We start from the raw sequence: 282,600 nt of genomic DNA on the forward strand, positions 1-282,600 counted from the left end.
ACAAGTGAGGATGAGCAGGAGCTCAGTGATGCTCGCAGGAGTGAGGGTTGTTTTGGGTCCATGCAGAGTGCAGGGTCTATGCAGGGTGCAGGGTGCAGGGTGACCATGCTCACCCCCTACCCAGTTCCAGCAGAATCCTGAGTGCAGAGGGTCCTTGTGCTGTAGTTACCTCCGCCCAACCTGGATCTGACCTGTTCTGTTCTGTCCCCACCTCAGCTGGCTCACAAACACCATCACCAGGCAACAGGAAGAACTCAACCCCAGCACCCTGACATTCTCTTCACCCCCAGAACCCATCGTGAACATCACCTACTCCCACTGCATGCACCCCAACAAAGCCTGCACCCTGCCCTCACCCTACCTTCTGTGGGGAATGCAGAACTGTCTCCATGTTGGCATTCTTTAGATACTTTCTTCTTCTTCTCTTTTTTTTTTTCTTTTTCTTTTCCTTTTGATCTACTCTTTCTGTAAGAGGAACTGTGGGCTCTTCTCCTGTCCCAGCAGCGTAACCACAGACCTGCCCCAAAAAGCCTTTTGGAATCATAGAATCACAGAATGGCCTGGGTTGAAAGGGATCACAATGAAATCAAATTTCAAACCCCCTGCTATGTGCAGGGCCGCCAATTGCTGATGGAGAACCAGTGTAAAAGCAATTGCACAAGCAGACGGATGCACATTCAATTAAAACAATCCCAGTGGACCTGCAAGGATGAGCCCTCAGTCACTGGGATGTGTGAGAACTAGAGGGGCTGCTCTTTATTTGCATCTTGGCCTGAGGTCTGAGATATTGCAAAGAAACAGATGAATGAAGGAACAAATGAATGAAGGAAGGAACAAATGAATGGAGGAAGGGATGAAGGAATGAAAAAACGAATGGATAGCTAAATAAATATTAATAAAAGAATGAGATGAAAAGGAAAAGGAAACAAAATTGGAACCCAGACGGTGAGAAGAACTTCTGTCAGTACATCCTGACTGACCAGAGCGTGGCCTGAACTGCTCAATTATTTTCCACTTTGCCCCATTCAGCCAATGCAGGACTGGTGGGAAATGCAGATGGGGTTTACACACAGTCTTTGCTATGGGAGATCCCTCCTGGGAAAGCATTGTGCATCCTGACAGCCTGCTTCTGGATTAGGAAAGCTGGGTTCATTGAAATGTAGAATCAAGGAGGTTTGGAAAAGACCTCCGAGATCATTGTGTCCTACCATCAATCCATCACCACCATGCTCATGGTGGTTGTACTGAATTCAAGAAAATGCAAGGACCTCTATGTCAAAATCTGTTAAAAAAAAAAAAAAGGAGAAAAATAATAAAAAAAATCCACCCATTGAGGAAGCTACTGCACTGCTGAGTAACAAGTACAGCTCTGGCATTTAAAAAAGGGTGGAAGGCTATTTGGAAGGCTATTTGGTGGAAGGGCTTGCAACCACAGCTTTCCAACCTGTCTCAGAGGATACCAGAGGCAGAAGAGAAAGAAAATGAAAAGTGATGCAGAAGATGAAATGGATTTACCAAGAGCCAGAGCTGTGCTGCAAGCTGTGCTGCACTCTTTGAAGCCTCTGGTTGGCAGGGGAGCAGGGTTCCTACAGCCAGGGTGGGAAGGCCAAAGGCTGCTGGCCATGGCACCTCTATTCTGCAGCAGTTTCCTCTGCAAATAAAGCACTGCAGAACTTGCTGGAGAGCCTGGGACTCCAGTGCATGCCCAGAGCAGCTCTTCCCAGCAGATATTTCCCCTTCTCTGGAGCTCCTTGCAGGTTTTGCCATCCTTGCAGCTGTGGGATGCACAGCCTGCAGAACTCAGTGGTACACATGGCAAGCACTCACTTCCTTTGGAAAGGTTTCTTAGCAAGCCCTTGCATTTTCTCACCCTTCTGCTTACATACAGAAACTGCTTCCACAGCATTTCCCCCTTTTCTTCCCAAGACCAACACACACACATGCAAGAGCCACCCACTGCAGCACTCAGAATTACAGATATTGCTGTGATAAGTGATTATCCCACAACGCCTCACACATGACAGTTGCATCCCCCAAACCCTTCAGCATGAAAGAGGTTCAGTGCAGGGGGGCCGGCAGCTTGCAGCAGTTTGGGAAGAGATGGGAAAGGTGGGGAATGGGAGCAGAGCAATTCTCGTTCGCAGGGATGAGGTGCTGGTGCTGCCCACAACAACAGGGAACAGAAAAACACAGCAACTCGCTGTAATTAATATCAAGGCTTTTAATGGTTTGACAAAGGGGGAGGCTGATAATGATTTTTTTTTTTTCCCAAGCGTAGGAGGAGAAGAGCTGGAAAAAAAAAAATGAGAGAAAAGGAGGAAGAGAAAATTTCATTAATTTTGGACTTAAAGTTCTGTAGCATCATGGTAAGAGCAGTGATTGCTTTGGGATCACTGTGTGTTAGGTTGGATTTATTGTAATGGATATTGGTGCCACGGGAGGTGTAGGGAGACTGGTTATGGCCTGATCCTGCCCCGTGAAGCCACACTTTCCTCTTTAGCTCTGGTGTAAGACCACGGTAAATACAAAAAATCACTGGTGATTCAGAGGTGGGCGTGCAATTCTATTCACATGCAGCAATGTGAAAAATGCAGAGACATCATGAAAACTGAAATCTGTGTTTGGAACCACAGGCAGATCCTTCCTTTCCCAGACTTGGATCCACCGTACCTTGACAGTCTGCGTTGGCTTCTTCACAATTGGGTTCCTGCGTTATTGCCCTGTATAGAGACATAGAATGGTTAGAGTTGGAAGGGACCATTAAAAGCCACGTGGTCCAAGTCCCCTGCAATGAACAGGGACACCCACAGCTCCGTCAGGTGCTCAGAACCCCGTCCAGCCTCACCTTGAGTGCCTCCAGGGACATGTTGTTCCTGCTTGTCTTCATTACCCAATTTCACTGTGCCACGGATAGACAAATCCCCACGGCTGCAGGTGGAGATCTTCCCCCACCCAAAGGAGCACTGAACTCCAGAGGCACCTTTAGTTCTGAGCAGACAAACATCAGCAGCACTGTGAAGAGATGTGGATGCAGCCCACCCGGGAGAGCTACAGATGTGCTCCCATGTTCCCCAAAGCCCACAGGTGGCTGGGGCTGGAAATACCCCTGGGGCTCTCCAGTCCCTCAGCACCTGAGGCTTTGGGGATCCTCAGGGAGGACAAAAAGCAACGTGTGCACATCATCTTCTATCCTAATTTCTACTTTCTTACTTTGCCCTGAGTCTGAGGGTAACGCCAAGCTTCACCGCTCCCCACGAGCCCTCCGCCTGCCATTTCCCAGCAGTAGAATTAAACCCTGCCTTGGGATTCCATATGAATAAAGACCAGGAGTGAGCAGACCCATTCCTCATCAGGTCCCTCTCTCAAAGCTGGTGCAGCTCTCAGGTGCCCACCTTGCACCACCCACCTGCACTGTTCCATGAGCATCCCCAGCCAACGCACCTCGCGCTGAGCGTACCTCCCTATCAACTTTCTGCTATTGAGCAAGAGGTTTCTAATTAGCAACATGGTCTGGAAGGTGTATGGGCTGCAGATGCAGCACTGCTTTGTGCAGCTCAGCAGAGGAAGACCAACTGGGAACCAAAAAAAATCATGCAGTTTGAGCCTAATGAGCACTATTTATCCCCACAATCTCACGCACTTGGGAACGAGCACAGGGATCTTTTCCACTGGTAAGACAAATGTAGATGGAAGGACATGCCTCATTTCCAGGGCTTTATTACTCATTTATTGAGGTTTCACCCTCACTTGTCTCTCCCCGACAATGCTGAAGCCCTCTTGGGTTCACTCCTCACCACAAATGGGCTTTTCTGGGAAATTTCCAAGCAGGAAGCAAGATGTGTTGGGCTCACAGCCCTGTCTCCGTGCTCGCTGATTGGCTTCCTCAAAATAAAGGATGAGTTTAAGGTTCCAAGAACAGCACGATGTGCAGCCTTACCAGGCACGACCCTCTACGTACCGAGCCCACACTGTCAAGCTGTTATCTATGCCCCTTGTCATGCACTCCCCATGTCCTCTCCCAGTGATATGGTTGACCCCCAGGTTCCAGCTTGCAGTGCTCCCAGGTTGATGCTTCATTCCCAGGGGGAGCACTGCCTCAGTTTCCCCCAATGGAGTCCCTCTCCCAAACCCTAACAACCAAATGGGGGCGATTCCCGCAGCCCGGCCCCCCCCCCCCCCAACCACCTCCTTCTCCAGGGAGGGAAGGGGAAGGCGGTGCTGCTGCTGAATAATTGAAGAATTCGGTGCTGGAGGAGGGGAGGGGGGGGTGCGTCGCGTTGTGCCTCGGAGCACAGCTGGGAGCGCGGTGAGCATTGCACCGAGCACTGCACCGAGCATTGCACCGAGCACTGCACCGAGCATTACCCTCAGCGTTGCACCCATCCCCACGCCTTGCCCCACACCATGGCTCTGCAGCTGCAGCTCCGCACCGTCTCCGGCCTCCGCGGCAGAGCAGATCGCATCGCCAAAGCGGCTTTCCGAGGTACGGGGAGGGGGGCAGTGCTGGAGGGGATGTGTCCAGGGATGGGCTGCACCTCATGCTCCCCAATGGTTGCACTTAGGAAGGGAAGGGGTGTGAGCCCTCACTGCCCTGGGGAGAGGGATTTATGCACTGGGAAAAAGGGGGATGAAGCCCACTTTGGGATGCTCCCTTGCTACACCCCCCCCCTCCATGTTCCCATCCCTGTTTTCCTCCTGCTCAGAGAATTGCTGTCACACCAAACTTCAGAACAGTGCTTCCTTCCCCTGTGCTGGAATGTTTTGCCTGGCAGCCTGCTGCCATCAGCTGCTGGGCAAACAGGGTGCATAGAGCAGAGATCACCTCTGTATGCTGTTTGGGGATGCTTCTCCCTCTGCTCCCTCTGCCCACCCTAAGGACCCATGGGATTCGTGACCAGGACACTCAATGTCACCATCAAACCCAGTCTCAGAGGAGAAGCTCCCAGTGATCAGACCCAGCAGGGTTGGATCCTGAAGTTGTAGCTGTCTAAACCTCAGGGGGAGCAATCCTTGGGTCTGGTGTGAAGCTGGGACAGGACCTTGTGTGGGGCTGCATTGCCCCGCTGTAGGGCAGGGACTGGGATGATCACTCTGGGATGATACCAAAGTTGTACAATCTTTATGGGAAGGTATTTTTTCTGAAACACCAAGGATTTTGTGTGTGTTACTAACAGGGAGGCGGGAACAAGGATTTGCCCATCAGCTACAGCCTGTGCCTCATTCCTGGGCCAGATGTTGCATTTGCATCACATGGGGGGAAGGAGCTCAGAGTGCAGCAGCAATACAGTCTTTCTGTCAAGCTGGTCTGCTCCTTGGTATTTAGTGCTTTCTTGTGGTCAGCATCTCTGAGGCTCAGCCTTTGTTTTCCCCTTGCCCCATAATCATTTGGGAGCAAGGAGCAGAGTCAGGCTATAGGGAGTTCATAGCTGCTGTGAAGCTGTTTGTGTTTTTGGTCCTGTTGGTTTTGCCCAGATTGGCTGTGGAATCTCCTCCTTGGGGGTCCCCAACAGCTCCTGGCTGTGGTGCTGGGCACCCTGCCCTGGGTGGCCCTGCTGGGGGCAGAAGGGAACCAGAGGGACCCAGCAATCTCACCATATCAGGGTCCTGGTGTTCTGTGACCTCAGTGCCAGACTCAAGGGAGCATCCCAACATGGACACTTAGTTTTTGGGCTGAAGTCTTGTGGGAAGAGTCTCTTACTTTTCCCCAGTGACTCTAGAGACACCCCTTTAAACAGTCCCACAACTGGAGCAAGGTGTCCCCCACAGCCCATCCTGGTGCAGGTCATTTCTGGTCCCCAGCTATCTCAGCCAGGTGTACCTTCTTCAATCCCCTGTATTGCATCTCTGAGCAAAGCCACAATCCCTTCACACAGCACACAGCAACTGGTGGGTCTTGCAGAAGGCATTTGCAGAGCAACACTGTGCTGGAGCACGGCAGTGCTCTTCTTCTGGTGCTCCTTGCAGCCAGTATCCAATCCCAAGCATCAGGGGCTCTCCTCCCACCATGGCATAGGACTGGACTCACTGGGCACCCAGGAGACCCAGCGCCAGAAGCCACCTGCACCTGGGAGGTTGGGATGTCTTATCCAAAGTCTTTGGTCTGTGAGCTGCTTAACTCTTCTTAGGAGACATGGGGCTGGTTTGGAACTTCACTAATTCGCAAGACACTGATCATTTCCCAGCAGGTTCTCCAGGCTGTAAAGCCCCACATCTGCTGCCCTTGCAGCTTCCCAGCTCTGGGCTCTGCAGGTGAAATCACTCACATCTGGGTGAAACTGGGCTTTTTTTCCTTGCTCTGCAGGCTGCTATTGGGGTAAGAATGAGAACATAACCAGGGGCTTCAGTAGAAAGAAGGGTGATGGGGATGGGAAAGCTGGAGGTGTCCTCTGATGGAATGTCTTCATCCTGCTCATTACATGGGGGCCAGCTCCTCTTTCCCAATGAGATCTGAGTTTGTTCATGGCTGCTGTTGGATAACAGCTCATTGGATCCTGCAGGCACTACCCAGGGGCTGCTGCACCCATGGCTGGATTCCCCTACTAACTCTTGCCATGCACCAGAGGCTGTCTTGCTTCTAGCATAGTTTTTGCTCTGAGACTCAGTGCACTTAGACACCAGGGCTAAGGTGCTGCTTATCCCCATAGCCAAGAACATTTGTGATCATGCATCTGGTGGCCCCATTCCCGGTCCTGCAGGTGGAGCTGAGTGGCATGAGACCTGCAGGAAACCACTGCATTGATAGCAGGGAGCAGGGAACCATAGAATCATTTGGGTTGGAAAAGACCTCACAGATCACCAGGTCCAACCCCAGCCCACCCCACCCCACCATGCCCACTGCCCACATCCCTCACTGCCACATCCCCACAGTTCTGCAACACCTCCAGGTTTGGTGACCCCACCACCTCCCTGGGCAGCTGTGCCAGCGCATCACCACTCTATAAGAGAAGAAACTATTCATAATACACAACCCAAAGGTGTTTGGAACACACACACACACACCTTCAGGGGTTGCTTCACCCAGCTCTGCTGCTGCATGGGGCAGAAGGTCTGCCAGCACCTGGAGAAGGGATCTTCTTTTGCTCCTTGCATGATGGTTAAAGTAAAAAGGGCTCAGCCACAGGGATTGGGCACTCCTTACAACGAGCCAAGCAATCATGATATTTCAATCCGTAACAACATAAAAGTTGATCCCATAGGAATAAGTGGTGTCCCAGCCTCTGTGTACCCTGGTTTAGGGTTGCCTGTGCTTTCCCGAGCACCAACGACTGCTCAGCAGTGTTTTTTATTACCTAGGAGACAGCATTCCTTTCCAGAAGGAAAAAAACCTCAATTTGTTTCAGACAGAGACTAGCAGAATTTCTATAACTTTCCCTTCTGCACTGTTGTGAAGTAGATTCTAACCACAAATACTAACTTGGAGTTATCTGTGGGGGATGCTCCATGGGGAAGCAAATGTCAGCATCCCAAAGGACAGATGTGGGGCAGCTCCCCCATTCACTTTGCCACAACCAACCTGCTCCTCCTCTCCTCCTGCAGGGCTCTCCTTCTACACCCGAGTGCTGGAAAACTGTGAGGACGAGGCCAGGTTTGATGAGGTAAGATGAGTGGTGTTTTCCTCCTGCTCCACCTCACACGTGTGGTTTCCTTTGCCATGCTTCTCCATACACATATTCTCCTTGTCCCTATGGAGCAGAGGGATTCCCAAGGCAGCAGTAGCGCTGTGCAAGCACAGCAGGATAAAAGCAGTGCTGGGGAAAGATCTCGAGGTTAGGTGTGCTGATATCACCTTCGTGTGCTCCAGCACTTCTCTGGTGGGTGCCCAACGGGTGTCTTGAACCAACCATTCCTTGGCTGGGATGGGGGGGTGTCGTTGTGGGGTGGCCCTGCTTCACTTCCATGGTGGCAGTGATCCAGGCAGCGTGATTCTGCTTTATCCCTAAACAACAATCTGTGTTGTCAGCACTGAGAAGTGCTGTGCTTGCAGATCCCTTGTCTGACGGGGTAAAAGCCCTTCATATCCCAAATCCTGGTGTTGGGTGCCTGCAGTTTGATGCATCAGCCTCCAGCTCCCAGTGTCGGGCTTGGGAAGGGAAAGAGAAGAGATTGGGTTTGAAAGAAGGAACTGCAGCCCCAGCTTTGTGTAGTTCCAAAATGCAGCCTTGCTTTCTTGTCACTACCAAGAACACAATCCAGAGAATATTGAAATAAAGTCACCCACACAAGCAGGGAATAGAGATGCTATGAAGAAGTCACATTTGAAATGGAAATACATATTTAAAAGAGAACTGGTGCTTCCTTTGATTATTTTGTGTTTCACACAGAAGTTAACCCATTCCCAGAGGTGGGAGAACAGAGGATCCTATAAGGAACTGGAAGACTTTTAAACTGTTTATCACTTTCTAAAGCTTTTTTGCCCTAAGAAAACAAGCCCTGATGCTGGGTGTGGGAGGTGTCTGCAGTGCGACCACCTGGGGATGTGCACTGGTGGAGCTGGCAGCCCTCTGTGACTGAAATGGGGCTGCAGAGGTCAGCCACCCCTTGCTTGGATGTGATGAGGTGTTTGTAGCCATTTCATAAGGCATTCAGGTGCCTCAGTGTGTGCCAAATGCTGTTGAGCATGCAGGTCCCAGTGTGGCATCTGTGGGGGTGCTCCCCAGGGGATCCAATGCGATCTACGTTGAGAAGGGCAAACCTACACTTCTGGACTCCTGTTTCCAGCTGGGAGCTCAGCCAAACCTGCAGGACCAGCTGTAGGTGCTGGGATGAGGTTGCTGCTGCTTGCAGCTCTGCTGCAATCAAAACATTTGAAGTGCAGCCCTGTTTCCTCCTCCACCATGAAACCTCTCATTTGGTGGTGGATGGATTTCCACACAGCTGGCAGCCGGTCATGAGTGACCAGCACTGGGGCCAGCCCTGTGAAACATCTTTAATGGTGATCTGGATGAGGAGATTGAATGCACCGTCAGTAAGGCTGCCGTTAGCATCAAGCTGGCAGAAAGCATTGATCTGCCTGGTCCTGTAATGGGACGAGAGGTGATGGCCTCAAGTTGTACCAGGGGAGGTCCAGGTTGGATATTAGGAACAATTTCTTCTCCAAAAGAGCAGTGATGCAGTGGCACAGCTGCTCAGGGAGGTGGTGGGGTCACCTGGAGGTGGTCCAGAACTGTGGGGATGTGGCACTGAGGGACGTGGGCAGTGGGCACGGTGGGGTGGGCTGGTGTTGGACTGTGAGCTCTTTTCCAACTGTAATGCTTCTATCATTCTATGATAAGCTCCCACTGTGATCTTCTAAAGGGAAAAACACCAAGCCATTCAGGAGAAGCCACTACCAGACAGAATTTGGGCTGCCCCAGTGGTTTCCATTTGTTTGTCTTCACTCTATTTCTTTTGCAATTATCTTTATTCGTTGCTTAATGAATAATTCAGAACCTGTGCCTCTACAGAGCCTGGGGAAGAGGGTGAATGCAGTGCTTTGGTTGTTCAGCACAGTCAGGAACAGTTGTATCATATCCTGTGTGCACCCTGACTTGTTTCTGCTCCAAGGGAAGAGACCTCTGGTGATGGTGCAGAGCATAGAAATCTATGACCGGCTTCTGTGTGCTCTTTCTTGCCTAAATTCAGTTTCTCCTAAAGGAAATAGGTCAGGTTCACTGCCATGATCAAGAAAGCTGAGACCCATTGCTGCAGTCTTGACCTGAACTTCTGGAAATGTCCCTGAGTAACCAGTGTGGGAGGCAGCAGACAGGGTGAGCATGCAGCCAAAGCTCCCGGGGCTGCAGGAAAGGAAGACCTGCTTTGCAGAGATGCCCTTTCCCAGCTCTTTTGAAGCAGACTCGCTGGAAGCATCTGGCTTCTGCATTCTGCAAGGCATTTCTCTGCCTCTGTCTTTTTTTTCTTCTTTTTCCCCTTCGTTAATAAAACAGATAAAGCTGACCCAGTAAACACTACTTGCTCAGCTTTGCAAAGGGCTTTTAATAAGACTCTTAATAATAAAACCAGCAAGGAGAATTAACAGCCAGCCAGGTAGCATCCTAAAGGGACATCATTGACTCACAGAATGCATGAATCCTGGGATGCTTGGGGCTGCAGGCACCCCTGGATCCCTCTGGTCACTCCCTTGCCCTACAGGATCACCCAGAGCAGCCCAGTACTTTGGACAGGAGCTGCCCTCATCACCTAACGCAGCACAGCACATCATTAACCTCCTTGGCATCAGTGGCACATCACTGGCTCGTGTCCCACTTGGTGTGCATTGGCACCTCCAGCTCCTTCTCTCCCAGATGGGTGACAGTGCTTGTGGATTGCTGTAGCTCCCAGCCCTGCTCCGGGGATGTGACACCTGTGTGGACACCCACATGGGGGTGAAGCAGATGGGGAAGGGGTGATGGCAGCTTGTCCTGGCAGCCCACTGCAACCCACATCCACATTCACCATGGCAGTGTCTGGTGGCTCGAGATCTTGTTCTCCATTTTCTCTGGCTCCCTTCAGCCTTACACCCAGCTGAAGTCTACGTTAGACTTAGAGCACAGCATCCTCAGGGGATCAATGGACAAGGTTTGATGGGATGTCCATAAGATGGAGGGGGAGCAGGACTGACACCCCAATCCACTGGGAATGGTTTTCCATGCACTGGAGGAGTTGGAGACCAGTTCTCAGCATGGAGATATGAGCGACATTCATAATCTTGATGGTGGATTTGGGGGGAATTCTGGACAAATTTCAGAGAAGAGTGCTCTCTTTTAACCAGTGTAATTGTCTGAATTGGTGTCCAGAAACCATAGGAAAGCTGTGACCCCCTGAAGGGGAAATGTCAGCATGTTTCTTTCCCCAGGATTGCAGGCAAAACTCTGCAGATTGCATGAGTGTCTGCAGATAGGTGTCCCTCCCTGCACTGCTTCTCCTCCTGAGGCTGCAGACCTCTTCTAGCACACAGAGCACGGTGTGCATCAGGCCACAAATAATGCCAGAAAGAAGGAACGTGGCAGATTGTAGCTCATCCCTGAGGTTTGCTGTTCTCCCCATTGTGGGGCTTTGGCATTTGCTCGCAGTGTGATCATAACCAAATGAGCTTCGTGGTGTGGAAGGCTCTCAGCAAAGCTCAGTGGGGATGCTGGGAGCCTTTCTAGGTCACTGCGCTTTCCAAGTGACTTTATTTGTTGTTCTGCTGCCTGACAAACCTCTAAAACCAAGGGGGAAGTTGATGATTTCTTATTTCTTTGCCTTGTCCCGGCAGCCCTACCTGAGCTGTGGGATCTGTTCATTGGTCACAGAATTTAACTTGGCTATAAAAACCAGAGGGCAAGGGACAGCCTTATCCCAGCTGCAGCCCAGTAGCAGGAAGCAGGGACTCACCCACAGGCATTCATAACTGAAGTAGGGATGCTTGTTTGTTCCAATTCCTCCCCAAAATATGCTCTGAGGACAATCACAGAATCAGAATCATTGAGGTTGGAGAAGACCACTAAGACCACAAAGTCCAACCCCAGCCCATCCCCACCCTGACCACTGACCGTGTCCCTAAACAGAATCATAAAGCCCTTAAGGTTGGAACACACCGCGTAGATCACCAAGCCCAACCCCTGCCCATTCCACCTTGCCCACTGGCCATGTCCCTCAGAGACACATCTCCACCTTCCTTACTTCCAGGGATGGTGACCCCACAACCTCCTGAGCAGTCTGTGCCAATGCTTTTTCTGAGATGAATTTTTTTCCAATAAAACTTCCTTAATGCCCTTCTCCTGAGTGGTAAAGAGCCTATGCGTGGACCAGGGTTTATTTTTCCAGCAGAGCGTGTCTGTGCCGCAAACACAATTCCCAAAGTATGACTGGGTACAAAGTCAAGTGCAAGGCCATTTCTAGCTTTCTATTTCTGGATAATTTCTTTCCCATTTGCTTCCTTGACTCACTGCAGAAAACATAAAAGGGAAAAATTAGCTTCAAAAATGATAGTCAGCATATTTCTGAAGAGTCACAAATGTCTTCCTGTGAAGTTGCTTGACAAGCATTTTCCTTTTAAGGCTCTGAATGCAGACAATGCAGGTCCCACTGCCTCAGCACCCAGGACACCGTGTCCCTGTGCAACTACACATCCATCCATCATGGCACCAAGCAGCTTGCTCAGAGGTTTGCTTGCCTATGGGATGCTGCAAGGGATCTGGGACTTGGGGAAGCAAAGGAAGCTCAGGTGGTTTGGCCTGGCAGAGTGATTTCTTGGCTTGGGGAGGGAAAAGAAAAGACACACACACAAAATTAAAATTTAAAAAAAAAAAAAAAAAAATTGAATCTAAACACACACACACACAAAAAGAATCCCAAATATACATACATTTGACACCAGGACACATGTTTAGCAAGATCCCTCTAAGACAGTCCTATCTGTCTTCTGATAAGAGGAAGGGTTGGTTAAGATCTTGCCATGGTCCCCTCAGCTCTATGCTCACTGCCTCCAGAGCAGCTCCTCAGAACCACCCTGACATCTCCTTCCTGTCCTTTCTCCACAGACCTTCCGCTGGCCAGTTGCAAGCAACATCGACGGGAATGAGATCTTGGAGATCCAGGTCTTCAACTACAGCAAAGTCTTCACCAATAGGTGAGAACAGCTCTGCCCTTTCCTCCCACCATCCCTAGGCTCGCTCTTGGTTGAGCTGGATCCACGTCTCTGTTCAGTATGGGGACCAGAGTGGGAGGAAGATGCTGGCGGTGTCTCCTGGGTTGGGCAGGTGGTGCGTAGGGCAAGCATGCTAAATACACAAAAGTAAAAACCAAATGAAGAAACAAAACCAACAAACAGAGAAAAAAAAAAAAGCTACCTACCTTTGTCTTGATTTAAACAGGAGCTTGAGTAGCAGGGGGAGAGCTGCAGAAACTCCATTGTCAGTGTTCCACTGACTTGGAGGAGGAAGGCAAGGAGATGGCTTGCGTGGAGTAAAGCCATACATGGAAGCCTGAGGCCTGGGGGGCAGATTCCAGCTCTGCTTCACTTTTCATGTTCCATCCATGCAGTAGTAGTTTCTCTTTGGGCAGACACTCCTTTGATGCTTTCCTCAATGTTCTGCCCCCCCCAGCTGTGTCCAAGCAGGCATCTTTCCCTGGTTAATGCCATTGCAACACAGTGCAAAACATTCACTCCAGCCTAGAGACAGATGGCATGCAGGGACGCACCCTCCCTCCATCCACGGCAGCCTGAGGCTTCATGCCTTCATCACTCAGCAGAATTGAATGAAGATTTGCCAACAGAATCAGATGGCTTTGCCTTAGCAAACTGCACTTCAGGGCATACCTCATTTACGTCCTAGACAACATTTCTGCATGCTGTGCACACAAAGGAACAGTCTTCTTTCTCTCTCTCAAAGCCTGAAAGAAAAATATCCACTTGAAAGATGCGCTAAAAGGTAGAAAGTGGAGTACCTGTGTCTGCAAAAAAAGAACTGCCTCTATTCCTCCAAGGGAACTGGAATAGCCAGGGTATGCAGGAACATACAGGATATGGTTGGAGGCTGAGCAAGCAACCACTTGGGTAATTCCTTCTACCTCCAAGGTTGCGAAATCTTCTTAACAATCTCCAGCCACCCAACACAAATATCTTGTAAGTGAAACCAAGTGACTTTTTTTGCTTTGCTGAGCTGTATACACAAGCAGGTTGGCTACATCAGCCTGCCAAGAGCCACTTTCACTCCTAGGATGACCTTCTATTGTATCATTCTCATCTCTTTGGTTATGTTCCTCAGTTTTATTTTGACTCATTTGGGCCTGGGCTGCACAACATCTGATAAACCCTACTTTCTGTAGCAATTGGTGGTACAGGCTGTGGCCGTGTCCTGGGGTGCTGGATGGACTTGAAATGCCCAGGGTGAATTCTGCATGTCTTTATCTTCCACTGAGACCTCATCCAACCTAGATGGCTCTACAATTCTATGATTCTAAATACTAGGAAAAATTTCTTCTCTGAAAGAGCAGTGGTGCAGTGGCACAGCTGCCCAGGGAGGTGGTGGGGTCACCAAACCTGGAGGTGTTCCAGAACCATGGGGATGTGGCACTGAGGGACGTGGGCAGTGGGCATGGGGTGGCTGGGGTTGGACCTGGTTATCTGAGAGGTCTTTTCCAACCTGAACAGTTCTACGTTTCCGTGATTGTTCTTAGACCAAATTCTGGGGAGAAACTGAAACAAACAAGCATCCCTACTTCTGTTATAAACACCCACGGGTGAGTCTCTGCTCCCTGCTCCTGGGCTGCAGGCTGTGTTGGAGTAAGAGTGTTGCAGGTTGTGTTGGTTGGAGTGTTTTTGGCCCCTTGGTTTGACTAAGGCACATCCCAAGGTCCTCACAGTTCTTGTGTCTCTTCTGCTCCCTGGTGATTGACTGCTCTCAGTTTTCACGTCACTTCAAAACCCTATTGCAAGCTGTTTTTACACTGCAGTCAGTGATGTAGTAGACATACCTTGAACAGCAAAACTGTACCATGGCTCTGTCATTCAGTGGTGACTTTCAACAGATGCCCTATTGTAGAATTTCCCCATTAATCTTCCCTTGTTAGTATGCAGCACTGATAGCAGGCATGGTTAAACCGAGAATGCTATAAGAACCTATTCCTTGCACACAGCTACCCAACAAGTGGGCTCAAAAGAAGCAAACCAAGCCCGTTCTGAAGGCTCTATCTCCTCATGAACCTACCTGGAATGCCATTGATTGTGTTCGGGTGTTCAACTGCTTTTCATTGAACGCTCCATGATCATTGCTATGATTTTCCTAGGACTGCTGCCAGCTTAGCCCAGCTCCCTTCATTCACCCTTGTGAACACTTTGCTGTGCTGGGATTTCTCTATTATTCCAACTTCATTAAAAAAATGCTACCAGTGAATCAGAGGCTGCCAGTTGGGTGGTGATGATTACCCACAAACTCCCCCTGGCTTGGAACAACGCATAGAAATATTTATCCAGTGTGTTTTCCAGCTTTTCGTTGTTACAGGCTGGAACTGCTGCTCCTGTTTCTGGAGTGCATTTGCCTTCAGAAGCAGAGTTCCTCCTCTCCAGCAGCTCTGGGGCCAGGCACCGTCTGGAGGATGCTCTTGCCGTGTGATGACTCAGGGCAGGACACTGGGAGCGTTCTGCCATCAGCCATAAAGGCACAGGGCTGATGTCAGAGAGATGTAGGTCATCCCCAAATCCCTGCTGAAGCTTTCCAGAGCTTTTTAATTACCTGCTCCATCTCTCTCCGCTAAACTAAAAAGCACCTCAGGTTAGAAACAGTTTCCTCGTGCTGGCATTTACAGACAGAGGTAAGATGATCCTAGAAACATCCCTGTAGCAACAAGGTGCATGAGGAGCAATTAGAGTCCCTTCAGCCCAGTCCAGGAGAGGAGTGCCATGCTGGCAGCCCAGGTGGAAAGGGACACTCGTCACAGGAATTTTTTGTAGCTGTTTTCAATTATTACTTCAGCATGCTGAATAATGAATGCTTTATTATTGTTATTATTATTTTTCCATACGAAAGATATGGAGCTGTTCGAGAGGGTCTGCAGGAGGCCATGAGGATTCTCAGAGGGCTGGGGCACCTCTCCTATGGGGACAGGCTGAGAAATAGGGGCCTTCAACCTTGAGAAAAGAAGGCTTTGGGGAGTCCTTACTGCAGCCTTCCAGGACCTAAAGGGGCTGCAGGAAGGGTGGGAAGAATTCTTTATCAGTGATAGACAAGGAATTCTTCACTATGAGGGTGGTGAGGCTCTGGCATAGGTTGCTCAAGAGCTGTGGGTGCCTCATCCCTGGCAGTGCCCTAGGCTTTCACCAAGACATCGTAAATTTAAAATGAGGACTCAAAAAAATGTCTCACCATTGGCCAAATAACACATTATTATGGGTAATTATGAGGGTGAATTTGTTCTTCAGAACGCTACCAAACCAGTGTGTATCCTCAGCCATCAACTAATGACGGTGATGAAATACTGTGTCATGGGCTCATGCACATGACCTTTAAGGGTCCCTTCCAACTCAAATGATTGTAAATGGGAATAACAGCCCAAGTTTATTTTCCCTTGAAAACAGTGGTAAGCGAAATTCCAAAAGGAGCTTCATGTTCTCCTTGCAGTACAGTAGCTATGGGAAGGAGGGCTCAGCTCAGAGCCCACGCATGTGTCCAGTGCCCTTTGGGTATCCAGTCTCTGGAAGGACACATGTCTCCTGTAGATCCAAGGTTGTAGCTTCCAGCCTGCACTTGTCTCAGGCACCCCTGGACAGTCACATGGCATCACAAGCAGGTAATGGAGTGGAAGCTCCAACAAACCTTGCCCCACGGCCACATTCTTTGGGCTCAGGAAATGGAGAATTGGCTGAAGGATGGCCTGGGATGGCTGAAACTCCTTGAGGCAGAAGACAACCAGGAGCCCACAGGAGATGATGGTAATAGAGCCCTAGTCCAACACTACAGGCTGCCTAATGACGGAGTTTGGTTTGGATATGAGCACCAGTGTCTGGAATCAGTTTGCAAAAGACTTCTCCAAGTCAGAAATATAAAGGGATTAGCCAGAGATTATGTTCATACTCATAGCATTTCTCCTCCTGGCTGAGAGATGGAAACACCAGCACATAACTGTCAAGACACAGCCATGGGTACTACTGCAATACCCAACCAAAGCACCCAACACTGTTCAAGCCCTGGAATACGATGCTGGGCTCCTCCCTCAAGGGAAAGCTGGCAATGCATGTTACAAAAATAATTAAGCCTTCAGTTTACGAGGCAGTGCCATAACTGCAGCAGAGCATTTCATAGAAGTGAGTTGGAGGAAGAGAGACAGACAAAACTCTTGGAGAAAAGGGAGAGGAATGGGGAGAAGCAGTGCCCTGACTTCAGGGTTTGGAAAGGTGAGCCACAGTGAATAATTAACATGCAGCTGATTAGCACTATTTATCAAAGTCCCAGATAAAGGCATGACACCTGATGCAGATCCACTGTGAATAATGGAGGGGATCTTGTGCTGAGCCGTGGCTGTGTGGCTCATTGCCTTGCTTTTGTCTGCTGCCTCAGTGGCCATCACCATGAAGCTAATTAGATGGTAAGAAAATCCTCTTCTGGCCCTGGTGCCCATGGAGGAGACGTGGGCTGGGACAGTGACTGTTCCCCAGGGCAGTGCATGTCTGAGTGCCCAAAGGATGGAGCAAAGCATGGAGGTGGGGAGATAGCTCATAAGGACACCTTAAACAAGGCATGCTACCCATCACTCCAGCACAGAAACGTATCTCCAGCCATGGCTGGCAGCAATTTCTTCAGGAAAACTATGTAAAGAACCTACTGATTTCTGTGGTGCCCCAAGGACATTTCCCTTGGGTGCTTCTTCTCTGTCTCTAAGTTGTCCCCTTCTCGTCTTCAGCCAGCACTACCCAACACTCAATGGGAGCCATCTTCTCAGGGGCCAAATAGGCTGAGCAGAAGCAAGGTGCTCCACGTCAAGCTTTGCCATGCAAATTGGGTCAGTGCACCTCTACAGCCACCACAGTGGATGGAGCAGTTAATTACAGACCTACAAATTTCCAGTTTCTGCCTCAAGATCATGGCCAGGATGGGAAACTCCCCCAGCCAAGACCAACCAAAGCGCTTTGGGGATGCCCTGCCCTGGTGCAGGTGGATAACAGGCAATGCCACATCCTGATGATGATTTGGGAGATTCAGGCTGGACATGAGGAAGTATTATTTTTCAGAAAGGGTGGTCAGGCACTGGAATGGATGCCCAGGGAGGTGGTGGAGTCACCGAGCCTGGGGGTGTTCAAGGAAAGGCTGGATGTTGTGTTGAGGGACATGGTTTAGTGGGAGCTGTTGGGAATAGGTGAACGGTTGGACTGGATGAGCTTTTAGGTCTTTTCCAACCTTGGTGATTCTATGATTCTATGATTCTGATGGAGGTTAAATTACTAGTGCCTTTTGGCAACCCGAAATGCTGCTCAAAAGGGAAGGAGCAATGATGAGTTTTACCTGAGATGCTTCATCTGATGCCACATATCCCATTCTGGAAAACAGGTGATAAAGCCAAAAACTTGATGACCTGATTAGAAATAGTGAGTTCATACAGGGGCCTGTTTATCTCTGTCTTCTCCCTTCTGGTCCCCTGGGGAGAACTGAAAAAAATACCTCTGAGATGGGTGTGACAGTTCACAGCATGTGGTCCTACAGTGAAGGGCCGTAGGAGATGGATGTACAGGAGAAGAGTGTGTAAGATGGGGCCACACATTCTCCCCATCCCTAGAACGAGGACGTGTTCCTTAAGGATGAAGAAGGATGCACAACACCAAATATCTTTTGCTCTGAGGAGGTTCGTTTTTCTCCCTGCTGGGCATATGTCACCATTTTCCTCTCCAGGGTGAGAAGCAGTAACTGGATCTGGCCAAGGGCGGGCGGCCACCTTACAGAGCTGCCTGCTGCCTGTTGGGCAATGCCGGGGTGGGTGCACAGATAACATCCCTGGGAGAAAACCGATCTGCAGAGAGCAGTCAGGAGCTGGCTCCCCTTACCTGATGGGGAGACAAAGAGGCTAATAGCAAGGGCTTTCAGTAAAGCATCGAGCTCAGCAGCTCAAAAATAGAGCTTTGTTTTTTTCTTTTGTGCTCCAGCTTCTCCAGTAATACAGATATCTGCAGAGTTCACTGTCAGGCCAGTGCTTGGAGGGCAGGGGCTGGGAAGGTGGGCATGGCTGGAACTGGGTTTGTAAAGCAACAGGGGTCACATTTGCTCTGTTGGCACCTTCCTGCTGCCAAATATAGCAGAGGTAGAGCTTGGAGCATCATCAGTGGGGCAGGGGGTTCAGTGCCCCCAAGTCTTTTCCCTCTCACTGTGGGATGCCCTGGGTGAGCAGTGCCTCTGCATCAAGATGTTATTATGGTGCAGAGAATTGCAAAAAGGGAGCAAACTACCCCTCCCCAGGTGGAACTGAGTATGCTTTTCACCCAGACAGAAGGTTTGCATAACGTCACAGCACATTTGCCCCTTGCTTAGTTTGATTTCACCCCAGTTCATAACGGCTTCTTTGAGCTCCCTTCAAATTTTCATACATAATTAAGGTCTCCAGACTTTGTTACTTGATGTCCAGACAGGGGAGTTTCTTGGAGGGAATCTTATGCCAGGCTTAGTAACTGAGAACAACCCAGTAACCTTGACTGTTCCAGCTGTTAAGACATTTTCCTATTTCAATCTCTGAAGTCCGCTTTCCAGTGCAGTTATAGGCTGATCCTGCATCAAGCCATTGGTTGTAGGAGCCCTCTGGTCCTGTGCTATTAACTGTGTTGTAAGATCAAGCTGTGCATGTCCCTGCTCACTGCAGGGGAGTTGGACTTCAAAAGTCCCTTCCAACTCTAAGGATTCTATGATTCAAAAGGCACAACAAAGTGGTTGTTCAGACACGGTGGATTGTGGATGATCCTTCAAGATCTTGTGGATACCAAAAGTTTACAGGTCTGATACTGAATTTGACATTTTCATGGCTGAAAAATCTACCTGAGTTTCTTGAACACCCACGTACCTGTGGGGTGTGCCTTAAGGTGGACATCTGACGTAAGCCAGAAGATCTGTGCTCTGGAAGAGTGGGTTTGATGAACCAAGGTCCTTCCTGACGTGTCTGAGTTATCATTACAAAAATGTCATTCCTCCTGAGAGCTCTGGCTCCCCATCCATCCTGACCCACAAGCTGCACTCCTTCTTTTCACACTTTTTCCTTTGGTATTAAATCAACACTTTTTATCCTTCCCATCTTCCATCACCCTTCGTGGACTGAAGGATTATTGACTTCTGAAGAAGGCTTTCACAGACCTCTTGGATTGGTGTCACCAGGGGCAGGAACCTGGAAGGACAGAAGTTTCTGTACTGTGCCAGAGATGCAGGCTCATCAGCTGAGATGCTGTGGAGGTGTGGGCTCAGCCTCCCCACCAGCAATACCAAGTGATATAATTTGCCCATTTTTGCAAGGCAAGACTGGCACAGGAAAAGGAGCAGGACTGATGTTTGGCTCCCACATAAAATGATGCTTTGCAGGCTTTTGAACACTTTGCATTTTGTAATGCCAGAAGTTCACGTTGCTCTGAATGAAGGCCTGGAGGGGTTTGTGTTTGGGTGCTTTCAAGAGGAGATCTTCCTTAAGTTCAGAAGTCAATTTTAAAAGAAGAACAGAACCCCCCACAGATGTTTTCTTCCCAGCACAGACACATCTGAGGCAGCTGGGACAGATTTCCCTCATGCTGGGACCATCTCCACTGGAGTTCAGGAGCTAACAGCAAACTGCAGGGCAGATCCAAGTAGGTGGGATGGACCCTTCCCAGCAGAGGTTTGGAGCTGCATCTGGGATTTTGTTTGTGTTTTTCAATTGCTCACCACATTTTTGTTCACTGAGTAACGTCAGGTTTGAAGAAAGAGGCTCCTTGAAGATTCCTCAGCCTCACATTTTAGTTTCAAAAGCAAATAGAGCCCAGGTGAGCTTCTGACCAACCCCAAAAAGGCCAGAGCTGAGGGAGGTGATGGGGTCACTGCCACTGGAGTTGTTCCAGAGCTGTGGGGATGTGGTACTGAGCGTCAGTGGGCATGGTGAAATGGGATGGAGGTTGGGCTTGGTAATCTTGGAGTTCTTTTTCTACCTGAATGACCATAATGCTGATAGAGGCAAACCTGTCACTCTTCTGGCTGATATGAATCTTGAACCAGCCCAAAGAGCCTTTTTCACTGTACAGCCAACTGCAGCTTCATCAGTAATCACCCAGCTCTTCAGCCAAAGCTTCCCAAGTCACTCGGCTCATTACCATCCCTTTCCCACCCGGCCTTTGTGGCTGGCAAGTCAGAGATGACAGTGGTGAGTGTACACAACTGTAATTATTTTTGCAATGTCTGGATAACTTGGTGAAATCTAGGACAACCCAGCTGTTCCATCTCAGCAGCCTCCAGATATTAAAGATACTTCAGTGAATTAATTTTTTTTTTTTTTTCCCAAGCAAACTGCTGCCAAAAATTCTCATTAAATACCAGTGGATTTTTTATTCACTTTGGCAGACAGGTGGAATAGCATAACGAGTGCCAGTCAGCCCTGTCTTTTTGAAACGCATCCTGTCAGGAACTAATTTGGGATGAGGTTACAGACCTGGTTGCTAAAAGCGACAGTGGTAACGTGGATGCACTCAGGCTTCTGCACAGTGTTTGATGTGGTGGCAACACAGTATTTTGATTAAGAAATGAAAAGCCTGTGAAACTTGTCATGGTGGGTGCTGGAGCTGTCACACACATGGTAAGACCCCAGCAGCAACTGGAGGTGGGAAGCTGGCATCAGTAGAGCCCTATGGAACCAAACCTTGTCATTGAATCATAGAATCATAGAATCATAGAATGGCCTGGGTTGAAAAGGACCACAGTGATCATCTCGCTTCAACCCCCTGCTATGTGCAGGGTCGCCAACCAGCAGACCAGGCTGCCCAGAGCCACATCCAGCCTGGGCTTCTACATGCACAGGGAGCACTAACAGCACTGGCAGGGGAAGGATGCATCCAAGGAGGCTGGTATGGAGCTGCTGCAGTTGCTGGGTATGTTGGAAATGAGTGCTATGTGCACTGCAGGAGGTGGGAATAGGTGTGCACATGGGATGACTCAGAGATGCTCTACACGAGCATGGTTGCTTGTTGGACCAGTGATGTTGTGTCTGGGAGTTCCTTGTTTTAGAGCTTTTTGTTGTTGTTTTGGTTTGTTTTTCTGTCTTTGTGTTTGGTGCAGAAAAAAAAAGAAAAAAATAATTAAAAAAAAGGGTGTTTAGTTTCAGAACTTACATCTTCCTAGAATCATAGAGTCATTAAAGGTTGGAAAAGATCTTCAGCATCCCTTAGTCCAACTGTCCACCTACCACCAATACTGCCTACAAAGGATGCTGAGAAACTGGTGTTGTCCAGAGAGAAGCAGCAAGATTGAAATCAAAGCAGAGCTGCCTCTCCTGAAGTCACCAGCAGCTCTCTGGCCTATTGGCCAGCAACATAGAAGCTGGTCTAATCACACAAAAACAAATGGGAATTTGCTGGCCACCACCTTGAAGATGACATGGGTCTACATCTTGCTTTAATGCTGCAGTCCTTGCTCTGAGGGAGAGGGAACTTCAGCACTGGCAATGCCTGACAGGGTTCAGCATCCCCCAAAATGCTGTCTGTCCTAAGCTGCACTGGGCACACAGAGGGTCTTGTGGAAAGGCACAGGCCACAAAACTGAAGAGCAAAGCATGACATGTTGTGAGGCGTCCAGAAGTCACAGACCGCCCTGATCCATGGCTCTAAGCACAGAACCAGCTGGGCTGGGTCTGAAACTGAAGAAGTTTCTATAGTCTGATAAAATTACGAGTGACCCAGAAAAACTCCCTCACTCTTTCCATGAGCAGAAACGCAAGGGGAGGGAGCAGGGCACTCAATGAATTATGAAACACTCGGAAGTGAAAGGCTGTGCAGACAAGTGCTGAATATTTCATGCCCTCTTTCTGGGCTCTTGCCTGCAGGAGATGTGGGCTGGGAGGGGCTCAAGGAAGGAAGGCATCACCCCAAACCTCACACCATGCATCTTTCTGGTAATTCTCACACATACAAGCTGACCTCAGGTCTGTGAGCAGAGCTGGGTAGTGCAGAGGCACATCTTACAAGAGCTTGCAAAGATGTGTGAAGAAAGTGTTGAAAGGGCCAACATCTCACTTCTGAGGAAGCAGGAGCAGATGCTCATTGCCTGTTTTCATGGTTCAGATATTGCAGCAGGGGAAAAGCTGTCAAAGAGCCAGAACTGGTGCTGAGATTCCTGCTTTTATCCAGTCCTGCTGCAGTAACAGCATGCGATTATGAGCACATATGGGCAGCATGTGCTTTTGACTGTAGCTCAGCTGAGAGAGCAGCAAAGTGCCGGAGGTGGACGTGATGCTCTTCCAGCCTCTGGGCTTAGAATCACAGAATTATAGGGCCATAGAACATCCTGAATTGGAAAGGATTCATAGGGATCATTGAGCACAACCCCTGGCTCCACACAGGACCACCCAACCCAAACCCTATGTCTGAGAGCGCTGACCCAATGCTCCCTGAGCTCCTTCATCTCAGGGCTCTGCCCACTGCCCTGGGAGCTGTGCCATGCCCACCACCCTCTGGGGCAGAGCTTTTCCCTAACCCCTACCCTCCCCTGACATAGCTCTGGAGTCTGTACATGCCACAAGCATGCTGCAGATGGTTTCTGACCTCATGCCACAAATCCTTGTGATGCTGGGAGGGAGGATGATTATGTCCAGAGACTGTATTCTCACCCCCTGCATTACAGAGCTCACATTTCACAAGGACCATGACACTCAGACATGTCAGCTGAAGTCTGTCTGGCCAGTGACCTAGACAGGCTGAGAGGAACGTGATGAGGTTCAACAAGGGTAAGTGTAGAGCCCTACTTCTGGGGAGGAATAACAGCACACACTAGTACAGGTTAAGGGCTGAGCTGGTGGAGGGGAGTTCTGCAGGGAAGGACCTGGGAGTTCCAATCGATCAATGGTTGACTGACGGTTCACCAAAGGTTGACCAGCAATTGATTAACAGTTGATCAAAGGTTGAACATAAGACAGCAGTGGGCCCTGGTGGAGAAGAAAGCCAATGGGACCCTGAAGTGCAGTGCACAGAGCATGGCCAGCAGGGCAAGGGAGGTTCTTCTCCTCTCTGCTCTGCATTGGGGAGGCCACATCTGGAGCACTGAACCCAGTGCTGGGCTCCCCAGTTCAAAGAGGACAGGGAACTGCTGGAGAGAGCCCAGAGGAGGGCTGCAGAAATGGTGGGGGCCTGGAGCATGTCCTGGTGGGGAATGAAGACTGAAGGGAAGGCTAAGAGGGGATCTGATCAATGTTTATCAATATCTAAAGGGTGAGTGTCAAGTGTATGGGGTCAGGCTCTTTTCAGTGGTGTGCAGTGATGGAACAAGGGGCAGTGGGTGCAAACTGGAACATGGAAACTTCCATGTAAACATGACAAAGAACTTCTTTCCTGTAAGAGTGCCAGAGCACTGGAACAGGCGGCTCAAAGAGGTGATGGAGTCTCCTTCTCTGGAGATATTAAAACTCATGCTTTAGTGTGTTATCTGTTCTAGGGAACCTACTTTAATGGAAAGATGGTCTGGTGGATCTGCAGAGGTCCCTTCCAACCCCTATGGTTCTGTGATTCTGTTTGCTTCTCTTAACCTGTTTCCCTTACAGCACAGCAGGAGGGCTGTGTGTGAAATGCCCCTTGGAGACATTTGCTCCCTGTTAGAGTCTGCGGTTCTTTTCCTCCTCTCTTTGCCATGCATTTTGACAGCGTCAGATCCAGATGTCTCTAGGGAGTGCTGCTGTCCAAGCACATTGCTGCTACTGTGTCCTAAAGCCTTGAGACTGCAGATTTCTGCAGCTCCCACGACAGCTACAGCAAGGACATCCCCAGGCTGTGCCCCAGGTCCTAAGGCACTGTTGGTGTGAGATGACATAGTGTGAGATGGTCAGTGCCACCAACTGAACAGTGCCCCCCATCACCAATACCACACCTTAACTGACTCATGGCTGGAGTTTGCAGCCTACAGGGAGAGGTGGATATTTGTTCACCAGAAGAAGTATCCAGAAGCAATAGGCAGAGTCTGTGGTTTGGGAGATTCAGGTTGGATGCTGAGGAAATTTTCTTCCCCAGGAGGTTGAGACAGACTCAACAGGTGAGCAAAGAGCTGGGGGATCTGCAGCCCCCCAGGTTTGGTTGGAGAAAGCCAACGACCATCTTCAACACAGCACCAGCGGTGTCCATGCCCAGTGTAGAAAGTCTCTTCCACACAGCAGGTCTGAGCCAAACACAGCAATCCCTGAACTAAAAGCTCAGTGTCCTGCTGTGAGATGCCTTCAGAAAAACTGCAGCCCAAGACTGGTTTGCTGCTGGAGGAGCAGGTGTGAGCCCCATGCTGAAGGGGATTTCAGATGGAAAATACATGTCCAGCTGGTGTAACCTGAGCACAGGTATATTCACACCTCCCTGCAATTGCAAAACAAGGCAAGGTAGCTTGAAACCACTTCAGAGCACTCTGCACAGCTTAAATGGAAAGTTGAAATGCCCCAAGCTGTGGTGCTGTAGTTGCAGCGTTATCCTGCCTCCAGCATTATCCTGAGGATGCTAAAGAGGAATGTGGAGGCAGCCTGAGCTCAGGGCAGGTTCTCTGGAGATCAGGCTGCTTCCAGGCAGCTTCAGCTCATTTTGCATTTCGCACTACACTGGTAAGGGGTGTTCTCACCTATAGACATCTTCGGGGTCCACAGCGGTCTAAGAAGAGCAGAGAAGCCACCACCTCTGCACCTGAGAGTTGTGCAGCATTTTCAAGGGGCTGATGATGTTCCCCCTGGGTAGGCCACATGGTGAGTGGTGTGTGATGGAACGACAAGAAGACACAGTCCTACTTCTGGTCAGACACCTTGGGACTCCAGGCAGGTCCATCTCCAAAGTCAGTGCAGACACAGCACCAGACCTGGGGCTATATGGGGGGTGGGAGAATAGCCCTCCATACACCAGTGCATGTTGTAGGCAGTTCCCATCTCCCTCTTTGATATCACATCCTGATAAATCAGCAAAAAAAAATCCCCAAAAAATCGCTTAACCAGCAGCTATTTTTATTATTTGTTTTTTTTGCCAGAGTAGAGCACTGCAGGAACATTTGCATGCCATCAAACATCTTTGCTATCATCAGTCTCATAGCACTGGAGGTGACACGCAAGGCCAGCGGTGTAAAGCAATGCCACATTTCATGTTTCAGGACTTTTTTCACATTGGGTGTCTCTTGATTCACAGCTGGCTAAAGAGCAAAGGCTCAGGCTGACTCAGCCCAGCCTGGGAAGATCCCTCTGGTACAACACCAGAACACAGAGAAGATAAAGTCACAGCTCTCTGACAAGCCATGAGCCAGCAGATAAGTAATGGCTTTTATTAGAGAGCTCCACGGTATCTACTGTGGGTTTTGATTTAATGAACGTGGCTGCTTTTAGTGCACACTGTGCTGCCCTCCCTGGCTGCGAGAGCAGTGGAGAACAGAGAGCCCAGGTAAGATTTGCAAAGAGCAATGAAATGCCTTCAGCCTGCTCATCCTGGAGGAGTTTGGGTGGTGATCAGATGCTTGGGGAAAAACAGGCATGGTGGCTGGGAGGTGTTGTGTGCTCTCACCCCAGCCTTGGCATTTGTTGCAGCCCACAGTGGAAGTCAGCATGCCCATGCTTGAGCCTCAAGCACAAGAGTAGAAACAAGTACAGAAAGAAGAAATAGCATAACAAACCCTTGATCCATACTTGCTGTGGATGTCTCCCCTGAGATATGTGGTCCCAGCTCAGGCTGTCACCTATTGCAGGAGGTTCAACAGCCACATGGGAACTGAGTTTGGTGTGGCTCATGCACAACAGACCACAGAAACAACAATGATGTTATAGGATCAAATCAAAGGACCACCGGATAGTTCAGATTTGAAGGCTCTTCTGGAGTTCTCTAGTCCAGTCTCATGCTCCAAGCAAGGTCAGCATCACCTGCAGCAGGTTGATTAGCTTTTTATCTAGTTGGGTCTTGGAAAAAGTAGGATGGAGACAACACAGCTTCTCTGGGCCCTGCTGGACTGCTTTAGGGTATACAGCAAGCTGGGACATCCAGATAGGAAATCCATGAGTACATCCAGCAGGGTGAGCACATCAGATGGGATGTCCAGTTTGGGTTCCCTTATTTGTACCCTAGTAATTTAAGGCTGATTGTTCTCAACGTTTCCTTTTCTTTTTATCCCAGCAGCACTGCCTCAAAAACGGCTTCTCCTCTGCCTATCTCTTTAATTACAATCCTTGGCCCTGCATCTCCTGTCTAGATCCTCAAAAGGCCAACACGTTGCAACATAACCAGATAAATAAATAAATAAAGCAACCCAAACAACCACACATGCTCTGGTGGCTCTTGGCCATCAAAGTGCTTTCCCACTGAAAATGAACTCTGCTGGCTGCTCACTGCACCTCACCTGACTTTTCTTTGTTTCGTAGGCTTATCGGCACTTTCCGGATGGTCCTGCAGAAGGTGGTGGAGGAAGGGCACGTGGAGGTGATGGATACGCTCATAGATGACAATAATTCAGCCATCCAGGTAGGTTGCAAGGAGAAAGTGGCCACAGCTGCCTTTCAGATTTGGTCCGTCTGTCCATCTGCATCTCTGCCAGCCCTTTCTATGGGAACAGCCAATCCTGTGTTGTGCACCTGAGTGCCCAAATCCTCACCTTATCCCGTTACTCTTGGTGTAAATGTCAATGGCTCTTCAGTTGCAAAGGATTTTCTGCAGAAGCAAAATGAGAACAAATCCCCTTTCTTCCCGTTAGGCTGCACACAGACAGGGGGCAGTTGCTTGCACACAGCTCAGAAATAACCTGGAAATGTCCTGTCACCAGTGACCCAGTCTGGATCTGCACCCTTCATTCCCCAAATTCAGGGATAGAATCCCCACCTGCAGCTCCATGCTGCGTAACTCAGCACATTTCAGGCCTGTTTAATGCATCTCATAGGAACAGTTTTCCATGGAGACTGCATTTTATAACTTATAAACACAGTGACTTTTGGTCTTGTGCATCAGAAACCATGGTGTTTTGACTAGACACAAAAACTTACCCTCCTTCCTCTGCTAGACACAATACCTTCCTATTCCTTTATAAGCAGCTTTCTAGGCTCAGCATTAAGATGTGCAATTGCATGTAGCACTTTAATTGTATAACCCTTGTGTTAATGACAAGCAATTAGCAATAAAAAGACCGATGGTTTCATTAGCAGGAGGCATGAGCTGGCTTGTTCTGTGAGAGTAAAGGAAATAAAAGCAGAAGGAAACCAGTCCTAAGGAGGGAGAAGAAAATGGAGAAAGCACAGACTGAGGAAGTGATGATGATTTCAGGACTGGAGAAGTCACCTTCTGATATTTCCTTGGTTTTTCCTGAAGTCCATGCAAACATCCAAAGGAGGAAAATGCCATATATCTGGAATGGACTGCCCAGGGAGGTGGTGGAGTCACCAAGCCTGGGGGTGTTCAAGGAAAGGCTGGATGTTGTGTTGAGGGACATGGTTTAGTGGGAGCTATTGGGAATAGGTGAATGGTTGGACTGGATGAGCTTTTAGGTCTTTTCCAACCTTGGTGATTCTATGATTCTATATTCAGTATCACAGGGGGTGATAGGAAAAATCAGCAGATGGAAATTCAATCTGGGCAACTTCTTGATGTTGAAAACAATGACATTTTAGGATGAGCTAACTTAGGACACTGGGTGGTTGGACTGGATGATCTTTCAGGTCTTTTCCAACCTTGGTGATGCTATGATTCTATGACTGAGGAGGTCCCAGCATTGCCTGGTGCCTTGGAGCCTGGCCGGGCACTTACTGGGGCAACACAACAGATGAAGGGAGGTGATTTGCTGTCCTTCACCTCTTTACAAGCCAAAAGCATCTAACTGGAGGCACCTGCAGGACAAACAATTTTCCCCAGCCCATGGCTGAACGTGCTCACCAACTCCCCTCTGAGTACCCGATGTCTACATCCTCGCTGCATTTATTTATTTTTTTTAATTGGTATCTGTAGAATGCTCTGGAAAATATAAACGCTGAGCGTTGTGCATTGCTATGGATCAGGACAGCACTGGCAAGGCAGATGTGACAGGAAGACAGATGAGATGGTGAAACCCCCCCTGTCTTGTGCAGATTGCAAGCCATGTGCATTCACACACACAAATCTTGGGTTGCAGGAGCTCGCTTGGGGCAGAAATGCCACGTCCCTTTATTTCCCCTTCATTTCTGGGACATCTTTGCTCCAAGTCTCCCCTGTTGAAATCAGAGCCAGGAGGTGAGAGTGTGTGGTTGCATTTTGGGCTTTCGGCTGGATTTCAGTCCCTTCTCCCATTCAGTCTCCATAGCAACTTCAGGGGCACAGAGACAAATGAGGCTTCATGAACTCCCTCCCCAAACCACTGCTGCCAGGCATCGCTCCAGCAAGGGGCTGAATTCAAACTGAGGGAGCCCTGAGGAGAGAATCCAGAGGGCAACGCCTGGGATGTCTGCTTGGAGAATGATGGTGGAAATAGCACAGTGGGCGCATGGAATGACACGGAGTTGTTGGAGACCCCCATCATGGCCACATCTTGAACTCAGAAGAACAGGGGGCTGAAAAATGATGGGATGTTTTGAGGAGGAGGAGGTGGGCAGAAAGCAATTTCCAGACACAGCTTCGTCTTTCTGCAATCAAACACAATGGATGGGTCGAAAAATGTTTTTTCTTTTTTCTTTGCTGACTGCAAAGCATTGCTGGCAGCTTCCAGCTGGCCCTAATAACATTATTGACTTGTCCTAGCAAAGGGCTAAAAAGACCAAAGAATTGTGGAGCCAGGAGTTATTTCATATTGGTGTAATCTGGCCTTCAACAAGAGAGCCTTTGGGACAACTCAGAACTCATTATTGTCTCTTCAGGTGGGGGAAAAATAGAAATAAAGAAAAAACAACACAAAAACGATATTTGGAAGTCCAATGTCAGAGGAATCCAACAGCATTTCAATGAATCATTTCTCTGAGTAATTTTCTTCATTGTCACAACTCAGAGTTTTCTTCACGGTGTGGATTTCTCTCAGTTTCAGCTTACACCTACTATTTTCCCTTTCAACTAGCGATGACTTGAATAAAGTCAGCACAGCCCAAAACAAAATCATGCAATTTATTGCACTGACAGTTTCTCATTTCTTTTCATGCGTTCCTCCGGACCACCTCCCATGTTTTCCAGCCTTTCATCCTCCCTTTGACGAGCTGAGGTTGGAGGCATTCAGGATGCTGTACCTCCTCTGAAAAATACAGATGAAAAAAGGAAGATTTGCTGCAAAAACAAACAAACAAACAAACGAAAAATACCACCCAAGCAATCCTTGAATCGCAGAGCTGGAAAGGAGCATCTCACACACCTTCCCCAGGGCAGAACCCATTGCTCTCATGGCATTTCTCCCCGAGGTGTCTCTCATCTCTTCTTTAAAGCCCCTGCATCCATCACCCTTTTCCCTGCAAATAAGTCTGGTGCTGAATTCTTCCTTCTGCAAGGAACATCTTGTCCTTGTGTCTAAAATCGATTGCTTTGGCATTCAGTCTAACCTGCAACTTAGAACGGAGGTGGGGCATGGTTTCTGGTTTTGTTTGGCTTTAATACTTGTAGTAGATGTTTGCCTTTCAAAATGTGCCTGTTGTTAGTGGAGATAATTTTCTGATTGTTTTGACCAAGGCAGTGATTTTAGAAGGACTTTACACTAGGACGGAGGTGGCACTGATGGCTGTTTGCAGCCAGATGAACTCTCACATACTTGACTGGGCTTTAAATGTTGGGATCTCGTCTTGGAAAAATTGTTCAAGATCTCTAAACAGGGCAGCAGCCTGGTGCAAATTGTGGCTGGGTAAGAGGGGAATGAGCATGGGTGATGCACCACCAAGAGAAACCACCAACACAGCATGACCTTCATCTGCTGATGGGGAAGAGACTTGGGGAATTGAGGCAGAGAGGTCAAAGTAGATAAGGCAACAGCTCCTCCTGCCTTCCAGGTGTTGCAGGACCTGCCGTCCTCTCTGTGTTGCCCTTGGGGGATGATCCTTCCTTTTTTGTGTCTTGCAGACCAGCATCTCCATAGAGATCAGGTACCAGGCTCTGGATGGAACAGTGGGCACATGGAATGACAAGGAATTCCTGGAGACTCCCAGTGTCCACTCAGAAGGGGACGGCAGGTACCCTCTGGAGACAGACAGCCTCCTCTCTGGCCATCGGCAGAGCACAGACGGGTCTGTGGGCAAATCCAACCAGCAGTCTACAGAGAGAAGCTTCAGGAGGTAACGTGAAAACCAGTGCACAAAGGTGTGTGGGAGCAGCAGGGATGGGGAGGGCTTGACTTGGCACCAAGGGACAGCACTGCCCCAGCACCTGTGTAGCTCCACATCTGAGGAGCACCACATCCCACAGCCATCAGGAGACCCATGCCACAGCTGAAGGTGAGAATGGCTTGTACGGGTCCACCTGCTAGTGCTCGCAGGTCCCTTTGCTCCAGCATGCCTGCACAGCACAGTCTTCCAGTAGGGATCCAGGTTTGGAGCACATGTTTGGCTTGCAAACTTAGTTATATACAGATCTGGGGAGGATTAAAGGTTTAGTTGTTGGCCAGGCCTCATCTTCCTGGATGTTGATAGAGCTATTTGCAGATGTCTAGGGTCTTGCATCTTGATGGGGCTCACAGTTCTCCCAGGATTCAACTCCCCCAGGGCAGGAGGTGAATGAAGCTGCAGCTGTATGGGGACAGGAGGATAGGTTGGCCATGAAACTAAAACAGTGCAGATTCGTCAGGAGTAGAAGGTGTCTCTGACCTGCTGGGAGCATTATGAGTGTGCATGTCTCATGGTGAGGCTGGAGGAGAAACCAGGGATTCTGGAGTAGGGGAGGTGACAGGCCCTTTTGCCTCTGTGTGTCACCAGGCTTCAATGAAATCCTGTCCCAAATGCAGTGTTGTGGCAGGTGAGTCCCTTTTGCACTAGCTGAGGACCCTTTCCCTGTGATGGCACATGGGAACACATCCAGTACTCTAAGGGTACCGTCACCAGCTTTCTATTAACTTAAGGCTCCTTGGCATCACAGGAGAACTGGTGGGGAACCCTGATGTTTTCTAAGCCCATAGGATGTATCAACAGGTGAAAACAAGCCCATGAGTGGTCCCTTTCCATTTCTTGACACAGAGCTGCTGTAACCAGTCACAAATGCAGGCTGGTCATTGGCACAAGTGGAGATGGCTCAGGACTGGGGCACTGCAGGTGGTTGTCCACTGGGATAAAGTACAAATTGGGATCGGTTCTGCCGTGAGCTGTTGCTTATGGATGCTCAGGGCTGTGAGGATCCTCTACCACCTCAAATGCCATCCATGAGGCCAAGGCACGGATGGACACTGAGGTCAAGAGCCACAGTGATGCTGGCTCAGTTTCAGCACACCCTATGCTCAAATCCTGACACAGCTCTTCAAGTAGAAGAAGAGTTTTGCAAGTGTAAAGCCACTTGTGCATATTTGTATTGTTTTCATGGGCTGCTAAACCAGATTTTCAGCCAAATTTACAGTAGCCATGTTGTCCATGACAATGACTCCATCTGCCTGTCTCCAATAGCTCTTGAGCTGAAGAGGAAGAGTGGAGACCTCAAGGTCCACTTTGCTCAAAGTCCTGTGGGAAGAGATAAGTAGGTAGAGGGGAAAGGTTGCACATGGGGCAGGCAGAGGGAGCGGAGCTGCTCTCCCAGGACCGTACACCCCTGGATGACTGTCACAGTCCAACAGCACGCAAGGAAGCAGCAGGTCAGAGGCAGACAGCCCTGGTGTTTGCAAACCCATAAGGGAACCCAGCTTGGAGGGGTGAATTTAAGCATAACCGTATTAAACAACTGCTTTTCAACAAGCATTTACATCTCTAGCACTGCTGAAACCATACGTCCCCCACTCTGAGCTTCTGCAGTGGTGTGCTTCAGTAGCGTTTGCTTTCTTCCTGTGTTTAGCACTTTATTACGGCCATATAAAGGCAACATTTCTTTCTCCCCACAGTGAGAGATTGAAGGAAGTTATCCCCAGCTGCTCACATCATTCCTAGGCACTTAATTAACTGTGTGAATTGGGCTGAAACCTGCGAGTTTTTAAGCAAATGAAAAGTGCACTCGTTTCCCAGCTCGGTGGACCGTGATGCTGCCAAAGAGGAGACGATGCTGAAGGGATTGGAGGGTTTTCCTGCAACAGAAGCCTGCAGGGTGTGGGATGAGTTGTGCTTAAAGGTTCTGGGAAGGGGCTGTAGAGTCCAGCTAAAATGTCCAGGTCAGGTGGGAGGTGGGAGACAGCTCCTGTAGCCCTACGGATGCTACCAGGGCACATTTCAGAGAGGTTTGCTGAGTACCCCTGCAGGATGCACAGGGCACGTGGTGGCTGCAGGCTGCTGAGTAGGTGCAGGACTCTGTAAGGCTGGTTTGCATGTCCTTGACAGTGGAGAGCAGACATCTCCAAAAAAGCAAGGCATGTTCTTTCCACTGTCCCAAACAAGACAGAATGTGGATAATTGCACTAAAACTCAAAGATGGCCCAGGGTTCCACTCACTGCTTTGGTCCCAAGGAGCTCCCCTGTTCCCTCCGGATGGAGACCTGCCCTGTCTCAAAGCACTTTGCTCTGCCCTGCTGCTTTGCACTCATCCTCGCCAATCCCAGGTGCTGTTGGTCATTGATGCCAGCACCAATACGAACAGTAAGCAGGGAAAGGGCTGATGTTTTCCATGTCACCACTGTCACAGGATGGAAGAGGACGAGATGTATTATCACAGCGAGGATGAACTTCTGGGAGAGGGGGACACCCTCAGCCAGGGGTCCCTCAACACGAGGTAGGGTGCTGATGGCAGTGGCGTTTGCGGTGCTGTGCTGCTCCTGTCCCTGCAGATGTGCCACAAGCATCACAGCTGGATTCCCACCTCTGGTGGGGAATCGTGACGGGGCAGTTGTAGAAGCATCCTTCGGAAGGATGCTGCCAGGAGGAGCACAGGGATCCCAGAGAAATGGCCTTGGTGTGGGATGACCTCCTTGTGACATGCATGAAATTGTGATTTCTCTTTGCGGTGGTTTTTCTTGCTATGCAGTGCTGATTTACACCACATCTTGTCCCAGAAAGAGTTTGAGAAGAGATGCAGCAAAGAGAAGTTCAGGTAAATCCAAGCAACAAGCTCATGCCACAGGCCAGATCCGGAGAGCAGACTGAAATTTCCTATCCAGAACCTCTGTTTGGATGAGGCAGAGTTGGATGCCAGGTAGTTTGCCTCCAAAGGCAGGAGTGTGTCCCTGCAGTATTCATTTTGCTGTGTAGAGGAGCGTGGCAGTTTTTCATACCCAGAAAGCAGGAAGAAATCTTGGCAGCTCTGTAACTGTGTCTTCACAGGATGTTTCCATCATCTGTTCCTCCTAGGGGGGACTTCAAATCCAGCTGAAGGCATTGGGAAAATCTCCCTGGATTTCCAAAGGCTGTCAGCATCATCTCCATCACAAAGCTCCCTCTTCCCTTCGGCTCATTAGCAACATCATTTTATTAGTCAGCTGAATCCATTTGCTGAGGGGAAGCAGAGGTGGGGAAAAAAGTGGGCCTTGATATGTGAAGAGCAGCAGCCACGACCAGGAGCATGAAGATGGCCAAACTTCTGTCTTTACTTAAGAGTTTGGTGCTGTGTGTAGGCAGATGGGAATGGATGACTAGGTTAATAGGATCACTGTCATCTCCTGTCATTGGGTGGCTTAGATGGTCCTTAGGTCCAGGGGCTGCTCTGGGGGGGAGATGGTGGGGATGATGGGGATGTTGAGGGTGGTGGGGATGATGAGGATGATGGGGATGTTGAGGATGATGGGGATGCTACGGCACTGAGCAGTTTCCCAACAGAACAAGGGTTGTGTTACATCCCTTCACCACCCTGCCCTTCACACAAAGCCCACAGGGATGGCCATTTGCTCCTCATAAAGCCACAGCATGGCTCCTGGTAAGAAAGTGCAGCTGCAAAACTATTTTGCTCTTTTTCCTCCACAACAGGGAAAAAATACCAATAAGCCTGGAGCACCTCCTGTGCTCCCTGCTGATGGCTCAGGCAGAGACAAATAGCACAGAGCCGACATCAGGCTGCAGTCAATAATGTGCAGAAAGCAGGCTGGAAGCCTGCTTTGTGTTCAGCAGCAGCAGCAGCCTCGGAGCTAAATGGCATCACCTCCAGCAGGAGCTCTCCAAAAACCCATAGTGGACTGCTCAAGGAGGCTACAAAAGACCTCACCCTTTGTGTTCTCCTTTTATGACCCATCGTACAGGAGCTGGTGCCTGCTATTTCATGCTGAATAACAGCAGGTAGCTGTTACTTTGGGCACATGTTCTTATAGCACAGCCTCTGTGCTTCTTCATGGCTTAACCCCTGTGGGCCGATGGATCCCTTAGGAGCCTGGGATCACCCTCTGATTGCACACAGTAGGTGCAAACAGCCTGAATTAGAGACTGCAGCACTGCAGGAGCTGCTCTTATTATTCCATCCATGAGAACAGGAACCATGTGTATTTATTAAAAGCAAGCCATTATTCCCTTATTTCTATGATATTTGAAGGTTAGGTTAGAGAAAATTAGGGAGAGGGAGATTTTAGCTTTGTGCATGAACGTCTCTGCACCAGGTCACAGAGCACCTCCCTACCATCCCTATCACAGCTGGAGTCCAGCAGCAGACCTCTGCTGACCACTTTTGGCAGCTCACTGGGTCTCATGTGGGCTCTGTGCCTCTGTGTTTTGCACAGAGCTTTTGGGCAGCCGAGCAAGATGGAAATGAGACAAGAAGGCAGCTGTTATAAGGGAGGATGAAGGAAGCCAAAAAGCCTCTCCAAAAAGCGAGATGGTCTCATGCATGGAGGTGCAGTGAAGCAACACGGATTGGGAAGCAGCAGACAACCTCAGCATTAAGGAGCAATCCAGTCCTTGTGACTCTCAGCAGGAGCAGCCGAGAACAACACTTGAGACAAGAAGGCATTTTCCTCTTTTTTTCTTTAATGTACAAGAGTTTGCCCTTTGTGCTTTTGCTGGGGAGGCAGTCGGTGTGCTTTGGGATAACTGAAACCTAGCTTGGTGCCTACTGCCTCCATGCAGTCAGCACAGGGCACAGCATCAACCCAACACAGCCCTTTCCAACCTGAGCCACTTTTAGAGCAATTTTCACCCCAGGCAGAAGGGAGGAAAGAGGTCAGGATGGATGGGACTGGTTCCCTTCCACTCTAATTGGGAGCCCATCCAGATCAACTGGTTTGACCAGCAGAAGGAGGTTCAACTCAGTGCTTGTGGGCCCGCAGGCATGCATGGATTGGTTTGCGGTGTTGCTGTGTTCCAAGGTTATTCCTGCACCTACTGTTTTAAACTATAGTACAGTGGAAGCTCTCTAACTTCCCATCATGGTCTTTTTTCCTCTCTCTCTGTAATTTCCCAGCCTTGGAGATGATGCAGAAGAAGAGCAGCACACTAGGTAAATACCCAGAGCAGACCTGTTCAGACTGTGGCCCTGAAGCTCTGCTGAGATGCTCTCAGAGCTTTGCACTTCCTTAAATCCAAGCTTAAATGTCAGAGCTTTGAGACTCAGATAAGTAAAATCTAAACCTATGCATTTCTCCAGGGCTCATGGTTCAGAGCCTGCTCGCTGTGCAGTGTCCAGAGCTGCAGGGACTGCTGGACTGCCCAGATTTCAGTGGGATGGGGTTGTGCACATCACAGCTGCTGACCACCTTGATACTGAGCTCCCAGGAAGCATCACCTGATAGCTGTTGACCTTAAAATATTCATGGTCAGGGCAGAGCTCTGCAGCAGAAAGCAATCTGGTCCCAGTGAATTATTGATCTTGCCTTTTCTTGTGCGTGCCCAGTAGTCCTAGGCCATGCCTGACTGGGTGCAGTCTCCTGCAAATTATCCCTTTGGGTCACTTGCTCTAAAGCTGGGGTCATTTCCAAGCGCTGGCATTGAACTTGGTGATGAAACCACCTGTGATGGATGACAGTGAGAGGCAGGATTCCCTGCTTCAGGCTTGGGCACCTCTCTGATCAGCCTGCGCTGGTCGATGGTACAAAGCTCTTTGTTTGGCTTTCCAGAGCTGCTGTGAATAAAGAGAGGTGGAAGTTAGGGCTGTTAGGGAAAGCTGGTATAACCAGGCAAGTTTGGGAAGGTCCTTCTCAATTTGAGTAAAACCGAGGGAAATGGTCTCCCATCAGCCCCAGATTATCAGTCCCTGCCACGTTTCCCCATCCATTTTGCAATCCTCCCAGTAAACCATGAAATTGCTAGGAAGAGTACATTCCTGAAAAATTGGAAATTGGTGTCCAAGCAGAGAACTTGCTGCTGCTGTGAGTCCCAGGGCAGAGCCTCCATGGCAGCTGTTAGCACCTGCAATTTATGTTGGCTCCAATTTGATCCAGTGCGGGTCTCTCAGATCCAGCAGGAGCAGTGGATGTTGGCAGCTGCCAGGTAGTCCTGTGGCTCCTGTGGCCTGTGCCAGAAATGCAGACCCTGTGACCAGATGGACTTTTCCTGAGTGAGTGGAGCATCCTAGGCTAAGAATATCCAGCAAAAGTCACCAACTATCAGCTATCTTAGAGTACGTTCTGGCAGGGAACTGTGGTTTGGCAACACTGGCATCCCCATACAAAGGGGATGTCACCATGAACTTTATTGATCAGATAAGTGTTTGACTTGCTGAGGGTGGCCTACTTCAAGAAGCCTGACATTGTGGTTGTATTTCTCTCTTTCTCTTCCATGCCTCACTCAGGATTAAGTTTAACGACGGATACAAGTCAGTAGCAAGGTACCAACATGTCATGGCTGGTGGCATCCTGACTTTTTACTGTGGGGGTTGCTTTTATCCCATCCCGTTCTGGTCATAGATTCACCAAATCCCAGAGTAGTTTGGATCGGAAGGGACCTTAATGCCCATCCTGTTCCAACACCTGCCATGAGAAAGGATACCTCCTATCAGATGAGGTTGCTCAAATCCACATCCAACCTGTCCAGTCACCCCATGTCGCAGGCATAAAAACATCCCAGATTTGGGACATACGCTAAACTGTGTTAAACCCCAAATCTTTGTCCCAATGGACAGCTCAAGAGAGGATGTGCAGGTTTCACCATGAAGAGCTGCCTCAGGCTCAAGAGAGCAGAATAAGGGGGGAGGACCTGGGTAAAGCAGTTTCATGGGCTTTCTATGGGACCCAGGCATGCCTGCAAACCTCTCCCATGTTGCATGGCAGAGCGAGGCAGATCCTGCCTGTACAGACAAATCCCATGTAACATGGTGAGGATCACCCCTGCCCGTAGGGCTAATGTACTCTCAAAGGCATAGAATATGAGTAAATTTAGCTAGTATGGATGGGTCCATGATGATGATCCTAACCCCAACTAGGGCAAGGGAGGCCTGAGGCAAAGCATCTCCAGGGCAATTTGGCTGAGTGCTGGCTGGTGGGGGAGAGTTTGCAGCCTGGCCAGGGACAGGTGTGTGGGAAGGGTCATGAGTCCCAGGATGGGGTCAGTCCTTGGAGGAGATGCATTCTGCTGTTCATTGCTGCTGCTCAGCAGAATGGGGGAGGTGAAGAAGATGCAGAAGGTGAACATTGTCATGCTGCTGGCAGGCAGGGCCAGGGTGATTACAGAGAGCTGTGGGATATTGCTTCCTCATTATCTTGCCACACAGTGCTGACCAAGGCCAGAGTGGTGAACACTGCATTAAATGAAACTTCTCAGCAACACCTCTGGAAGATCCTGTCGGGGTGGGGTTGAAGCCAATGTTCCCTTCCCCTGTCCCAGGGGCTCCCATGGGCTGTGGGAGGGCATGTCCATTCGGGTGGGTGGCTTTGATTCTTCCTCATGTTCATCCTCCTGGTTGTGTCTCTTCCAAACAGCGAAGACCCTGAAGATGCCAGGTACTGGGGATGGTGTCCCTCCTTTGCTCAGGCCCTCTGGGCACGCTGTGTGCTTGCATGAGACATGCATGTTAGCATACCAATCCCTGCATGTTGTCTGGACATGAGGAAAGGACCTAACTTCTTCCTGCCCTCTTCTTGGGAACAGAGCTTTCTTGTATTCATTCCATCCCATCCTCTCCAAAGGGCAGGTAGATCGTGTTCTCACCTATGCCCAGCAAGGACATATTTCCTACTCAGGGGACTTCCAAAGGAGATATGGTTTAGAAGCTTGTGGTAGTAATGGTAATGGGAGGACAGTTGGACTAGAGGATCTTGTAAGTCCTTTCCAACTTTGTGATTCTATGATAATATTTATCTGCTTGCATAGCTATTAACCCACTCACTCAGCCATCTCCTCATCCATCCATCCATCCATCCATCCATCCATCCATCCATCCATCCATCCATCCATCCATATCCAACCTTCCCTCCATTCATCCCAGTACAATTTGAGGTACCACCTCATCTTAATGCTATTTTTTCCATCTGTCTATCTATTTATGGATCCATCTCAATACAATCCACCTATATCATTGTGTTTCTTTCCATTTGTCCATTAATGCATTATCTCCATCCATCCCTCTATCCGTCCACTCCTGTATAGGTCTACCGTCTGTCCATTCATTCCAGTGCCACTCCATCCCCCCATTCACACATCCATCCATCTCTCCATCCACCCATCCATTCATGCATCCACCCTCCTTCCATCCATCCACCCATTCTCTCTACCCAGTCCTGGTGCAGTGAGATCTCACTCTGGCATGCTGGTGAACTGGGTTTGGTTGGTTGCATGATGCTTGATGCTGATGGAGGTTTTGAGGGGACAAGGTGGGTGTGGATCTTTGTCACTGCAGCAGGATGAATCCCACTGAAGGAATCGATCTTTCTGATTGCAGAGCTAAGGCTAAGGGGAAAGAGAAAAGACACCTCACCTTGCCATTCAGGTACCTGATTCCCCCATCCCTGCCTGGGGCTACTTTTAACAGTATTATTGTTTTCCATTGAAACAGCTCCAGGGCAGGACCTCAAGCTCATTTGTGCTCACCAGAGTGCTTAAGATCAATTTGCATGAAGCCACAAAATAAGAATTCCCTGTTGGTGTCACTAATGGGAAATCTGCATCCTTTCCCAGTACAAAAATGTTAAACTGTGGCTGTTTGCAGTCAGAGAAGCATCCTTCTGCAGTGAGGGGTGAAGTGGAAGGGGCAGGGGGTGAGGGGTGGGACAGAAAGAAAATAATCTAGTGTTGGCTGTTCCACTGGGGCCCTTGAAAAAGAGTATCTGTACTTTTCATGTAGTGCAACGCTGGGTACTTCCGTACCCTCTGCCACCTCCCAGAACAACACAGCTCACACACCCAAGGATGCTGCTCTCCAATTGGGCATGGCTGATCAAGCCCTGCAGCATCCTGGGGTGGAGGCACCTCCATAGTAATTTGGAAGGGTTTTAGTCACAGCTGGGCAGGATCCTGCACAGGTGAAGTGTTTGGGGACACAAAGCCATTCATTCACATCAGCAACCCACGGGAAGAAGCAGGGCATGATTTAAACCCCCTCCCCAGGCAGGGGCACGAGGGCAGGTGATCCACCTGAATCACTGGCATCAGTGCTTGCTTGTTGCCATGCCAAGCACAGCTGCCAACGGAGGCATTTCTGCAATGTACTCCCACAACAGGTGTTGGTGCACGTGGAGGGCAGCACTGACAGCCCCAGGAGCAGCTCCTGGATGGATTTCCTTGTCTGCTTCCCAGCCCAAGCTCCAAGCTGATCCTTGTCCACCTGGGCTGAGCTGAATGGTTCTACTCTTCCCAGACCTAACTTAGCTCTGGGTCCTGGCCTCTCTCCTGCGCAGGTCTCCTGGACATCACCTATCAAAAAACCCACTTCACACATTTTTTTTTAATATAATTTTTTTTCTATGTGTTTTTGCAGCACAAGCAAAGACAGGGTCATGCTCCACAGACACCCTCCCCATCTCTGCCCCCAGCACAGACACAACCATAGGGAGAAATGAAGCAATGAACTGTAATTAAAACTCAGCCCTCCTAATTACCTTAGACAGCTGGTTAATTGCTTTCTCCTCCCACTTTGCTGATGCCTTAAAGGGGAGATTAGGCAGAATAGAAAGAGTGGCTAGGGAGGGGAACAGGGAGGTGAGGTTGGGGGTAGTACTACAGCCTGGGGATGGGGTTACTTGAAAGTGCTTGTAGGGCTCTGTAAGGGGAAAAGTGTCTCCTTTTCCCTCTGTGGTCTGATGAAGTTCTTGATATGCACTGAAATTTGCCTTTTGTCCCCCTGATGCATGGCCCTGGCTCCAGCAGAGGTAAAGAAAAGACAAAGGAGCACAAGTAGGTTGGCTCTTCATGCTCCTCCTCTTTTGCTTCCAGCTCTTCTGGCTTACTTTATGTTCCTCACACGTATGGCATGCTCTCCCTTTCTCTGAAGCTGAGAGTGCCAGGTCCAGAAGAGCTCTGGGTCTCTGAGATCTTTGGGGCAAGAGGGTGGTTTGGGTGCAGATTATCAGCCCAGGACTGAGGAAACAAGACTTAATGTCTGATTTATAACTCCAATGCCCACAAGCCAGCCTGTTGCATCACCCATATAGGTACTTCTTCAGCTCCTGCTTGTTTTTACCCCAGCTACTCGTGCTGTGCCCACACCAGGCTGTGTCGGAGCATTCTGCAAAGAGCAGTGTCCTGTAGCTCTCAGGTGTAACAGATCTGCTGAAACTTAAGCTCCAGTCTCCTGAGAGTGCAGGCTGATATCTGCTGCCCAGAGGCAATCCCTGCCCCAGCACAGGGTGTTCCCAATCAGCATGCTCTCTTCTGGCTCCCTCTTTATTGCCCTGCTGCTTAAAGTCAAGTTTATGGCAGCATCTTGCTGTGTTGGTTGTGCATGGACAGGCACTCTTTACAAGAGTGGAGACAGCACCCACCTGACAGACATTCATTCCTGAAGGGAAATGAACTGTGAAGGCCCTGCTCTCTTTCCTTGCTCTCAGCTCCCCAGTAAAAAGCAATGATTAAAGTGTCCTGTTCAGCCATGAATAATTAACCAGCAACCTGCAACTAGATCTTTAACTAGGAGCTGGCCTGGAGAGAGGCTGCTTCCAGCTCCCTGCACATGCCTTCAAATCTGCTTGTCCCTGTGTGCTCCCCTCCTGTAAAGCCACACGAGGCAACCCAAAAGGGACAAAGCCATGCTCTTCTGTCAGCTGCAACTGGTGGATGTGCATTTTGTCATTAATGGGAGGCAATCTGTTTGCTCAGACACAGAAAATCTAAGGGAAGAGCACGGGTGGGTGGGTGTTCTGGTGTCTAATAGAGGATCAAGCTTTCTTGGAAGCCTGGCCTGACTTGGGAACACTGTACAGTCCTTCACCCCCAGCCTTACATGAGTCCTGCTACGCAGCAGTGGGCTACCAGCTTGCACTGCTTTGGAAGGGAGCAGGCAGGTGAGCTGGCATTCTTTAGCAAACCAGGCTAAAGCTGGGCTGTGGCAGAGGGGGTTGGTCTGGGTGACACTATGCTGCCTGCGTTGGCATCTCAGGTTCACTGCTCCTCATGCAATATTCACGTGGGGACGGTGTCAGCTCGCTGCCAGCTCCCCATCCACACTGCAGAGTGGCTGTGGCTGTTTCTCTCCTCATTTTAGCCTGGTGGGAGGAACACAGGGTTGGCACAGCCTTTCTTCAGCACTGCCAAGACCCTGTCGTGCCTGGAGAGGAGGTTTGGTGGGGGCCTCCATCCGTACTTGGTCCCAACCTGCATATAGGGATGGCTGCACCACCGTAGGTGTGCTGCTGGTGGCTCTCCTGTCACCACTGAGCTCTTCTTCTGGAGGAAGCCAGGTCCTGGACAGCTGACAAGGTGAAGGTAGTACCCTGTGGGATGGGAATAGGTAAGGGGGGTAGCTGTGGGATGTGTCGTTGCTCACCTGGCTTGGAGAAGGTGACAGATGGGACTTGGGAAGGGGAGCTGATGGGATGGATTATTGGGGCATCTGCCTGCAAAGCATCTAGAATGGCATTCTCTTTGCCGTTTGTTTGCTCTTTCCCTTCTCCTTGGCACTGCCAAAATTCACAGGAATCCATTTTCATTCATTTCTTAATTTTTTTTTTCCCTGTGTGGCCTCCAAACTGCCACTTCCTAGATATCTCTGGGGCCCTGCTCCTCGGAGATAGCACCAGGAAGGGCACTGATGGGGGAAGGATGCGGGTGGGACTGAGATAAGCAACAGGGAGATGTGATTGGGGTGTGGGAACCACCTGAAGCTTTCTCCTCTGAGGGACCTTGCGCTGTCTGAGCTCTCCTCACTGTTCCAGCCGGAGCCAGTTCTCATCTTGTCAATGAGCTGGAGGCTGTCAGGATGTAGATTTCCCATCTCTGATGTATCTGATGCAGTTAAGTTGCTTTTGGGGATAGGTGAGAGACTGCTGTCTCCTCGGCACATTCACTGTGGCTCAGCTGGCAGTGAGGGGTCACTGACTGCAATGCACATCCCTGCAGAACCTCTTCTGCTTTGTTTTACTGTGCAAGGAAGGTTGCGAGGCCCTGGCATAGGCACCCCAGAGAGCTGTGAGTGCTCCATCCCTCGCAGTACCCAAGGCCATGGATGAAGCCCTGCACTGATGGGAAGTGCCCCTATGGCAGAGGTTGGGGCTGGACTGGTTGTAAGGTCCTTTCCAGTACAGTTATTCCATGGTTACAAATCCTACTCTTTGTCCTTCCTCCTGCCTATTGAGAAACCGCCCTTCTCCGTGGATCCCATGAAGGAATCACAGTTACGAGAGGCCTGAGTCCTGAGCATTGCTTTAATTCCAGTTAAACCTCAGCTGTAAATAGTTCCTTTATCTTATACTAGACTTCTGCCCTGCTTGAATACCACCTCCCCCCCTCACCTTGGTGAATACATTATTCTCCTATTCCCCTTAGTTTTCTTCTTGTTTGCTCTGCCTCTGTCTGCAGCCTGCAAGCATCCGGCTGTTATTTATACGCATCAGGTGAGCTCCGATGCCAGGACTTCTTTCTCCCAAAACAACTTTGACTTTTGGCCTCAGGAAGATGAATAAAGCTGAGATGGGGAGATCCCCAAATTCTGGTGCTATTTCCCAGCACATGGGGAGCACAGCTGCATCCTGCTTGGGACTGAGGTCCTTCTTGCTTCCAAACTGAACACATGCATCAAACCTGCCATATTTTTTGCAAACATCAACACTTTCAGCACATGGGAATTTTCCAACAACAACAAAAAAATCCCCATCACCTTTTGCTTTTGGGACAGTCCCCCAGGGCATTTCCTTCAAGTACTTCTCTGGCCCTTTGCTCTTTAATTTAGAAGGGAGTTATTGCGTGGTTTGACTTCTGCTTGGTTTCAGTTTTACAGATACTGTGTTGGCTTTTTTTCCTACCAGCACTCTCAGCTGAATTTTGAAACTAAAAATCATCCTGGTTACATTCAGTGCTGATAGCTTTCATCAAACCTCCTGCCTCTTTGCAACAGCAGCATGGACTTTCATCCAAATACCAATGAGCCGTCTCCCGAAAATATCTGCAATGTTGTTATTACCAGTAGCTATCACTGTTAGATGTGTATTAGGGAGCAATCCACTCTGCAGTGCAGAAATGCCATCATTTACTGAGCACTGGCTTTTATGGGCAGTTGGTATCACCCTGCAGTACTGTGCTGTATGCAGGTTAGGGCACTCCTCTGCAATCTGGTGCTGTAACAGCAAACCAGAAGCTAGATGTTGAGTTCATCTGATCCACGAGGCTGTGGTGTAACAAACACCAAGTAGATTTTTTAGTACAAAGATGGCTTTAGGGAAGTGTCCTAAGGAGCAACCTCACAATGGGGAGCAGCAGGAGTGAGTAGAGAGAGGAGGCATGGGGCAGGTGGAAGAGTTTGCTGGCTGCTAATGCGGTGCTCCAACCATGTTTTATCCAGCTCAGGGATCAATACTGAGGAAATACAAGGCCTTTGTTTGCTGTTGTCTCTGTTGGTCTTTCAGCTGATATTTCCTCCCTTGCTTCCAGCTGTGAAGGGCTCCTCTTGTCCCCACATCCAGCAACAGCACTGAAAACACAGGATTCAATGTTTGGTCTTTTTTTCCTCTTACAGAGCTGGGAAAGGAGTTTTTTCAGCCATGAAGCTTGGCAAGGCACGTCCCACAAAAGATGACCATCGGAAGCAAGGTGGGTGCTAGAAGAAGGCTGTTCCTTCATAGAATCATAGAATGGCTTGGGTTGAAAAGGACCGCAGTGATCATCTAGTTTTAATCCCCCTGCTATGTGCAGGGTCACCAACCAGCAGACCAGGCTGCCCAGAGCCACATCCAGCCTGGCCTTGAATGCCTGCAGTGATGGGGCATCCACAGCCTCCTTGGGCAACCTGTTCCAATAGATTCCAATCCTTCCTCCAGTGCTGCTTTTCCACTACCTCATGGGAAATAATCTGAGAGACCCTATGAGGGGCTCATGTTGGGCACAGCCATCCACAACCCAGGGATTAGGGAGAGAGTGTTTGGTGCACAAGAGAAGAGCTGGAGAGCATGGGGGAAATGGGAGGAGGAACTGATGGAGAGAATCTCCCACCACATGCAACTGTGGCAGTCCTGCAGGTCCAGCAGGCAGCCTCCAGCTTATTTTTAGTGGTTATTTGCAAACATGACAGCACAAAGCATGCTTTCACCCTCAGTGCATGCACAGCGTGGAAGGGCTGAGCTGTTGTGGGGCTGTCCATCCCACACTGAAATTGGACGCCTTTCTGGAAATGCACAGAGCGTCAGCGATTGGAAATTCATCGCTGTTTCCATTCAGAACAAAGTATTGGGTTTCGATGACAAAGAATCAGGAGAATGCCTTTTTGTGGTGAAGGATGAAATGTCATTTTAGATGCTGTTTCTGGGCGACTTCCATGCGCCTGCTGGCAGCTGATATTCACACAACGGTAGCTTCTTCCCCAGCTATCCGTGTGTTTCTTGCATGCTTTGCCAGGGCTCTGCTCACCTCACACCATCTCTTTAGGGATTGGACAGGATGATCTCCAGATGCCCCTTCCAGTCCCTGTGATCCCATGATTTCATCTCTCAGATCCTTGTTCTTGCCACCTGGTGAGGGGACAGGGTTATAACGGCAACCTGCACTGAATCTCATCCCATTGGACCAAATGCTTCAGTGCTCACTGAGTTTCCCGAAGGCCAAGCATAGGCGTGTAGTCTCAGAACAAGCTGTGTGATAGCAGAAACCCTTCCCAGAGTGCCCAGGACATGAAGCCAGCATTCTTCCTATGCCATTGTCTGCTTTCCTTATGCTGCCCCACACAAGGGTGCTGGTCCTTCTCTCATCCAACAGACAGAACAAATCGTCAAAACCCGTCAAGAAGTGTGCTTTTCTGGCCAGCTATTTTCCACCTTGGGAAATGACCCCTTTCTCTTGTTCTCTCATACCCCTCCACCCCAGAGCTAGGCAGTTTGTTGTGTTTGCAATTGCAGCTAGAGCTCGAATGCTGTTTCACCCTTTGACGTCTGGGTTGTTTCTCATTTTTCAGTTTTCCAAAGCTTCACAAAACCACACGTTGCCTGGGCAGAATAACATGTCACATGAAGCAAACCTATTTTTAATCCCTTTCAAACCAGGCTGTCTGTGAGCTGACCTGGTGACCATTGTTCTTTGTATTATCGGGTGAGGTTGATAGGACGTATTGGTTACCTTTCCCTGCACCTTTAATTATTCACTGAGTGGAAACAATGAGAGACATTCCTTTGTCTCTGTGTGTTTATGCAGATGAACCTGCTGTTCTGGAGGCGGAAGACTTGGACCGAAAAGTCATGAGGCTCGGAGGGGGGCTGGACCCAGACACCATCTCCTTGGCCTCTGTCACAGCTGTCACCACCAATGTCTCAAACAAGAGGTGAGGGTTGTGTAAGCCGGGAGGTGATGGCACACTTTGCATCCCATGTCCAAGAGATGAGATATACTGAAAATCCCGTTCTCCTGTGCAAGCAGTGTTTTTGGGAAATATCCAACCTGCTATAAAGAGCACTCATGTTCAGCGATGGCTTGCAGCCTCCGGTGTTAAATTCTTCAGACTCAAAAAGAGGAGGGGCTGCCATTGCTCTGTCATGGTTTGCAGTGAGTTGACCTATTGTTTGACTGAGGGTTTCTTCTGCCCCTCCAAAGGTCCAAACCTGACATCAAAATGGAGCCAAGTGCTGGGAGGCCGATGGATTACCAGGTGGGTGACAACTCTGTGTCTCCAACCACAGCTCACAGGGGGGGGAGGACGTTTTGCAGGTGTTACGGTCAGCAGCACTATTACTTGAGGAGCTGAACCTCCTCATTCCAAAGTGCATCCCCATCTGCCCAGGGAACAGCTCTGGGACCAGGAGGAAGGACTGGAGCCACTTGAGCACCTCTGGGTTTGCTGGTGCCAGCGTGATCCATAAATTGGTTTCTCTTCTCGTTTTCACCAAGCTGTGCTGATTCAGCAGCACTTTGGCTTTCTGCAACAGCAACACATCCATGGGGATTTCTTAGAACGATGCAAACAAAGATTTTTTGTGATAGATTTATTGCAGAACATTTGCACCATCCACTTTGCAGCCCCAAATGAAATCAAACAGGAGAAGCAGTGACAGAAGAAAGTGGAAGAGGTTTAATTATGTGTGTAATGAACACAGAGAGAGAAGAGTGAGACACAGGAAGCAATGTGCTGGGTTCAGGAGTGATGTAACCAGAACATAAAGAGGAAGGGAAAGATGCCAAGCAAATTTCAACTGCAAGAACATAAGGACCAATTAATTGCCCACTGTGAACAAGAGGATTACATGGGTGGTTTTAATGGGGGAAGGTGAATCTCTCATTTGTAATCAAAGTACTTACCTGGATAACCTCCAGAGGGGCTCAAGGTGTTACTGTACACTGTGATGCCCAGTATGTGAGCAGTGAAAATGTGCTGGGTTGGTTTGGCTGCTGCACCATTGGGCGTGGGATCTCTCCACAGATCAGCATCACTGTCATTGAGGCCCGGCAGCTGGTTGGGCTCAACATGGACCCCGTGGTCTGCGTGGAGGTTGGGGAGGAGAAGAAGTACACATCCATGAAGGAATCGACCAACTGCCCTTACTACAATGAGGTTGGTCTGTTCTCCAGCAATGGTCATCGCTCCCACTCCTCTGGTGCTACATTGCTATTAGTTAAATGGGGTTTCTTGTCACCTAGGTTTATTCTCCATTAGGGGAGGGTCAGGTGGAGGTTAGAGAAAGAGGGCAGGGGCTTGACCCTAAGCTGAAAGAGCTCAGGGATCACTGCAACACCACTCTCAGACTTTGTATTGGATTTGGGTGGTGCTGTGAGGAGTTAGGGGCATAACCAGACCTCCTTGTGAGTCTCTTCCAGTACTGGGTAGTCTATGGTTCTGTAACAGTTTTTTAACCCAAAAGGAGCCGCTCTTCTGCCTTCACACCTCTTCTTTCTCTTTCAGTACTTTGTCTTCGATTTCCATGTGCCCCCAGATGTCATGTTCGATAAGATCATCAAGCTGTCCGTAAGTGAGCATGCTGGCATTGCCCTTTCCTCTGAGCTTTGGAAGAGTCCATTTTGCTCATGCACTGTGGATGAATTTGAGGTCCCTGTCAGGAGCAGAGGTGTCTGGCCCTACAAGCCCCACCACTTTTGCAGACCTCTGGTCCCCCTCTATCACTGCCCTCATTGTTACGGCCACCCAGCTGTGCTTGCCGTCCCCTCCAGAGCTGATGACTGGTATGTCAGAACCTCAGCCTGTCTTGCTATGTGCTTTGGCTTTTGTGGAAGCAAGACGCTCCCAGAGCATGAAGCTGGGCAGAGCTATTGCTGAAATACAGAACTACAGTCTTTAAGACCAAAACAGCCCTTCTAGAGTCATGGAGGGCAGTGAGCAAGGAGATTCATAGAGTCACCAACCAAGCCACACTGATCAGGAGCCTGTATGTCTATCCCATGAACAGACTGGCTTTGCAATTTCTCTCACTGACAGAATTAGAGCATCAATTTCAATCATCCTAAAGACCCTTCCTTCAAGTGAACGTCTAGTGTTTGTTGCTACGTATCATGTTTCAAAGATGAATTTGTTTGCACTGCTCCCATTCGATCCAAGTCCATGCTTGTGAGAGTGCTAAGCAAGAGCTGCCAACCTGGCTGTGCCTTGCAGAGTCCATACTCACAGTGAGGTCCTGTAAAGACCAAGGAGAACACATCAGCTCCCTTCCTGTCTGACACTGAACTCTTCTGAAAAGAGTCCTGGGACCCCCACGGCATGCACAAACCTTTGACTTTTCTCCCCCTCTCAATTTCCAGGTGATCCACTCAAAAAACCTCTTGCGTAGTGGGACTTTGGTGGGCTCCTTCAAGATGGACGTTGGGACAGTTTACACCCAGCCTGGTACGTCACCACAGTTAGCCAACATGCCCACCTGCACCACTGAGAAATGTTTTTGCAAGGGATCCTGCAGGCACTTCTTTCCTCTGGTGATGGTAATTTACTTTAATTACAATCCAAGATGTAAGTAAGCCACTCTGGCTCCTCCAGTAAAGATGGCATACCCCACCTGAAATAAGCCACAACAGGCAAGCTGAGATGCCCCCTGGCTGTGCCAGCTCTCCACTGCCCTACTGAAGATGTCCAGGTTATTTAAGTAAGCAAGACACTTCCCTTCCAGATTGCCAGATTTCATAGAACTATAGAATCACCTGAGTTGGAAGGACCAGTAAAGATCACCTAGCCCAACTCCTCTGCAATGATCAGGGACACCTACAGCTCCATCAGGTGCTCAGAGCCCTGTTCAGCCTGGAATGGATCTTGCCCTATGTAGCTGGCATTTAAACCAATAGAGAGAGATGGCACATGTGCAGTGACAAAGAGAAAGAGGTTGATTAGAGCTGCTGCCGTGTTGCTGGCTGATGGTAAAGCCCTCAGTGACTTCTCACAGATGGGCCCTATGAGTGCTCATAAAATCTGTTGTGCAATTATGGGCTTCGTTTATAGCACATCTGTTTCAGGAAACCTGTTTTATAAAATTGTAAAAGAGCAGTGAATGCCTTTGGCATTCTGTCCTCAAGTGAGGGCAGTGAAAGCTGGTGTGGATGGGATTCATTTAAAGAATTGTGTGAAAGAAGTCCAAAGCAGTCCCTGGAGAGCTCATTTAGTCCATGCCCTCACTGCTCCCTGCCAGATTCCCCAGTATACTTCTGCATGAAAAGACCAGTCCCTGAATTCAGGAATCATACTGGTCCCGGCTGTGGGACTGATAAAGAAAATGCACATCCAGGAGACCTGTAAAAAGCTCATTCTGCATGGAAATAGCACTGCCTCTTTGGTGGCCCAATGCTTGCAGTATGGCAGAGCTGAGCACATGACCGCACCTGCAGAAAAGATACCTCCAAAGTCTCCAAAATCACTGTCTTTGTCTTTAATTTCAATATTCCATATTCAATTATATTCCAATATTCTGTACTCTGTATTTCTTCCAATAAATGACAGTCTTGTCCTCTGGCTTCCAGAGCATCAGTTCTACCACAAATGGGCCATCCTTTCTGACCCCGAGGATCTCACCGCTGGGCTGAAAGGTTACCTGAAGTGTGACATCGCTGTTGTGGGGAAAGGGGACAATATCAAGACGCCCCACAAAGCCAACGAGACAGAGGAGGATGATATTGAAGGGTATGGAAGGAAAAAACAAGGGAGTGTAAAACCTCGTCCTAGCCCTAAATGCTTTGTGCTAATTAAATATCTTCTTGTACAACCACAGGCTTTCGAATCCATTTCTCAGCCACTCACCACGATCTCAGACTTGTGGCAAAGTGCTAGGGTCGCTTTCTTGACTTGTTGCAGCCCAGGGGCTTGAGGCACTGCCTGAACTATTTTAGGTGTTGTTCTGTGCTGTAGTCATATTTTGCCATTTTTCTTGGACAAATCTAGCAACTCCTCCAGAGATTTTGTTTGCATTGTACCCCATGGCTCTTATTTCTTCTCCCAGAAGAGGAAAGCAAATTCTTCTAATAAAAGCCATTTGGTGGAGTTTGATTCTCACCCCAAAATACATACCCCTTCTATCGTGACAAAGGAAAAGGCTCTTTGTACATCTCGCTTGGCAGGTTGGCTTTAGACGTCTAAATTAATCTGAGCTTAATTGCCCTTTTTATCTTCTTTCCATCTTCCCACAGCCTGTGCTCAGGAAGCAAGCTAACTTCATTCACCTTCTTCAGCAAGGCCCTCTCCCAGCCCCAGCAGCTGTTTACAACCCTATTTCTTGGCTGTTGTTGCAGGAACCTCCTCCTACCAGATGGAGTTCCTCCAGAGAGGCAGTGGGCTCGTTTCTACATCAAGATCTATCGAGCAGAGGGCCTGCCCCGTATGAACACCAGCATCATGGCCAATGTGAAGAAGGCTCTCATTGGGGAGAACAAGGACTTGGTAGACCCCTACGTCCAAGTGGCATTTGCAGGGCAGAAGGTGGGTGAGAACCAAGGTGGTTTTGGGAAGTAATGTGAGCAGGACCAGCCATTGTGCTGGTGTCTGGAGACAACCTCATTTGTCCTTGCATGATAACACTGAGATGTGTAGCAAAATCACATTGTTTGCTACATGTCATGTTCCCCCTTCTTGTGCAGACTATGATGGGTTTGCAGCCATCTCCAGCAGAGGAAAAGAGCTAATTCCTTGGGAGAGGAAGAAGATGAAATGACCCTAATGTGGTCATTAACATGGGAAGAGTGCAGGACATGTCCTGATTTTGACTGAAATAGAGCGTGTTTTTTTGACTGAAATAGAGTTAATTTTCTCCATAATGTTTGCTATGATGCTTGTGACCTCCAACAACCACAGAGATATCAAATATCTTCCTCGTCCCACTCTGCAGGGGAAGACATCAGTGCAAAAAAGCAGCTATGAGCCTGTTTGGAATGAGCAAATCATCTTCACAGAAATGTTCCCCCCATTGTGCAAGCGGATAAAGATCCAGATCCGAGACTCAGACAAAGTCAATGATGTGGCCATTGGTACCCATTTCATTGATTTGAGGAAGATCTCTAATGAAGGAGACAAAGGTGAGGCTGAAGTGGGGTGTGGGACCTTCTTCACAGCAGAGAGGTATCCCTTGGGCAGAGATAGCAAAATAGCTCAGGCTCTCTTCCCAGTCCTGGAGGTAGCTGCTTCTTGGTTGGAGTGACCAAGACTTACTGCAGTTGAAGTCACTGGACAAGAGCTCCTTGAAAATCAAGCCCAATCATAAGCCTTCAGACCAACATTTGAATGCAAAGACATTAAAAAACAGTTCCAAGAACCTGTTTCCATGGATAGATGAATATCTGACAGGCTTCCACTTTCACACATAAACGAACATGTGAGCACACATAGGCAGGAGCATCATGAAGCCAAAGATGGCTCTTTGAAAAAGAACTAGTGGGGAGTTCTCTCTTCTTTCTTGACTCTCAGATAAGGAGACATGCCCAATGGGAGACTCACCTCTTTAGACTGATGCACTGCAAAGTACCCATCACTGCCTTCACCCCAAAACTGTTTTCATATGTAATTGCAAAAATGCATATGCATCCCCGTTCACACATATGCATATTCAAGTCCATGTTACCATTCACAGCAGGAAAGTGATGATCCCGAGACAAAGATGTGCCCTTCTTCTTGCATACCCCCTTTTCTACCAGTATACCTGTTCTCCTGCAGGTTATCTGCCCACCTTTGGCCCCGCGTGGGTGAACATGTATGGCTCCACTCGGAACTACACTCTGATGGATGAACACCAAGAGCTGAACGAAGGATTGGGGGAAGGCGTCTCCTTCCGGGCCAGGCTTCTGATGAGCCTTGCTGTTGAGATACTGGATACCAGCAACCCAGAGATCAACAGCTCCACTGAGGTGCAAGTGGAGCAGACCACACCAGTTGCTGATGTGAGTCTCCCCTAACTCTACAGCTGGCAGTGAAGAGTTCTGGATCTCATTCCCCTTGGCTGCTTATCTCTGGTATCACAGATAGGATTTCATTTAGTATTATGCTAAATGTTCTGCTGTCTTTGCTCTGTGTACACAGATACATCCATTCTTGTCCTATGTAGGGATGCCCACGTATGTCAGTCTGTATGAACCAGAGGTGAGAACTAGAAATGGAGCTGTTGGATGACAGCTCATGTTCTGTGTAAAAGCTCTCCTTTGAGAATGGAAAAGTGAAAAGTGGTCTCATCTCACCTCTAGTGGAAATTAAGCCACCTGGAAGTAAAGCCATTCGATTTCTGAAAGTGCATCCAAACAAAAGTTTCACCAAGGTTTGATTATCTCAGTTTGTGAGCAAGCTTGAACTCGTATCCCTGAGTGTCCTTTAGACAATCTCCCATGAGCAAGGGATGGCCAATCTCAGTTAAACCACAAACATCAGGCTAAAACTTTTGGTCAAACTCTCTCTGCAGAGATTCTAGAGACCCAGTTCAGGCAGACATCTGCCCCTCACATGGGTCAGGCTGAAGGACACAAAACTCCATGGTCTCCTTAAAATCCAAACAGAGCTTATATGAGAGTGCTCAGATGGACCAGATAATGAACCCCTCTGCCCAGGGCTCAGTGTCCCTCTGGCTGACCCAAACCGTGATCTCTGGGATTTATCCTGCAGAACTGCACTGGAAAGATGGAGGAGTTCTTTCTTTTTGGAGCCTTCTTGGAAGCTACCATGATCGACAGGAAGATCGGTGACAAACCCATCAACTTTGAGGTTACAATAGGTTGGTTTTTTTCTTGGTGAGGGTGGTTTTGAAGCAGGCCTCGTGGGGAATGAGGGATCCAAGGGCAAGAACGAGGTTTCTTCCCCCCCTTTTCCATGCCAGAGCACGTGCTTCTGAGACTGACCACAAGGGGATGGCATTCATTCCTTCTGGTTTGAAAAGGGGCCTGAGCAGGGCGTGAACGCCCATCACTAATTTGTGGTTTCTGGGCAAAGGTTCACAGAGTTGAACTCAGCTGCCCTGTGGAGAAAATATCTCCCAACTTGAATGAAAGGCAGGTGACAGAGCCCACTTAGCCCCCATGGGAGTTACACCCCTGTGACTTCATTTCATTTTTCATTCTTAAGGCAACTATGGGAACCAGATTGATGGCATGACCAAACCTGTCCTGCGGAGGAAGAAGGAGGGAGGGGATGGGGACGAGGAGGAGTCCGAGCTGCTGCACAACTCCAGTGAGGATGAAGCTGATGAGGATGGAGAGATGGTCTCTGTCTCCTCATCTCAGCCCATGAAGCCCCTGGTTACAGACAGGTAAGTCTTGAATTCACCTCTCACCTGTGTGACCAGCTGTACACCCAACACTTGGCTATCCAGCACCACCAGTGCTCTAGCCCTATGATTGCTGCAACAAGCTGCCTTTTTTAATATCACCTGGGATCTTAAAAACTAGATGAGGTTATGGACACCCAGAGAGGGAGGATAAAAAAAAAATTGTAGGAACAAGTTACTGAGAACGAGTTAGGCAGGAAATTGGGATAAAAGACCAAATCCCCTCAGTCTTGCTAGCCTTCAGCATCTTTCTTTGGCTCAGTCTGTCTACAGTCATTGATCAGAAAGCCCCAAACTGAATGGGATCAGCACACGTCTTTGTGTGCCCAGGCTGGACACAGACCAGGCTTGCATACAAGGGACTGATACTCAGGAAAGCTAATTGGATATAACCTAATGAGATGTACTTAAACTGGATTATTTTAATGATATTTTATCAGTAGATAAGTGCTAGTTATCAGAATTAATTGGCTAAGTTAATTCAATTCGGAAACAAAACACACCACATTGAACTAAGGCTATTTGTGCTTCGGATGAAGTCTGCTTGAGATTCCCTCTTTTGTTCACCAACTCCTTGGGAAGGTGAATGCTGCAAGAAGAGGAGCAACACCACACATCTGTGAGCCCATCTCCCTGGGCTCCATCTTCCCCTAGGTGAAGGCCCAAGTTGTTGGGAGCCTCACGCTCAGCTGTGGGGCAGTGCTGACATATTCTGTCTGTAAATGTCACTGATGGCTTTAGCAGATGCTTGAGGTTCCGTGATGAGCCTTTGCCAATGTGTCGGCCCCAACAAATCCAGTGCAGGGAAGCGTGCTGGTGGAGATGCAGCCTCTCTCCTTGAAGATGTAGTGTAGATCAGTCTGGCCTCCCAAGTCCTCCATCCCCATCACAGATCTGCCTCCCAGAAAGAGACAGGGGACACGGGCTATTCTTGCCATCACTATGACCACCATGGAGTATCTCATCTGCCTCCTCTTGCAGGAACTACTTCCACCTGCCATACTTTGAGAAGAAGCCCTGCATCTACATCAAGAGCTGGTGGCAGGATCAGCGCCGCAGGCTGTATAATGCCAACATCATGGACAAGATTGCAGACAAGCTGGTCAGTACGTGCTGGGGAGGGAGGGAGTTGGGGCATGGGGTTAGCCATGGGGCACATCCAGGCTCCCTGAGCATCTCTGCAGCTTGCCACAAAGCAGGGACAAATCACGGTAGGGATCCACTAGACAGCTTGTGCAGAAATGGAGAAGTTCCCTGGTATGAAGTGCTCCACATTTTGAACACTTCCAGTTCCAGACGCTTTCTCAGTTTACTTTCGCAGTTAGACCCAGGAATTCTCATAAAGAGCAGAAGAGCAGGAAGGCTTCCCCTCCACAGACTGCAGGAGTGAAGCCACTTCTCTGGCAGAGCCTTATTAGTCATCTCAGCTAATTCCTGAGGAGCCTCTATATCAGCTCCAAATTGGTGGGGTCAAAGCAGGCATCCAGTTACAGAATCTTAGAAGAGACCTTAAAGCCCACCCAGTTTCAGCCCCTGCTGTGGGTAGGGACACCTCCTATCAGATCAGGCTTTCTAGGGCTCCATCCAGCCTGGCTCTGAACATCTCCAGGGATGGAGCACCCACAGGCTTCTTTGGCAGCCTGTACCAGGGCCTCACCACCCTCATCATAACAGATTTCTTCCTAATACCTACTCTAAATTTACTCTTTTGGTTTAATGCCTTTACTCCTTGTCCTGTCACTACACCCCCTGACTAGAGCAAGGAGTAGAGCAGAGGAGTCCAAGCAGGATCGGTAAAGAGAAAACCTAGCAAATCCAGCCAGGATGATGTGGGAGCTGTTCCCATCATCCAAAGCTGCCTCCCACAGCCTAACCTGTCCCAGACCCAAGTCCTGAAGTCATCACATGTGAAAAAGCAAATAGATGCTCCCACTAGCAGCCCCCTATGGGGTTGCTCCCTGTAGGACTGGACCTCACCCCCACTGCCCCCCTCACCACTTCCCCTATCCCTGCTGCAGGAGGAAGGGCTCAATGATGTACAGGAAATGATCAAGACAGAGAAACCTCATCCAGAGCGCCGGCTCCGAGGGGTCCTGGAGGAGCTGAGCAGCGGATGCTTGTGAGTAAAAGATGGGCAGTGGTGCTGTACTGCAAACCCCTGCTTTCTGTGTGGTTATGGGCAAGGTTGTGGAACTGAGGTTGTGAGCTCATCACGACTTATCCTCTGGAGGATAGGTAAGTATTTCATTGCATTGGCACAATACCACATGGGTTGCCTTTTGGCTTGGAGTGGTGCTTATATCTGCACACCAACAATCCCAAAACAGCAACAGAAGCCTCAATATTGTGGCCTCTGTGTGCTGGTACCTGAATGGCACCTACTCTCCATGTACAGCACCACAATGGGAGCCAAAAAGCTGCCTGGAAAGGATTGCATTCCAAACGGGGACCAAAGACATTCATGCTTCCCTTCCCACAGGCGCTTTGTGACGCTGGCTGACAAGGACCAACACCACTCTTCTCGCACGAGGTTGGACCGGGAGAGGCTCAAGTCCTGCATGCGGGAGCTGGTGAGTGTGATTCGGATGGGAAGATCTGAGACTAATTCTGACCTTGATAAAGCTATGGGGAATTTGCTCTTTGGGCATGGTGGTTTCCAGTTTCCATGCATTGAGGGTTTGGGGTTTACTGCTGGATGGAGGAGCCCAAGAGCTCTTGAGTCTTGCATGGATCCTAGGGGCACTTGGGGATACACGACTGCCTCTCCTCCATTATGCTCTGCTTTGCCTTGGGAAGGAATCCAGGAGTACTGGCAAAGAGCCCTACTGATCTCAAACAGCTGAGGAAATTGGAGAGAAGGACTTTGGGGGGAACCTTGCAGAGCACAGCTGCTCCAGCAGTAGAGCTGGCCTAGATATCTGCTGCTGGTAGCCCAGATCTTTGCAAAAGCATTAGATATGCAGAAGAGACGTGCAAAGACCAGCTTATCCAGCTGACACGGCCAAGGACACCAGCTTCCACAGACGACTGCACACTACAAAACTATGCATTTAATGCGTGAGAGCCTTCATGGCCCCTGTTCTGAACTGTCTTGGACTTTCACTGCAGGAGAACATGGGCCAGCAAGCCACGACTCTGCGGTCGCAGGTGAAGAAGAACACCATGAAAGACAAGCTGAAGCAGGTGCAGAACTTCCTGCAGAAGCTCCGTTTCTTGGCAGATGAGGTGCGTTCCCCTGCACGGAGAGAGCAGCAGGGCACTGACACAGCAGCCAGGGCCCAAGAGGAGCACTCTCTGCAATCTGTGTAGGTGCAAGAGATCCTCATGGCATAGGTCTTGCCCAAGGAGCCTCTCCAAGTCTATAAACTGCCCTCATGGAGCACTGCTGGACTGGAATGGATCAATGCTAAAACTCTTTCTCTCAACATCTTTCATAGTAGAAAACTGAGATATGGTCTCTGCCCATGAGCCCTCATGGTCACTGAGTAATGAGGAAAGATAAATCTTTAGTCTTCTAACCCCCAAAGTTATTATTTTGATTAAAACAAATATAAATCCCAGTTTTTTTCTAGCTAAGCTTCACGCTGCTGAGCTTAGGTCTCAGCTGCTTTGCTTAAGCAGACGAGGTTCTCCAGTGGGAGGCTCAAAATCATTCCAATGGTCATAATGTGGCACTAGGGGCATCCATCTGCTGTGGGATCTGCTGAATTTGCCCTACAAAGCTCTGCAACCTTGCCAGCGCCTCAGTAGTTCAGAAAGAGGGCCTGACAGGTCTCTGGTTTTGTTCACAGCCCCAGCACACCATCCCTGACATCTTCGTCTGGATGATGAGCAATAACAAGCGCATTGCCTATGCCCGTGTCCCTTCTAAGGACATCCTCTACTCCATTGTGGATGAGGAGATGGGCAAGGACTGCGCCAAAGTGAAGACTGTCTTCCTCAAGGTGTGTGCCTGTCTTCCCAGGGGGAAATGCAGCCAAAAGGAGCGGGATGGAGAAGAGACAGACCAGGAGAGTGGGAGATAGAGATGAGAGAACTGAGGGTCCAATTTTGCTGGTCCTTGAATAGTAGGCACAAAAGGTCCACTGTTGGTAGTGATAGAAACCTGCTGCTAGGAAGGATCTTAGCCAGTTCAGTAGGTCAGAAATGTCTGGAAGAGGAATGACGTTTGATCCAGCTAGCCAGAAAAGGGAAATCTGGTTTGGAAAGAGGAAGTCAGTGCTGTAGAAAGAACATTTGGAAAAAATGAGGATGGGGTCCTCGTGTTTAAGTGGCAGGGGCGCAAGCAATGTAGTACAGTGAAGTGTGGTGTGAGGTGGTCTGTCCTTCTCCAAGGCCTCCCCTGTCACCCTATAAACTTCTCTGTTCTTTATGCCCAGCTGCCTGGGAAGAGGGGTTTCGGACCTGCCGGCTGGACAGTTCAGGCCAAGATGGAGATTTACTTATGGCTGGGCCTCAACAAGCAGCGCAAAGACTTCCTGAGTGGTTTGCCCTGTGGCTTCGAGGAGAAGAAGACCACCAGAGGCCAAAACCTGCCGTCCTTCCCTCCCATCAGCCTTCTTTACACCAGTAAGAGCTTCCCACCCTTGGTAGGTCTGGGAATAGGACATGGAGAGGGCAGGAGGGATCCTGCTTGGACACCACTTGGGATGAGGGCCTTCCAGTTGTCCCATTCTGCTCCCATGCGAGTTGGGATGCAGGAATTGTGTGCCCTCTTCCCTGCTACCCTGTTCCTAGCTGTCATTCTGCATATCAACAGTAGGATGCTGAGGAAATTCTTATCCACCTGGGACTCATGTTTGGAATGTATTTCCTTCGTTAGTGCTGGTCCTGAGCAAAACGAGATTGCTGAGGTCTTGCTCTCCAGGCTGAGCCCCACAGCTGGGCTCCAGTGTTGCGTAGCAAGATGTCCCACTTCCATTCTCTGTTGCAGAGAAGCAAGTTTTCCAGCTGCGAGCCCACATGTACCAGGCCAGGAGTTTATTTGCTGCTGACAGTAGTGGCCTTTCAGACCCCTTTGCCCGAGTCTTCTTCACCTCCCAGAGCCAATGCACTGAGGTAAACATCATCTCCTGACCTGGAGGGCTGGAGGTTTCTGGGGTTGGTGTGACAATTGTCCCCATCAGCTCTACATCCTGCTCCCACGCTACAGGTCTCATGACTGCTAGTGAATCATGGGGGAGGTTAAACACGGTGTGGGAAGGTTGTTATGACACTGGGGCTTGGCTGTTTCCAAGGGCCCTGTTGGAAGTCCCTTCCCCACCAGCACCTTCAGAACACACCCCATTCACCCACACACTGCCTCCCTGTGACTGCAATTTCACCTGCCTGGCTAGGAGGAACTGGAGCATGCTGAAAGCCCATTCCCATGGCTGCCTTTGGGACAGGGAAACTGAGACCAACATCCAGCCTGCTGCCCTTCTGTAGAGTCCCAACCCTGGGCTGGAGCTGTAAGTCCATCTTCCGTTCTTCTAGGTTCTCAATGAGACCCTGTGCCCAACCTGGGACCAGCTGCTGGTCTTTGACAATGTGGAGCTGTACGGAGAAGCCCATGAGATGCGGGACGACCCTCCTATAATTGTCATTGAGATCTATGACCAGGACACAGTGGTAAGATGAATCCTGGCAGAGAAAAATGTCACTAATTTTGATGCTATGTTCACAGGCCAGGAAGACAGTGCAGTAGGCACAGTGATGATGGGTTAACGGTTGGATTTGACCTTATTGGTCTTTTCCAACCCAAATGATTCTGTGAGGGTGCAAGAAGCATGTTTTCTCCTGATCCTTGCAAGAAGATACCCCCGCATTTCCAAGAGCATGAACTAGGAGCCGCTGCTACTCATCTCTTAGACAAAACTGAATGATATCTTATTTTTGGAGAGTGAAGCAAGAGTTTTTGTGATGTGGTGATTGAGGAGACATTACCTTAGTCTTTCCCTTCAAAGTAGCTGCTCAATCATGGCCTCTTTGCTGCTCCAGCCCTAGGCCATTTCTTTTTCCTTGAAGATGTTTATGACTTAGAAAGTGCCTTCAGACAGGAAGCCAAAGCTGGCACTAATCTTTGATGTCTCAAAAATGCAAAGAGGAAAGCTGAGATATATTGTGCTGGGCCAGCAAACTCATGTACTCTTTCCCTCTCTAGGGCAAAGCTGACTTCATGGGCCGCACCTTTGCCAAACCAGTAGTGAAAATGTCAGATGAGCAGTACTGCCCACCACGCTTCCCCCCACAGCTGGAATACTACCAGATCTACCGGGGCAACTCTACAGCAGGAGATCTTCTGGCTGCCTTCGAGCTGCTCCAGGTGCCAGCAAGCACAGACTGAGAGAGGGGAAGTTGTAAGGGAGTGGGAATTAATCCATGCTTATGCAAAGAGTGTGTATTCTGTACATCCTTGAAAATCCAGAAGGGCATAGCACAGCCACTGTGCCAGCAAGAGCTCCTGTGCAGTTATGCTGGTCAAGACGGTGTACAGCAAATCCCAGCTTTCTTCTGGACAGGACACCCTATTGAAGTCTTGTGTTAGGCCAAATTCTATACAGCATCACCGCAAGACATCATTAGATGTCTTGGTGCTCTCCAAGATGCCAGTTTGAACATTTCAGAGCTATGTGCCCTCTCCATCCCAGCTCTCACTTTTATTTCAAAGGGGACTTTATTCTGTGTCTGCCTGCCGTGTCCTCAGATGCCCTGTGGTAATGGCAAGATCAGGGCAGCCTTGCAGATTACTGTTGAGTCTAGAGTCCTACCATCAAGGTGCTTTTCCTGTTTCTCTGTCCAAGCACCTTGCTCAAAGGCTTGTCCAAGTGTTTTGTTTTCCCACCTTCCCCTTTCACACCTTGCCACAACCCATTCCTTCTGCCTAGAGCGTTATGCCCCAGGTGTTCTGGGCTCTTCCCTGTATACAAAATAGAGCAGGAGGATGCATGCTTACTGCACTTCCATTTCATTTTCGTTCTTTCTTGGAGCTTCATAGAGAAGATGTGGCTGTTACATTATTAAAGGTTTTCAAAGCTCGGTTGAGCAATCTGCTCTAGGGAAAGATGTCCCTGCCCATGGCAGGGGGTTGAACTAGATGGTGTTTATGGGTCCCTTTGAACCCCAAATGTTATATGATTCTATAACGCCGTGTTCCTAATCCACACTGCATTTCTTCCAGATTGGTTCTGGGGGCAAGTCAGACCTGCCCCCAATTGATGGCCCCACAGACATAGACCGAGGCCCCATCCTGCCGGTGCCACTGGGGATTCGGCCGGTGCTGAGTAAATACAGAGTGGAGGTAATTGCATCAGAGTGCCAGATCTTAATGTTCAAGCAGTGAGGTGGGCTGTGTGCATCTCACAAACTTGATCTTCTTGTGTTCAGTGAGGTCCCAGTGCAGAAAAGAAACTGCTGAAAGCAGCAGAGATCTTGGGTTATTCTGGATCAGCTGTGGGTTGGATTATGTGGGGTGTCAGACTGTGCTGCAGCCCCAGGCCATGCAGAGAAGAAGAGGAATGCTCAGGGATCCACAAGTCCCCAAGCAATGGCATTTGTTTCCCTGCTTCTCAATACAGCTTCTTTATACCAACTCCTATGGCCCCAGCTAGACTCCATCCAAGGGCAGTCCTTCTCACACTCATGCTTTCTCCTCCTGTCCTAGATCTTGTTTTGGGGACTCAGGGACCTGAAGAGAGTGAACTTGGCCCAAGTGGACCGACCCCGTGTGGACATTGAGTGTGCTGGGAAAGGGGTCCAGTCAGCCCTCATCCAGAACTACAAGAAAAACCCAAACTTCAGCACTTTGGTCAAGTGGTTTGAAGTGGTGAGTGCTTCTCTTCCCCATGGGCCCTCAGCTGCCCCAGACTTTCTGAAGCCCCACATGATGGCTCCTAGCCCCTCGCTTCAAGATTCTCTGCAGCAACAAAGGACTTGATCTCCAACCCAGTTGGCGGTGGCCTTTCTCTGAGCGCTCCCAAGGCCTGCTTTGCTGAGCTGCTCTACACCTCCTCCTCTCCTATCTCTGCTTTAGTTCCTGCTGGTCTCCCCAACCACCCATGTCCAAACCCCACAGCCCACATCCATCCCTTGCTAACTGGCACACCTTTGCATCCCAGGACCTCCCAGAGAATGAGCTGCTCCACCCGCCCTTGAACATCCGAGTGGTGGACTGCCGGGCTTTTGGGCGCTACACCTTGGTGGGCTCCCATACTGTCAGCTCCCTCCGAAAGTTCATCTACCGCCCACCAGATAAGAAAGCCCAGCACTGGAATATGACAGGTACCAGCGTTGGGCCACGGGGACGCAGCTTGTGGGGTGTCTGTGGAGCACCGCAGACAACTGAGGGGCATGGACAAAGAGGAGATGGGATGGCTTCTGTTGTAAGACAAGACTGCTTCATCCCTAACATCTACAATAAGGGCAGTGAGGCACTGGCACAGGTTGCCCAGAGGTGGTGGTGTCTCATCCCTGCAGACACCCAAGGTCAGGCTGGATGGGGCTCTGAGCATCTGATGGAGCTGTGGGTATCCCTGTTCATTGAAAGAGAATGGGACCAGGTGGCCTTTAAAGGTTTCTTCCAACTGAAACCATTCTGTGGTTCTATGATCTCTGTATCTTCATGACTCCACACTTCCTATGTTTCCCAAGACTCAAGGTGAATTTGCTATGCTCTCTGCTGCTGCTGCTGCTGTTTGGACCTCTACTTGCATCTCTGTGTGCTGATATCTTCAGGGCAATCCCTTTCCATATCTCTTCTCTAGAAGTTGGGGCAGATATTAAAAACAAAACTTTCTTATCATCTGCTTTCCTTTGTTGCAGCACCATCTTTTAATCATGCTATAAGGGTCTGTGCTCATTCCCCCGCCCCTCTCCTCTGAGCAAGGTGACCTTACATCACTCCTGCATGAATATTGCAACATCTTACCTGAGCTCTCAGTTTCTTTTCTACTCTCTCCTTCTCTCTTGTTCCCTCTTTCTCTGTCCTCTGTCCAGCTAAACAGCTCAAAGGCTATCTGGCAATGGCCAACGGGGCCCCTCGCTCTCGCCCCACAGGGGAGATCATTGTCAACATGGAACCTGAGGTTCCTATCAAGAAGATGGAGACCATGGTGAAGCTAGAAGCTGTGAGTATCTGTGTGTCAGAGCTATGCTAACATTGCTTTCTTCACTGAACTGCCCACCTCTGAGGGATTTCCCCCAAAGGAGGATTGCTTTATCCTGTGCAATTACTGGGTTGGGTTGATGCTTGGAGTTGAAAGGTCTTGGGTCAGTACCAGTCCTACAAACAACCTCTTTCTGTTCTGGCTAGACTCAACTGTTTCTTGCTGTCCAGAGAAGGACAATTCTGGGCTAAGCGAATTAGACAGCTTCAAGTTTTCCTTCAAAAATGGTCTAATGAGAATGAGGACTTCCCTTCCTATGCAAGAAAAGCTCAAAGAGAGCAGAGTCTTTGTTGCATGGAATGGTGGTTCTCCTTGGAACCCAAGCAAGGTGTTTCCAAGGCAGAGATGAGTTTGGTGTGTCACAGCAGCATCACCCATGTACACAGATCTTTCCCAGCCAGGGCTCTGTGCAAGGCTTGTGGTACCTTACACCATGGGTCTGTGACTTTTTCAGCTTGCCATGCACATATGTGCCTGTGTATATGCAAACTCAGGTGAGGTTGCACCATTAACCTGCTCTTCCTCTCTGTTCTCTTCCACCCTGGGCGGCAGAACTCCGATGCGGTGGTGAAGGTGGATGTGGTAAGTGACGGCACTGCTCATCATCCCTGCTCCCAACCTCTACACCCCATCCTACCCTTCTGAGCAGCTTTCAATGGACCACGCATCCAGCATGTGGGGACTAGTGGCATTTTGTCCCAGGGAAGAGATGGAGTTGCCTGTTAAAGAACTCTGGCCTGGGCACCGCAGACTGGGAAGCACTTCTGGACCAACACTTCCCAGCACTGCTGTTCCAGGAGGAGTAGGGCAGACAGCTTCCTGGGAAGGAGGTGCTGGTTATTGCCACCACAACCAGGTGCCAGAACCCAGAGGGGTTTGTTGTGCCTCCAGGAGGACACAGGGTACTTCCCAGGCAGAGGGGGGATCGCTGCCACGTACGACAGATAGGAAGAGATGTCTCAGGATGCTGGCACAGGATTGCTGGAGCCTTGGGCACCTCACTTTGCTGCTCAGTGCCCGTGTCTCTGTCTTTAAAAGGGGGAAAGTGCTAAAGTGGCCATGCAGCCAGGAGGCACTGTCTGCTCAGGTTCTCTCCCCACCACCTTTCCACTTCAAGATGTGTTTGATTTTCACCTGAATCCTCTTCTCTGCCTTTGCTACCCTTGTTCCCCTCAGTCTGAAGAAGAGAAGGAGAAAAAGAAAAAGAAGAAGAAAGGAGGAGGAGGAGGAGGAGGAGAAGAGATAGAAGAGGAGGAGCCAGATGAGAGCATGCTGGACTGGTGGTCCAAGTATTTTGCTTCAATTGAGACTATGAAAGAGGTGGGTGCTGAACAAAGGAGCAGGGGTATGTAGGCTGGAACAGGAGAATGCCATTACCTCCTGTAAGCAAGGCCTCAGCTCTCTCCAGCTGTTGGTGAGGCATTCACTTGGCAGAGCTGAGCAGGATTCAGCTTCCTTGCACGCACTTGGTATGCACATGGTGTTGGGTTTGCAGGCAAACACAACTGATAACAGCATCACTGCTCAAGGCTGCACCAAACACCTTTGTGGCCAGACCTTAGCTCGCTGTTTGGATAGGAAAAAAGCTATGACCCTGAGTCAGGCATTTCCAGTGAGCACAGAGCCTCTTAACACAGTCGCCCACTCCCTGCTTGCTTCATTTCTCCCCCAGCAACTTCGGCAGCAGGAAGCGGCTGCAGCAGAAGCAGAGGAGAAGGAAGAGATGGAGATTGCAGACGGTAAGCAGCTTGCAAGCAAGAGAGGGAGTGGAGCTGCAAAGGGGAGGACCAGGGCTTGAGCACCCTGCTGGACCATGCATGTGGCCATTTGCACTCATCCATTTGCAGCCTGGAGGCTCCTTGCCAGTCCCATCAGCAGGGCTGGAACAGGTTTCCCTGAGGACTCTCACCCATCCTTTCCGTATGTCCCACATTCATATGACAACAGGTTGCTGTGTTGCTTAGGCAATGCAAAATTTATTAGCTGAGAGAAGCATAGAGCCTGGTTCTATTATGAATGCCAGCCTTCATATCATAAGAAAGATGAAGTGAAGTCTTGCCAAACTTGGCAAAGCTTCTTCATTGGGTTTGCTGTCATGGTAGGGATGCTGGGGGATGTCTTGCATCCCACATCCTTCTCGTTCTGTCTTCTGAGCAGGATCCATTTCCCCCTGGCACTCCCATTCCTTCCTCCATTCCTCTTCCACATTATGTCCTTGTTTTTTGTCTGTCCTCATCTGCACTGCCCAGCAGTCATGAAAGCTGGCAGGTTGAGGCAGTGAGGGATGGGGAATTGTAGATGGGTAGGAGAAGAGCACAACGTTGCTCAGCTCAGACTTCTTTTAACAGCCTTTCTTTGTGTAACTGGTGCCACCAACTGGTGGCTGATCTGAATAGAGACCCTGCTGGCCATGGGCATCACCCTCTGTAAGGGCAGCAGCCTATGCCTTGGTGCTGAGCATCAAGCACCGTCACCTTTGCAGTACCTAGGCTGGGCTTTTCTTCTCCAGGTTGCACGTGACAGGAAAATTCTTCAGTGGGAGGAAGAAAAGGAGATGCTGTTGGTAGTATCAGGTCTTATTACTACTATGGAGGCTAGCTAGAAGCTAGTGCTCTCAGTCATCTAAGTAATTTATGTTCTGGAAGCTCCTTGCATGGAGGCCACTAGGCTTCTGAAAATGTTGTGATAAAAGCAGCAATGGCCAGAGAGCAAGGAAAGAGAGGAGAGGGCTTGAAGAATTACTCCAGGGCTGGAATGGGAGCTGCAAGCAGTCACAGCTGTCAGCTTTCATGATCCTTCCATTTTAAAGACCTTGATCAAGTCTCCCTTCCCTGTCTCCCCCACCCTTCCTCACCTTCATTTCCATCTCCTCCTTCCCTGCCACTTCCCCTTGGACCCAGAAATCAAATTTGATGACTCTCCCATGAAAGGCTTCAAGGGCCAGGCAAAGAACAAGGAGAAGTCCAAGACACCCAAAGATGACAAGAAGAAGAAGCAGCAGTCAGCCCCTGAGCTCCCCGAGAAGAAGAACAAGCAGAAGATTGATGAACTGAAGGTGCGTGTGTCAGCAAGAAGGAGGTCCTGCAGCTTGGTTTGGCTCTGGCTAGAGGGGAGGGCTTTCCAGCCCTGGCCAGCCAAATTGAGATTCAGCAGGGATGGGCTCTGTTTTATGGTACATGGTGTTTACTAGGATTGATGTAGCCTGCGAATCTGGGGCACAGAACCTGAGTCTTCCACAGTTTGGGAACAGCTGCTCTCATCCATTCAGCTGAACATCCCTCTTGTACACAATCAGCCTGGGGAGGCACTTACACCAAGGTCCAAACCAAAGATCCCTTCTCTTCCTAGAGAATTCAGCACTGGGAGCTTTGTTCCATCTTAGTTGCACTGGGCAGTCACCATATTTTTTCCTCAGTGTTTTTTTGTTGTTGTTGTTGTTTTGGTTGTTGTTTTCTGTTGGTGGTGTTGTTTTTACCTGTTTCCCGTCCTTTCTGTCTTCTAGGTCTTCAACAAAGAGCTGGAAACAGAGTTTGATAACTTTGAGGACTGGCTGCACACCTTCAACCTGCTCCGTGGGAAGATTGGGGACAATGATGACAATGCAACAGAAGAAGAGCGGATAGTGGGAAGGTTCAAAGTGAGTTTGGTGGCTGAGTTGGCCCAGGACAGGGACAGTCCTTGCCTATAGGCTTCTGTGCTGAAGGTGTGTCAATGGGAAGGGATTGGATACAGTAAAAATCAAATTGCATTGACCCAACCACAAAACCTTGCATGGATGGAAAGCCTCCGTGGGTAGTTCCAGGCTTCAGGTAGCGCATCTACAGAGAGAATGGTCTGTAGGCAAACAGATGCTTGACAGTTCTTACAGAGGGCTTCTCCTCTTCAAAGACTGCTGTGGAAATGAATCCTGCCCTTGGTTTTCTCTGTGAACCATTTCTCCCCAGGAGTACTCACCTGGACTCACCATCATGGTGCACTGGTGCCAATACCCAGGCAATGCAGGAGCACATCTGTCCACTGTAAGATTCTTGGACAAGTGAGGCTGCTTTTGGAGGGTGTGATCCTGACCAGATTAAGCCTATTAATGCCAAATTTGCACTTTGCTTGTGTTAAGTGATATAAAAAGTGTGGCTGCCACCTCCAACTACTCTGGCCAGGACCACTCCTGCCCAGCTCCAAGAGCCCAGCCTGGTGCCTAGGACTTGGGATCTCTGCCCCAGGCTGTTGTCCTTCTATAGTTTTACCCTTGGAAATCCCTGTACATAAGCACCTTGCTAGTCTGATTCCTCTGCAAGCCTCCTTCCCTTTGTCCAATTTCTTTGCTTCTGGTAGCAAACCTTGAAAACAGTGCTTGAGATATGCTTGAGATATGCTTCCAGATATGCTACTGCACATGGCTAGAGGCAAGGCTGAGCCCAAGGTGATCTGGGATGGGCCTGCTCACCCTGGGCAGCCGGGTTCTAATCAGGTTGTGCACTCCCTCCCACCAGGGATCCATGTGTGTCTACAAAGTGCCTCTCCCTGATGATATTACGAAGGAGGCAGGATACGACCCTACCTTTGGCATGTTCCAGGGGATTCCCAGCAATGACCCCATCAACGTGCTGGTCCGAGTCTATATTGTGAGGGTGAGTATAATAGCATGGTGTGGCAAGGTATGATCCTGCGCTCCCTTCCACACTGGTCCTAAATCTGCATGGACATTGGGTTTTAGCTCTCAGGGTCTGGACTAGAAGGTGCTGGTTCCTTACATCCCCATCATGCTTTAGTACAGAGCACATGCAGAGCACAGTGGGAGCTGGCGGGAACTAGCAGACCTGGCAGAAGGGGGTGGCACCTTTCTTCAGCATATCCTGAATTATTATCAGCCTGGTGCAGCTAATGGACACTACGTCCTTACATATACAGAGAAACTCTGACCCTCCAAACTAGTTTACCTTGTGTTTGCAAGAACAGGAGTGAGACATCAGCGAGGCACTAGTCCTGCTTAGAAGCACACAGGCTGACCCTTTTTAGCACTTTGCCCCTGATATTTTACAAATACAACTTTGGGTGATGTTCCCTACTAGCCTGGTTCTCCATTCAGTGCAGCATCGTTGTGACCAGTGGTGAGGAGGAGTCTCCCATCCATCATCACCACTGATGTTGTGACAGTAGATACCAGCCTGGCCAGTACCACTGCTAACTGGGACTGGCTTCATCACTAGATTTGCCCCAGCATGGAAAACTGCTGATGTGTGCAACGATGGAGGCTGGAACTAGAGAGTTTGAAATCACCCTTAATATGAGGGTGATTTGTGAGAAAAATTCCCTTTGTGAGGTGAATCCCCACAAGCCCTGGACCCCAATGTAGTCAGTGGAGAGAACAACAGCTGGAGGAGAAAGTCTTCTTGACCTACTAGTTAAGTTTTGCTCTGGGTCTCTCTTTAGAGACAGCAAAGGAGGTTCTGTTTACGTATTTCTGAGGGGACACAGCCAACTATGCCTGGCTAGGCCAACCCAACTTCTCCCAGGTGGAGACGGGGGTTAACATGCAGGACTTCTCACCAGCTTAAGCCAAGTGATTCTGTTTAGGGGACAAAAGAGTTCCACCATGTGGCTTTGGCCAGGTAGAGCCACCTGGTCTCACGGATCAGGACAGAAACATTGCTGAATTGTTCACTAGTATGGATGGGGCTGACTTGACATTTCTCCACTCCAGGCCACAGACCTCCACCCAGCTGACATCAACGGGAAAGCTGACCCTTATATTGCCATCAAGCTGGGGAAGACAGACATCAAAGACAAGGAGAACTATATCTCCAAGCAGCTGAACCCTGTCTTTGGAAAGTGAGTTGCCCACCCTCTATACACCTGTTCACACCCAGAATGGGTTAGCTAAGCTTGTCATCACTTGGATCTGCACCCTACTCATCCCACAGCTGCTTAGTTTTCGGAGGTTGGGACTCATCACACAGAACTTTCCTTACAAGTGTGCAGGCATACTCATTTAAGCCCATCTCTCCTTTAGCAACAGTGTGGTCAACATAGTAAAGGATGTTTAGGAGATGTCCACATCTGAACATGATAAAGTATCTGCTTTAAGAGGTCTGAACTCCTGTGAGAGTATTGCCCGGCTTGCCAGTGACCCACCAACTTAGTTTCAGGGATGCTGAGTCAACCAAGTCAAGCAGTCATCATCTGCTACCTTCTTTCTAGGGCCGCTGGATCCAAAACAGCTCATGCAGAGATACAGCTACAATGCATACATTGAACACAGTGTAGTGACAACAGTAAATTGAACACCGACAACAGACTGGAGCAGACTCGACTTGCCCATGATCTTGAGCAGCAGCCAAGTGTTCCAACTCATTCTCTTTCTCTTCATCTGCTTTCCCCTGGCTTAGGTCCTTTGACATTGAGGCCACCTTCCCAATGGAGTCCATGCTGACAGTGGCAGTGTACGACTGGGACTTGGTGGGGACAGATGACCTCATTGGGGAGACCAAGATTGACCTGGAGAACCGCTACTACAGCAAGCACCGAGCTACATGTGGGGTGTCACAGACTTACTCCATGTACGAACAAAGCTTGCTCTGCCCAGTCTCCTGCCTGGACCCATGCCTGTCTCATCTTCCACGCCAAGCCTAGATCTCCTGCAGGAATCTCTCTCTTTCATTGCCTTCTGATGGGGAAGTCCGTGCTGTACTTTTTCTCTTAACAGGGGTTTTAGGACCAGAACAGGAGTGCAACAGCAGAATGGGTTTTAAGCAGGAATCCAGGGCTGGGAGGAAGGGGTTGAGGCACTGATGGGGCTCAGTAGAAGAGTGAGACTAGAGCTATAATAGCAGGAGGACCAAAGGAGCAAAGCATCAGAGGTCAAGCAGGGTGCACTGGGGATTTCAGGTCTGAATCAGCATGGACTAATGGGACTGGGGCAGAAAGGTGTTAGCAAAGTATAGAGCAGGGATGCAGTGGTACCTGTCTGCTTTGAGGTTTCACATTTGGAGCCCCAGATGTTTATGAGTGCCGAGTCCTTCTGGGCAGTAGCATTTACGTGGCTTGCAGAGGGATACAGCAAAATCTTCTTTCTTCTTGCTACTACTTCACTGACCTTGTCCTTCTGTTTGCAGACATGGGTATAACATCTGGCGTGACCCCATGAAGCCCTCCCAGATCCTGTCCAAGCTGTGCAAAGAGGGCAAAGTGGATGGGCCACACTTTGGGCCAGGAGGAAGAGTGAAAGTTGCCAACAGGGTGTACACTGGTCCCACGGAGATTGAGGATGAAAATGGTACCTGCCCCACGGGATGAAGGTTGGAGGGGAGCGGGGGTCCGGGTGTCTCCTCATCGTCCAGGGTTGGAGACAGGTCTAGTGGCCCCAAAATCCTAATGCAGTGTTGCAGTCCTTCTCCATCTACCACTTTACATTGACCCTTCACTTTGCTGCCAGCTGGACAGTGTCTTGTAGACCACCTGGGCCAGTGGGGTGCTGTTAGAATTGCTCATGGGTGTCCATGGCATGAGATCACCAAAGCTGCCTTTAGAACATTCTCCTGACAGTGTATGCTTGAGGAACAATGAAGAGAGCCCACCTTGATCTTTCCGGCTTTTAGGAAGCTCCGTGTCCCTGATGTAACTGAATCTTCAAAGGTTGTGTCCCAGTGCATTCGCATTCACAAGAAAGATGAAAGCAGGCCGTGGAGGTGTGCACAGGAGAATGTAGTCAAAAGATACGGAGTTGGTTCAGCCTGAGTAAAAGCAGGCTGGTAGGGGATCTGGACCTCCTGCGAATGGTTAAGGTAACAGGAGAAAGAGAAGAGTTAGGAAGTGTTGGCTCAAGTGGACACTAGTGAATGGAGAGGAGTCACTAGCAGGCACTTCAGCTTCCTCGGAGCAGGGAGAAGCTGCAAGAGGAATCCAAGAAGAGTGCACGTGTGTGTGTGTGCGTGTGCTGGTGCCAGGAAAATCTGGGTCCTTCTTGAGCAGAGGAAGAGGGTTGTTTGCTCTCCTTGGTGTCTTTCCATCTAGATCTCCAAGCTCCTTTGCCCACGCAGGTCAGAAGAAGCAGACAGATGAACACTTGGCCCTGACCGTGCTGCGCCACTGGGAGGATGTCCCACGGGCAGGCTGCAAGCTGGTCCCTGAGCACGTGGAGACGCGCCCGCTGCTGAACCCTGACAAGCCGGGCATTGAGCAGGTCCTCCAGGCCCCCTGGAGCAGCACTTGGGCATCAACAGCCTTTAGCACTTGCCTGTTAACTCCACTAGACAGAATCTTCAGTGCCTCTCCCTGTCAAGGCTGTCCCTTTCATACCCCTAAGTATTTGGGTCCCCTGGCTCCTCCATGCCCATGCATCTCAGCACCACACCATGTCATGAGGGTGGGCAAGGACTTCTGGCCAGACTGTACCCCACGTCTGGCATGACCAGACTGACGCTGAAGGGCAGGAGGAGTTCAGGGGAATGCTGTGGGTACGAGGAGCAAGGAGGGGCCAGGGAGCTGACTGCACCTCTCCAACCTTGCAGGGTCGCCTGGAGATGTGGGTGGACATGTTCCCCATGGATATGCCAGCACCTGGCCCTGCCATTGATATTTCCCCCAGGAAACCAAAGAAGTAAGGAATGTCCCAATCAAATGATCACTGGGGAATACTATGGCTGGGGGCACAGTCCTGCTTCTTCCCACTGCTTGTGTTTCTCCACGGCCCAGCCCTCTGTCCAGGCACTCCAGCTACTCAGGCACTTCCAGACATCTTAAGAATGGAGGCACCAAGTGATGTCTTCCCCTTCCAGAGCTTCCAGAGCCCTCAAATATTCTGCCTGGCAGCTCCTGATTTTGCTGTGTCTGCCTAGACTAGGAAATTAGAACTGCCATCCCAGCCCCAATAGTGGCAGCGTTATGTTAGGGCATGACATTCCTGGTCAGTTTGGATGGGCTCTTTTCAGGAGGAGAGGGCTGCCACTGAGACAGGGTTGGTCAACCCAAGCAGGACAGAACAGGCACTGTCAAAATGGCCTCTCCTGCCTCCTTTGGAGAGAAGACACGTTTCTTCCCTCTTTATCTTTCGTAGTCCTGCCTTACTCTACTGCACTGTGTCCTTTTCCCACCCCAGGAGTGTAGAGCAGGGATCCCACTGGGAGTCTCTTGCATTCACATGCACTGCAGACGAGGTATTGGATGGAGAGAATTTCTCTGGATTCCAGAGAGCTGCATTTGGGATCTCAAGATTGAGGCTGCTGGAAAGCCAAGGCCAAGGGCAATGTCCAGACACAAGCACAGAGGAAAAGTAGAGGTTTATCTGGCAGCCCAAGACAGCCATGTCCAGCAGTGACCTGTAACCTGGTGCTGGAACCCTGGCACAGGGAACAGAAAGTTGTGGGGGTTTCTTGCTGGGGATCTCCCGTGGGAGATGGAGAGGTCAGCTTGGCCTCACTGAGTCTCAACTTGCTGATAATGAGGCCCTGGAAAGGAGACAGAGGGTCTGAATAAACAGGGGTGTTTTGTACCTAGCCATAAGACAAACTCTGCTGATTATGAAGACTGCTGGGCAACCTGCTCTGGGCAGCCCTGCTGGCACAGGAGGGGATCTCCAGCTGGTGGGCTGGGATTCTGTTATGGCCCTGCTGTGTCTGGAAGAGCTGACACAGACTGTTTAGTGATAAATCTACCCAGCTACCAAGCTGTGCTGTCCCCTAGATCCTCTGGCCTGGATTGTGCAGAAGCTTAGGAGAAAGAAAGTAAAGCTGCTCCACTGACCCCTCCTGAAGTCAGTTGATCCCAGTTCTTACCCATCCCTGATCCCTTTCTTTGGATAAGATCCCTGTGAGCAGATCCCCATGTGCAGATCCCTGTGCTCCCCATGCCTGGAACCAGTCTCCCATCCCCCTTGTTCCCTTCCTCCTTCCCCTTCCCCACCACTTCACCTCCTTGTCTCCCTTTCTCCTGCCAGGTATGAGCTCAGAGTGATAGTGTGGAACACAGACGAGGTCATCCTGGAAGATGATGACTACTTCACTGGCGAGAAATCCAGTGACATTTTTGTCAGGGGGTAGGTACAGCACGGTCACTTCCTTTGCCTCAGCCATGGGAGTGCTGGTGCTATAGGGGACACAGGGTGAGTCTGGGGGTAGATGTGGGTGCGAGATTAGATAGCACCAACACTGTCTCCAGTGATGCGATGCCTTGCCAAGCTGGGCACCTCTGGTCCTGTCACCAGAGATTGGTTCAGCAGAGTCCACCCCACCCAGAAGCAGAGCCTGCATCAGACTCTAAATCTTCCTGATGGGCTCGAATAGATGTAGCCTGATATAGGGAACCCACAGTGACCAATACAGACTGAGCTGCCTCTGCACGAACACCTAAAGTTGGTGGAGCTCAGATTACCCCATGGTGGAGTGAGAAGAACTATACAGCAACCTCTGGGCTTGTCCACTCCAACTGTGTGGGATGGGGATACCACTCCAGCATGCTCTGCTCCAGATTCCCATGTAATGCTCCTTGCTCCTGTCCACCACCAACATCCTCTTTCCTGGAGAAATATTCCCAACAGCCAGCTTGAATTTCTTGCACTCAAACCCCACTGTTCCCTCTAGGTCCCTCCTCTGGGGCTGCTGCAGTGATTCACAGAATCACAGAGCGACTCAGGCAGCCCCAGCTCATCACTTAAGGCTCTTAGGTCCTTCCAGTCTGTCCATGTCTTGCTGGCCTGGAGACATCCTGGCTGCACACACAGGATGGCCCCACGCCCCTTCCTCCTTTCTGGAGAGTTGTACCCCTCTGGGCCCTGCAGGTGGCTGAAGGGTCAGCAGGAGGACAAGCAAGACACAGACGTCCATTACCACTCGCTCACCGGCGAAGGCAACTTCAACTGGCGTTACATCTTCCCCTTTGACTACCTGATGGCAGAGGAGAAGATTGTCATTTCCAAAAAAGAATCCATGTTCTCCTGGGACGAGACCGAGTACAAGATCCCAGCTCGCCTCACCCTGCAGGTCTGGGATGCTGACCACTTCTCAGCCGATGATTTCCTTGGTAAGGCGGGGGTCTGTTGAGCTGGGGCAGTGGGACATCCAGCAGGGTTCTATCTGGGGCTGGAGGAGCAGGGGGTGGTGTAGGTGAGGCAACACCTGGACAGGAGCAGAGCTCAGAAGGGCAGCCCTGGTCCTCAAGCCCACTACATCTTACAGATCCCTTTGGATGTTGTCTGTAAATGTATATAGGATCAGAGCCCTTATCTTCTCTGCTGCTGTTCAAAGGCTGGTCCTGAAAGCAGACATCAGCTTTTTAGTTCCCAAAGCAGTTCAGAATAGTTTTCCAGGGAAGGAGATGATGGCCAAGCCCGTCTCCAGCCAAGGATTTGCGTTTCGGGGGTGCCAACATCTATGCTTCCTTGTCTCCTGCCAGGGGCCATTGAGTTGGACCTGAACCGCTTTCCCCGGGGAGCCAAGACATCCAAGCAGTGCAGTCTGGAAATGGTGACAAACGAGGCAGAGCTGCCCATGGTCTCAATCTTCAAGCAAAAGAGGGTGAAGGGCTGGTGGCCATTTGTGGCCAGGGATGAGAATGACGAGCTGGAGATCACCGTAAGGATGGGGAGAAGGGGGTGATTTTCCACCCTGGGGACCACAGTCATTGCAGACCATCCCCATACTCCTCTCTGCTCCCTTAGGCCCCCCTGTCACCATGGCTGTGGGCCAGGCAGGGAGCATAGCCTGGGGCACAGCATCCTTCTCTCCCTTCAGGGGAAAGTCGAAGCTGAACTGCACCTCCTGACTGCAGAGGAGGCAGAGAAATCGCCTGCTGGGCTGGCTCGCAATGAGCCCGACCCACTGGAGAAACCCAAGTAAGCAGAAAACCCATCTCCCCAGCAGATGCCAGGGCTCCTATGAGATGCTGCTGGGTGGTGCTCAGGGAGGGACCCATGCGTGGGGAGGTGAAGAAGGGTCACACCTCAGGGATGGAAGTTATGGGCATGGCCCTTCTCCTTTGATTCCCCACCGTTGCCCACTATTCACTGCCTGGCTCCCTTTCCATTTAGCTTCATCTCCTTTTTCTGGCCTCCCAACTCCTCCTCTCTTGTCCTGACCAACAAGACACTAGCTCCCAGTGGCTCCCCCACATCCCTGCCCTTGCTCTGTCTGCATGTCCTGCTAGTTCCCCTCACAAAGGTTACCCAGGGACAGACCCATGGTCTCCCTTTCCACCCTGTGGTTCTTTAGCTGTGCTGCCTGCCTTCTCCATGACTGTGGCATTCATGAGGGTGTTTGCTTCCCTCACAGCCGTCCAGACACGTCTTTCATCTGGTTCCTCAACCCTCTCAAGTCCATCAAATACCTTATCTGCACCCGCTACAAGTGGCTCATCATCAAAATCGTGCTGGCCCTGTTGCTGCTCATCATGGTGGCCCTCTTCCTCTACAGCATGCCAGGCTACATGGTCAAGAAACTCCTGGGAGCATGAAGCATGGGAGCATCCAACCTCCAGCTCAGAACCACCGCCTGCCCCAGCCCCATGCCCTTCTCCTCCCACAGCCTCTTGGCAGCCTCAGGACATATTTCGCTCCTGTTGGGCCTCCTCTTCTGCATTTATCTGTGCATTCCTGTCTTCACTCACAGAAATGGGGCTGGAGGAGCTCCTTCCGTGAGGCTGGGTATCATTCCCCTGGGCTGGCAGTGGTGCACAGCCAGCCCCGGCAGAACACCCAGGATGGGGTCTTGTGGCCCTCTGCCCTCTGGGGCAGTGGTTGGCACCCCCCAGAGAGCTCAGCACCCTGCTGCAGAGGTGAGGAGTGCAAGAGCTGAGCTGGAGCTGAGGTGCTGGAGTCATTGGAATGTTCCCCAAATGCTCCTCGAGGGGATTTTGAGAAAGAGAGTCTGGGGGCTCTGCAAGGGGCTGACCTTGCTCTGCCCTCCCTGGGGTACTAGCGGAGGCAAGGAAGCATCCAGCAGCACAAACATCTTTCAGGGCCACCTACCCAGCACTGGCACTGGCTGGACAGCCGTGAGGCTCACAGGGAGCCACATCTTCTGGCACAGTGTGAGCTCCCTCCATCCTTCTCTCTGGCGGGTTTGTACTCATCGAGAGAGTATTTCTGACTGTGTAGAGTGGGGAAGGAGGGAGGGAAGGGCTCTCGTGTAAGTTCTCTGTAATATTCAGCCGTTGATGACCCACCATGCCCAGCTTCAAGTGTGCAAGACCCTCATTCAGTACTTAAGAAACACTCAGAGATGTTTTTAGGATATTTGTGTTTTATCCTGTCAAGTCTGGGCTCGCCGTTGACCTGCTGCTTACAGCCATTCTTGTCTCTATACATTATCTCAACGATTCTCAGAACAGATACGTCTCACCCTTTGCAGTGCACGTGACCCCAGTGCACGTGGTGGTGGGGAGAGGGGCTGAGCCTGCACACAATGGACGCAGTCTCTTCTATCCACCACATGAAACCTGCAGCCACAACTCAGCTGATAGTGCAGAATCCGCTGTCTCAATCTAGGAGGGAGAAAAGAAGTGGAGAGGGTCTTAGGGCTCCCTTTGGTTCCCCTTGAGCTGGAATTCCCAGGGCAGGAAGACCCATACTGGGAATAGTGAAGAGCCCAGTGGCCAGGGACTCCAACACAGGGACTCTGAGCAAAGGGGCTGTGGTGGGTATGAGCACAGGGCAGTGGACATCTCTCGAGCAACACTTGGATCAAGCCTGACCCCTCAATAGCTCTTCCACCCTGTATAATGCACACCTCTTTAGATTTTTTGCAATCCTCGTTGATCTCCTCGTGTGCCTCTGCACAGTTTCCCTCCGGACTGTGCTTCTCCTTGTACTCCTTTTCACAGCACTGTTCTGTATGCATACAAGAAGGTTTAGTGAGGCACAACTCCCTCCCAGTGGGATCCCTCTGGCCCAGGTTGCCCAGAAGAGCCCAGGAGGGCCCCAATGCTGGAGGAAGGTGGGAAGCTGGGGAGTGAGCTCCTTCCTTACCTGCAGCATCACCCTCCGCAAGGACAGGGCAACTATCAGAGCTGATGACCAGAGTTGTCTCCTAAAAGTATGGAAGCCCAGTATTTTCATGACCATTTGCAGCTGAACAATGAGGAATAACTTGACTAGCAGCCAAAACATCTTCAATGGCGATTCAAAGGTCCGGGCTCAGTGGTTGTCCTCTTGAACAGACCCATCCAAAACACAACACACAACACTTACTAACGAGGCTCCTCTCATGCTCATCCCATCACTCCCACAGCAACACCTTCTCAACAGCACAGGATCCCAGGACTGCACATCCCAGTGCTGGCCTCCCAAGCTCTGCTCCCCATGCCCATCCCAGTCCATTTGGCAGCATCAACCTGCACACCCAGCACTGAAAGGAGCCCTGGGGAGGCTGACAAACCCAGGCAAACCCCGAAGGGACGAAAGGCTGGGGCAACATAGGGCACCCACTCCTACCCACATCCCTTCTCCTTCTCCCAGCTCAACTGCCACGTTCCTCAGCTGCTTACTCTGCCATGCAGGCAAAGAGAGACCGGAGCATCCTGAAGCCCACTAAATCAGGGCCATGACTCTGATACCATTGCTTTGACATCGCTTTGATTCACAATGGCTGCCCAGGGCTGAGCTGCACACAATATTTGCAAGCTGAGAAATCTTTCTGGGCACTGAGGACAAGCTCAAGCATACCAGGTTTGCTTGGCAAGGTTTTTGGTGTAAGCTCTCTGCAGTACTCAGCTGTTAATCAGAGAATCACGGATCATAGAATATCCCCAAAACTGAAGGGAACACCAAGGAGCTGCAAGAAGACGGCAATGACAACCTCAGCCCTTTCCTTGTCCTCAGCAGTAACATTCCCCACCAATAAGCAGGGGATTCTCCGTGGCCCTCCTCTTGCAGTTAATAGATTTACAAAAGCATCTCAGGGTTTCCTTTCCGAGCATCGTCCAGCCTTCCTGGATCCCTCCGCCCTTCAGGACCGACTCAGCTCTGCTGCCACTGCCCATAGCCTCACCCCTCAGGCGCGATCCCCCCGCATCACCCTTGGCTCTACTGCGCATGCGCAGCAACTCTGGCGGTGGGCGTTAGACGCACGCACGGACGTGCCGTTGCCTGGCGACGGAGAGCCGCAAAGCAACCAGACTGTCGCTACGCGCATGCGCAGCACCCTTGTTGCTAGGCGACAGCGCGACGCCTCAGCGGCGGCGCCGTACCACTGCGCGTGCGCGGTACGTACGTTGCCAGGCAACGTGTTTTCTCATGAGCCGCGGAGCGGGAGAGGAGTTGGTGGGGTCGCGGTGGCGGGAGCCGGGCCTGGACCGGGAGTCACAACCGGAGCCGGGCCCCGAGGAGCGGATCGCCGCTCGCCGCCGCCGCATCGCCGCCCGCCTCGATGCACAGCGCCGGTGAGAAGCGGGGCGTCCATCCCGCGGCCTGTCCTTCTGCCTCACGGCGGTACCGCACCCCGAGTCCTGCTGGTCACGAGCCTTCTGCCCTCCCCTCCTGGCCCTTGCTGCCTTTGTCCGGCGCAGGCCTCTCTTCCTGAAGCATGCCGTGTCTGGGTCTGCCCTTCTCCACGCCCCCACAGGCCAGGCCTGTTCCCCATCCCAGCTGGCAGCCCCCAGCCAGCACCAAAGCAGTGCCTTCCCCCTGGAATCCACCATCCTGATGACCTCCTCTTCCCCAAACGGGCCCAAGGATTGGTGCACACAGCCTCAGAGCAGTACCAGTTCACCCCAAACTGATACCGGCTCCCTGACCCCAGTACTTCCAGCAGCAGCATAACCTCAGGGACCACCTGCCTGGAGATGGCATCAGTTCTTACAGCATCCCCCAACCCACACGAGCTGTGGGCCTAGGACCAGGAGGTTGGTCCACCTTTTGCTGCCTCTTTTCTGCGCTTTTCGGGGCACGGTGAGCCTGCTGAATTGTGTTGCCTGTGCTGGGATGGAGTCGCAAGCCTTGCAAGATGATCTCTCAACATTAGGAAGATAGTGTGTAAAAGGTTCTGTCTTTTTCCCTTTCATGCTCAGGCAAGACCTTGGAGAAAATGAGGAGCCAGAGGAGGAGGTTGAAGAGGTGGGAGAGGAGAGAATCAGCCACAAGCAGGTTGAGGAGAGCCGGCAGGTATGACAGCAAGACAGGAAGGTCCTCTTGGATTCCTAAACTGTAGGCTTCATGCAGTGCTCAGTGTCACCCAGCAGCCTTTATGAGAGAGGAAGCAGAGGCAGAAGCTCTGTAGGACCAAGTGGGAGGGGATTCATGGGCCACATATTGAAGACAAGATTTCCCTCTAGTAAAATGCCCATGGATTGGAAGGATTTTGGAGTGGAGCTGTCCGTCCAGACTCAAATCTCACTGTCCAAATACAGGGAAAGCAAAACAGAAATGTGCACTGAGCACGGGCCAGTTCCTCTTGGTGCTGTTGACGTTCGGGGCTCTCCAAGTGAAGGAGGACCCGTGGGTGCACTGAGGTCTTTCCAGTGCTTGTTGAACCTTGCCATAGAATGAGAAGATGAGTTTATGGATCTACACAGGTTTCTCAGTGTGGGGATAGGATCTGGAGCCTTGACAGCATAATGAGAGCAGCTCCAGTATCCCTCCCTCCAGAGCTGAAGTCAGGTATGTGTACCATCTCCTTCACAGAAGCTGGCCAAGCTGCTCTTTGAAGGCACACGGATGGTGACAGATATCCAGGTGGCTGCTGACTTGAGGGAAACACAGAGGAGAGCAGAACAGGCCGAGCTGAAGCTACAGAGGTAAGAGGCTGTGGCGTGGGTTTGCTCTGCTGGGAAGGAGTGACGGATGATTGTGCAGCTCTCTGAGCACTTCCCAAGATGTCTGCATTACATGCAAAGTATCATAACTCTGATCATCCACATACACTTAAAAGTTAGGATTGCACTGTAATTAATTTCCAAAGAAAAAATTTAGGCACACAAGAGCTCCCAGGTCCCACCTGCCACAGATAGATGTTTACAGACTGTGGCATGCCAAGGCTAGTGACTTCCTTAAGTGGTACTGCTGTACTCCAGGCACTCTGGTTACCTGTCTTCTCTAGACCCATCACAGCTTTGTCTCCAGCCTGGGAGAAATACAGCTGGTTCTCAGCTTCTGCCTAGAAGGCTGTTCCACATACTTGTGGTCTCCTTGCTCATACAGCTGTCCTCACTTCTGACTGACCAAGCAGCTCACTGAGACCAGAGGTGACACTGTGCTGGAGAACATGCCAACCAGTGCTTAGATGTGACTTGGTAAATGATCTGTTTCCAGAGGTTGCCTTCTGTTTTTAGCAGTGAGTCATTGTTAGCTATAGCATGAGTATGTGCAGGGCCAGCCACACCAGGCTGCTGTGTATGAGGATTGGGAAAAATGTGAGGCTGTGCTAATGTGAGGAAGTGCATATATATGTCTTCATGGAGAGGGTGATCAGATGCTAGCTCAGGGGCCCATGGTGATGCAGGGAGCTTCCTCCTTGGAGATACTCAGCACTTGCCTGAATGAGGCCTTGCACAGCCTGCTCTGCTCCTGAGGCTCTTCCAGCCTCAGTTATTCTCCAACTGCTCTGCGGCTGCCTTGGCTGACCTGTGCTGCTTCCTCAGAGGGATCTCCAAAGGACTGGCTGTTTCAGCCTTGCCTGCAGAGATCAGCTAAAAAACACCGGGTCCTTTCTCTTGGTTGCCTTTGGAGGGCACTGCAGGAACAGTTTGTGGGAGGCTGGCTGGAGCAAGACATCAGTTCCTTGCTGAGAATTTTTTCTAGTGCTGCCTTGCCCTGGTTTTATCTTCTTTTACTGCTCACAGGGTGGAGAAGCTGGAGAATGAAGCCAGGACCAGTGCTGACAAGTTTGAGGAGATCACCTCGAAGTGGGCCTTGGCCAAGGAGATGACAATCCCTCAGGAGCTGTGGCAGCTGCTGAACCAACAGCAGCAGCTGTGCACGCAGCTTCTGGAGGAGAAGAACAAGCTCATTGGTGAACTGCAGCAGGTAGCGTGGGGACCATGCAGGGGTAACCAGGGAAGACTGAAATTTTTAAGCTCTGGAGGATGCTGTTCTAAAGCAATAGCAATCCCTCTGGCTCTCCAAGGCCCCAGCACATGGCTGGGATGTGTGCAGTGTCAGTTGGTCCAGGACAAATGTGCCAGGAGTTGCAATGCAAGTGATGCAGTGTTGACAGTGAGATCCAGTGCCTTGGTAGTGCTTGGTGTACAGGGACAGATGTGCAGGACACCAGTAGCAATGTGTCACAGAACCACAGGGTTGGAAGGGACCTCAAGGATCATGAATCTCCAACCCCCCTGCCACAGGCAGGGCCACCAGTGTCAAAATGGCAGATCCCAGACTTCACAGTAGTGTAATATAAAGTGGTTGAGAAACAGATTGTTTTCCTAGAGGGAAGCAAGTCCTCCCCACAGCACCTTCCTTAGCCCTCAGGAGCAGGAGTGGCCTGACTGCAGGTGTGTCACCTCCCACTCCATCTTCTCACCTGCTGTGACCTTTGGTGGTGATCTGTCTCTCCTGCCTCCTTTCCTCCTAAATACCTCATGGCCTTTTGTCCTTGTCACCTCTTCTCCTTTGGAAAAGGCAGCATCTGGGTCCTATGTTCTCTGTTATCCTCTAGTAAAATATTCTCTCTGATTTCAGCATCTGCTGTCCTCCTCCAGGAGCTGAAAAACAAAGATGAGCAATACGTGCAAACCATTAAGAAGCAGTCAGATGACATCCACCTGCTTTTGGAGAGAATGGAGGAGCAAATCAGGATGATGTTGAAAACTTACCGTCACAACATCCATCAGATTGAGGTAGCCAGTTCATTCAGTGGAGGGAGAGAGTTCAGGGAGAAAGGCTGCTGCTGTTCCCTTCTCCATATCTGTGGCCAGAGGTCCTCAGCCTCTTTCCACTGGCTGGGTTGACTACTGTCCAGAGCAGAGAGTTGATGCCTTGAGTGAAGCTCAAATCTGGCCAAGTAAAAGCACTGAATGATGCTGGGTGCTGAGGGACTGCTTTATACAATGCTGTGAATCACTTTGGTTCAGCACAAAGTAGTGTGGTAACATTTAAAAGCTATTGCTGCTTCATGCTGGTTATCTGTCTTGCTAAAAGCCAAGAAGGAGCCTTGTTGGTCCTAAGTCCTACCTTCTGCAGAGCATGGAAAGTCACAGATCAAGCTTGTATGTGTTGTTGAGTGAGGGCTCGACACCAGACAATGATTTCCAGTGAATTTACAGAGCTGCCACCAAAAGCAGCCCTCGTGGGTCTGGGTGGCTGACAGCAATCCCAGTGTGCTCAGATCTCTGCCAGCAAGAGGCGACATCAGCCTGTGTGTGTGTGTGTGTGTTCATCAGACAGGAGCAGCTGTCAGTCCTCTCCTGATGTGGACTAGCATGAGGCTGGCAAATTGAGGTGCCAACATGATGGTAAAGAGCTCTGTCTCCTTGGCAGAAAGCTTTTGAGCTCGAACGGCGAGAGCTGCTGGACAACAACAGGAAGAAGTGGGAGGAGGCCATCCAAACCCTCAACACAAAACAGGTAAAGTCCCCATGAGATTTATCAACTCTGCCAGGACTGGTGCTGCTCTCCAGCACTGAGCTGCCTTGGAAAACAAGTGTGCACGATGGCAGCTGCTTGCTCAGGTGCACGGTGGGCAGAGGGGCAGGTTTTTTAGCCTGCTATGCCAGGAAATTATCCATGCATGACCTTGCTTAGTGCTGGCTGAGGGAGCTGTGATCATGGGAGGAAGCTGTCACCACTGATGGATGATATTCTTCTTTTGCCCTTAGCTGGAATACCTGCATGCCCGTGTGAAGAAGGTGGAAGAGTTTGAGAAACAGCTGAATCAGCTGCGAGTGCAGGATGAGGAGGAGTATAACAGCATGAAGATTCATCTGGAGAGTGATGTGCAGGTACAGAAAGGGCTGCTGTGTGCCATTTGATTTGTTCAGTGCTCTGGAGGGCAGGTGGATGGTGTGAAAGCTGCATCTGGTATCAGATCACCTCAGCTCTTCAGCATGCACAGTCCAGCTCCATGCCAACAGCATGATGGAGCTTTTTGTTTCTCCTCTCCAAAGGGATCCACAGGACAGTATCAATGTGCCCTTGGCTTCTAAGTGGTCTGTAGCAGCTCTAGGATGTATGAAGCAACTGGGAATGTTGAGGCTGCCCAAAGCCACATCCAGCCTGGCCTTGAATGCATCCAGGAAAGTCCACTTCAGCCTCCTTGGCTCAGCAGAAGACACAACCACAGCTGATACCTTCCCTGCTTGTTGTCATATGTTGTTTCCCATGCTGCATAGTAGAAATAGACTTGCTTGTGACTTTAGTAAGGCTCATTGCTTATTGTGGTGTAACCCAGCAGGCAGCTCAGCACCACACAGCTGTTCACTCACTCACCCTCAGTGGGGTGGGGGAAAGAATCAGAAAAAAAGTAAAACTTATGGTTGGCATAAAAACAGTTTAATAGAACAGAAAAGGAAGGGAAAAAAAAATAATAAAGAGTATACAAAGCAAGTGATACACAATCGTGTTAACTACTCCCTTATCCCCTCCATTTTTATTTCTGAGCATGATGCTGCCTGGTATGGGATCTCCCTCTGATGATTTTAGTCAGCTGTCCTGGTTCTGTTCCCTTCCAGCTCCTTTTGAGCCCCTACTCTCCTCACTGGCCATGTGGGCAGCAATGAGAAAAGTCCTTGGCTCTGTGTAAGCACTGCTCTGCAACAACAACACATCAGTGTGTTATCAGAATTCTTCTCCTCCTAAACCCATAACAGGGCACGGTGCCAGATGCTCCAAAGAAAATTCACTCTGTCTCAGCCAAAACTAGGACAGTCCCACATGATGTTTCCCTAGGAGGCCTGGGGAAATACAAGCCAGGAAGGTTTTGCAACACAAACCTGTGGTTTTCACAACAGTAGGTAAAGCATTGCTGTCCCTGTCCACTTGAAAGAGCAAGTCCAACAGTCTAGATTCTGTGACTTCTTCGACTTCATATTGATAACTGAGGGGCTGATATGTTCACAGGTGGCTCTGAGCCATTTGGGGAGGGAGACAGCAATGGAGATCAAGGTTCACCAATGGCACTGTGGTGCTGTTGTGAAAAAGCACCTGCTCTGTTTAACTGTAGTTTCAGAAGAGCCGTACATAAAGCAGGAGAGAGAACTATTCCTCTCAACTTTGTACCTGCATGTCCTCATTCAGGTTTGGCAACACACCAGGGAATAACACAGTCTGGAAAAAAAGCAAGTAGTTGAATGCCATGTAGTGAAAGGTGGAGAGATTGGGGATGTTTGAAGAGATTTTGTTGGGGAGGAGCTCTGTCTATAAATTCTCACAGTCTTGTATGATAGAGGAGGAGAATGGCTTCTCTGCGTCCACATCAGATGCAAGAAGTCACAGTTTTGAGTTTGGATAGGGAAGACTTAAATTAGCATTCAGATTTAGGCTTGAGATTTCAAGCCAAGAGAGCTAAAAGTGCAAGGACTTGCTCAGTGGTTATCAACAGCAGCTGTGCTTTGATGCAGGGTGTTAGGAATAGCAAAAATGAACATCTGCTGGGCCTGTCTTGGTGATGCTGTTCCCTCTGCGGGGTGGAGGGGTGAGCAAAATGTCCTCGTGGTTCCCTTCAGTACTGCATTTGTGTAATTCTTTGTAGCCCAGACATTACCCTTCCAGTTAAGGGAGAATAAGAAATGAGAAGTTGGAAGTACTGGTTTTCTTGATTATTGATACCACTGTCCTGAGGTGTCCCTGGAACAGGAACTAAAGGTGCTAAAGGTGAAGACCAAGAGCTAAGTACCCCAGTGACTGTAAGTCAGGTACATCTTCATTCCCTTCTCCCTTCCCCAGAGATGGCCCTGCAACGTGTGCTCATGGACAACCAACATCTCCATCTTGTGGGCCAGGCAGGAGGGGTTAGCTGGGAGAAATGTGCCTGAGAAGCTGAGTTTGAAGGTGCAGGATCACTATGGTCAGGCTTCTCTGTGTCCTTTACTTACAGCACAGCTTCTGTCCATGTTTTCTGAATTGACAGAACCTGGAGAGGCAGCTCCAGCATATGAAAGCCGTCTATTTGGTGAACCAGGAGAAGCTGGAATACAACTTGCAGGTGCTTAAGAAGCAGGATGAGGAGAACACCATCATCAGATCACAACAGAAGAGGAAGCTCAACCGGTAAAAAACCATCTCTGGAGGATGGGCTCTGCCTGCTGCCATCTCCCAGCCATTTGTTTTTGTAACCATTTTGTTTTTGAAACCATCACTAGCACAGGACAGTGAGCTCTTACCCAGCCCATCCCTGGGCAGGAGCAGGGTTTAGCACAGGGCAGCACCATCTCCAGAACAGTTTGAATAAGCTGGCAGTAACCAAACTGTGACAACTTGGTGGGGTTCAGTCAGATCTTGGCGTTGAGTAGTCCCTAGCAGACGGTAGCTCCAACTCCCAAAGCCTTCATACATGTGAGATTTGCCCAAAGGTGCCTCTTTGGGAATCCCCAGCTTTGCTATCCCTCTTCAGGCTCCACAGCTTACTCAATAATCTGAGAACAAAACTGGTCAAACAAGAGAAGCAGTTCAGAGAGGAGAACCAGAGCCTTGCAGCTGACTGCGAGCGCATCACGGGACAGTGCAAGGAGGTGCAGAGGAGGATGAGGTGGGCTGTGTGTGGAGGCCTGGACATCCATCTGTGCTGAGGCTTCAGAGCATTTGAAAGAGGTATGGAGGGGAGCTGACTCACTTATGGACACAAAGCCTGCTTCCACGGGCTTTCTTTCTCTGCACAGGCACTTTGCAGCCAGTGATGCTGAGAAGTTCATGAAGGTCTGGCTTATGAACGAGGAGGAAGCCAAAGGGTTAATGAGGAAAGCCCTGGATGCTGATCGCATCATTCACACCCAGCAACTGGGGCTGCCCTGGGAAGAGCCTCATTACTGGTTCCTCAACAACATCGGCCCCTTCAGGCATTACAAGGCAAAGAGGGTGGCGACCAAGTTGGCTGCAGAGGTCCTGACAGGTGGGACTCACAGCCTCAGTGCCCTTGTCACCCCTGTGGCACTGGGTAACCCTCACCTCCATGAGAGCCCCGCTGCCTCTCCTGTCTTTGCCATTGCAAAGGGATCTGACCCACTTTGTGAGTTCAGTCAGGGTCTGACACGTGCCCAGCTCTGAGCTGGCTCATTCCAAGCCACCTTGGGGATCTTTGCACTGAGCTGTGCCCGTTGCTCCCAGTTCCAGATGAGCTGACCCAGAGTCAGCTTGCATCCTGGTCTTTTTGGCATAATTTCCAGGTCACCAGGAATAACTGTGATTTCCCTGGTGACTGCTGCAGTGATGTTACTAGTACTGACCTGGGGAGCACAATCAAAGCATGAAGACTTTTTTCTCACCCTTTTTTCTGTTTCAGAGAGCACCAGTGGGGCACAGGAGAAGAAAGAGAAGAAGGAAGAAGTGGGCAGCGGAGAAGGCCAAAAAGAAAACACAGCAAAGGCTGGGGATACAGCCACACCTCTGCAAAATATCTCCAAAAAGACTGCCAAGAGGATCCTGGAGCTCGTGAGCGATGAGTCGGTGCGTGATGATGCAGTACCTGTCTTGATCAAAAAAGGCAGACAAGAGGAATATCCTCATGCTGCTGCCAACTTTCCCCACACAGCCTGTCCTTAGAGGGTGGCACAGCCATAGCATGGCAAAGGTTGGCTGCAGGGTGCTGGGTTCTGGGCAGGAATGGAGATGCTCACTGTTTCTGTGCTCCCTTTTCTCTTTGTGTCTGGCAAGGGTTTCCTCATTGAGAGAAAGCTGCTGAAGCCTCTGCGTGCACTGGGAAAGCATGAATGCACCCTCTTGAGGCTTGACTCCATCTTTTCGGTGAGTTGTCTGTTGGCCCATCAGGAGTGATAGTGATAGTCATGGGGCTTTGCTCTGAACTGGTCAGGCCACTGCTGGGGAACTGCCTCTATGTTTTGACCTCTCTCCTCCTGGAAAATGAGAAGCAAGTGGGAAAGTCTGGAGCAGGAAGGTCTGGAGAACCTGAGGAGTGTAGGGTGACCAGAAGAACAAGCTGTGATTTATAGAGAGGGTACAGAACCCAAGAATGGCCATCAGAGACGAGAGGGGCTGTCGCCAACCTGTCTGTGTGGCATAGGACTGAGAAGCCTGAGGAAGATCCGGCTGTGGAACTTTGTGGCATAAGGGGAGAGGAGCATTGTGGGAGGGCATGAAGCATGCTCCTCTGGTCAGTTCTCAAAGCCCCTCATCCACAGATGCCTCCACCTGTCACATGCAGACCACTTCTTACCACTCAATCCTGCTCAGGTTCTGCACCCTTTTCTCCTGTAAAATATTTGTTGTTGTTTTAGCTCCCCCTCTTGTGTTGTCTCAGTGATGCTAACCATATTCTTTTGCTCCCCAGGCCCTTGAGATTGACAGTGAGGATGACCTGTACCAGCTGGTGGATTTCTTCTTGAAGTACAAAGGCAAGGAAGGAGCTCTCAGCCAGGTAGGACTGCTAGGGACAGCAGGGAGAGCCCAGCAGAGCAGGGCATATGTGGGATGGGGAGCAGAATATCTCCTGAACACCAAGGGAAGGCAGAAATGGGGCAGGGGGCATTAAAATAACCCTGTGAACAGTGCCAGGGCTGCTCTATGGCCACACACACCCCAGGACATAACCCACAAGGCTAGGTGTGGGGATATCAAGGCTACGGGGTCCTTAATTAGAGGAGGTGGAGCTGGGTTGATCTCAACAGGGCATTTAAACAAGGTGCCTTGTATTAGTGATTATGTACCCAGGGACATAGCAAAGCAGTGCTGATTGACCTCCAAGCTGGAAAACATCCCTGACCCATTTTATGGTAGCTACAAGCACAGTCTGTTGGTAAAAATTAGGTTGATGGGTTGCAGTCATCTTCTGCCATGGCTGAACAGGAACTTTTGCACATCCGTTCATGTCTGAGCTGCCTAAAGTTGCCAGAGGATGAGGCTGCAGGTGGTTGGAAGCTCTTGGGAGGAAGGTGGCTCTTGTGGAGGAGGAGTTGGTGGAAGGGCACCGTGCCCAGCTTGCTGACCTTCCTTCCAGAGCCAGGGAAGCCCAGGTGGAGAAGATGTCACAGACGTGGGTGAGGACAGAGCAGATGGTGAATCCAGTGCCCAGAGTGATGAGCTCAAATCCTCTCAGAGACCACTGGGCTCCCTTCCATCTGTGTACATCCGTGCTGATGACGTCCTAAAGATCCTGAAAGCATTTGTGCAGGATTTTCGCAAACTGAGGTGGGACTGAGGGCAAAACAGAACTGCTGTCATTAGGAAAGAACCAGACAGAGCTGAGGCAACAGGACAAGGAACTTTGGGGGTGTGTGGACAGGGCTGGGGGATATTGTATTGCTGTCTGTTCTGAGAGCCACTCCTGCCTGCCTCATGAGGTTGCAGTGGGGTGGGGACAGTCCCACCGGGGAAGGAGGTCGATGGCAGCTTCAAGCCTCATTGCTGGAGCGAGGGTTGGCTGGGTACAACCAGGCAGGAGATGTACAGCAGCCTGGAGAGGGAAACAAAGCCATGAGGAAGGCAGGTGCCATTAATTTCAGGGTTGTGTTTATTTGTGTGACAGTGACGACAGCTCTCTGCAGCTAAGAGCTACGGGGCTGTTCCTCGTGAAGAGCTGAGCTCCAGGACTTTGTTCTCTGTCTCTCAGGGAGGAGGACAGTTCTGCAAAGGAGGTGCTACAGGAACGAGACAGCTCTAAGGATGGGGAGTACTGGGAAGCCTTGGCACACATTATCCCAGAGCCAACAATGAAGCTGTGGGACGCTCTGGCGGTGGCACTGGAGGAATATTAGTAAGTACTTGGCAGTAATGCTGGGGAAAAGGGAAAAGCCAGTGTCTTGGCTGAGGGGACTGCAGCAGGGCTGGCACAGGCTGACCCTGCACACTGGCTGGGAGAGGGATCTGCCAACCTTGCTACCACTGCTTACATGGGCAGGTGCTCAGCAGGGGCCTCTGTGATGTCCCCTAGGTAGCTGAGATACACTGGGTCTGTGCTGGGGACCAGCAGAGTGATGCACAGCACCAGTGACACCCAACAGTGCCTCAGGAGGTTGTCCACGTCCCCATATCCCTGCAGATGGGCTTCACAAGGGTGTCTTAGACCCCAGAGACTTTCTGGCAGCTCCTTGCCTGTTCCTGGGGCCGGGTTAATTCTCTGCCCTCTTTACACAGCAACATCCTCACACGGAGGGCCAACCTGCTTGCTGAAGTAGCTGTCCTACAGCAGCAGAATTCTGAGCTAAGCCTGATGCTGAAGCAGTTTATCAACTCCGGGGTGAGTGCAGTGTCTCCCTGACCTGCAGCCTGCAGACAGGGGTGCTTAGGCCAGTGTGATCCCAGTGGAGGAGGGGGTTAGCACTGAGCCACATCCCCAGCTGTCCCCACTGTGTGCCCACAGACCTAAATACTGTCACTGTCAGGCTCAGGGTGCCTCTCACCACAGGTAAACAGCATGCTGCACTCCCCTCCTGTGCATCAGATGGACCTGAACCTGCCTTGTCCTGAAGAACCTCGATGAATGCATGGATCCAGGGCTCAGCTTTTCTCTGCCACAAGCTGAAGCTGTGTCTGAAACCAGGACTTGCTGTCAGGGCCTAATAAACCTCTCCCAAACTTGAGCCAGGAGTGTGTGTATAACCTCCAAGTAGCACTCTAAAGCCTCTGAAGATGCTGGGGAGCAGCAGGGATGTGGCACTGTCCCAACCCAAGAACTGCCTGCAGCTTGTCCGAGCCAGGACCCCTCTCATCTTTCCACTTTGCGAGCTCTCAGCAGTGCTCTTGGGCAGAGTCTCACCCCCACTGCCTGCCCGCTGGCCTGGGGAAGAAGCTGGAACTGTCCCTGCCACAGCTTCTGGGCAGGCAGCAGGACCTGGGGGCTCTGCTGGCCCCATGGTGGCATCAGCCCCGTTGTTTTCCCTCACCATACAGGTTGTTGCAGGGACCCAGGTCAGCATAACCACCAGTATTCTGGTGTTTGAAAAAGCCACCTTTCTCTATCTGCTTTTGCACTTTATTCCATTCTTTTGCTTCCTTTTGTCTCCCTGGACTCCTCTCGGACAACTCACCCCTCAATTATTTTTCCATTATTATCCCAGCTCTGCTACATCTGGACCCAAATTCTGCACTTCTGGGGCAAAGTTGGCCCAAAGCACTGCTACAGCAGGATTATCCCAATGAGGGCTGTCACATGCCTCCCTCCCCCACGGTTATGTCTCATTCCCAGCAGTGCTTTCCTGCCCAGCTTTATCTTTTAGCCTTGACTCCTTCAACACAGCACCTGCAGTTTCTCTCTGTACGTGCACACCGCAGCAAAACAGCACCATTATTACGCTGCCCTTGAGTTGTTTTTCACCCTCCCCCTGCTCCCCACCATGGGACCGGCCAGCTTTCATGGCCCGACCCAAGGGATTGAGGTCTCCTTGTCCCCAAGCCACAAAATCGCCACCTTTCCGCGTCTGTACGGAAGCAGAAAGCCGGGATGGGCCGGACCCTCTGCCCAGAGCCCTCCCCGTAAGCACAGCCCGGCCCCCGCCCGCCCTTCGGACCGCCTTTGCTTCCTCCAGCACTGAGTGCCTTCCAGAGCGAGATGCTGCCGGCAGCCGCTCGCGGTGCGCACCGACCGGCGCGGCGCAGGGCTCGCTGTAAGCGCTGCCACCCGTCCGCATCGTCCTCGGCGAGGTACGGGGGCTGGCAACGAAAACAGGATCGCACCTATGTGGCATCGGGGCTGGGAACTGAGAGCCGGGATCGGGCGCCGGGAATGGCAGAGGGGGCTAAAGGACAGGACACGAGGGATAAAGGACACGGGGTGACCTAGGGGATAAGAGACAGGATACTGGGGCGACACAGGGGTTGGGGCTTTGGACACCGAGGTGACACCGGCGTAACAGCAGGGCTGGGGATTCAGGCAGGCGCTGTGGTGACGGGCTGGGGCTTTGGACGCCGGGGTGAGACGGGGATGAGGCTGGGGCTGAGGGTTCAGCACGAGGGAGGCAGTGGGAGGGAGGAGCCGGGCGCAGGGGTGCTCCGGAGCTGGACATGGCCGCTGCCGGTCCCCTCCCCGCGGTGTCATTCAGGCCAGTGCCGGCCGGGAGGAGCTGTGGGTGAGTCAGGCAGGAAACCCGTTTGCATCACGAGCGGGGCTGTTTTCCAGTCGCTGCTCTCCGGAGCTCAGCTCCTTTTGCCTTTTTCCCCTACAGAGCCATGGAAAATGAAGCCAACTCCCCGTCCTCCAGCTTGGCGGCTTTGGTCTCACCCTCCACGACCCCCTTCAAGGAGGAATTGCTGTGCCCCATCTGCTACGAACCCTTCCGGGAGGCGGTGACGCTGTGCTGCGGTCACAACTTCTGCAAAGGCTGCATCAGTCGCTCCTGGGAGCACCGGCACCACGCCTGCCCCGTCTGCAAGGAAACCTCCTCCTTTGATGACCTCCGCATCAACCACACGCTCAACAACCTGGTGGAGATGATCCTCCGAGAGGAAGGGTGGAGACAGGGTCGTCCCGCAGCCCTCTGCCCCCTGCACCACGAGGAAGCCAATCTGTTCTGCCTGGATGACAAGGAGCTGGTGTGCTTCGCCTGCCAGGGCTCCAAACAGCACGAAGGGCACAAGATGAGGCCGGTGCAGGAGACGGCAATGGATTTCAGGGTGAGGGAACGATGCTTGGGGGTTGATTGCATGGAGAGAGGCATCGCTCTGCATATTAGGGTGCAGGCTGCTCGTGCCAGATTACGAGAGTGGGTGCAACCCTACAGCATCATTGCTGATGCTCTCCCCGCCTTAATCATCAACTCAACCCCAAAAGCCTGCGGGAAAGGGAAGCGTGGCGAAGCTCCCGTGGGTTGGGAGGGGTTTGGAGAGCTGCCACCAAGCTGGATCTGGCTGTGCTGGTTATTGCGGCAGCGCCTCGGGGTTGGGAGCAGGGAGCTTTGGGCTGAGTTAGCACAGCATGGCTACTCCTGGCCTTGAGGAGATGGGGAGGGGATGTGGGAGAGGTGGCCTCAAACACAGCCCTGAGCAGAGCCTTGAGCACAGCCCTGAGCACAGCCCTGAGCACGGCCCTGAGCCAGAGCCAGGCACTGTGCCAGGACGCAGCCGCTGTGACTCAGCCTATGGGGATGCGCCAGATTTCAAAAGGCGCGGGGCAAAGGGCGCCGAGCGAGATGCAACTTGGCTGTGTTCAAAAAAAGAAAGAAAAAAAAAATAGCAGGGAGGATTCGCCATGGAACAAAACCTCTGCCTTGCTGTTTAGGGTCTGCGTAGCGCCGAGGTGCGGGTAGGCAGTGCTGGGCTGCAGGAGGGGAAGGGATGGATGGAGCAAAGATCCTGCTTAACCGCATCCTGCCGGGGTTGGGGCTCTTGTCTTTCTGCATTTGAAACCTGGGGATGTAGGCTTGCCATGGTCCTGAGGGCGTCTCCCCCCCGCAGGCCAAGCTGAAGAACATGGAGACCTCCCTGCAGGACAAGGTGAAGGATTTTGGGGCTGTGCATCGCTCCTACGAGTCCATCTCCAAACACAACAAGGTGCGTGGCTGCTGCCAGTGGGGTGGCAGCCTGGTGGTCCCTTCTAGGGGGGTGGCAATGAGCCCAGTCCCCACTTACATGCACACACATGCACACACATGCACTTGCATGCACATGGGTGCGCACACACCTCAAGACAGGAACGCAGCTGACTCCAGAGTGGGAGGGTGATGCATGTGGGAGGAAAGTCTCAGATGGAGCTCAGGGCTTCATCTCCACATTCCCTGACATGGGAGGGCAGCTTGGTCCCACTGAGACCTCAGCAAGGGCCAGAGCTGGAGGAGCAATTTGGGAAGCAGAAGGGATTGCAGGGGTGCTGGGCACAAGGAGCTACCTTAACATCCTTAACTGGGCAGGTGGAAGCCAAGCGGCTGGAGGAGCAGATCAAGAGGGAATTTGAGAAGCTGCACGAGTTCCTGCGGGATGAGGAAAAGGCGCTGCTGTCGCAGCTGCAGGAGGAAAAGCAGCACAAACACAGCCTCATTGAGAGCAAGATGAAGCAGCTGGCGGAGAGCAGCCAGGCGGTGCGCAGCGAAGCCCGACAGCTCCAGGCTGACCTCGAGGAGGACGACTACACCTTCCTCAAGGTAAAGTCCTGATGGGGTCCCCATGGCTCAGCCACGCGGGGCACAGCAGCACCGGGCTTGGGGTGTTGGTAACCCTTAGGAGCAGAGTTTGATGCCTGCTGTCTCCTTCTCTTTCAGACCCACAAGAACCGTAAGCGCAGGTGAGTCCTGGGATCAGCCGTGTTCTCTGTCTGGTGAGGGACCAGACAGGTCCCCATATCATAGAATCTTAGAACCATGGAGTTTGGGAAAGACCTCTTCATTAACTCTTCCCCACCATACCCACTGACTGTATCCCTCAGTGCCACATCTCCACGGTTCTGGAACACCTCCAGGGAGGGTGATCCCACCACCTCCCTGTTCCAATAACCTAATGTCCCTGCCAGGGGGGGGATTTGGGGTAGCCCCCTCCCTGGGATGAGAGCAAGGTGGGAGCCCTGGAGCTGGAACAGGACCTTCTGCTCTGTTCACACAAAGGGAAGACAGCCTGGTAGGAGAGGTGGGGTGCTGTTGTGGAAGACCCTGTAGAAAAGCAGGGTGCCATCAGCCCCATCCCATCCCTGTTCTCATTTCCTGCCCTAGGATTGCCTGCACGGCTGAGGAGCCAGAGGCTGTGCCTTTGGGGATGCTCATCGATTCTGCCAAGTACCTGGGTTCACTGCAGTACAACGTGTGGAAGAAGATGCTGAACATCATCACTGTCGGTGAGGAAATGGGAAGGGAGTGTGGTCCAAGGATGAGATCAGCCGCTGCTCTGGGCAGCCTGGGGGAATGCTACTGAGGGCATGGAGCATCCATGTTTTCAACACATCCATGTGTTCAAGAGTCATGGGGTGCTCTGGGGTGCTTACATTCAAAAAAAGGCAGCCCCAAAGGATGCATTCTTCCATGCATGGGTGGGTTTGTGCCTTTGGTTGCCACCAGAAAGGAGATTATGGGTAAGTTGCCTGCTTGCAGGACTCATCCATAACGCTCATTCCTTAGACAAGCTGGGCTCAGCCCTCCTAATGCAGAGATTTGTAGAATCATGAAGGTTGGAAGGAACTCTAAGGTCCTCTAGTCCAACCATCAACCCACCCCCACTATACCCACTCATGGTATCAAGAAGGTTGGGAAACAACTCCAAGATCATCAGGTCCATCCGCACCATGTCTAATCCTAGAATCACCACATCATTCAGGTTGGAAAAACCCTCTGAGATCTCCAAGTCCAACCCCAGCCCACCCCACCATGCCCACTGCCCTCGTCCCTCAGTGCCACATGTCCACGGTTCTGGAACACCTCCAGGGACGGTGACCCCACCACCTCCCTGGGCAGCTGTGCAGCACTGCTCTTGCAGAGAATTTTTTCCTAATGTCCAAGCTGAACCTCCCCTGGCACGACTTGAGGCCCTTACCCCTACCACTAATACACGTCTGCTCTCCAGTCCCCTTCAGCTTCAACCCCAACTCGGCAGCAGGATGGCTCTCGGTGTCTGAAGACCTGACCAGCGTCACCAACGGGAGCTACAGGCTGCTGGTGGAGAACCCCGAGCGCTTCACCTCGGCCCCCTGCATCCTGGGTTCCCGTGGATTCTCCACCGGCTTCCATACTTGGGAAGTACACCTGGGTGGCATCACGAACTGGAGGGTCGGGGTGGCCCAGCTGCGTGGCGGCATCCATTGGACCTTCCACCATGACGCGCGTTCCGGGTTCTGGTATATCTATCGCCTTCCTGGGATGAACAGCAAGATGTGCCAGGCGTCCAACATGGCTCGCTCGGAGGTGGCACTGGGGGACCTGGTGCGTATCCGCGTCGAGCTGGACTGCGACGAAGGCGAGCTCTCCTTCTACAACGCCGACTGCAAGACGCACATCTTCACCTTCCATGAGAAGTTTGGAGGCACCGTCTTCCCCTATTTCTACGTCGGGGGCACACCAGTGGGTGCAACACCTGAGGCGCTGCGCATCTGTCCCCTCCGCGTCCGCATCCATGAGGATGTCCCTGTGTAGGGCTGCTGTCCCGCGTCACCTCCATCCTGGGGTTCCCCAGGTGCTCTTTTAGAGTCAACTTCCCTCAGAAAAAAAAAAAAGAAGATGACAGAAAAAGAGAATTTATGTGTGTTACCTCTTTTTTTTTTTTTAATTATCTTTAATAAACAGCTATTCTGGTATTCTGGTGTCACGGTTTCTCATCGTCTGTGCCCACATACCTCCGCCTCCATCCTGTTTCTCTCCGTTACAGACCAAAGTGAGCTCATCCCTTCTCATCCCCTTTTTAAGGGGTTTCCCGTCAATCCTCACCTCTGGGATGGCAATGTGCAGTGTGTACTCAGAGGTGGAATGGAGAGGACAAAAAGCTCCTCCAGCACAATGCCACCAATCACAGAATCGCAAGGTTGGAAACGACCTGCAAGATCATCTACTCCAACCACCCTCCCATTCCTATTAGTACCACAAGCTACTAAACCATATCTACTATCATATCTACTAACCCACTACGGGGGGACAGCAGCCTCCCATTGTCCCCCAGTCCCCACCAAGCATCCTGCACCAACAGCCCCAAAGCAAAACCCCAAGTGGGTTTTGATTCGCTTTATAACCCCTTTTCTCCTGTAAGTCCCTGCACGGTGCCAAGGACACCCAGGTGTCCCCAAACCCCAGGATGCGGTGCTCCAGGCACAGCCTGGCAGGATGATGACATTAACAGGCTGTTTCCATGGTTTCTCACCATTCGCAGAGGATGCTCCTTAAGAACCAGCACTGCTGGTAGAAAAACAAAAGGAGATGTTGAGGGGGGGGACAACCCAGGGGTCCTCTGCCTCGTGACGTTGGCTGACGTGGTCCATCTCCAGCCCCGATACAGCGAACAGAGGCAGATCAGCATCAGCATCCTGCTGTGTTGTTCTGCCCACCACCTTCCAGCTGGAAATCTGGGCATCCCATGGCCCGTTTGGGCACAGCAAAGCATCCTTTGGAAGTAAGAAGCAGCAAAACTGCTGAGCAGGATGCAATGTTTCTCTTTGTCAGGCCCAAGGGGAACGTTTTCCTGCAGTGTCTGGCATAAAAATGGCAATAACGAGTGAAACGAAGCATCACTTCTGATGACAAAAGCGAAGCGTTTTGACTTTTTCTGGACAATTTGTTGGGGAAAAAAAAAAAACAACCAACATTGTTTGCAGAAAACAATATGAATGAATGGCTTGGCTCCTTAAGATGGCAAATTTTTTGTATAATAAAGGATGCTGTTTCTTCCCCAGCATTGAATCTCATTCCCAGAGAGGCAGAGAAACAGCTTTAAGGCAGCAATGTCTCCCAGGGGCTGAGCATTTGCTCTCACACCCAGAGCTGAAGATCCATTGGGGAACACGGGTGCTGTGTAGGAGCCCCTCTGTGGCTCTTCCACCCTGAGCTGCTGCCTGGTGAACAGCTTAGCTCAAGCCTTCCTCCTCGTGGCACTATGGGCTCTCGTTCTCTTGTTGATCCTCATGATTTCCACCTTATTTTTGGCTGTGGGTGCTCCCCAGCCGATGCTGCCCGGCGCATCCAGGGATGGAGCGACATTTCAGGCGATATTTCGGGGAAGCAGGCAACTCTCCCATTGGCTCACAGCCGGGAGGTGATGTCATTTCTGACCAATCCAGGGGAGGGCGGTGTTTTTTTCTCTGCTTCACCCCCCCTCCCCCCCCCCTCCTTCTGCATCCCCCTCAGCCCTGGGGCTGGGCACGGAGGATGCGATGATGGAGACCTCCTCTTTTTTGGAGAATGAGCCCTGTACGTATCCCCAGCACTGGGGACCCCTCCTTGGGAGGAGCTGCAATGGGCACGAGGCAGTGGGAGGGGGTTTGGGAGGAGGCCGGGGAATGGGACTGAAGAGCCAAAACTGAGCGTGGTGCAAAGATTGTGCTTTGGGAGGGTTCAAATCCATGGGTCCAAAGATGCAATGCTGAAAGCTGAAGGGAGAAGTGCTGGGAGGGCAATCCAATGGGGTGATGCTGAGCCTCCCCGGGCATTTTTGGAAAGGGCTTGGGGCAAAACAGCAGAAATACCTTTACTCCATCCTCACGGTCATAGAATCATAGTGTCATGAAGATAGGAAAAGACTTCCAAGTCCAGCTGTTGACCCATCGCCACCATGCCCTCTAACAACATCCCTAAGTAGAACATAGAATCATTGGGGTTGAAAAGACAAATAAGAGTCAAGTCCAACCATCAACACATTCCTGAGGCCCCAGGAAGCTGCTGTGAGAGCACAATAACAGCCATCCCCAGAGGGCTTTTGGGGTGCAAGATGATGGCCCTGAGCTGGGTGGTCACCAAGCCCCCACCCCTGTGCTGCTCCTTTGGGGCTGTGGGGATAGGATGTGCCTCCAGGGATGGGTTTGTGCCATGAGCACACACCTGCAGGGAGCTCAAAGGAGCCTTTGAGCAGAGCCCCCCCAGCGGGTGCCACGTGCTCACCCAGTGCCAGCCACAGCAGGGACGGTCTTACTGCCACAATGGCTGTTTGTCTGCTGCTGATTGCTGCGTTTGGTTGTTTGTCCTCCCCTTGCTCCTTTATGTGCTCCCCTCCCTCGGTGATTCTTCTCCCACTCCACAGTTTGGATCCCACTAAAACCCCAATTCTATCTCCACCAGCCCTACCCTATGAGCACCCCACACCTCTCCCCTCTGCCTGTTCTCCTCTTGTCCAGCTGTATCTTGGTGGGGGAGTTTGGCCATCTCATCCTATCCATGCTGGGGGCATGCTATGCCCAAAAAGATCCTTCACCCACTGGATAGATGGATGGACAAACCATGGACAAACGTCTCAAGCTCTGCCATGCTGCGGTGTCACTTGTGCAATGTCACCCCATTTCTACTTGGGTCACTCTGCCCATCCCATGCTTGGGCCTGGATGCCGCCCTATATTCATTTTCCAGGGGGAAAACACCTCCCCACAGCTGAACGCCCATTTGCGTAATGGAGGAGAGCAGTGCCTAAATATACCCACACAGTCCCCTGGAGGTGTCGGGATGTGATCTCCATCAGACACAGCTGTCAGTGAGAAATAGGCCAGGGTGAAGAGAACAGGGGAAGGAGATTCAGCTTAGGGGGAGTGCATGGACCTGAGTGATGTCCCAGCTCTGGATCCACTTGCCCCAGGGGACATCACACCAAAATATCTTCGGGATCTGGGACTTGGCATCTCAAAGCCTCCATTGAGGCTGTCTTAGCAGAAGTGGTCCTCAAGCGGTTTTGGGGGTCGCACCACCTTGGGACATGTCCTGGCCGTGGGAGAATGGAGCTGTGGGGTGATGGAGCCATGCCACCACTTGAAATCCACAAAGGTTGGTCCATGCACATGGCACAATTCACCCCCATTTGGGGTCGCTGGGAGGAGCGCAGGGCTCCCACAAGCAGAGAGATCCCCTTGTCACTCTGTCTGTCCTCATTTTGTCCCACTGGAACAGGGAATGACATCCACCCACTGTGCCCAAACCCCCCCCAGCCCACACTGGGACCCCATTGGGTGACAGCAACATCACCAGCACTGCTCACACAGAAAAAAAATCGCATTTGGGGGCATTTTTGCCACCCAGCCTCCTTACCTTGCTTCCATTATTTTTTTCACCATTTTTTTCATTTTTTTTTTGTTTTCAATTCTTTTTCTATTATTTTTTTTCAGCCCCCCCTTCTTTTTTCTTTTTTTTTCTTCTTCTTTTTTTTTTTTTTTTTTTTTTTTTCCCCATCCCCGATCCCTGAAAATAGCTGCCGGGCTGTGACATCACCGTGCTGCTCCCGGGTTCGCACAGATCGGATCCAATCAGAGCTGCTGAACGCTGCTCCAATCCCCGGCCGGGGAGGTGATGTCATAGGGCGATGGGCCCCCCCCGGGGGGGGGGAGGCTCAGTGCAGACCCCCGCGCCCACGTTAAAGAGCCTGGAGAGCACGGGGAGGCAGCGCAGGCACCGACAGTGCGGTGAGTGCAGCAGGCGGATGGATGGATGGATGGATGCCTGGGGGGGGAGTCTGATGGATGGGGGGGTTGTTTTATTCGGGAGGGGGTCAGATGGATGTATGGAGTTGGATATGGGTCTGGGGGGTCCGATGGATGCATTGCTTTAGAGAGATGCAGGGGGAGGGAGGGGTCTTATGGATGGGGTTGTGTTTTGTGGATGAGGAGGTGAAATGGATGTGCGGAGCAGGACGGAGGTATGGGTTTCGGTGTGTGTATGGGATTGGATAGATGGGTGTGGGGTCGGATGGATACGTTGCTTTGGATGGACATAGGGGGTAGGATACATGTACTGGTTTTGCACGGATGGACGGACGGACGGACAGATGGATGGATGGATGGATGGACAGACAGATGGAGTCAGGTGGGAGGACGGGGTTGGATGGATGGATGGAGTCAGATACATGTATTGGGACTGGATGGATGGATGGAGTTGGATGGACATATGGAGCTGAATGGATAGAGTCGGACAGATGGATGGGGCTGGATATGTATATGGATGGAGTCAGATGGATGGATGTGGCTGAATATATGCATTGGGATTGGGTGGATGCATGGAGTTGGATGAATGGATGGAGTTGGATGGATGTGGTCAGATGGATGTATGGGATTGGATGAATGGATGGATGGATGGATGGATGGATGGATGGATGGATGGATGGATGGATGGATGGGGGTTGGACGTCGGATGTACTGCTTTGGATGAATATTGCTCTGGATAGATGTACAGCTTTGGATGGGTGTATTGAGGGGTTAGTTTCTGGAAATAAATGCCTTGAAAAGTTTGGGGAGGGGTCGTGGAAGAGGGGGGTTTGATCATTTCCACACTTGCACCCTCACCTCAGCAGGCTCAGCATCCCCAGTGAGGCAAACCCCCTCCAGCCACACAGCAAGAAGCAGCCCCCCCCCCCCCAGTCCTTACAGGCTGGAACCCCCCTGCCCCACACCCTTTTTTTCCTTTTAATCCCAAGACTTTTCCCGTGCTCCCTGCTCCCCCGGCACAGTCATGCCTGGATGGGGCTCTGCAGCATCCACCCAGCCTCACCCCCACCCTGCAGCCCCCAGCTGTGCCCAGATGTGCCCAGAGGCATCCAGAGGGCAATAGTAACTGAATTATTGATGATGGCAGGAAGCTGGCAGAGGTGACCTGCAGCAGGGCTCCAGCCACACCCAGCTCCTCTGGGAATGGGGGAATCCTCTGAGTGCCCCAATGGCTGCTTGATCCAGCTGGCATCATGCACAGGGATGGACCTCAGCCTCCTCCCTGGGATCTGATAGGCGATGGCTGAATTTTATCAGGTCTAGAAAATGGATTTCTAGAGCCCAAATGCAACCGTGTTCCCAATAAAAGCCCAGGCAAAATGAAGACTTGGGGGAAAAACGGGAGGCTTGTAGGCAGGAGCATGGCAAATTCTCTCCTCCAGGCTGTCATATTTCCAGGCACAGCCTTGTGTGAGCACATCAGAACATCCCTGCCCCACCTTGGCACCGTGCTGGGCAGCAGCTGCTCAAAGCCAAACTCTATGGGAAGGCAATGGGGAAAGCCCTCAGAAGGGTTACACACCTGTGGGTAACCCCACATCGGAGCAGTCCTGGCTCCAAGGGTCACCAGAAAGAGGGGATGATCTGCAGTCAGTGTGTTCCTGCAGGCTGTCACCACACCATTCCAGTTTTTCCCCCCCAGCAGCATTGCCAAGCAGCAGTCAGGTTGATTACAAAATTTAAAGAGAGTATTGTGTAGGATCCCAGTGGGATGGCAGGGGTCGAGACTTTCTGGGATAATACAGGATGAGAAGGATCAGGGCGTCTGCAGGGAGGTTGCTGGAAATGCATAGATATGAGCTCCCATTTTGTAGAAGGATGCATAAGGGCGTGGGGTATGGCACAGCCCCAGCTTGTGCACCAGTAGAGGCTGTGCATAAGGGTTGCACTTGTTTGTGATGGGCTGTGGGTGGGTGGGTGCATGCTGGTCGCGGCACAGTCACGCATAGGCACACGTGTGGTTGTGCAAATATGGGGCAGTGTGGAGCAGGGAGGGACTATGCATGCTCAAAGCACTGTGCTGGCTGCTGCCATCAGTGTGTGTCCATCATATCACAGCCCCTGTGCTTACTATGCTGGTGTTCACACGCCACATCACACCAGCAGATTCCCATTCCAACAGCATGAGACCATCACAGCAAACCTGTGTGTGTCCATCATTTGAGTGTTCCTCAGTTCATACCACTCCACCACTGGGTGTCCAGCATATCTGACCAGTGTGTCCCTACCCTGTCTCACCAGGATGTGCCCATCCCATCTCACCAATGCGTGCTCAGTCCACGTTACCCTTATGTTCCAGTCCCATCTCATATGGAGCTGCCCATCCCACCTCACCAGTGTGTGCTCATCCCATCCCATCACCATTTGTCCATCCAATCTCACCAAGATGTGTGCATCCCACCTTATCAGGATGTGCTAATCCCACCTCTCCAGCATGCACCAATCCTATCTTACCACGATGTACCCACCCCATCTCACCAGTACGTGCCCATTTGATCTCACCAGTACGTGCCCACCCCAGAACCCAGGCTGTACATGCGCCGCGGTATCAGTGTGCAGCTGTCCCAGGGTGAGAGGACAGGGAAGGGTGATGTTCCCCAGCTCTGGATCCCTCGCACTGATCCTGCCTCTTTCCATCTCCAGGCCCCAGAATTGTTGCTGCTGCAGACACTCAAGGATTGCCAAGCCATGACTCTAGCCGGTATGTCGTGGGGCCATGTGTGGGAACAAGGGACAACATGTCTCTGTGTAGCCAATCCAGACATCCGCTCCATTTTGGAGCATCCCCTGAGCCCCTCATCTGAGCAGGGCCTCATGCAGACCCCCCAGAAATGGTCCTGCCCTGGATTAATTCCTGCCCTGGGGTGATAATGGCATCCCAGAAGTGCCAGGCAAGGGGTCACGTGTGGTTAAAGCACCAGGACAGATGCTTCCTGTGTTGAGAAAAGAATCCCATCACTGAGTGCCTCGGTTTCCCCATTGCACAATGCGTTTACATGCCTTGTTTATCCCTCCTGCATCAGCCTGTTGGCAACATCTGGGCAAACTCCAATGCCAGCCACCACCACCATCCCAGGCAAATGGCAAGGCCCCCACATCCTGACCCCACTCCCACCATCTCTCCCCAGCTTACAAAGAGAAGATGAAGGAGCTGCCTCTCGTCTCCCTCTTCTGTTCCTGCTTCCTCTCAGACCCCCTGAACAAACCAGCATACACGTATGAAGGTAGGACCCAATGGGTGGGCTGGGCTCCCTGCTCCAGCTCACAGGATAGAGGGTGGAAATAAGGGGTGCATTTGGGGTATGGGTCTTGCTTGAAAACCATGGAGAGATGGGAAGGTGGTGACATGTAGGGTGCTTATCCAAAGATAAAGAATCATTTGGGGCCAAAGGGATACCATCCAATCTCTCTTGCATAGACACAGACATCTTTCACTGGAGCAACAAATCCCCATCCAATCCAACTTTGAACCCTTCAAGTGATGGGAAACCCACAACTTTTCTGGTACACATGGACCAGTGCCTCACCAGCCTCCCTATTTCCAATCTAAATCTACCCTATTTCTAATTAAAGCCATTGCACCTAGTCCTGTCACTACAGGCAAAAAGGCTACATCTTCCTCATAAGCCCCCTTTGGGTACTGGAAAGCTGTTATCAGGTCTCCCTGGAGCCTTCTTTTCTCGAGACTGAGCAGCCCCAGTTCTCTCAAACCCTCGTTTTTGTGGCCCTCCTCTGGCCTGGCTCCAACACTGGCAGTCCATTTCATCCACCAGCTTCCCCAAGTTTTTCGCCAGCAGGGCTGCTCTCAGTCCATTCATCACCCATGGCATGGGAGGCAGAGGGTGGGATGTGCCAATGCTGGAGGTCACGCCAAGTCCCTCTTCCAGCAGACACGGTAGACCTCACTTGGTGTGTCATCTCCGATATGGAAGTCATCGAACTCAACAAGCGCACCTCGGGGCAATCTTTCGAGGTCATCCTGAAGCCCCCATCATTCGATGGCATTCCTGAGTTCAATGCCTCACTGCCCCGGCGGCGCGACCCATCTCTGGAGGAGATCCAGAAGAAGCTAGAGGCAGCAGAGGAGAGGAGGAAGGTAGGCACAAGGGGTCTTCCTCAGCAGCGCAGCATAGGGATGTGCCATGGGGACACACAGCCTTGCACTTGGGATTCTCACTCCCATGGCGCTGCCCACTTTGGGGCCATCACTTAGTTTGGAGGGGACATTTTGAGCTGGGATGGGAAGGAACCTATGGTCCCTGCGGTCCACATGGCCATGGTTTTGTCTGCACAGTACCAAGAGGCCGAGCTGTTGAAGCACCTGGCAGAGAAGCGGGAGCACGAGCGGGAGGTCATCCAGAAGGCCATTGAGGAGAACAACAACTTCATCAAAATGGCCAAGGAGAAGCTGGCGCAGAAGATGGAGTCCAACAAAGAGAACCGCGAGGCCCATTTAGCAGCCATGCTGGAGCGCTTGCAGGAGAAGGTGAGGGCCTGGCGAGGATGGAGGGGGGATGCACAGGGACAGGAGGGTGCCACAGGACCAGATCAGGTTGGATGGGGCCCTGGGCAGCCTGATCTACTGGTTGGCAGCCCTGCCCATGAAAAGAGGTTGGAACTAGATGATCTTTAAGGTCCGCTCCAATCTAAGCCATTCTTTGGTTTTACGACCCCACGCTGGAGAGCAGGGGTGGGATACATGGCTCTTGGAGTGACACTAACCCTTGGGGGCACCGCCAATGGGGGGCCTCTTCTTCTACCCCAGTGCCACGTCCCACCCGGGGTGGGGGGTCATGCATGGGGACACTGTGAGCCCGATGTACTGGTGGGAGCTGGAGGGGCCATGCCGCCACGTCGGAGGTGCTCCCACCCTGCCGGTGTGAGCAGACACCTCCTCTCTCTCCCCGAAGCAGGTCTGCTCCCAACCTCCGCACGGAAGGTCCCACCCTCACCACCTCCAGCTCCCTCCAAACCATTCCTTCTGCACGGAGCTCACCCAGTGCCCTTCTCCAAGCTCCTCAGCCAGCCTTGGGTCAGAGGCAGAGAGTACGAGATAATGGCGGACAATCCGAGCTCGCCCCATCTCCTCGGGGTTCCCGCTCCATCTTGTCTGGTGGACGTCTACCTCCTAGATAGAGGGCAAGGACAATCGTTCTGTCTGTCCCTGAGTGCCTCCACCGTCCTTAAAACACCCTGGGGGAGGAGAGGACGCTGTTGACCCACCGGTGTCCCCGCGGGGACGAACCTCGTGCCTTCGAAACCCCTGCGAAGCCGCCGTCCCGAAGTCGGGCGATCTAACGCGTCCCTCCTTCCCTCCCACCTCCCCACAGGACAAACATGCGGAAGAAGTGAGGAAAAACAAGGAGCTCAAGGAAGAGGCCTCCAGGTAAAGAGGCGATGTTTGGACTGACAGCTCCGGGAGGTGTTGGAGGCTGCCGCAGCACCGGGCCGGCCGGCGGAAAGGGACGTCCCTCTGCTTTTGTTGTTTGTGAATGTACAGAGTTGAACCAGTGAAGCCATCCTAGTCGTTTTGGGGAGGGTGGGGAGGGAGGCGAGCGGACGGGTGGGCTTCAAGGCGACCATTTCCATGGGGTCCATCAGCGCCGCCCGCCCAGGAGGTCGGAAGGATCCAACCTGGGGCCGGAGAGGTGGGGATGGAGTGGGTGGGGAGGGAAAGGGGGAATGTGCATTGTGTGTGACTTTCGTTTGGTGCTGGGCAGGCAAGAGCCCCTCCAGCCGTGATTCTCCTCTGTCCCACCCCGGTGGGGCAATGGCATCTCTCAGCGGCCCTCCTCTCTCCATCCCGCCTCATCTTCAAGGCCTGCATTTGGAACTTACAGCCCCACAGACCTCACGGCACTGTTTTGAGGAGGGGGCGAGGAGAGCCCTTATTGGAGGGAGTCCAAAGGCTTTACTTGGCTGCAGGATGATCCTTTCCAAGGGTGAATTTGGAAAACCCCATGACTTCCCAAAGAGCTGCTGGATTTTGTAAGAGACCTCCCAGGGCTCATCTTCTCGGGCACTCTTGGATGAAATCCCCTTTCAGAGTCAGCAGCTTAAATGGGTGTTAGAACAGCGAGTGTTGGAGCAGGAGAGGGAAACTGGGCAAGGTTGTGGAAACTGTGATGGAACAAAAAAAAACAAACAAAAAGAAACAAGAGGCAAAGAGGACCAGCAGTGGCATAGGCTGCCCAGAGAAGCTATGGGTGCCTCACCCCTGGAGGCACTCAAGGCCAGGTTGGAAGGATCCTAGGGCATCCTGATTTGGTGGGTGGCAGCACTGCCCATGGCAGAAGGTTGGAACTAGATGATCTTTAAGGTCCCCTCCAACCTAAGCCGTGCTATGATTCTATGACCCCATGCTGGAAAGCAGGGATGGGATACACCCAATGCAGCCTGACCCGGGCACCTCTAACCCTGCTCCAAACCAAGGTCTCAGTTTCCTCTATGGCCAGATAAGGTTCTCCTAGCACTGATTCAGATCCAGGGGGAGCCACGTCTTTTCTCATGCCATGAGATTCTTGCCTGGATCCTGGGGCCGGGGTGGGGCCAGCCTTGAGCCATGAGGGGCTGTCGAAAATGGGAGTGTGGGAGAAGGCAGTGTGCGAAGGAGATGGAGGGGGCTGTTCTAGCTGTGGCACGAGCTGTCCTTTTTTTGTATACAACAATTGTAAATAAACTGCCTTGGCATTTCTTTTGTTTTCTCATGACCTGTGCAGTGTGTGGTGTGTGTGCATTGTCTTCTTTTGGGTTGGGGTAAAATTTAGAACCACTTTACCAAAGGAACCAAGTGTTCTTTCCTTCAGAGCCAAGGATGTCCTGGCCCTGGAAAGCCTTGCAAGATGGGTGCCAACCAAGGAGTAGGTGCTTCCATAGGTGTGAGATTCAGTGCCAGCATTAATGCAAATCCCAGAGGGAATCCAGACCTCCCTATGGAAGCAGGGTTGTGATGCTCAGTACTCATCACACTCATCCTCTGTGGGAGAGGAGCAGGGGGCAACAAAAGAGCCTGTTGAAAGGGAAGAAGAGCCACAGACAAAAGGAATGGGCAAGATGCATAGCTCTTGTACATCAGCATGATTCTTGAGGCTGATCACCAGCAGATTTGTAGGAGCTGTGTAAACCCACAGCAAAAATCACTCTTTGTTTAGTGCATCTTATTTTAATAAAAATTTTAAAAGAAAAGAAACTAGAGAAGAAGAGAATATATTGCTCCACCCAAGGACTCTACATCATAGACCACAACAGCATGTGCCAAGAGGAGCCTGAAGGGATGGAAAAATTATGACACGATGGAAAGAAGAACCCGTGCTGGGCTGAGGACAAAGGAGGCAGGGAGACACTGAGGGAGCTCCTGCCATGGGGACATAGAAAGGCCCCAGAATCTTTGAGGAGGGCAGTGGGGACATGGGGAGCAGAGCCAGGAGACCACAACTTGTGCTGGGGAGAAGCCTGTGGATGGCATATCTCCAGTGCTTTCAGCACTGTATCATACAACAGCTAATATAACACTTCCTTGTTCTTCCTCTTCCCCAGCACTTTCTCCCCACTCAAGGTGTTTGCCAGCCTAGCCTCAGGCCACGCACACCAAGGAGCTTTTGTTGACTTTGTTGTGTTTCTTCCATCCCCAGTTCAGATGCCTTTTCCAGCCGCGGAGACCTATGGAGCACGGGCAGGTGATCTCCATGCCCAGTGGATGCACTGGGTTCCAATTATCACACGGATGGAAATGCTTTCATTGACACAAGACATCAGAAGAGAACTGTTCCAGACTTTCTTCTGACTTGGGCACAAAATCATGCTGGGTCATGTAGCTAGACCCCCAGCAGGATGCAAAGTTCAACTGCAGACATAGCAACAAACGTGCTACGTGGGTCCACAGGGCTGCCCAGTGAGGGCAGCAAGGAGCCAGGACGCTAAAAGGATGGTGCCAAGCAAGACACTCATATCATGAAGCAAGAGAGCTCTCCATTCATCACTGGTAGTGACCTGATGCTCCTTGCACATGATGGCACAACAGCATAGGACATTGCATTGCAATTCCCAAACACCATCAGTCTTGGAAACAACTGCCATAGAATGCTACCAAGGCAAACCACAAATAATATTGTTTATATTATTGTAATAATAATATGTCATGGGGATACTCATTTTTAGAATGCTTGAAAGGTGGCTACAAAAATTAAAAGTGAACAGTGACAATCTTTATCCAGAGTAAGGCAGTTAAAGAAGACTTAAAGTCATACCTAACCATTCCTGAAGACCACTTTTGAGGTGGATAGAAAGTTCATCAGAAGTCCTTTGCCAGCAAAAGATTGGAAAGGTGAAAACAGAACGGAAAATGGAAAGCAGCCAACAATTTGATTCTTAAATCCTATTATTTGGAGTGTCATTGTTGCAGACAAATTGTCCCTGCTATAGAAGCAGGGACCACTGCAGACTTTCCTCCTATTTTTCCCATTAATCCATCTATGGATTCCATCCAACCTTGGTTTCCCCACATTCCCAGGGCTGCCTTAGCACCTTGAACCCACCCTAGGACATCTGTGTTGTGATAGTGGTGGATCTTCAGTACTAAAAACACACATGGCCACCTGAGCACAGAAACAGCCATGCCCAGAGAGATGCTCATCTTTTACAGAGAAAGAACTGATCAATCGCGTCCTATGTGGAAAATGTCCACAGGATTCCTGGCCTGAAATTACTGCCAGATTTGCATCCAGGTTACGCAGCATCTCCGTTTTTCGACATAAACTCCCATCATCCAGCCAAAACCAATGTCCAGATTTGGGCTCGGGTCCTGAGGAAGCCCAAGCACACCAAGGACTGCTGCTACCTGGAGAGCCAGCAAGCTCCACGCTCATCTCTGCAAAGCAGTTCTCATCACCCACCTCCATGTTGTCAGAAGGGCTTTTATCCCCCAGTCCCTTGCTGGAGGCCTTGACACTTCTGCTGTTGGTTCAATTCAGGAAGGATGGTGTCTCGGTTCCTCAGTCTCTAGTTTTTCCTCACAACAAGCTATTTCCAGCCCTCTGTTCCCAGCATTCACTCTTAGGTGGATTGAAGAACGCCCATGGCTCCTTCATGGGGAGATGTGGGGCCGGAAAGTGCGTGGTCGAATCATCATGACCACCTTCCTCAGGGAGTAGTAGTCTGTGTCCTTCCACGAGTACCACACAACGCCGTCCGGCCCGAGGATCTTGCGGTTCTTAATGGAGTATCGGCCACCCTGGGACGCAGAGAAAGAGAGATGGCCGGGCATGAGAAGTGTCATCCGGATGGGAGCATCCGAAAAAAAGATTGCTCTGAAACACCAAGCAAAGAGCTTAACGGCGACGCAGTAACAAGAGCACCTAAAGCTCAACATTTTTCACTTGCTCCCAGTGGAGATGGCAACTCAGGTCGCATGAATCACCCCACACCGCGAGCTTCCGTCATGCGGTCCCAAGCCATGGCGTGCCTTAATGCTGGTGTCTGGCCTATGGCACTGAAAAAGCACTTTGTGTGCTAACACCTGGCTCCTTGGCCCTGCGCCTCACCTTGTAGTACACCCCGTTGAGGTTGGAGAAGAAGCACTGGTGGTACCACCAGCCCCCGTGGGAGATCTCAGCACAGATGTTCCCCGAGTCGGGCGTGCTGAAGCTCCTCTTGTTGTGGTACCAGGCAAAGGAATCCTCCACCGTCCCGCTGAACCCATCCACGTGCAGGCGGTAAGAGTTGGCCTCGTCCTCAATGCTGCAAGCAAAGGATGCAGGTGAGGAGTGCAAAGCCTGCATTCCTGGTGGAGACACCTAGAAATCGTTGAGCTGCTCTGGCCGTGATCCCCGCTGTGATTCATCACCTCTGAAAGCCAAAGACATCGTATTTCTCCATTCTGGGGGATGTGCATGCTTGTGTCGTGACTCAGGGCAGCTCTTATAGGTTTGAGCTGGGCAGACTGTGACTCTAAAACCACAATAAAGGGCTTCGGCAGCTTTGGCAAGACAGTTCCCTAATTACACAGTGCTGCCTCCTCTCCACAAAGTAAGCATCTTATTCTTCACCTATACAGAGACAATTAGTAATTAGCTGTGGGCTAGCAAGGGTTGAAGGTCACTGCCATTGCACAAGACATCTTATGAGAAAGATCGGGTGGCCATTCAGAGCACGTGTTTGATGGCAGAGGATGTTGCAAGGCACTTTCAGGTAATGTTTTGTTTTGTTTTTAAATAGATTCAGCTATTTTGGTGCCTACTCTAAGCCTGCAAGCTCCAGAGGTTCCCTGCTGCCTTGCACACCCTCCCATGGCAGGCAATTCCACAGTCACCCACAACCATTTCCAGCTGAGAGGAGGAAGTATTTCATCTGGGCAGCCCTGGTCACCCTTGCTTAAGAAAGGATGTGGCTGATGTGGTATGGGTAATACAAACACCAGAGGAGGGAAAGAGCTGCAGATGCTGAATAACATTATGTCAGACACAACAGGTAAAATCCACGAATAGAGGGGGTAAAAATGAAAACATGACCCCAAAGAATGGAGGTGCTGGAGAATCTGCCAGAAAAAAACATGGGATTCAAGCCCCTGTTTTTGACACTGAGATTGGTAACCTGAGCAGAATCACCTCTTAGCTGCAGGGGACTGTGCCACAGCGGGGTTCCCATACCTGCAGGTTTTATAGGATCATTCAGGTTGGAAAAGACCTCTAAGATCAAGTCCAACCACCACTTACCACCAATATTGTCCACTGCCCACTGTGTCCCTCAGTGCCACATCCCCACGGTTCTGGAACACCTCCAGGTTTGGGGACCCCAACACCTCCCTGGGCAGCTGTGCCACTGCAGCACTGCTCTTTCAGAGAAGAAACATTTCCTAACATCCGACCTGAGCAAAACTTGAGAGCATCCTATCATTCAGTGTCTTCTGGCATTGAACCATTTGCATCTACCAAGAACCAGGGAAAGCCTACCTGAAGATCTGGTAGAAGGCATGCTTGTGCTTGCTGTTCCAGTCCTCCATGTCAATACGCAGCGAGTAGTCTCCTTGGCTCGTTATCTTGTGGATGTTCTCATTGCCCAGCCAGAATTCACCATTCAGATCCCCAAAGCCCTCCCTATATTCATTCCAGGTCCTATTGAAGTCAACTGAGCCATCCTGACGCTTCTGGATGACAGTCCAGCCCCCACCTGCCAGGGAAGGAAGCAAAAGGGTGATGTCTGTGGGTCCCACTGCCAGCACACAGTGACATCTTTGAGGACCCATCTGTGGGTGTCTCCTGAAGTATGGAGATTATTGTGTACTGTTCCCACAGCACCATAGAGGCACATGAGGTCTCTTACAGTATTGTCTCACTGTCTCCATCTGCTCTCCCATCTGTCCAAACCCCTCTCTCCTCTCTCATTTCATTCCAGTATTGTAAGATTTAGGAAGGGACCGAGGCCACGTTTTCATTTGCTGTTTGTACAGGCTGTCACCCCGCGGTGTCCAAGATTGTGGCAATGGTCATGCAAATAACAGTAATGACATAATAGAGATCACATTGTCAGAGCAGTCTGCTTCTTAACAAGCACTCGTATCCCAGAGCTGCCATCACCTGTAGATCCTTTGAGTTAATGTTCCCCATTAACGAGTTGCCTACATGGGGGCAGTCAAATCCCTCCCACCTGACACTCCAGCATGCGATGTGTTGATGTGACACATTCATCCTATCCAGAGCAGATCCATGGGGCAAAGAACTGACCATCCACCATGTTTCCCTGTCAGTTGACAGTATTCTTACAAAACGTGAGTATTGTAAACCAATTTTGTGAGTAATTTTGTGCCTAGGTATGGCGGTGATACGTTGTGTATAGATAATTAGATAATCAAGGGTCTGGGAGGCCTCATCCACAAAAGTATCTGTGCGAGAGCCATAATATCTGGTTAGAGTTATTCATCCAAACCCCTTATTTCACCAATGGAGTGGTTCAGCCCTTCTGGAGATGCTGCTCTCACTGACTGTAATATAATCCCCAAACAGCTCAGGTAAGGTACAGCTCTCAGGTTAGGCAGCCCCTACTCCGAGTTTTGCTGGGAGATGGTATAGGTGCAGTACCTTCAGTGTCCATTTCACACAGCACTTCGATGGGCATCCCTCCAACAGAGGGCATGATGCTGTAGATCCCAGATCGACGGAGCCCGTTGTAGTAAACAGAAGCGCAGTCAATGGGGCAGTTCCTGACGTGCCTCATATCTGAGCAAGAAAGCAGAGAAATGTCATTTTCAGCACATAAGATGGAGAAGAGATAAGCGCAGGGCGTGGAGGAGTTTGGAAGCCTGTCCTGCTGGAACTGTTCCCAGTGTCTCAACCATGATATGAATGGCCATAAGAGCTTTACACCAGCGCAATGGAAAAGTCTCAGACCAGTTGGCTCAGGGAGGAGAAACATGCCTTTCCCCCTGACGTCACCAGCTCAGATCGGATCAAGGTTGGTAGGTGAAAGCCATTAGTGGCTCCTGCGTGTGCAACACATGAGTCATGCAATGGATGCTCCTCGCTGGAAAGGCAGACACTGGCTCCTCTCAGCTTTTAAAAAGAGATGATAAATTGAATACAAAGATGGAGATGGACTTTTTACGTGGTCTGATAGGGACAGGACAAAAGGGAATGATTTAAAACTGAAACGGGAGATTTGGATTTGATGTTGGGAAGAAATTCTGTACTCAGAGGGTGGCGAGGTTCTGGCACTGCTGTCCTGAGAGCTGTGGGTGACCCATCCCTGAAGGTGCTCAAGGTCAGGTTGGATGGGGCCCTGGGCAGCATGATCTGGTGGGTGGCAAAAGCCTAGTGATTTGGAACTGGATGGGCTGTAAGGTTCCTTCCAACCCAAACCGCCCTGGGATTCTGTGACTTAAGGCCTTTTCTCCACTCCATGATTATGAATCCCCCACCCCAGCACCTCCCCATCACCTGGCCGCTCCATCTCCTCCTGCAGCCTCATCTCAGCAGGGTTGAGGCAGGTGGGGTTGCGCCAGACCCAGTCGGTCAGCACGGAGATGTTGTTGATCTGTGCCTGCATGTCGTAGAGCAGCGTGGCCTGGATGTGCTGCAGGGTGCTGGCTTCGCTGTACCTCTGCTCCAGGTCCTGTACCCGCTGCTCCAGGCTGTGGTTCCTCCCAGCTGCCTCTTCATGCTGCAGATAGGGATACAAATGGGTTGGGAGGATGCGCTGATGGCCTCACCCTTGCTCTGCAGCCCCCAGCCCATTGCAGAGCCCACAACCTTCCTATCCCCCCAAGCAGGATGCACATAGGCAAACCTAGTGCTGACAGAGCAGTGCAAGCTCCCCATGATTGCTCCCCATGTATCCTCCAACCTGGAACCCCCACCACCATTGGGTTTGCCTTCTAAAACACTGTCCAGATGCAGTCACTCGAGAGGTGCTCACCTGCCTTGCTCGGTGCTCCTCGGGCTGCCCGTTAGGTGGCAGAGCAGGCTTTAGGCAGCCCCTCCGAACCCTGCAGCAGCCGAGCTGAAATACCCTCCCTACCCCTGCACCACCCATTCCTTTGGGGTCCGGGAGCCCCCAGCCCTTTATCTGCACTGCAGGGATGCTGCTTTTCCCCCAGCCTCCTTCTTCTTCTCTCCTGCCCTGCTGGTGGTCCCTGTGCTGTGACATGGGATGCTCTGCCAGCATGGTTGACATGGGACCCTGTATCATGGCCATCTCCCAACAGCATCACCCTGAAGGCATGCCCAGCCATCTGCAGAACCACAGTAGGTGTATTTCCTTCAGCTAGAAGGGGCTCATGCAGCCAGAGAGTGTTTTCTTCCCAAGGACCTGGCTCACAGCTCAGTCCCTGCCACCCACTGCTGCCAGGACACATTGCTGTTCCCAGGAGATGGTACAACACTGCGAGTTTTGGTACCAGTAACTCAAGGTAGCATCCTTCCCGGTGCCACCCGAGCATTGCCAGGTCCTGGTGCCATGCTCACCCATGTGTTGCTCATAGGATCCCAAGCAGTGGCAGCAAAATGGAAATTATGGCATGCGACAACGTGGTGTTTTCCTTATCAGGGCTGCAACATCTCTGTCTCTCCCATACATCAGCTCTGCTCTGTGAGCCATGACCGACAGCGGCAGCCTGCACCCACGCTCCAGCTCTCCGAGTAAACCCACGATGCTTCGCCCCAGACAGTGGCTGGTGATGGGTTTTTGTGGGACTCATCCTGAGGCAGGGAAGGGACCACTCATTCTGACCCATTTTGGCGTCCCTGTTATGAGGGGAGGAGCTGTGTGCTGCTCTCCATCACCTCAGGATGCAGAGCTCAGAGAGATGTCTGCTTGAATGGACAAGCCCACACCAAGCTCCAGGAGAAGGACTGATGGCAAACCAGCAGGAGGTGATTTATGGTGGTAGATTAAGGGAGCAGCGGCTCCTGGGTGGGAGGAAGGGATGTGGAGAGACCTGTCCAGGCTGGGTGGTGGACACAGCAGGGAATCAGAGTGACTGCAAAGCCAGCTGCAGTTGCTCAGAGTCCTTTCCAACCAAGGTCCAACCCAAAGGGACTTCAAAAGATCCCAGAGACCATCCCTTCTCCTGTGTAGCTGTACCTTGGTGGCACTGTTCTCAAGGTGTGACCTTCCTGGGGACATCTCAGTGGGGCTGGAGGCTGCCTGGGGATGCCTGTGTGCCCCTTGCTCTCTGCTCTCCCAGTAGTGTGAGGAGCCCAGCAGCATCCCACAGCAGACAAAACCCCTTAAGTGTTGCCCACCTGGGCTTCCATTAAGTAGAAACAAGGTCTCCCAGTTCATTCCTGTCACCTGGAGACATCCAAGGAGCCTCAGCAGTGTTAGTGTCTCCACATTCACTGCTCAGATCTCTATCTCAGGATCTGCTGGATCCCACGGAGACAACTATATATACATTCTAGGTGTGGGTAGGAGGAATGCCATCATTGGCAGCTGCTCCAGAAGCATCCCCATCAACCACCACCCAACCACCACAAACCCAAGAAAACATCCACTTCACTGTGCTATCTAGTGAAGGACTATTCTGTGCAAAGAAACCCAGCAATTAACAGGGAAAAGCAGAATAAACTAAGTGCAAAGGCGCAGGAATTATCAAGTGGATAATTGATAGGAGGGGTGATGGCCTCATGTTGTGCCAGTGGAGGTTCAGGGTGGATATTGGGAAACATTTCCTCTCAGAAAGAGCAGTGCTGCAGTGGCACAGCTGCCCAGGGAGGTGGTGGGATCACCGTCCCTGGAGGTGCTCCAGAACTGAGGCAATGTGGCACTGAAGGACGCAGTCAGTGGGCATGGTGGGCTGGGTTGGGGTTGGACTTGGGGATTGTAAGGGTCTTTTCCAACTTGAGTGATTCTATGGTTCTTGGAGTAGAAAAGGGATCACAGGCTTAGGTCACACAGTGACTGTGTCTTTGCATGTGAATGAGGTCTTCCAAGCACAGAATTATAGAACCATAGAATCATTAAGGTTGGAAAACACCCCCAGCATCATCAGGTCCAACCCAGCCCATCCCACCCCACCACACTCACTGACCATGCCCTTCAGTGCCACATCTCTACAACTTTTCTTAGAATCATAGAATCCTTAAAGTTTGAAGGGGCTTTTAAAGGCCAATTAGTCCAACTCCCCTGCAATGAACGGGGACACCACAGCTTGATCATGTTGCCCAGGGCCTGGTGCAGCCTCACCTTGAGAGTCTCCAGAGACAGAGCATCAACCACATCATTGGGCTGTTCCAGTGCCTCACCACCCTCAGTGTAAGAGGCTTTTTCCTTATATCTAACCTAAATCTATCCTCTTTAAGCTGGAACTGGGGAAGAATGGGTTGAACAGTCCTAAGGGTCTGGATGTAACTAGGGCATAGACATGAGAAGTGAAGGCTGGAAGATCTGTTCTGGTCCCAGTGTGAGGAGAAAGAAGAAAAGTGGAAAAGGGGTGAGCGAGGTCTGCCCAGGTGGGTCACGGTGGTGGATGCAGGAGAGAGCTTTGGTCTGCATGATGTAAACGTCATGGTCCAAAAGGGCAGATGGCGAGAATGACCACAGTACCCAAGACACACAAACCTGGGTCTCTCACGTGGACCTACAGTTGCAGGTATCTGGCATATGGCAAAACTGTGAGTCATGCCCTGTGTGGGGCAGATGAGAACATTTTGTGGAGGGAGGTATGGAAACAAAGCCCCACGTGAGCACACCAAGCCTGGGAAGGGGAAGCTTTGCAATGAGGGAGCCCAAGGGAAGGGTGTAGGCAAGGAGACAAAGCCAAACAGTGCGTGAGTCACATCAGTTCTTAGTGCCAGCCCATATCAGACCTCGTCTCTCCCAAAGACAATACTTGCTTACAGTTGTTGAGTTTTACACAATATCCTTCCAGCCAAATTGTTCCTTGCTGACTGCAGTTCCCTGCCCTGTATTACACAGGGAGCTCAGCCCTGGCTACCTGGGATTTGGTTCAACTGTGGCCTCCTAAGATGTGTCTCCTCCCTGACTACCTAAAATTTCAGCTCTAGTTGTTTTTGCCCGTGGGCAATGGAATGGATCAGCAACTCCAACCCATTCTAGGCAGGTTCAGAGGTGGAGGTCTTATTCGTCTCACAGCAGGGCCACAGATAAAACACCAGAGGGTTTGTGGCTCATGATAAGAGAGATTTAGCCCTGGAAGGCCTCTGAGCCAGCACAGTAAGAGGGGTTTAATAGATATCCCAATATGTGGTCACAACAACACTATGAGCTTCCCAGCATCCTCTCCCTGCAACCAGAAGCACCACACAGAGGGAACCTACCAAGGACAGCTTTACCTGGAGCTCCAGGACCTTGATGCGATGCCGGTGGTTTCTCAGCTCCTCCTGCAGCTCTGAGATCAGCTCCCGCAGCTCCAGGATCTGCTGCTTGCGTTCCTCATTCTCGTGGAGCCAATAGGACACCTCGTCGGTACAGCGAAACATGTCTGGGCACCTCTGCTCATCCCCCTGGGGCAGCGTGGCCACGATCTTGCAGCGGCCATTGGGCAGCACCTGGTTGCTGTACTCCCCACACTGAATCAGGCCTGTGCCCTCCTGAGTCCCTTCATTGTCACCATATGCTGCGGGCAGGGATTTTGGCAGTGAGGGAACACTCAGTGCGGCCAGGAAAAGGAGGGAGAGCCAACGTGCCTCAGCAAAGCCAGTGCTGGGGCAGAGCTCCATCGGGATGCTGAGGATGGTCCTCAGGGGTGGCCCCATCACCACCTTGGGCAGGGTTTTATGTCTGCGCAGGACCATGCATAGAGAGGTGTTGTCTTTCTGAGCATCCTGTTGCTCCGACACTCTTTGAAATGTAGACCAGAGCTGGTAGGAATGAGCAACAAAATCAACCCAACATAACTCAACACAACTCAACCCAACCTAATCCAATCCAACACAACGCAACCCAACCCAACCAAATCCAGTTCAACCCAATGCAATCCAACCCAGCCCAATCCAACCCAACCCAACATGCTGCCTTCCACTCAGCATATCAGGGTCCACCACCTTCCAACCCCCCTCCATCACCTCTATTGCACCCCAGAGATTCAGGACATGGTCCTGGAGCTCTAGTCGTGACACAGAACACCCAACAGAACACCTGGGCAGGGTTAGACCTCCAACCCATCCCTGGGGGTGGCTAGATGGCCTTGCTGAAGTCAGTGTTTCCCTATAGCTATGGGTTTATTAATCCAGGTGACTTCAGGTGCAAGGGTGGATGGTGGGATGGTGACCTTGCCACAATCAGTGTGAGACAAATATGTAACTTTGTCTCTTTATTCAGAGAAATCAGCCAGAGCTTTCCAACACTGGGGCTCCCCACCATGCCACCACACCGCAGCCCTGCTCTGCACCTTTCTCTCAACAAAAAAAAAATCCCCATCCCATCCTTCTGTGAATGGAGATGTGGTAGGTTTGCTCCCCTTGACACCCCACGCCTGCAGTGCCAGCACATACCTTCACGAGGGCTGCTCTGGTGCTCCGGCAGCAGGCAGCGAGCAGGGACTGTCTGCGGGAAGTGGGGTGAGCGTCGGGGGCTGCTGGGCACTGATTCCCCCTGATCCTCTCACCGCACTATAAATAGGGCCAAGAGAGCCACCAGACTCAGACAACGCACGGGAGGGAGGAGCACGGGTCCTGGCGTGACCTTATCAGCACACGGGGGATTAAGCCAACATCTCGGCAGGAGGGCATGGCTCCCTGCTCCTAGAACCCCCCATCCCATCCTCATGATGGGTTCTGGGCAGAGAACTGGCTTGTCCTTTCTTCCAGCATCCACCTGACCCGTGCCAGTATTTTGGGAGAGAAGAGGACCCCCCTACTGTGGTTGGAGACTCAGGGCCTGGAGCAGCTCCATTTATTGGATGTCCTAGGCTCTTCATTTTTGTGAAAAGCCCACTTGCTCCCTGGGCTTTCCTTCTGCCCAGAAACCCTGCCGGCTGCATGAATCCATTTGTGTGCATCTCTCCAGGGGGAGTGGGCAGTTCTGATCCTTCTGCTTCTCCTTGGGAGAAGAAAAATTGTTTATCTAACCAGTTAGGAATGTCAACAGGTTTGCTTAATTAAATATGCTAATCATTCTGATGCAGGAATGTAAGCTGGAACCAGAGATTTCCACGATGGACAAACTGCATCGGGTTTTCTTCATTTTACAAAGAGTTTCCAGATGATATTCACAGGCTTATTCTCACAAAGGAGATGCTTACGTGGCCTCTAAAAGCACAGAAACATCCTGGAGAAGGGCAGGTTCATCAGCAAACATCTGCTCACGTGGTTTGGAGAGTTGTTAAACCTCATGAGTCCTTCGAAAGGCTGTACAAGGGTCTTTTGGAAGACTCGTCACCTCTGGGCACACATCTCCTGCAGTGTTGATGTCCTCAGCGAGGCTGGGAGGATGCATTGCCTGCACCAGCTAGGGCATTTATTTCAAGAGAGAAAACTAAATCAAGAAGTTTGGCCCTAGGAGACATCCCTCTGGGAGGAAGGTGCCCTGCATACACCTAGGTCATGGGTCACACTGAGGACTGCGAGCATCTTCCCTCCTTAGGAAAGGGAATGGTCCTGGGTGGGGTTAGGAGAAATGGAGCTGCTTTATCCCCTCAGAAAGCTGAGAAACATCCGCTCAATGGGAAAATGCTACCTTGGCAGGTGTCAAGATCATCCTACTGGTCCTCAAATGGATATGGAGACTTTCTGCTGGTGCCATTTGGGCTGCAGCCCTTCATTGCAATAGCAGATCCCACCATGAGATCCACCACTCTGCTGCTCAGGTGTGGACATTCTCCCTCCAGAGCCACCCCTGGAGACAAACAGGGTGCTGTGGTAAGATGGGAGGTGATGGTAGGATTCCTATGGACACGGTTTAATAGACAAGGGACACGGCTAGTGGGCATGGCAGGGATGGGTTGATGTTGGACTTGGTGATCTGAGTGGTCTTTTCCAGCACCCCACAGCCAGCTCCTTATGGGGCAGTCTCGAGGCGGGAGACGAAGGGAAACATTTCGCTCTCAAACCCCAGCTGAGAGCTCCTCCAGTGCGATTAGCTAAAGACCAGCTTCTCTTTATTGCACATGAGTGGATGGACATTTAACGTGCTTGCTGATAATGCAATCCATTATCCCCATCCTGCTGGTCCCGCTGCGGGGCCGGAGGTGGCGGGGGAGGCAAGCTGGAGGAGGGACGGAGCCGGGCACAGCGGGGCCTTTGTGTGGCCACTCAGGAGCCACTTTCCCCGTGAATGTTTGGGCTTCTAAATGCATCTCACCTCCCTTCCTCCAGCCCCTTTGCCTTTCATTTCTTTTCCCCATTATACTCGGAAAAAACTCGTCCGGATCATTAGCGTCAGAGGCGGAGACGGGCGCTGAGTGCCACATGGAAGAGGTGAACGAACATTTCGTTCAATGCTCCTCGAGTGCCGTTTAGCTCAAGGCTGCTCCTTCACAAAGAGAGATGTGAAAATGGGCCCTGCACGCGGCTGTGGGGCGGCCAGGCAGGGCTGCGCTGGAGCTGCCTCTTCAGGGAGACAAAGCACAGCCATTTCGACTGCCTTCGATTGATGTCTGAGCTCTTCGGGGAGCATTTAGTGAAAAGGGAAGAGGGAAGGGAGAGGGGGGAGGAATTCAGCGGGAGCCCAGGTGATGTGCATGGTCATAACCATGGAGCTCTGAAATGCCCAAGGTTGAGCGCTTGGCTCACTGTCCCCAGCATCCTTTCCATGTTCGTGGATGTACGTCAGCTGCATCCTCTCTGATGGCACAGGGTCAAACCGAAGCCAACTCCTGGGACCCCTTGGCCAACTCTTTCATACAATCATAGAATCACAGAACCATTCAGGCCTCTATGATCATCAAGTCCAACCCCAACCCACCACCACCAGGCCCACTGACCATGTCCCTCAGTGCCACATCTCCATGTTTCTCGAACCACATTTGCACACTCCCAAAGCCATCGGTGCAGATTGCACATTAAGAAGATGCTGTTAAGGGTCGTTGTGAAGCCTGGGCCAGCACCATGCCTTTTTCTCAATCCTCCCTAACACATACTGGTTCTGTGGGCATCTCCTGCTCTTTCTGCTCCATCCCAAATTCACACCCTTGTACAAAGAGCAGTGGATGGGCCGTGCAGATCAAACCATCCGGGTTCAGTCCCCATACTGGAGGTCCCTAATTCTGGCAACATCCATGACAGAGGTCCCTATTCTCTATGGGCAGCACAGCTGAGATTCATCACAGCTCAGAGAAGCACCACATTCATTTCTCCAGGACATGAGGTCCCCATTGTCCCTACCCACGCCCTGCAGCCTTGCTGAGCCAGCTTTTGACTCTCCTCAGTGTGCAGACTCTTTGAGGAGGAAATATTAAAAAAAAAAAACAAAAACCATCATGCTTCTCCATTTCTCATTTCTAGCCCATGGAATAAAGAGATCCCCAAAATTCAGTATCCCCTGAGCCTACCTTGGCCTCTTGGAGAGGATAAGCAGCCCATCTCTAAGCAGGCAATGCAGACCTGGAGCCACTTCAGAGCCAAGTGTCCCAGGGCTTTCCCAGCTCCCCAGACCCATCCTTGTCGATCCTCAAACACAGTGGTAGGACTGAGGACATGGCCAGCATTGCTGTCCTTGCAGATCTGCCACCCAAGTGCCACCCAGTCTGTTGCAATGCTGAACAAGATGCCAGAATGTACTGCCACCGCAGCTTTGCCATCAGCATTGCCCACTAGCTTTACCATTGTTTTTGCCATTAGCTTTGCTACCCACTTTTCTTCCAGACCCCCAGTGCAGAATCACGTAGCTGGCGTCACCCCAGCCACCAATGTTGCCTTTGGGCACCCTCCCCATGCTTCATCTGGGTGCCAGCTGGGAGCAGAAAGGGGTGGAATGGAGACGGAGCTGGGTTCAATTGGAACGCAGGAATATGGTGTAGGAGCTGAGTTACAGGAAGGAAGCCCCTGCCAGGCTTCTGACCCCAACCCACAGCCAGATCCCCCCTAAGAAGCTGTAATCCCTCTTAGGGGCACGGGCAGTAATCAGGGATTTGGCTCCAGGCGTGCAAACGTGTATGAGCACAGGGCAAAGTGTGCAGGCGTGTGCATGCATCACAGCTTTGTTGTGCCTGGCAGGTGTATGCCTGCAGGATGCAACCAGCTCAAAAAGGAGAAGAAAGGCAACAGGAATGAGAGAAGAAAATGTGCAATTGGGCAAAATACATAACAGGGTAATTTGGGGGTCCTGACTGTACCTCACCCAGTTTTCCCCCCAGGATGGCTCTGCCCTGGGCTAACCCAGCACTGCATAGAGCAGGACAGCTCCAAATCCAGGCACTGAAGTGAGCAGAGTTCAGTCCAAAAGCAAAGTGCAGTAGTTAATGACCGCCTTCCGTCATTAACAGCTGCTGGATTGGAGTGAGTAGCAGCTTGGAAAGGGCATCCCGTGCAGCAGGCTGTCACACTCCCTACTCTTCTGCATGGATACTCACCACTGCTGAGGGACCAGCAGGTCCATTGGAACTTCTCAGTGATGCAGAGCATCCTATCAAACACTTCAGAGCCTCACATGCCTTTGTTTGCCTCTTCCTAGCCAAATACCCAAGTGTCTTCATCTGACTCCAATCCAATGACCGCGGGGGCAAGAGGCTGGTGATGGGGTTCCAGCCCCTTCCACAGCTGCTCTTGCTCTGGTAGTGAACATATGGCCAAGCACAACCATTTTTCACCAAGAGAAAATTACACAGCTTGCATTTCAATGTATGTGCTCGGGAGTGATCACTCCTACGTCTGCTCCCAGAAATGTCCTACTCTTACGGGGAAACCAGCAAGAGCCACCAGGCCAACTCTGTAAAGCACTGCAAGAAATCTCTAACCTGAGATTATAGGGATGGGGATGACCCAGCAGCACACAGCATGTGGCTGCAAGTTGGAGATGTGACGCTGGAGGGACGTGGCTCTGGGCAGCACTACGTGGCTGTCAGAAGGCCCTTACAAGCCCCAGCACTGCTGTTCACAGCCCAGCAGGATTTGAGTACAGCTGTGAAATTCACACCCCAGCCCAGAACTCATTTGCACAAAAGTGCGACTTGCTCAACAAATTAAAATGGAAAGGCCAGAAATCACGTGGCCGATGAGCTGCTCACCTGCAGCTGATCCTCCCTGGGGACAACAGCATGGCAAAGCCATCAGCCCTTGCCCAAGGCATTCCAAAATTCAGCCTCCAGCCTTGCTGTGTCAGCCATTGGCACCAGCTGCCCAATGATGTGATGGAGTCACTGTCCCTGGGGGTGTTCAAGAACCGTGGAGATGTGGCACCGAGGTTTAGTGGGCATGGTGGGGGTGGGTTGGAGTTGGATTTGAGTTGGGGTGATGGTGGTTTAAGAGGTCTTTTTTGGCCTTAATGATTCCGTGAGTCTGTGATTAGGCATGGTGATGATAGGTCAGCAGTTGGACTTGATGACCTCAAAGGTCTTCTCCAGCACAAATGACTCTGTAAGTGAGCATGATGGTGATGGGTTGGCAGCTGGACTTGATCTTAGAGGTGTTCTCTAGCCTTTATGATTCTATGGACCGTGTCTTGCTGCTGGTGATGCTGCCCAGGAAGAGAGCCAGCCCCAGCTCCAGGAATGCTCAGGCAGCAGCGCCCTCAGTAGGCCTTGGGGGATCACACCTTGGCCATAAATCCCCACAGGAAGTGCAAGGGAATGTGGCAGGGCTCAGCTCAACAGTGCCTGGGGCAGCCCAGGGGCACAGGGCACAGCCTGGAGCTCAAGAGCTGCCCATCAGCAGCACTGCAGTGCTGGGTGAGTGTCGAGCCCTGGCACAGGAGGTGGAGAGATCTGGGGGTCCTCCTTGGGGATCTCCCACAGCCCCTGGCCGTAGAGCTGGGAACCCAACCATCCTGAGGCTCTGGGCTTCTGGGAGGTGCCATAGGGAGCTCAGAGGATGGGCTTAGACCAAGCTTTGAGGGCTGTGCCAAAGCTGGTGAGTGTGGAGGCATTCTTCATCCCAACGCCTCACCTCAACGAAATTTCCCTATTTCCTAAACTGATTTCTTCCTTATAAAAATAACTGGCTCAGAGAGGCCTAATAAAGATGAAAGAGCTTTTAAAGTGGGAATCATCGCTCCTTTTTGGCCATAAAGCATTCAGAATAGCTCTCCGTCATGAAAAAATATTGCATAGGAGGGGATCTGCCAGGGAGGGTGGAGGCAGATAATACAGTTAAGAGATATGAATTGCTTGCGCCACAGAGGTCTCCTGGATCTAGGGGAGACTGGGGGACCGGGGAAAGCATGAAGCAAACTGAGATGCTAGGATGGGTGAAATGGAACCTGTGACGGAGCTTTGTGCACCATCCCAAAGAAGCGACGCCAACCTCATGCACCCCACATCCCATTGCAAGAGGAGAGAATCCAATCCAAGAGGGGAGCACCCACATCCCCTTGCAGGAGGGGAGCACTCTTTCTGCTCATTCGCACGTTGCTTGGTCCCAGTGCCCGGAGGAGCCTCCTGGCAGCCCCTACAGCACTGTATTTTACATATAAGGCAGCCCAGGTGAGACCTAAGGAAAATGAATCCTGGTAAGCCTTGGGTTCCTTGCTGCGGGGGAGGAATCTGCAGGCAAAAGCAGTGTGGTAAAGCAGAGAGATCAAGGGTTTGTGCACAGGGAGGGGGCTGTGTGTGGTGCCATCCCAAGAGGTTTAGTTAAAAGACAACAACCCTTTATCCCACCAAAAGCCGACCCCACACCCCCAGCACCCGTCGGAGCACGGAGCCCTCCCACGCCTGATCCCCAAAAAGGAACAGATGCCCCTGCACCAAACACCCAGTAAAGCACTTTCCGTCCGACCCCCCCTGTTCCCGAAAGCAATTAGCAGCTTCGCCTGGAAAACTTGGCTGGCTGCAGCTGGCAGGGAGATGCTAATCCCATCCACCTCGGGGACAGCCACATCTGCACCGTGCCCCCCGCTGCTCCGCTTTTGTTCGCTACCTGGAAGTGTCCCTCCGTCCCCATCTCCGCCCCCACCCCCAAGGGCCATCCAGAGGGCGGCTGCGACGCGGCGCTGGGGGTATATAAGGCAGCGGGGATGCGGGGACGTTGCAGACGCGCTCTCCGGGAGACGGGGACGGTGGTGGCTGCGCTCCAGCCCACGCCACAGGTGAGACCTCAGGGATGCGGCATGGCCCAGAAGGGCACCTCCGGGGGGTGTGGGGAAGGGGGAAACTCGGCAAAATCTTGGTTGCAAAATCTTGGGTGGGTTGTTTGCACGGTTAGATGGACGGCAGCAAGGAGATAAATCACCCTCCTCCGTGAAATGCTTTGTGCATCCCTGCCCCCAGCCTCTGCCACCCTTTATTCTCTGCTTTTTTGGGTTACTGTATGCTGATGCGTTACAGAAGTGGTCCCAGCAGTCGCAGATCCAGCACTGCTGTGCCAAAGCTGGGAGGTCCCAGGCGGCTGCTCCCACGATTTTGGGGCAAAAGAGCAAAAAGAACCTCCATGCCCGCACTTCGTCTGCTCTCTATGGAGCAGGATGAGATTTTCATTAACTTGCCTATTGTTTTCTAAATTGTGGGATGGGGTTTTCCTCCCTTGGCACTCCCAAGGTGAACCACGTGAGTCCCCACAAAGTTAAAGACAACTTGGGAAAGAGTTGGGCTTGGCAAAAGCAAAGTGCATGGATACATCCATCCGCATGGCTCTGCTGCCGTCACCACAACCCTCACCTTGTCTGGACTCACCCAAAGCAGTCCCTGCAGCACAGCCTTCAGCTTCCAGCCTCAGCCTGGGTCTGTTTTAGCAAATCCTTTGCACAGCAGCGGAGCCATCCCTGAGCGCACCGGCATCCCTGACACCACCAGCATCTCCCAGAGTGCTTCCCAAGCGATGATCTGATGTTATTTCATGTATCATTTCAGCTTGAGGGGGGTTTGCAAGGGCTACAGCCTGCAGGCAGCTTTCCCTGGCAGCATCACTCGTCTGCCTGTGGCTCTCAGGAGGGGCAGAAATCCTCAAGGCAGCAGCTGTCACCTGCAAAGCCGGGTGTTCACGCAGGTGACAAAGGATCTGGGATTTCGGAGGCAAAGGATGGCGACAGCAATGCCACAAAGGGCTGGAAGGAGGGGATGCAATCCCAGCAAGAAGCAGCAGCCCCATATTTGGGCAAATAGTTATTATTATTTCTTTTTTTTCTGTAGTTCCTCTGCAGTTTGGGTGCCCATCCCTTGCCGGTAGGATGCGGGGTGCGCTGTGCCGCAGCCTGCCTGTGGTGCTGGGGTTGCTGCTGTGCCACCCCACCACCGCCAGCGGTCTGTGCTGGGAGAACAGCAAGTGCCAGGACCTGGCCACCGAGGCTGGTGTTTTGGTAAGTGGGAGCGTGGGGCTGCCCCGGGCTTGGTTTGCTTTCTAACCCCAATGGAAGAGGTGATGGGATGCTGTCTGTGCTGGGTGACACACGGCAAGGTGGAGTGATGCCTTGGGCACCGCGATCTGTGGGTTTTGGTGTGCTCGTGCCTTTTGGCCTCATAGAGTCACAGAATCTCAGAGTGGTTTGGCTGAGAAGGGACCTCAAAGCTCCCCCAGCCCCAACCCCTGCCACAGGGAGAGCTCTCACCAGATGAGGTTGCCCAAAACCCCATCCAGGGATGGGGCACCCACAGCTTCTCCGTTCCACTGCCTCATCACTTTCATCATAAAGAACATCTTCACGTTGGGTAAAATCAGTTTTCGAACTGATGTCATCCCTCCTACGTGGGACAAACAAGGAAATCAGAGAGTGGTAACGGGATGGTGGTTATGGTTCATCCTCTGCAGGGGCTGAGTGTGTTTTGGGGACCCAACGCACAGCCTCCATGTGTGGTCCGTGCTCCCCCCGCACTTTTTACATCCCCACAGGATGTGTTGGATGCTCCATGCTCCCCCTGGAGGACACACAGAGTGGCGCTTGCACGGGAACGTCACCAAGGCACATGGCCACAGGTTGCACATTAGGAAAGATTTCTTCCCTGAAAGAGTGGTGAAGCAGTGGCACAGCTGCCCGGTGGGCTGTGGGGTCACCATCCCTGGAGGTGTTCCAGAACCGTGACACGACACACTTGGGGACATGGTGACCGGGCATGGTGGAGCGGGCTGACACTTGGACTTGGTGACCTTAGAGGTCTTTTCCAAGCTGAAGGATTTCATGATTCCATTTTGCCCCGTGCAGGCGTGTGCCAAGGCGTGCCGAGCTGAGCTGTCGGCCGAGGCACCCGTGTACCCCGGCAACGGGCACCTGCAGCCCCTCTCCGAGAGCATCCGCAAGTACGTGATGAGCCATTTCCGCTGGAACAAGTTCGGCCGTCGCAACAGCAGCAGCGGAGGGCATAAAAGGGAGGAGGTGGCCGGCCTCGCCTTGCCCATCACATCACCCCACCGCCCCCCCGGGGAGGAGGAAGATGGAGAAGGGTTGGAGCGAGAGGAAGGGAAGCGCTCCTACTCCATGGAGCATTTCCGCTGGGGCAAGCCGGTGGGACGGAAGAGGAGACCCATCAAGGTGTACCCCAACAGCGTGGACGAGGAGTCGGCCGAGAGCTACCCCGTGGAGTTCCGGAGGGAGATGGCGGCCGACGAGGATCCCCTCGACCTCTTGGAAGAGGAAGAGCAGGAGGAAGAAGGCGAGGAGGAAAAGAAGGACGGCGGCTCGTACCGCATGCGGCACTTCCGCTGGCACGCGCCGCTGAAGGACAAGCGCTACGGCGGCTTCATGACCCTGGAGCACAGCCAGACGCCGCTGATGACTCTGTTCAAAAACGCCATCGTCAAAAGCGCCTACAAGAAGGCTCAGTGAGCGGGGACGGCCCGCGGGGCAGCCCAGCCCACGTGGCCCCACGCAGCTTTAGTGTCCTGCCGGCATGTGTGTCACTTAGATCCACAGATCGCTCGTTATGTCGTTAATTACTACTCCGAAGCCCTCCTGCCCCGACACCCAATGGCAACAGGTTGGGGCTGAATGCACCCATGTGAGCAGTGCTCACGCCGGGTCATTTTCCTACTTTCACCAAGCTGTAAAATACTGTAAATGATGGATTAAAAGAATTCTAAAAACAAAACAAAACAAAACATTTATCTGTAATTTTTGCAAGCTAGCCATGCATCTGCAATGTCTGTGGGGCTGTGTCTTGCAAAGGGGCAAAGGAAATAGGGACAAGGTTTGGTGGGCACGGTGGTGACAGGTTGACAGTCGGACTTGATGTTCTCACAGGTCTTTTCCAACCTTAATGATTATCACAGAATCATATCACACAATTGCTTGGGTTGGAAGGGACCTCAAGGATGGTGAAGCTCCAACTTCCCCCTCTCTCTTCCCCCCACCACAGGCAGGGCTGCCAACCTCCGTATCTAATACTACATCAGGCTGCATGGGGTCCCATCCAACCTGGCCTTGAGCACCTCCAGGGACCTAAAAGTGAAATTTAGAATAACTCCAAGCCCAAATCCTGCAGCTGGGAAACAAAAGGCATCACTGGGGCTGTGCATGGGAGATGGCCATGGGGCTAAATTTCATCACAGGTTACTCCCAAGGAAGGGATTCAGGCTTCCCCATCCCTAGGCAGCTTCCCCAGTATTTATCTCCCAGGTAAACTCATTCATTGCCTATTGAATGGCAACGCAGGAGACTCTCAGGTACAAAAGAAAGTGACATTCTTTATAAAGTCACGTTGCTTAATTGTTTGCACAGAGGGGCAATGAAAGCAGGGAGCAGCTGGGGATGTGGGACCATCTGCAAGAGCAAACGCTGTTACTTGTGCCAGGAGTAACAAACCCTCACCATTTCCCCCAGCTTCACAGAGCCCCAGGTGCTATCAACGTGCCAACAGAGCAGATCCCATAATGTGGCAACATCAACATTTATTGGAGGGCTTGCCTGGAAATACTGACAGCATCTCGGCCCTTTCACACCCACTTCTCTCCTGCCCTCAGCTACGCACGGAAACAACACAGTGCCCTGAAATACAGAGATGGAAACGCACACATGCACCTAACTGCCAAGTTTATAGAAATATACTTTGTCATCTATACATACACCAGTATCTAAACTAAACGTGATGTACAAACGAGTCACTTACACTGTGTGTGTGTGTGTGTGTGTGTAGGGACATTTACAGGTGGAGTTTGGGTCCTGAAATGCAATGCTGAGCACAGCCAGCACTTGCTTTTGGAGGGGAACAAGGGATGTGCTGGGGGATGTAGCGAGGGAACAGCACTGGGACCAGGGAGACCACACCAAAACCCCCAGCCAGGGGATAGGGGATAAAGTGCAGTCCTGGCCCAGGTTCCCTGAGCAGCAATGGAACCCCAGGACGTGCCCTGTGCCATCCCCATGGCAGCCAGGTTCCAAGGAGCAAGCCTCGTGCTCATCTTCCCACCTTCCTTCTGAATTTGAAGGGGTTTGGAAGTGTCTCCCCCCCATGCACACACAGCCTGGGGGTTAATCGCTTCTCCTACTGCATTTTGCTGAACTTTTACTGCTTTTCATTAGCACAGCTATGGGAGCAAAACATCCTTTGTCAAGCAGCCTCCTCGCGTTCCCAATGCCAGCTCCGCAACTTCACCCAGCCAAAACCCCATGGGGGACTAGGCATAACTAAGGGAACAAAACGGGACAGGCTGGGAACAGAAAGATGGGGGGGGACCCCCAAAGAGTGGCTGTGGCAAGGGACGGCCTCAGGCTCTGGGCAGGGCTGCAATCCCACCCAGGGACTGAAATAAACCCTCGTTTTTTCCTGTCCTCTTAAGCTAGGTCATTTCCTAAACCCGGATTAAATGACAACCACATAAACAAGTGGTAACCTCGGGGCAACTGCAAACTGCACCCGCCACCAAACTAAAAAAAGGAGAGAGAAGAAGAAAAAAAAGGATGTTAACGTGCAATTACACCTTCAAATAACTGTCTGAAGAGCTACCGTGAGAAGGGGTGGAGAAATGAGTGGTCACTGAAGCAATCCAGCTGGGCACAGGCAGCACCACTGTGACCATTGTCATCACCTGCTGTCCCCCTGCTGTGCACAGCAGCATCTCCCACACCTCCAGTTTTGAGTTTTAGATCCTCCTGTGTCTCCTCCTGCAGTGAAGCAATGTGTCCAGCTGGAAGGAAAGGGGCTGCCCTAGAGGTGAGCTGGGATTTCACTGCAGTCCTGGTGCAGGAGGCTCCATGCTTGGCTCAGCAAAAAGCTGCCTGACCACAACAGAGGCCTTTTTTTTTTTTTTTTCTTTTTCAAAAGGATTCTGTTAAAAAAAATAATCTATTCCTCAGACAGGAATGCTAACACTGTGAAATCCCAAACCAGAAACTGTGAAACCATAAACCATGGAAATAGTTGGCTAGTGTGTTGATATGCCCAAATGTGGTTTCTACTCATGACTTATGGTGGCTCCAGGTGCCTCACTGCATGAGCACTGCCTGTGGCTGCTGTACGGCTCCCCAAGAGCACCCTGCTGATGACATGGACAAGTCAAGTATAGCTCTTTTGGATCTCCCCTCCTCCTCAAGAAAAGTTTTCCAAATAAATCACGTTTTCAAGTGACCTGGAACCAGCCAGGTTGTGTATCCCAACACTAGGATGGGACAATTACTGCCCTCCTGTCACTCCAGGCACTCCTCTTGTCCAGAATGAAGTACCCGAGCAACCAGCCACGCACTGGGGCAGCTGCTGGGAAGATGCAGCTCACAGGCCAGGAGCTGGATGTGTGGACTGCACCCTTTGCAGTGCACCTGCTTTGTGCATGAGCTCCAGCAGGATTTAATTTTACAGCTGCCCCACGCTGCACCACACATCCCCTTTTACAATCTCATACCCTGCAGCTTCACCCCTGCACCCTCGCCAGGGGTTTCCAACATGGCTAACAGATGATTTGGGGAGGGATTCCCCAAGGAACAGGTTTGTTTTACGTTGGGAAGATGTACATGCCCAAAGCTCTCTGCCAGGAACCAGAGCACCTCCTACCCCCTCTCCAAAAACAAAATTGGAGAGGGAGGTCAGAGCAACGACACACCTTCCTGCACCACCAGCTGCCCCCAGAATATCAGCAGGGGATCACTAAAGAAAGTACATGGTTTGTGGTGCCAATGAATCTTGGGATAGTCTTAGTGTCCACGTCCCTATCTGTCATGCAGAAGGATGCACTCTCCAGGTGGTTGGCAGTCTCTCCCCAGGAGGTCCTTTGGCACAAGCTGTGCAGCAGGCTCTGTCCTACCAGCACGGCCATCCTCAGTACACACACAGGTCTGGGAACTTCATCTCATACACTGGGATGGAGTGGTTCTGGGGCTGGCCATAGGCAGCTGTGATGGTGCCTGATGGGCTCGGTGGTGGCCTGAAACATGAGAGACAGAGGGAGGTGTTTTACAGAGGTGTTTCATGAGGAAGCAAAGCCTGTTGCAGGGCAGAAAACATCGCATTCCTGCACCACTGCAGTTCTCCTCTGTGCCCCCGTAGCAGAAGGGAACTGCAGCAAACAAACCAGAGGCTGCTCCCATCGAACTTAATCTCCTGTGCTACCACAGGTACCCCAGTTCCAGGCTGGCACCCACCCCCAGCACCCTGCAAGCAACACAGCTGGGTGGCTTGACTAGCCATGCTCAGCCTGGCACGCTCAGCCATCACCCCAACTCACCGTATGGTGATCTCAAAGATCTGGTTGAGCTTGCTCTGCAGCAGCGTCGCCTGTAACACACACAGCAGCTGTATCAGTGTGGGTGCAACCCAGGAACAACAGCAATGCAAACAGGACAGACACTCCATCGGCCTTCCCCGTTCAGCAGAGAAGGAAGAAGGCGGCCTCGTGACATTCAGAGCTGAACTGCCACCATCCCCAGCTGAGACCATGCGGGGATTTAGGGCCACAGCTTCAACTCACCCGAGCACCACAGTGAGCAGCAATCTCCTCAAATGGGGCTTTCTGAAATTTCTCCACCACTTGTCGCCTCCGCTCTCGTTCTTGCTCCTCCACGGCGACGCTGTCTACTGAAGCAAAGGGGAAATGGCTCTCAGCTGCTCCCCTCAGCACGGATCATTCACACTACATCCCCACCCGCCAGCAGACAGCACAGATTTGAGCATCACTAGTAAGCCAAGCAGAGGATCTTCGGTGCCTGAATCTGGGACCTGCCTCCCAGGAACACCCTAGGGAGAGGCACAGAGATGAAGCTGCCTAGCCGTGCTGCTACCTGGGTGCAATGTTACCATGGCAGAAGCACAGCGGATCCATCCATCCAGAGCGCACGCAGGGCTGATGGGACCCACACATCACCCACCCATATTCAAACATGTCAGCCTCCACCTCTCCCTCACTTACCTATTGCCTTTTTCAGTGTCTCATATGTGATCTCTTCAGCTGGTGCTCTCTAGAGGAAGAGGAAAAGCAGATGGCTCAGTGTTCAGCACAAGATAGTGTTTTGGAATCACAGCAACCAAGAACCAGTGCCTCAGGCTGTATTCTTGAACTGAGACACAGCCTGTCTTTAACACACAGACACATCCTTCTTGACAACCTGTATTTTTAAAATGTTTTTTCAGGCTGGACTACCCTGGCCTCAGACCTCCCAAAGGCTCCCGCGTGTATGAAATGTTGATAGTGGGAAAATAAAGGAGGAAGTTTTTCCCCCAGAGGGTGGTGAGGCACTGGAACAGGTTGCCCAAGGAGGCTGTGGATGCCCCATCCCTGCAGGCATTCAAGGCCAGGCTGGATGTGGCTCTGGGCAGCCTGGTCTGCTGGTTGGTGACCTGCACACACAGGGGGTTGGAACTGGATGAGCATCATGGTCCTTTTCAAACCAGGCCATTCTATGATTTGATGATTATACAAAAGGTTTGCCACCCAAACAGCAATGTGAGATCCTCCCAGATGTGTAACTCCCATAACACACTTATCAGCACCTGGAGGGGAGCATCAGTAGGAGATGGAACCTTTCTGTGCCTGATTTGCTGCCAAACATACCAGGGCTGAATAATGGATCCCTGTGCTCATAGCCAGCAGAGAAGTTATGCACACAGCTACACGAAGAATTATAGAAGACTTAACTGCACACTGTCAGGATTGCAGTTTCTAAAGCTCTGGTGTAACACAGTACCTGCTCTCGCTCAGGACTGTTTCTAGACTCCACTTCAACCTGCAGGGAAATGGTCTCACCAATGCTCTTCCTCTTGGACAAGCGGTCTTCATCTGAGAAAAACCAGGATAGGTAAGCTGATCTGCTGCCGTTCCTCCAACTCCAGAAGTGCCCCATGCCTCGTCCCCAGAGTAGCAATCAATCTGTCCAGGTGTTCACCCAAATTCACCCAGCACAACTAAGAACTGAGCCAAACCCAGCGGGCTCTATGATACCACCAGTCCAGCCCGCCATGCATGTGACAACCCCAGGAATCTCCTGACTGTGACAGTTTCCCTAATGCTACACTTCTAAGGAAAGGCAGAAAAACAACAGGAAAACAACCCGCATGTAGCACAAGAGCTTCACATTCCCATTGCTGTGTAGAACGTTTCCCTTCCCCTGGTCCTCCAGTAGACCACAGGGTGGCACATACCAGTCAGCTGGGGGACATAGGGTGTGCTGAGCCGGTCTGCATTGTAACCACTGCCACCCAGCACTTCACTGATTTTGCTCTGCCAGAAGAAGACCTCTGGGCCCAGGCGGTCAAGGCTCTTGCTTAACCTATGAGGATGGAAAAAAAACAGGGGATATGGCCACACCTTCTCTTCTTAGGAAACGGTACCAGAAGGGAGAGGGTTTCCAGCCCCTTTCAGTCAGAAAGAGAGGGCTTACATGGCTTTGCTTAGCGCCATCAGAATTGGATACATCACGTTATGGAGATCAGAGAGTTAAGGAAGGTGATTCTCCCTCTTTCCTCTTCTCTCAGGAGACCCCACCTGCAGCATTCTATGCAAGTCTGAGGCCCCCAACACAAGGACATGGACCTGCTGGAGCAGGCCTAGAGGCCACAAGGATGCTGAGAGGACTGGAGCACCGCTCCTACAGGAACAGGCTAAGAGCTGCAGGTATTCAGACTAGAGAAAAGAAGGCCCTGGGGAGACCTTACTGCCTTACTGCAGCTTTCCAGTACTTAAAGGATCCTGTAAGAAAGGTGGAGAGGGACTCTTTGTCAGGGGGTGACTGACAACAGGACGAGGAGTAACAGCGTTAAACTAAAACAAGGTATGTTTAGGTTAGATATTACAAAGAAATTTCTCATTACAAGCATGGTGAAGCACTAGAATACGCCGTCCAGAGAAGTAGTAGATGCTCCATCCCTGGAGGTGTTCAAAGGCAGGCTGAATGGGGCTCTGGAGGATCTGGTGCAGTTGGAAGTGTCCCTGCTCGTGGCAGGGGTTGGAATGGGATGGGCTTCAAGATCCCTTCCTAATCAAACCATTTTAGGATTCTGTCTCTGGGTACACCAGTACAAAGCTACAGAGGACCAGAAGGGCCCTCGACCCATCACAACAGATACAAACGTGCTCTTCAGAGGAGCACCACCCCAACTTAGGGGATGTCTTACAATAATAGTGGCACTCACTGGGGCTGCTTCCATATTTGGGACTTCCTCACCAAATGTGACACGTGCAAAATGTGCCAAAGGCTATCCCAGCAGGAATGAGACAGCCCAGGCAGCCCAAGGTCAATCAGCATGCAGCACATGTCCTTGGGCCAGCAGCAGAGCAGAGCAGCAGGAAGGTGTGTTGCATCTGCATCCACATTGCTGGCTGGGTGGGGAAGGAATCAGCCAGCAAAGCCAATCCTGGTATATGACCAGCTCTGAGCACAAACTGGCAGCCAGCCCTTTCTCTGATTGCATGAAACCCTTCTTGGATCCAAAAAAAGGCTGAAAACTACTTACCACTGTGACGTGCCCAGATGGGAAATGCAGACAAGCACAGGCAAACAAAAGGTAGACAAACTCTTTACCCCCATGCTCCTACACGTGCTAAATCCTTGAGATCAGGCAGTGGGGAAGAGGATGTTTCCAGCAAAGGTGCTTACCTGGGTCTCTCCACAAACACATCTTCAGGGAGCAGATAGGGAGCTTCCTTCTGTCGCATCTGGATGACCTGCAAAAGGCAAGCAAGAAGTCAGGCTCAAACTTCACAGGCAGCCAGGCAGGCTGCAGCAGACAAGGCCTCAGCTCCCACCCCGAGCCCTCGCACCTCGTGGATGTGCTGGCAGAAGGTGGGCACGGTGATGAGCTGGCTGATGAGGTTCAGGTAAGCTGCACCAAGGGCGAAGAGCGCACAGCGGTTGTATGCTGTCAAGTTGTCTTCGTTGATCTGGGCTATCTCCTGCAGCACAGACACAGCCCCATGTGACAGGGATGGGCAAGGTCCCCACCCACCTCGCAGCACTGCTGCCTGCAAACATCCCAGCTATCAGAGCAAGGGGATGGGGCATTTCAGAAGCTGGCTGGGTCTCTTCCCCGCTGTGCTAATCTGATCCCACTGTGGCAGGAGAAGCCTGCAAGTGAGGAACTTGTATCCCCCTTGCTCAGAGACCTCAACCCAAAAAAAAAACAAGCAAACAAACAAAAAAAAGCCCTTCCCAGAGGCTCTTTCAGGACCTCTATTGCCTTTCTCCAAGTACAGTCCAGCTCTGGAGAGATAATGCCAGGTAAGACACCAGGGAAGAGGCTCTCACCCAGCAGGCCAGGTATCCCATTAGCATTTTGGCACTGAGCCCCAGTAAGACACTCAGCTTCCCATTCACCTACCTGCACTGCCAGCACCAGGCGGATGAGGTCCACTACAACCTCCTCATTAGCCAGCTCAATGCTGATGAGCACCAGCATGCTGTAGAGAGCCTCATAGTGAGCCTGGATGTTGCTCTCCTCCTTGCATATCAGGTAGATGTGCCGGAAGAGCTGCTGGCTATGCTGCAGGAACACAGAAGGATGTGGTCACCTTCTAAGCATCCTCTACAGGCAACAGTAAAGTCAACACAAAAGGATAAACAAAAAAGCAGCAGGGCCCAGCAAAGGGGCTCCATGCACAAAGGAGCAGAACTCCTCCAGTTGACAAGTTAACAGAGAAAGCCCCAGGTGTTAGGAGCTGTGACTCCAGGTGGTGTTGGACCCTGATGGGGAAGAGGCACCAGCAGGTCTGAGAGCAGAGCCCAGAACAGGCAAATACTGCTCACAGCAACAAGCCCAGGGAAAAGATGCCCCTGTTGCAGCATTATAGAAATGACAGCTCAGACCACAGCAGAGAAATAAAGACTTGAGCTGCACTGCTCGAGAGCAAGGCATGGGATAGAGCTGGGCACACACTGGTGCAAGGGAAATGTAGCTCTTCCGCTGCTTTCAGTGCAGGGACTGCTCCCAGGTGTGTAACATAACAAACTGATCCTCTCTTGGCCTCAAATTAGTTTCAGAGGGGTTTTCACAGAAAATATTTTAAAGTGAGAGGAAATTCTGTGGGGCTTTTTTTTTTTCTTCCTTAAATACTAGGCAACTTTGAAAATCACTTGATAAATAGTATTTGGGATACTAGCAAATCCTGGGGTACTCATTTCTTGGAACAAATAGCAGATTTCAGGGTCTACAAAGGTTCACACATGAAGCACTGATGTAGATTGAATCCCACTGTCCTCTCCCAGGGACATCCCCAGGTTCAGAGGCCTCACTGCATGCCTCCAGTGTGGCTTGGGGAAACCGAGGCACTGTTCACACACAGGTATGCATGAGGACAGCTTGACCCAGGCTCTGACACTACCTTCTTCATGAAGACAGTATCTTGGCGCGAGCATTTTTCCACTTTCAGCTTCAGGACTGAGATGTCGCTGATGGTGCTGCAAGGAAAGGCCAAGGGGAAGGAAAAACTCAGATACCAGAGGAAGGATGTGCAATCCCCACACGCCAGCAGAGCTGCTGGCCAGGAACAAGCAACTGGGAGGAACCAAGGGGGATAAGCTGAAGGTTGGTTTTAGAACCCATCTGAGCAATCCAGGTATTCGAGAGAGCTAAATCACTACAGGATTTCAAGAAAGTTGCACTCGGGAATACAAAGGCAAATTGATAAAGAAGCATGCATGCAGAGTAGATTAGCAGGACCACAGCAAACCCCATGGAGATACTGCCATGTGGGATTCATCACCTTCTTCCGCCTTAGCTTCATTCCTCTCCAGAGTAAGGCTAGCTAAATGCAGCGCAGCAATGCCAGTGCCCAGCAGGCCTATCTGTGGGGATGCAATGCAGTCGATGAACCCACTCGAGGAGGTTACTGTTCCTGCAGGTTACATCCTCCTGGTATCATTGTCTGCCTAACCAGTTATCCTCAGCAGGGTGGTCCCACATCCCTCTGGGCACAGCCTCTCCGAGACTCCCCCCACCCATCTGGCTCCTAGCACAGTGCTCATCTGCAGCATTAGACCACGCCACGATTGGTACCAGATTTAATAATAATCCTGCCAGCAGCCCCAAAGCCTGCAGGCACTCTCAGCCTGTCAGATCTCTCTCTCTTGAGCTTGTTCTGTGGGGTCTGCCAGCCCCAGCCCTGTGGGGGATCCCGAGGCACACACCTGATGGTAGAGAACTTCTGCCGGTTGTCATGGCGATCAATGAAGCTGATGAGGATCTCAAGGACAAAGAGGCGAATCTCAGCATCCTCCATGAGGGCTGCAGAGAGCAGCCTGTCCAGGAAGGCGCTGGGAAGTGCTGTGAGCATGTTACTGCACTGGAAGCCCACGGAGACCTGTGAGCATCAATTAAAAAGGGAAGCAACATGACAGCGTCACTTAGCTTAAAACACACCAAGAAAGGGGGAATGTGGGCAGAGAAAACTAAGTACAGTTTCAGCTCTTGCTAAACCACCCCAGGGGAGAGAGGTCCTGAGCTCAAGTCAGGGCTCCATGCCAGCAGCTGTGTTTGGTTACAGGTCTTGCAGGGATTGGACACTGCTGCAGGGATAGCGACACGTTCATACCTGTAGGAGGGACTTGAGGAGCATTATCTGTGTCAGCCGATTTCGATTCTCCCTGCCAAGGAGAAAAGAAATAAATGGTAAAATCTGCACGAAAGCAAAACAATCCTTTTTCCATGCCCCAAGATTAGAAAACTTCAGAAAGGGCAAGACTGAGTTTCCTGAGTCATTACTGCATACAGCTATAAAAGTCTTCAGGAAATGGGCACCAGACACATTGCTAAAGGAATGATGAACACGAAAGGATTCAACCCAGCTTAGGTACCAGAAACAAGGCACACTTGCAACTCCATGCAGACACAAGGTGCCCATCCCACCAGTGACCCCCAAGGGATGCCAGGCATATGGGCCTGTTCTATATGGGCCCCTCACTCTCAAGCTGTTGAAGACCAGTTAGATAAGTACAGGCCTTCCTGTGCATGGCGGTATCCGTATTCCTCACTCCATCTCTCTTCTTCTCAGCCAGTGTACACTATGCCTTCACTTCAGGGACGTGCATTTTTAGGGTTTTTTTTAGGCAAATAGAGAATATCCTGAATTCTCTACTGCCTGGAATCAGTCTTTCCTAACCCTGTATGGCAAGAAAGGGACGTGTGGAGCTCTGTAAGTATTTCCAGGCTGTCCCATCATCCACAACACACTGGCCTAAGCTGCCTACCCCTACAAAGGGACTAAGCTACACTGAGGTGGCAGCATCCTCAGAGGCTGAACTGTAGGCTGCAGCTTCTCTGCTAACTGCTGGCACACCTAGCTGGACATCCAGAGCAACACCATCTCATGTGTCTTAAAAAGGAAGGAATCTCCTGAGATGGTAAAAGAGCAGTGACAAACAGCCTGGCATGGCCAAGCCAGCACTGAGAAGCAGTTGGTAACTGGCATCCCAGGGCTATGAGTGTGATTCTGCAGCAAGGAGAGCTGCCCCAGTTGAACAGTATGTGGAGCCCCATGTGTCTCACACCATGTGATACGAGACTGAACACGGGCACCAGGAATCACCCCCACATCAGTGAGGAGCAGAGCGTGTCTCCTATCATGCAGCAAGTCTCTCCCATCAGAAATGAGTGGGAGCAGCCCGGCCATACTTTGAAAATAAATATAGCATGAAAATCTGTTTGCTCCTTACCTACACGTTTCAGTGCCTGATACCCTCGCTCCAAATAGCTCTCAAACTCTGTTCCCACACTTCTCAAGTAATTATGTTGTTTGGGTGCTTTCCTTTCCCTCTCTTCCTCCACAGCCAGTTATATATACCGCCTACCACTCAGTGTCAATAAAAGCTTGGAGGCAGCTCAGAGGGGCCACACACAGAATGAGGAGGTAGCAATGAGCTGCTGGTACCCACAGAGCCAAAAATGAGCTTCTCAATAGTCATGGCCAGCAGCCACCTTGCTGACCTGATCATCACATCGGAAGTCACTCCTCCGAATATTATTCCTTTTTCCCTGCTAAATTTTGGATGACACCTCAGGACTGAGCTCTTCACCCCAGTCTTTCTAATAATGTAGCCGTATCCCACCCTGTCCTTATGTCTCACTCTGCCCCCAAAGGCCACCTCAAGGAGCTCTCCTGCACTTTCAATGTTGTGTTCAAAGTCTTTTATCTCAATGCATGGGACAGCTGAAAGAAGGGCAGGGCTAGGAAGAGGAGGGAGCAAAGCATCCATACTCACCCAGCTTTACCAGCCTCGATAGACTGCTGTGAGGATGGCAGAGGTACCTTGTTCATGATGAAGGCCATCACCTCTGACTGCTGGTAAGTGGGCAGTGTGCTGGCAAAGGATCCTGTGGGCACAAGAGTGCACTGGCAGTGTGTGAGGAACAGTGACCACCCACAGGCCATGGCACCCTAGGAAACACTCGGTACTGCTCCCAGCCAGCTGCTGGGCTCACAGCCAGGTTGGAATAGGAAAAGGCCTCACTGGATGCACTATCTACTGGCAACTTTCCCTTTAGGGGGATTCAAGAGCCATCAAAATGCCTACTGGACAGAACAGCCCTAAGCCCAGACAAAGAGAGGCAGAGGTGCCAAGCCCTCCCTCTGCACCCCGTTTTGGACGTTTCTCCATCCTCATAAACTCAAGCAAGCTCACACTTGCCCTTTCCTTCTCCTCTCCTTCATTCCTCAGCCTGTCCAAGCCAAGAAAAAGCACAACAGCCTCCATGTGGCAGCTCTGCTGGGATCAGTGGGGTTGCAATGCCACCTGCTGATAACCCACGTGCTGCAATGAGGTAAATCTCATTTCCCACCGCTGCTTTTAGGACGAAAGCAATTTTCTTTCGTCCTGAATCACCCTAAGATGCAGAAGCAGAAACCTACCACATGGGAGGCCACCCACCAGCACAGCACACACCTACAGCAGGCACAGCCAGAATCCCCACCTATGGTTTTAATGACGGCCTCCTGGAACATCCTCTCCTCGTGCTCTTTGATGATCTTGGTGCTCACACCGGTGATGCAGTTGTAGCTCCCCGTCAGCGCGTAGTCGATGCTGAGCCGCAGCTGCCTCAGCAAGGTGTTAAACACCTCCAGCACCGTGGGGCCTGGGATGATGAGAAGGGAGAGACAGGAGATGGGGGGAGCAGTGGTTTTTTTTCCCCATAGAGATGGAGCCTGTAGTTCCCCCAGGGGTGGTGTCATTTATGCCTCCTACTACCCCTGTAAACAGACTGAAAGCCAGATGTAGAGTTTTAACCCTACCAGCTCCCCAAGCCAAGACAGAAGTGGTCTTCCAGTGGCAACATGAGCTCAACGTATTCACAGCAAGCCTCAGAAAAAGAGCCCTGAAAATCCCTTTGCCCCCCCCGTGTGGAGGTGAGGGCTTCCATTGCATTCAGCTGCCTAAACTTAGGCAGCTGCATGTGGGCGTTGCAGCTCCCATTGCAGACAGCTGAACGTGGGCGTTGCGCTCGGGTGCACTGAAATGGCATCAAAAAGATCCCCAGCACTCCTGGGTGCTCCGAAGCAGATCCTCCATTCACTGGAGTTCAGCTCAAACCTTCAGCAGCTGAAATAAAAAGGTGACAGGATGGATGCAGGACAGATCTATGCACTTACCAACAGATCCAGAGGCTGCAATCACTGCTGCTTCTGAGAGGACCTCCACAATGCCCGCACGCACAGTGGCTGCGCTCTTGCTGTTGGCATCCAGGTGGCCAAGAAGCTGCTGGATCACGAGATGGGAGTGCTGTGGCTGGAAGGAGAGAGTGAATATCAGTGAGGGTGCCACATGCAAGAAGTGACGATCCATTTCTGTAACACACACAGCTACTGGGGACTCATGCCCAGCTGTATCAAGCCCCTGCCTGGCTCTTTCCAACAATTCTCCAGGTGCAAAATGAGAGAGGGCACCCAGAGAGAGTCTGTTTTACAAGAATGAGCAAGACCTTGGAGCAATTTGCACATGAAAAAATGACCTAAAGAGCTGCTGAGATCTAAGGAAATAGGAATGATTAATCCTGAGGATTTCAGGGAGTAAGTCCTGCTGAATTATTGTGACCCCACGCTTCCAAGATGCATTAACAGGATTTCATAAACTCTAGTAGCACTATAAAGGGTTTTAGGCAGTTTACAGGATTAGAAACATGAAACAAAAGTGGGGGATGGCAATCTGCTTTTCAGTATATTGGTTCTCCAAGCTATGGCTTGGCTGAATCCAAAAGTGAAGAAAAATCACAAGGGGGGGGAAGTCTGGGAGTCCAGGGGCTGCTCTAGCAAAGTGGGAGCAGGATAGGATGGCAGCACCGTGCCTGACAACATGCACTGACCCATGCAAAGAGAAAGAGAATGAGACATTTGGGGATTACCTAAACTGCATTTCCACAGCCAGAGCACCCAGTGGAGAGTCTGGCAGGCCTGTTCCTATCAAAGGACAGCTGAGGGGCAGGCACCCTCACTATATCTGGTTTGCCCAGAAGATTTTTAACCCCAAATAGTGCCTCTCCTTTTCTGCAGGGAGGGAGGCTGTGTTGATTTCCACAGGAGGGATCTGCAAAGAGGCAGCTTTTCACCACAGTTCAACTGCTTCTTTTCCACAGCACATTGCTAGCCCATCTGACTCAGCAAGTCTTTTCTTTCTGCTGAGAGGGAAGCAATCACTCCCAGGACTGAGACACAGGCTCCATGCACAGCATGCTAAACCATGCACAGCATGCTAAACCATGCACAGCATGCTAAACCATGCACAGCATGCTAAACCATGCACAGCTGTCACACAGAAAGGCTAAGGTGTATCAGACATTTAAGGCCCCCAGCCCACACTGCTCTGCATCTTGATGGTGCCCATTTTGGGACATGCTCAAGGGCCAAACCCACTGTCAGTGTTCAGATCAGAGCTGTCAGGATGCAGCTACACAGTAGATGCTCTGACTCAGCCCAGCCATAGAGGCAGAACTGGGTGCTCCCAAGCATGCACACACGTCCCCAGATGGTTCCAAAGGCCAGAAATCCCACAAGTTTCCCACCTGGATTGAGTACATGATGATCCTGAAGCAGCGGGTGGCAAAGATCTTCGGCTCCCAGAGCGAGTGGTTATCCAGGTGGCTGGGGAGAGATGGAAACAGAGCAGATGGTGACTGTGTTCCCCAGGCAATGCAGCAGTGCAGACCAGCACCAAGAGCAGGGACAGCCAGGAGCAGAACGGAGTAAATGCTACGCATGAGAGCAGGGATACAAATCATTCTCTGAGGTGACTTTTCTCAGTGACAGGTATCTATCCAAAGCCATCTTCCTCCGAAAACAAGAGCTGAAACCCAGTTCCTACCTCCAGCACCATGCCAAGGGCAGTCAGAAGAGCCCTTGCCTTCCCCCCAGCTCTGACCCACACCCGTTGTTTCTCTGTGCCCTTGTGCCAAAATCCAAGGATGCACAACTTACATGAGAACAGGTGTGATGGCGTTCTTGATGTTGCTGTACGCCGCCCGGCCCAGCAGCTCCCGCAGACACCTCTCTGCCAGCTCTGTGGGACTCTCTTTCTCCTTCTCAGTGGCTTGCAGCGGGGAAGGGGAGCGGCTGTGAAAGCAGAGGAGGGTGATGAGAGTGGAGCTGAGCATGCTGCAGCAGTGGGGGAGAAGAGGCACAGAGCCCATTCAGGGCGGGACAGAGCTAAATGTTTGTGGCATCTGCCTGTAGCTCTCGTTGCACAGGGCCGTGGGCTACCCCTCACACAGCCTGCAGCCACCCCACAGCAGCCATATGTCACCCTGGGAGGCAGATGGGGTAGCTCCATTGCAGCAGAGATCAGGGATAATGCACTGTTGGATTTGAGCCAGATCAGAGGGCAGCACAGGTGCACGGATTACAGGCGAGAGAGTTGTGCTGGAATGGCCCCATTCACAGCCCCGTGCAGCAGAAACAGCCCTCACGTCCCTCCTTCCAGTCTCAGGATTAGTGCTTATCATTCCAGGCTCAGTGCTTATCAGCAAGGATACGGGCATAACATTCCTCCCAGCACAGACAGAATGTCTCGAGGGAGGACAAGCAAAGCAGTCAGTACAGCACAGCACAAATCACCCTGAACTCACACACCCCAGGGAACATTCACCCCCCTTTTCCACACTTGGGCTGTTTGGCATTGCAGAAACACAGCAAATGTTTTTTCCACTTCAGTGCTTCAGTTTACAAGAGAAATGGGAAATGTAACTGGCCAAAAGTCATCTTCCCAGGACTGACACATCTTTCCTAACCTTCAAAAGGAAAATCCCAGGAGGAATTCGTGCCTGTTTCTCCACAAAACACTTCTCAGCTAAGCACCTCCCCTTCAAACACTCATCTGGTAGGGAGTTATGCTTGAAAATGGAAGGACAGGGAGCAAAGCCGTATTTCAGCTCCCCTCATTCTTCTTGCTGACCTTTAAACTAATTGCATAGGTAGCATTTAAGCAGGAATCTTTACAGCGGTCAGCCCACTGAACAGACAGCTCAGAGCCTCTGCAAAGAGAGCATGGCTTAACTGCAGGGACAGTGCTGAGCTCTCTCCTTCACAGGAGTGATACTGCCCTGCAGTGGCCAAGACAGCAATAACCTTCACGGCACTGGATAGCAAGCAGAGCTCCTGCCATCTGCGCCGTCCTTCAAGGAGGACTCTTGCAGGGTTTCTCTGACTATCCACAGCCTTTTTCACATGAGGTGCAGGCACAACGCAGCCCACAACGTCTCTCCCCTATAAAACCTGGCTGAAAACAGCCCTGAAGCTGCTGGAAGAACGCGTGGGCCACAGCAGCAGCAAGCACTCACCTTTCAGCCTCCTCCACGTGCTGTAAGTTGAAGAGCAGTGAGGGCACAATTTTGTCCATGTGTTGTGGGTCCCAGATGTTGGCTTGGAGTTCGTCATTCACTGTCTTCCTCACTACTCCCTGCAGGCCTTTAATGCCAGACATCCGGATCCTGGGGAACAAATTAACAGCAAAATGTTCTTTGACTCTAAGCATTATTTTACATACATATATACGTACATGTGGGTGAAATTGTAAAACAAGTTGAAGAGAAGGCACCTATTTCTGCACCCTTGGAGGTGCTCACACAGATGTCACCCCAAGACCTGGCCTGCTATGCCTCAAAGCAATCATTCCACTTTGCATGCCAGAGAGACTCGGCTTCCCACAAAATGACAGACACAAGCAGGAAAGGCTCTGAACCAGCTTAAATTGTTTTGGCAGCAGCAGCCGGCTTCCATCCACCATCTTCACTGGAAGAACCCCAGGCAAGCTGCAGCCACACGCTAACCAACATTGAGAGGTGGCACTAGCGAGCCTGGCCTCTCCAAAGGGTTAGTATTGGCCTCAGCATCACAGATGGTTTTGCTGTTTCCTCTGTTCCTAGCAGCCACACTGCTAAGCTGTGTCCACAGGGATGCTGGATACCAAGGAAACCTAGATGCAGTCTGGCACCTTTGTCTTTTCTGTGTCCAAAGATCCTGACTCTGCTCTAATCAACAACAGAGCCATCGATAAAAATCCCTGTACGCAGCAGGATTCCCTGCTCTGAAACCAGAATCTCAACACCCATTGCTGGTGCCTGAGAAAGACAGTACATGTCGATCTTCAGAAATAAATGCATTAAATAATCTGCTCTGAGGTCTCTTCCCTAGCAGGGTTGTTTGTTTGTTTGTTTGTTTTCTTCGCAGCCAATTTTCTGATTTTATTACAGGCAATAATATGACTGCAACACAATTCTTGAGGAATGACCACTGAGCAGGACCAAGGTCACAGGAAAGCAGTGCCCTCCTTTTTAATTACAGGAGTGGCAAAAGAGGTTCTCTCTTCTGGCTTTCAACACAACAGTGTGTCACTGATGCCCTGAAAGTCAAGTGGAAATAATGAACAATCTGCATTACTTCCTTATTAAGGAAAAAAGCTACCTGCAAGTCTGCAGCAGTGACAGGAGGCTGGAAGTCCCCAGAGAGGAGCCTCTCTGAGGAGTGGAAAACCTCAAGGGTTCACCTCTCTGTAAGGAGACTGACCTGGCACTGCAGCTCCAGAAACAGCACCAACAGGCTTTGCTGAAGTGCTGCCTGACACCATGATCATCTCTGGCAGCAGTCACCTCTCGTGCACAGGTTCCTGGCTAGAGTCATGGGTGTTACCACCAGCAAACTGTCAGTGCCTCACAGGGATGTACAGAGCCACTTCAAATGCTGGGTCTGTTTAAATATATCACCAAAAGACCTGGATTTGGCAGCAGTAAACAACATTAATCTGTCTGCTTTAGTCATAATTAATCCCCTTGGGATACATTTCCCATCACAACACAGCAACACGGTCCTTGGTGTTGTCTAGAGATGTAGCCACTTTCCAACATGGAAAATAACAGATCACAGCTGCAGGAGGCAGTTTTTGAGTAAATACTGATTCTGCTAATAGTGGGCTTCTTCCCACCATCATCACTCCTTTTGGGACCAGGATCATTTCCTTGCCTCCCACTCTGAGCTCTTTCAATCTGTGGGATGCAGCCCTGCAGCAAAGGTGAAGAATGCTTCAAGACGCAGAGGCAGCTTGGTGATGAGCAGGCTGCAGGTGTTATCTGCCCACATTTTGCCCAAAGACAAGAAGTTTGAAGTGCGTTGTGTCCAAGGGCACATTTCCCCTTGTCCTGCCATCGGCAGGAGCAAGCCAATGCCTGAACTGGCATTCAGAGCTGGCCCTGCTGCCAGGATAAAAAATGCAAACCATCTTTTCTCACACACATTTAATGCTGCACACAACAACCCACATAGCACTAGAAGCTGGATACGTGCTGCACTGCATTTTCTATGCCTCTGCTTCATCCTCCCATACAGTCAGCAGGACTTAATGTTTGGGAAATAATCACAGAATAGACCTACTTAACATAGAATGGTCCGGGTTGAAAAGGATCGCAATGATCATCTAGTTTCAACCCCTCTGCTATATGCAGGGTCTCCAACCACCAGACCAGGCTGCCCAGAGCCACATCCAGCCTGGTCTTGAACGCCTCCAGAGAAATAAAGGAGGGTACAGAGACGTGGTCATTTTTAAACGTGAGTGTATACAGCTCTGGATAGTCACTGCACATCACAGCACAAAGTAACTGGTCCTTGTAGCCTGCATCCAACCTGCCACCAAAAGCAGGTGCTTCTCCAGGAAAGACAAAAGCTGGACACAGAGTGAAAGCCCCCACCCCACTCCAGCACGTCTGCAGCATCAACAAGACCAGGGAGGCTGCTGCTGGCATTCACACGTGGCACTCACTTTGTCCGGATCTCCAGGTCATCGTGGCTGGAGTGGCACATCTCACTGAAGCGGGAGACAAAGAAGTCATAGCTGCGGTGGTAAGACGGGGTGTCCTCCTCAATGTTGGCAAACTTCACAAACTGGGAGAGAAGAAACAGAGCATCAGCACAGGGGGCACAACAAAGCCTTAAAATACCTCTCCAAATCTGCAAACATTTGCAGGCTTTGGCAACGTAACACAGGGTCCTGCTGCTGCAGGCTGACGCTGCAGTCAGAGTGTTTCCCAAATGCAGCTACAGAGGTGACAGTGGCCCTGAAAATGACAATGAAGAAACAAAGTGTGAGTGAGTCCTTAATAGATCTAGCTTGCAGCACTGGCAACCTAAGGTCCTGTCGCTCCCTTCCAGCTTGGCCATGCCAAGAGGCACAGAGCCTGCCAGAAAAGCCAGCTCACCAACAGACCTGACTTTTGCTTTTCAGCTTTCAAGGAGAAAGTTAAGGAGCAGGAAAGGACAAGTAAGTTTTCAAGCTTTCTTCTGAAGTCAGAAACTTCTTCACAAAGAGATGAGAACAAAGCGTCTTGCAGAAAGAGGAGACTTTGGTTCATCTAATCACACTGACAGGGGAAAACAAAAAGGGGAAAAATAAATAAAACATCTACAGTACAAGAGTGGCCACAAAACCCAAGGCTTGAACACGCAGAGAAAGCATGGATAGAGGCTGTATTCACGCAACAGCAACTGGTGCTGGGAATGGATGAGGTTTACCTTTGGCTTGAGACAACAACTGTGCCACCAAGTCCTCATGCTTTATCCTCCTGCTTAGAACATGGGCATAAGAAGCTGCTAGCAGAGATCTGAGCAGTAAAATCTGCTGGTTGCTTTTGTGCTCGCGTGCCTCACCCACATCAGCAGGCTGGGAAAGCTGAGGTCACTTACAGAGGCACACAAGGAAGGGAGAGGATTATTGCTGTTTAAGCAATCCTCAACCCACCCCAGCTACTAACAGCAACACCAAGAGAACAATGCCACTGTATTCAAGCTCAGAAGCTGCTCACTAGAAACACTCTCTGCCAGGATAGGAAATCAGCCAAGAAACACAATGGAGCTGGGAAACATCCAAGCTCTGACCCCACATCAGAGGTGGAAGATTCAGCTGCACTCACCTACCTGTCCTCCAAGCAGGATGTCTCCTGCTATGGGAACATGCTCACACTGCACAGAGGACCCCTTCTGCCAGACAGAGATGCCGCATTACAGTGTGCTGTTGATGCCAGTCACTTCCAGAGGCACAGCACTAAGCTTGCAGTTGCACTGAGCAGTTCCACATCATTGAAGCAGACTGTCCAGGGCAGCACAAAGGCTTTGGGCCAAAGTTTTAGGACTGCTGGGTTCATCCTCCAGCTGGGAGGGTCTAACTTATCACTAAGGAGTTATCAGTCCACACAGCATCTGCCAGGGTGCTTACCACCATGCCACATAGCATCTCCTTCCTCACTCTGACCCCATGGGCAGGCTTTCCTCTCTTCCTGCTCTCCACATTTGCTGCTGGACAGTGAGCAAAAGGCCCACTGCTACCTCTGCAGCTGGCAAAGCCAGCTCACCCATCCGAGCATGCCACTTGGCACTGAGGGACAGGCCCTGATCAGCATTCACCCACTGTGCAGGGCTATTAATAACGTCAGCTGCAAAGGCTGGCTCTGCATGAGTGAAGGAGATGGATCAGCCCTGCCAGGAACCGTTCCCAGAGCACAGGGACCAGCTCTGACTGATCAACTCCTCTTACTCACCAGAAAAATGCAGGGCTGTTACATAAGAAACCTCTGTACCAGGCAGAGCACAGTGTTTTTTTTAGCTCATGGCAACTCCACGTGCAGCCGGAGGCGAGGGCTGATGCAGAACAAGGAGCAGTAATGGGGCTCCTCATAACAGCTCCTGGGAGGGCAGCCCCAATTGCCCCATGGCTGAGGAGAGTCACAAAATAAAGAAAGGAAATGGCACATCTTGGACAGAGGTGCCTGGCAGCATTCCCAGGCAGCTGCCAGGCACAGCGAGCCCCACACGTCTCTGTCCTCAGGGGACAGATGTCTCTGCATGGTGCCACCCTGCCTGGTGACACCACACATGGCGCAGCATTCACATCTGCCAACAACTGCAGGCAGCTGCCCTCTCTGCATCCATTCTCAGCCTAAAGCCTCTGGCAGGGCCAAAGCTTGCAAAAAGCAGCTGAGAACAGAGAGAACTGAGCCTTGATGCCTCCTTGCTCTGCCAGCATCTCCTGACACTTTCAGAACTCTGCCACTTGCTCACAGAGTATTGCATTTTTCTAAGACTTGGCTGCCCTACAAAGGTGCTGTACCATGTGAGAGATGCCCACCCTGGTTCCGTTGCCAACCTGTGCCCCATGGCAAAAAGCAGCACCAGACGCACACAGAAAAGACCCAGGGCTGGCAGGAAAGAAGGCAGCAAACCTTCAGAGATGCTTTCAGCAACAGATTTCACTCAAAGTGTGGCAATGCATCCCAGGTAAAAAGCTGCTCCATGGCTTCGTGACCTATCTGTCGTCAACAGAACAATTGAAAACACCGAAATATAGCACTAGATCAGGGGCAGGAGCTCTTACAAAGACAAGCTAAGACAGCCAGGCTTGTTCAGCCCAGAGGAGAGAAGGCTCTGAGGAGACCTCCCTGTTGCCTTCCAGTACTTAAAGGGAGCTTAGAAACAAGAGGAGACTGACTTTTTACAGAGGCAGATAGTGATGTAATAAGGAAGAATGGTTTTAAAGGAGAAGATGGGAGATTTAGGATAGATATCAGGAGGAAATGCTTCATTCAGAGGGTGGTGCTGCCCAGTTGCTGCCCAGAGAAGCTGTGGATGCCCCACCTGGAGGTGCCCAAGGTCAGGCTGGACATAATCCTGGAGAGGCAACCAGCCCATGAAGTGTTTGGACTGGACAGGCTTTAAGATCCCTTCCAACCCAACTCACTCTATGGTTCTGTGATTCTATTTCTGCTGTGTTTTGAAGGGACATTGGGCTGGGCTCAGGCTCTTGTGATTGAAGCCAACAAGTTCCAAGTGAAACGCAGCTGTGATGAGCAGGGAGCAAGCATGGGGGAAACATAAGGAGGGCAACTATCCTAGAGATACAAAACAACGGCTGGGAAGGGATAACGCTGCTATCTATAAATATGTCAGACATAAATACATCAGAAGAGGAACATCAAGGAGGGGGGAAGAGCTGCTTAAATGAAAGATCAACACTGGTTTGAGGAAAAAAATAAAACATCAATGACATTGAGCTGGAAATTAGATGGTTCCTACCCAAAGCAGGGAGATTGCCCAGCAGCCTCCTAACAAGGATGAGAAAACAAAGTGGATTTAAGCTGCCTCTCCATATGTTCACCCTGGGGATTATATGATGACAGGACACTGGATTTTCACTGCCACCCGCTGCCTCCAGCACTGTGGCTGTGCAGCCCAGGCCCTGGGAATCAGCCCCACACAGCACAGAGCTGCACACCCCTGCAAGGAGCCAGACGTGTCCAAGGAGAGATTTCACGCCGTGAGAATGACTCACTTGGAGCAGGTTTCTATAAACAACCTCCTCCCGCCTTTGCCATCAGCTCCCTTATTGTGAAGCCTGCTTGAGACAGCACCCTCTAATTAAGCACAAGCCTAAGGCGCATTCCTCATTAGGAGATACAGGAAGAAGTGTCTCATTATCATGACTCATTGCTCTATAAAAGCCCAGAAGGTTTTGGTGCCACTTGCCCTCTGAGCACTGCCACACTCCAGAAAAAGAAAGACAAAGCCACTAAACCATCATTCTCAATCTGGACTCCTCGTTACAACATCAGCCACTGACTGCTGGCCACAATGGAAACCACACTGAAGAAACTGTTCCTCCTGCTTGAGGATGTTAGTTGGGCTTGGAACCCTGTTTCATAAAACAGCTTGGGTTAGAAGGGACTTTAAAGCCCACCCAGCTGCAACCCCCTCCTGCAGGCTGGTTGCCACCTGAAAGTTTAGGCTGCATCCAACATGGCTTTGAGCACTTCCAGGGATGAGGCAACCAAAACCTCTCTGGGCATTGCCAGCACCTCCCCACTCCAGGTGAAAAATTTCCCCCTAATCTCTAACCTAAAATCTCCTCTCTTTGAGTTTAAAACTGAAGCCTCTGCTGGGCATCGTGAAATGGGATGGCTTAGGGGATGAACAAGGAGATACTGCATGCATTTGAAGGACAGGACACTCTCTTAGCAAGAGAACCAGCTGCTTGCCATGGGGCAGGACCCAGGTGGCTCTGGAACATACCAAGAGGCTTGGAGAGCAAGTAGCACCTCTCACATCCCCACAGAACCCAGGTCATGCTTGGGCACAGAGGGATGAGGGCGCTGCTCGCGGATCCTGCTCCCATCACGAGGTGCCTTCCAAGGTAGACCCTGCAGCATATATGGAGCTTACAGCAGCAGCAGCAGCATGCCAAAATGCTACAGCAAGCTGCTGTAGACAGAAAGCAGTTGGTTCCCACCAAGTCATCAGTCCTGCTTCTCCAAGAGCTGGGGATTAATAGGTTTGCTGATAGGCAGCTCACATTACTTTCAGCTGGGAGCAATTAGCTGCCAGGCAGAAGAGGTTGTGAAAGGTCTCCACTTCACTGCCCCTGCCTCAGCAGAGGTATTTATAGCCAAGTGCCTGGAACTGTGCTGGCTCCTGGAGGAGAGGAGCACAGTGGGATGTGGTGCTGCCTGACCAGGAGGTGCTATCAAGCACTAATACCATTCCTCTGACTGCCACATACAGCACAAAATGAAAGCTTAGGGCTGAGCTGTCCTTGCATTTCCCAGACACTCAAGAATCTGCCTAGCCCACCCTCCTGGCCAAAGGACAATCAGCTCCACTTCAACCTTTAAAAGCAGTGAGAACAGAAGCTGCTTGCACAAGCCAAGCCCCTGGGTGCTGTCAGAGCCCTTAGAAGCCCAGGTGCCAGGTACACCCAGTCCTCCTAGTAAAAGCCAGCAAAAAGCAAGCTGTCTCACTGGCAGAAAGTCAGTGTACTACAGCCAGGGTCAGCACTTTGGAAGCCACAAGGATGTCGTGTCACTCATTCATGCTTCTTTTTTCCCCTCATCTGATAGCTGTGACTGACACACTCCTGGTCTGGCTAAGCCATTTATTGCGAGTTACAGTTCCGATTAAGCCAGCCCTTTTATGAACATGAAGAGCTCCTAAAATCCACAGGGATCACCTCCTAAGTTGGTCTATTGTCTGAAACTGCTGACAGCCCTCCATGTCCTGTAGATTTTTAGGAAAAAATGAATTCAAGAGCAGGAGAGCATGACAGTAGAGATTACAGCCCAGTAATTGGTCCCAAACAGCAAACAGAAAAAATACACAGACAGCACAGCTAAGGGCTCAGACACCTCACAAGTGGCAGGACACACAGAGAGAACATCTTAAATCCTTACCTGAAACCATCCCCCATCCTTTCCCAATGGGGATTCCCACCCCAACAACATTCAGACACAGGGTGACAGGCAATGCATAAGGCAAAGGACCAGGTTAGCAGCAGGGTGCTGCTAACTTCCCCGGCACGGCTACTCACTGAGTTTGTCCCCAGGATCTGTAGGTTGGGCTTCTCTGACTCCAGCAGCTTTGCCACCATCTTCAGGAAGCTCTCCACAAAGAGATTGATGCTCTGGCAGTGACAGGCCATGAGGAGCTGGTCCAGGGCCTCCATGGCAATGCACACATACCTGGGAGCAGGCAGAAGCCAGGATCATTCCTCAGCAGCAGAATGGACATGGCCCCACAACCCTCCCTCTTCCTTCCCAATACCAAACCAACCAAGTGCTCACCAGTAAAGTCAACCTAATGCTAACTTCCTGCCCTGGCAAGGCCAACAGCAAAAAAATCTACATCCTAAATAACCTTGGGAGATTTTTAGACGGAGGTGGATGCTCCCAGTATCCTGCCTTCTATGGAAGACTAAGCTGCCCAAGGACTGGGGCTGACAGCAACATCTTGCATCTCTCCCCCATGGGGGGGGGGGGTCTCTCCTGTAGGTTTCCTTTGCTCTGAACTGGTCTTTTTGCCCTGTGAAGGAGTGCTGGGACAAAATAGGCTACCCCAGAATGGCTATACTTGCATCACTGCAGAAGTTCCTTGGGTGAGCAGTGTTTCCTCCAGCAGAAGTTGGCAATCCATGCCTTACTCCCCACCCTTCCTCCAGGGATAGAGCTTTTGGTCACTTGGTCCTGACTGTGTGTGCTACACAGGGACAAGAAAAGCCCAGAACCAAATCCAAAGAGAGGATGTCCTCATGACAGGTCCCTGGGCCATTCAGGGGGTATTTTTGAGCGTAGCACATTCCTTTTGCCATCCCTCCTGACCAGGCTGAGCTGGTTAAAGCTCACTGCAGACCTCCTTCCAGCAGCTGGCATCTCCGCAAGCTGTCACAGCGTGTCTTCCAGACTATTTATTAAATCATTCCTGCCACATTTGTGCCTCTAGAGGAAGTTGGAAAAGCTCATGCCCAGTGATAAATCTCACTCGGGTGCTCATTACAGAGGTGGCGACTGATTACACAGCTATTGTGGAATTTGTCGGGTGTCACTTCATGTTTCCAAGACAAATTGGATTGGCTGTTCAGTGGCTCTGGGGAAGTTTGCTGTTTGCAGGCTGGTCCTGCAGCACTTCCTCATGAACTATGCAGCAGCCTCGTGCTATGACCACACAGACCTTCAGCTATTGGTTGTCCTCTCTGTGCACAAAACCCAGTGAAGGAAACCCTGACCTCCAAGTGCTGTGAGTAAGCATTTATTCCAGTTAGAGGTTCCCAAACCACATAAGAAGTGATTTCAGTCTCACGGCCTCAGCTCCTCTTGCATGATCTATGAGGCACCCAAACATATGGTATCGATCCAGTGCCAATACACTCGGCACTTTACAGCTCCTTACCACCTCCCTTCATCTCCATACCTTTGTATCTCAGTGGTTAGAGTCAAGCTCAGACCTCCTGCCACAGCCAAGATAGTAAGAGGTGGCAAGCACAGACTTCTTTGTATCGAGCACAAATTGTCCTTTAACCTCAATTTCATGCTCCAACTCCTTTCCACAGCCAGATCTGCAGCAGCTTCCAGCTTGTGCTGAAAGGTGAAACCTTAAAGCTTAAAGCAGCTCAATGCAGCAAGCTCATGATAGCAGGGCAGGCAGGAGCTGCCCATCAGCCCTGCCTGCACATTGACAGGCAGCTAGAGAGGAAGACAACCCTTTCAAGGGAAAGGATAAGCCCCCAACTTCCAAGTTCCAGCAAGACTGATCCCTTTTCCCTGGAAATGGTGAAATCTGGCTTCATTCTTGAGCAGATCCTTTGGTAACTTATGGCATGCAAACCTTCAGGCACCATTACAGCTCTTCTAGACATCGTGAAAATGAGCAGCCTGAATCCATGAAGTTCCTAACCATCTGTCAAACTGGGTTAAAACTGGCCCAGAGGGAAAAAAGGTATGAAGAGATAACAAAAAGTAAAACAACAGCATGAAGCATCAACCTCCCTTCTCAAAGGAAACAAGGCTTCCAAAAGGAAAAAGGGGTACTGGGGAAATAACGGAGTATCCTAAACTGGAAGGGCCCCACAACGACTGTCAAATCCAACTCTGGACTCCACACAGGCTGACCCAGAATTCAATCCATGTTTCTGAGAGCTTCTTGAACTCTGGCAGGCTGCAAACTCGAACACTTTCTCCTTTAGCAACAAAAGGTAATAAGAGGACAACACCCAGCAGGCCTGAAATCAAGGCTATCATCACCTCAAATGCAGAAGACAGGCACCCTGAGCCCAGCTCTGGTGTCTTGCAGTGGGACGAGCCCTGCTGCTGACGCTGGTCTATAAATACAAAGTTTATCCAAACCTATTTCAGGCATTTCAAAGTTAGGCTTTGAAAATTAGCCTGCACTTCAACCCAATTAAATGCCTATATGCACAAGCAGATGGGGATGGAATATATCCCCCCTGCCAAAGCTTGCCATTAGATGTCAAAAGTCTTTGAAAACCTTTCTTTTCCTAACATAGCAAGCAGAGCCTGTTAACTGCAGAACATCAGGCATAGCTTTGAATGTCCTGTCACTCCTGATGACGGGTGATGCATGTGAAGCTTTGAAGGTTTTCCAACTTCAACACTTCTCAGGCAGGCTGCTGGCTTCTCTTCCCCCAGGATAAAAGGCAGGCTGAAGTTTGCACTACAAAGCTGAGCCACGTTTGTCTGCCGTGGCTTTGTTCAGGAGACAACAAGAATCAATCCAGGAGCTATTTCAAAGGGAAGGAGCACTTCCATGCTCCCCCAGTGTTTCTAACCAGGGCAGTCAGCTAGTTGCAGGCTGGCACTGCTCTCGCTATGGTAAACAAAGCAAGGCCTTGCAGGAAGGGAAGATGAAGGGAATAGGGCACAGACAAGACCGCATAAGGTAAGCCAGACAGAGCAAACACAGCAATCTTCATCCAGCCCAATGCATCTCCATCATGTGCTCTCCATCACACTGCCCTAATCCCTAGTCCCACTCTGTAGCTCAACAGAGATGTGCATGGGGTACAGCACACCCAAACTTGTCCTGAATAACACCTAGCGAGCCACATACAGAGCCACTCCAACTAGCTGTTTGTCCATTTCTAGTCAGACTTACAGATCTAAAAGAGCCTTCTGAGGGCCAGAAGGATGCTACAGGCTCCTCACCGTGGCCTAGAAGGAATTGGTGTGGCTGAAACAACCTCCCAGCCCTTACCCATATCGGTGCCGGCTCACGTCTCTGATAAGCCGCTCAGAGAGGTAAGCACCGATGCGATCCAGCTTCTCTGGGGCAGACAGGGCGTAGAATGTCAGCTTTTCCATGTTGGTCTTCACCAACCCATCCTAAAAGAAAGCAATGCAGGGTGTCAAAGCCTCACAACCAGAGCAAACAAGCATCGGGAGCATCTCTGTGGCAAACCACGGCGGTGATGTCAGATGCCTGGAGCACCCCAGCCACCTCCTTACACTTCTCCATATCTTGTACAGTAGGGAATGCTTATAAGAATTGCATTTGGCCCCAGCTTAGAGCTCTCTGACCTGCTACAGCAGCAAGCAGTGGTGCAAACAACACACCACAAATGTGATGTGAACTACTTTACCAGTGCCCACACCACTTGAGGACAGCAGCAGACAGGGACATCAGCACCTCTGGTCTCCTGAGACCAAACAAGCTGCCAGCCCTAATCCCCCTATAGCCTTAGTCTTGCTGTCAGCTTCACAACAAAACAAACACTCACCACTTTCCTGGGCAATCCCAGCTCCACTGCCCAGTCAGGCCACTGCCTTAGCATCCCAGCTGTGAAATGGAGACCAGAGGCCAGATTTGGGATGCTCCAGGAGCAGCTGACAGCCCTTGGACATCCCCCCTGTCTCCTGTTCAGTGAGGCAGCAAGCAAAGCATCAGCCTTCCTGCATCCTAACAGCATAAACAGCTCAAAAAACTCAAAAGCCAGGATGAAGCCTCAGGAGGGCCTCTCTCTTAGAAGCTGCCTTCCTAATCCTGCAAAGAGACTGCAATAAAGTCCAGACCCCATCCACCTGCACTCAGCATCCACACCAGCACATTTGGGAAAGGAAGCCAGCCCACCACAGCATGGAGAGACAGACGAGACGCTTCTATATTTTCCCCTGATAAACAGCATTTAAAGGAAAATCCATTCCTCCACAAGGTCTTATGAAATCAAAGTACTGCCTGCCTCCCAGGAACTATTTCTGGGCAGATCAGAAAATTCTTTACTCAGAGGGTGGTGAAGCCCTGGCACTGCTGCCCAGTGAAGCTGTGGGTGCCCTATACCTGGAGATGCTCAAGGCCAGGCTGGACGGGGCTTTGGGCAGCCTGATCCAGTGGCTAGCAATCAGCCCACAGCAGGGAGTTACTGCAGGATGATCTCTGATCCAACCATTCTGGCATTCTATGATTTTATGAACCTGAGATGTAGGAGTGTCATAGCCCAGCAAAGCACAGATGCTTTGGAGGGTGAAGCAGCACCTCACTTACCTCCGGGTCCTCGGGGAAGATGTTGTCAACAAGTCTTTTGTAGCGGGGACGCAGGGCACCACAGCAGCCACACACACCTGCAGAGAGGAGGTAGCTGGTCAGTGGGGACAAAATCCTCAGCTCCAGGGCAAAGCCCTGCGTGGAGATGACCTTGGTGAAAAACACATGCCTGGATTTGGAGGCACCAAACTGCAACATGTGGAAGAGCACAGGGTACTAAGCTGATGACAAGCCTGAGCCAAAAAAAAAACAACAGAACTACAGCTGAGAGACAAGGAATTGGCTGGTGATCAGCATCATTTTTGTAGGACCACAGGGTAATCTGCTTCTCTCACCCAAGAAAGTAGCCCCAAGGTGTACAGAGTTCCCCTACATCTAGGCCTCTGTATCTCACAAGACTGTGTTCTGTGGGTTCTCAGAATGAGAGCTACTCAGCCAACAAAACACATCTCATATGGTGCTCCCATGGAGCCAGAAGGGATAACGACAGCACTGAAGAAAGCAAGACATAAGAGGAAGATAGGTTATCTTCTTTAGGGTTGTGAAAGGAAAATGCATTTTCCTGTTTGCAACCCCAAAGCTGAGCTGTTGAACAACACCTTCAACTGTCCTCCTGCGTACAAAACTCTTGGTGCCCCACAGAGGCTGAAGGACAGTTGGACAGTTGTGAGCTGTGTGTTGCAGAATGCCACCTTACAACAAGCCCAGCACAGCACTCAGCAGACAGGAACATGTTGAGGTGGAACACTCAGAACTAGGAGTGCAAGCCAATGGTTATGACAGGCAGCTGAAGTCACCCAGCTGATTTTTATGGGGGTGCCTCAGATGTCACATCAAGAGGAGGCCTTAGCAAGCTCAGGAAAGTGTGAGTAATTCAGGGCAGCTTTTTAGCAACTGCTGCTGACAAGCAAAAGCATGGGGACAAAAGCTCGCAGTGCTGGCAGTGCTCACTTCCTGCAGTGTCCTTACTCGCTCTTCCACCTCTTTCACTCTCCCTGCAAACCCCTCTGTAGCTCCCCACTATCCTGTATTTTATTTCCAAGTCCCCATTTCTGCTGCTCTCCCTGCCCTGCTTTCCCTCAGCTGCCTTGGATCGATTGTGCTTTTTTCCCAAAGCACCTTTAATCTGGACTCTTAATAAATTCTCGTTTGCTATTCACACAAACGAGCACATGATGATTTCCCGGATCCTCTTAAGAAATTTCCTTTGCCCAGAATAACAGAGGCAGCATGACAGTACTTGCCTTGCTGGGTTCGTGCCCCATCCTCAAAGGGCACCAGCCCTCCCCACAAATAGCTGGAGAGATCCCCCATAAACAATCCCATTAGCTGAGAAGCCGGGTCCCTCCACCCCCTGCAGCCTCATCAGTAATTATCTCATCTCCAGCAATGGGACTTGAGGGTACTTTTCAGGCTGAACGCACATTCCCATCTCCAGCCCTGGGAGGGGAGCAAAGAGCCCAGCCACGTTCCCGTCCTGCCACCCTCTTTTGATGAATGAAGCTGAAGAGCAGACACAGCGTGAATCCATCAATAATAATTGCGTAATTAAATCTAATGCCTTCCCTCTCACCTCACATGAACTCTTCTTCCAGAAGCACGAGGTTTTACAGCCTCACCTAGGGACAGAGCAGCAGCAGCAGGAGGATGAGCGTGGCTTGGTTGAGGAAGGCAGGCACCCTGCTGTTCCAAAGCTATGCTGGGACACTGGTGGGCAGATCCCACCACAACTCTACCAGGTGAGGCTCTCTGATATCTAATAAAAGGGCTGAGCAAACTGAGGCCAGGCAATGAAAGGGTCTCTACTCTATTTGCATTAAACCAAGAGAAACTTTTCTGGCCCAAATCTCTGCCTTGGCAGTTTTGACCCAGACAAATACAAACACAGTCAGCGAAACCCTAAATCTTTAAGAAACCAGAAGAAAAACAGTGTATAACTTGAAGAAAACAGAATGTTCCCCCCACCCACCCACCCTGAGTGCTCTGCAGAGAGCAAAAACCTCAAGTCCTAACACCAGCCCTGAAATCAGCTCAGTGCTTGTCCTACACAGGATGCTTCCAGACCTTCACAGCACCAAAACTTAATGCATGGCAAGAAACAACTCCCCCCCCCCAAGCTACCACCACAGATTTTGTCCAGCATCCAGCTCAACAGCCCCACTGGAGCAAGGCAAAGAAAGATGACACTGATGGTGTCATCAGCAGCTGAGAAACACATCCCAGAACCCCACGGAGAGGAGAAGAGAGGATGGAGAGGAGAAGAAGGGACGGTACCTGCTCCAGCCACGTGCAGCATCTCCCAGGAGCAGGCAGGGCCAGCGGCGCAGAGCTGCAGAGCGGGGCTGAGCACCCAGCTACTCAAAGCCATCACAGCCAAAGCAAAGCGGGGGGGCTGGGGTGCTGCTCTGGTCCTCGCAGAGCTGCAGCAGCAGCATCGCTGCAGGGGATGCTCAGCCGAGCGGGAGCAGCCGTTTAAATAAATAAAGGAGCTTTCAGCGCGGCTGCTGAGTCACCGAGGCGGCTCCGATGGCAGCTGGGAACAGCGCTGGCTTTGCTTTTGCCGTGCCCGCGTCTGCAGCGGTACGTGGTGGTAGATGGAGAGCCGGGCATGGCAGAGATTTAGAGGGATGACGGGGTGCTGGGGGTCAGCATGCCAAGGTCCCTTAGCCCAAAGATCTCATTCGGCACTCTGCCTTATTAGCACTGCCAGCAAACGAGCATCACGGGCAGCGCTATCAAGCGGGAGGCTCAGCAGTTCGGGGCTGACCCCATAAAAGCGTCTGTGGATGTGACAGACACGAGCACGGACCCGCACAGTGCCTGAAGTTCTCCTCCTGCCGGCAGCCTGCAGCTGTGAAAAGCAAGGCCGCGGGTTTTCTTCAAGAACAGGTAAATGGAGGCAGGGAGAAACCAGACGTCACACTCCCCGTGGGGAGGGAATAAGGAGGGAAACCCATAAGTATCAGCCCCGGGGCTCCTACAGACATGCCAGCAATGCCGTGTGCACAACGTCATGTGTGTCACCTTTGTCTCACACCCCAGAGTCATTTCTGGGGCTCTTCATTGCCACTCTCAGTCTCAGCAGGTGCCATCTGCTTCTGTCACTGGGGGGCAAAGTGAGCCAAGAGGGCTTTTTGTTTTGATAGCTCAGCTCCAAGCAAGTCAGTCTAACTGGGAATAATTACAGTATTTCAGCTGCAGAGATCGTGGCTTGTAAGCACAGCCCCCATTTAGCTGCTCTCATGCTAGCACGCACCCCGAGGCTCTCAGTTAAACCCATTTCCAGGACGGGGTTCACTGGTTCCAGCTGTCAGTGGGCTGTTTGGGGTGGCACAGCAGCCAGATGGGGTTGGGACACAGGCCCAGTTCAGTCCCATACAGACCACAACTCTCCCACCACGCTCCCACCTTTCCTCATTAATCCTCTCCCCTCTTCCCATTTTAACATCATGTCGGCAATAAACAATGCTGGAAAATATCACGGTCATGTTATTTGAGGCACGGAATTTACTTAATAAGGGCACTCCATCTGATTGCAAATATATCTTAATTAAATCAAGCAAAATCCCTCATTAAATCTAACATGCCATGAAGGTCGCTGTCTCAACTCCAAGCAGAAACACTGGCCCTAAAGCAGGGGCTAACCATCAGCCCAGTGCCATTTTTCCCCGAGCCATGTGCCAAAACAGACACCTTTTCCTAATCTGCTTAGCAAAATCTCATTTACCTGGCCAATGTCTCCTTCATATCTAGCATCTGACTCCATGGCAAGTCTGCCTGCAGCAAGGGATGCTTGAGAAATGTCACTGAGCAATAATTCACACTGTCCCAGACAGCATTTGGCCCTGCTCTCCATCCACCGCAGTGCAGGCAGAGGGATGGAGCTGGGAGCTGCAGGTTAGGGGAAAGCAAGAAAGAAGTGGTGTGAGCAGAGAGAAGGGGCAGACAAAGTGCCACAACGGGTGCTGGTGGGTAAGGACAGCACCACATTGTCAGGGCAAAGCCCAGTGCCATGAATGAGTGCAGCAGGAAGCTCTCCCAAGGGAAAGGCTCTCTCAGGCGTTTCTCTGAGCTTCTGTCACCAATTCAAGCAGCAGGAAAACACCACTAAAAATCCAGCTTCTGCGCCAGCAGGCCCTCATCTGCCTCTGCACCCAGTCAGAGCCAGGGCAGATCCTGATGTAAATCAGCACAGGGCTGGCAGAGCTGTAGAGTAAGCCAGTAAATCTCTCTCTAATCACATTTAAGAGAGCCAAACACACCAGGCACTGATTAGAACCATAGTCCCATATCCTTGTGGATCCCAGTGCTGGGAATGGGGAGAGAAGAGCAAGGCTGGAGCACTGGGCTCTGCCTGGCTGTGCCCTGGTGCTAAACTAGGACAGGAGCTTTGCCACCAGTCTGAACCACTGGGACCAGCCCAGAGCAAAGGAGAGCTGTTGGGAGAGAGCAGCTATGATATCATGGTAGTGATAGTGGTAGTGAATGGTCTTAAACTGAGACACAAGGTCAGATCTTAGGAGGAAGTTTTTCCCCCAGAGGGTGGTGGGGCACTGGAACAGGTTGCCCAAGGAGGCTGTGGATGCCCCATCCCTGCAGGCATTCAAGGCCAGGCTGGATGTGGCTCTGGGCAGCCTGGGCTGCTGGTTGGTGACCCTGCACACAGCAGGGGGTTGGAACTGGATGAGCATTGTGGGCCTTTGCAACCCAGGCCCTTCTATGATTCTATGAGGAGACAAGGGAGCTGTCTGCTACATTTAGTGAAGGAAGCAGAGCTGGGGAGAGGGCCATAATCAGTTGCTCCCCCAGCTCTGTTACTTGGAGCAATGTCTTGATGTTAATTAACAACTCCTGACCTCACCAAATGGTTTGAGATGCATGGCTGCAGCTTGTTCCCTTTCTCTCTTCATTAACTGCTGTTCGCCCAAGTGTCCTTTGATGAGAGCCAGGATCTACAAAGGCTGTGTTTGAAAAGAAGACACCAAATCTGTGAGCAGACAGTTTTGGAGACAGTACAGAAGACCCAAACCTCCAACTACGGCAAGAACCAGCACAGGCTGCAGGGAGACACATCTCTAGATGCTGACACAAAGAGATTGTGAAGCGTCTCAAAGCACTGATAGCCAAAGCAGAGCAGTGACACGCGGGACTGGCGAGCCAAGGCTGCCGCTGCCAGGCCATCTCTCTCATTTCTCTGAGCAGGATGGACAGGAGCACGTCAGTACAACAAATGCTCTCCCAGACATCGCCCGCAGCCCGCTCTGAGCCGTCGGTGCAAATCCTTTTAGCTCAGCAATTAAATTTGCAGTTTCCCCTTGGCACACAGCTCCACGCGGCGCTCCTTTCTCGCCTCCACCGACACAGCCAGGCTTTGTGGGGCAGACAGCGTGGCCCTGCGGGGACAACATGTCACTGTGTTGGCGTGGTGACCCTGCATGGGAACTGCTTCTGAGGCCAAATCCAGGCTGGCTGTGGTGCTGGCACGGCTGAAACACACCTAGATTTGCCCAAGATGCTGCCTGCAATCTCCCTGTTTCTAAAGAAATGAGAGACAGAGTGGGAACGCACACAGGATTCACAGGGTCGCGTCCCAGAGCACCCAAAGCCACTACTGCACCTATTGGATCTCAAAAAAAGTCAGCAGCAAACAACTTTATCAAGGTATTTGGGCATCAAATGCAGCTTTAACAACTCCACGGTGAGCGGTGGGACATAAATCAGCCCCACTGCCAGCTTACACCAGTGATGGATTTGCCCATCCATTATTCACACCTCACCGCCCAGCTGAGCCTGCCAGTCCAACACTGCAGCACGAGCGCAAAGCTTCAACAGTGGACAGATTAATTAATATTTCACAGCGGTGATTAGACTCGGGCATTCAGATCGCACCAACCCTTCTACACGCAGGGGAAACCACCCATTAAGGGCAGAACTCCGTGCTGGGAAGCTTGCTTTATGTACCTGGCATGAGGGCAACCCAGCTTCGAGGGGAGGAGGAGAGTTAAGCGCATTAATGGGTGGCTGGTTTCATTATACAATACGTGGGGGAGGAAAGAGCTTAAATAGCAGGAAATCTCACTCCAACTCCAGCCTCAGAGAGCAGCAGCACAGCTCCTCGATGCGAGACGTTTGCTGGGTGTTGTGGGGACACAGTGCTCTTGGTCCAGGCCCCATAAGCAGGGAAGTGCTGACAGAGGCAGCCCTCACTGACCTCTGTAAACTGCTGAATTAAGAGCCAGGTTCATTTTGTGAGCCACATGCAGCAGAATGGCCAAGGAATCTAAAAAGCTTGCAAGTTTGAAAGGTCTTTAAAGAAAAGAAAAATATATATATTTGTGCATGTTTAACAGAAAAAGAAAGAAAGAAAGAAAACAACACCACATTAAGGATCTTAGTGAGACACTGCCCACCCTTGTTACTGTGGTTCCCTATTTTTTCATGATATGCTAAATCAAAGCCCACAGCTAGTTTTAGGTTTTGGCAGAAAACATAACCAAACACCCTCATTTCCAGAGAGGGAAGTGTGATCAAGCAACCCTGGCCACACTCTCCATCCTTTCTGGGTTGTTTGCAGCCTCCGTGGAGAGGGAGCAACCTGCAATGGAATTGCCACACTGCAAAGAGCTCAGCATCCCTGGAAGTGCACTTGCTTGTGCAGTTACTGATTGTGCAACTGATTAAGAAAGCCCTTAAGCTGTCAAGCTTGATGAGCTTCAAAGTGAGCAATGCCAGCTCTGGGCCCGGCACAATCTCCTCTTAGGCAGAGGAGTCCCCACCTTCACTGCAGGTGTCAAACTCTGCTGGATGGGATGTGGCAATGCCATCCAGAAGTAAAGCACGGGACTCAACCACAGCTTAGCATACAGGAGCGGAAGCGGAATGGCTTGGGAAAGCCCCTAGCATTGCCGAAGCCACAAACATCCCCTTTTCTGAATTAATTTGCGGATCATTTAGTTAAAAAGCACAGGGAAAAAGGGAAAAAAAAAAGAAAAAAGGCTTAATTGCATTTCACATTCCCCTGCTGAGCCATCCAGTCCCACCGAGCACTGTTCATTTAGTGCAAAACCCATCCGATCGCGTGGCTGCTGCTGCTGGCTGTGACTCAGTGGCACGCTGGCAGCTCCAGACAGCTCACAGGGACCTTGCTGCTGCCCACCTCCGGCAACGCCTCCTCCCAGGGTAGTCGAAAAGCCTCATTTCCCCTGCTCTGGCTGCTGCTGAAAAAAGGGAACCTTCTCTATTTCCAGCTCCACCGGCGTGGGAGGAGACAGCTCGTGCCGCCGACCAGAACGCACAGGGAGGGAAGCGTGGCAGAAACAAACCACGGCGAGAGGCTGCAGGGCCGATCTGGATACGGGTCACAAGGCTGCACCAACACTCTGTGTGCATGCTCTGGCCCCACAGCTGCCAAATATAGCGGGGAATGGCCAAGCCCTGCTGGGAACCACCCATGGAAATGTTAACTCCGTCCCGTCACCAAAGCTCTGTTGTTCCCCCCTCTCGCCCTACACTCTGCATCCACAACCCTGTTCTTGGAGGGCTTTTGGCTTACGCTGCCTTTTGTACATGGTTCCAAATTAAACTCCTGCCTCTTGGAGATGCGGTGCTCAGCACAGAAAGCTCTGCGCTTCCCCTGCAGCCGGGGCCATTGTGCAGCCCCAGAGCACGGGGCAACAGGGTTCATTTACCTGCCAAAGCCCACCAGCAGCGCTCCAGCTCCTGCACTGTGAAATAAGCTCAGGAGAAGCTAATCCCCAAGCACGGCTCAGTACAGCGTGCTCCCACCAGAGACAGTTTGGGTCATAGAAATGCACTCTCAGTTAGCATGACATCAGCCACCCAGGCTGGGTCTGGTACAGTTGGGGTCAAAGCGTGGCTCTCTCATTTTCACCAGAGGCTGTGAAAGGAAACCAAAGTGGGAAGAAAGTAGGCATGGTTCCGCAGCAGCTTGTGCACACAGATGACAGCTCTGTGCGGGGTGCCAGCACTGCGGGATCAGAGGGAACATGCAGGGAGGAGGGTAGCACATGCTTCCAGTGCTGCCCCTCCACACACCTCTCAGGGAGGCATGCAGGTCCCCCTGCAATGGAGCAATTCTCCTGCACTGCTTTGTTCTGCCTACAGAGAAAAAACTATCCCCAGTTACCCATCTAATCCTTCCCACAGGCCAAGAGACAGTTAAAAGAGAGATTAAAAGATACCAATAATCCTGTGCATTCCTAATGCACCTTTCATCCGAAGTATCCCACAGAGCTTTCCAGCTTCTGGATGTTTTCCAAGACTGCAAGCCGCTGCCGGGGAAGGGACCAGCCTGGCGTTTGTCCTCAGATTCACATTCAGGTCCCCACAGGGACTCTCTGCCCTTCCTCACTCTGCACACATCCTGGAAGGAAACGCCTGCTATTCTGGAGCGAGGGCTTCCCCGAGATGCCAGCGGAGGTGCAACCTGAGGGCACTGAGTCGTGGTCTGGTGTGGGCTGCTGCATGGGGTCACTTCCCCATGGCGTCCAAGGGACAAGCAGAGCATGTCACACCCCTCAAGTGTATCACTAAAAGGGCTGGCAGGGCTCCTGGGGAACGCAGCTTCCATCTCAAATGCTGCAGCCATCCCTTGGCAGACAGATGGGCTCTGCTGTAGGGCACAGGGGCTGCATCCCCGGGGCACACAGCTACCGTCACTGCGAGCTGCCATCAACGAGAAGAAGAGGGAAGCAACCCTCTTGTTTTGCGGGTGGAAAAATACCAGCTGGGAGACCTGAATGACTCAACGGAGGCCACAGAGGAGTCAGCACAGTGGCAAGGAGGGGAAGAAAGGAAAGGAAACCAGGCATCCCGCCCCAGGCCTCCCTTCCCCCGGGGCCCGCTAGGTTGAAATCTGCCAAGCCCCAGGCTGTGCTCCTTTCCCTGCAGGAGACGGGTGCAGCATCCCAACGCATCTCAGGATCTCCCCACATTGTGCTCACCCCAGATCAAGCACCCCATTATGCAGTGGGGCAGCATCCTGCCCACCCACCTCCCTCCTGCCCCAACTGATTGAGCACTCACCCCTGGCACCGCAGCTCCTTGCAGAGATGAGGCTCAGCCAGCAGCAACCCAGTGAGCAGAGAGATGCAGGGAATGGGGTTCCCACCTCTGTCTGCAGTGCTCACCCTGCGCTGACTGCCCAAAAAGGATGCTCAGGCAGCAGGGAGCAAGGATTTAAGAGCCGGCTGCCACCCAGCCTCCCCCCCCCCCCCAGCCTTTCCCAAAAGCTCCCAGCAGCTTAGTGCAGCCCTGGGCGGGGGGGGAGATGGCCAGCTGCTCTGCCAGCTGCTCCCCATTACGCCTGGTATTGCCCCAGTGTGGAACGCAGGACACCACGAGTCTGTGCCATGCTGCAGGGTGAGAACAGTGACAACATCGAGGACATCAAGTTACAAGCACCCCAGGGTGCGTGGGCTTATGTAGGACTGAGGTCTGTGCTACGTCAGGACCTTGGTACCATGCAGGGTGCTCATATATAGAACCAAGACCTCTCCTTATCTGGGGCAGGAATGTGTGACCCTTTCCAGGTAGCCACATGGAGCTGAAGACCCCTATAGAGCACCCCAGGCTTCCCTACCCCAAGGACTGGGTGCTTCCCCAGCAATGTGGGGGTCATTCACCCCCAAAAAGAAGCAAGATCCTCTCTGGGCTGGGAAGCAGGTAACCCCAGAGCCTGGGCTGGTGGGGTGGCTAATGAGGAGGAAGAGGTTAACAGATTCCCATTCTACCCATCCAGGAATAGGGCAATACCCCAGTGATAAAAGGAGGTACACAGCTCCTTAAGGGATCTTAGCGTGTATCCCAACCCCAAAGAGGGGTCACCTCCCAGTATCCAGGGGGATGCATAGCCCTGCAGAAGACCAAAGTCCTCCCCCCTAGCCCCAAAGAGGGGTCACTTCCAAGAACTGAGGAGATGCACAGATCTGTATAGAACCAAGGTCCCCCCAAAACCAAACAGGATTCAACCCCCACTAACCTGAGAGGCGTAAAAAGACCACGGTCTCCCAGATAAGGCTCAATCCCCAGCGTGCACACAGCTCTTTCCAAATGGAGTGACCCCCCCCCCCCCCCCCCCGTCCCAAAGAAGAGATGCTCCTAGTAACTCCGGGGTGCACAGCCCTATACGAGACCGAGGTGCATCCATCCCAGTGGGATACACCCCCAATAACCAGGAGATGCCCAGGACCAAAGCCTCACAAATGCCAAAAAGGGAACAACCCGCAATGAACGGGGGGTGCACAGCTCTACTTAGGGCCGAGATCCCCCCAACCCAGATCGGGCCCTGGGGCCACAAAGCCCAACCCCGGGTGGGGAAGGTTGAACCTCAAGTCTCCGGCAATCCGGAGGGGTGCACGCAACAGCCCCAGCCCGGCCGGCTCCGGGGGTAACTCACCGTACATGGCTCAGCCCGGCTCGGCTCGGCGCAGCTGAAAGCGGCGGTGCCCGGCCTGGCTCTGCTGGCCGGGGGCGGCACCGGGGGGCGGCACCGCAGAAGGGGCTCCTCCCGCAGGCACGGCGGCAGCGCCCGCCCTCGGCACGGCTCGGCGCTGCTCGACTCGGTACGGAGCCCGCAGGATGCCTGGGGGCTCGGCCCCGAACGGCCCTCGTCCCGTTGTGCCCCCTCTGTCCGCAATGCAGCGCCCGCATGCTGCCCCACGCCCTTCGCAGCACTGTAGCAACGCAGCGATTCCTGTTGCCAATGGGGAAACTGAGGCAGTGAGCAGTGGCAGGAGGGTACCCGCACTGCTGATGGCCCCACGTGTGCCACAGGCATCAGGGCCTGGACACAGCTCTCGGTACATGAGCAACGACCAGCCCCCATGCTTCGTCCCCTGCGCAGAGCCTGCAAGCACTGTTCTCATCTCCCAAATCCCACAGCTCCCATCCAGCACCCCAAAATGGGAACACGGTGTCCTGGTGCTCCAATGCATGGCACAGCATGGCACCACAGGATGCAACACAGCGCTGCAGAGCGCTGCAGCCTAGAGGCACAGCACAGCGTGGCACGGCACGGCACCAGCTTTCCTCCTTTACCTTTATCCCACCCATACAGACCCATTCTGTCTCTCTTCCCCGCTGGTAAGTTAAACATCAGAGTCCCCACACGCTTCCTACGGCCATCCCACATCCACAGAGTGAATCCACGCACTGGCAAGATCTATCCGTAGATACTGAACCCTTGTGTCAAAGCTTGTCACAAGCATGAGCAACCCTTAAAGATGTTGCCCTGGGCCTTGGCTGGGGCTGAGGCAAGGCTCGAGGTGACAGCACCCGGCCAAGGAGAGCCGGGGACCTGGAAGGTGCTGCCAGTAGGCAGCCACACATCTCCCCCCTCCCTGAGCCCTCGCTGAATGTCTTCCCACACAGCAAAGCCTCCAAGCTCGCTAATTAGGCAATAGCTGGTGCCTCATCATCCTACTTGCAGGGAAATTATGTTTTAATTAAAACATTTTGAGAGTTAATCTGTGTTGCTGATTCCCTGGGTGGTGGAGCAGCTACACACACAGCCCTGGGGACTGGGGGGCTTTCACAGGGGACGTGGTGGGTGTCACACCAAGGGATGGGGGCTCTTGAGTGTCTCTGGTCAGCCCAGAGTAAATCAAAAGTCTCAGAGTAAAATGTGATATGAGGACAGAGCCTGAACCAGATGTGGTGAAGCTCTCCAACCCAGAAACCTTTCACTTGATCACAGTTTGTTGCGAGGTGACCAGCTTGCTGCAAAGGAACGTGGGGGTCGAAACAGTGCTACAGGGAACAAGCACAACACATTACTCACCCTATCCTATTTTCTGAAGCTCTTGTGAGATTGTTCTTCACCAGCAACTGCCATTGCTGAGAGTCCCACCTCTGAGCCTGTCCTGCCCCCAAGCTGCTCATTGCTTCCAAGAGTCCATGCCCACAGTGGGAGCAATGTGCACCAGCCAGCCCCCGTGCTTCAAGTCCTGGCCAAAGCTGAGTCCAGGGCAGCCCAGGGGACAAGGGAGAATCGAAATGCTGCACATCTCTCCTTTGAGGCCTTCCTGGTTGAGAAGGGGCTGTGCTCCCCATTTCAGGGACCTGATAGCAGTCCCCACTCGGCTGCCTGACCCAAGTCCCATCACCATCACAAGCCCCAGGGTCCTCTCAGCTCTGCCCTATGCACACAGGGCTGGCTGGTGTGAACCCCCAAATTTGTCACTACTGGAAAAGCCCTGCAGAACTTCTGCCCTCATAGTAAAGATATGAGCAAGCTTACCCAAAGCCCAGGTGGAATCCAGGCTGCCTCCAGCACATTACTCCTCCTCATTTATGGCGCAAAACAAGGACAGAGAAGAGTTAAACCCCCCCACCAAAGCACCACCACCGTCAGCCCCTACCTGTCATTGCCACGCTGGGTCGGGCCACGACTGGGACCTCAGTGCACTCCAGCCTTGCCCAGAGGGATCCAAACACGTCTCTCCACGTGGCACAACCACTGCCCCTGCTCCCAGGAGCTGGTCAGCCTTTTTCCTTTCCACCAGCCGTCAGGCAAGAGGGGATGCCAAATTGTTTGAGGTCCAGGATGCTCTTAGGACAGGTGGCTTTGTCCCCACCTTGGGCTCAGAAATGCCGTGCACAGCTCAGCACGGTGCGCAGGGTGGACACGTGAGACTGCGCTGCCCCAAGCCCCAGGGACCTGCTTGGGGTAGCCCAGAGGGGAGGAGGCTGGCAGGCACAGGGGGAAGGCAGTGAGCCGAAGGCAGTTGAAGCAAACGCAGTCATGCCGGGAGGACGGCAGGGAGCTGCTCGCCCCGGGCACTTCCTTTGTCAGGCACGTCCGTCCCTAGTCCGTCTACTCCCTCCTTCCTCCTGCAGCTGTTTCCATGGACACAGAGCTGCTGCAGCAGCCGCAGCGGGATCTCCGGCACCGAGCCGTGCATCCTTTCACCAGCCATGAGCCCAGAGCAGAGCCAGGCCCCAGGCACGCATGCTGGCTGTCCGTAGCTGCTGCTGCAGCCTTGGGGAGTTTGCACCAGATCTCGCCCCCCCACGCCTGCTCTGCTGCCATCGCTTGCCGCACAGCTCACACAACACCCAGGGACGGGCTGTTCTCATGCCCTGGCAGTTCTCATGTCCAACACACCATTCCTCGCACATCTCCGCAGCACTTCTGGCATGAGGATCAGTTTCGTGCACACGTGTGGTGCAGGAAGGACAAGGATGCTGCCACGGTGCCAGGCGTGAGGCACTCTCAGCAGCAGACAGAGAAGGATCTCTGCCAAAAAGGCAGCTGATGCCCTCCCTCCAGCTGCACAGGGACCGTGTGGGTGTCTCTGCTGGGAGCACTGGTGTTTCCAGCTTGGCAGTTCAGGATGCCGCAGCTCTAGAAGGTGTTGCAGGTCACCTGAGCCTGAGCCACCTCTCCTTGATGCTTTGGGCCAATCTGGATGTAGCTCCAGCCAATGGGACTGCCACTGCAGTGCAGCAAAGCAGCTCCCTGCACACTTTCAGGGAGTCCCTGTGCTTGCTTGATGGTCTCCAGGACTGTCATCAGCACAACTTTACACGGACACTTCAGCCACTAAATGCAGCTGATTGATGGCGACCAACTCAACCACGAAGGCAGAAAAATATCCAGTTTCTAGCAGCCAGACATGTTGGCTACGCCCCTGCCAGCAAGCAGGCTCACACAGACACACCAAGCTAGGACTCACAGAGCAGCTCATCCCAGCGTTGGTCCAACCAACACAGCAACATGTGAGGAGCCTCAGCCTACCAGGCTGCAGACAGCCCCAGAGGACCAACCCCATTTTCCATCCCTGTTTTCCCTGGTTGAAGTCAGGAAATCTCTCAGCTGTCCTTTCCAACTCACCCTTGACTTCATCTCAACGCAGACTTCTATGCAAAATCATACTTCTATGAAAATCATACACAGCAACTACTTTTGGTCCTTAAAACGTGCAGTAAGCAGCGTCTCCAGGCTGAACCCACAGTGTTGGCTGTCACTTTACTCACAAAGCAAATGCAATTCCGTGCTTCTGAGAAATGCAGACCCAGCTGCTGCCTGCATACTGACTACACAAAACACCACTATGAACAAATCCACCCCACTGCATCGCTGGGCTTATGCAGCATCATGCCTGGCATCTAACCCACCAAAGCCCCTATTATTGCTTGCCCAAGTCCTGTCAACTAACCAGACCCCTCCCACCATATCACCCCAACCCCAATCTCTAATTGAATAGCTTTGGAAACATGCAGCTTTGCACTGACTATTGAAACAGGTGAGGGAGCAGGGAAGACAAACATAAGTATCTGTTCACGATGACAACACAAGCAAGCTCTAAAATAGTCACCCATAGCTGGTGGGAACTCCCTTTATTGGTGGGACCCCACCACTGCAGAAATATTCAACATCTAACTTCATCTCCCAGCTGCTATCCTTATTTTGAGCCATTCCTTTATTATTTTACTCACCAAATTATACATTCTTACTTAGGGTAATCCAACCCACTTGTCTGGAGAAGCCATGCCCTGCTTCCTGCCTGCTTGATACCCAGGCCAGTAAGTCTTTGCATGCCCAGATACTAAGTCTAGCCCAGTATTACTGAATTACTGGATTTACCATCATTATGACCTGGGTAATTGCATTACTGATCTGTATTTATTACTGCACCATTATTTAGAGATAAATTGCTTATCCCTAAAGCTCTCAATCTGATGCTTGTTACTGTATCTTGAATAAGACATCAGAGCTGTCCTAAACCCAAGGAAGACATATGCGTGATGCTAAACTATCTTCCTCTCCCTTCATGAAGGCGTTCTGTCCTCCACATTCCTGAGAAAACCCTGCAGAAGTCTTTATATCTCGTGGCAAAACAAGAAGAAAAAGTCGCCTTTCTTTCTCCTATCTTCCAAACAGACTAAAGGATGCCCTCAGCCTAGCTGAAGAGCCCAAAGAAAATTCCTAACTTAAGGACACCAGCAGATATAATCATAGAATCATAGAATGGCCTGGGCTGAAAAGGACCACAATGCTCATCTAGTTTCAACCCCCCTGCTATGTGCAGGGTCGCCAACCAGGCTGCCCAGAGCCACATCCAGCTGGCCTTCAATGCCTGCAGGGATGGGGCATCCACAACCTCCTTGGGCAACCTGTTTGTGCCCAGAGATCTCCTGGTTTCTGTCTCTGTCTCAAGGAAGGGCTGAATTCCCCAGACCAGAAGATTTGTAAGTAATATTAGCATTCACATGACCAGAAATGATAGGCTGTACCTGGATGTGCAGGACCAATGGAGAAAGGATTAAAAGCACCAGCTTACAGTGCCACAGAGCACAGTGTGCCTGGTTTAATCATACAGCCAGACAGCAGGGAGATGAAGAACAGACTGAAGATAACAAAGAACAAACCTAAAGATAAGGTGACAACAAAGATGAAGAACTGGAGCTGGAGGCATAAAACACCCAGAGATGGATGACAGGAGGACTCTTTTGGCAAAGATTATGAGACCAGATAATGAGGCAGAAGATCCCAAACTGCCCATAACAGATCTGTCAAAAAGCAGCTTTTTGGAGCCAGTCAGGAGGAAGCAGGGAGAGGTAGTGAAGACTCAACATCCGATATCCTTAGTCCATGGCACACACCAGTGATCCCCAGAACCCCGTGTTTGTGAGGAGGTGGGTGAGAGTGTGTGCAGTCCCCCAGTCCAAGGTTTGTAAGATAAAATCTCTCTCTCTACCTTTCCTTTGCAGGAAAATGCTTTGCCTCCCCTTGTTCCAGACAGGACCTCACACCAGCCATACTCCGAGCAGGATGTGGGAGGGGCAATCATACCACCATGGGGCATCTCAGCCAAAGGAGGCCTTGGGGATCCCCTCCATTTCCTGGGGGTGGCACTGAGGTGAGGGGCAGGGCTATGTGTCCATCTGTACCTTCACAATGAAGTCTCCAGAGCACTGAGAGATGCTCAGATCATGCATTCCTTGCAAGAGGGTCTCTTAGGCAGCCCTCCCAAGTGGCTGTGACCCCCACCTCCAGGAAGGGAGTCCCCAGAAACCCCAGCAGCTTCTAATGCACAACCGCCCAAGGGAGATGCACACACACCAGTGTCCACAAGTCCCCCTGTCTCACAGCTGTCATCCAAACTTGGTGAGGGAGCGACTACAGAGCAGCCAAGTGCCCCTCCTCCCCACCACCTTGTCTTCCACACACAACTCCAAAATTCTCCACCACAAGAGGACGCTTCTAGGCCTAGAACGAGCAATCAAAGACATTATTTAGGAGGCCCCCGAGGGATGGCACTGCTCCAGGCTAGCACAAGGATGAGCCCCTCAGTTCAGATATCTGGGCTGTGTCCCCTATGGTAACACGTTGCACTTCCATTCACAGCAACCAGCCCCATCCATCCCTCAGGCCTAAGGGCCTTGCTTTGTGAGCCCCACACTTCACCCACTCCCCTCAGCACGCACTTCCCGCCATTTCTGCCCCGCCCGCCCCGCACCTCACGGCTGCCCCCCACGGGCCGCAACGCTCCCTGCCAACAACGTTCCGACATCTCGCGAGATCTCCTCGTGAGGAGGAAACCGGAAGTATCGGGCGAGCGCGGCCGGGGCGCGGCGTCGGTGGCCAGGGGCCGTGCCCGCCGGGCTCCCTCCATTTCTTCTCCCCTCCCTTCGTTGCCTCAACCGCGCCGGGCTCCCGCCATGGAGGCGAACGCGCCGAAACGGAAAGAGGCGCGAAAGTCGCTGCGGATCAAAGTCATCTCCATGGGCAACGCGGAGGTGGGGAAGGTGAGAGGGCGGTCATTGGCGGTTGGGCGCTGAGCGGCAGGCTAGCTGTCCAATCGGAAGCGGGCTACCTACCAAAGAGGCGGTGGATTGGTGGTCTTGGCAGACTGCGGTAGCCAATCAACAACGAGCCTCTCTGTTCGGCTCTCCGCAGGGCGGGACTATACCTTGAGCTAGGTTTCTATTGGCTGGCGGCTCCTGGCGGGTGTCATGGCGGCGTTTTGGCCCTGCTCTGAGCTCCGGGCTCGGCGGCTCTTATACGGCTTCTCACGGCCTTTCAGGCGGAAGCTGTGCCCTGCCCTCTGGATGGGCCCGTCCTACAGCCAACAGAAACTAGCTGTCCTGGGATCCCTCTCTGCTTCCTTCATGGAGGGTCCTGTGTTGGAGTTCCAGTGAGAGGAGCCTTTGCTCCATGCTGTCAGCGCCTCTCTGTAAGGCACTCGGGTGCCCTGAGGTGATCCCAGTTTCCATCAGGAGCTCACTGCCCTCTTGTTGCAGTAAGTGGCCTGGCCGTTCTCCAGGATGGAATCATAGAATCACAGAATGGCCTGGGTTGAAAAGGACCACAGTGCTCATCTAGTTTCGACCCCCTGCTGTGTGCAGGGTTGCCAGCCACCAGGCCAGGGTGCCCAGAGCCACATCCAGCCTGGCCTTGAGTAAAGGATGAGGCTTATCCCCCAGTCAGGGACAGAACCAGGGCTGGGGGGACATGCTCTGACCCTGAATGCACTTTTTAGCAGCCTGGACATACAGTGTGAGATGTTCTTTGTTGACTTTTGGGGAACTGAGGCCCCCAGGCCCCCAAAGATGCAGCTTATCCAGTCCTGATGTTTTACAGAGGGTAATAAATCAATTTTGTGATAGTCCATTCTCCAGACACATAGGCTTTACAATCTGGAGTCTGCGTGGTAATGAATGTGGCCTTGCCTGGCTCCATAGCCTTTTGCTAGGATAAGAGGTCACTTTGACTACTGTTTTCGCTCCTACGCTTCGTAGAATCAGTGGCTTGGGTTAGAAGGGACCTTGAAGCCCATGCAGTTCCAACCCCTGCTGTGGGCTGAGTGCCAGCCACCAGCCCAGGCTGCCCAAAGCCCCATCCAGCCTTGCTTTGGGCACTACCAAGGATGGAACATCCATGGCTTCTCTGGGCAGCCTGTTCCAGTACCTCACCACCTTCAGAGTAAAAAAAATTCCACCTGACATCCAGTCAAAATCTCCCCTCTTTTAATTTAAAAACATTCCCTCTTGTCCTATCACTATCACCTCAGTCACTCAGAACAGTTTCCAGTTCTTTTGTGGAATGTGGCCTGAAGGTCAGGCCTTGGGCTCTGAGCTTTCTCTTCCAAACAGCTAAGAAATAACAAACGCTCAGGAGTGGGATCTTGTTTTCTTCTTCCTTTTACATAAAGAAAGCCTCTCTTGGCGAATAATGATGCTACCATTTTGTTGATTGACATTTGTTGATTGACACAGGGACAGACAGAGCAGCCTGTCAGTGAATTCAGTATTAATGTGAATCCTGGTTCTGCAGTGTGGTGTCTTCCCAGTGAAATTCCCTTTTTCTTTCTCCCAGAGCTGCATTATAAAGCGCTATTGTGAGAAGAGATTTGTTCCCAAATACCTTGCAACTATTGGTATCGACTATGGCGTCACCAAGTAAGTACCTTCATGGTGAGCTGGGAGAGTGAGGTGGGCTGCGTGGTCACAGATGGTGTGGGGCAAAGTGAGGTGTCTGCAGCTGCAGACAAGGGTAAGACATCAGTGGTGCTGTTTTCTGTCCCACTGCTTCTGAGTGACTGCTCTGCCTTGAGTCAGGCTTGCTGTGGACAGGCTTGCTGTGGAGCACAGAGCAGAGCCACGTTAGTTTTCACAGCAGTCAAATAATCTGCATTTCAAGTAGCCCTGGTAACACAGAACCCCATTGCCATGTTGCATCCAGAACTAGTGCTTTCCTCCTTGTCTGACTAGCCCTGGGTGTAATTTTCTGTCCATTAAACCCCAGAATCAGAACTTATTATTGATCTATCTGGTGCTGATCACTCAGCTCCCTCTCCACAGAGGGCTGGCAGAGAAGAGAGTATTCCTATGGGGACACAGTTTGCACAGGGATTGACGTAGAGCTTCTGAACCGTTTCTTATCTCTCCTTTCAGAGTACAAGTCAGAGACAGAGAGATCAAAGTGAACATCTTTGACATGGCAGGGCACCCATTCTTCTACGAGGTAAGGCAGACCCAGCTCTAGGCACCACACCACAGGGCTGCACGTCTCTGTAGCATTTAGCACTTGTCAGCTTTCTTCAGCATCTCTGGGGGGCTTAGACATGCAGTCCATCTTGTGTCTGAATGATGTGGCTGGTCCTGGATCGTCACTCTGCCTCATACAAATGGGTCTCTTGGTCAGTTCCCAGACCTTGTTGTCTCCCCAGCAGTCAATATGACACTTTGTTCCTCTTTTCTCTGTTGTGCAGGGATTGGTCTTTTGGGAGCTGATCACTCCTGTGATGGGCCTGGGATTATTGCAGTAAAGGTATTGCATGCCTAGCTTTTGCTGGTACAAAAAAGCTTTTGCTTTTTGTTCCTGCAGGTGAGGAATGAGTTTTACAAGGACACGCAGGGAGTCATCCTGGTCTATGATGTTGGACAAAAGGAGTCTTTTGACGCTCTGGATGCATGGCTGGCTGAGATGAAGCAGGAGCTGGGCCCCCACGGGAACATGGACAACATTGTCTTCGTTGTCTGTGCAAACAAGGTAGGCCATGGCAGGGAGCCATGCCTTGTGTTGCAAGGTACTCAGTGCTCATTGTGTTCCCAGCATGAGCCAAGCTATTGAGCTCCCTCCAAAAAGGAAATACTGTTAGGTTATAGGGAAGAGTTTCAAAGAGCTTGTATTTGAGGCGTACTGGAGGCCTCATTTCAACAGGGTTTGGGGAATATGGTGGCCATACGTTGGTCAGAAAGGGATCAAGCAGAGGTTACATAATCTCTGAATTAAATCAACTCTCCGAGGCCTTTTCACACCTGTTGTCTGTGCTTTCTGTCCATGCTACCTCCATCTCTTCAAGATGAACAGTCAGCTTCTCCATCATTCTCGGTTCTGTGCTCCTCCAGCTGTCACTGCAGACCTCGACTGGGCTCTGACTTTCCCTTTGCTCTCATTTTAGATTGACTGCACAAAGCACCGCAGTGTGGATGAAAGTGAGGGGCGGCTGTGGGCAGAGAGCCGGGGCTTTCTTTACTTTGAGACATCAGCACAAACAGGAGAGGGAATCAATGAGATGTTCCAGGTAACGTAGAAAGAAGGCTGTGAGGGTACAGACACTGTATTTAGCCAGCATGGCAGACTGCAAAACATTCTCTGAACTTCTGGATCCCACAAAGCTCTTTGGCCCACTGCTCAAAGGGATTTTTCCCAGTGAAGTGACACCCCTAGAAAGCTGTAGCTGTTCAGGTCAGGGTCAGTACTGGTCCTCTCAGTCCTAAGCTGACCTTAGCATTGCGTGGCTCAGGGCTGATGATCCTTCTGGCTGCACTGGGAACGTGATCCAGAAATGCTCCTGGTGCTGATTCAGGTGTAGCACGGAGCTTGAAATGCAGAGGGAGAGCCGTGCAGTGGGGAGCTGTGGGCATCCAGCAGTTACTCAGGTGCATCCCTCGCCCTTGAGGATCAGTCAGCGAGGGTGGCAGAAGCGTTCCAATATCACTGCTACTGCCTGCAGGAACCATTCCCTTCTGCTGACTCCTTCCTGTGTCCGTAGACGTTCTACTCAGCCATAATTGACCTGTGTGACAACGGGGGGAAGCGTCCCCCCTCCAGCATGGGGGTTGGCTTCACTAAAGAGCAGGCAGACGCCATTCGTAGGATCCGCAACAGCAAGGACAGCTGGGACATGCTGGGAGTCAAGCCTGGAGCCACCAGGTGAGGCAGACTTTGGCGTTTGCCAAACAGTCCATCGTGTTTCTGTTTGCCTCTGTGGGCTCTTAGTGAGGTGCCTGCTGCTCACTTTGTCTCACATAGCAGCCAGGTACAAGTTTGTAGCCACAAAATCAGGGCAATGCAAAAGAAACTGTGCACCAAATTTCCTCTTCTACCAGACAAGCCAGGCTGAATTTAAGGGGGGGAATGCTGAACATGACAACTTCATCTCTTCCAGCTACCCAGCTCTGTGTTCTGTCTCCAGGCTGAGCTGTTTGTAGGCACTCACTTGCCAGTCATGTTTAGAGTGGCTTCAGCTTTACCTTTCTTGCCCTCTCTCTGGATCGAGGGAAGCTTTTAGGCTGCTGTAAGGCTGCTGCCCACGTTATCAAAAAGTGATTACAGTTCTTCCACTATATCTTCCAAAAGAGAAGCTTTTCCCTTGCCTAGATCTCTAGTTAGGTGGAATTGGTTAATATTTGTGCAAGAGGTTGGATATGGAATCTTCCAGTTCTGCTGTGTGACTTGGGCCGCTAAAACAGAGCCCCAGAGCTTTGTCTTACCTCTCTCTCTCTCTGAAACTCAGGAACTGCCCCTTTGTACACTTTGTGGAGAGTGTGGAGAGTGAATTTTTGGATAGCATGCATCATTCAGCACTCTCCAGTCAGCTCTCTGAAATGTAGGTGTTGAGCACGATCTCTCCTCCAGGCCCTCTGCATCCACAGGCAGAGATCAGCAGCTCTGCAGAGCAGGTTGTGCTGTGATCACCGGCACGGATGGACTCACCTCCCTCACTGGGTGCCCCCCTCTCTCCACAGCCTGCAGCAGGAGATGAGGTGTCTGCCCTGCACCAGACAGCAGGGCTTAAAGGGCTGACGTGATGTGTGATGCCTTTGCCCTGAGTGTGTAGGCAGTTTGATGTGGAGCTGAGTCAGGGTGCATGTGCCCCCACGCTGTCTCCCAGCTTTCTGTGCTTGTGGTGCCAGAGACTCAGCACACCAGGGCACATGGCTCAGGCACGTGTGTGGTGAGGTGGGTGCATTTGTGCCTGCACAACCACAGAAAAACAGGATCATCAAGTTTGGAACGGACCTCTGGAGATCATCGAGCCCAACCCCTTTGCTAAAGCTGGTTCTCTAGAGCAGGATACACAGGAAAACATCCAGGTGGATTTTGAGTATTTCCAGGGAAGGAGACTCCACAACCTCTCTGGGCAGCCTGTGCCAGTGCTCTGTCACCTTCAAAGTAAAGTTTTTTTCTCATGTTCATGTGGAATTTCGTGTGTTCCAGCTTGTGCTCATTGCTGAGCACCACTGAAAAGAGCCTGGCCCCATCCACTTGACACTCATCCTTTAGATATTTATAAGCTTTGATAAGACCCTTTCTCTAGGCTGAACAGTTCCAGCTCTCTCAGCCTTTCCTCATAAGGGAGATGCTCCAGGCCTCTATAATCATCTCTGTAGCCCTCCAGCAGTCTCTCACCAGCACCTTGACTGGAGGATCCCAGAATTGGATACAGTACTCCAGGTGTGGCCTCACTACGACAGAGTAGAGGCCACATCTGACTTCCCAGATAACTTTCCAGGTGTAGGACTCTACATTTGTTGAATCTCATCAAGTTCCTCCCTGCCCAACTCTCCAGCTTGTCCAGGTCTCCCGAAATGCACAGCTTTCTGGTGTGTCAGCCACTCTTCCCAGCTTCCCATCAGCAAACTTGTCGAGGGTGCAGTCCATCCCTTTGTCCAGGTCACTGATGAAGATGTTAAACAAGACCAGACCCAGTACCAACCCAATTTTTATTTCAGCTCTTTGTCCATAGCTTCACTTCCAAAGCCTGGAGGTACTTGGTGCCAGCAAGAGAAAGGTTCAGAAGTGTCCACACAGCTGTGTTTAGTGCAGGGGCAGCTCCTCACTCTGCTGTGCTCTGCCAGCAGGGCAAGGTGATGGTTATCTGCTACTCAGGTCCCCTCACTGTTGTCTTGTTTTCTCCTAGAGACGAAGTGAATAAAGCCTACAGAAAGCTGGCTGTGCTGCTCCACCCTGATAAATGCGTGGCTCCTGGGAGCGAAGATGCCTTCAAAGCCGTGGTGAACGCCCGAACTGCACTTCTCAAAAACATCAAGTAGGGAACAGAGCTGCTGAGAACTGGAAACCTTCCCTTCCTCCCAGCTAATTCCCAGGCAGCTGCACTGCCATGGGGCACCTCCTTCCTCCTCAGATTCATCCGCTGGCTTGGACAAAGACGCTCCCACCACCAAGCATAGGAGCAGAACCGTAGTGTGATTGCAATGAGTTGTAGAGGGGGCAGAGTGCTGAGGAGGGGAGAGGGACCCCCGAGCCTTCCCTGCATCTATGGCCTCAAGTTGGCAGAAGTGCTGAAAGCAGCAAATTGCCCACTTTCCCAGCTGTTTTACACTCCCCACAAACTGCCAGCCTTGGAGGAGGTTGGATGTGCAGCTCTAGCCTGTGGTTGCAGGGAGGGTAGATTCGGTTTGGTTGCAAGGCTGTGTGGGATGGAAATGAACGAAGGGTTATGTAAAGGCTGAAGGTGGAATGAGACACATTCAAGCCTCGAGCCCAGCATTTGGCCTGAAAGCTGCTGCACCTGAAAGTGCTGGGGTCGTGAGTTAGGGATACACAGGACAGCAGCCCCGAGAGCTGCAGTCCCTCGAGCCACATGGTCCCTCCTTTCCAGCCCTCTAACAAACTCTGGGGAAATGCCCTTGTTCCTGGTGAGGGACTGTCTTCAGGTGCAGGTGGCCCTTGGCTATTTGCAGATAGATGCCAGGCGCTGACCTCAGGGTCCCCCATCTTCACCACACCTCAGAGCTGCAAGTTGGTGTCGGTGAGAGTGGCAGCTGGCTCTGCAGGCCTGCTTGAGAGGAGCTGAGTCCCCACATGAGTTACATCCCAAAGGAAATGTGTTAGGGCTGGCTATGTAAGACAGCACCCCCAAAAATCCAGCACCCCATTCACATGTGCCAGTCTGCCTACCCACTTGGCCCTGTGTCTCCCTCTGATTAGTTTAGCAGTAGAGGGGCATGTTCTTCCTCAGCCCTGTTTTCTGTCAGCAGCAACGTGTCACCCTGCTTTGCTGGTTGTGTTACAGGTTTGTGTCTGCCTCACTGATCAGCAGGTGGGTCTGGGGTGCTTCCTCTTAGTCACAGCTGCTGCTTTCTTAGAATATTCTTGTTGATTCAGAGAGGAGCACTGCTGGTAATCCCAGAGCAGGTTGGGTCTGGCCAGTGGGATCCTGAGAGAGGTCAGAGCCACGATGACTGCCTGACTCGAGTGGGAGATCCCTTGGAATCCTGTGATTTTGTCAGGTGATTTTGCCAGTTTTGTTACCTTGCTGCTCTGTGAGCTTGGCAGAGAAGGACAAGACGCTAAGCTGTGAAACTGAAGCCACTGAGTGAGTGAGCGAGTGAGTGAGTGAGTGAGTGTTTGTGCCCATATCTCACCCCCAGAAGTATCCTAAGTTCAAAAGTTTATTCCAATGGTCAGTGCAATATATATATTTTCTTCACTACAGGCAGCTAATCTGTGTTTCCCCTTCAAACTATATCATAAAACAACAGTAGATCCCCCTCTTCTTGGCAGCAAGCATGAAGGGTCTTTAAGGCCAGCATCATTTTGCACTTGCTTTAGTTTCTGGTGCTAGGTCACTGGGAAGAAAAACAGGCTGTCCTGCTGAGAAGCACTTTGTGCTCCTCCAGTGTTGGTATCACAAGGGGAAATGTCATAAAGGGTCAGAGTTTCAATAGCTCCATGTATCCTCTGCCGTGTGTATAAAGAGCTGGGCTGGGGGAGGTCAGCAGGACGGGGATTGGAGCTGCAGTGTGTTGCTCTGAGTCTTGTTCCACGCGTTTTATAAGGCTGCAGAGTTCACTGGCAACCTCCCCACTTGCCTAGCACAGGAAACCACTCGATTCTGGCTTCAGACCTATTTCTCTGCATTTTTTTTTCCACCGAGGAGGGTGAATAATCCCGTTGCTGAATGGCGCGCTTCACTTTCAGGCTGAGATCTCGGAGCAGTTTAAAGGGTTGCCTCAGTTCCCACTACTCAGGTGCCCTCCTGCTCTGCTGGGCCGTGCACGATCCCTCCGTTTGCTTCTCAGGTGACTGCCTGCTGCTGCTCTGGAGGTTCCTCCTGTCTTTACTGAGCTGACCGGATGTTTGGGGACGATTTACACACACGCATGTCACGTCTAGCGATGCCGGTGACCTTCGAAGTTGTGTGATTTTTATAAATTAACCCTCCCCCCCCCCCCCCCCTTTTGGAACAAGAAAGCCCTATGAGCTGTCCTCCCGCTGTGACTGCTTGCTGTTAATGTTTAATTGCCCTTTGACTCATTTCTCTCCGCCCCAGCTGGGTCTGGCCGAGGCTGGTGGTGAAGAGCTGCCCTCGAGGGTGATGGAGGCTGTGAATCAACTCTGCAGGAGGGGAGCCAGGCTAAGGAGAATGATGTAGCTTCTGCAGGGATGTGATGTGGGATGCAGTGGGGCCTGCAGCTCTCCCTGCCTCCCTTTAGGTGTCCCCTAAACACCTAGAGGAAGAGGGTTGGCTCCATCCTGCAGCATCTCTGCGCTGACAGCCCTGCTCATCTGCTTCCTATGTTGCACCTTCAGGACCCTGAACTCCACTCTCTTCAGCAAGGCTGTTCTATCCAGGCTGGCTCTGTCTGCCCCAAACAAAGCAACTTCCCCTTCAGCATCCAGAAATTTGACAGAGAACTGCTTCTAGAGACCACTGGGAGCACAAAGCCTCCATCAGTGTGGCCCACAGGTGCTGCCCACCTTCCTCCCAGCACTTGCTGGAGGCAGGAGCTGGGGAACACACTGGCATTTCTGGTCTGGCCCGGTGCCTGATCACCCCCAGCCACTGTCAGCTCTGCTTTGTGCTGCTCAGTTACTTCCCTTTAGCCACAGCAGGACAGAGGTAACCCCAAGCACTCCAGAAGCCTCCTGAGGGCTGCGGCTTCAGCATTCTCATTTTGGTATTAATTATTACACAGAAGCAATTACTCCTCCTGGCAGTGGAGCCAGGATGGTCTCCCATTACAGCTGCTGGCCCAGAGCTCAGCTGAGGATGCATGGGTATCTGGCAGGGCTCCTTCGACTGTGGTCCAGGGCATCTCCAGCAGCTCTGAAGCATTGCCAGTTTTCCAGATCAGGGATGCCAGAGAGGAGCAGGCAGTGGAGCAGCAGTGAAACACGAGGGACAGGGAACTTTTCTGAAGAGGTTTCAATGGGGACAGCCGAGAAGAAGGGGACGTACGTGTGGGAAAGCCTTGGTTTGCTGTGCTCCTCAGTGGGGGTATTGTAAAGCGGCTGTCACCCCAGAGAGGGCCATGGGTGGATGGCCCACGCATCTTCTGGGCTCTGGGTTTCGGGTTCCTGGCACCAAGCGAGGCTGAAGGCGTTTGGTTCAAGGGATGCACATCCTCGCGGAGACCGTAGCCCCGATGCATAGAAGGGGATGGGAAGGACGAAGCAGGGAGCAGCACTGAGTAGAGCAGGCTGGGATGCTGAAGGGGGCAATATGAGCAACCCCACCGGCACGGGAGCATTGCCAGCTACCAAAGCCCCGATGCAGCGTCCCCCGCGCTCCCCTACCTTCCCCGCAACCCAGGAAGGGCCGCGAGCGGTACAACCCTCCCAACCCGCCCCCACCTCCCCACCCCGGCGGTACCGCGGCCTCCCCGCAGCCGGCAGCGAGAGGGTTACGGAAGGCGGGGACGCACCGGGGCCGCACCGGTACGGGCACGACCGGCGGTGGGCTCCCTCCCCCGGCCCGGGGAAGCCCCGAGCGAAGCCCCCCGCGGGGCCGGAGCCCTTCGGGATGCGGGAGGAGAGCAGAGGATGCTGCCGGGAGCGGCGGGGCCGCACCTGCGCTGCCGCAACCGGGAGGCGGCGGGGCTGGGGCGGGGGACGGGAGGGAGGGAGCGGAGCGGCGGGGCCGGGGCAGCGCCGGGGTCGCCCCCGAAGCCGGCTGCCCTCGAAGGAGGGGCAGGGAAGGAGGGAAGGAGGCATCGCGACATTTTTCCACTCCGCGTCGCTCCGCTCGCAGCCAGGCAGTGCGCAGGGGCTGGGCAGGCCGGCTCGGCACGGCTCCCGGCCTTCGCTATTTATAATCCCCATCGCCTCCTCCGGCCGTTCTTCCGCGCGAGGAGAGCCCGGAGAGAGCGGCTCCCGGAAAGGAGAGCGACCGCGGAGCTCCGCCGAACGGGGATGCTGAGGGCGATGCCCCGCTGAGCATCGTTTCTCCAGGATCGGGGTGAGAAAAGCATCGCGATGCCGAGGAACAGGGATTTCTCGGAGCCCGAGTACTCGGCCGAGTACTCCGCCGACTACTCGGTGAGCCTGCCGTCGGACCCCGAGCACGCCGTGGGCCGGACCCACGAGGTGACGGTGCGCAGCTCGGGGCCGTGCCTCTGCCTGCCCCGCTTCATGCGCCTCACCTTCGCTCCCGAGTCCCTGGAGAACCTCTACCAGACCTACTTCCGTCGGCAACGCCACGAGACCCTCCTGGTGCTGGTGGTCTTTGCAGCCCTCTTCGATTGCTACGTCCTCCTCATGTGCACCACGGTCTACGCCGCCGACAAGTTGGCCCCGGCCTTGGCAGCGGGGACCGGCTTGGCTGCCCACGTGTTGCTTTTTGCCCTCTGCAAATACAGGCTGCTACCCGAGCGCGCCGCCCGTCGCTTCCTGCCCTACGTCCTCTGGGTCCTCATCTTGGCCCAGATCTTCTGCTACTTGGGCCTCAACTTCTCGCGTTCGCCCGAGGCCAGCGACACGGTGGGCTGGCAGGCCTTCTTCGTCTTCTCCTTCTTCATCACGTTGCCGCTGCGCCTGGCGCCCATCGTGCTCATCACCGCCGTGTCCTGCGGCGTCCACACGCTGGTGCTCGGCGTCACCGTCGCCCAACAGAGGCAGGATGCCCTGGATGAGGGCACGCTGCTGAGACAGGTACGGGGACACGGGGACTGGAAGGGGGATGCGGGGCCCCGGGGGTGGCGTAGGGCAAATCGTGCGATCATCAAATCATTAAGCTCGCAAAAGACCTCTACAATCACCAAGTCCAACCATCAACCTGTTACCACCTCACTCAGTCATAAACGATCATTCAGGATCCATAAAGGATCATTCAGGTCTCCAAACCCAACCCCAAACCCCCCATTGTGCCCACTGGCTGCGTCCCTCAGTGCCACATCCCCACAGTTCTTCAACACCTCCAGGGGCGGTGACTCCACCACCTCCCTGTTTCGATATCTAATATCTAACCCAAACCTCCCCTGGCACAACTCGAGGCCGTTACTTCTCATCCTATCTCATCCTAGTCAGGTTGAAGAGGCCAACTGTGTTCCCATGGCTTAACCCCGTGTTCATGTCCGTCTCTATGCTTTGAGCCTAGACTTGCTTTGATCCGGGCACTCTGAGCTGGTGGTGGTGTTTGTTGGCTGCAGGGTGCTCCCCTAAAACATCCCCATGGCACCCATGCCACAGACCTGGCCTCAAAGTTACAGATTCGACCCCAAGAGCCACCCAGGGTGTGTAGACAGATGGGATGTGCTTTAGCTGCTGGGGAAATTGAGGCACGCTGGGCTGAGGGCATCCCCATCCTCCCTGCTAAGGGGCTCCACTTGTGCTGATTTCCCCTTAAATTACAAAAATGGCTTTAAGAGGCCATTTTTAACCGAAGCCTGGCAGCAGCCCAGCATGGGCCTTCCTCCAGGCTCACAAACAGCCACCAGAGGATTCCCAGGAGGATGGAGCTGGGAGAACTGAGTGGCCCCAAGCAGGCACCAGCCCCACAGCCATCAGCCCTGCAGCCACCCCCCCACGGGGCTGCGACCCATCGACCCCCCCAGTGCTGAAGCTCTGGTGGAGGCTGCTCAGCCCTTGTGCCTGGGGATGCTTTGGGGATGATTTTCTGCCAAAGAAAACGTAGAGAAACAGCATCCCTGAGCTCAAATGCTGCCATAGGGATGGGCCACCATTTCGTGCATGGCAGCAAACGATGGGGATGCAGGGGTAGAGTGGTCCTTGGCCCATCACCTCAATATTTCCTGGGAAATTCTTGCCTGGAGCAGCTAGACAGTGTTGTCACTGCCCCAGAGCAATGGGTTTTGCAGCAGGAGGGCGACCCAAGCCCCACTCATGTCCCGCATGGCCCATCCATCTTGGGTGCTCCAGCAGGCAGCACACACAGCGTTTCCAGGCCTGCTAGTAGCACGGCCTTCTTCAGGGGATGGGAAAATAAAAGGCAGAGCTGCAAACTTGTGCGGCAGTGGCTGTTGGCAGTGGAAAATCCTGCTGGAAGTGCCCACACTGCCCGCTCCACACGTGCGCTCCGTGAAAAGATGCTACAGAAACCCGTGCAAGCAGTGGCTTTCCCAGGTTTTGCTGCTGATCCAAAAAATGCAAACCCAAAAGAGCTGCATGCAACAGGGACTCCATCTCCTGCCTTTGCTCCTGGCACTGCAGTGAGATGGTGACAACGTGCCCGGATTTGGGGGCTCTGCAGGCATCCCCCCGGCCAGCAGCGCCTGCATTCATCATTGCTGTGGCACGGCGAGTCCAGGGCCAGCAAAACCTTGGCAACGCCGCATGCCTCAGCCTCTGCTTGCTGCAAAAGAGGAACATTATGTCCAGAAATAAACATCATATGCTTTATTATTATGGACGTTTGTACGGCTCCCCGAGGGCACTGCTATTAATAGGATGAAGCAGCGGGTGCTGCTCGGACCGGCGCAGCCCAGGAGGCTTGATGAGAAATGCCAGCAGTTTCTGCCCTGCTTCAGCTGTCCAGGATGAGCCCATGGGCTGAATGGGGCTGGGGGGCTGGGGCTCTGGGTTTGGTGGTGGTCCATGCCTTGAGCCAGACAGGATGCATGGGATTCAGTCCAAAGAATCATAGAGTCATTAAAGGTTGGGAGGGACCTCTGAGGTGCCCAAGTCCAACCCCAGCTCACACCCACCGTGCCCACTGCCCACATCAATCAGTGCCACACCTCTGTGCTTCTTGAACATCTCCAAGGATGGTGACCCCACCGCCTCCCTGGGCATCTGTGCCACTGCATCACTGCTCTTCTGGAGATTAAATTGTTTCTAATATCCAACCCGAACCTCCCCTGGCACAACTTCAAGCCATTACCTCTCATCCTACCATGGGGTCTCCATCCCCTGCCCATGGCTTCGTTGTCACTCACTGGGCTGGGCCATTGACTCAGCCCCAGTTTGGATGGCCTCCACGCCTGCAAGACACTGGTGGGGCCGGAGGAAAATGGCACGGTCTGCGGCCCACCTTGGAGCCACTGTTGGATGGTTTGGGAGTTGAGCATCCCTGGCACAGCACAAGGATGTGCTTGGCTGCGGTATATATGGCCACGCGACGTGGGGTTTTGGGGTAGGCATGTCTCCATCCAGGCGAGGTTCCCAGTGACCCTATGTGTGCCAAACAGTGCTGAGCTCGGCGGAGTGGTGCATTGTCATGACAACTGCTTAAAAATAGAGAGAGGCGGCTGGTTTGAGGGTTTCTTCTCCGTGCCCACCTCCAGATGGTTCTCACTTGCCAACTGCCATAGTGGGGCTTCCCGGGAATCCCGAGCTGCAGGGATGGGGGATGGGCACAAGCCATGAGAGCTGGGCTTTGGGATGCAGGGCTGGGGAGTAGGGGTCAGAAGGTGGACACTGAGCATAGTGGCAAGTCCCCAGTGGAGACAGGCTGTCACTCAGCCTGTGCTCTGCTATGGGAGGGCTTCTCCATATCCTCAGAGCTGTCTTCAGCAGAGCTGCAACCTGCCATCGTGTCCTTCCTGCCACATTTAGCCTTTCTAGACTAAACAAACTGAATTCTTTCAACTTTCTCTCATCAGGCATACTTTCCACGAAGGGCTCTTGCTCTTGTTTACATTGTCCCATTGACGGAGTCTGACATATGGGCCAGGTCCAGCACCATGCTCACAGCAAACAGAATGGGTTTTCATGGCCAGCAGCACCCGGGCACATCCACCTTTCATACTGCCACCTCATAGCCATGGTTTTGGCTGCTGGAAGGGATGGGAGCATGGACATTTTTAGGGTTTGGCTGTGTTTTCATTAGCTTGTATACTTCAGCTCCTGCGTAACTGTCCCCAGGGCAGCTCCTATCCCTGTGGACCCACTGCCATTTTCCAAAACACCTCTGCAAGGTTTAATGAGGCAGTCAGCCCTCAGGGGCCCTGAGGTCTCCTGTCAACCTCTCCTGCAGAGCCACCGCTTCATGGCAGTGAAGTGAGTCCCCCCAGCAGCTATCCATGGCTGTAGCACAGAGGCTTGCACCTAGAGTTGATTTCATGTCTTCCATCATCAGAATGCTTTCTCACCCCAAATCATCCCCACAGATCCTGTCCAACATTGCCATCTACCTTTGTGCCATCACGGTGGGCACCATGTCCTACTACATGGCTGACCGCAAGCACCGCAAGGCCTTCCTGGAAGCACGGCAGTCCCTCGAGGTCAAGCTCAACCTGGAGGAGCAGAGCCAGCAGCAGGTAGGAGCCGTGGCTGGGGACAGTATGGGGACAGCAAGATGGGGCACAGGTGGCTGGCAACAAGGATAAGAGGACCAGAGGTGGGAATTGCGATTCAGTGAGGACTCACCATGTGATTGTCCTATTCCAGGACCTCACAGCTTCTGACACGGTCACCTCCAAGCTGTCCCCGTCCCCGTGGCAGGTCCCTGTCCTCATGTGTAAGCAGGTGGCAGGTCCCCAGCTTTGGGCATGGCCGTGTGGCAGTTCCTTACCCCGTTACACAACCACGTGGCATGGCCATGCTATAGGTCCCATTCATCAGGCATGGACACATGGCACGTCCCTTTGTTTGGCATGTTCATGTGGCATGTCACTGTCCTTGGGCAGAGCCATGCTGCAGATCCGCAGGCATGGCCGGGCAGCAGGTCTCCATCACTGGACATGGACACGTGGCAGGTCCTTGTCCTCAAGAATGTGTCCATGATCACAGCTATACAGCAGGTCCCTGCCCAGTCACAGACATTTGGAATGTCTCTGTCTATAGACATGGTCATATGGCAGGTCATTGTCCTCAAGCATGGCCATGCAGGATGTCCCCGCCTTGGGCACAGTTCCCATCTTTGGGCAGGGCCATATGTCACATCCCCATCATCTGGTGTGGCCACGTAACATTCCTCTGTCCCCAGACATGGCCGCACAAGAAGTCTCCATGTCCCCATCACCAGGCATGGCCCTGCAGCATTTCCCCACCCCCAGCCAGCAATGTCCCCATTGGGATCTTGGCCACCTCACTTTTCCCGGTGCTGATCCTGCTGAGGGGCCAGGAGTGATAACAGCAGGTGGAGAACCTGCATGGTGTTGACAGAAGGCAGTTGGAAAGCTTCATTTTCTCCAGGCGGCATCCAGTTATGAGCCCAGCTAATTTTAGCACCTTATCTGGGGCCTCTCTCCCCATCTCCCATCTCTTATCTTGTTGATCCGCTGCCAGCAATTTGCTCCCAATGGCAACAGAGACGTGTGTTGGGTCCAGCCCACTGCACCGTGTGCTTCTTGGGGTGGGAGGAAGAACCAGCACAACACCCACATCACAGGGAGCACTTTGTGGCCCTTTTTCCCACCAGCACTGCCCCATAAATTGGCTGTCAGTAGCTTTGAAGCTGGCAAAGCGACTGGGTGAATTCAGGGTTATTCAGCATCAAGCCCCAGTGGACATCTCGGGAAATCCCTGTCTCCTTTCCTTGCAGCAGGGTCTCACTCTGTGCTGTCTGTATGGTGGCAGCTCTGAAAGCCACAGGCAGGGACATGAAGCTGTTCCTCCAGCAGCGGCCCCGTTGTGCACAGAAACCCCGGGGGAAAACCCACTTCATTAACAGTGTTAATTACACATAGCACAGATCTTCACGTGCAGCCAGCTGGGGGATGCATCCCCTTTCCAGCTGCAGAGCTGTGGCAAAAGCAGGGAGTAAGATGTCCCCCATGGGTTTACTCCTCCTTGGGGCCAGTGCTGCCGCCCTATGTGGTGGCATGTGGACACACCATGCCTTTAAATCAAGAGATTCTCCATGGTGTAGTTGTCCCATCCCCAGGGCAGTTTGCAGGGACATAAAATCAGAGAATCAGAGTCATTCAGGTTGGAAAACACCTTCAAGATCCCCAAGTCCAACCCCAGCCCACCCCGCCATGCCCACTGACCACGTCCCTCAGTGCCACATCCCCACAGTTCTGGAACACCTCCAACCTGAACCTCCCCTGGCACAACTTGAGGCCATCACCTCTTCTCCTGTCACTAGTAGACATTGCAGCAGATCCTCCAGTGCTGGCATGGGTTTTTGGCCTGAACTTTGTCACCTTTTGTCCCAGAGGAGAGGGGCTGCTCAGAATAGCACACGCACAGTGCGCTTACACTCAGTTTCTTGCCCTGTCCCCCAGGAGCGGCTGATGCTCTCCATCCTACCCAAGCACGTGGCGGATGAGATGCTGAAGGATATGAAGAAGGACCCGAGCCAGAAGGAGATGCAGCAGTTCAACACCATGTACATGTACCGCCACGAGAATGTCAGGTAGGGCTGGCTTCTACCCATGCCATGGTCAATGGGGAAAATCTCTCAATTTCTTGGATTTAGGGCCAGAGAAGCCCTAGAAGGAGACTGGGGGAGGGAGGGGGTGGTGGTGGCTACAGCAAAGGGTAACAGGAGACAGCTGCCAGCCAGACTATGGCTTGGGGCCACTTTTTGATCCAGACATGATTTGCAGAGCATCGTTTCCAGCCACGTCCCAAAATAGCCTTTGGGGACATAGCTGAACCGATCGTCGCAGTCACGTCTGCGTTATGGGAAAAGAAATTCTCGCTGCAAATTCTCCCTGTGAGGAGCATATTTGTAACGCCTCGCTCCCCACAGCATCCTCTTTGCAGACATCGTGGGCTTCACGCAGCTCTCCTCATCCTGCAGCGCCCAGGAGCTGGTGAAGCTCCTCAACGAGCTCTTCGCCCGCTTTGACAAGCTGGCAGCCGTGAGTGTCCCCGCTCATCAGCAAGGGGATGGGCAGGAGATGCCCCATTTTTTTTTACTGGCAAAAATAGGATGGGGAAGGGGTGGGGGCCTCCACCATCTGGGCTGCAGTTGGCCAAATCGTCAGGGAGGCAGGGAGGGAATGGAAAATCGGATTATTTGTGTCCCTTGTGTGCATGGAAGAGCTTGGCATGGGGAAGGATGGAGCAAACCCTGCCTGGGAGAGGGATGGGGGGAGCCCAGTCATGGGGAGGGGGTTGATACCATGCCCCTTTCCCCAGAAATACCACCAACTGCGCATCAAGATCCTGGGTGACTGCTATTACTGCATCTGTGGGCTGCCTGACTACCGGGAGGACCATGCTGTCTGCTCCATCATGATGGGGCTTGCCATGGTGGAAGCCATTTCGTAAGAGCTTCTCAGATTGTCCCCAGGTTGTCCTTGTCATTGTTCCCAATATGTCCTCATCACTGCTTCCAGCATAACTTAGAATCATAGAATGACTTGGGCTGGAAGAGATCTTGAGTTAGCAGGGATCTTGAAGCCCAACCAGTTCCAGTCCCATGCTGTAGGCTGGGATACCTGCCATAGACCAGCCTGCCCAAAGCCCCATCCAGCCTGGCCTTGGGCACTGCCATGGAGCCTGGGGCACCCACAGCAACCCGTGCCAATGCCAATGACAGTGTCCTTGTCCTCATTCTCATTGTGTTCTTGTCATCATTTCCAGCATGTCCTCAACGTGTCTATTGTGTGCTGGTCACTGTCCCCAAGGTGTCCTTGGGATTTGGCAAAAAGCAGAGAGGATCCAGTGATGGGTACTGATATAGGCAGGGGCTCCCCGGTGCCCCACCAGGGTCACCCCATTGGGCTTCTCCAAGGCAGCACACCACCCTACCCTTTTCTGTCTCATTTCCTGTGCCAAGTGCACTCAGTTAAGGAAAGTGTTAATGCCCTGGGGTTGGAAGAAGAAAGGGTAGTGAGTGACTCCCATGTCACCCTCCCAGTTACGTGCGGGAAAAGACCAAGACAGCGGTGGACATGCGTGTGGGAGTGCACAGCGGGACGGTGCTGGGCGGCGTGCTGGGCCAGAAGCGCTGGCAGTACGACGTGTGGTCCACCGACGTCACCGTGGCCAACAAGATGGAGGCAGGTGGCATCCCTGGGTGAGCATCTCTCAGTGGGGATGAGACGTGGTGTCACCATCCCATAGCCATAAGGGTGGCCCCGGTTCACGGCACCTCGTGTCCCGCAGGCGTGTGCACATCTCACAGAGCACCATGGATTGCTTGAAGGGCGAGTTTGAGGTGGAGCCAGGCGAGGGTGGCTCTCGCTGCGAGTACCTGAAGGAGAAGGGCATTGTCACCTACCTCATCGTGGTGCCCAAGCAGCCTCTACGCAATGGCATCAATGGGGTGGTGAGTAGCGGCGTGGGCACCGGTGCCACCGCAGCAGACATCCTTGGCACAATGTGAGCCACCGCCTCGGCCTTGCAGAAGCTGTCACTGACCTCATCCCATGGAGGCTCCCCGCTGCTCATCAACACCAAGGAGCGCAACGGCAGTGCCAGCTTGGCGCGCACCAGCCCTGAGGAACCCGATGAGTCCGACGCCAGGGTGAGGGACACCCTGGAGAATGGGGATGAGGATGGAGAGGTACGGTGCGTGGGAAGCACCCCCTTCAGCTTGTATTTTGGAGACTCCCACGATGGCCTCAGCGTTCCCACTGATGCTTTGCTTCGTGGCGCAGGCTGTGAACCCATCCTTCCCCAACCCGCGGCGTCGGCTGCGGCTGCGGGACCTGGCTGAGCGGGTAATCGATGCGTCGCAGAATGAGCAGGAGCTCAACAAGCTGCTCAACGAGGCCCTGCTGGAGCGCGAGTCTGTCCAGGCGTGAGTCACCCAGCCGGCGGCGCGACCCAGCCCAGCCCTGTTGGGTGCTGATGGCCAATGTTGCTGGCAGGCTGAAGGGGAAGAGCACCTTCCGGCTCTCCATGCGCTTCATTGACCCTGAGATGGAGACGCGCTACTCAGTAGAGAAGGAGAAGCAGAGCGGTGCTGCTTTCAGCTGCTCCTGTGTTGTCCTTTTCTTCACTGCCTTGGTGGAGGTCTTCATCGACCCTTGGTATGTTAGGCATTGGGGATGGATTGCCCCAGCTCACCTTCAGCCCTGCAGGGCTTCAGGTCTGTCCCATCCTGGGTCTTTTTTGCGACAGGTTGGTGGCCAACTACGTGACCTTCGTGGTGGGGGAGATCCTGCTGCTCATCCTTACCCTCTGCTCACTGGCTGCCATTTTTCCCCGGGTGAGAGCGGGATGGGCAGCCTCAGGGGGTGGGGATACTGAGGATAGGTGAGGTTTGGGAGCTGCTCTTTCCCCCAACACCTTCCCCATCTATATTTTGTGCTACCCCATTATCCAATATTTGTTCTCTCTATGGCCACTGTGATGATGTGTCCCACCTGGGTGAAGTCCCTTGTCTTCTCCCGGCAGGTCTTCCCCAAAAAGCTCGTGGCCTTCTCCACCTGGATTGACAGGACTCGCTGGGCACGCAACACCTGGGCCATGGCTGCCATCATCATTGTCACCATGGCTGATATTGTGGACATGGTGAGACATGGGGCCAGCGCAGGAACCCTCTCTGACCTTCTGTGTCCCAGCAGCCCATAATTGCGCACAGTCCCATGCACACAGCCAATCATTAAATCAATGAGGGCTGCACTGAAGCTGGAGAGGATTTTAGCACCTGGCAGTTGGGGTGTCCTCCACTCTCCCACAAAGTATTCCAGCTCTTGGGGGGACATCATCATTCCCTGCCCCCCGTCCTCATCCTGCCCTCATGCCCCCAGCTCAGCTGTCAGCAGGACTACAGCGGGACAGGCAACGGGACGGTGGTGCCACCACGGCCAGGCGGCTGTTGGGAGCAGCCCAAGTACTACAGCTACATCGCCGTGCTGGCTCTGGTGGCCACCATCATGCTGGTGCAGGTCAGCCACATGGTCAAGCTGACTCTCATGGTGCTGATCACTGGGGCAGCCGGCACTGTCAACATCTACGCCTGGGAGCACATCTTCGATCAGTACGACCGGCGCCGCAGCCAGCAGAGCATGTAAGGGGTGGTAGGAGCATGGTGAGGGGTCATGGCCAAGCTCACCACCCACCTACACCTTGCCACATCCTCCAGCAGGTCCTCGCTGGTCCCCTCCAAGTACTCCATGACAGCCATGATCTTCATCGTGATGCTCAGCTTTTACTACTTCTCTCGCCACGTGAGTGACTCAGCCCCCTTAGGAGGCCCCTTTCTTCCTTCCTCTCTGTGATGTTATTACAGCCCCGAGCCTGATTTCTGCATGCTCCAAGGAAGCACGGTTGGTCCCCAACTGTGGAACCACCTCCAGCTCTTCCCCACGGAAGACCAGAACTACATTGGCACCTCCATCTCCCCCATAAGATTTAGAGCAGGCAGCATCATGGTGGCTCCAGAGCCCGTGCTTTCCCCATGAAGGTCCCATTTGCCCTTCACATGAGGTCTTATGTCTCCCATTACAGTTTCACCTTGCCCCATAGCCTCCATCCAAGCTTGGATCAGCCCCACACCAGCTGGCATGCTCCTAGTGCTGGTGAGGCCCTGCTGCACCCATCTCCCCCTGCCTGCAGGTAGAAAAGCTGGCCAGGACACTCTTCCTCTGGAAGATCGATGTCCACGACCAGAAGGAGCGGGTCTATGAGATGCGGCGCTGGAACGAGGCTCTTGTCACCAACATGCTGCCCGAGCACGTGGCCCGGCACTTCTTGGGCTCCAAGAAGCGGGATGAGGTGAGGGGGCACCCAGGAACACAGACCTTCTGTCCCACAAGCAGCATCCCCAAGAATCCTGGTTACATTTAGTGATTCAACCCATTTTTTTGTTGTTCATGGCCTCTGTATCTGGAGAGGTTGCCAAAGACTCTAGTCAAACATCTTTGGTTGGACAGAGGAGATTTCTTGGCCCTGCAAAGGAGGACTGCTGAGCACCCTTATTTTTTTCAGATGGAGGAGGGTTGGGGTTGGAGGTTTCGGGCTTGCTGGAGGTGCAGGCACATCTCCATCTGATAGCCACATCTCCAGCTGACAGCCACTGTCCTTCCCCTCCCCAGGAGCTGTACAGCCAGTCCTACGATGAGATCGGGGTCATGTTTGCTTCTCTCCCCAACTTTGCTGACTTCTACACAGAGGAGAGCATCAACAACGGGGGCATCGAGTGCCTGCGGTTCCTCAACGAGATCATCTCTGACTTCGACGCAGTGAGTTGGGCTGGAGCTGGTCATGGGGGCAACACAGGGCTGTGGCCAATAGCCTCAGGTGCCTGAAGATCTATCCCCATGGCTCAGCTCCTGGACGAACCCCAATTCCGGTGTATCACCAAGATCAAAACCATCGGCAGCACCTACATGGCTGCGTCTGGAGTGACTCCTGATGCCAACGCCAACGGCTACAGCACCAAGGTAAGGGGTCCCTGGGCAGGGGATGGTGGGCAAGGGGGGCATTCCTGACCCACTGCTCTTGCAGAAGGAGACCCTCTCGGATAAGGAGCGCTGGCAGCATTTAGCTGACCTCGCCGACTTTGCCTTGGCCATGAAGGTGACACTGATGAACATCAACTACCAGTCCTTCAACAACTTCATGCTGCGCATAGGCAAGTCTGGGGACGTGGGGCTCTCCCCTCCTTCCCTGTGAGCGGTGGGACCTCATGAGGCCTGGGGTGACCTCATGCCCTGTCCCCCAGAGCAGACCCTGGGTGTGCTATCTGGATGTCACCAAGCACAGAGGTGACACCCACCCTGCTCTTGCGCAGGCATGAACAAGGGAGCTGTGCTAGCAGGAGTCATTGGTGCCCGCAAGCCACACTATGACATCTGGGGCAACACAGTGAACGTGGCCAGCAGGATGGAGTCCACTGGTGTGATGGGGAACATACAGGTGGGACAACACGACCTGGGCAACCAAGGGGACAAACTGAGAATTATTCAGAAGCGTTCACAGCCCTTGAAGGGCACTGTGCTTTGCATGGGAAGGGAAAGCACTGCCAGCAGTATTCAGCAGGGCTGGGAATGGTTGACGGCTCCTCCAAGCTAGGAATGGGGCAAGGCTTTGCTAAAAGCAGGGCACCTCAAGACAATGGACAGCCTGGTGGGTGGGTAAACCTGTTGCCCAAGCAGCACATGGGGGTCCACGCTACCTGTGCTGTGTGCTGGGCAGGATCTCCCTAGCCTCCCACTGTGTCCATTTGTCCCTGCAGGTGGTAGAGGAGACGCACCTCATCCTGAAGGAATACGGCTTCCGCTTTGTACGCCGTGGGGCCATCTACGTCAAGGGCAAAGGGGAGCTGCTCACTTTCTTCCTCAAGGGCCGGGAGAAGCAGGGCTCCTTCGTCAACGGCTCATCCGTCACCCTGCCCCATCAGGTGGTGGACAGCTCTTGAGGGCCCGGCGCCTGCCAGCCAGCACAGCCACCGTCTGCCCAGCACCCAGAGGGGTGGCCAGGGGGGCCCAGTGCCCAGCACCACAGCCGGCGGGGACATCCGTCCCACTGAGGTCTGGATCTGAAACCAAACTTGAGAAATCGACCCCTTTGCACAACCCTTTCCAAGTCCCTGCTGGAAAGTTCCTTTGCTCCATCGTGCCTGCACACAAGCTCACAGCCCTCAGTGGGTGTGGGGCTGGGGCTGCCTTTCCCCAGGCACCCCAGGCTTTGCAGGGGGGGGGCAGCAGTATGGCATCCAAGTAGCATTGTGGGCCCCAGCTGCCATGCACTCAGCACAAGGAGATCCAAACTCAGGGTCGGATGGAAAGACACGTCTCTCCTACACACAGGAGCATCCGGGCTTTGCTGTTAGTCCATACCGAGTTCATCCTTGTCACAAACAACATAGTTAGGAGATCGGGGAGAGAGAGTGCTTGGGCTTGGAGCTCAAAGAAAAAAAAAAAAAAAAAAATACAGAATATTGCGTATTTCAGATATATAAATATATATACATAAGAGTACAGATTGACATTTATATTTTTAACTGTGCCTGTTCGCCCCCCCCATGCACGCTGTGGTCAGCTGCTGTCACTGCTTGATGGGAAAGAGGACCTGGGACTGGCTGAGAAGGGACTGCGTTATTCAGCGTGACACTGCCAGGGCCAGGGGGGAAGGGAGGCACACAGAGTGTAATTATGCCATTAGTTTCTTGAATAGAAAGCTGAATTTCAAAGCCTGGTTCTGCGTCTGCTGTGTTCTGGGGTTGTGGGGATACTGAGAAGGGCTTCACCACCTCTTTGAGGGGATACTGGGTTTGGAGGGGCTCCCAAAGGGGAGATTGATGCCTCTGGTGACTTTTGCTCCTTTCTTTTGTTGCACAGTATCAAAACACTGGAAATCACAGAAAGAATGATACAAGATTTTGATCCCTACCCCATTACTCAATTCCCAGGGTCATCAGGGAATTTTTCCTGGAGCTGCAACATCCGAACACCAGAGGTTTATATATAAAAAGGTTGATTTGGACAAAGCTTAAGCTACAGAGACAATTTAAAAGCAAACTGTGAAGTTTGCACATGCAGTGTTGGCACAAAAACGGGGCAGGAGAAAGTCCTGATGTCCCAGCCATCTGGTATAAATCTAGGAAAAAAAAAAAAATCAATAGGAGATTCTTAAAAATACCACAGTAAAAGTTCTGTTACTGAAATTAATTGAAAGAGTGCTCATAAAATACAGCAAGCTTTTAAGATCCGATCCAAACTTGGAGGAAGCACAAAGATGGGATGCCAGGAAAATTCTGCTACGACAGGAAGAAAACAGGATGTCCAAAGCCACCGCTGGTGTGAAATCTTCTGGAAAACTCACTGCTAATGTGCTGGGGGAGTTAATGCAGCCCATGTGAGGGCACAGCCTGCTGCTGGCTAAACAAAACCTCACCTCTGTCCAGGGAAGGGTCAGTGATTGCCGTAACAATCCAGGTTGTCCTCCAGCCTGTACCAGTTTCTAACATGAAGTCCTTTCCTGGCTGTTAGAAGGAGGGCACAGATTACTCTGCTTGCTCCCTGCTGAGTTCTGCTGCCTGGATACATGCAGTGAGCTGTAGGGTTCTTGTTCCAGAAGGTTTTCCGAGCTGTTGATGTTTTAATATAGCTTCTCCTTCTAATTGTGAGACATCCTCCATAACTGTGGAGCTCCGGGGCACCAAACACTGCGATGCATCACGAGCAGGAATTAAATGACAAGCGAGAAGCAGAGTGCTGAGGAAAGATTACCTGCAATAGACACCCCAAATCATCAAGGAAATATTGCTTTCAAGATCTAAATTGGGCCAATTGCTCCTCTGGGGGGTTCCCAGCAGCAGTGCCGCAGTCCATGGCAAACATTTGCATTTTGAGAGCATTCCCCACAGGCAGAAGAAGTCAGGAGAGGCACGTTACTGAGGAGTCAAGGTAGCTTACGGTGCTCAGTCCAGGCTTTCTTTAGCATTGATGATAGAGTCGAAGGCTTTGTGCAGAGCTATCTGTCGAAAAGCGTTTGAGTGAGCTGCTGCCATCTTTGCTAGCAATGGAAGAGTGCCAGCTAGGAGACAGAAGTAGATGCATCATTGGGAGAGGAACACAGTTTTACCAGCATAAAACTATTTGCTTCTCATCCTTCCCTTTCCCCTAGGGTGTTTCCTCCCTGGTCACAGTTTTTCTTCTCATAACCCTTCTTTCTCCTTCCTAACCCTGCATCTCCCCCAGGGGAACCGAACTGCTAGAGAGCACAAACAGCTCAAGAAACACTGAGAGCTGAAGGGCTGCTCGTGAGGGACAACGGTGTTGGAGCACCACAGCTACCCAGCTGCCTTATCAGCTCAAAAGACACTGATGTTTTTGAGCAAGGGCAGAACTTCACCTATAAAGGGGCCATTTCTGTGGGGAAAGGAAAGGAGGAGCCGTTGACACAGTGCACAATTCCTCCTGCAGCCTAACTGCAACCCAAGGAGTGTCACAGCTGGGTTCTGCTACCAGAAGGAGGCCTCAGACCACGACTGCTGGCAGAATGATTACAAGCCCGAGCTGCTCTGCTCAGAGCTCCATCTAGCTTTGCAGCCTAGCCAGCCCACATGGGCAGGTGAATGGGATGCAAGGTGGCTCAGGTGGGCCCACAGCTGTACACAGCCATGAGGAAGAGATGGGAAAATGCCTCCTCAGCTCAGTTGGGCATTTGCAGGAATTAGTCATAAAACAGCACAGATCAGGATTAAGCCATGCCATATTGCTAAGGCTGCAGAAGACACTCAGTATCAGCCAGTCTGTACAACACGAGGAGAATCGTTCAAAAGATGGGGGAATAAGTGGTATCAGGAAAGGTTTCCAGGCAGAGATCTTTGTTAGGAGCATTTCACAATATCACTGGCACTTTGGAAGAGGTTGTAAATCTCCCTCCTGCCTCCATCTATGCTGCTGTATGGCAGGATGTGCCAGCATACCTGATGGTACAACGTGGCCAATTAGGGCCTGGCTGCAGAGTGTGAAACATCCCAACAGCAGGCCTCAGTGTTCACATTAATCATTTCACTAATTGCACTGAAAGAAATTTCTCATGATAATAAGATCTTACTTTATTTCCCTGCCACTGACCCCCCATGCCACAGAAAAGATCTTCCCTCCCAAAGAAATATGACAGCATGCTTCTTTCTGTCCCCAGACTGAACTAGAGAAAACCTCATCCACTGCAGTATGGCCTGCCCTCCCCACACACCCAGACACCTGCACTGCCCACTTACGTGTACAAGAAATGATGGCTTCAGTAGGGAGGCTGCAACAGAGGTCTCCATAAAGCAGCCTCACGTTGAATGGAAAGGTCTTGCTGTCACTTGACACGGTGTAATTAAAGACCAGCAAGTTACACAAAGAGTTCCTCTGCAGAGTTCCTTCTACGTGGTCTGAAAAGTGCTCCTGAAGGGACAAAAACAATTTCTGAAAGACAAAGCTAAGGCAGGAGTGCATCAGTGTGGGGCTGGGAGCTAACAAAGGACAGGGCCCCCACCCCCTGCACCAGGCTGGCATGCCCTGGTGTGGCTGTACCTTGAGGAAAAGTCTGAAATAAACAAGTGCTCATTCACATCTTTAAGTCACATCTTCCAGAGGCATTTTACAAAAGCACAGCTCCTTCAGTTTAGGGACCTCAGAGGAAGAGGACAGCTGCACTTGGCTGTGTATTTTAAATGAGCCACAAGACATCCAAGTACACACATACCAATGACACAGGCAATGGAGTTTATAGTCATGCAGTCACTTGCTGTGCTCTGAAAACCAGAATGGTGAGCGCTCCATATAAAGAAAACCACTCAGATTTCCCCCAGCACTCCAGAGCTGTGCAAACTCGTTAACTTTTGGCAGATAAAAGGCAAAAAGGTGGGCAAGCATTGTTGCTGTGACCACTGGTACCTCCAACTGGTCTGCCTGGTGCCTCCGCCCAACGTAAGCATTCAGGTGCTCCCACAGGACAGACAGGAAGCGCCTGATGTCCGTCTGCAGGTATTTCTTGGCTATCTGCTCCAGTGGGATGAAGACGGGGACAGAGTGGCGTTGAATCTTCACCTCTGGCTTGATGAGGAGGTCCACGTAATAGGAATCCAGGTAGGTGCCTTCATAAGCAGTGCTGATGCAGAAACACACTCCCTGCTTGGTCAGCTTCCCACTGATCCCTTGGGTGCAGAGAGAGAGGTTTTACTGAGCGCTAATAGAAACTGGTCACCTCAAGGAAGTTTTGCTGGGACAGCACAGGCTGCAGGGGCTGTATGCTCTCAGCATGGCTTCAGGACTTGCAAGAGTTCAGGGACATAAAACACAGCAGCTTTTTAGAAAAGGGACATCAGACAAATTCAAGCAGATTAAATTGTCACTAACTGAGCTACGCTGGCACTTGAAACTCAGTCCTGGCTCCCACAGTGCAGAACAGGCTGCCCCAGGTGAAAGAAAACTGCCCCATAAAGAATGGCAGAAGGGCTCACGGGCTCAACCCAACCTCACCAACATCAGACTTGTATTTGCACACTGTCCTTCCTTCCAGTGACTGGAACAGAGTGCAAAGGTGACTTGCATTGGAAACAAAAAAAGTAATACATTAAACCAAGCTCAGGAATAGCTGAAAAGAGGGTGCTGGCATTCTAAGTTTGCTTGGAAGACCCAGACCCTTGAATATTTAACCTAATGCCCAAATATTTTAAAACTAAGGCATTCACATGCTTCCTAAAATCTAGATCTTAGTCCAAATGATGCAGCTCAGTAAGCAAGAGTTTCTGCAAAATCCCAGAAGCCTTCCCAGAGAGGCACAGAATTGCAGCATTACTGCTCTTCCTATGCTTTCAGACTGAAGGCTTCAAGCACAACACAAGCAACATTAATAGGGAAATTGCAGTTGACATCAAATTCATCATTCAAAATTTAGCACCCCAAAAATGCAGCCAGAACTCACACAAGCCTTGAGGCATTACCTGTGAGGTAAAAGACTTGCAGCATGGCCTTAATGCTCTTCACTTTCCACTCCAGAACAGTCTGAGCACTGGGCCGTGCTGGATTTGTCACGACTCCTTCCTTGTCAAGAAGCTACAAAAGCCAAAAGATGAGACAGGTCAGGAATTGATGACACCAAACACGTCACCTGCAGGGAACACACTCGAGCTACAGAGAAATAACCCAGCTCTGAGAAATGTGAGGCAGCACTTCAAGCTGAAGAAGGGAAAAAGAGTTCATAAATGGCCACACAACCTCAAGCATAAAGATCCTACAATTCTGTGATTCTGTGATCCAGCAGTCTTGGACAACACTGTACTGAAAACTGGGGATGCCAGAACTGTACATTACTTAAAAAGAGAAAATAAATTAAGAACCTCAGTAAATCCATGCTGTGAGATGAGAGCAGGAGCATAGCAGAGCCCCTGTGCCAGATCTCTGCAGTAAGCCCTTTCTCACCCTCTTCTCCTGCAGCTCCACTTTAGCCCGAAGCTCATCCCTCCGGGTTCTCAGCTCCTGCACTCTGGCTTTCAGTCTGTTGAGCTTCTTTTCTTGCTGCTCCTTCTCTTCTTGTTTCAGGCCTAACTCATGAGCCTGTGCCTCCAGCATTTCCAGATAACCCAACACCCCTGCAAGGAACAGCAACACATGCTCAGAAAATCCAGCTGTCATTAGTAGGCATCTGCAGTGTGACCCAAACCAAAGTTGGCCCAGTATAGTTACTTAAAGAAATTACGTGCAACTCCTCAGGGGCAGAGGACAGGCAAAGACCTGCTTTAGAGAATTTTAAACACTAAGACTGAATGCCAGTAGGCAACAAGGACCAGGCATTTCTCATGTTAGCTAGCTAACATCCTGAGAAGCAGAGTAAGCTACCAAATACACAGCCCTGCACAGATCTGCAACCTCTAGTTTCACTTCTAATCAAGAGCAGCTTGTCTGGTGTGCCTATACTCTAAATTTGGGACACATTACAAGCCAGGGTGTCACTCCTGGTCCCAAGCTCCTGTGAAAGAACATACTTGGACAAAATCATAGAATCAACCAGGCTGGAAAAGACCTCAAAGATCACCAAGCTCAACCCCAATTCATCCCACCATGTCCACTGACCACATTCCTCAATGCCACATCCCTACAGTTCTGGAACACCTCCAGGGATGGTGACCCCACTACCACCCTGGGCAGCTGTGCCACTGCATCACTGCTCCTTTGGAGAAGAAACGTTTCCTAATACCAACCTGAACCTTCCCTGGTCCTATCACTGTTACCTGGGAGCAGAGGACAATCCCCATCTCAACACAACTGCCTCTCAGAGAGTTGGAGAGAACTATAAGGTCTCCCCTGGGCCCCCTTTGCTCCAGACTGAACTCTGTCCCAAGTCTGTAGCAATGCATATCATGCAGAAAGTGACTTTTACAAGCTCACCATCTCCTGAATACACCTTCCCTCCTTCCACCTTCCCCTGTGCAAGTGGGACCGCAGACATTCGCCCTCCTCCATCTTGGGAGGCAGCGGTGAGAGATCTTCCATGCATGGCATTTTCCTTCCCATCACCGTTTTGTCCTTTCTCCATGAAGCCTGGGGGCAGGTCTGTCTCCAGGGCTGGCCTCACACAGGGGCAGTCCTGAAGGATGAAAGAGCACGTTATAAACTTCCATCCCTTTATATACCCTAATACATCCCCATACCCTCATACACCCTTTTACACCAGCCCCAAGGAGGTGACAGGAACCCTCGGACTGTCCCCATATGGGAACAGGGAGGTGACAGGCGAACTAGGGACCTCATAAAGGGAGAGACGGGTGGATAAGGAGGGGAAGTAGGGCCTGGGGATCCCCACTGAGGGGTCAGTGGGACAGAGCAGCGTGGCCTCCTGAGGACAGCAAACAAGGAGCCCCCAGGGAGACGGGGGGAGAGAGCGTGAGCCGAGCAGCCTAAGGACCCCTCACGAGGAAGACCTGTGGGGTGAAAGAAAGCGTGAACCCCCACCGATAGGGGATCGGGGAGCCGGGACGCCCCGACCGCTGCCAAGCCCCAGGGCCCCGCTCTCACCTCAGCGCTCAAACTTCGCGCTCCGGCGCCACCGGAACTACGTCACCACCGCGCCCTCACTTCTGCCGTACAACAAAATGGCGGCGCCCGTACCTCTCAGCACTCGGCATGCGCGACCACGCCTCCCCGTACAGCAGCATGGCGGCGCCCGGGACGGCGGCAGGAGCGGCGACGGCTGCGCTGGTGCAGTACGTGGTGCTGCGGGGAGACTTGGCCCGCTCGTGGTCGCTGGGTGCGGTAGTGGCCCAGGGGTGCCACGCAGCGCTGGCCGCCGCGCACGCGCACTGGCAGCACCCCGACACCCGCGCCTACTTATCGGAGGGCGGCGCCATGCGCACCGTGGTGCTGGAGGTGCGCGGGGCATGGCGGGAACTCTGCGCTGAGGGGAGCGGGTGGCGGCCATTTTGGGGCGGGGTCTTTTCTCGGCTCTGGGTCCTCCCGAGGGCTTTTATCTGCGTGGCTGTGCTCAGTTATTTTCCTGGCTTGTGTCGGTAATATTGCGTTACGTACAGGCACTGGTGGGCCACACCTCGAGTGCTGTGCTCTCACTATGAGAAGGACAGAGAAGGCCCTGGAGCGCGTGCAGAGAAGGGCAGAGAAGCTGTGAGGGGTCTGCAGCACAGGTGTGATGGGGAGCTGCTCAGGGCACTGCGGCGGGTCAGTCCGGAGCAGAGCAGCTCGGGGGAGACGTTGGCACACATATACACTCATTTTCAAGGTCTCATTTAGGTGCTAATGTCCCTTTGGGCATGGCCAGTGATATTTAGGGTGGTTCTTCCCCTTTTTCACCATCATCTTTATCACCTAAAGTTGTGACTCGCTTTCATTCACTTTTCCCCAGCTTGGAAGGTTTCCATTGCCTATTAGGCCATAGGGAGCCACTTTTTAAAAACAATGTATGTGGAACCTGAGGAAAATGTCCTTGCACGTTTTGAGGCAAAAGATAAAAGTGTTCTGTTGTGACTCCGGTACTTCTCATAAGGCAAAATCATTGAGGCAGAAGATAAAAGTATTCTATTATGTCCCCAGTGCACAGTTTTTGAGGAAAAACAAGACAGTTCACCCACTGAAGCTGAAATGGAAAGAACTATCACTTATGGATTCCTTTTGCTGAACAAAGATATTGCTTCTTAAAACTAAGGTACCAATCCCTTCTACTAAGCAAACCAGCCTATATTAGGTTGACAATTGGGCTTGATGCCCTTAGTGGTCTTTCCAACCAGAATGATACAATGATTTTGCCCCCTGATGTGCAGAATCAAACTGTATAACCTGAATGAGGCTATCATAGAATGGCCTGGGTTGAAAAGGGCCACAATGCTCATCCAGTTTCAACCCTGAGATAGTAAGCTAAAGAATACGAGATGTAAGGGGTCCATAACATCGCTTGGTTTTGCTAACTCAAAAGGAAGTTGCAAATAGCATCGCTTAGTTTAACCTTCTGCTAACTCAAGAGGAGTTTATTGCTTAGTCTAACCTTTCGCTGGCCCAAGCATATTCTAAAAAAGGGAGCCCTCTCAAGTCAGTAGAAAAGGGGCCCCTAAGAAAACAATGGAAAGGGATGATAAGCAGGATAAGAAATTGCTGAGGCATGCAGGGCAGGAGAAGAGCTCAGAACTGGGACAAAGGTCGGAAGGACATGGCAAGGAAGACATCTGACTTCATCCCAGAATGACCACCGAATGGGGAGGAAGATGTCAAGCCTTCATCCAACGGAAGCTACTGCGCATGCACTGGGGAGGGGGACAGTATGTAAACAAATTCCTGGAAAAGTAATGAATATGTCAATGGGTCTTAGGTAATACTGCTGGGTATGTATGGCTTGGCTTATAAGTGTATCAAGACCCCACTCTCTGATGTGCAAGGTAGGAGGAGCGATCCCCCTTGCACCCGGCGTGTGGCGCAGTGCTGAAATAAAACGTATCTGCTCTTATAACCTGATGTGGGTTAGAGAGTTTGATTCCGCAAATCAACCCCCTGCTGTGCGCAGGTCACCAACCAGCAGCCCAGGCTGTCCAGAGCCACATCCAGCCTGGCCTTGAATGCCTGCAGGGATGGGGCATCCACAGCCTCCTTGGGCAACCTGTTCCAGTGCCTCACCACCCTCTGGGGGAAAAACTTCCTCTTAAGATCCAACCTAAACCTCCCCTGTCTCAGTTTAAAACCATTCCCCCTTGTAATGTAAGACTGGCTATGAAGCAGTATGTGTTTATTCAGCACTGCGCATGCACCAGGTGAACGGGGGATTGCTTCTAGCTTGCACACTGACAGGCAAAAGCTCGTTACGTATAAAGGTCAAGCTCACGCATATTCAGCAGAGTTCCTGGAGAAATCCTTTGCATATGGCCCTGATTCCTTGCCCTTGCATAAGCTATAGGGAGCTTCTCCTGGTGGTTGTAGGTAGATGAGGGCTTGTAGTCTTCCTCACTGTCAACTGTTAACCATCCCACGAGGCTACCCTAACCAATTTAAGCCCGTCCTGCAGTTTCCCTTATCCTTGCCTAAGGTCCTTGGGCTGCAAAGAGTCATACCAAGTTTCTCTTATCTTACTTTTACAACACCCATATGTTTGAAACTTCCTTTATCTTTGTTCACATTCTGTTCACTTAACTTACTTCTGTAACCCCTTCATGCCTCAATTCCCCCCCTTTTCTTTGATCTAGCAGAGACACCTATCTGCTAGACTGTCCCATTCCTCTTGAATGATTACTGGAAGTAGGCCCTGCTTTCTACCTTTTGTCTCAGTTTGTGCCTCTTCCATTTTTCCTATTCCTTCCCTGTGTTCTGACATAAGCACACTGAACACCTTAGCACTAAAGGTGTGAAAGCTACCACAGAGAGTAGAGCAATGCTTGCTAAGAAAAGTTGCTTCAGCCATCTGAAATTTGGTAGCCAGTAAGTCTGTCCCATAGTTCAGAGACAGCTGTTCCCCAGTCAGTATTATCCTTGCTCACTTCATGTAGGGCTTTTGTTTGCTCCCAGATATTGTCTAGATCTTTTTCGACCTTCCAAACTTCACTTATGTAGGCACAACAGCTTTGATTTATTATGGAACACACTCTCCCTTCCTTTGCAGTCAACAAATCCAGCGTCATTCTATTCTGTAGTACGACTTTAGATAGGGAGGACACCTCCTCTTGCCTGTGGAGTCTTTACTTAACATATTGGGGATTCCTGCTCTCCTTGTATTCTGATATTGGCCCCATGTAGTTCTCCCTATATCAGATGGGAGTTCTTTAGGATGGATGCTGATAGGAGGTGCTAAAAATCCCCCAATACAAACTCCTTTCCAATTTATTGGCACAGATTTTCGAGCTCTCTCCCGTCCCCACACAGCCACCAGAAGCCCTTCATAACGTAAATTTGGAAATGTAAGATTGATCCAAGGTAGGTTGAATTTTGGTCCTAGAATAATAGTGCTGTTAACAGTAGCTTCCTCACCTGCACCTGAGTAAATGGATCCCTTTGACCGCTTTTATGTTTGTACTGAGCAGACCAGTTTAGTGACAGGATCCCAAACCATGGTACTTCCATCCTGCCTTTGGTAGTCAAGCACAGACCCAGCAATCTGGTAAGTTTAAAGTTTTAGAAAAGTTACTAAAAAAGGAGTTCTCTCCCTAGGCTAAAACACCTCCTGTGTACACTGAGACAAAGCAAATTAGCAAATGATTCCTCTTCTCTTTATGACTTTAACTTTTGACGGTGCACTTTCCTTGACAGACCAAGTGGTTCCTCAGCATTTTGGAATAACCTCCTGTAACAACTCTTTAGTTACCCCACGTGCCTTATTAGTTCTACAAGGGAATGCCTCCAGCCACTGTGAGAAGGTATCAGTGCCAACATACAGCGATACCCCCCTTTTTTGGGGCTCCCTCCTGAGAGTCTCCACTGACCCCCAAGGCAAGAATTAAATTCCCTTATCTTGGTCCTTGCACGAAGTTACTGGGTCTGCAGGGATCAGTGCCGTGCCTGCCTGCCCCTTGGCTTACACAGATGCTGTCCTTTGTGTAACAGTCTCCATTTCCTATTGGCATCCCAAGGAGTCACCTCACCACACAGACAGGACCGCTGAAATCAGCGGGGTGCAGCCATCCTGTCCAGAGCAGTAGGGGGACCCCCAAAGAGGCGATCATAATCCCAGTCGAGCCCCCAGATTGTTGGAAATATCCAAATAATTTTGTCAGGACGGCATCTCTGATAAAAGCAGATTTTATTCGCAATTGCAATGGCAGGCATCTAGCAAGCAGGAGCAGCCCTGATGACACAATGACAGCTTTTTGTACCTCGTTTCCCCCCCTTGCCTCCCCCCTTCCCCTGTTTCCCCATTGGCTGGGTACTCCAGGTTTACAATCTTATCAAACCTTAATTGCTTGCTATACAGCTATACAGCTAGCTTATGTATGTACGTTGTTACTTATTTAACTTCTCCAATTCTCTATTACCCGAGTCTTCACAGAATCACAAGGTTGGAAACGCCCTGCAAGATCATCTAGTCCAACCACCCTCCCATTCCTATCAGTGCCACAAGCACTAAACCATCTCTCGTAGCTCCTCATCCAGGCGCCTCTTGAACACTGCCAGGGACGGCGACTCCACCACCTCCCTGGGCAGCCATTCCAGCGCCTGACCACCCTCTGAGAGAAAAAGTTTCTCCTAATATCCAACCTAAACCTCCTCTGGTACAACTTCTTGTCATTTCCTCGGGTTCTACTATTTGCCTGGGAGAAGAGGCCAGACCCTTTTGCACCACAACCTCCCTTCAGGAAGTTGTAGAGTGCAATGAGGTCTCCCCTGAGCCTCCTCTTCTCCAGACTGAACAATCCCAGCTCCCTCAGCCACTCCTCATAAGACTTGTGCTCCAGACCCCTCACCAGTTCTGTTGCCCTTCTCTGGACACGTTCCAGGGCCTCAATGTCTTTCTTGTAGTGAGGGGCCCAAAACTGAACACAGTACTCGAGGGGCGGCCTCACCAGTGCTGAGTAAGGGGGATGAATCACAGAATCACAGAATCACAGAACTGTAGGGGTTGGAAGGGACCTCCTGAGATCATCGAGTCCAACCCCCCTGCCAAAGCAGGTTCCCTACATCAGGTAGCACAGGTAGGCATCCAGGCAGGTCTTGAACATCTCCAGAGAAGGAGACTCCACCACCTCCCTGGGCAGCCTGTTCCAGTGCTCCGTCACCCTCACTGTAAAGAAGTTCTTGCGCATGTTTGTGCGGAACTTCCTATGCTCCAGTTTCTGGCCATTTCCCCTTGTCCTGTCTCCACTCACCACTGAAAAGAGTCCGGCCTCGCCATTCTGCCCCCCACACCTTAGATATTTATAGACCAGGATCAGGTCCCCTCTCAGTCTCCTTTTCTCAAGGCTGAACAGACCCAGTTCACTCAGCCTTTCCTCATAGGGGAGATGCTCCAGGCCCTTCACCATCTTCGTGGCCCTCCGCTGGACTCTTTCCAAGAGATCCCTGTCTTTTTTGTACTGGGGAGCCCAGAACTGGACGCAGTACTCCAGATGAGGTCTTACCAGGGCAGAGTAGAGGGGGAGGATCACCTCCTTTGACCTGCTGGCCACGCTCTTTTTAATGCACCCCAGTAAGCCATTGGCCTTTTTGGCCACAAGGGCACACTGCTGGCTCATGGCCGACCTGTCGTCCACCAGGACACCCAGGTCCCTTTCCGCAGAGCTCCTCTCCAGCAGCTCATCCCCCAACCTGTACTGGTGCATGGAATTATTCCTCCCCAGATGCAAGACTCTACACTTGCTTTTGTTAAACCTCATCCGGTTTTTTTCTGCCCAGCTCTCCAGCCTGTCCAGGTCTTGCTGAATGGCAACACAGCCTTCAGGCGTGTCAGCCAATCCTCCCAACTTCGTATCATCGGCAAACTTGCTGAGGGTGGCCATTATCCCCTCATCAAGGTCATTGATGAAGATGTTGAACAAGACCGGACCCAGCACAGACCCCTGAGGAACACCGCTAGTTACAGGCCTCCAACCGGACTCTGCACCACCAACAACGACCCTCTGTGCTCTGCCAGTCAGCCAGTTCTCAACCCACCTCACTGTCCACTCATCTATCCCACACTTCCTCAGCTTTGTTATAAGGACGTCATGGGGGACAGTATCAAATGCCTTGCTGAAATCAAGGTAGACTACATCCACTGCTCTCCCCCTATCCACCCAGCCAGAGACAACATCATAGAAGGCTACCAGGTTGGTCAAGCACGACCTCCCCCTTGTGAACCCATGCTGACTACTCCTGATAACCTCCTCTTCTTCCAGTTGTCTGGAGATGACATCCAGTACAAGCTGTTCCATCACCTTTCCAGGGACAGAGGTGAGGCTGACTGGCCTATAATTGCCTGGGTCTTCCTTCTTGCCTTTTTTGAAGACTGGGGTGACGTTGGCTATCTTCCAGTCTTCAGGCACCTTCCCCGTCTTCCAAGACTTCTCAAAGATGACCGAAAGCGGTTCAGCAATCACCTCTGCCAGCTCCTTCAGCACCCGTGGATGAATCCCATCGGGTCCCATGGATTTCTGAACATTGATGTTGCCTAGGCGCTCCCGGACCACCTCTTCCCTGACAGAAGGGGGGTCTTCCATTCCCCAGATCCTCTCACTAATCTCCAGGGTCTCAGATTCCCGAGGGGGAGCTTTTTCACTGAAGACAGAAGCAAAGAAGGCATTCAGTATCTCCGCCTTCTCAGCATCCCCCGTTACCAGCACACCCCCGTCACTTAGCAGGGGAGCCACATTCTCCCTAGTCTTCCTTTTACTGTTAATGTACTTGAAAAAACCTTTTTTATTATCCTTTATCCCCTTTGCCAGATTTAATTCCAGGCGGGCTTTAGCCTTCCTTGTCGCATCCCTGCAGACCCTGACAACATTCCTGTATTCTTCCCAAGTAGTCAGACCCTTTTTCCACATTTCATGGGCCTTCTTCTTTCCTTTGAGTTTGTGCACGAGCTCCTTGCTCATCCACACAGGTCTCCTGCCACCCTTTCCCGATTTCTTCCTCACAGGGACGCACTGATCCTGAGCTTGGAAGAAGAGCTGCTTAAATGCTGACCAGCTCTCACAGGCCCCCTTGCCTTCCAACATCCTAGCCCATGAGACAGCTCCAAGTAGGCCCCGAAAGAGATCGAAGTTGGCTCTCCTAAAGTCCAGGATAGCAATCCTACTTTTTGCTTTACTTCTTCCACTCAGGATCTTGAACTCCACCATCTCGTGGTCACTACAACCCGAGCTGCCCCCGACCTTTACTTCCCTGACAAGCCCTTCTCTATTAGTGAGAATAAGGTCCAGCAGTACCCCTCTCCTCGTCGATTCCTCAACCACCTGCATCAGGAAGTTGTCTTCAACACATTGCAGGAACCGTCTGGACCGCGCATGCCTGGCCACATTGCTTTTCCAGCAAATATCTGGATGATTGAAGTCCCCCATAAGCACCAGCGCCTGGGATCGTGACGCTGCTTCCAACTGTTTGTGGAAGGCCTCATCAACCTCCTCCTCCTGATCAGGGGGCCTGTAGCACACACCCACAACGGTGTCAGCCATACCAGCCCGCCCCTTGATTCTTACCCACAAGCTCTCCACTGCTACACCACTCTCCCCCAGGTGGAGTTCAATACATTCAAGCTGCTCTCTTACATAAAGAGCAACTCCACCACCCCGCCTTGCCGGCCGGTCTTTCCTAAAAAGCACATAGCCCTCCATGACAACATTCCAGTCATGTGAGCTGTCCCACCACGTCTCAGTGATCGCAATGAGATCATAGCCATGTGACCGCACGCAGATCTCTAACTCTTCCTGTTTATTTCCCATACTGCGCGCATTAGTGTATAGACACTTCAGGGAGGCAGCATTCCCCTGCCACACTCCATCCCTTCGAACTCCACCCTCGTCACCCATCAAATTCACTTTTGAGCCTTGAACTACCTGAACCTCAGCAGTGCTCATTTTGTCCCCTTCCCCCTTCTTACCTAGTTTAAAGATCTTTCAATGAGGCCCGCCAGCTCCTGGGCTAGGATCCTTACTGATGCTCACCTCCCTGCTCCTGCTGGCCACACTATTTCTAATGCAGGCCAGGATGCCGTTGGCCCTCTTGGCCACCTGGGCACACTGCCAGCTCATGTTCAGCCGAGCATCAACCAACACCCCCAGGTCACTTTCCTCTTCACAGTCATCCAACCACTCATCCCCAAGCCTGTAACGCTGCATGGGGTTGTTGTGGCCAAAGTGCAGAACCCGACACTTGGCCTTGTTAAACCTCATCCCATTCACCTCAGCCCAGCGATCCAGCTTATCTAGATCCCTCTGCAGGGCCTCCCTGCCCTCAGGCAGATCAACACCACCTCCCAACTTGGTGTCATCTGCAAACTTACTCAGGGTGCACTCAATCCCTTCATCTAAGTCGTCAATGAAGATATTAAACAGGATGGGCCCCAGTACCGACCCCTGGGGGACACCACTTGTAACAGGTCTCCAGCTGGACTTCACTCCATTGACCACCACCCGTTGAGCACGGCCCTCCAGCCAGTTCCTTATCCAACGGAGGGTAAAACTGTCCAAGCCACAGGCAGCCAGTTTCCGCAGAAGGATACTGTGAGAGACCATGTCAAAGGCTTTGCTGAAGTGTAGGTAGACTACATCAACTGCCTTTCCCTCATCTACCAGTCTGGTCACCCAGTCGTAGAAGGAGATGAGGTTGGTCAAACACGACCTGCCTTTCATGAACCCATGCTGGCTGGGCCTGATCTCGTGAACGTCACGCACGAGCCGTGTGATCTCTCCCAGGAGGATTTGTTCCATGACCTTCCCTGGCACTGATGTCAGGCTGACAGGCCTGTAGTTCCCGGGATCCTCCTTACGGCCCTTCTTGTAGATGGGAGTCACATCAGCAAGCTTCCAATCCTCTGGAACCTCTCCAGTCTACCAGGAGCACTGGTAGATAGCTGAGAGCGGCTTAGCGATCACCCCCGCCAACTCCCTCAGCACCCTAGGATGAAGCCCATCTGGTCCCATGGACTTGTGACTGTCCAGATGGAGGAGGAGCTCTCTAACTGTCTCCACCTCGATCTCCGGGGAGATACGCTGCATGTCAGCCCAGATATCCAGATCAGGGCACAAAATGCCCTGAAGATAGCTGGTCTGACTATTAAAGGCAGATGTAAAGAAGGCGTTGAGGACCTCAGCCTTCTCCTTGTCATCTGTGGTCACATTCCCCGCTGCATCAATTAAAGGATAGAGATTATCCTTGGTTTTTCTCTTGCCATTGATATATTTGTAAAAGGATTTCTTATTCTGCTTTACTGCAGTGGCCAATCTAAGTTCAAGATGGGCTTTCGCCTTCCGGACTTCCTCCCTGCATACCTTAGCAACTTCCTTGTAATCTCCCCTAGTAGCCTGTCCCTTCTTCCACAGGACATAGACTCTCTTTTTCTTCCTGAGCCTTGACAGTAATTCCTGGCTCATCCACACCGGTCTTCTCCCCCTACGGCTCGCCTTACGGTATTCAGGGACAGCCTGTTTTTGCACCTTTAAGATTTCCACCTTGAGGAGCATCCAGGCTTCCTGGACCCCTTTACCCTTAAGGAGCGACTCCCAAGGGACCCGTGCTACAAGTGTCCTGAGCAGGTCAAAGTCTGCCCTCTTGAAGTTCAAGATAGTAGTTTTGGTAGTCACCCTTCTGACATCTCCAAGAATAGAGAACTCTACAATTTCATGGTCGCTCTGCCCTAGGCAGTCTCCAACCTTCACATCACCTACCAGTCCTTCTCTGCTAGCAAAGAGCAGGTCGAGCAGGGCACCACCCCTGGTAGGCTCTCGTACCAGCTGTGTAAGGAAGATATCTTCCACACACTCTAGAAACCTCTTGGACTGCTTTCTTTGCGCCATGTTATATTTCCAACATATATCAGGGAAGTTGAAATGCCCCACAAGAACGAGTGCTGGCGATCGCACGACTTCCACAAGCTGCTCGTAAAATGCTTCGTCCATCTCCTCATCCTGATTTGGTGGTCTATAACAGACTCCAATTACGATGTCTCCCCTACAGGCCTTCCCCCTGATCCTCACCCATAGTCACTCCACTTTATCATTTGCAATCTCAAGCTCTTCAACATCAAAACAGTCCTTAATATAAAGGGCCACACCACCGCCCTTCCTTCCTTGTCTATCCCTTCTGAAGAGTTTATAGCCATCAATCTCAACACTCCAGTCACGGGAGCAGTCCCACCATGTTTCAGTAACAGCAGCTAGATCATAGTTAGTCTTGTCTGCCCAGCACCGAATATTAGTAAGGCTAAGGCTGGACAGACAGGAGCTGCAGTCTTTGTAAACCTACTGAGATCAGGAATTGGGTAAACCAGGGCCACTCACATAAGGGCTGTGTATACTAAACTTAGAAAAACAATAAGGGAAGACCAGGGGGATGTGTCGACCTCTTTGCAGTCAGGACCAAAGGATCTGTGCAAACATAAGGGAAAGAACAGCCTAAAGCTGTTCTGGTTTTGAGCAGTGTGAATGGGGGACCATTGTAATGTAAAAAGGTCAGACCGAGGAAGACCTCTGACTTCATCCCCACTGCCACCAGGTGGAGACCCTCGCTGCGAACTGCACACGCGTCAGAGGGGGGGACAGCATGTAAATGAGGTCCTGGAAAAACCATGAATATACAGATGAGCTCCAAGGAATTTTGTGAATAGGTGTCAGATCTGCTTATAAATCTGTGACGCTTTTGCTTGTTGGTGTGCAAGGAAGTTGGAATGAGCCCCCTTGCACCCGGCGTTTGCACATTCGCAGAATAAATCATACCTGCTTTATAACCTGATCTCCAGGTTATAGAGTTTGATTCTGCAAACTCCATCTACTTAAGCTCTATGATTACAACGTTCTGCGCCTGTATTTTGAGCATGCATTCCTGGGCGAGGTTCATCTAAAGGATAAGCGATGAAAACTATCAAAGGCCCCCAGAAAGAACTAAAAGAGCTGTGGCAGCGGAGACCATAGAATAAAAATTCTTATACTGTTCTAATGCAGAAACAACATTTGATTCCCACACTACTGCTAAGCAAACCAACCTGTATCAGGTTGACAGTTGGTCTTGATGCCCTTAGCAGCCTTTCCAACCAGAATGATACTATGATTTTTCCCCCCAGCTCTTATTAACAGTGGAGGTTGCCGTGACCCAGGTGCAGACCTTGCACGTGGTGTTGCTGAACCTCATGAGGTTCTCCTGGCGCCACCCCTCAGCCTGTCTGGGCTTCTCAGGAGAGAATTGAAAGAACTGGAGCTAAGAAACGTAGCAGCCAAGTTTTGGTACCGCTATGCAGGTATTCTTTGTTAGCAACACTGGGAAGCACTGGGGATAATTCCATCGTAAGAGGTTCTAAGATGACATGATTCAGAGCTCGTTGTATTTCCGCAGTGTCAGAAACGTCTGAGATAATTTTTAGGAGACAGGAGCTCTGGGGAAGATTGCAGTGGTGGGCATCCAGCCAACAGGAGCTCACCTATGGACACAATATGGCAGCTTTTATACCTTGTCTCCCCAAAGCTTCCCCCCTCCCCTGTTTTCCCATTCTCTGGGTACTCCAGGTTCACAATCTTCCTGAACGTTTGCATTTGTGAATCACATTCTGACACTTGTTAACTCATAGCCTATCTTGTCGCCGTTCTGTTGTTTCCAAGGTGTCTCAGTCCTCTCCTTATTGTACTGACAGGGTGATTCTCTCCGAGGCCTCTTCCACTCTGTGCAAAGGACGTTGCCTTTGTTCAACGAAGAGCACTGGGGGGTTGTCAGGTCTTCCCTTTGCTTCTTCAGGCAGGCACCTTGCAACTTGTGTCAGTCTCTTGTGCAGGACGTTCTTGCAATGTGTATGAGCATGCAGCAAGACATTACATATATTCATACTGAGTAAACATAAATGGTTGCTAACTATACATGTATATTGCTAATTATTTAACTTCTTCTCCTTAAATTTTCTATCACTCAGGTCTTGTCTGTCCAGCACCAAAAATTAGTAGTCTTCTAACATAACGAGCCTATTGATATCCTTGTCCTGTTTTTGTTTTTGCTTTGTAAAGGCGTTATCACACTGTTTAGGAGTGGGATGTTTAACTTCTTCAGCTCAAGGCTCACAAGTATTCCAGATGGCTGGACAGACAAGAGCTGCAGTCTTTGTACCTATACATTACCCCATCTACCTCATCTCTGTGACTCTGGTGTGTATGCCCACTCAGTTTGCTCCTTTCCTTCTATATCATTAATTAAATCCCTATCCTCTCTAGAATACTTTGCAGGTTCTGATTCAGGTTTACAGATTTGAAGTTTACTGTCTGGAATTGAAGTTTGTACAGCGATTTCCATTCCTTCAGCTGCCTGTTTTGCCACCTGATCCCCCATCTTATTTCCAGTCTCCTGTACAGTGTTACCTTTCTGATGTCCCCTGCAGTATCTACTAGCCACTCTGGTAGATTTAGAGCTTCCCACAGATGCAGGACTTCCTTGGCATGCTTAATTTGTTTTCCTTGTGCTGTGAGCAATCCTTGCTCTTTCCAGATGGCACCGTGAGCGTGTAGCACCCCAGATGCATATTTAGAGTCTGTCCATACGTTTATCCTTTTTCTCTTGCCAACTCTAAAGCTCTTGTCAAGGCTGTTACTTCAACCTTCAGAGCAGAAGCCCCCACAGGTAATGGCCGTGCTCTGATTACCTCGTCAGTAGCTACTGCATATCCTTGTCTCACAAAACCGCTTCCGTCGGTGAAGCAGGAATCCTCAGCATCCTGCAGTGGTTCCTGCTCTGGCTCCAGCCCACTGGCACAGGCAGTCTCTGTGGTTTCCAAGCAGTCGTGCACTGCTGGCTCAGAGGCGGCTCACTGAGGAAAGATGCTGGGTTCACAGTGAGAATAACCAAAATGCTTTTGTACTGTCCAGAAGGCCCAGGGCTGGGGCTCTCATTGGAGCTCTCTTCTTCAATTCTTCAAATGCCCTCTTTGCGTCACCAGTCCATGTCAGCACAGACTGATCATTTTGCTGTAATTCATACAAAGGTTTTACCAAAGGCCCATCATTATAGATCCATAGTCTGCACTAACCTGTCGTGCCAAGGAAGGTTCTGAGCTCTTTTACCATCTGCAGATCTGGGTGTTCAGCAGATCGCTTCCTTTTGTTCTGTTCCAAGTTCCCTTTGTCCTCCCAAGATCTCAAATCCAAGGTAAATCCAAGGTTCCTCAGGGGTCTGTGCTGGGTCCGGTCTTGTTCAACATCTTCATCAATGACCTTGATGAGGGGATAATGGCCACCCTCAGCAAGTTTGCTGATGATACGAAGTTGGGAGGATTGGCTGACACGCCTGAAGGCTGTGTTGCCATTCAGCAAGACCTGGACAGGCTGGAGAGCTGGGCAAAAAAAAACCGGATGAGGTTTAACAGAAGCAAGTGTAGAGCCTTGCATCTGGGGAGGAATAATTGCATGCACCAGTACAGGTTGGGGGATGAGCTGCTGGAGGGGAGCTCTGCGGAAAGGGACCTGGGTGTCCTGGTGGACGACAGGTCAGCCATGAGCCAGCAGTGTGCCCTTGTGGCCAAGAGGGCCAATGGCATCCTGGGGTGCATTAAAAAGAGCGTGGCCAGCAGGTCGAGGGAGGTGATCCTCCCCCTCTACTCTGCCCTGGTGAGGCCTCATCTGGAGTACTGCGTCCAGTTCTGGGCTCCCCAGTACAAAAAAGACAAGGATCTCTTGGAAAGAGTCCAGCGGAGGGCCACGAAGATGGTGAAGGGCCTGGAGCATCTCTCCTATGAGGAAAGGCTGAGTGAACTGGGTCTGTTCAGCCTGGAGAAAAGAAGACTGAGAGGGGACCTGATCCAGGTCTATAAATATCTAAGGTGTGGGGGGCAGAATGGCGAGGCCAGACTGTTTTCAGTGGTGAATGGAGACAGGACAAGGGGAAACGGCTGGAAACTGCAGCATAGGAAGTTCCGCACAAACATGCGCAAGAACTTCTTTACAGTGAGGTGACGGAGCACTGGAACAGGCTGCCCAGGGAGGTGGTGGAGTCTCCTTCTCTGGAGATGTTCAAGACCTGCCTGGATGCTGACCTGTGCGACCTGCTGTAGGGAACCTGCTTTGGCAGGGGGGTTGGACTCGATGATCTCTGGAGGTCCCTTCCAACCCCTATAATTCTGTGATTCTGTGATTCTGTAAATCACCTGCTGCTGAATTCAGTGAGCTTTCTGTGGAGAAACTTGATAACCATCTAAACCAAGAAAATGAAGCATGCTCACAGTCCACTGTACACAGTCCTCTTGTTACTGTGGCAATGAGGAGGTCATCCACGTACGGCAATAAAGTTCCTCCTTGAGTGGAGGGCCCAAGCCCCGAGCTCACAAGCCAGCTGGTTCCCAAAAACTGTAGGGCTGTTCTTGAAATCCTGGGTACCACTGTCCACGTTAACTGAGCCCTCCCCCAGTGCTGGGGTTTTCCCATTCAAAGGCAAGTAACTTTGGGCTTTCTTTGGCTGAAGCCAAAAGGCAAAACAAGGCATCCTTCAAATCCAGGACGGTAAACTCATTCCTCAGCCTGGTTAATAAAGGGTACAGATTTACCACCCTGTATCTTCAGCCATCCTAGTGACGGCCCTCAGATCCTGCCCCAAGCAATAGCTCCTGCTGTCTGACTTTACACCGGCAAGACTGGGATGTTAGAGTCAGATTCACATTCAATTACTGGTCCAAACTCCAGAAAATTATCCGTTATTACTTTTATTCCTTTATGATCTTGTATCCTCAGAAGGCACTGCTTTACCCCGACTGGGCTGGCTCAAGCTTTTAACTTATCAGGGCTGCACTGTTGGCCCTGCTGGGCATCCCTGACACCCACACTCCTACATGTTCCTCATTCAGGATTTCCATAATTCCTGGGGATATCACATTGTTCTTCCCAATCTGTGTTAAAGCCAGGCTTAAAATTTCAATCAATTGGTCTTCCTTGACCCCTCGCTCCAATTTTCCTTTGTTGTATTTAACCTCTGCATTCTGTTGTTCTAATAAGTCTCGCCTGAGTAACGATGTCAGACAACCTGGCTTGTACAAGGATTTATGCATTCCTGCTTGCTTTCCCAGCCTGTATTTAATTGGTTTCAAGGAGCAGCCTTTTCTAGTTGGCCAGTAGCTCCGACTGCTGTTACAATATCAGCATCTACGGGTGATGCTTCTTCATTTAGCAGAGTAAGAGGCACCTGTATCCACCAGAATATTGACCTCTGTACCCTGCTCCCCTAGCTGCAGTGTAACCCGGGGGTCTGCTAGGGTAAATTCCCCTGGTTCCCATCATCCCTGCCATCAGGGATGGTTCCTCCCCCTCAGCCTGGGGCAGCTCCTCCACCAGTGCCCCATTTCCCTGCAGTTTGCACACTGATTCCTGTCCAGTGGGGGGCAAAACCCTTCCTGGGCCCTTCCAGAATCCCCCCTGCCTCGTCCTTGTGATGCTCCCTGGCTCCCCAGGCCATGCTCTAGCGCTATTCTTCTTCTCAGTTTCTTTCTTTCCTTTCTATCCCTGTTTCTATACACTCTCCAGGCCTCCTCAATTAATTTATCCGAGTCCATTAATTCCAATGCTTTTAACCTCTGCAGTTCCTTCCTGCTATCCTCAGAGGATTGGCTCAGAAACAGTGACGCCAACACCTATTTCCCTCTATCTGATGAGGGACCCAAAAGAGTATATTTTCTCATGGCAGACCTGAGTTTATTCAAAAATTCAGTAGGGGTTTCAGTCTCTCCCTGTTTGACTGCATATACGGCTGACCAGTTTGCTGCTGGTTAGTGGGATTGCATTCTCTAAACCAAGTTTTATCCACTCTCTGTATTGCTTTAACAGCTGATATTCTGCAGGATCGTTTGGGTTCCATTTAGGATCTTCTAAGGGGAAATATTGTTCAAGCCTTCCCAGCAGGGCACCAGCAATGATTCGTGCCTGCACTTGGGTCCGAGCCTTCCTCAATACCACCTGCTTTTCTGATTCAGGCATGAAATCGAGCATTATGTCTATATCCCTCCAATCAAGGTCCTGATTTTTAGCAATCAACTCAAACCTTCTTGCCACCCCTAAGGGATCGTTCCCGTAACTTTTCACTGCTTCCTTCCAGCTCTCCAAATCACTCGTAGAGAGCGAGGCCCTGATTTTCATTGGTCCCTTTGGTCCTACAACCTGCATTCGAGGTGCCAGTATTACAGGTTCCTTTGTGCTGCCCCTTCTTGTAGTGATTTGAAACCCCCCCTCCACCCCCCGGCTGCTCCCGCCTCCTTTCGAACTGCCTTTGCTCCCTGTTCTTCCTCATCTGAGAATCCCTCCTGCTTCCCAGCCTGCGGAGACGCATCGTCTTCTAATCTTTCCTTTCCACCTCCATTTCTCAGACACCTGTCTCCTATGCTGCAAGCTGAGCAACACCTCTTTAACCTCTTTCTGTTAGGCCTCTTCTGATCTTTCTCTAGAGCCAGCATTGAGGGGCCAGTGAACTCTGGAGCCCAGTTAATTCTACATCCTTTCTGCCATTCAGGGTGGTTCCGTAAAGTGAAAAACATATCAGCATATACCACCTCGTCCTATTTCCCTTCTCTCCTCACAAACAACATGAGCTGCAGTAGGGTGTTATAATCCGAAGTTGCATTAAACGGCCACTTTTCCTGAGATTCCAGCTTACAGAGCGGCCACCACTGGTTACAGTATTTGATCAGACTTTTCTTGTTCACGTTTCCCCCAGGAGGTCCCCCAGCATCCCTCCAACGAGCCAGCACACATCCCAGGGGGCTCTGCTTCACAATTCCCCCGCTCTGTTTGCCCCCCATTATATGCAGTTCAGGCTGGCATACACTTACAAGGATCACTGTTACAAAGATGCCTCAGACTCCACCGATTATAATTCCGTGTACCATGAAAACCATTTATCCAACTCCCTCCAGAAATTACAAGTGAAGCTGTGAAGCTGTTGCTAAAGTTCTGATGGGCCAGTCCCAGAACTTGAAAGCAAAGAATACCTTTGTCAGACGCTCCCTGTCTGCTCCCGCAGGGATCCGATGGAGGCGAGGAGTCCCTCCAGGGGCGCCCGGGGAGTCCTGCTCTCAACGGCTCCTGCAGCCGAGCAGAGGCTGCATCCATTCCCATCTGCAGTGCCCAGCTGACTCAAAGCATCGCAGCGAGGAACTGAGCGGCCAAGTGTTGTTCCCGTTAGGCAGGTATTCTTTGTTAGCGGGGCTGGGAAGCACTGGGGATAATTCCACCAGAAGTGCTTCTGAGATTCCATGAGACCCGAGCTCGTTATATTCCCTCAGGTCCTGCATATTCATAATGCCTGCACGAGGTAATTAACGTATGCACGCCTCTGAAGTAATGAGCGATAAAGATTCTATTTCATGGGCTCTGCAGCCACCTGGTGTCCATTTAGCATCACGACAGCCCGCTCAGCAGTGTGGTTACTTCCTCCAGCGGGCTTCCTCGCTCGCCCTCTAGATGAACTTTCTTCGTTGTTGTATGCTCAGGAAGAGAATGCCTATTAGAAGTAATTTATGGGTACAGAAACCAGCCATTATTTCTGAACATCTGCCGGTTCTGGGATAGAGAGAAGTTGGGCATCGTGTCTTTCAATGATACGGGGAGATAAGGAGGACAGGGCAAGTGTCTTGACATCTGCCTGCTGCATTCCAAGCTGCTCCTGTAATGGGGCACTTCGACCTTGTGTGGAGGCCCTGGCTTCTCTGATGCATGAGAAGCCCACTTGTGCCCTTTTATTATTGTGTGGGAGTCCAACGTTTCTGCATTAGAACAGTCTCTGCTGCCATAGTTCTTTTCGGAGCTCTCTGATAGTTCTCATCACTTGTCTTCTAGGTGAACCTTTCCCAGGAACGGATGCTCAATGTATGGGCAAAGTAATTTGTAGTCACAGAGGTTAGGTAGATGGAGCAGGTTTACAGGCACTGCAGCTCCTGTCCGTCCAGCCTTACTGATATTTGGTGCTGGGCAGACAAGACCCGAGTAATAGGGAATGGGAGAAGTTAAATAATGAGCAACTTACGTATATTAGCTAGCAACGACTGCTGTGTGGCCAGCACGAAAAGATGTTACAGACATTGCAAGAATATCCTGCAGAAGTTGAAAGGACAAGTGGTGAAATGCCTTAGGGAATGTCTGAAGAAGGTATTGAGGAAGGCCTGGCACCCGTCCTTGGCACTCTTTCTTTAACAAAGACTGAAGATAACACACGAATTAACAAGTAATTAACAAATGTTAACCTTCAATAAGACTGTGAACCTGGAGTATCCAGCCGATGGGGAGGGGATGTGGGAAATGGAGTGTGGTTTCTGCATTAGACATTAAAAAGGGCAATTGATCTGAAGAAGTAGGACATGATGTATTTGTATTCTGTAACTTACCCTTAGAAATAGGTGATGTAAAAAGTAGGAGTACTGCATATGTTAGTTATATTTTAGGAGCATAGTTGCTGAATTACGTGATTAATTCTCTCTTGCAAAACTGCAGGTTCCAAACAAATTGGGTACAGTATTAGGGACTAGAAAACATACTGTAGGGTTGTTCTGTTGGGATAGGAGACTCCCAGCAAAAGAAAAACAGATGTAACAAACATCAAAGAATCCAGGGCCTCTGCACAACACTGGACTGTCTCACTCTGTGGGAAGAATGGGACGCAACAGGCAGGCATCAAGATACTCCCTATCCTCCTTCCGAGCTTATCTCTGTGCAAGGACGAGCAGATGTCCAGAAACAGTGACCAAGTGTGGAGTGAGTAAGTGTTAGGAGTTAATTAAATAATTAGAGGTTTATGCTCAGCCAGCAAAGTTTCATGTTTCTCCAGTATCCGTATGTTTAGTTGAGCGTCAGGAAGGTTGTGAGCTGAAGTACTCAGCCAATGAGGAACCAGGGGAGGAGATAAGCGTCGAGTAATAGGGAATAAAAGATGTAACACTGTTTTCTGCGTGCTCTTCTGCTCGCAGGAAGCCCGCCATTGCAATTGCAAGTAAAATCTGCTTTATCAGAGATACCGTCCTGATAAATTATTTGGATATTTCCAACATGTCCCACTCTGGTTAAGGCAGAATTGATACAGGTTGGTTTGCTTACCAACCACTCGTTACCTGCAGGGGTACTGCCAGCCCTCACAGCATGCTTTGTCTGTCCCCAGGCTCCGGATGAAGCCGCTCTGACCGCACTGGCACAGACCCTGCAGCAGCACAGCATTGACCACGAGGTATGGACAGAGCAGCCTGAGAACATCCCCAGCTGCCTGGCGCTCAGACCCTACCCAAAGGACCAAGTGCACCCACACCTGAAGAAGTTCAAGTTGCTGAAGTGATCCCTGATTTCCTGCACACCCTCCTCCTGTGACACTGTTTCGCTTGCCTCTGGGTGGAAGCATTGTGCTGATGTCCGTCAGCCTTCTTGTTGTGCAGTAGCAGTTAACAAGTGTAAGATCTTTGCTGGAGAGGATTAAAGATTCTTTGCAACGTGTGACTGTGAGTTATATGGAGTCGCTGTGTCTGTATGCAGTCAGTCTGCTTGTGCATCTCCACCCTGCCAGAGCAGGCACTTCTAGGGGATGCCACACTCAAAAGTGCTGCTGGTGCTTCTTAGGATTTACACTTCCATGAGCACATCTTGCTTTGTCTGACATTAGCTTGAATTTCATAGAATCATAACATCATAGAATCATAGAAAGGCCTGGATTGAAAAGCACCACAATGCTCATCCAGCTCCAACCCCCTGCTGTGTGCAGGTCACCAACCAGCAGCCCAGGCTGCCCAGAGCCGCATCCAGCCTGGCCTTGAATGCCTGCAGGGATGGGGCATCCACAGCCTCCTTGGGCAACCTGTTCCAGTGCCTCACCACCCTCTGAGTGTGAAAAACTTCCTCCTAAGATCCAACCTAAACCTGCCCTGTCTCATTTAACATGAATTTAACATGATCCCTCCTGCTTTGGTGCTGGTTGGACTGTGATGAAGTATCCTCCCATCGCTCTGACATTTCAGAACTGTTTTCCCCCCCCAACCCCGTGGGGAGCACACAGATGTGACCATGAGCTGCCACCATCAACAACACCGCCATCCCAGGCTGTGGCACTTTGGTTGCAGTCACTGTGACACGGTGACCCTACAGCAGCTGGAGCCCGCGGCTCACTCCAACCAGAGCTCTGTTTGTCTGTTTTTGTTTGTACAGAACCATGTGGCAAATCCCTGCCAAGAGCCTTGCGAACAGCAGACGGCAGCATCAGCCAGCGAGCTGGGACTCAGCACAGCCCTCATCCTGCTGATCCCTGCCTTGTTCCAACAAAGTGTAAGAAAGAAAAGCGAGGGCAGGACTGGGAGAACCCCAGCAGCTGTGATGCTCTTCCCCACCTGCTGCTTCCAGCACTCAACATGGCAAAACCACCAGCAATGAGGTGCAGCACCCAAATACCCAAATTCTGCCCCTCCAAAATTCTAAAGCACCCCAAAACATTTGGGGCTGGTTGGAAGGAACATTTTAGGGTTTGGGGGCTGGTTGTGAGGAACAAACATTGTAGTTTGGGGGCTGGTTGGGAGCAACAGACACTGCAGGGCATTTAGGTTGGTTGGAAGGACCCCAGACGTTATAAGGATTTTTGGTTGACTGGGAGGAACAAACACTGTAAGGCTTCTGGGTTAGCTTGAAGGACCCAAACATTGTAGGGTTTTTGGGCTGGCTGGGAAGAACAAACCAGCTTTGGGGCTGGTTGGGAGGACCCAAACACTGTGTAGGGTTTGGGGCTGGTTGAGAGGAACAAACATTGTAGGGCCTGGGGGTTGGTTGGGAGCAACAGGACATTTGAGTTGGCTAGGAGGACCCAAACATTTAGGGTTCTTGTGCTGGTTGGAAGGACCCAAACATTGTAGTGTGGGGGCCTACAATCGGCTGTGGGGCCAACTGGGAGGACCCAGACACTGTAGGGTGTCAGGGCGGGTTGGGAGAACCCAAGCAAGGTAGGTTTTTTGTGCTGGTTGAAAGCACCCAAACACTGTAGGGCTCTGGAGCCAACTGGGAGGACTCAAACACTGCAGGGTGTCAGGGCTGGTTGGAAGGACTCGAACACTGTAGGGTTTTTGAGCTACTTGGGAGGACCCAAACCTGGTAGGGCTTTGGGGCCGGTTGGGAGGCCCCACCACCTCTGGGTGGTGCCCAGTGATGGGCCCAAAGCACGATGCTTTATGGCCAGGACCCTTACCCCACTGTGACCCCTCTGTGGCTCAGCCCCATCACCTCAGCGCCCATCAACAGCGCCTTTCTCCAGGGATGCGTCGGCACAGAGACAACGAAACGTCAGCTGGCAACTCCGGTTCTTTTGTCTTTTTTTTTTTTTTCCTCTCTTTTTTTTTTTCTTTTTTTTTCTTTTTTTTTGTCATCTTTAACTCTTGCAAATGTCAATCAACAAAGCTACACATTTGTTTTCCACACACCAGCGCGATTGGAGAGAGAGAGAGAGAGAGAGAGGGAGAAAAAAAACCCCATCGCCCCCCACTCTCATAAAAGTCAGCAGTGAATATTAAAAGCGACCCCCAACTAAAAGAGAAGAAAACAAATTTATACAGAGCTCAGAGCTATTTACAGTGACAGGCTCGAGGGAAAAAAATAAGCTATCTCCCGACAGAGAATTCAATTATTATTATTATTTTATTATTATTATTTTAAATAGTTTAAGCTACCTCAGCTGTTAAACACAATCAAAGCAGAAAGAACCGACTGCTTAATTTTATTTAATATTTAATCAGAAAATTTTATCTACAATAATTGACAGAGCCCTCCCCCCATCCTTCCCCCTAAAAATTATTGCAGTTTTTTTGCCCCAAACTGTTCTTTTTTTTTTTTTTTTTTGGTCTTTTTTTCCTTTTTTTCTCTTTTTTTTTTTGCCTATTAGTTTTTCCCCCCCATTGCAATATACACATCATCGCCCCCCCTTGTTCCGCCGGGGCGCCCGAAACCAGCATAAAACATGGGAAAAAAACAAAAAACAAAACAAAACAAAAAAAAACCAACAGTGGGTCAAAATACTCTTTGCTTTTTGTAGGTTGCTTCTTCTTTTTTTGTCTTTTTTTTTTTTGTCTTTTTCTTTTTTTTTCTTTAAAACCGACAAACTCACGATTGCTAGAAAAAGCTGATTGTACGCACAAGCGGGTCGGGGTGGAAGGAAGAGAAGGTTTGTTGTTGAAGCGTGTGTGACTCAACCCGGCCTTGTTTGCAGAAATCCAACGTCCATCCCTATCTGTGCCCCGTGCCGAGACGTCAGCAGTGACAGATCCAGCTGCAACTGAGCTTGCTCTTCCTCCTCCTCGTCCTCCTGCGCTGCCGCCGCAGTCCTCCAGCTGCCTTCTCCCCCTCCCCTCCCGCCTCCCCGAGAAACCTCCGTCCACGTTAAGAAGCCAGCGAACTGATTACAAAAATAAGAATCATCTCTACGTTTGGCTCAATGAAACCGACCGTCCCGCCTCGTCGCGTCGCCAACGCCCAACGCTTTGTGGTTGGTTTGGGGGTGGTTTTTTTTGGTGGTTTTTTTCTTTTTTCTTCTTTTTTTTTTTTTTTTTTTCTGTTTGTTTGCTTTTTTTTAAAAAAAAAAAAAAAAAAAAAAAAGGGGTGGGAGGAAGAGAAGGGGGGGAAATGGGGAAAAAAAATGGGGGAGGAAAGGGAAACAAGGGGGGAAAAAAAGAGGGGGGGGGGAATGGAAACCAAAGGGGAAAGAAAGGAAGGGAGGGGGGGGGAATAAACAAAACCCACCGAAAGAACCCCCGAAACAAAACGAAACAAACCCCCTCCCCCCTTTTTGCTCCAAACACTACGAGCTGAAGAATGGCTGCGGTTTGAGATATCAAAAATCTCAGAAAAATATATAATATATATATTTATATATCTCTGTATGTCTCATTATTTAAATTTTTTTTTTCTTTTTCTTTTTTTCTTTTTTTTTTTTTTTTTTTTGTGTGTCACATTCCTCGAAAAGCGGTTTATTCAGTCAGTAGCTGCTGAAGAAGGCTCTTCTGTTGGCCCTGCGGGGTCGGCGGCACCGCGGCGGCTTTCGGGGCGCCCAGGGGAGCCGGCGGGTTCAGGTAGGGATCTCCTACCAGATTCACTGTACACTGCACGTCGGCAAACACCTGAACCTGCTGTACCTGCTGGGACACAAAAGACAAGAGGGGCTCTTAGCGGGGATGGGGCAGGGGCCGGCGGCGACGGACTGGGAACTACGTGAAGTGGAAACTCACTAGAGACTTCCTCTAGTCTGGAGCCACCACAGAGAAGAACTCTTCTGTCTTCTTTTCCTACAAAAAGAAAACCGCTGCACTCATTCGGATCAGAGCTCGGCAAGGTTCACAACGTTGCTCGTTCGGAAAAAAATAATAATGATTAAAAAAAAAAAAAAAAAAAAATTGGGGGGAAAAAAAAAAAAAAAGGAAAATATTAAAAAAAGAAGAAGAAAAAAAAAAAAAAAAAAAAAAAAAAGAAAGAGGAAAAATCAGCTTGGCTCATCCCGGGAAAGGGGCGGCCATAAGGCAGCAGCACGGGGCAGACTGGAGGCGAGCGAGGAGGTCCGGAGCTGCTTTACAAAATGAGGAGCGGTGGTGTGTGTGTGAGCACAAGGACGGAGCCCGCGGGGCGCTCCGAAACGAGGAGACTCATCAGCGGCGGGAGCGCAAAGCACGGAGCCCGCGGGCATCGGCGCTCGGACTGGCAGGCACGGACGGACAGACAGACGGACAGACGTCGCCCCGCAGCCTCCCCGCTCCCTCCGGACATTCCCTTTCAAATCGCCTTCCCTTCCATCCCCGGGATGGATCGTTCAGACTGAAGACCTGAGCCTAGGAAAGAACTCCTCCCGCTGCTGTCTCCTCTTGGGCTGCTCTTGGAGACGGATGGGGCTGAGCACCTCCCGTGCTCAGTTATTTCCCGGCTTGGCTGCAGAGCTTCTGCTCAGTGAGCAGCTCTCCGAGGTCCCCAAGCACCACTGCACCATAGAATCCCCAAACTGGAAGGGACTCTTACAGGCCATCTGTCCCATTTCCTGCACTGAAAAGGCAAACCCACAGCTCCACCAGTGCTCAGAGCCCATCCAGCCTGACCTTGGCTGTCTGCAGGGTCGGGACACCCACTGTTTTTCAGGGTGACCAGCAGGGTCAGACCTAGGCCTGCAAATTGAAACAGTCCTGGCTAACAGCTCGCCCGTGCCAAGCGTGCCGACATGGCATGGCTGGAGAACATTCAAGTTTTATCGGCAGCACAGCAAACTCCTCTCTCTGTACCTGAGATGTGCTTAGCAGTTTCTTACTGACCTGCGCCCCATCTGCTTCTGTTTTCAAAAGGTCAGTGGAGGAAAGCTGGTTGCAGTAAAGGCCCGTGGGTCTCAGCGCCGGGTCGTTTACCTGTCAAAAGCAATAACAAAGCTCAGAGTGGGCTCTGGATGTCCCCAAGGCACTCATTACCCTCTTGAGCTGAGCTGGGTGGGTCCGGGAAACTCAGAGCCCAGGTGGGTTTGGGGAGGGGGAGCCCATGGGGCAGCAGCAGCATCCTCTCATTCTGAGGCTGGGATGCATTTTGTCTTTCTCTCAACCTCCTGCACTTTGCCTTGGGCTGCTGCCAGGGACACGTGGTCTCCAGGGAGCGTGGCATGTCACCAAACGCATTTGACACGAGGGGGAAAAAGCTGCTGGGGAAGCTGCAAGCCCCAGCCTGCAGCACTCCCACACAAACCCAATGAGCCAAGAGCAGCTCTAAGGAGCTTAATGGCACTGAGACAAACCCCAGCAGCTAAAATTTCAGGAGGGGCAGAGCCTCAAACAGCCACAGTGCTCGGCCATGGCTGGTGGCAGTGTCCTGGGCACAGTCAGCTAAGTGCAGGTTTCCATGCCCTCAGTTTGGATACAGCTACCAGGAGATAAGCAAACCCATCCCCAACACCTTGTCAAAGCAGCTCTGGAGATGCTGGGATGCTTTGCCTTCCCCTAAGGACACAGAGGCTGCAGCCTCCCCCGAGTCTAACACAGCTCAGAGCAGTGTCAATGGAGCAGGGACATCTGCTGCCCTTCTTGGGAAGGACTGGAGAAGGGGAACCCAGAAATGCATTGTGGCAAATCCCCAGCACTAAACCCACAGCCAGGGGAAGGTTGGGATATGCACTGCTTGTAAATGAAGAAATTACAGAAACAAATGAATCTAACAAAGCTGGGGAGACCCGTTAGGAAAGCAACCCTCCAGAAAGCTGGGGAGGGCTGTCAGCAGTGGCACTGACCTGTTCTGAGCACATGGAGTTCATCCCAGGCATCTGCAGCGAGTTCATCTGCATCTGTCCTGCCATGGGATTCATGTTCTGGACGTTGGTGTTTCCTCCTGCCATGGAGACCGTGATGCTCATGTTGTTGTACATTCCCTGCTGGGCCGGTGCTGGCTGAGTCTGCCCCGTTTGGCTGAATACGCTGATGGAGAGGGGAGAAAAGGGTTAACCAAGTGCTGGTGGGAGCATGCTCTCTGCCTGCCTGTTCTGGAAGGGATGAAGCATGTGGAGACATCAGAGGAGCTTTAGCCACCCGAGGAAGCCCTCTAAGGCTGGTGACTACTGTAGGAACATCTGCCCTCTGCTCCTCAGTGTGACGTGGTGGGGCAGGAGGGACAACAGGGACGAGAGAGGACCATCAAAGAAGTGATGCAAAGCCCTGGGTGAGGTGACACCAAGCCCTGCTTGACCCGGGAAGGTCAGCTGAGCTATCAGCAGGCACAAAGCAACACAGCCTTTTTAATTTTAACTTTTTAATTGTTCATTCCTGGAGATCTGAAGCTCCAACCTGACTTGCACAAAACCAGTCTGATGGCTCTTCCCATTCGCTTCCAAAGTCTATCAGCTTTCACAAGACATAATGAAGCCACCTCACTCCAAGAGCTCCTCACTGATTTAAACCACTGTGCTGGGTCCTTCTGGCCATCCCAAGACAAGGTGAGCATGAAGCCATGGTTGACTTGCACATGGAGTGAGGACACTGGATGTAGGTTCAGCCAGGCTGGGACTGTCTTCTTGGTGTCACCATGTCTGCTCTTGGTGTCCTGTCTGTTCTTCCCACGTCTCACCTCCCCACCCAGGCTACCCTAGCCCAGGTCAGTAGGGTAGGGGCTCCTTTATTGTCCCTTCCAGCCCGACCCACCCAATGACACCACGATGACCTTACCTGCTGTTCCCCATGGCTCCCTGCTGCCAGGTCTTCATGTCGGGTGACTGATAGCCCGGTGCAGGCGGTGCTGGCTGCAGCATTGGGCTTTGTGATGGAGGGAGCTGTGGTGACATCAGGGGACTGCTGGGGCTGAGCGAGGGGGCAAAGGCGGGCTCATTCTGCTGACCCATGCCTGGGGAAGGAAGGACAGACAGCATCAGCTGTGCGATTCCATTAGCAGCCTCCCCTCTTCCTCCTCATCCTGCAACTGCTGCCATCAAACCCGTGACTTTTGCCCTTGGAATCTCTGGTTTTCATTTCAAGCAGCTCTATCACTCAAATTCAACTAACTCATAGATGAATGATTGGGGAAACCGGCCCACCACGTGGTTTCCACCAGCAGGTGCTCCAATTTCGTACCACACCTGTGTGGAAAATAGCCAAGGTAATGCCAAGACAATGGCAAAGGTGCTTCCTGCAGGGCTCTGCTCATCGGTTACGTGTGCCATGCTGAGACCCCACACTGTTGCTGAATGGGAGCAGCTTCAAGCACCCGACATCATCCTTGCACCACTCTGCACAGGCTCACCAATGTCATCAGAGCTCTTGTGCCCAGGCAAGAAGCATGAGCTGGCTGCAGCTCATTTCAGACATCTCAGCAACAATAAGGACTTTTCCGGAGCATATAAAGTTAAGGAAGCACAATTTAGAGAACTGCTTTGCAGTTTCCTTTTTGCAGAAAGAATGAACAAAGAAATGAATCATTGGCCAAAATTATCTATTTTGAAGGGGATTCAACCAGGAAAGGTTTGCTTGAGATATACAGAGCAGTGAGATGTGGTGCGAAAGACTGGATGTTGTGTTGAGGGACATGGTTTAGTGGGAGCTATTGGGAATAGGTGAACGGTTGGACTGGATGAGCTTTTAGGTCTTTTCCAACCTTGGTGATTCTATGATTCTATGAAACGGTGGCAGTATGGCTCTGCCCTTTACACAGAATTACAGAATCACAGAATCACAAGGTTGGAAACGACCTGCAAGATCATCTAGTCCAACCACCCTCCCATTCCTATCAGTGCCACAAGCACTAAACCATCTCTCGTAGCTCCTCATCCAGGCGCCTCTTGAACACCACCAGGGACGGCGACTCCACCACCTCCCTGGGCAGCCATTCCAGCGCCTGACCACCCTTTGAGAGAAAAAATTTCTCCTAATATCCAACCTAAACCTCCTCTGGTACAACTTCTTGCCATTTCCTCAGGTCCTACTATTTGCCTGGGAGAAGAAGCCAGACCCTTTTGCACCACAACCTCCCTTCAGGAAGTTGTAGAGTGCAATGAGGTCTCCCCTGAGCCTCCTCTTCTCCAGACTGAACAATCCCAGCTCCCTCAGCCACTCCTCATAAGACTTGTGCTCCAGACCCCTCACCAGTTTCGTTGCCCTTCTCTGGACACGTTCCAGGGCCTCAATGTCTTTCTTGTAGTGAGGGGCCCAAAACTGAACACAATACTCGAGGGGTGGCCTCACCAGTGCTGAGTACAGGGCGATGATCACCTCCCTGCTCCTGCTGGCCACACTATTTCTAATGCAGGCCAGGATGCCGTTGGCCCTCTTGGCCACCTGGGCACATTTTGCCTATCCTTCCCCACTGCTTTTACACCACTGGTGTAAACGCAAGCAAAACCCCAATGGCAGCAAAATCCATCCCGTGTGCTGTTTGCTAAACGTGGGTTTTCTAGGGTCACCCCTGTTCTTCTCCTATCCCCGCACCCCTCCAGTTTGCCCATTCCCTTGCCAACCACCCCTACCCAGAGACGCCGGTTCCAAGAGAGGCACGCAGTCCCCTCCATCCCCACCTACCTGATCCCGAATACTGAAAGATGTTCTGCTGCATCTGCGGCGTCATCCCGGCACCGAACTGCCCTCCGACGCTGCCCATCATCCCCCTGGTCACCATGCCACCACGGTTGGCCAACGCAGCCTCAGGGCTGGACGCCAGCTGCGAGAAGGGGCTGGTGGAGGTGGGAGGGTTCCCAGGGCTCGTACCGTAGTTGGGGGGATAAGGGAATTGCTGTGGGGGAGCCTGGGGGAGGCGGGCGGCCCCCATTTGCACCGGGAGCCCGGCTGAGGGTGGGAGGTTGTTGCCAAAGCTCTGCTGTCTCATGAGGATGGCTCGCTGCTGCATGAGCTGCCGTTGCCGGTGCTGCTGGCTGTAGAGCTCGCGTTGACGCTGGGCCAGCATCTGGGCGTTGAGGGGAGGCTGTGGGGAAGGAAGATGTTAAAAGAGTTAACTCCTCTTTGCATCTCAGTGTACAGCTCAGAGCCCCGGGAGCGACAAGCCGTGCCCCTCTCTGGGGCAACAGGCCTCGATTTGTGAAGGGAAGCTGGGAGGAAAAAAGGGAACGCAGCACCAAGGAGCGACTGGGGAAATGCTGTAGATTGGATATCTGTGCAAATCAGTGGTTGAGGATCTCAAAGGATCGGCCCTCATCCAGGCTGTGTTCCCCAGCCAAATGGGAAAGCCTGTATGATTGCCCTGCTACCAAGTATGATCGCTTAGTTATGGGATCATTGCTTCTAGTGGATGCAGCAAAAGCCACCTCTTGCGCCCTTCACAGAATCATAGAATGGCCTAGGTTGAAGAGGACCACAGTGATCATCTAATTTCAACCCCCTGCTATGTGCAGGGTCGCCAGCCACCAGACCAGGCTGCCCAGAGCCACATCCAGCCTGGCCTTGAATGCCTGCAGGGATGGAGCATCCACAACCTGGGCAACCTGCTCCTGTGCCCTTCAGGGAAGGCTCCCAGCGAGGAGTGCCCAACACCAGGATCTCCGACCTGGACCCTGTAAAATCACTCCATGACATTTCCCCTGGCACTGGGCTCCTTCCCTAGCTGCCGGGCCAGATGTGCTCCCATCCATCACCATAGGAGCTGCAGCGCAGCAAGAGAGAACTCAACAAAGCCATCACAACTGCCAATGGAGCTCTGATGGAAAGCGCCGGGTCCCTCTGTCTGCAGCTCATATTCCCCACCAGAGATGTTGTGATGCTTAACGAAACTTGCAGGCTTCTCAGAGAAGTGGAATAAAGTTACCAGAACTCAGCTACGCTTTCCAACTCCTCCTTGCAGGGAGCAGATGTTTTTATCCACTTTATTAGAAGTGAAACAAGAACTTTAGGGCCTGGGGATTTGCAGGATCATTAAGAAGATTTCACTGGAGATTCTGGTATTTAAAGGATGGCATCTATTTTCCAAAGATCCTTCTCAATTAACGATCTTGGCACGTTTGTCTCTAAGCAATAATGAGGTCTTTGTGCCTTACCCAAGTGTAGGGGATGGAGTAAAGGGGGAGGAAAAAGAATCACAAAGGCACATCTGGAGCCACTCCTCTGCATGGTGGGTGATGTTCCCATCCCCAGGGAATGAGCAGATGGGACTGAGCTGCCTTTGCCACCACGCTGCATCCCCCTTACCTGCGGGGTCATCTGCTGCTGCATGCCTGCCCTCATGTTGATGCCCACGGGGGAGCTGGCTGCAAACTGGTTGAGGATCGCCTGCCGGTTCTGATGGATCAGCTGCAGGGAAGGGAGGACAGTCAGGAAGGTTTTCCAGCTACAGATGCAGATGTTCCAGCAATATTTTCCCTTAGTGTCCACCCAGCCTCCGGCTACTCAAAGCCCTTCCAATCTCCCCTCATTGCAGGACTGGCGCTGTAGGGAGGACGCTGCATCCCTCTCACCCGTGGATCCAGCTGGGGGTTGGGGGGACTTTACCTGCTGCTGGCCCTGCAGCCGTTGCTGCAGCTGAAGTCGCAGCTGGTTGGGAGCCGTGGGGGGTCGGCTGAGCGTCTGCCGGGGCTGCATGGCCATGGTGGTGGGGAAGGCACCGCGCGGCGGCGGGACCTGAACCGGCATGGGACCGAAGGACGGCTTCTGCCGGACCATGCCGGGGAAGGCGGCAGGGAGGTTGGTGGTGGGAGATGCTGAGGAGTAAGGCTGGGGGTACATGCCGGGCTTCTGCTCCATCATCAGAGGAGGGGTGGCTTGCTGAGGCTGGAACCGTTCTGTCAGGGCTTCCAGCCCGCCGCCCTGGAAGGGAGAAGAGGGAAGAAAATCTTTACACTGGAGCCCCACCTGCAGCCATCCCCATCCAGCACAGCTCAAGGCCAGAGCTGTCCCAAGTGGGGTTAACCACCGTTCCTCAAGGCTTTGATTACGTTGGAGGGATGGGAGTGATTTCTGCTGGCTTGTTTTGGAGCAAGGACCCCAGGAAAAAAGTCCTTTGAGATGGGCTTGGAGTTCATCTCTCTATATCCAAAGCACTGATGGATTGTGGTGTGCTCACTGCTCATGGAATTATGGAAACCATGGAATCGTGGAACCATCAAGTCAGAGAATCACAGAATCATGGAACCACAGAATCACAGAACCATGGAACCACAGAAACGTGGAATAATGAAATCACAGAACCATAGAAACATGGAATCATAGAACCACGGAACCACAGAGCCATAGAATTGTGGAACAATGAAATGACAGAACCATAGAAACATGGAATCATAGAACCATGGAACCACAGAGCCATAGAATTGTGGAACAATGAAATGACAGAACCATAGAAACATGGAACAATGACATCACAGAATCATGGAATCACAGAACCATGGAACCATAGAATCATGGAATCATGAAATCACAGAACACAGAATCATGGAATCATAGAACCACAGAATCGTGGAGCCACACAATCATGGAATCACAGAATTACAGAATGGTTTGAGGTGGAAGAGACCTTAAAGCCCATCCAATCCCAACCATGGTAGAAACCATGGCAGGGACATCTCCCACCAGACCAGGTTGCCCAAAGCCATCTATCTTGTTCTTGAGCATCTCCAGGGAGGGGGCACCCACAGTTTCTCTTGGGCAGCTTGTGCCAGGGTCTCACCACCCTCATCAGCATCTCTTTGGGCACAGCATCACGCTTGGAGGATCAACAGGAACAAGGGACGTAGTCAGATCTTCTCCCTCTTCCATAAATTAAGATGGAATATATATGGCTCAAGGACTGGGTTCCAGGTCATAAACCAGCAGCCTACAACCAGACTTGATGCTTTTCTCATCTTTCCTCCCCAGACTACTCACTTTCCACCCAGCTCTTCCTTTCCCCATGTCCTCAGTAATGTGGAGGAGAGGGAAACAGCCCAAGTCCTGCAGGATGGAGGGGGCTCAGGGAAATCAAGGAGATCCATCTATGTCCTGAAGTGACAAAGCATCTCCAGGGCAACCACGTGCCTTCCTTCATAGCCAGACTGGATGGGGACTGAAGTATCTGGGCCTCAAGTGCAAAAATTTGAAGTCCAAGTAAATCCCTAAGCTCTCCCCAGGGATGTGAAGTCCTCCCTGCCAGTAACACATCCTACACAGGCTGCCCAGGGAGGTGGTGGGGTCACCATCTCTGGGGGGGTGTTCCACAACCGTGGGGACGTGGCACTGAGGGATGTGGGCAGTGGGCATGGTGGGGTGGGTTGGGGTTGAACTTGGGGATTCTGAGAAGTCTTTTCCAACCTGAATGATCCTATGATTCTGTGATTCACAGGCTTTCAGTTCTGCTCATTGTTTTGGAAAAAGCACGTGAGCACCACGGGGCAAGGAAAGAGAAACCACTCCATGAAAAAACCCGAGCAATGCATCTCATCTTCCACGTCCCTTACTCTCTGCCTAAATTCAGGCTTCCCCCTGGCCATGCCCTGTTATTTAGAACAACCCAAATCCTTCAGATGCCTCTGCACGGGCGCCTGTGGCCGTGGCCATGGTGCTATCTGAATCAGATAGCAACGCCGGAGCAAAACTGTCATTTTTTTCCACGGTTAAATTAGAGGAGAGGGGCAGCTGCAGTGTAAGCCAATCTCAACAGCGAGGGCTGCGGGCTCTCATACCAGCCAGGCCATTAGCTATATTATTAGGCAGCACAATTAAGGCTCAGGAATCTGTGCCTGTGGGACTCCAGCTGGAAGACTCCTCCACGCCCCAACCCCAAGCGCGGCGGGGAAGCGGGCCGGGCTGCCAGGCCTCCCCACGCCCCGACACATGAGCTGCCCTTTGAAGGGCTGACGTTTCTCATGGGGGATGGCGTTTTTAAGCCGAGAGCGGCCTATTGGATTTCATGGGGATGCTTTCCAACTTTTTTTTTCTCTGTGGAATGGCAGAGGATTAAGTATCCTCTCCGAATCTGATGCGCTTTCCCACTCACATCTGGCCTCCCGTGACCAGATGTTGGAAATCCTCCTCCACGCTCATGTCAGAGCTCAGCATCTGCTGGAACTGGATGATCCTTAAGGTCCCTTCCAACCTCAGCTGTTCTATGACTGTATGACCTGACCCCGGCCCCAACCTCTTTCCAACCCCACCGAGCCTCTCTACCTGCACCAGTTTGTCAATGCCAAGGGCTCGGTCCAGCTCAGCCAGCTCCGTCTCATCCTTGCCGCTCAGGAAGGACACGAGCTGCTCCAGCAGTGCCTTCTCATCGTTGCGGCCCTCCGGGGTGGTGGGAGGACACAGGAGCTCGTCCAGCTGCGAGGTGATGCAGGGGCTGCGGAGACAAAAGCCCGAGGAGACACGTGAAGGGTTGTCAAAGCAGCAGCGGGGCTGAGCCATAGAAAATCCTGCTCTGCACTGCGTCGTTGGCCTCCCACCCACGACCCCGCTGCCAGGATGAAATCCCATGGGGAATGGAGCCAGCGCTGTGCTTCAGTGGGGTTCTGGAGGACCACTTGGTGCTTTTGCTCTGCAGGAGTTACAGGCAGGGCGGCGGGAGGCAGAGCACAACGTGAGCAGGGAGCGGAGCGGGAGGTTGGGAAGGCGCTGGGACAGCTGGAAAAGAAACAGCTGAAGGCAGAGGGAACCTTTTAGTTGCAAAAAGAAGATTTCTGACAAGCTCGCTCGATATTCTTTGGGAATAAGATTAATATGTAATGAGAGACATTCCAATGACGTGACTAATTGGAGTCAATCGGATTTGCCGGGTCTGACACAATGAAGGGAGCCATGGCACATCACGCTCACAGAGAGACACAAAGGAGAGAACTGGAGCATGCCAGCAGTTCCCAAGCAGCAGACATGTTTATCCTTTTAGCTCCAGATGAGGACCAGATGTACAGTAAGGAACTGAAGCCAATGGGACCGAGAGTGCTGCAGCCAACACACGCAGTTTAATCCAGGGAAAGAAATACCGGGCGCTGGGACTTCTTACATTACAGAGCAGGGGCAGAGAGGGAAGCAGGGAGATGGAGGTGAAAAGCAGGGCTGGTTTCCTGCGGCCCAGGTCCCTGCTACTGGCTGCTTTGTACTGAACCACTCGGAGGGCCAAAGCCAAAGATGAGAGCTGGCTGCTCAAAGCCATCAATCCTGCAGAGAAAGTGGGGGACAAAGTTTTTCTCTGCATTAACAGGCAATGAGAGGATGAATGCAGGCTGGCAATTTCTCTTCGTCTCACCACAGACCTCTGCGTGGATGGTTTATAAGGAGACCGTGGGACAGTACAACCCTTAGATAGGAAATAAACCTCCTAAAGTGAGCACCATGTGTGCAGCACCCCATGCAGGTCAGCCCCATGCTGGCAGGTGGGAGGAATTTGGTGTCAAATGCTGCTTGAAGTCCCATAAAACATCTCCCTGGCATGGCTTCCAAAGGCCTCCTGCCCAGCACAGATGTCCTGGACACCGAGGGCATCTCTGCTGGCACAACATGCCAGTGCTGTGGCCATCAAGCCAGGCCCTGGGTTACATTCTTGATCTTGGGGGATTAGAGCAAGATGTGTGAGAGCCGCCTGCAGCACCCTGGATGTAGTTCAAGGTGCCTTGGACCTGGACCACAGTGCCTCTACCACTCTTCCATCAATGACACAGAGCACTTAGGCTCAGAGCACAGAAGGGGGCGTGTTGTAACCATCCCACTTGATGAAGAATTGAAGATCCAGACGGGTTGGGGACAGGGAGAACTTGCAAGGAAGCTCCCCTTGGCCAGGCGGGTCAGCTCACTGAGCAAGGCAGGAGCTCTGGTGATGGATACATACCTTGCAGCTGGAAAACCTTCACAACCCCTAAAGCAAAAGCTCTGCTGGTAACTCAGTTAAGAGAGGAGTTGCTCTGCAGCTGGAGCCCAATTGAAGGCACACGATGCAGAACAATCTGTGCATGTTATCGGTGCAGTTTATGGCTGTGCCACTAGGTGGAACTGCACAGATCCCAGCCAAGCCTCTGACTTCAGACTTCCTCTCCGGCTTTATAGAGGAATCTGCTCTCTTCAATTTCTCTGCCGTTGCTTTTCAAGTCTGTTGTACCAAAGCAGAGCCTGAAGACCTCTGCAAGGGCTGACGAACCCCTTCCTTGTGATGAAGCAAGTTCTGGAAGGGGATGCTGAGAAGCAAGCCTTACCTACAACACAGTGTCTGCTTTTTGCTCTGGGGCACTCAAAATGCTGCTCCAAAGACTGCCAAGGCAGCTCTCACCTATGGAGCTCCATCAGACATAAGGCTGCTGAAGTTATTGTAGGGAAGTGAGGTGGGAAGTGAACTGGGCACCAGCAATGCTGCCTGGTTCCGTGCTTGGAGCACAGGGCTGCTGAGTAAGGTAAGGTCATTTTCCCCTGATAAAGCAAGTGAAGCAGCATTTTAAGGAACATTTGTAGCTAAAAATCAAGATTGATTTTTAGAACTGCTCTGCCCTTTGCTGGATATGCCCCACAGATCTCACACCGACGACGAAACTGCAACACCACTGAGATGTAAAAAGGAAGCTGCTTCCTTGCAGCAAGGACTCGAGCTGATGTAAACGCTCTTCATTTAAACAGGGATTGGTTTTATCTCCCAGTAATTTCAAGCAATGAGAGGCTGAGTCTTTCCAGCCAAAATCCAAGATCCATGTGCACAGCAGAGACCACTTAGGCAATTCTTTTCTTGGGCCGAGTGAAGAGTTTTTAGAAATGAATCCAAACTTAGCTCCTAGAAGAAGATGTCTGGCTCTTGCCTTCTCAAATACAATTCTTACACGTTCGCTCTTTGTGGCAGGAAAACAGAAGCTTTGCTTATCTGTGAAGGATTTAATTAGCAACCCATGGATGGATTTTGGCAGCGAGGGCCGCAAAAGGATCCTCCCAGAGCTCATCATCTATCTAACAGGTACCTGACCTCTGGGCATGGGGAAGGACTCAGCCTCTGTCCACAGTGCCAATGCTGATGCCTTGGAGAGCTCCTGAATGACGAAGCCCTGTGACCTCTGTGTGGCACCAAGCAGAGAGCACTGCCAGCAGGGCTCCCTGCCCTCCTCACCTCCAGCCTCAAAATAATTGACCTCCAGGCTCCTGCAATAGCATTGCTATGGCATTTAGAGCCAAGGAATGATGTTGCATGCTGAGGTGATGACGCCTGGGCTGCTGTGCTGGGCAAGGACCTAAAGAGGACCTTTCAGCTGAAGCCAAGCAAATGGGGACAGCGAAGATCTGCAGTGACATGAAGACACAAAACTGTCCCGTGGCTCTCGTGACGCCACTGCTGACCCCAGAAAGAGAAATGTGGGAGAATTTTAGCTGCAGTATTGGTTAGTGAGGACTTTCAATGTGGATATATGGGATTAACTGGCTCTGGACCAAGAACTGATGGTGCATGCCCTGTTTACAGAGGCAGAAATTGCTAGAGCATCCCAGAGTCCTGCTGGGTGAGATGAGGAAGCCACCGAGCTGCAGTACTTACTCTTCAGGTTTACTCAGCGTGCTTCGGTTCATGGGTGCCATGCTGTTATCTGTCCATGGGATCTGCTCGCCCATGCCTGGCTGCCCAAACTGGTGATCTGGCACCCCCATCTCCAGCTCTGACATCCCTGTGGGTAGAAGAGGGGTCGGGGGAGGAAGCGTTAGCGTGCCAAGGGGACTCAGGCACCCTAGGGGATGTGCAGAGAGATGCTGGGAGTGGGCAAAACCACAGCCAAGGTGCCATGCTCATGCCCAAGGCACTCTGCCATAAAGGCATTGATCTTTCTGCAGATAAATCCTGTTAGAGATAACATGCAAAAAATCCAGAGCTTGGTCTCATACTCAAACCCGAAGGATGAGCCTGGGCTTTGGGTGAACACCTGTGTGGCTGCTCCACCAGATCTGTGTGTCCTCAAAATGTACCAACGCTACGACCCCATCTCAGTTCCCCTTTCCTGAACATTTCCAGCAAGTTTCTCAAAATCTAGTCAAGTCAGAGGGCTCATTCTTGAAGGCCAGCTGTTAGCACTGGAGATTGTAGTTGAAAAAATAGCACACGCCCATTAGCATCTTCTGACTCTATTTTGGAGAAAAGTTAATTTGTGCAGGGAAAGGAGCCAATGCAATTAGATTAAGTTTAGCACAACTCGGAGCCTGAGCACAGGACAGGGAGATTTATGTGGATGGAGACTTTACATCATCCAACTCGAAATAGAATCACAGAGTCACAGAATCAATTAAGGCTGGAAAAGACCTCTAAGATCACCCAGTCCAACCCCAAGCCATCCTCACTGTGCCCACTGACCACGTCCCCAAGTGCCACATCTCCACTGTTCTTAGCACCTTCAGAAGATCAGAGAACACCTTGGCTACGTTGGCCATGGAGCCCCATGCAGATGGACACAAGGGATAAGCCCACTTCTGGCCAGGTTGGGATTGCTGCTTCAGGACATGTCATTGGTGGCCAATCCCATGGGTTTGCAGGGGACCACGGATGCGAATCTGTATTTTTTTTTTTAACTTCACCAAGCTCTGTTGTGATGATTTTTTTTTTCCCCAATAAAATACAGCACTGCAGAGAACTGAGGTGCCACCAGCACAGCTTCCAACATCCCAACAGAACAGAAATCCCAGGCACAGCTCAGGGAGGGCAAAGGAACAGGAGGCAGGACCTGGTGACTTGGTAGCACATCCAGAATGGGGAACTGCCCTATCTCTGTAGAGACAGAGATCTCTATATCTGGGCAAACCCAGCAGTGCTTGGTGTATTCCCTGTTGTCCCAAGGTATCCCCAGCTCCAGGCAATGACAGCTCCCAGACTGAGCTTGTTTTGTGGGTTTTACACCAAAACACAAGAGCCCTAAGCTTGCTCTTGGATGGAAGCAAGGAGAGGTGTTCCTTTACTTCTTGAAACGTCTTGAAAAAAGCCTTAAGGTTGCTTGGCAACAGGCGGATAAAAGCAGTGGCAGCAGTAGCTCCAGTGGGGCCGGCTCCACGCAGCCGCAGTGCAGAGCTCCAAGCCTTCCCTGCTTGCCTGACAACAGTTCCCAGTTCTGTTTCTGCTGAAAACTGCAGTTTTTTCCCAATCAAAGCATCAGCCTGCAGCTGCTCATGGTCATGAAGACGGGTGTCATGCTGCAGCTGCACAACGGCCTCCAGAGGAGGGAAGGTCATGGGTGGGACCCTGAAGCTGGTGCTGGGCTGATGCTGGGCACTGCTTGGAACGGGTAGGAAAACCGAGTGCTGAGCAGCTCAGCTGGTTGTGAGCATTGGGAAAAGAGGGGATCTGTTGAAGGAGGAAAGCTCAGATGGGGAAATACAGAGCGTGGGCACAAAGAACAAAGTGAAAATTTGGGGCCAGTGTGCTCTCGTGCGTCTTGCACAGACATGGGGCCATCTGAGCAACAAAGGGAGATGCCCTCTGTGCAACACATGAAACTCTTTGGAAAGAGAAGCTAGCAGAGGGAGAAGGTCAATGTCATAACAGTGTGTCGGGGTGTGTGTCCTCCCAGTGCAGTGGTCAGGGCAAGAGCTGTTGCTTACAGGTGAGCAGTGACACATGCAGGATGCAGGATGCCAGGGGACAGCAGCTCAGTCCCATCCCACACCATCCTTGCTACCACACTGGAGGAGCAGAGCTTCTGTGAGGTCCCTCTTCCAGTGTTGCTCAGTGCTAAATCCTTGAGGTGAGCCCCTTGTTCCTGCAGCCACGTATCAGCACAGCTGAGCTGTTGGGTGGACCTGGCCACTGCACCGTATCAAGGTCACCCCAAAGCAGCACAGGCAGTCCAGGCTTCATGGAAATCTATTTTGACTTTAGTATGGCCCTTATTCAGAGGGCAGGGAGGCCCTGGCACAGGCTGCATAGGGAAGCTGTGTGTGCCCCATCCCTGGCAGTAACCAGAGCTAGGCTGCAAGGGGCCCTGTGCAACCAGCCCATGGCAGGGCTTGGAACTGGGTGGGCTTTGAGACCTCTTTCAACCCAAACCAAGACACCTGAGCCACTGGCTTGCTTCATGTAGCTGGAAAGAGGAGGAAGGTTTGGGTTTGCATTCTTGAGATGTCAGAGGGGCTCTTCTCTAAATAGGGGTGAAGACGCTCTGTCATTCTTTCTCTCATGGCATTTTTTGACTTTTTAGAAAGAAAAGGTGGACAGGAGGCATATTTAAGCCCAGTTCTGCCACCCTGCAATTCTTCAGCACCCACAAGCATGAACACAGAGTCATAGAGTCATTCAGCTTGGATAAGACCTCTCAGATCTCAAGCCCAACCCCAGCCCACCCCACCGTGCCCACTGCCCACACTTCTCAGTGCCACATCCCCACGGATCTGGAACACCTCCAGGGATGCTGACCCCACCACCTCCCTGGGCAGCTGTGCCACTGCAGCACTGCTCTATAAGAGAAGAAATGTCTCCTAATTCAACCTGAACATCTCCTAGTCCTGCTCGAGGCCATCACCTCTCAAGACTTCCCCTTGGCTTTCCCTGTTTGTAACAGGGAGACCTGGCCCAAAAAAGCCCTCCAAGAGAAAGCTTTCCCACCACATCCCCCTTCTGCTGTCACAGCTGGCTGAGCGGAGCAGGTGCCCATGGCAGCACATACCTGTGTCAGGTGGGAAGGGGTTTGGTCCCGGCACAGTGCCCCTGCCCTGCTCGGCCGGCGCTCGGGGCCGCGGGCTGCTGCCGTTGGTTGCGGGGAAAGCAACTGGCCTCAGCTGAGCTGGCTCCAGTGGGTCACAGAACTCAAAGGGGGCACGAGCTGCCTGCATGCCCTGCCCGCTGCTGATAGCTGAGTTTGGAAAACAAAGATAAACATGTATATGCAGAAATTCAGATCTCTCCCCACGAGCTCATCGCAACATCACCCGCGGATGCAGTGCCCTGCCAGGAAGCTGACACTGGGTACTCTGGGCTAAGGGAGAAGGCTTGCATCTATAAGATGTATATAAATAGGTTTTATACAACAGTAGAAGAGAGGATGAGAACCAATTCCTTCAGAGTGAACAGGGATTCCTCTCAGGGGAGTGGCAGTAGTACAAGTGATACTCCTCGATGCTGCCTGAGTGCACTCCAGCTATGTTCTGCTGGGCACTGCTGGCTTTAAATCAATTAAAACCGCATGGGAAAACGATGCTGTTAAGCCTCGCATCGTTACAACTCTCATTTGCATGGATTTTCACAAGTTCAGCTGCAGCTTGCCAGCGGGGAGCATGTAGCAAATACTTCTGTTCACTCTCAGACCTTCTTTTCTGTATTTCTGCTGGGCAGTGATGCAGGGGATGGAATAAACTATAGCTGTGCATCAGGAAAAACCACACATGGGACAAAGCCCTGTGGGACCTGTCCTGGCCGCTGTGCTGATGCTGGGGCTGGCAGAGGACTAAAGGGGACCAGTGAGGGTGGCACAGGGCTGCTGATCAGGACAGGCACATGGCATGGGCTCCAGACAACAGCACTGTAACTTGGGGGCATTTGGACAGCCAAGTTTGTGCTCTGCTTGTAAAAGCCTGCTGGCCCTGTTTGCTGCTCACACCCCGGCACGGGGAAGCCAAGGAGCCACAGCTGGAGCCCTTGGCTTTCTCACTTGCTTGTGGGCTCCTTCAGGGGTTCTTTCAGGAGCAGGTGAGAGTGCTCACTTTGGAGAAAAAGCAGGGTGTTTTTTGCAATTTTAACCCCTCCCTATCCGTTCTGACACTAAACCTGGGTGCACTCAGTCCCATCGCACTGTTTCAAAGTGACAGCAATGCTTCCAAACCTCCATTTCCAGAGGTCAAACTGCTCAATCTGGAGAGAACCCGAATCTCCCTTGCATTCTCTGTGCTCCCAACCCCTGAGGCCCCACGTGGGGACAAATCCCAGGGCTGACACCTACGGTTGAGGCTGGCGGGGGCTCTGGGGGCAGTGCTGGGCTGCAGGGGGGCTGCCAGCATTTCGGGTTTGACAGCCACGCCGCTCTCACTCCTCTCCGGCCCACACAAGCCTGGCAGCTGGGCAGCTTTCTCCAGTGATGGCAGGAGCTGGTCCAGCTGCTCCAGTTCGGCAGCAAACTGAGGAAGGAAAGGAGAGTAGAGGTTGGTGAGTTTGATTCCTTTGCAGCAATACAAAAGTGAACTCCGCAGGAAAGGATCAGCCCCAAATCACAGAAATGGGCACCGATGAAGCTTCTAAATCAAAACCACTCCAGAGTGGGTGGTGGCACTGGGATGGAATTAAGCAATGCTGGGATAATCCCTGGGCAATCCCAGATGAATGCATTTAGAACCATAAAGTCATTCAAGTTGGAAGAGGCCTTGAAGATCCTCAAGCCCTACTCCAACCCATCCCACCGTGCCCACTGCCCACATCCCTCAGTGCCGCATCCCCACGGTTCCTGAACACCTCCAGGGATGGTGACCCCACCATCTCTCTGGGCAGCTACAAGGATGCCCCCCAGGGGCCAGGTTCCCCACCACTGAGGCCCATTCATGCCTGCAGCCCATATGCTGCAATGAGCAGCATTACGAACAGCTCCACCAACATGGCCAAATAAAACCAATAGCGATTTCAAACATGAGATCACAAAATTGCAGAATTATAGAATGGCCTGGGTTGCAAAGGCCCACAACGCTCATCCAGTTCCAACCCCCTGCTGTGTGCAGGGTCACCAACCAGCAGCCCAGGCTGCCCAGAGCCACATCCAGCCTGGCCTTGAATGCCTGCAGGGATGGGGCATCCACAGCCTCCTTGGGCAACCTGTTCCACTGCCTCACCACCCTCTGGGGGAAAAACTTCCTCCTAAGATCCAACTAAACCTCCCCTGTCTCAGTTTAAAACCATTCCCCCTTGATAATTTGCTTTGCTAATATATATATGGTCATGCTGAAATGAGAAGAATAAAAAATGAGAAAGGAGAAATGAATTAAGAGAACAACTGCCCCAAAGTGCACTCCTGTGCCTGCTTGGGGCACACAGTTACCTTGATGGAAAGGAAAATGACACCCAGCTCCTTCAGCCCTCATCAAGGCTGGGAGCAGATGAGCGGATGTCTAGCCCAAAGACTGAAGTAAATAGGAAAGGTGATGGGGAAGGGATTTGTGCTGGCGGATGTAACAACAACAGGTAGGGATTTAAGGGTCCAAGATAAATGAGCTTTGGCAAACAAGAAAAATATCTGAAGGGAAGTCCAATATTTCAAAATTTAAGGGCATTTTGTGTTTCCAGAAGAGCTGCCCTTCAGTGTTTGGGAAGGTTAGGCCACTCACCATAGACAGACAACCTGAAAGTGCACTGAAAACCTCTGTGTACGATGGAAGGCTTCAGGGTTACTGCTCTCCACAGGTCCAAAATGAAAGGAGCCATCTCCAGATCTATCAGAGTGCGGCGAGAAAAACTGCAGAAGGCAGCTCTGTCTGCTTGCATTACTTCTCGCTTTTTCTCCCCCTTTCTGAATAAGGACAAAAAAAACCCACCCAATTTTCTCAAGCAAAGGGATCACAAAGACGGAATGCTGTTGGATCCTGGAGGGGCTGAGCCCACCCAGGCACCTCTGACATCCCCACCAATGTCACATTTCTGTCCTGACCTTGTGCAGGGCCCTGTCCCCATCCCCACTGCCTGTACTGCAGGAATGAACTGGGGCTGTTAACACACACGACAGTGTGGTTTTTTTTCTTATTTACAGTGGCATTTTGAGAATTAAATGATGTTTAGGCAACACTGATGATGAGCAGCGTAATGTGAGCAGCAGGCATTGATGGCAGAGATTTATAATGCAGTACTCAGGGCTGTGTCCTCCTGTGCACGCCTTCTATCCGACCCTAACCCAGAGCCCTGCAATGAAGGGTATTCTCGCACACTTGGGCATAACTGATGCCCTCAAGCAGGGAAATTATTGCTTCCCTTACAATGGATGAGATGAATGCAATTAAACAGCAGCCCACGGTGCCCTCTCAGTGATGCAGGACCTCGCCGGCACCTCTCCACTTGGATGCCCTTCTTGAGGCATCCTTCCTCCAGCAACAACAGCAAGCAGAAGGCTGGGAAACCAAATGGCACAACTGCAAACTGGGGGAAGGGGAGGGGGAGAAGACAAAGCAGAGAGCTGGGGGTTTGGGAGAGCTGGCACAGAGCGGAGCTGCAGTCAGAGCTGAGCATCCCGAGCATCCTTTTCTTTCCTGGAAGAGATCCTGGAGGAGCACAGGGCATCTTGCAGCAAAAGGAAGCAGGGTTGTGTTCTCAGAAATGAGCACAAGGATGAGTTGGAAAGAAAATAATTACGTGAGGTGAGCGGCAAGCTGCAGCGTGCCCCACCATTACGTCGCCCTAATTGATATTTCAATAGAAACATGAAGAAAAAGTCCAAGGCAAGTGCTTGGTTTTATTTGCAATAGCAGCTCCTCTCCCCATGGCTCTCTGAAGCAATCCAGCTAGCAGAAATCACGTGGCACTGAGCTCTGTCCTCGGATGCTGAGCAGTTATGGGCTGTTTGCTCCTCTGAACACACAAGTGAAGGCTCCACAACCCTGCTCCTGCCGCCGTTGTTAACTCTTAGGAGCACTTCTGGTCCCATACATAGGTTTGCTATTCTCCAGCTGTTTGGGGAGAGATACTTGGAAATAAAAATCCATGGGCAAGGCTAAAAACGTGAGCTTGCTTCCAACAGCAAAGCAGAGGGGCTCACAACCACAGCCAGGCTCCAAGTTCTCCAAAGCTGAGCATCCCAAAACTGGAAGGCAGCTCTCTTCCAAGACAGGCACACCCTGACTTGGGTCTTGCCAACATAGAGGCAATTCATGGAACCAGAGAACCATTCTGGTTGAAAAAGACCTCTGAGATCATCACCAAGCCCAACTCCAGCCCATCCCACCATGCTCACTGACCGCACCCTTCAGTGCCACATCTCCATGTTCCCTGAGCACCTCCAGGGCTGGTGACCCCACCATATCCCTTGGCAGCCAACCCAACTCGTTCCATCATTCTATGATCGCAGCAAGAGGTAACGAGTGAGATTCCCACCTGGCTGCAGGATAACTGACCACAGCTCCCAAGAGAACTGAGCCCTTAACCCTATTAAGAGACTCATTGCGTGTTGCCATTGGAGCCTTTGGGAGCTCGCTGTTATTCACACCGCACCTCTCAGCCCCATTTGACACAGTCAGTAAGCAGGCTATCAGCCCCGCTCTGAATGTCAGCCTCTCTGTTCTCTTTGCTTAAAAAGGATTAAGCAGCCTTATCCATGTTACCATCTCCCCTGGCTTTCAAAAATAAGAAATCTCTTCTATTCATAGCTGCATGTAATGAATATTTATACACTCAAATCTCTATTGCGGAGATCTGTCACTGGATTATTCAATTTAATAATACTTTTAGGATAACTAAAAGGCCTGTATAATTGCTAATCTCAGCCAACAAGAGGGCAACAGATTGAGAATTCCCGGGGACACGAGCCCTGAATGTGCCCAGAGATGCAGAATTAAGAGCCCTTTCACTTGGCAAGGCTCACACAGCCCCCTCCCCATTCAGGCCTGCCACCTGCAGCAAGCAGCACCGCTCCTTTCCCATTCTTATGCAGCTCGGGAAAGCTTCTTCCTTCCTCTCTCAGCATTGCCTTGAAGCTCTGAGTTTCCAAAACGTGGAAGCACCTTTAAGGTTGGGAAGGACCAAGAAGATCACTGAGTCCAACCCCAGCCCACCCCACCGTGCCCACTGCCCACATCCCTCAGTGCCACATCCCCATGGTTCTCAAACACCTCCAGGTTTGGTGACCCCACCACCTCCTTGGGCAGCTGTGCCACTGCACCACTGCTCTTTATGAGGAGAAATGTTTCCTAACATCCAACCAGAACCTCCCCTGGCACAACCCGAGGCCATCACCACCCATCCTATCACTGTCATCCAAGAGCAAAGGCTGACCACAGTTCACCACAGTCTCCTTTCAGGAGTTGTAGAGAATGGTACAGGTCTCCCCTGAGCTCCTCTGCTCCAAACTGACCCATCCCAGTGCCCTCAGCTGCTCCCCATATCACTTGTGCTGCAGACCCCTCACAGCTTCACTGCCCTTCTCTGGACACTCCGATGCCTCAGTGCCTTTCTTGTAGTGAGGGGCCCAACACTGAACACTGCACTGGAGGTGCAGCCCCACCAGAACTGAGTACAGGGGATGATCACCTGCACGGAATCATAGAAGCATAGAATCACAAGGTTGGAAACGACCTACAAGATCATCTAGTCCAACTGTCCTCCCAATTACCATTGCTATCACAAGCTACTAAACTGTATCTCATAGCTCCTCATCCAGACAACTCTGCACTCTGCCCCATGGCTGTAGCCCCAGCCCAGCTGTCCATCCTGTCCAGGTCCCTCTGTGGGGCCTCCCCCCCAACCTCCTCATCTGCAAACATACTGAGGGTGCACTCAATGCCGTCATCCAGGCTATCAATAAGAACACTAAACAGGAAGGCCCCAGTACCAACCTCTGGGGAACACCACTTGTGATCAGCCACCAGTTGGACGGAATTCATTCACCATCACTCTCTGGGCCCAGCCCTACAGCCAGTTCTTTACCCAGTGAAGAGTACAGCTGTCCCAGCCACGGGCTGCAGCTTCTCCAGGAGAACGCTGTGGGAGACTGAGTCAAACACTTTATGAAAGTCTGTGCAGATTACATCCACAGCCTTTTCTTCATCCACCACACAGGCCATCCGGCCATAGAAGGTTGGTCAAGCAGGACCTGCCTTTCACGAACCCATGCTGGCTGGATCTCATCCCCTGGCTGCTCTATACATGCTGCATGATTGCACTCAAGATGATCTGCAACAGCCCAGCCAACAGAGAGTAACAGCAGTGCTAGAGAAGGTGGCACCAGTAGGGAAGGCGGCACCACACCTGCTGGCAGAGCAATGGAGCAAAACACCAAAAAGCCTTTCAGATGGTGCTGACCCCAAAAGCAGCAGACTCACCTGGCCTTGTGACTCCAGCTTGACCTCCTCTGCGGCCGGCGGCTTGGCCAGCGGCACTGGGGTGGTGTTGCAGGGCTCCATCTGCTCTGTCTTCTCCACCTTCACCTTCACATCATCCAGGCTGAGGGCTGGGGCGGCGGCGAGCTCCTTCTCGTCCTTATCAAGCAGGTAGCGCAGGAGCTGGTGATCCTTGACATCTTTCTTTTTCATCGCATCCGACTCCAGCTTGATGTCCGGGGTGCCCGGCAGCTGGCTCGGGGCTGTGGGGGTGGTGGCGGGGTTGGGGACGTTATCCTTTTTGTCATGCTCCATGGCCAAGGTGGTGATGTCAGAAGGGCTGCCCTCCTGAAGGAGTCTATGCAAAATCTTGTGCCGCTCGGTCAGCGAGCTATGGGAGGAGGGACAGGTGCTGCTCGGCGGGTTGCCGGCACCCAGTGTGCTCGTGGTGCCTGCACAGGCCAATGAATCCTTGCAGCTCGTGTCCGCATCCACGTGCCGAAGCTGCTGCTCGGCCGTGCTGGCCAGCAGCTGGACCAGCTTGTGGCTGGTGGATTGGGAGCACTTGCTCTCCCCCTCCGTGAGCCTCTCGCTGGCATGCAGCACACCCGAGTCCAGCGGTTTGCCGTCGCCTGCACTGCCATCAGACTGGATCATCTCGCTCAGGATGGAGGCGATCTCCTTGCTGTCCTTGGACTCCGCTTTCATGGGCTGCATGCCGAGGCGGCCTGGCGAGCTCTGGGAGCCCAGCTGTCTCAGCACAGGGGGTGGCGTGGAGTAGCCCACCGGTGTGCTGGCACCTTCGCTAAGCCCCTGCAAAGAGTTTATGGGGGCGGTGGGAAAGGACCTGGAGCTGCCGCCGCCGCCGCCGCCACCGTTGCCGCCCCCACCGCTGTTCGCCATGCCCACGGGGGAGTGCATGGTGGGCATGGTGGGGGAGAAGGGATTGCTGGGTCCCCGGGGCCGGGGGACCAGTCCTGGGCTGACCCGGTGCCTAGGAGACATGAACTGTGGCGGGGTGATCCCTGGGCTGTTCATGGGGGAGCTATTGAGGTTTAAATTGTGGTTACTGTTCGGGGGACCGGCTTGTCCCTGGCTTAAGGCAACATTGGCTCCTATCTGGTTCCCAGGAGAACAGCCGAAGGTCGTTTGGCTGGTGCTGGAGTTGCTGCTGTGGAGGCCGGCACCGGGCTGCTGGTTGCCAGGGGTGGCCAGCATGCTGCCATTGGAGGGAGGGATGGAGGGCGGCAGGGCCATGCCTTGCCCTGGGGAGATGTTGGGGTTCAGAGAGGGGCTGACCCGCGGAAGGGCCATGGCTGAGTTAGTGTTCTCCTGGGAGGACAGCATGCCGTGATCCCTGCCGGAGACAAAAGGGAAACGGAGAGACAAGTGAGGCTTCTCCCAAACTTTTGATATTCCCCAAACAGCTCCTGCCACCCTTTCATTCTGCAGAGATCTGAAGCTTGAAGAACAGCAGCCTGCAAGCTCCAGCTCTGTTTCAGTAGTGGGGGAGGAGTGCAGCAGCTTCATCACCTCTCCAGAAAGGGGACACGACCTCCTCTGGGTGCTGTGCTCCCACGTGGCCAGAAGACTCTGCTCAGAGAGCATTCCCACCCACCCCATCCTCCTCATGTTTCTCCCACACAGCCCAGGCCCACAGACTCACCTCACCCTGTTCTGCAAGTTCTCCGGAGCCTCTCCCTCCCCAGATATTTTGCCTAAGTTCTCTGGGCAAGGCAGAAATCTCAAGCACGTCTATAAAGCCCCACCTGAACGCCCTGTGCTCTTTGCCAAATGGCAATCATCAATAAAATGCAACAGAGCTGCTTTATGCTGGTGTTCTGACCTGGATCCCTCATGGTCTGGTATTAAATGTGGAGGTTGGCGGTCCTGCCTTGGCAGAGGGGTTAGAGCTTCATGATCTTTGAGGTCCCTTCCAACCCGGGGCCACTCTGTGATTCCGTGATTCTGTGATCACATCTCCAAACAACACCATGAGCCATGGTTGGAATGGGCTGGGGATGGGCTCCTCAATTCCTGAATCACATGCAGGCATGGTACCAACCAATCTAAGTATGGCTCTGCAGCAGCAGTACAGGAACGTACCTGTCAATGATGTGGATGCCCATGATGAAGGGCTGCACTTCTGGGCTGGAGGGGTAGCAGAGCTTGCACTTGGTGTGGGCGCTGAGCACCGTCCCGTCGCTCAGGGTGAATCGATAAGATGGGCTGAAGGCTGTGCCACGTGTCATCACTGAAGGGGACAACCAAAAACACAGGGATACCTTCAGCAACAACAGCAGAACAGCAGTGTAATGCCCAAATCTGGCCTGTGGAGATGTGCCTCAATTCTGTATTTCCCACAGGGTACCCAAAGGGAACCCCATAGCTGGCCCAGCTCTGCTGCTCTGCAGCTGAAGGAGCTCCTCCAGCGATGCTCAGCTGCTTCACCTCACCCTCCAGTGCTCTGCAATTACTATTGCAGTGTTTGTTTTCCCAGAAAGCACTTAGCCAGCAACAAGGGCTATGCATCAACTTGGTATTGCAGCTACTGCTGCTCAGCACGAGAGGGAGAGAGCCGGTGAGAGGAGCTTGTTACCTTCTTGAAAGAGCTGCTTGGCATAAGATGGCTCTCTGCCCTGAGGCTGGAAGAAAGCATAGATGCATTTCCGCACTAAATCTTCCCAACCCGTCCTGCCGGCAGCTCTCAGGGAGCTGGTGTCGATGGAGATGATTTTACCTGGGTGGAGAGAGGAGAGCCACGTTACTCAGGCACAGCAGAACATGTGCACCCAGTGTATGCTCCTGCACAAAGAGCTCTTTGGTGTCAGGAAAAGCAGGCAGCCATGCAAAGCGGATATTACAGCAATGGAGAGGTAGCAAAGAGCCTGGATGCGCTCATTAAGGATTCACAGATTGCAGGGAAGTCCATGGTGGTGATTAACTGTCAGAAAGAAGGTCACCAGACTGCCTCAGTAAAGAAGAAAGCAATATTTGGATGAGAGCAACCCCAAATCTGAATGGTGACAATTGCTTCATTCCCATTGATCAGCAACCTCAGTATCCCCTGAAATGAAATGGAGGGGAGAGTGGCTGCATGTGTGATACGTTTGATCAGTCCTGCACTCCCCTTCGACAACCACAAGTGCAGTTTTCCTTCTGCTGGCTGAGGAAACCACCAAATCCAGCACTTGCTGAATGGGCATTCAGCATTCAGCACCCTGCCCAAAGCCTTGGGAGAGTGCAAGGACTCGTTGTGACGGAGGAGATGAGATGCACCCTTTGAGATGCACACCACAAGGACAGCTCAGCAAGGATGCTGCTGGCCAGGAGGAGCCCCAACAGCCCCAGCAGCATTGCATGGACATTACCTGTGGTGTCTTGCTTGGTCACGAAGGATTCGGAAGGGGTGACGGCTGCTGGTCGAGGTAACCTTCTCGCAATGCATATCAGACAGGACTGGAAATCTGCCAAAGCAGAAGGAGAAGGGACTAGGAGAATGAGAAAGTCACACGTTACAGCCTCCGCTTGCAATTCAGAATGTTAATTAAAATAACTCTGCGGTGCTCGACAGCCACGTCCTGCCCTGGAAGTGTTTACCCCAAGCAGTCCTCTGGCCCTTCAGAGCAAGGAGGCTCTCTGTAAACTGTATGAAGTTTGCTGGGAGAGGTTTCCAGTGTTTGGAGAAATTAATTGTAAAGGCTTTTCAGATCTGGCAGTATTGTACAATAAAAGTCAGCGCTAAAAGCCAGCAACTGTCAGCTTCAGGCAAAGTATTTGGTCATAAAATACCATAATTTATTTCTTCCAGTCGTGATCTCCTGTGTAAACCGCAATGGATTAATTCAGCTAATGTGCTGGAAAATAAGAGTTGGTACACAGACATGAGAGCTACGGCATTTGCAGGGAAGCTCTTTCACTCTCCTGCTCCGAGACCTCACACCAGGAAAGCAGCTGCCCTGCTGCCACCAGGGTGACCCACCCCTCCAAAATCCTGCATTTGCTTTGACCAAAAGCATGTCATCAGCACGGTGCTGAGCTCCTGGGGCTGGGAATGTTCCTGATGGTCAGGCAACTACTGCACGTGCTATCAATTAGAGTGCAATGACAGCCCGGGCTCACTCAACAGTATCTTCCCTTTGTGGCCTGCTGGGAAAAGGCCATGCAACCAGCAAGCTTTGTCTGGTAATTATAGAATCACAGGGTCATAAAGGTTGGAGAAGACCTCTAAGATCATCAAATCCAACCTCTGACCCCTCACCACCGTGCCCACTCATAGAATCATTGAGTCATTATGGCTGGATAAGACTTCCAAGATCACGTCCAACCGCTGACCCATCACCACCGTGCCCACTACAGTATTTCTCTACGTGTAATCATAGCATCACAGAGGTTGGAAAAGACCATTAAGATCATCAAATCCAACCGTTCACCCAACTAAACCACGTCCCTGTGTGCCACATCTATAGCATCCATGAGATTTCTCTTTCCTTCAGCAACACTGATTGCAAGCTGTGCCAAAAGCTGCCTCTGGAGAGTCACGGAAGCCTTTTCAAAAGTCAGCTTGCCCATTTTTTGGTGAAAATCTTGGAGGATTTCACCTCGTCCCCTTCTCCCCACCCCTTCCCATTGCAGGGCTGGAGGCGAAGGCTCTGCCCTACCTTCTCCTTCCTCCTTGAACGTCTTGGGCTGCGAAACGGTGAAGCACTGCATCACCTCGTAGCGCTGGCGAGCCTCCTGGTTCTCAGTGCCAGGCTCATCGGGCGGCCGGATCAGCATCCTGCAGCTGAATGTGTGGCTGTTGCGTCGGGTCGCTTCCTGAGGCCAGGGAACTCCATTCACTGGGGTTGGAGGGAGAAAAGAAGAGAAGGGGTGTTACAAGTTGTGACATATTGCAAAGACGAAGCTCCACGGATCAGAGCTCTGATCTTTACTGCAGACCAGAAGCCTGTGCAAGGCTGGACCTGCTGTGCCCACATTGCTGGGTGTTATTAAACCATTGTGATCCTGAAGCACGGCAGCACAGCAGCTCCCTGCACAACAAGCCTTGGAACAGGATATCCAGACAGCAATGTCAGTGGGATCCCACCCAACCACAGCCAAATTTTCCACCAAACACTGCTATCTGTGAGTGAACTTGCCAAATAACAGGGAAAAAAGCTCTGCTGAATTCAGGCTGGAGGAGAAGCAATGCTGCAGCCTGGGATACCCTCTCTTAGGGGATGGCTGGTAAACCTGCCAAGGACCCCAAGCATGAGTCAGTGATCCCAGAAGAGCAGTAAAAGCACCTACAATCCACACGGAGATCAGCATACCAAAGTCACCACACTGCTGTTAATGATGCCGCTTCCATCTCATAGACAGCGAAACTGAGGCAAAGGTGGCTGAGTCACTCCCAGCACCTGGAAGGACTCCTGAATTTTGCCACTGCACTAGAAATGCTGAAATGATGCTCCTACATTGGATGCAGCAAACCAGCTGAGCATACCATAGAGCTGGATTTTCTCTTTGCTTCTCACTTCTTCCTTCTCATTTCTGAGGCTGACAGAACGGGAAATCACAGCCACTCTGACTGCAGCGAGGGCTCCTGGTGCTGATCCAGCAGGCTAAGGACAAGGGGCTCCAGCCCAAGAGAAGCTTCAGCATGATTCCACAGCGGTGCATCACATTGCAATGAAAACCTTCCCCTGGCTTTCGTCAGAAGTGGTTTAACCACCGTGGCACAGTCAAGGTCTCCCCAGGCACATGTTGGAAGGCTGATGCTGCTAACCCTTTCAACCATCTCTGAGGAGATCCATGTTCAACCCAAGTGATTTTGCCACCAGCAGACTGTGAAGCTCTCCTACAGACTGCTCTGCCAGAAGAGCCAAGGGGCTTGTAACATCCAAGCAAAAGAAACCACACAGCTGCTCCCAGGTAACCTCAGGGAAGAGACAAAGCCTGAAGCTCCACAAGCTGAAATTGATGCGTGCTCATAGATACAGGTGGCTTAAGACATCACTGCACTTACCCAGAGGGAAGACAACTGTGAATTCCAAAGAAAAAAAGGAAAAAAGGCACTGTTTTTCAGTCCAGCTATTTGGAAAAAGCACGTTTTGACAACAGTGGTTATATCTTCAAAGGTGTCAGTGGATGTGGTGTTACGGTTCAGGGATGCCTGAATTCAGCATTATCCACCCAGGTCAGCAGAGGAGCATCACCTCAACACAACACCAGACTGTGTGCAGAGTGTGCTGAGAGGAGGGTGCTGGCAGAGCCCCTTCACAGAACCACAGAATGGCCAGGGTTGGAAGGGACCTCAAGGATCATGAAGCTCCAACCCCCTGCCACATGCAGGGCCACCAACCTCCACATTTCATAGCAGCCCAGGCTGCCCAGGGCCCCATCCAACCTGGCCTTGAACACCTCCAGGGATGGATGGGGCATCCACAGCCTTTCTGGGCAAACCTTGCTGTAGGCAAAGCAGTCCTGTTGCTTTGCTGGTCAGCACCAGTCATGAATCCCTGCTCAGGATGCTTTGAGCTTGGGCAGTTCCTTGTGCTTTCAGCTCAGCAATGACCAAAGAACTCTCCAAGCACACAAAGACTTCATGGCTTCTTCCCCTACTGCACAGCACCACTCTCCTTGGGTCTGCAGATGATGCCTGCATTGAGTCAATTAATAAAAGCTGCTCCTTCAAGTGCCTCCAGAGACATGCAAGTGCCCTTGTCGTGTGGCATTTCCTCCCAGCTGTCCACTTGCCCAGCATGGAGAACCACTGTGAGCTTACAACACACAAGTGATGACCAGCAGCACCCAAGTGATGACTCCACTGATGCTGATGGAAGGCATTGAAACAGTCAGGCTGCATATCACGTCTATGTAGCAAAGCTTCCCAAAGTGCAGCTCATCCCTTGGCAGAATATGACGGGCTCTGACAGCAGCTGGGGACAAAACCCCTTAAAACTGCCCCGTTACAGCCAAAGCTTTGCAACTGGGGGTTTAATGGAGGCTGCCGAAGGCTCTGGCAGGGGGGCAGGCAGAGGCTCTTACTGAGAGTTAAATTACAGTGCCGTTGAGTAAGCACATTATTTTAAAAATGAGCTTAAATGCCGATTAAGCGATATGCATTTTGGCAAGCGAACAAGCGGTCGATAGGATCAGGCTGGATTCTTTACACTAACTCACAAACAAAGCCCAGCAAGTCCTTCCCCAGCTCCAAGTCGAGCAGCTTTGTGGAGCTGCAGCACTGAATGCAAAAGTTTTCTTCGTGGTGAAAGACAGATGAGTTTCAGAGCGCCATCCGTTAGCACTGCTATTTGTTCATAAATCTAATATTGATTTTTGGCTGGTAGGATGTATTCCAGCAGGTAGAAGTTTATGGCTCATTACCTGGGCAGGGTGTAGCTCTGAATTTCAGCGCACTTGAAACAATATACAAACGCCAGGCAGCTATGCTGATGGCCAAGCTTCGGGCCAACAGCTTTCTTACCTAGAGACTTGGGCAACAAGTTCTTGACAAACTCGGTGTGATCCCCCACATGCAGGATGCTGTAGACACTGGTGTTCATGAGCTCCTCCTGGTTGTACCCCAGGTAGCTGGTGACATTCTCAGAGACAAAGACGATCCTCCCTTCACGATTCACGACAAAGAAGAAGCCATCCAATGCCTGCAAAGGGATAAAGCAGGTCAGCATGGGGTCAGTGGGTCCCTGCGCTGGAACACGGACAGGTCCTGTGCTGAGGACCCACTCTGAAACCATGGGAAACCTCCATGTGCCTCTTGCCCCAGCCCTTCATCCCATCATGTTAATCTTAGACCATAGCTCTCAAACAGGAGATGATGAGGAAAAACAGATCTCACGCATCTCGTGAGCAAACGACAGCAGAAAGCACAATATTATGGTTTTAAAGTAAAAGAGAGGAGATTTAGATTGGATGTTGGGAAGAAATTCTTTGCTCAGAGGGCATGAGGCCCTGGCACTGCCCAGAGAAACTGTGGGTGCCCCATCCCTGGAGGCATTCAAGGCCTGGCTGAACGGAGCCCTGGGCAGTCAGATCTGGTGGGGGGCACCCAGCCCACAGCAGGGGGATGGAGCTAGATGGGCTTTGAGGTTCCTTTCAACCCAAGCCCAAGCCATTCCAACCCAAGGTTGGAAAAGACCTCTGTGATCATCGAGTCCCAGCCATCAACCCATCACCATCATGCCCGTTAAACCATGTCCCTCAGTGCCACATCTCGACTATTCTTGATTGTATGCTCACATAACTAATGTAACTTCACTTCTTCTGACACATCTAACATTTTTTTGTTAATTCTCTCCCTCTTCTCCTCATCAGCAATTGTTTTCCACCCATTTTTCAACGCACCCAAAGTTCCTGGACACGGGCAAGGGCCACCTGAATGAAGCCGAGCAGCTGACCTACCAGCACAATTACAGCTGCACATACTTGATGGCACAAAGGAGTAAACATGAGGATCAGTGTAGTGGTTAGCCGAGGGGCACTAATGGTAACGAGGTATTTCATAACCGCCGTGGATCCTTTGCTAGAGATCAAATAACAGTACATTTGCTTAAACATGTTCTAAGGTCTGCGAGCTACGCTGAGGACGTCTCTGCTTCTGAGTCCTGTGCCAGCAACACATAAACAAACCTTTTCAAAGGGCCAGAGCAGCCCGGAAGACTGATTTGGCAAGACACTGAAGTTAAGCATATGCCCAACTTGCTTAATTACAGTCCAAGAATTGCAGAGCCCCAGCATCTTGCAGAATAATTGTGTGTGTGTGTGTGTGTGCATTTAGGTTGCAAGCGGCAAACTCAGTCCCTGCAATTGAGCAAATGAGGACAAAAGTGAAGCAGACCCAATCACACAACACGGAGTCCTTCTGCTCACTTTAACGAGGATGCAATGAAGTTTTTCAGCTTTCTGCTTTCTGCAATGAGCTCGGAGTTGAGAAGCCCTTGAGAAGGCTGATGGCTGATTTACGCTCTTGCAGGCATGCTGCATCAGCTGAAATGTTTTCATACGAGCAAGATTGGATTTCCACCTTCCTGGAGTTTAATTCCTACCTCTCCTACCAGCAAGCTCTTGTGCTGCACCACCCTGCAACCAGAGCACGAGGTGCCCTCCAGGCTGCCGCAGATTGCACAGGGACACTGGAATCCCATCACATCCCAGATTCCAAAATTGGTCCTTGCATCCCCAGCGAGCCCACTCACAGCATCCTGCCTGCACCAGGAGGGAGCTGCTCTGTGCTTCCCAAAAGTGAGGTTTTGCTGTGCAGTACTGAGCGAAAAAAAAAAAACAGGAAGCCTTCAAGAAATTAAAAAAAAAGAAGACAGAAAGAAGAAAAAAATCTTTTGTCAAGATGGTTCTGGCAGATCCACTGCCATTTTCCTTATGCCCAGCTGTGGTGTGTTGCCAAGACAAGCAGCTTTTGCATTTGGGGAGTCCAAAAAAGAGCCAAGCAAAGCCCCCCGCACCTCCCTCCAGCAGATGCTGCCTTTGGGGGCTCTGAGTTGACGCCTAATGTGGACCTTATGTTTGGTGGTGGCAGCACGCAGCCCCAGCATGGTGCCTGGGTGGGCAGTGGGCATTGGGTCCCATCTACCAGCTCTAAATCTGGCAGTGCTTTCACACCCTGCCCGAGCCCAGGGCATCCCAACACTGGAAGTTGTTTCAGGAATGCTTTTAAGCAACAGAGGCTGAGTGCTGCTCAGGGACCAGCAAAACCACAAATTGCTTCTTGTGGTCAATCTACACAGCAAACAAACTGTGCAGCAGCCTTGCAGGCTTCAAAATCCTGCAAGATCACCTGTGGGATGGCAGCAACAACACTGACATCCCCAACATGCCCACGGAGGTTGTGGATGCCCCATCCCTGGATGCATTCAAGGCTAGGCTGGATGTGGCCCTGGGCAGCCTGGTCTGCTGGTTGGTGACCCTGCCTGTGGCAGAGGGCTTGGAACCTGGTGATCCTTGAGGTTCTTTCCAACCCAAGCCATTCCATGACTCTACAATTCTATGATTCTGGTTAAGGCAGAAGGCTCAGTGCCAAAGGGTGGCTTTGGAGCATCCACCTCCATTGAGCTTCATGCACTCGTGTGGGAAAAGGCCAATTAGGAAATTATTCCTCAGCCAGTGTGGGTAATAACTGTAATCTAAACATGCATTTCAAGCCAAACAATACACGGTAGATTATTTACAAAGCAGCATTTGCCAAACAGCCACACACCTCTGTATTCCTTCCCGCAGAAAGGATTGATTAACGCCCAACACCAGCACGGCATATAATTTTTGGTCACAAACAAGCTGATTTAATTAATTTCCCTTTCTATATAAGGAGCTCAGGTTTTTCAGTACCATTTGTAACACTGATGTGCTGCTTTGCTCCCAGGCATCCGCCACCTCCACAACTCTGGGCTGCAGCAGGGAGCCGAGATGGGATGCTCTACCCCAGGATGGAAGAAGTGGAGATGAAGGGCAAGAAGCACACCAGCCAAATGCTGAGCTGTTAACAACTCTGCTACAGAGTCACCTTCTGCTGTTTTATTAATTTGGACAGCATAACTTGAGGGTTCAAAGAAGAGCAGCACGCTGCGGGCAGAGATTAAGGACAACCTGGAAAGCTCCTCTAAACCTCCACTACAAACAAATCCCAATCTTCGTTACCACTCTTCTGCAAGCCCCACAGTGAGCACCACATTGCTCTGCTGGCAGCTCAGTCATGCCCTGCATCCTATGCCAGAACATACTGTCAGCTGCACTCTAGGTCTGTGAGCTGATGGTTGGACTGGGGGTCCACGGGCAGACAGCTGGACTGTGGGTTGACAGTTGGAGAATGGGTTGGCAGTTGGACTACGGGTCTATGGGCTGATGGTTGGACTATGGGTTGACAGTTGGATTTTAGGTTGATGGTTGGACTTGATGATCTTAGTGGTCTTTTCCAACTTTAATGATTCTATGATTCTATCTTCAGCGTGCCACTGGGGCTGCCACACTGGTCCAGAGATGCTACATGCAGCCTGCAGGCAGGGGCATGTCATCCTTGTGCTGGCTCCATGCAGGGCAACACACAGAGAATCCCACAGCTCCTGCAGCCAAAAGCAGAGAGGGATGTGTCTTTCCCTGGTGTTTCCAGGGAAGGAGATCTGATGATGCAGACTGGGTTTGGATAATGTAGCAAGCACCAGTAGATGCAGGTATTCTGAAGCCTACACTCACTAGTTTTCTCAAAAAATATTCCTCATTTCACCTGTCAGTTATTTATTTGGCTTCCAGCAGAAATCATAGAATATGGACCGTGCCATATCATAAATTATGCCACTGCAGTTACTTACTGCACCCACCTCCAGCAGAAGAGGTCCCAGCGACTCCTTCTCAATCACTCCCTGGCTGCTGGATGAGATGTCAGACTTCTGGACTTCATCATCAGCTGCTTTCTCTGTAGCGAAGGAAAAGGGATGTTACAGCCAAAGAACTGTAATTCTCCTACTGAAATGTAACCAATAATAAACAAAGCATTGACAGCTGGATTTCATATATCCTGCCACCCAGACACTGCGTGACGCTCATCAATAGACTTTGGCATTCTTGTGTCATCTCGCAGCCCTGTGAAGGGAAAAAACTTGAAGAAAAAAATACAATGACTTTTCTAATCCTGGTAAAATAAAGGCACTAATTAGATCACAATTTGCCACTGGCAGGAAGGAAAAATCATCTGAAGCAGAAGGCTGGAGAGAGAGAAATCCAACATCAACATTTTGAAAAGGAAATGGTGCATCCAGTTTAGTGCAGGCTGCGGTGTTTGATGGAGAGTTTTTCAGACAACACGTTAATAAATCACAGGCAGGAGGGATTCCCAAAGGACGGGCTGTGCCAGAGGAAACCTGCAGCAGGGAAACCCAGCATGGCCCAAGGTGCAGAGACACCAAGGTTTGGGTCTTGGGTGGTGCTGGGTGGAGGCAGGGGTTGGACTCAGTGGTTCTCAGGGCCCCCTTCCAACTCATGTGACTCCATGGACGTGGAGCGAGTGGTTTTGGCTCAGGAGCTCGTGCAGCCATCCTTTCCCCAGCCGTGTGCTCAGTCCACTGACGGGGCACCAATGGAACAGGGATATTGTGGACTCTGAATGCTTTTAGCCTCCATGAGGCCACGGTGAGCACACCGAAGGCACAACCCACAGGGTGTCCATGGTTCCTGACGGATGCAACCACCTCACTGCTGCCACATCCACTCAGAGCACCACTGCCAGATGTTCCAGTTATCTCTTTCCTCCCCAGCTCGTCCCTAAATGAGAGCTAAATTGCATTTAGTGTTTTGCAGCGCATCAGACTCAGCAGCAAAGTGTCTAACTCGACGTAATATTTACTGCAAGCAGCACATTTGTGCCGTGATTCATTTGCGCGTAGATCTAATCCTATTAACGAGTGGCAAGTTTTATTACTCAGCATCAAATCACATTTGCAAGCCTTCCAGATGTGTCACTTGACACACTTCATCCTCCGCATCCTCCTGGGATGTTCGCCCCCATCAAACTCCTCCCTGACTCTGCTCTCCAGCTCTTGCATGGCACATAGCAGGGCTTGAAGGGCAGCAAGCTTCAAGGAGGATTTGCTTTTCAGGCAGGACCGAGCTGTGCCATGAGCTTCCCTCAATCTCTGCCTCTGCTTTTGTTCCCACCCGTGGGCTGTTGGAAAATAAATTAGCTGAATCCAGCACGAGAAGGAGGCTGTGAGAAGGAAGGGGACAGACTTTTCAGCAGGGTCTGGTGCGATAGGACAAGGGGAAATGGTTTCAAATTAAGAGGGGTGAGTCTTAGATTGGACAACTGGCACAGGTTGCCCAGAGAGGCGGCGGTGCCTCATCCCTACAGACAGCCAAGGTCAGGCTGGACGGGCTGTGAGCACTGATGGAGCTGTGGGTGTCCCTGTGCAGTGCAGGGAGTGGGACAGGTGGCCTTGAAGGGTCCCTTCCAACTCAAACCGTTCTATGATTCTCTGATTCCTGAACTGGGCTGCGCCCCCATCCCATGGTACCGGTGCAGGGATTCAGCCCCATCACGGCAGAGGCAGCAGCAGCTCTCTGAGCAGAACTCATCGTCGTTTATTACCAAAGGGCGTGAGAAACGGCTTTTTTCTGCTCTTCATAAATTCATGTACTTAGAGGTAATGGACTGGCTTTCAGATCTAATCCTTTAATTGGGCTGTGGGATCCTCCTCCCACTTTAGCAAAATAGTTTCATATGCCATCACCAAGCCTATTACTGGGAGGATTAGCTGGAGCTGTCGGCATCTCTCCTGTGCATCTCCTTCGCCTCCTGCAGCGCGGCCGCGCGCTGGGCTGGGAGCAGAAGCAGCAGCCCCTGCTCACCTTCTCCAGAGCGACACATTGCAGCCACACAAAACTCCTTCCAAGTGTCAGCCCGTCCCCGCAAAGCACTTAACTTAATGTGCTTAAACGCAGCTCTTTAGCGTCTCATTCTGAGCAGCCCTACCTCGGGAGAGCTACGAGGAATACATTACCACCAACCGCTGTTTTGCTCCTTAACCCATTAGTCTCGCTCTTCTTTTCCCTCTATTAAAGCTGTCTGCTTTACCACCTCACCTGATGCCTCACACGATGACTTGAGCTGATGGCACGGGAGCATCCATTGCGGGCTGAGCGCTCCCTGCGCTCAATACCGAACCCAGAGCAAAGCGATGGTCCCTGTGGCCCCGGTGCTTGTAATCTAATTATAAAGCTGGATGGACAGATCCACAGGAAAATAAAACCAGCAGGAGCAACAAATCTGCCGCTCTCCTACCGTGGGAGGCAGCCGGGATTCGGCCCTGGGGGCTTTGGCATCCGCTGGCATCGTAAATCCCCATCGCGCCATAAAAGTCAGGCACACCAATGGCCCTGATTACAGCATAATTGCCTCAAACGTGATTAAAGCGGCTCCTTCTCGCAGCACAAAGGAGGATGAGCTATTTTAAATGCATTCTTAAAATGACGCCTTGATTTTCTGACAGCTCGGGAGACTTATGGGTGCCTGGATGGCTGTAGGAGCCATGAGCGCTCAGCAAGCCGAAAAATCAGCTCACTGGACTGTTTACCTACTCTTTACTTAGTTGACTTTGCTGCATGCATCCCTTTGGCAGGACAATACATACACTATGATTTTCAAGGCAATGGGATGTCCAGGATCCTGCACTCAGCCTGCACTCGCATACCTGGGGCAAAGCAAGCACCCAAAACAGTGAGAAGATGCATTATGGAGAAATGGGGTGGGAGCCATCACGATAGCATTCAAGGGCACGACGGGAAAAGTCTCCAAAAAAGCCTTAACTCATCCCATTTTACCCAAATCATGACAAACCTGTACAAAACATGTAGACGTGACATGGAGGGTCATGGTTTAGTGGGCATGGTGGTGATGGGGTGATGGTTGGGCTTGGTGATAGAATCATACAACTGCTGGAGTTGGAAGGGCCCGTGATTGGAAGGGACCATGATCTGAGAGATCTCTTCCAACCTTAATGATTCTATGGCATGGTGGCGATGGGTTAATGGTTGGACCTGATGGTCTTGAGGTCTTTTCCAACCTTAATGGTTCTGTGATTCTATGAACGGGTCTTCTCAACAGGGGTGCTGGTCAGAAGCCTTGTGTTCTTAAAAAACAAAGTGCACCCAGGAAATCAGGATGACCATTTCCTATTCCCAGCGTGAAGGCTTTTAGCGCTTCCTTCTCCACTCAAGAGGAGCTCGCTGCCACTCCCTAGAAAACCCCATGAAGCTCCGTGGGCATTGCCAGCACCCAGCCAAAGGGCTCTCTTTTAATCCAAAATTTCCATGGGGAAACGTGGTTTTTTGGGGGTTTTGAGTTCGCTATGAAAAAATAAATAGCTTGAAGGCAAAATGTTCAACCTGAGAGAGCCTGTGGCTGTATGCAGAGGGGGCACCAAGGACCTGTAGCAGAGCCTTGGGGTAGGGGGCAAGGATGGGAGGATGCTGGAGAAGGCAGGGAAGCCAATGGCAACGGCAGCCCTCAGCTCAGCCCTGCTCTATCTGCTTCATAAGAGAGGAGCAAGGCGACTGAGTCCACAGCTGTAATTTCCCCAATGAGGAGCTTTGATTTTTAGTTAATTAAAATCAGATGGAACAGACTCGGTGCACCCACGGATCGAGAGCATGACAGAAAGCTATGCCATTAATTAGTGCCTACTATCAGTCCAGTAAACCCAACAGGAAAAACCTGCCATAAAAATAAACTACTCAGCAGAAGGTTTTCTGAGTGCACAGCACGCACCTTCTAGAAAACAAAAATTGATTTTAAGAAGCCTCGAGAGGAAAAAAAAGACAACAACAAAGGAAAAATATTAAAGGAAAGCAGCATGTGAGGGGATCTAGACATAAAACATGTGGTTTTAAACCAAAGAGGGCATGTCCAAGGCTATCTGTGGGGTTAAGGGGAAAGAGCATTGCTGGCTGGGTGGTGGCCCAGGTCAGGAGTTGATCTTCAGCATGGTGTTGGCACACAAGGCCACGTGTGTCTGGGGACCAAAGAGGTGAGGAGCATTATGATAAAGAATCAAACGAGGAAACCATTTGCTACAACACCAGTGGACCTACTGATTTAGGAAGGTTTGCATGCCTGAAAGTGATGTTCTTTAAATATCAGCTGTTCCCACGCACAGATGGGACCAATTTGTGCTGCCCCATGCAAGGCAGGGATGTGAAACCAGTCTGTTCTCCCCACTGTGGCTGGAGCTTTGCTGGGAGGAATTTGCCTCTTGGCTGGGAAAGCAAACAGGAAGACTCAGCGATACACAAGATGGTTTTTCCAGTGGTGCTCTCCCTACTCAACAAGGTCGTTTGGGATTTACTTCATTCCTATCTTGATTACAGTGCCCAGCCATGCTCCCAACTGCAGCCCCTTTGCAATGGCTCCCATCTTCTTTGGAGATAGCACAACCCAAAACTCAAGCTGAAGGAGCAGGGGTTTGCCCACTGCCCATCGAAGGCACATCAGCACATTCACATGGAGGCAGGTGCAGAAAACCCATCGCTGAGTCTTCCTCTGCACAAACACCAGATTCCTACAGAACGCTGTATGGAAATCAGCAGCTCTTTGGTTGTATAACTTTTTATTCTAGTAGGTGGAAGGAAATTATCTGATCTATGAATTTAAGAAACTGTGGAAAAATACAATCTGGGAGCTTCAAAGCTTGAAAATACCAGTGCAAGAAACAGAAGAGCAGATCTCAGCTTCCAGAATCAAGCACAGCTCCCTTGGAGCCCTGTGCAGACCAGCCTGATGCCACCCTTCATGGCCACCCATGGGAGACAAGCATGGGGGGCTCCCAGTGATGGAGAGGTCTCTACCTGAGCTCCTCTACCTGTGCCTCTTTTGTGGGCAAAGCAGAGAAAAGGGCATTTTTAGAGGAGAACCGCTCGATCCATTTATTCTAATTTTTGAGATGGTTTGTTTTTTTCCTAGGGCACTCTTATCCTCTATTTCCTCTCAACAACGAGGAGACACAATCAGGTTTTGCCCACTGCCCACTATGTCCCTCAGTGCCACATCCCCACGGTTCTGGAACACCTCCAGGTTGGGTGACCCCACCACCTCCCTGGGCAGCTGTGCCACTGCACCACTGCATCATTCCAAATTCTTTGGAGAAGATTTTTCTCCTTATATCCAACCTGAATGGGTTGGAAGGAATTATAAAGCCCACCCAGCCCCAAGCCCTGCTCTGGGCTGCTTGCTCCCACCAGCTCAGGCTGCCCAGGCCCACGGCTGCCCAGACCTTGAGCACCTCCAGGGATGGGACACCCACAGTTTCTCCAAGGAACCTGTGCCAGTGCCAATCACCCACCAGCATGGATCTGCAGGTGGAGCCATGGATTTATATTAGGGCTAAAGCAGTGATTTAATAGCTTTTTTAAAGCCTGTATCTACCCACAACCCAGTTCCCTACGACCCTGCCACGCGAATGAATCATCAGTCTTGTTTTAACCCATTTGGTTCCTTCCTGTAGACTACAAATACATATTTCAGAATTGCAGTCATCCCAGCCGACCCGTGACGTCCTTCCAGCCAAGGATCACAGGCAGGCTGGACACCAGACACGTTTGTTTTTAACAAGCCTACAGCACTAATCCCCATTAACACCGCTGTTGTGCAGCTGAAGAAGCCTGATGCATAACCAGACATGCTCTTACAGCTCCTGCTGGAGTGGATTACAGAGTTCATTGACATTCCCTGAGCTGAGATGCCCCAACACGCCGTGCAAGCACTCCTAGGGTTTCACAGCATAGAATCACTAGGACTGGAGCTGGAATCAGTGCTGCCTTCAGCCAGCATGGTGCTTTTTGTAAGGGCATGTAGCAACAGGACGAGGGGAAATGGCTTTAATCTGGAAGAGGGCAGATTTAGACTAGATATCGGGAAGAAATTCTTTACTGTGAGGGTGGTGAGACACTGAACAGGCTGCCCTGCGAGGCTGCGGATGCCCCTGCATGGAAGCATTCCAGGCCAGGCTGGATGGGGCTGCGAGCAACCTGGGCTAGAGGGAGGTGTCCCTGCCTACAGCAGGGGATTGGAACTGGATGATCTTAAAGGTCCCTTCCAACCCAAACCATTCTGTGATTCTATGATTCAGCAATGCCATAGGGTTCAGTGGTTCTCCTTTGTGGGGCTCCAGATGGACACTCAAGAGCATGTCTTGTGACATGGCCCAGAGCAGTCACAGGCATGGGTGGATGGTTGGACTACATGATCTCAGCAGTCATCAAACATCACTTTCCTTGGCACAGTTTGTAAGGAAAAGTTTACAGTTCTGCTTTTGTTAAAACCCTCATTTAACAGCAAAAAGAGCAGAGCGAAGCACGCTGCCGCAAGAACAGAAGGAGAAGGATGTTTCCTTCTGCCTTCACACCTTTTAGAGTTAAACACTAATGGTGTAGAGATGTCTTAAGTAAAATAGGCTGGTTGTCTGAACAATGTCAGGAAAAATTATACGGTGCTGAGTGAATGCAAAATTAATGAGCACTGAACGCTGACAGGAGCTAACAGGCACGAGGAGCTGAGACTTTTTTACACTCAGCTCTGAGATCAAGCAGGTAGAACATCTCCATCTTACCGGGGGGAGGAACAGAGGGTGAAAAAAAAAAACTTTCATCTCAATTTGAAGGACTTAATTCATTCAAAAGCTGTGTCAACTGTGCATGGTCAAAACTGCAAAGATGAGGAAGGGAAATGCGTAGCTCTTCCTCAGCTCTAATTCAGCCCTGGCATAGCCTTTGTTCCTCTCCTGCAGGCAGAAAATACGTTGCAACATGGCTTTAATGACCTGATTTAATTAAGTTTGCAAAGAAACAGACCGTCTCTCCTCTGCTATCACACTCATATCCAGTATCTTGACGCTCCAGCGTTGTGCATGCTCAAATCCATGCAAAGTTGCTATTAAAAATTCACTCATGTCAACTGCTAAATCTGCTTTATGCTCAAGTTGCATGGGCACGTCAAATATGTTAACTGCACAGGCAAGGAGACAGCTGCCAAGGCGTGCAGGCAATGCAAAACCTGACGCTTCCCATGCTGCTCCCACTCCTGTCCCAGCTCTGCTCTTCTCTGGACCTCACTTCCAAAATTAACTTTCATAGAATGGTTTGAGTTGGAAGGAACCCTTCAAGGCCATCTGGTCCCACTCCCTGCACTGAACAGGGACACCCACAGCTCCATCAGTGCTCAGAGCCTCATCCGGTCTGACCTTGGCTGTCTGCAGGGATGGGGCATCTACCACCACCTCTCTGGGCAACCTGTGCCAGTGCCTGATACTTTGGGATGACCCAAACTATTCCATTCTCCCATATGACATAATCCATGCATGTAAGATATAATTCAGTCTTAGCGTAGCAGCTGCACCAAAGCCAGTGCAAATATCAGCCCGGGGAACCCGATCTACCACTCCAATATTCATCAACACTGTTCCCTGTACTATGGACTTAATGATTTAGAAGGCGGTTAGCTGAGACTGGCAGCTTAATTAATTAATGAATACACATCTTGGAACGAGGCAGGGAAGCTGCCTTTCTGATATGAAGCTCAGAAAGATGGGTGACAACTACCACTTAAAACCTTCTGAACAGCACCGTTGGCTTGGCTGGGCTCTGGGCCCCCAGCTCATCCCCAAGGCTCTGGTTTTGTCTCTAAGTGCCACAAAATGCCCCACAAGGAATTTGTACAACTCAAGGGAAGCACTGGACAAGGAGGTCAGCAGCTTCTTGCTGGGCACTGGGGGACAAATTCTACCATTTTGCTAAGAGACATGACAGCTCTTCAGGCTCTTACACGCTCGTGTCCACATGAGTTTGCTTGCTTTGTCCAACCACAGTGCCTGTCCTAACGAAAGCTTTTGTCTCCTTATACAAATCTTGCTTTATTCCTTTTGCTCACAGGAGCACTGAGAGGATTAAGGTCTGTAAAAGTTTTTTCTGGGGGGAAAAGTCAAAATGAAAGCAGAAGCCAACCCCACAGCCAACCCCTCATACTCAACCCAAGGATTATTTTCCCCATTCAGAAGTGGCTTATCATATTAACTGCCACACAGGGCAATGCTCACACTGGCAGGCACCTGGGCTCTCCAAAGGGCCCAGAATGAGAACAGGCAGTGCCAAGATGCTCCAGGGCCCCACAGCCCCCTCTGCACATAGGACACATTTCAATGAGATGCCTCCACTGCGTTCTCCTCCTACACCCAAATGGATGCCAGCTCATAGGGAGGCCCTAAGAAGGCTGTTATTGTGATCCACAATAAAGGACTTTCAGCAGAAGGGATTTTTTTTTTTCCCCTTCGTTTTCTGCCACTCTTAAATCTGAGACGGAGTCAAGGAGGAAAAAAAAAGGGGGAAAAAGAAAAAGCTAATCCAGCACAGCAGAAGGCAAGAGGAGGAGTGATTTCTACAGGTGGTTTATGACTCTCTGCATGATCTGCACGCCTGTTACATCCTATCAGAGCCTCCACTTACAGCTAGGTGCTAAAGGATTTATTAGTTCTTGACAGTGTGAGATGTTTAAAAGCTTGAGGATGTAATAACCAAATGTTCACTTGTTAAAATAAAGGCAATGTTTGGAGAGGTCTGTGCAATTCTTAGCAGCCTCCCCTTCCCCTTGTTCTATATTTAAGCTGCCAGCTAGATTAAAACTGTCAGAACAGGGATGAGAATTTTATTGACATGCTTTGTAGGTGGTACAGCTCCATAAAATACACACGTCCAGGGGATGCTCCCTGGCATTACTGCTCAGGCAGAGAATTATGTAGCACTGACCTGGGGGAGTTTGTATCTGAAATCAATCCCTGATATAAAACAGATTCTAGTGGATACGGAGCGGCTGACTTCACGAGTGCCTGTGGAGGGTGTAGGCAGAGATGGAACCCATTCTGCAGTTCACATTGAAACAAACCACAGAGAGGGTGTGAAATTCCCAATGGGTTCCCAGGAACCCTTCCCATATTGTGTGCGAGGTGCAATTAGCTGCTCTGATAAAAATGCTGCGTTTTATTCACCCCTGACTCATCTTGCTTAGAGAAAAGCATGCCTGTCCCGCACTGAAGAAGAGAGCAATGCAAGAACATCAGTTTTCCTGTAAAAAAAACCACCCCAGCCAGCATCCAAAGCCATGTAACAATTGCTGCACTGCATTACATTCACTTGTCAGCTCTGCCTGTAAAGCAAGGCGCAGCCTCTGCTGTGAATTACACCGTGCTTGTTTACAGCTGAGAGGACACAGGAAATGAAACCTCAAAATGTTAAGATTTACAGACTTTAAGGCCAGGAGAGATCACTCCATTGGCCGATGCGACTTCCTGAGCATCGCTGAGTTCACCCACTTCTACCACAACGAGCCCTCAACTTCTGTTTGGCTCCAATCTGCACAATCCACCACTTCCCCTGGCAGCTCCTTCCCAAAGTAATCACTCGGAGTTATAAATCTGGGCCCTATTCCTAATTTGTTTTTGTCTGGCTTCAGCTTTGAGTCATTCTTTGTTATGCTGGATTTAAAAACCTCTCCAGTCGCCAGCATTTTCCACTCTTGTCAGTGCTTATGCACTGTCATCAGCCTGCTCCCACTCCTCTGGATACACTCAACAGAGCTCTTCAACTTTCCAAGCTGCAAGACATTTCCTGCAGCCCCTGATTCACCCTTGCAGCTCTCCTCTCTGCCTCCCTGGGCTTTGCAATCTTCTTTTCCTCAGTGCAGACACCATGCTGAGCCCCAGCACTGTCCCACCAGGTCTATGCACATGCAGTGTCCCCTGGGAGATGCCCACCTTCTCTTTCACCAGGAGTTCATGTTGTGTGCCAGGTTTCCTTGAGAAGTACCATCTCCCAGGAGACCATCCAGCCAGCCCTTCTGCAGGTACCCCCCTGCGCGTGCAATTACTTTGCACTTCCTTCTGCACTCACAAAGACATTGAGTTGCACCGGGGTGTAGCACAGAATCCCAACAAACTCCACATAACTCAATTTTGAGAACAAAATGTTTCATCAGGACAAGGAACGCTCCACTGGTGTTCCTCCAGCACCCAAAGTTTGCCAGTCACGCAGGGAAAAAACACCCGTCAGCTCAAGAGTGGGCTGACTTGTCCACAGGGAGAAAACCAACACAGGGGTGGGTTGACTTGCTCACACTAAAGAGGCCCAAATGGTAGAAAGATTACCCAACTGCACTGATGAACTGCGCTAATTTCATCCATTTTCCACTTCTTGAAGATCATGAAATTGGCAACTTCAGAGCACGAGCTTAGGTAAAAGCTGGGAACAGGTTAATGGAGGTGATAGGAGATGACAACGGTCATTCCCAGCAACAACCTAATGTTATTCGTAAGACCCAGTATTAGAAATAGTGATGGTCTGGGCTAACTAAATCAAGAAAAATGAAGTTAAATTGGTAGAAGTACAGAAAAGACTTCCTAGGGTAATGAAAGGCAAGGCATAACTATTTGACACGAAGACCCTAGGAGGGACTAGTTGAGAGAAGGTAGGGAACAAGCGTGACAACTTCTTACAAATACATTAGGGAACAGTGGTAATGACCAAAGAGAAGGAAGAACAAGCTAAATTAAAGGGCGACTCAACACAGGTAGAGAAATGATCACTAACTCATCTCCACCAGAAATGAGAGGTGTTTGCAGATCACAAAATGGGGGAAGATCGGCGATTTTCAAATTGGACAGAGAGCATCAGGAACACCCACTCCCCACTGCCCCCACCAATTAGCAGTAGGATCCTCTTCATTATCACAAACGAATTCCTGCAGGCCCATATTACTCAGTTAAAAGGACTGGATCTGTTTGTACTCTGTTTGCTTTGGATCAGCCTCACACTTCAGGGCTTCCAGTGGGCACCTAACGAAGCCAACGAGGAATTCCCCCTCCCCACTGATGTCTAATTTGGCCTCCAAGGTTTGCTTGTTTATCTTTCTCTGTTGCCCTCTAATGTACGGTGAAAAATTGGCCACTGAGATGGGATGAAAGCAGTGAGAGAGGCTCCTTCTAATTGCATGACTTTTCCTGCAGTGGTTTGGGAAAGAAGCCGCTCCTGCAGGGCTAAAACAACCACCAGATTCGGGAACAGGAAAGAGATGTTCTGCCCAGCACCTGCCAACACCCATCATCAGCACCGTGGCCAAAGAGGCCCTTTCTGACCCTGGGGAGGAACCCAGAGTCTGTAGAACACCACCCGAGGACAAAAGCAAAGCTCTCGTTTTCTGACCTCCCTCCAAGCAAACAAAATCAGGATAGCTCCGATAAAGTCGATGCATTTAAAGAGGGGACTCCAGAACCAGGCTGACAGTTGTAGCCTGAAGAGATCGCCATCTAATTTTAGACTTGACACAAACCTTAATGTGGTTTTAATTAATTAATTAAAAATCCTTTAATTAATGTAAACCCCTTACAGCAGTTTTCGTTTACTCCATTTCCAGGAGACGTTTCCACTCGCGTTGCTTCTCAGATGCCAGCCTGCTGCTTGCTTTTGTTCTTCAGCAAAACCTCAAACATTAGAGCTAACCTTCAGTTTGTGGTATGTCACAGGCCTTACAGCTGCAACGCTCTGAGCTTGGGCTATTACACGAGCCTCCAGTTTAATGATTTTCCAAGCAAGAGGGTTTTCATCTCTTATCTGACTAGGCAAATATTGTTCTTCCACTGCGCGGAATTGTCCTCTTTTGGGTTCACTGAAGGACCTCATGTTGAGTCAGCACACAGCAAACTTCTGTTTGGGTAATTTCTTTCTTCTTGCCTTGGAATGTGCCACACTGCACCTTCTCCCAGCCTCACCCGTCAAACTTTTTTGGATACGAGACTACTCTGCAGTTTAATTTCACGTCGTAACTTCTTTTAGCCTTTGGTACAACCACAGTAACCAGAGCCTCCCCATCTGCACAAGAGCAAGTGCAAGATTCTTGGGGACCCATGTCCCCAAGTGCCACATCTCCATGCTTCTTCAACACACCCAAGGATGGTGACCCCACCAACCTCCTGTTCCAGTGCCCAAAAGATGAGCAGTGTGTCTATGTGAAGTGTTCTGATGGGCCCTCCAGAGTCCCTTCCAGCCCAAACTCCTCTGTGACCTACCTCAGAGCCCAGAAATGCGTGCTGCAGGGAAGGCCTGACAGATCTCATCCACAGCCCCCAAGATAAGAACCTAGCAGGCATTCCTTACTCTTCCCAAACCAACTGGAAACCATGAAAAGCTTGAGTGAAAAGCACCAGATTCTGCCCACAGAAGGGAGCAGAGAGCTTTTAATTGCTCTTCACTAGTTCCTCTGCTCTGGGTAAAGCTCTCTAAAAGACCTCATCTCTGCAACTCGCTCCCACCTGCTGCACACAATTACTTGCTTTGTGGTTATATGGGATTCATTCCATCATATAATCATAGAATCATAGAATAGTTTAGGTTGGAAGGGATCTTTAAGATCACCCAGTTCCAACCCCCTGCTATAGGCAGGGACACCTCCCTCTAGCCCAGGTTGCTCACAGCCTCATCCAGCCTGGCTTTGAGTGCTTCCATGCAGGGGCATCTGCAGCCTCGCTGGGCAACTTGCTCCAGTGCCTCACCACCCTCACAGTAAAGAATTTCTTCTTGATATCTATTTTATGGTCTTCATTAATGTTCCCCATCACTCAGCTACTAGTGGCTGCTAGGACAAGAAGGAGCTCTTGACTCAGGACCCAAGGACAGGGTCTCCTCTCTAGCATCACAGTCTGGGGGAGAAACCACTTTGCAAGGCATCAGTTCATCATTTTCTGGCCACTGCTAAACACGAAACCAAAGCCTTTTTGTTTTTAGAGCTCACCATATGTCAGCATTTCCAAACCGAAGAGGAAATTCAGTATTCATACTGAGGAGGATTCTATATGTTCCCCTGAGGACACAGGACATTTCTGTGCCAGAGCTCTATATGTATATAATAAAATAAATCCAAGGCCAAAGACTCAAAATCTCAGCATATGACAAGACAGCAGGGAAACTTAATTAAAGGAAAGCCACTGACAGCCCAATGATCATATGCAACAGAGCAGCCAAAGTCAATAACTATTTCATATACTTTGCTTAATTAACTCACTCTATTTACCCAAAAGGAAAATTACTTCCCCAAGTAGGTTACCTTACAAACGAAAGGTGGTCATAAACACAGGGCTGTCTTCTTTTTTGGTTGACGTTTCCTGGTGACTTTGAACATGGCCACGCTTCAGGAAAACCCTAACAAAGAGATTTCAGGAGGACGCACCTCCTCTGTGGTTTTGTTTTGGTGGGGAAACAAATTGTGGAGGTGTTGTGCAGTCAGAGAAGAGAGAGAAGTGCTGTTACCCTCAGCCCCTCTGAAAATCATTAACTAAAGGCTCGAGAAACAGCCTTCTGCCTCTCTCTGTCCAAAGTAATTTGACTTAAAAATTAAGGGCCATCGTCTTTGCAGGTTAACGCAGCAAAGCGCAGAAAAGGAAGCTTACTCTTAACCCGCTGCCCTTTAAAATGTCCTGAAATCAAGTCAGTACTCTGTACCATTATTAGGGAATAAAGCTGCATTAATTAGAGATCTGGTTTTTCCCCTCATCTACCCTTAGACATAAACTCAGCAGCTCCACCAGCTCTCGGTGGGTCTGGAGTCGCTCCTGCAGCTCCCTGGCCATTGCAGCTCAGGTGCCATCACTGGAGAAGTCAAGCCATGCGAATCATGGGAACAAATCCATTCATTTTGGCAAGAGCAGAGCAAATCTGCTGGGGCTTTTGGACCTCGCAGGACTAGAAAGCAAACAGCAAACCCTAGGCGTCCTGGCGGGGATGGGAGCTGCTCCTCAGCCAGGTCTCCAACAGCTCTGTGCATCGTTTCGGCAGTGAGAGAACATAATGCAGCCCTGCAGGAGCAGGAAGGACGTGGAAGGGGCCCTGGGATGCCCGCAGTGGCTGAGCTGTGACCACGTGGAGGTGTTTCAAGGGCAATCCTCAGTGGTTCTCCAGGGTTGGAGGCAGCATAATGAAAAGTTCAATACTGTTCTATCACAGCGCTGCGTTTACACTCCTGCTTTGGAAGGAAATTAAGCACCCTCTCAACGCAGAGGCTCTGGGGAAAAAGATGTGGTGGTTTAATCTTGGAAGGACGCTGCCAAGGCAGGCAGGGCTGCAAGGGAGAAGACATCACCCCTCTATCAGAGCATGGGTCTCATGGTTCCCATCTCCATCAGATCTTTGCGTGCCATCCACTCCTACCTATGATCCCAAGGTTATCTTCTCACAGACCAGATGTATTTGGTGAGGTACTGGTGCAGATTGCCCTCAGAGGTGTTGGGTGACCCAAGGTCAGGTTGGATGGGGCTCTGATGGAGCTCTGGGTGTCCCTGTTCACTGCAGGTGGATTGGACCACATGGCCATTAAAGGTCCCTTCCAACTCAAACACTTCTATGATTCTATGGTCCCATTTAATTAGAAATTCTTTTGGGGAATAAGGAGATAAACTTCTGCAGCCAGTGTGCCATTGCATCCCTTACAGAAACTGTGGATGCTCAAACTTGAGGCAGGGTGACCCCGCTCCATCCCCCAAAGCTCCATCCCCGCTCCATCCCCAAAGCATCCAGCAAGGGAAAACTTGCTGCCAGCCTCATCTTGAGCCAGTGGGGAGAGTCTGGGAAGGGAAGCTATCAGGCTGGGTGCCAGGTTGGGAAGATGGCATCAGCTGCCTCTGCGTGCAACACCATGGCAAGGGGAGGGCATGGGAGCTAATCAGCAAATATTTGAAGGTTGTAAACACCAAGGATACAGACGTGCTGTAAAAAGTGACATGGGGCAAGCAGGAATATTTACTGAGGCTGACTGAAAATTCGGGAGTGGGGAGTCTTGAATAGAGCAAATGAGCTCAGGAAGGCACTGCAACAGACACCAGGAGCCCCACAGAGTCCACCACTTGCCCTGCTCCAACAGAGCCACAGCACCAAGCAGCTGCTTACACCCACACCACTGTGTAGGCTCTGAACTCATAGTGACTGTATAGCAGCCATCACATACTGTGTTATTTTACAGAAAATAAATCAAACAAGAAGCATTCTGCATGTCAAAGCTGCATTTTCAGCATCTCTGCTCACTTTTGTAGCCCCCTCTGTACAGTCAAGATGCCTTATTTCTGCCTAGAATCACATGAAGGATTTTCCTCCAGTAAGGAAAGCAGAAATGGAGGGATTTAAAACAGGAGGCTGTGGCTGTGACACACCATCGATATGCTGAGGGCCGCCTGGGTTTGGTATCTGAAAGGAGGGCATGTGTTGTGAGTGGGGAGCTCAGAGCTGCTGGAGAGCCCCAGAGGGACCCCCATAGAAACATCAGCTCAGAGAGCCCCTCCAGTTAGCCCAGCTCATGCAGAAATCTGAAGGTTTAGACGTCAGCCTCATCTTCCTGCATTGCGACGTGAAATTAAACTGCCATGCAGAGATGGTGGGACAGAACTTTTCTTCTACCAAGGGAAAACGTTCTGCTCCAGAGGGTGGTGGGCATGGAGCAACTCCCCAGGGCAGCAGCTCAGGAGCATTGTGACACTGCTCTTAGGCATATGGGTTTGGGTCGAGCTGTGCAAACCAGAGACCAATGCATCTGGAGTAACACCACGTGCCAAAGCCTTCCTCTGCCCATAGGGTTGCACGCTGCAGAGCTACACCTGATCCAGCACTGTTTTCAATACTGCTTGTCACATTTATGGAATCCAGAGCAGTTTGGGTTGGAAAGGACCTTGAAGACCCCCCAGCCCCAATCCCTGCTATGGGGAGGGACACCTCCCACCAGCCCAGGCTGCTCCAAGCCCCATCCAGCCTGGCCTTGGACGCTCACAGCTGTGTTCTCTTTGCTAAGCCGCACTCTGCCTGGGCAACTTCTTTTCATCCAAAAAACTCAAAACCCAAAAACTTCTGCGGGACAGATGAACGCTGAAAAAAATTAACTGCCTGGCCCCTTTCTCCTCTGCGTTTATTGCTGTCTTGGCAGAAGAATTTCAGGTTGCTGCCACAGCCGCAAACTGCTTGTTCTGCCAACTGTACATTACTAACATTGGAAGGGGGCCAAACCTAGGAATCTTTTCTAAAAGCATTTGCTTCGTACTTTAAATAGCAGCCCGGCAGGCAGGGGGATGGGAGCGCAGGCTCAATGCACGCATGCAAGCTGTCTGTGAGCTGCTGCAGGCTGAGCCACCAGCAGCGTCCCCGCTCCCATGGCACTGCCACCGCCCTGTTGTGGGCACCCACACCTCGCACAGACCTCTTCTAAGATAAATGAATAAGAGAATGTTGGCTGTTTTTTCACTGGAAGCCCCTCTGCTGCTCTGCTACAAGGTTGTGGCAATGGGTCTTGCTGGCTGGCTGTTGGCTGAGTAAGGACGAGAGGCTGAGTAAGGATGAGAAGTGACGGCCTCAAGTTGTGCCAGGGGAGGTTCAGGTTGGGGATTAGGAGACATTTCTTCTCTTATAGAGTGGCAATGCAGTGGCACAGCTGCCCAGGGAGGTGGTGAGGTCACCAAACCTGGAGACCTCAGAACCGTGGGGATGTGGCACTGAGGAACGTGGGCAGTGGGCACGGTGGGGTGGATTGGGGTTGGAACCTGGTGATCTTAGAGGTCTTTTCCAACGTTAATAATTCTGTGAGTCAACAGCATGTGCTGGGGTGTCTGGAGAGCACTGTGTCACATCACTGCAACCCCAAACTCAAGGCTTTCTTGGATGTGAAATAACACTCATGAGTGGGCTCCCTAACTTATTGCCGCAGCTTCGCAGGGAGTGCTGCCATGTGCTGCCTTTGACCACAGGACAAATGTCCTTCCATTTAGCAATATTTCTCCTACCTCCCCATGTAAAACATTCCTGCAATAAATTGCAGAACAAATACAGGTGAAGTTTTTCTTCTTTGGTAATTTCATGTAGTGCTAGATAAGCCTGCAATACAGAGCAAAGCTCAAGGAACAATATTTTTAAGTAGTGCTTGTCCTAGTTAATGTTCAGCCCTGCTGTGCAATGTCAAGAAAACTAATGAAAGGTGAAGTGGCAGCGAGCAGGAACCACTGAGTCCTCACCCACTACCAAACTCCTTTCAGTGTTCAGCCCCAACATGAATTTCCAGTCAGATATCAGGAAAAAGCAGACACACATTGGCACAGCTGCCCAGGGAGGTGGTGGGGTCCTGGAGATGCTCCAGCACTGTGGGGATGTGGCACTGAGGGACAGTGGGCTGTGGGCATGGTGGGGTGGGTTGGGGTTGGACTTTGGGCTCTTTGAGGTCTTTTCTAACCTGAATGATTCCATGATTCTGTAAAAGCTGTTGCCGCGTTTCTTCAGGAAGCCCAAACAATATAAGCCTAATGCTTTGCAACCATCTCTTCCTCCTGGTTTATGCAGCTCAGAGGCCTACGGTAAGAGCAAAGTGTCTAAATGATGGAGTGAGTGGCTGTGCATGCACACCCAGGGCTGGGCTGCAGGTTTTTGGATAACTTTAGCAGCTGGTACCAGGCACGCCGCCGTGCCCAGAGTGTGCAGCAGGAGCTTTGGCAGAAGCCCCATCTGACTGATGGTGCTCTCTCAGAGCTAATATGAGCTGAGTGCTGTTCACCTTGTGCAAAAAGGACATCACATTCATGTGCCTCCATGGCCACCTCACGGGGCGGGCTGCAGGTGGCCTCAGAGAACGATGTCAAGGCTGCAAGGACCAAGACAAACCCTGCTCCTTGCCATGTACACACCTTAACACACCTCGCCTCTTTTCCTCAAGCCCTTTGGACCTGCGTATTTCGGTCTCCAAGTTCACACTCGAGGTGAATTTTAACCTTTATATGGCCTTTCTTGCATCTCTTCTCTTTGCAGTGCCCGTGTCCAGCAGCACTAGGTGGATTAATGCCCCTCTAATCTATTTTGTTGGCAGGAAAACAGATCTGACAAGGGTAAATGGTTCTTCACGAAATCTTGCACAGCACGCCCTTCATCTTATCTGGCTATAAAACGGGTTTTCTGTACACAGCTAATAGCAGCATTGCTGATAAGTGCTTAATGGGCCTGATCCTGAAAGCTTCACAAGCACTTCTGTTTATTCTCATTCTCATCTAAGGAACAACTTCAGGCTGAAACACAACCAGTGAGTAAGGTGCCACTTCACAGTCAGCAACACCAAGAGGGCATCTTCAACCAGAGCTCAGCGAAAAGCACTTTCTTATATTAAGGCTTTCATAAAACAGGAAAAGGACAACAATAGCAAATGGAACCGCTTCTAAGCCATGATTATTCGCTGCAATTTACTGTGCACAAGACACTGGGAGGAGCCTCTTCCTCCCAGGCTTCCAGACAAACCAAGGTTGCTGCCTTACCTTGCTCCAACCTCTTCATCTGCTGGATCTGATCAACCGTCTTCTTCAGGATCTTGCATTTGTCTGGTTTGACACTCAGAGTGTCGATGTCCCCAATGTTTGCAGACAGCAGCTCTGCCAGCTCCTCCAAATATTTGTTCTCCTGCTCCCGCCGCCGCTTTTCATTGCTGTTACAGAAAACACATCAGTGAGATGCCACGTGAATGATTTTTCTCACCGCTCAGTCTAGCCGCACCTTCGTTAAACAAGGCCCTACAAGTGTTGGCTAAAGTCATGGCCAGACTATAATGTGGACATCTCCAAAACATCGGGGAGTTCATTCAGGCTTTTGCCTACATTCATGTATATAAAAACAGTCAAAATTAAGATCAAGGAAGATTTGCCCAGAGAGGAGGTGGGTGCCCCATCCCTGCAGACAGCCAAGGTCAGGCTGGATGGGGCTCTGAGCTGGAGCTGTGGGTGTCCCTGATCACTGCAGGAGAGTGGGATCACATGGACTTTAAGAGTCCCTTCCAACTCACAGAATCATAGAAAGAATCATAGGATTACTCAGGTTGGGAAAGACCTTAAAGATCAAGTCCAACTGCAACCTAACCACCTTACCTTAACTCTAACAATTCAAACGATTCTATGGCTGATATATGTCTAATATGGCTGCCCAGACACTCCCATCCCACGCAAACCTGCAATATCCAAGAGCTGAGTCTTCCCCTCAAAAATAGCTTTACCAAAGCCATTATTGCAGCTGTCACAGTGTAAATCCTAAGTTCATACCTAAAGGCCAATTGCATCCACTGGAGTTCACCAAAGTGAAGATCGGAATCCAAAAGGTGACAAGAGCAAAGTGAAAAATATTCACGAGATCAACTTTTTTCCCTGCTAGGAATAGCTTTTGCTCCAGCATAAAGCTGATACAGAAGGTCCAACACTCTCCCATCAACTACTTCTAATTTCTGAGAACAAGGACAAATTATTCATGGGCTACAACACAGCCATCGTTGCATCTGTCCTGGACACTGTGACATTTTCCTTGGCCCACGACTTTGAAGGCACCAAAATCACCAAAACAGTGCATATGGAAGAGACAGAGACACGTTTTCCCAGTTGCCCAAGGAGGCTGTGGATGCCCCATCCCTGCAGGCGTTCAAGGCCAGGCTGGATGTGGCTCTGGGCAGCCTGGGCTGCTGGTTGGTGACCTGCACACAGCAGGGGGTTGGAACTGGATGAGCACTGTGGGCCTTTGCAACCCAGGTCATTCTATGATTCCTTTAGACCTGCTATGGGATGAAATGGGGACAGCTCAAAATGCCCAGCTCGGCTCTATACTGCCTACAAACACCTTTTTTCAGGTTTTTTTTTAAATTTTTTTGCAATAAGCCATCTAATCTTTCTTGTAAGCTCTGCAGGACACACTGTGTGAAAGATACTATCTTACAAAGCACTGCCTGAAAAATCTTCAAAATTACACCGAGAAGCTGTTGTATGAGTCAACTCCTAACAAGAGTAGATAATGGCAGGACAAGGGGAAGTGGTTTTAAGTTGTAGGAGGGAAGATTTAGGTTGGATGTCAGGGAGAAATTCTTTACCAAGAGGGTGGTGAGGTGCTGGAACAGCTGCCCAGAGAGGCTGTGGATGCCCCGTCCATCCCTGGAGGTGTTCAAGGCCAGGTTGGATGGGGCCCTGGGCAGCCTGGGTTGGTATGAAATGTGGAGGTTGGTGGCCCTGCATGTGGCAGGGGGTTGGAGCTTCACGATCCTTGAGGTCCTTTCCAACCCAAGCCATTCTATGACCCTATGATACGATTCTATGATGGGATGATTCTGGGCAGTATTCTGCAAGCAAGATCCAGCAGGGTTTCCAGATGGCAAGGCAGGTCCTCCAAAGCCATACTGCCCCAACAGGGAGACACAAAGCATTGTGAGAGAACGCTGCCACACAACCTGAGTCAAAAACCCACCTCCAGAGGGAAGCTGCATCCCATCCAAGATTGTGCCACAGCACAAAACTAGCTCTGTGGGCAGCTGGATGCTTCACAGAGAGGTCTGCTTTGGTTTCCCTGCCAATAGGGGCATGTAGCAAGTGCACAGCAACAAGACCTTGAACATAGCCTGGTAACTCTGCATAATCCCATCCAAGCAAACTGGGTGAGACAACACCACCCCTCCTCAAGGAGCTCCTCAGGAAGGCTACGTGGATGTTCTTTTATTCTTCCTTAACTCCAAACACGTTATTAGCTCAGTATCCTGACAGGCAAGCTCTGTCTCTTGAGTATCGTGCTTCTGTTTGAGCTCATTCTTGCACTGAAATATCTGATGGTATTTATGTAGCACTGCAGGGACAGACCCAAATGCAGAGGCACGCTGAGCTGTCCATCGCCTCCTCCTCCCATTGGGCCCAGAGTGGCTGGCAGCCCATGCACTCAGCAGAGCAGCAGCATCGAAAGAGAAAGAAGAGAAATACTGGACACAAAGCCAGCTGCAGGGAGAGGAGAACACAAGCTGCATCAAGACCACGGTGAAGACCTTCCATGGGAGGTACTGGGAGCTCTGCAGCAATGGGTGGTGTGTCATGGCACCCAGCACCCAGCTCTACCTGGCAATGGGCAGGCAAATGCTTCTCACAGGAGCTGAGTGAGGCTTCGAGTTAAGGTCAAATGATTCCCTAGTTGTCTTGCAAACCAAAAAGAAATAGTAGGGAAACAGGGAAACATTTCTTTTCTTTTCTTTTTTTTTAAAGCCTTCTGTTGTGGGTGAGCTCATTTCATGAAAAGCCATAATGTCGCTGTTGCTGTGGCAACTTTCGAATTGTAGGAGGGAGAATTGGCCAATTTTCCTTACATAAAGGCATCATGAGAATATTACAGCAGTGGGCTGTTCTTTATGACTCCGAAGTATCATCAAAAGCAAGTCAAACCTTCTCAGTTTTAAGAGAAGCGTTCGGAAGTTCACTTGGCTCTGATGGGCTCGGGGCAGTTGGTGGGACCGGGGGAGGTCCCTCCTTGCTGGGAGCCAGAGCTCTGCTCCTCTGCAGAGAGAGAAGGGCAGCTCTGGAGAGGACTCCTCAGCCTTATTCACGCAGGGCCCTGCTGCGTGGTGTCTGATGGCTTCAGGCTCTAAAAAGACTCTCAGGACCATGTCAAAAATCATTGAGCTGGGGCAAGGATGGAGAATCCTTCACTCACCATCTCTACGACTGGTTTGCTCCTCACCCTGCAGAGCTGGAACATTGCTGATGTCTGTTCTCAGGGTGCCCAGTGGTTAGAAAGCCAAACCCAGGAGATCCCCATAGCTGAATTGCATGGGCACAAGGCACAGAGCCTTCATCCCAGGGTGAGGATGAGGGGCTGCAGAGCTCTGACTCACACAGGTGTGAAATGACAGAAAGGGAAGCTATCTCACTTGATCAGTTCAGTATTTATTAGGAGCAAGGCAGCTACCCACCACAAGTGCCATCAAACTGTGTCCTGAGATTATTCCTCATTTAATGGCATGGATAAGCCATGAGCTACAGAGGCTTTGTGAGAGGGTGAATGAGCTCCTGTGACAACCAAGAACTGCAATAAACAGAAATCCTCGAGCAACCACTTAATATCTCTCTCCCTTATGCTACCAGAACACTGTATCCTTTGCACTTATTGTCTACTGTGCCATGCATGAGCTGTAATTGACAGAGAATACGTGCAGAGTTTGCTCAGCACATCAATATTCTGTGCAAAGCTGCATCCCAGGCTGCAGAGCTGGAAATCCATCCTAACTAAGAGACAGCGCTGCAACGGGAAAAGATACACAGGATTCACAGAGAGCCTGTGAACAGGAGATCTAAGACGTGTTAATCTTAAATCAGTTGGCCACGTGAAGGCTCAGTCGTAAGTGAAAGGTGCAAAATGTTGCACTGAGCTGAGTTTTAAAGCGCTCTGCACTAGCAAGTGAAAATATTTCAGACAGAAGCAAGAGGGCCTCCAGCAAAGTTTCTGAATATGAATGAAAGATGCATTTCTTGGGAATCTGGCATGAAGAGGAGGAAGGCTGGGGATGACCTGCAGACCCCACTGTTGCCCTGTACAGAACTACCAGCTCCAAATTTACCCTGAAAAACCTTCTCAACACTCCTCCACTTGATTGAGTGCTCTCCATTTGTAAAATCAATACATTAACTTGGATAACAAGCCTCTAATCATCGTTTGCCACCTAACAACGAGCGGAGCAGATGGGGAGCTGCGTTTCCATCATGCTCCATCTTCCACCACAGCCACTGATAAAAGCAAAGCGAAGTTCTGGTGGGAAGTGTGAACGTTTACAAGTGGCTGAAACCAGGCTCCATCTGCTCAAGCAGACGGGATCGAACGACGCCGTCGGAATGACAAAGTAGCCGGGGCAGGGATGGACGTGGCGCGGCACACGTACCTCTGGGCCGTGTCGCAGGGAGAGCCCTTCCTCTTCCGTGAGTCGGGGTTGGCGGGGTCTGTCGAGCTGTCCCCAAGGCCACTCATGTTGACCTACTTTGCACCTGGAAATGAAGAGACACGAGGTGAGGATGAGGGTTCCGCAGCCTAGGGAGGTTCTACGTGACAGCGCCGGGAAACACGAAGCAAGCCACCTCCAGGAGGTGAGCAACCCAACGCACGTCGTTCTTGTTGAATTGATGCCTCGTCTGGGCAGTTTGTGGAGGAAAAGGTGTGAAAACAAGGGCTGATCACATTACCTTCCTTTGGGTGTCACTTGGTCACCATTTGGCCAAGCAAGCACTCACCATAAACACCATCTCCATTACATAACAACCTGAGCTCTTTCCTACATCCCCCCCAGATTTTGTCTGCTTGGCCTTACAAGGGTCCACTTCAATATTTTGCTTACAGGCTAGCATTTCATTTCATAGAATCCCAGAGTTGATCTGGGTTAGAAGGGTCTTAAAGCATGTAAATCTCCATTCCCTGCCATGGGCAGGGACATTTCCCATAGACCAGGCTGCCCAAAGCTCCATGCAGCCTGGCCTTGGGCACTGCAGCAATGAGGCACCCACATCATCAGCCTGCCTCAGTGCCTCACCACCCACATGCTCATTCATTAATTATGAACTATCTGCTTTTATTTAGCTGAATGAAATACTACATAAGCACAACAAGGGCAAAGAAGTCAATTAAGTCCTTTTTTTTTTCCTGTATCTTCACCTTGAGCTGTGTTGAAGGGGTTTTGCCAAAGAGCCAAGAACACAGCCAAGCCCAGATGGGATTAAATCTGTCTCCTACAGGTTTAAAACTCCCAGAAGACATCAAACCAAGGGACACTGCTGCTCTATGAAGGAATCAGCTGTGCACATTGCTTCACCTCCTTTCCTAGAGTTGTTCAGTGATTTTTCCAGTAACTGCAATAATTCAATACCAGATACTGCTACCCTCCAAATGCTTCATTTATTTTCACATCTAAGTGGTTAGCAATGTGGGAAGACACAATGCCTGGGGAGCAACGTAATGGGACCCCAGACAAGAACTTTGTTGTGTGGGTAGGGAGTGAAGGGACCAAGTTATTAAACTCAGTTCCCTTCATTTCTTACATTGCTCTCTAAACCTGGAATTTTAACAAGCACTAAAGCACTGACTGATGGCTATAAAACAAACCCTACCAGACTATTCCACAGCCCAGAATGCCAACCCATTTTATTCAGCCAAATCAAGAGATGCTTGCTGCAATAGGAATGCTCTGGACCACCCCAAGGACCCATCTCCACGCTCAGGTCAAGAAAACCCAATATTGACATTAAAAATTTAATGTCCTCCCACTGCAACAATGAGTCCTATTAACTCACACTGCCATTCTAGGCTTTGATCTCACATTATC

At 51.4% G+C, this 282,600-nt stretch overlaps 12 protein-coding genes across 21 annotated transcripts; 8 read left to right on the top strand and 4 right to left on the bottom strand.

Moving 5' to 3' along the window:
• Positions 1–4,404: 4,404 nt before the first annotated feature.
• Positions 4,405–75,430, top strand: OTOF (otoferlin; the record flags this gene model as incomplete). Of its 3 annotated transcripts, XM_079550183.1 has the most annotated exons (52): positions 4,405–4,483; positions 7,537–7,595; positions 12,501–12,589; positions 27,016–27,115; positions 30,644–30,855; positions 33,329–33,415; positions 36,023–36,058; positions 37,349–37,384; positions 38,475–38,495; positions 39,434–39,481; positions 40,855–40,884; positions 44,657–44,730; positions 46,321–46,447; positions 46,717–46,771; positions 47,540–47,671; positions 48,020–48,082; positions 48,871–48,955; positions 50,074–50,233; positions 50,839–51,025; positions 51,432–51,618; positions 52,253–52,476; positions 53,189–53,297; positions 53,645–53,828; positions 54,828–54,948; positions 55,865–55,965; positions 56,326–56,416; positions 56,955–57,071; positions 57,638–57,790; positions 58,226–58,415; positions 58,780–58,904; positions 59,322–59,456; positions 59,989–60,150; positions 61,006–61,125; positions 61,489–61,650; positions 61,943–62,105; positions 62,820–62,950; positions 63,542–63,571; positions 64,166–64,309; positions 64,662–64,728; positions 65,890–66,044; positions 66,492–66,626; positions 67,480–67,617; positions 68,691–68,818; positions 69,376–69,546; positions 70,102–70,262; positions 71,026–71,168; positions 71,497–71,585; positions 72,921–73,019; positions 73,761–74,002; positions 74,375–74,553; positions 74,713–74,813; positions 75,250–75,430. In XM_079550183.1, the coding sequence occupies 52 exons, from the start codon at positions 4,405–4,407 to the stop codon at positions 75,428–75,430; spliced, it is 6,318 nt and encodes a 2,105-aa protein (XP_079406309.1). The 3 variants fall into 3 exon arrangements, with proteins under 3 accessions (XP_079406309.1, XP_079406310.1, XP_079406311.1); XM_079550184.1 differs by lacking the exons at positions 33,329–33,415; positions 36,023–36,058; positions 40,855–40,884; XM_079550185.1 differs by lacking the exons at positions 33,329–33,415; positions 36,023–36,058; positions 37,349–37,384; ... (1 more) ...; positions 39,434–39,481; positions 40,855–40,884 and having other exon boundaries at positions 65,920–66,044.
• Positions 75,431–78,209: 2,779 nt separating this feature from the next.
• On the top strand, positions 78,210–89,499 carry DRC1 (dynein regulatory complex subunit 1; the record flags this gene model as incomplete). Its single annotated transcript, XM_079550400.1, has 17 exons — positions 78,210–78,355; positions 78,983–79,076; positions 79,596–79,708; positions 80,753–80,936; positions 81,614–81,751; positions 82,392–82,478; positions 82,730–82,852; positions 84,979–85,118; positions 85,462–85,596; positions 85,727–85,956; positions 86,347–86,510; positions 86,718–86,807; positions 87,352–87,438; positions 88,018–88,208; positions 88,630–88,773; positions 89,154–89,256; positions 89,425–89,499. The coding sequence occupies 17 exons, from the start codon at positions 78,210–78,212 to the stop codon at positions 89,497–89,499; spliced, it is 2,244 nt and encodes a 747-aa protein (XP_079406526.1).
• Positions 89,500–90,567: 1,068 nt separating this feature from the next.
• On the top strand, positions 90,568–95,062 carry TRIM35 (tripartite motif containing 35; the record flags this gene model as incomplete). Its single annotated transcript, XM_079550424.1, has 7 exons — positions 90,568–90,659; positions 91,181–91,628; positions 92,373–92,504; positions 92,861–93,091; positions 93,209–93,231; positions 93,653–93,774; positions 94,497–95,062. The coding sequence occupies 7 exons, from the start codon at positions 90,568–90,570 to the stop codon at positions 95,060–95,062; spliced, it is 1,614 nt and encodes a 537-aa protein (XP_079406550.1).
• A 7,160-nt stretch (positions 95,063–102,222) lies between these two features.
• STMN4 (stathmin 4) lies at positions 102,223–104,479 on the top strand (the record flags this gene model as incomplete). Of its 4 annotated transcripts, none has more annotated exons than XM_079550208.1 (4): positions 102,223–102,313; positions 102,977–103,185; positions 103,384–103,575; positions 104,420–104,479. In XM_079550208.1, exons 1-4 carry the CDS (start codon positions 102,232–102,234, stop codon positions 104,477–104,479), a joined length of 543 nt encoding a protein of 180 aa, XP_079406334.1. In that variant the 5' UTR covers positions 102,223–102,231. The 4 variants fall into 4 exon arrangements, with proteins under 4 accessions (XP_079406334.1, XP_079406335.1, XP_079406332.1 ...); XM_079550209.1 differs by having other exon boundaries at positions 102,980–103,185; XM_079550206.1 differs by lacking the exon at positions 104,420–104,479 and adding an exon at positions 104,000–104,146.
• Positions 104,480–108,171: 3,692 nt separating this feature from the next.
• On the bottom strand, positions 108,172–116,335 carry LOC306958815 (angiopoietin-4-like; the record flags this gene model as incomplete). Its single annotated transcript, XM_079550401.1, has 6 exons — positions 108,172–108,318; positions 108,629–108,824; positions 110,036–110,252; positions 111,161–111,298; positions 112,016–112,238; positions 115,874–116,335. 6 exons carry the CDS (start codon positions 116,333–116,335, stop codon positions 108,172–108,174), a joined length of 1,383 nt encoding a protein of 460 aa, XP_079406527.1.
• Positions 116,336–124,711: 8,376 nt separating this feature from the next.
• Positions 124,712–126,389, top strand: POMC (proopiomelanocortin; the record flags this gene model as incomplete). Its single annotated transcript, XM_079550267.1, has 2 exons — positions 124,712–124,928; positions 125,769–126,389. The coding sequence occupies exons 1-2, from the start codon at positions 124,800–124,802 to the stop codon at positions 126,387–126,389; spliced, it is 750 nt and encodes a 249-aa protein (XP_079406393.1). The 5' UTR covers positions 124,712–124,799.
• A 3,421-nt stretch (positions 126,390–129,810) lies between these two features.
• Positions 129,811–157,622, bottom strand: EFR3B (EFR3 homolog B; the record flags this gene model as incomplete). 2 transcript variants are annotated; one of them, XM_079550888.1, is made up of 23 exons in its annotated part: positions 129,811–129,916; positions 130,217–130,266; positions 130,460–130,566; positions 130,898–130,946; positions 131,673–131,764; positions 132,127–132,254; positions 133,581–133,648; positions 133,745–133,876; positions 134,302–134,463; positions 135,302–135,377; positions 136,107–136,279; positions 136,511–136,562; positions 138,177–138,288; positions 138,886–139,047; positions 139,562–139,697; positions 140,968–141,046; positions 141,380–141,514; positions 142,738–142,887; positions 145,209–145,330; positions 150,795–150,945; positions 153,971–154,098; positions 155,255–155,331; positions 157,529–157,622. In XM_079550888.1, the coding sequence occupies 23 exons, from the start codon at positions 157,620–157,622 to the stop codon at positions 129,811–129,813; spliced, it is 2,541 nt and encodes an 846-aa protein (XP_079407014.1). The 2 variants fall into 2 exon arrangements, with proteins under 2 accessions (XP_079407014.1, XP_079407015.1); XM_079550889.1 differs by lacking the exon at positions 157,529–157,622 and adding an exon at positions 156,499–156,592.
• A 14,318-nt stretch (positions 157,623–171,940) lies between these two features.
• DNAJC27 (DnaJ heat shock protein family (Hsp40) member C27) lies at positions 171,941–178,063 on the top strand (the record flags this gene model as incomplete). The annotated part of the gene is made up of 7 exons (XM_079550836.1): positions 171,941–172,027; positions 173,598–173,680; positions 174,176–174,245; positions 174,609–174,773; positions 175,186–175,308; positions 175,780–175,940; positions 177,931–178,063. 7 exons carry the CDS (start codon positions 171,941–171,943, stop codon positions 178,061–178,063), a joined length of 822 nt encoding a protein of 273 aa, XP_079406962.1.
• A 4,168-nt stretch (positions 178,064–182,231) lies between these two features.
• Positions 182,232–194,421, top strand: ADCY3 (adenylate cyclase 3; the record flags this gene model as incomplete). 3 transcript variants are annotated; one of them, XM_079550101.1, is made up of 20 exons in its annotated part: positions 182,232–182,906; positions 186,323–186,472; positions 188,384–188,514; positions 188,854–188,965; positions 189,246–189,373; positions 189,970–190,128; positions 190,218–190,380; positions 190,459–190,617; positions 190,712–190,854; positions 190,925–191,086; positions 191,178–191,265; positions 191,454–191,570; positions 191,810–192,069; positions 192,145–192,229; positions 192,618–192,776; positions 193,097–193,243; positions 193,331–193,444; positions 193,509–193,635; positions 193,795–193,919; positions 194,239–194,421. In XM_079550101.1, 20 exons carry the CDS (start codon positions 182,232–182,234, stop codon positions 194,419–194,421), a joined length of 3,387 nt encoding a protein of 1,128 aa, XP_079406227.1. The 3 variants fall into 3 exon arrangements, with proteins under 3 accessions (XP_079406227.1, XP_079406228.1, XP_079406229.1); XM_079550102.1 differs by having other exon boundaries at positions 192,148–192,229; XM_079550103.1 differs by having other exon boundaries at positions 190,459–190,578; positions 192,148–192,229.
• Positions 194,422–196,425: 2,004 nt separating this feature from the next.
• On the bottom strand, positions 196,426–201,627 carry CENPO (centromere protein O; the record flags this gene model as incomplete). The annotated part of the gene is made up of 8 exons (XM_079550402.1): positions 196,426–196,541; positions 197,734–197,905; positions 198,398–198,657; positions 199,447–199,558; positions 199,925–200,094; positions 200,891–201,089; positions 201,415–201,423; positions 201,589–201,627. The coding sequence occupies 8 exons, from the start codon at positions 201,625–201,627 to the stop codon at positions 196,426–196,428; spliced, it is 1,077 nt and encodes a 358-aa protein (XP_079406528.1).
• On the top strand, positions 201,626–220,882 carry PTRHD1 (peptidyl-tRNA hydrolase domain containing 1; the record flags this gene model as incomplete). The annotated part of the gene is made up of 2 exons (XM_079550142.1): positions 201,626–201,868; positions 220,712–220,882. 2 exons carry the CDS (start codon positions 201,626–201,628, stop codon positions 220,880–220,882), a joined length of 414 nt encoding a protein of 137 aa, XP_079406268.1.
• A 3,655-nt stretch (positions 220,883–224,537) lies between these two features.
• On the bottom strand, positions 224,538–281,255 carry NCOA1 (nuclear receptor coactivator 1; the record flags this gene model as incomplete). Of its 2 annotated transcripts, none has more annotated exons than XM_079532784.1 (20): positions 224,538–224,702; positions 225,861–225,950; positions 226,817–227,000; positions 227,745–227,919; positions 229,587–229,986; positions 231,204–231,305; positions 231,504–231,818; positions 234,150–234,318; positions 237,475–237,601; positions 240,578–240,763; positions 241,847–242,021; positions 246,912–248,265; positions 249,015–249,162; positions 249,508–249,648; positions 250,280–250,375; positions 251,570–251,749; positions 254,380–254,557; positions 258,239–258,333; positions 276,767–276,933; positions 281,170–281,255. In XM_079532784.1, 20 exons carry the CDS (start codon positions 281,253–281,255, stop codon positions 224,538–224,540), a joined length of 4,533 nt encoding a protein of 1,510 aa, XP_079388910.1. The 2 variants fall into 2 exon arrangements, with proteins under 2 accessions (XP_079388910.1, XP_079388909.1); XM_079532783.1 differs by having other exon boundaries at positions 224,538–224,705.
• Between the last annotated feature and the right edge of the window lie 1,345 nt (positions 281,256–282,600).

Source organism: Tetrao urogallus (genome assembly GCF_951394365.1).
Source record: "Tetrao urogallus genome assembly, chromosome: 2".
In the NCBI taxonomy this organism is placed as follows: Eukaryota; Metazoa; Chordata; class Aves; order Galliformes; family Phasianidae; genus Tetrao; species Tetrao urogallus.